Source organism: Myotis daubentonii, chromosome 5 (genome assembly GCF_963259705.1).
Source record: "Myotis daubentonii chromosome 5, mMyoDau2.1, whole genome shotgun sequence".
In the NCBI taxonomy this organism is placed as follows: domain Eukaryota; kingdom Metazoa; phylum Chordata; class Mammalia; order Chiroptera; family Vespertilionidae; genus Myotis; species Myotis daubentonii.
The window spans coordinates 79,291,636-79,579,993 of NC_081844.1; the positions used below are offsets into that span (position 1 = coordinate 79,291,636).

General features: G+C 43.0%; 1 protein-coding gene across 1 annotated transcript; it reads right to left on the minus strand.

Moving 5' to 3' along the window:
* Nucleotides 1-10,923: 10,923 nt before the first annotated feature.
* TRPC7 (transient receptor potential cation channel subfamily C member 7) lies at nt 10,924-146,023 on the minus strand. The gene is made up of 12 exons (XM_059698455.1): nt 145,724-146,023; nt 137,078-137,855; nt 102,465-102,647; nt 65,744-65,908; nt 56,840-57,056; nt 46,468-46,701; nt 42,295-42,559; nt 27,197-27,392; nt 18,411-18,632; nt 17,715-17,795; nt 13,632-13,707; nt 10,924-11,704 (listed from the first exon to the last, which is right to left on the minus strand). Coding segments are annotated over exons 1-12 (2,589 nt in total). The 5' UTR covers nt 145,726-146,023; the 3' UTR covers nt 10,924-11,534.
* Between the last annotated feature and the right edge of the window lie 142,335 nt (nt 146,024-288,358).

The following is a 288,358-nucleotide window of genomic DNA, read 5'->3' on the forward strand; positions in this document are numbered from 1 at the left end:
AGCAGTGCCAGGAGACGAGTTGTGGGGACCCAGAGCTGAGACTTCAATCATTTCAGTGGAATAGCTGGGGGGGTGGGGTAGGGGTTGGGGTGGGGGGGTGAAGTGGGGTAAGTGCAGGGCTCCTCACAGAGGCCCACTAAGGGAAAACGAATGTTGCATTTCGTACCCACTTGACTTTGTAGATTAAGATTGATACAAATACGCAAAGAAAACCACAAGCAAATAATAAGGGAGATTTTCATTTTCTTTCTGAGTGCCAGAGTTTTGAAAATTTCTCCGGTGATCATGGTTTACTTTTATAATGGGAATACTAATAATTAAAAAAGTATAAGAATAGCAAAAGTAATCTGCTTTTTTATTTCTCTCCACTCTCTGGGGTCCTCGGTCCTTAAGTGCTTCTTCCTTCCTGCTTCCTTCAGACCCTGGAGCCCCGTCCTGCTCTGCTGGCCTGACAGGTAGGTGCTGGAGCCATAGGCCTGCTCACGATGACCTGACAGCATCGTTAGGACACTTTCAATCCTCTCTGCACCCTCTTGAGAGGACAGCCAGGGTGGAAGGAACACTCATCATTTTTGGCTTTGTGGAGATGGTCTCTCCTCGGATCTGAGCTGGGATCTGCTGAGCCAGAGTCTGGGTGTTTCCACTCTCCAAGCTCCCGAAATAGCGCCCTTCCTCCTAATCTGCTCCTCTGCAGCGGTTCTCTACCTGTGGGTCGCGAGCCCTTTGGGGGTCGAACCATCCTTTCACAGGGGTCTCCTAAGACCATCGGAAAACACATATATAATTACATATTGTTTTTGTGATTAATCACTATGCTTTAATTATGTTCAACGTGTAACAATGAAATTGGGGGTCACCACAACATGAGGAACTGTATTAAAGGGTCGCGGCATTAGGAAGGTTGAGAACCACTGCCTTAGAGCCTTGCTCTGAGCCACGCTCTGAGTCATGGGGAGGAAAAGCCCACGCTGGGCAGGAAGGGCCATTTGGGAAGGAAGGGAAAGAACAAATCAGCTGGCCCCTTTAAGGAGTCCTCACCTGGGAGGGGATAGGATGAAAATAGAACGGGAGGGAGGAGGGGGAGGCTTAGTGAGCTGGAGGGAGAAACAGGCTGATTATTAAAGAGTGAATTTCCTGGGTCTAATTATGAGCACACTTACGCAGCACATTTCCTCTGATACAGATAGGAAGTGGCTCTGATTCTGTCACAAAGAGTAGAAAAGGGTGATTAAACAAACAAACAAACAGGTGGATCTCAAATATGAGGAGGCAGCCGTGTGTCTTTCCCCTCTCTGCCAGCTTCGAGCTTTTCTCCCTGCCATCTCTATGGGCAGAACCTGTTTGAATCGGGGGAGGGGTGCCTCTCCCCATCGTGGTCTAAAGCCAGGACACCCAGGAAGCTTGCTGACCTCATTGGGACAGGTTGTCTGCCTCAGGGCTCTGCTCTCTGACTCCAGGTGAGCCCTGAGATCCCAGGACAGACAGGGGTGGGGCCCCTGCCCATGTCCCAGTGTAAGAGTGATGTTTCCTCACCTCCAGGAAACAGGAGACAAAATCCAAACTAGGCCATCCCTGGAGAATGAGATTACTCAAACCCTTGTTAGTGTTTCCTGTTCACTGAGTTTTTGCTTCATCATAATGCTGTTTAATAACGGATATGCAGCATAGGATAGAGTGGGATTGAACTATTCACCCCCACTTTTTCCTTGGTATCTCCAATGCTTTATCCCCCGTCTTTCCTACGTGTCCAAATCTTACACATCCTTCCAAAACAGAATCAGTCCCACCTCCCTGGTGAAGACCAGAAAGCTAGCTAGAGCACCGGACCATGAGTCCCCAGTCCCAATTCCCCCACCTACTAGGCAGATGGCTTGAAAAACATGCCATCTGGCAAGGTGACTTCTGTGGCAATAGTTTTCAAATGTGGTCGACCATCAGAGTCATTGGGGAGCACCATAAAATACAGATTCCAAGGCCTCACTCCCGACCTATAGAGCTACATCATTAACAGGTGTCTCAGGGGGACTCTGAGGCATGGGGTGTGAGGACTGCAGAGAAACACCCTGCAAGCACCATTCCTTCTGCCCCAGGCTGCCTTTTGGGACCATGCTTCTTCTCTTGTACAGCCCGAGGACATCCCTCCCATTCAGCTGCGTTCAGTGGCACCCACTCTGCACCTAGTCCAGTTCATGGGGCTCAGGGCCCCAGGTGTTGAACTTTGTGGAGGTCCCACTCAATGGGACCCCTGCACTACCTGAGCTCTTTCTATGCTAAGGAGGTAATTAGTCCTGCCCTGCCCACCTCATTGGGTTGTTGCTTTAATTAAGGGATGTGAAAGTGCTCTGATAGCTGGATAGCCGTCAGTTTGGAAATCTAAGGGAGTGTTATCACCCATTGGGCAATGATTCACTGACTGCTTTGTGACTTTTTTTTAAAAAAAATTTACCTTTATTGTTGAAAGTATTACAGATGCCCCCTTTGTCTTTTTTTCTCCATTGACCCCTTCCACCCCGCACCTGCCCCTCCCAAACCTTCACCACACTATTGTCCATGTCCACAGGCTATGCCCATATGCATATAATTCCCCCAGTTATTCTCCCTCCCCCCTTTCACCCCACCTTTCCTCTGACATTCAACAGTGTCTGGATCTATTTTGTTCATAAGTTTATTTTGTTTATTAGCTTCCACATATGAGTGAGATCATGTGATATTTATTTTTCTCTGACTGGTTTATTTCGCGTATACCATCTCCTTTTTATTGTCTACCACTCATTAAAAACCTTGCAAATCGACTTCACTGTTCCCAGGCTTGCTTCCTTTCTCTCCAGCGAGCCTGCGAGCTCCTCCGCGCTAGGAGTGCAGTGTCTTTCAGTCCTTTGCACCCTGCAGTACTGTCCACCGGCTTCATTCAGCTTGTTCACCAGTGTGTTTCCTTGTGCAAGACGGCCAGAGCTGTTTCGGAGGTTTCTACTGGTGGAGAGAAACAGGGTTTCTTTCTAGAATCTAGAATAGGTGGAGCAGACCTGACCTGGGCACTGGGGAACCCAAACACCGCAGACCTGCATTCCCAGGGCATTGCTGATGGAGGCACTCAGAGTCAGTCCTTCTCTTGGGGTGCCAGGAGGAGACTCCTCCCCTCTGGTTAGGCTGAGTATGCTGAGAAACATTCCCGGGCCATCCTTCACCCTTTGCGTTATCTTTTGCTTCGGTAATCGCGCTTCTAAACGGAGTGGCTTAAAAGAACAACTTACTATTTCTTTGGATTCTGTGGTTCACAGGCTTCGGCGGGTTTCTGTTCCACGGCGCTGACTCACTCCGGGGCTGCGCTCAGCTGGGAACGGACCAGACCGGACAGGCCCGATGTCTCTGCCCGCGGCGCTCCTCTGGCCACCTCTCCACGCTCAGCTCAGCGGCGCTCCTCTGGCCACCTTTCCACGCTCAGCGCCGTGCTCCTCTGGCCACCTCTCCACGCTCAGCGGCGCTCCTCTGGCCACCTCTCCACGCTCAGCGGCGCTCCTCTGGCCACCTCTCCACGCTCAGCGGCGCTCCTCTGGCCACCTCTCCACGCTCAGCGCCGTGCTCCTCTGGCCACCTCTCCACGCTCAGCGGCGCTCCTCTGGCCACCTCTCCACGCTCAGCGGCGCTCCTCTGGCCACCTCTCCACGCTCAGCGCCGCGCTCCTCTGGCCACCTCTCCACGCTCAGCGGCGCGCCGGCTGCCTCACGCGCAGCTGCACCTGGCACGTGCTCTGCGGCTTTCGTTGTTGCTGAGGCTGCAGCTGCAGCGGCTGTACTTGCCGACATCCTATTGGCTCCCACGAGGCGCGTGGCCACGCCCACCAGTCACGTGGCCGTGGCCAGGCCTAGTGGTCACGAGGGAAGAGCAGCAGCCGCGCGCCAGGACGGTTGGGCCTGGGGCGGCTCACTGGCCCCCCCCCCCCCCCCCCAGGGAGTAATTCCCCACATTTTCCTTTCTCGGAAAGCGCGCAAGCCCTTCACAGGACCGGCCGGGCACTGTGTTCGCTCCCTCGCTCTCCATCGGCTGCACCCGGGCCCAGGCTCCCGGGCTTGAGGTCACCGAGACCCAGGCTCTGCGCGGAGGAGGCCCAGAGCCTGGCGGTAAGCGCCTTCCCCTTCCCCTTCCCCTTCCCTTGGCCGCGGCGCCTGGCACAGCGCTGCCTCCTGTGCCTCGGTTCTGGCCTCTTTCTGCTGGAGGCCCTGCATCTGGCTCCCAGGGTCCCTGTAGATGGAGCCATCAACCGCATGGCCCTCCGCTTGTGCTTGGGTTGCCTCGGGGTCTTCGCCGCCAGGTCGGCCCGTGTGAGCGCGTTTATGGGGCTGCGTCTCCTCTTCTCCTTCCTCGGAGACCTGGGCCCAGATCCCATTCTCCCCTCCGAATCCCCTCCTCTCTGACCTTGCGGTGGGTGGGGTGTGTGTGTGTGGGGGGGGGGGGGTGGCCGCAGCCCGGAGGGCCTGGGGCCTGAGGGTAGCTGCACACCTGGGTCCTGTGGGGAGTGCAGGCCTCTTGGTTTCCACACTCACCTGTGCTCTTCTCAGCCCGTGGCTCCGTTTTCCAGAAGAGACCCCTTGCATTTCCCCTTGGGCTGCATCCTACCCGCCACGTGCGTGCAGTGGGAGGGGAGACGGGAGGGTCCCTAGAAATCACGGAAATGGTATTTCTACCCTTGGGGAGGGAAACTGGAAATCTGTGCCGTCACGGGAGTAATGATCTGCGTCTCGGCACGATGGAAACCCTCACCTGGGAGCTGGGCTTGGGGACGTGTTGGCCCCGGCCCAGCACAGCAGACAGGGCTGTGCATCGCGGAGGGGAAAGGTTATGAGAAGACACCCTGGCCCGCACGCCCGTGGTCTTGGCTGAAGTGCAGGCGACACGTGGTGCGCATGCTGTCGGTGACAGGCAGCGATGATGCCGTGAGCGTCTTTCCATGAAGATGTGTCTGAAAAAGCAGCTTAGCTCTCAGAACGGTGCCCTTCGGCAGGGCTTCTCATCTAGTCCTGCAGATTGGGAAGGCACCAGAGGCTCTGTTTGATGGGCCGTCTAGCCTGTGATTGATTGAGCTGACCAGGAACCCCCTGGCTCCTTTCTATCATTGAAATGGTCCAAGAGTTACTTCCTCTCTGGGAGACTCACCCAGCTCAGGTTGGGGCTGGTCACTATCCCCCTCCCCCCCTCCCCAGGTGAATCCATGGTACAGATACTGATATTCCCGTCACTCTAGTGGTCTGTGTTCATAGAAAGCAGCAAAAGTCCCCCTAATCCAATAGTGAGTTGTATTTATGTAACTCGAATAGTCCATAAATACACAAATAGTCTGGAGGTGGGTGGGCAGAGGTGGCAGCTTTACAAGTGTTTACCCTGGGAGTGTCTACATCTGCACTGAGACACCTGAAAGTAACCCCGAACTTTTAGTTGGATGTAAATTGCCTTCTTTTGCCTTCTGTTTCCCCAGCAGACTGCTGGGTGGGTGAGCCGCTGGCCTGTGTGTGTGTGTGTGGGGGGGGGGGTAGCACCACAGGACTTGGGGGCCTCTTTGTCAGCTAGTACAGCTGTCGCTGGATCCTTGTCAACATGTGATGAGCTCTATTTGACCCAGTTATTTCAGACTCAGACACTCAGAGATATTTTATTTTATTTTTTTATTTTATTTTATTTTTTTTAGCCTGGGCATCCCGGGACACTGGATTGGCCACTGTGCAGTAGTGGCATGGGGGGACAGTCACCATCCACATGGGGGCAAACAGGACCCTCTCATTGTCCTGCCGGATGTAAGTCTTTGGCCCAACCTCCACACGGGACACATTGCTGTTCTGGTCTAGCACATGGATGTAGTGGTAAGGGGGAATGCGGATGATGGACTCTTCAGTTGCCATGGTAACGCATCCAGAAGTGTGGCTGACTGCAATGACTCCTCAGACTGGGGAAAGCAGGAACCCAGCCCCAGGGATCACTTCCCGGTAGCTCGGTGCAGGGCAGGGCAGGCTCAGGCTGGGGCTTGGGCATTTTCTCAGAGATATTTTAAATGTGTTGTAATGAAAGGGCACTTAGCCCTTCCTCTGCCTCATGTCCCCCTGGATGCCAGTGGAAGGGCAGCTGGGCGAGGAGGTGGCCTTGCAGCTGTGGTCCTCATTTCTGTGGGCATCAGAGCACTTATCCCTCACAGGCAGGAGAGCCCTGCACTCTTCTAACATACTTTCTCTCAAACTTGTGGATTCTTTTTTAAAAAAATATATTTTATTGATTTTTTATGGAGAGGAAGGTAGAGGGATAGAGAGTTAGAAACATCAATGAGACAGAAACATTGATCAGCTGCCTCCTGCACACCTCCCACTGGGGATGTGGGCACAACCAAGGTACATGCCCTTGACCAGAATCGAACCTGGGACCCCTCAGTCCACAGGCCAGTGCTCTATCCACTGAGCCAAACTGGTTAGGGCAAGCTTGAGGATTCTTTATTCAGTCGTCTCCTTTAAAGACTCAGACCTTTGGGAACCCAAGCCTGGGTGACCTTTATTTTCCCCTGAGTTTGTGTCATTCCTTCCCTGAGGTAAAGGGCACGGTTCACCTACAGCTTGACTGGGGTGGAGTGAAGGGAGAGATCCTGGGCCGGGTCAGTGGGTTTCTCTAGGAAGAGCCAGCGCAGGCCCAGGGGCTTGCATGTCTGCAGACCCAGGTGAAGGGCTTTTGCTGCCTGTTTAACAAGCCTGAGTTGATTTATACCTATGTGTCTCTCTTAGAGTCCCTTCTCTCTGGCACTACCACCTTTTAAGGCTTGAGGGGAAGAGATGGGATAAACATAGAATGGGGTGTTGCCTCCTTGCCTCAGCGGATCAAAACTCCTAATTCCTGTCAGCCTCTGGGAGCCTGAGACTCTATACTTTACATAAGCCTTAATGAGCACTTTGAGTAGTGACAGGTGGTGCGACCACTTATTTTTAACCAGACACTGTGTTCCTGAGCAGGGCAAGGTGTCTCACCCCCACTTCCTGCGGGGTGGGAGCAATACACACGAAGGTGTCTTGTGGTCTTCCCAGGCCTATGGCCCCTTGGAAGAGCTCTCGCAGAGTTGTACCCACGTTAGGGAACATGGCTCAGACTGTGTTGGCCAAACTTTTGTCTTCTGGGTGCCGGGAGCCGGTCCATCCTTGCTGTTTCAAGGGACCTGGCATATATGGCATACTGTTCTTCTTTTTTTTTTTTTTTAAATATATTTTATTGAATTTTTACAGAGAGGAAAGGAGACGGATAGAGAGTTAGAAACATCAATGAGAGAGAAGCATCGATCAGCTGCCTCCTGCACGCCCCCTACTGGGAATGTGCCTGCAACCAAGGTACATGCCCTTGACCGGAATCGAACCTGGGACCCTTCAGTCCGCAGGCCGACGCTCTATCCACTGAGCCAAACTGGTTAGGGCTGGTATACTGTTCTTAATATGTTTGCTCACCTTCTTGGCACTATGTGTTTTAACCAAGGTCACCTCTCTGAGAAAGGTTGTTTCCCCAGGTAGGGATTTTCCCCTGAAGTTAGGGAGGGAATAAAACCCCTTAACTAAGTGCCAGGTGGGTAATTAATCACTTTAACTACGAACAATCATGCTTAAGCTACATGATCTTTACTCCCTGGAATGGAGATAAGAAACGCCCTAACCTTTGGAATAGAGATTGATGGGATTGGAATCAACTGGTATAAATACAGATGTAATAAGACAACAGGACACAGAACCTAGACACAGAACCTAGACAAAGAACTTAGAGACAGAACATGGCAAAAGATCCTGGACAGAAACTGGCAACAGAACCTAGAGACAGAACCTAGCGAGAGAACCTGGCTGAAGATCCTAGAGACAGAACCTGGCTACAGAACCTGGATAGAACATGGCAAGAGAACCTGACTAGAACCTGGTGACTAAACCTGGCTGGAGAACCTGGAGAACCTGGCTGGAGAACCTAGCAAGAGAACATGGACACAGAACCTGGCTGGAGATCCTAACCAGAACTTCGCTGGAGATCCTGACCAGAACTTGGCTAGAGATCCTGGCTAGGCTGCTGATCAACTGAACGCTGTCTCTGTGTCATTCCTTCTTCGCCAACTCCGTCCACACCTTTGGGGACCCCTGGACCTGCTGGGGCTGGACCCTAGCATCTGGGCCTTATTGGGAGAGAAGGAGATGCCCTATGATGGGCAGAGGAGGCCAGCTGTGCTTTCCCAAGTGTATGAGCACTTGTCCTTTAGGAATAGCTCTAGGGACTAATGGGGTCTTTCTGTGCATGAAGTGTCACTAGGATTGTGGAGTCCTAGTATGAGCCATCAGAAGGGGACAAGTTGCTGGAGAACTTGCTGCTTAACTACTGGTCACCAGGAGACCTGGGCAGAGCTGCCATTCCCGAGTCCCTCAGCACTCCCAGCGGGTCTGCACGATGGTTGTCTGGCTTGGGGCAGGGGCAGAGTCTGAAGAAGCTCAGTAATAGCAGAGGGTGCCAGAGCCAGGCCTCCTTTCATGCTGTGACCAGAGGGAAACAGGCGCAAGCTGCTGCTGACCCTGCACTGAGCTGCAGCAGGGGTGGCTTGTGTTTCCCAAAGACTCACCAGATTTCGGAGCCTGATGGTGCCATTTGAAGGAATCTGAGGAAATGGGGTCCAGCAGTGATTCACCGGGACCCTTCCTCTGTGCCAGGGCACAGTGGGGCTAAAACAGCCTGGACCCCTCATGGAGCTTCCCCTGAGCAGCAGAGACAGGCCTACATGTATACATTAGTTACAGACTAAACAAAGGCAGGCATGCGAGTGTTGTAAGGGGATGGACTTGGGGGTGTCTGGGGACTTTTCAGGGAGGGTTGGGCCCTTTCTCCTCCTCTTGTCCGCCCTTGAGCCACTCTCAGACTTCAGTCCTCACTCTTCTGTTTTTTTTTTTCTAAGAACTGCTTCCCCTGCCTGGCTAAGTCAACAGGAGCCAAGGGGCGGGGGGGGGGGGGGGGGGGCGGGGGAAGGGGCATGAGGAAGGTTGTCAGTGCCTGGAAAATCACTAAGCCCTTGTCCCCCCCTCCACCCACCCACTCCAGGCTGATAGCTCTGCCAGCCCTCAGTTTCAAGGCCTCTCTAAAAGCTTTTGACAAAAGAGAGGTTCCTTCCCTCCCCCACATCCTTCTAGCAGCCATGAATCCATTCCTGGACTACCTTCACCTCCCAGACATGCCATCTAAAGCCTAATGGATAATTTTTAATTACTTAGTGGGATTTCCCCCCCTTTATCTCCTTACAGGGTGAATTTGAGACTTAGGTGTGATAGGGAAAAGACGCCCTGGGATTTAAAGATGGGCTTGCCAGCTGCCTCTGGTCGAAGGCAGATAGGGGAATTGAATAATGCATCTTAGAAGTGTTTATTAGCATTCTGATGAAGACAAGTGAGGGATCTGAAAGGAAATTCCAGAAATGTTGCTAATTTGTTCCCTGGATAACTCAATTGCTCTTCCTACAGAGCATCTCAACCTCTCTGTTCAGAGTCCAGGCTTCAAAAGAAGCCCTGTTGGAAGCATGTGTCTCATCCCCTGCACCTGGCAAGGGGCTCAGTAAATATCTCCTGAGTGAATTCAGCCCTCACCAGGCTTTGGGGGCCATGGGGGAGTATCTGAGCAAAGCTATAGGTATTCTCTCCAGAACAGTGCACCACCACAAAGACAAGCACACAGTCTGATGGGCACTTTTGGATTCGCAGGTCAGAAGCAGAATTTACCTCTGTAAAGCTCCCTGAACACACACTATGCCCTGGTATCCCTCTGATGCCTCTGTTTATTTTTTGTGTGAGCAATGGGTGGTGATGCCAGGAGGGCCCAGGTTTGGAGTCACATATCAGGGCATCTTCTCCAGTTACCACGGACCCAACAAATGTGGGCTTCTGCCTACCCCCAAGAAATTGAGGAGATTTGGCAAAACTGAGCTTGTATTCCTCAGGGTAATAATTGGCCAGGCTGAGTGTCCTTGGCCAGTTTTTGGAGGGCATAGCCTTCTAGTTTGTTGTGGCCCCTCATCACCCCCAGTGCTGGGACCACCTTCAGTTCTGTTCATTGCCCCATTTGATCTGCTCTTTTCTTAGAGCACAGTTAAGTAAAAAACTTTTATCTCTGAAGACATACTGTATGTCATGACCCCCTCCCCCCCCACACATATGCATACATAAAACACACATGTATTTTACTCTTCCAGGGTGTCTGCAAGGCATCTGAATGTGTGACCCGGATCAGGGTTGCTGTGAAGGTTCAGTGGACTGATGCAGGCAAAGTCATCAGCACAGTGCCTGGGACTCAGCAAGTGCTCACTCAGTACATCCAGCTAGTGTTACTATAGCGGTTTCCTTGGGGCTTGGGGCTAGGAGGCTCTCCTGGAGTCCAAAGGTATCACCAACCTGCTCCCAATGGGTGTTGTTTGGGATGGGGCGCCCTCTGGTGGCCACTCTTCCCACTCACACCTAGGCTCCTCCAGAAAGATTTTTGGCTCCCTTTCACCTGGCACTCCACATCCCCCTCTGCCCCTGCCCCTACCCTCCACCCCCCACCCCCCCCAACACACACACACAGGGAGTGGGCAAGAAGTGGGGCCAGAGACAACATGTTGCTCACCATTTCCTTTTTCTCCTTCCTGAGTTGGTGAGGTTAGGGTCACTAGTTATGGGGATAGGAGAAGGGGCTTTTAGGTGGGGGTGGCTGCATGACCCTGGGGAGGGGGGGAGTGTCTTCCCTCCTCATACCTGCTCCATTTTTTTCCCAGAGAACCACTGTTTCATGGACTCCCAAATCCACCTCCAGATGGCACAGGATAGCAGGAGGGCAGCACATTCACAGAGGCTCCCCAGGCTATTATGAGGTAATTTTATTTCTTTTCAGTTTAGGTAAAAATAGTAAATACAAGATAATCTTAATAAAGGTAAAAATACATCGTTTGGATTTTTAACAGTGCTACCTACACTGCAATTTTTGATTTAGTATTTTTAAATTTTTTATAAATAAATAGAACTATTTTGCTATTAGGCTATCTGTGTTCTCATCTGGCACTTAAGAATAGATCACAGGTTACCTCCCGGTTCTGTTTGGATGTGTGGGTGGCAGGGAGGGGTTGAGAAGGGGCACATGGGGTGAGGTGGTTTGTCTTCCCAGGACAAAGACAGAACTGTGCAGGGGGAGGGTGCATGTGCATCCCCAAAGGCCTTTTCCTGCACTAGCCACTGGATGTATGTCACTGTGGCTGGACTAAAGGTCTCACACATGTATGTGTGTGAGAGTGGGGGCACTTCCTCCCCTCCTGTGGTCATGTTTCTCATTCAACAGCCTAGATTCATGACAGTTCTGGATCCAGGCAGGCCACTGGGCTGCAGATATCAGCAAGGCTGCTCAGGACAGAGCCAGTGGATCCCTTTAGGGTCCTAGGGGAGTGGTTTTGGGACCCTTGCCACCAGGGCTGGTGGCCAGGGCATTAAGCCTGGCCTTGGAATGCTGGTAGAAGTTATAGATGCCCATATGGGCTGTTAAATGTCTTTACCCTTGTTCACCCTCAGGTGGTCTTTGTTTAAATTCTTTCCAAATTTCTCACTGAGTTGTTGGATCAGGTCTGCCAGCTCCCCAGTAGCTTGAGATTTCTCTTCAAGAAGCTCATAGCGCAGGCTGGAGATATCTTGCTTGATTTCCTTCAGTTCGCCTGCAAGGACAGGTGAGATTTTGGTGAGTGTGAGCAGGCAGGAGGCGCTCATGCCACATGCATTTGGGCGTTCGTCTTTCCAGCAGAATGCCAGGTTACTGGTCTAGCCCACCAGGGGTGTTGGTGAGGGGACAGGGACTTCTTTTTGACCTAAGTACTGCCCAGCTGCTACCATTAAAGGATATACCCATCTATTTGAGACTGCTCTCCTCCCATTCCTGTTTAAGCTCTCTGGTAAGGGTTTGAGCTAGATGGAGGAGTCAAGATCACGGTTGTAAATTGCTAGTGTCTATTTCATATAATGATTGTTAGAATATTGGTCTTAGAGCCAATAAAGGTAGATTTTAAGAGTCTGAGTAACACCCTCATTAACTGGAACCCTTGTTTTCATGATGCACCTGTATTGTTCTGTCATTATTTGCAGAGGGGAGAAACTCCTGAGTGTGAGGGGAGCAACTTAGCATGATTAACTGGGCCATAGAACTAGGTAGCCAATACAGGAGCCAGGCCCGTCCCGACCACATAAGCAGCACTATGTCATGGAAGCCCTGTGACAAGCCTACTGCCCCCTTCTTCCATACAAGGGACCCCCAGGTGAGGACGTCCACTTATTTCCACAGTGAACCACAGGGTTAGAAATCCACGTGGACCTGGGCTGTGGGAGCTGTTTTATTAACCACAGGGGTGAGTTGAATATTTCTTGATATTATAGATACTGAAAGTCACTGCCTGAGGACACATTATTCACATCTGATTCCTAGTCGTGCCTTACATACATAACATTGTAGAGGTCTTAAAGGTACAATTTGGTCAGTTTTGACATCCCTCAAAACTCACTGGGAGCTTCACTGAGCTGCACTTTCTTGGTGTAATTCCAGGGGCACGAAACCTGAGCAGCCCTACCTTCTATGATCAGGTATCTTCTTGTCAGTCACAATTATACATGCTTGAGGCAATTTTATGATTGAGATAGAAAAGTAGAGGTAGGTAGTAGGGCTGTTGCTCAGTCCCTAGATAACTTCAGCCCAGAGGGGAAGCCCCAGGGTGAAGCAGAGGGTCACTGATATTGACCAGACTCTTCCTGTAGGCCCCTGTGGCTCAAGAGAGGGGTAAACTAGTGCCTTTATTTAAGGAGGAGCTTGTTTCATTGGGTCTGGATGTGTATTTTTAACAAGTGACGCTGAGGTGGGGTTGAGAAACTGGGGTTGTCAGATTCTGAGAGCCTGGAAGTGAGAGAGGATGGAGCCAACTGGACTGAGACAGTGGCAGAATCAGGAGGTGTGTAGTCTGCTGTAACCTGCATGTGCACCATGGAATGAGGAATTCTGGGCCATCCTGAACTCAATGGCCATGAGGCCAACTCAAAGCAGCCACCACTGTGGTCGGCAGAATAATTATTCCACCCCCAAAGATATCCCGATCCCAATCCCTGGTGTCCCATCTATGAATGTTATGTGATGTGGCAAAAGGGAACTACAGCTGCAAATAGAATTAAGGTTGCTAATCAGCTGACCTTAAATAGGGCGGTGATTTTGGTTTATCCAATCTAATCACAAGTCTTTAAAAGTGGAAGAGTGGGTCAGAGAGATGTGATGACAGAAGGAGCATGAGAGGTGGCAGCATGAGAAGTGGGGGTGGGGGAGGTGTGTGTCCCACTGCTGGTTCTGAGATGAGTGGCTCCATGCTACAGCCAGACTAGAGGAGGGACTCGAGATTAGAGCTAAGGGCTGTTTCAGCTGATAGCCAGCATGGGACTAGCAGTCTCAGTCCTACACACCTCCTTCTGATTCTGCCACTGCCTCAGGTCCAGCTGGCTCCATCCTGTCTCACTTCCAGGCTCTCAGAATCTGACAACCCCAGTGATTCTCAACCCCACCATGATTGTAGCCTGGTGAGACCCTACCCAACTCCTGATCCAGTCTCTTACCTTCATTGACTTCATCATTTTCTCTGTCCACCTGGGCCTTCAGGACATATCTTTTTATGAGCCGTTTCATGATTTTCTGAAATGTGAACACAAGGAAGGCATCAGACAAGCTTGGCTAAGCACAGAGGCAGCCTGCACTGTGTATGTACAATTCCCCTGCAGATTTTGGTAAGCTGATGGGAGTCTACCCACGCTTGGTGCCTGCCTCGTGGGGGAACCTGGGCCAGTCCCTCTGTTTAACTCCTCCCCCACGGATTTAATACCACCTGACCCTGGGATGGAAGAACAGGATACTCTCAGTGGCAGGAGGGCGAGCCAAAGAGAGAGAGAGAATCATCTAAGATCCATGGACACTGCTCTAAGGTCCAAGGCCTGACCCATCCCTGCCCTTCTCTGTGACCTCAGTCTGTTATGTCCTCAGCCTGTTATATCCTCTTCTTGGGACTTCAGCTCCGAAACATTTTCTTCTAGTTCAACAACTGATGTGATCAGGAGGGAGTACTAAGTCTTAGCAGCCAGCCTGGTGTAGCTGTCTACCTTTGAGATGCTGTGTGTGAGTGGAGATGTGCTTAGTACAGAATCAGGACCAGGGTTGGAGGACAAGCCCACCATACATTGGAAAATTCCTACTATAGGCAGAAACAGATATAGCCAGGCTTGGGAAGTTTTGTCAAGAAACCCCACGTGTCTGATCCTGCATCCTTTGTCATGTAGGAGGGGAAAGATTTGGCTTGTAGATTCATTTAATATGCAGACACTGGATTCTTTACGCAAATAAGGCATGAACAAACAGGAGACACCAAGAATAGAGCCAAGTGTAAGAAAAACTAAAGGGGGTGAACTTTGGATTTTGCCAGCTAGTTGTTCCAAGGTTCTTGCAAAATCACAGGATTTAAAAGTATTCTGGTAGCTGAGACTTTTGAATCTTGCAAGAGATGAGCAGCCAGGCAGAGAGGGAGGGATTCCCTGCTCCTTGGTCATACCTTCCTATGATCTGCTCACCTGCTCACACCTGAGGACTGAGGGGACAGAAGAGCATTTTCTAGATTGAAGGGACCTGAATTCTGTCCCTCGTTTAGCTGTGGGATGTCAAGCAGGTTAACTTCTCTCTGACTACATGGGCTCAGGAAAAGCTTCTTGTAGGTAAAAGGCATGATGCAAAGAGCTATAGGATTTAACTCATTATCATCATCAAACAGTGCTTCTCTCAGTGCCTTAATAGTGAAGACCTTGCTGAGGAGATGTCTCCTGACCCTGTGATTCCAAGACACTCTCTGGCGAGCTCTGTCAGTCCACTTAGACCAGTGCTGTCCTTCCCCAGCCATTAGCTGGCTGAGGATCCACTTGCTCTGTGGTTTGAATTATGATCCAATTTCAGGCTGAATCATTAATTAGCAAGTTCCCTTACTGCTGTTCTTTCTCAGAGAGGCCTGAGTCTTGTCATGTTAGTAGTTAGTGCCAGATTCCTCATTGATACTCTTCTGGTCATTGAGGCAGGTTATCTAAGTTACAAGAATATATACCTTTCCATGGGGCTCATTAATATTCTTTTCACTTTGAATTGAAGAAACAAAACAAAACTTCACCCAAAACCAGTCTCTGAGAAAAACACACACACACACAAACAGAACAAACAACCCAGATACCAAGCATCTAACATCCTTACTGAATAGGAATTCAGAAGTATTCTCCCACAGCAAACTTTCAAGCTAGTACAGCGGTTCTCAACCTGTGGGTCGCGACCCCTTTGGCGGTCGAACGATCCTTTCACAGGGGTTGCCTAAGACCATCCTGCATGTCAGATATTTACATTACAGTTCTTAACAGTAACAGCATTACAGTTATGAAGTAGCAACGAAAGTAATTTTATGGTTGGGTCACAACATGAGGAGCTGTATTTAAAGGGCCAGAAGGTTGAGAACCACTGCTCTAGTGCAGCACTGTGAAGATGAAGGTGGGCCAGTGCCTGGGCAGCGTGTGTGGTGAAAGACCATGTCCTTCTGAGTCAGATCTCAGTTCAACCAGCTGTGTGACCTTTGCCACTGAGCATCAGTTCTCTCATCTGTAAAATGGGGTTAAAGATACTGCCCCTCTCACAGCAATATGGTGAGATCATACCAATGCTCTCGTCTAGTCTGCTCCCAGCTGTCCTTTCAAGTCTTCTCAAGGTTTACTCCTTTGTAAGCAGAACTGGTGAGCAGGGCTGAACAAAGTACAAATGCAAGGTGCTCTCTGCTCCTGTTTACTGTCCTCTGACAGCTTTGGTTCAGTTTTCCTTCCTTCTTTTTTTGTGACAACTGGTTGAATAAGTAGCCTCAGGCTTTTCATGGTGGATTCACAGAACACTGGGTGAGCAGCTTTCCAAGGTTATCAGTAGCCTGGAGCTGCAAACTGACCAGTTTCTTTAATCATAGGAGAAAACTCTCCAAGGGATGGGAGGCTGCCCGGCTCACCCAGAGAAGATGAAGAACAGAAATGGGATGGCACTGAGATGGCCTTTGAAATGGTCTTGCTTACAAAGGATTCATTATGGGTACAGGACATTCACCACATAACGAGTTTTCCTCTATCTCAGCAGGAGAGATTTGGCCCTTAACCCCAGAGTTATCTATCTTTTCGATAATACAGATAATCTAAACTTCTCTCTGAGAATCTCCTGTAAAATAACTCAAAGCAGATCAAACTGGGCAGGCCCGATTTTATGTGAGATTAAATATAAGATTTGCCCATTGCCAATTTTTAGCCTGTGTCATCTGATGAGAATAGTATTTTGAGGGATGAGTCATTTCTTAGTTGTACTTAAATCCTCTTCACTGCACAGCTGACTTCTGAAATATAGATGGAGATTCAATTAAGGATCTGTGTCTGGAAGATGCTACATCTGCAGTTGCTCCCTCTGGGATGGTGGCCCTAAGGACACATCACCTGGGCCCAGAGGAACACTCAGAATAGCTTCAAATTTACATCTGATAAGAAATGATCAGCATGGATCAAAGCACTGATCATAAGGAAGGAAGAGTCAGGAAAAGAATGGCTGCTCTTTTATAATCAAAAACCTGTAGTTTCCATTTATCACTGGCTCACAGACTGATTCAAACTGATACAGAGATTTGACATGAATTTCCAAAAGCAATGTAAGGTCAAGAGGCCATCTTCTAATTTTTATAACAGACTTTGTAGGCTGGGAGCCTAAGGCCAGGCGCTCACTGGAGGCAGCTATAGCCACCTGGCGGCTTAAGACAAATACCTGGGAGTCATGCTGCCTCTCCAAACCGCATACCTGTTTGTATGCTTCAGGTCCCATTGGCTCTATATCCAGAATCTCTGCTTCCTTCCATCATTCTACTCATACCCCAATCCAAGCCACCATCCCCTGCACCTGCAGGACTGTCACATTGTTCTCACTGGTCTCCCTGCTTACTCTCTAATCCCCACCAGTTTTCTCTCATTAGAGCAATTAAGTAGACCTCTTAAAGCATAAATAAAATTTTATCTTCTCCCCCAAGTTAAGCTCCTCCAATTGCCTTACTCAGTGGTCATGTAGACCACACCCTAATCTTGGTCTGGCTGCATGCTTTCTCCTCTGACTTTATTCCCCTCCCCTCCCCTCTGCTGGCTGGGCTCCAGCTTCTCTGGACCTGCCTAGTTTCTCCCCTCCAGCTCTTGCTGATGTTTTTCCTCTGCCTGGAAGGCCCCACATGCTGCCCCCTACTCATTTATGAGGTCTTAGCTAACTGCCCTCTCCTTGAAGGGGCCTCCTCTGATAACCATATCTAAGCAGGGGCTCTCTCTTTTCTCCATCTTTTCATCCTGTTCTCTTCTTGGCACTTTTATCAGTTTGAATGTGTGTATCTGTGTGTTTACTTGCTCATTGTCTCCCTTACTGACGTGCCATTAAGATAGGAAACATATCTTTATCCCTATTAGTTAGCACAGTGCCTGGCATACAGGAAGCACCCAGTAAATATTCACTGAATGAAGGAAAGACTGAAGCGGTGTTCTGAGGGGATGACACGGCCATGTGACTGAATCCGTGCCTTAATGGAATACACTTCTGCCCATGCCTGAGTAAAGTGTGGTTACCTGGTATCTGGTGGGTTTGCTGAAAGTGTTATTTGCTGTCAGGTTCTCAGAATTCCTCATGCCAGCCTGGTATCGAGTCTTCTAGAAGAAAAATACATACATAATACATAATTCATACATACCTAGTAGGACTTGAATAACACCCACTTTTGGGGTGGTCCCTAAAAAGAGGTCCCTTGGGAGGTCAATATGCCCAGTGCTGCTTGGCTTCCTAGAACAGTTTAGTTCTGTAGCATGCCAACAGGTTATGGAATATTGTTTGTCAATTCTGGAAAGCACTGAGTTAAAGTTATATGTGTGTCTGTCCTCAGGACTCCTTAGAGGTTTTAATGTGCGAATATTGAGAATCCCCAGGAGGAGGAGGTAATGGACAAGGAACCTTTCTTCCCAGAGATCATTCTCCAGTTACATTCCAAGAAGAGCTATTCTACTTCCAAGTCCACTAAGGAGTTCCCCTAAACTGGGGCCTGAGCTTGAGCCCCCAGCAATGCACCTGCCCAAGGAGCTGCAGGGAGCAGGTGGCCCCCGTCACTACTGCTGGTGCTGTAGCTTTGCTGATGTGCCCAGAGTTTTGAAAAGTATTGGCCCCTTTTTGTGCCTGGCTCTCCTTGTATCAGGGGCCCCATATGAAACACATACAACTTCCTCCTCCCCCTCCTGCTGCCTTCTTAGCCCCATAAACTCCATGCTACCTACCCTGAATTTGGAATTTAGCATGCCCATTTCAAGGTCATTTTCACAGCTTTTGGCCTTGGATTTGCAGAGTTTGATGAGGCACATCTTGATTCTCATTATGAGATAATAAAATGATTTAGGACTTGGCACTAGATTGAAAGGAGCAGGTAGAGTTCTTCCTTCATCAAAATAAGACAGCCAGAGCTTTGCCCGGGCAAATTTCCACTCCACGTCTGCATCCTCCTGTGAACAAGGGAAACAAGACACCATCAAAGGCCATGATTTAACAGCCGAGCTCAGTCTCGGGGGTGGGAGTTGGGGTGTAGCCTCCAAGTTCTGGAAGCAGATTTCTAAACAGGACTCCGATACGCTTGTGGATCCTCACTACAGGGGTACACTGGGGAGTTTGCTCTCACTAAAACCTTATGCAATTAGTCATTCCAAAAGATCTCCACTTCTTGGATTCAGCAGGGAAAACAGCAGCCAGTTCATTCTCCCCTCATACTGGGTATTTTTACCAATATTATCCACTTGCCTCTAACCAAAGAAGATATCTCATGGCCACTTAATCCTGTTACCCACAAACATTCACAGATCTGCTGAGATACCACCATCAACATATTACTCTTTTAGAGCAGCATTGCCCCACAGAAATATGTGAGCCATAAAGGTGGATCACATAGGTAAACTTACTTTCTAGTCGCCACAATATAAAAAGTAAAATGGAACAAGTGAAATTAATTTCAGTGATATATTGTATTTAATCCAGTAGACCCAAGATGTTATCATTTCAACAAGTAATCATTATAAAAATTATTAATGAGCTATCGCACATTTTCTCATATTGAGTCTTGAATCAGTGTGTATTTTGTACTTACGGTCCATCTCAACTTGGACTAGCTATACTTCAAGTGTTCACTAGGTACATGTGGTAAGTGGCTACCATATTGGACACCACAGCATATTTCTTACTGAGTATTTTCTATTGGTTAGAATGCTTCCAGGGAAGGTGCTAAGAGATTCTGCATATGCAATTCAAGGGGAACAAACCTGACTATGATTAGTCAGGCCATAATAACTATGACTTAGTAATAATTACTTTAGTTATAGTTGTTACTATAGTAACTATAATTTACCCCCTTTCCTGGTGGTGGTGATAGATTGAAACCCCAGATCTGTTACTTCTGAGTTGGTGTCAGTGCCTGAAGGCTAACTGGGCTTCCAAGTGGGAGCAGGTGTGTTCTGTAGGCAGGCTCCTTAGGGATTTGCGGCTAGGACAGAAGCATTGGGTTTGGGATCATGCAGACCTGGGCTCACAACCCCTTACTACTAGCTGTGTGACTTTAGGCAAGGGCCTGGGCTGCAGAGATGATGCTGCCTCCCTCACATAGCCCTGAGATTGGCATTGAGTATGTGCTCTAGAAGTGGTGGTTTCCTCTCCCCACAGGCATTGGTTACATTCAAGCATCTGTGTGAGGTTGCAGGGATGTGCCATGAGCTATAAGGTCGTCACCAGTAGGTGTGGTCATTTTGTTTGCTTTTGCTGAGACCCCATCAGCACCTGGCCTGGTCTATGGGGCATCCTTTTAGACTGGGAGCTTTGTGAGGGCAGGGGTCGCTCCTTGTACAACAGAGAGGTGTGACAGGGACACTCAACCTGAGAGGAGTGGTGATATAGTGATGGGAACATGGGCTTTGGAGCCCTCCTGGCTCTGTTCCTTATAGGCTCTGTCACCGTGGCAGGTGTTTTAGCTGTTCTGGGCCTCAGTTTCCTCATCTGTAAAATGAGGATAATAATACCTACTTCATAGGTTGTTTTGAGAATTAAAGGAGTTAATGCCTGAAAAACACTTAGTGTCAGACTATTGGTAAACCCTCAGTAAATACTATTTTTTTGAAAAAATATTTTTTAATTGATTTCAGAGAGGAAGGGAGAGGGAGAAAGAAATAGAAGCATCAGTGATGAGAGAATAACACTGATTGGCTGCCTCCTGCATGCCCCCTACTGGAGATTGAGCCCGCAACCCAGACATGTGCCCCTGACTGGAATCAAACCCGGGACTTTTCAGTGCACAGGCCAATGCTCTATCCACTGAGCAAAACTGGCTATGGCGATACTATTTTTTTTTTTATCTCTGTAGCTTTACACAGTGCGTAGTGTTCAACCTTCAGGCATTTAGCAAACATTTGTAGAGCACCTGCTATTATTCTGGCATATGCTAGATAGGCACTGGGGATGACAATCCATGCCCTTGTAAACACACACTCTGGCAATGACACAAGTATGTTAAACAATATATTAGCTAGACTTTTACCTAGTGTTGTGCTAAGAGCCGTGGGAGGCTCTGGGTATTCAGGCCTGTGGCCTGGCCCTGGGGATCAGGGAAGGCTGTGCTGGTGGCTGGCATTTGAGCTGAGATCCAAGGGATGTGTAGTTCCCAACCAGGTTAAAGTGTGGGTGATCTGGGAGGTGGAGAAGAGTGGGAGTTAATTAGTAGGAGAGGCAGTGAGAAGTGTAAACAACTCTTGAGACAACTTTTGAGAAAGTTGGCAGTAAAGAGCAGGAGAGGAAGAGATTGAGAACTAGAAAGTGAGATTGAGGGAGGATTTTTTGTAGTTACCTTTTAAGATCCAGAGACTTACTTAAATACTGACAGGAAGGACTAGATAGAAAGGGAGAGGGTGATGAGGCATATGGAGTCAGGATAATGGCGGCTCCTGAGGAGGCGAGGGGGCAAGGGGCCAGGGCATGTGGGCAGCCTGATTGGATGGAGAAGGAGGGCAGGTGGGGCAGAGCAGGGGGTTTGTGGATTTGGACAGTAGATACTCAAGATCTACTGACTGAATAAATAAGTGTTCTCATGGAAGGCTATGTAAATATATACTCTACCAAAATTCAGTGTGATCTTGAGTAGTGGGCACTTTCAAGAGGCTTTATTCCACTTCTCATGTTCCTGCACACATACTGCCAGTGAGATGGGGGGGGGGGGAAGATGAGGACTCTCACCTGATTAGAAGTGTGGGCTGCAGTGAGCTATGTCCATCTTGTGTCATCACACTGTTGGGATAACTTTACAAACCACAGGGTTGCCCCGAACTAGTAGGCATCAATAACATGGCTTTACGGAAACTAAGATGGCAGCATAGGGAAACACCGAAATTGCTGCCTCCTACAACAACTTCAAAACACAATAAAAAGACAAAACGGACATCATCCAGAACTTACAGGAAGGCTGGCGGAGTGGAAATTCTACAACTAGAAGGAAAGAGAAAAGCACATTGAGGGTCAGGAGCTACGGAAGTAAAGTGCAAAGGTACGGAGGCTCGAGAGTGCGCGGAAGGGGCTGGTACCTGAGGACACAGCTGTCTTTTTGAATCGGGAGGGAGTCACAAGCTCCCGACTGCTCTGAACTCCGGTTCCGGGAAGTCTCTGGGGACCCAGGACTCATTCGGGGAGAAATTGGACTGTCTGGCAGCGGACAGAACTCGGAACTCGAGGGCGGCTTTCTCTCAGAGGTGCTTGCAGCAATTAAATTATCAGGACACTGAGACGCGCACAGCCCCTTAGGGCAAGGCTGAGAATCTGCCATAGTTCCTTGCTCCGCCCTTTGATTCCCTGAGACCCTGCCCCACCCAGGCTATGGCAGAGGCTTTTGCATATGAATGCCCTGGCCCTTTGCAACCTGAAAATTACCTAACAAACTGCAGCTGGGCCACAGACCCAGGACTTCCAAGAGAAGGCCCAAGGCCCCACAGCAGCTTGCATTGCTTCACAGCTGGGCCTCATCAGGGCACCTCCAAACTCCAAAAAAGGAAGGGGAATCTGCAGTTCTCTTCATAGCTCTTGCTGGGTAACCTCCAAGAGCCAGTGTACCCAGTGGTCAGAGAGGGACCATCTGGATTACAACTCCTCAGATCCATAAGGGACATACCCAGGGGGCAGACTCAGTGAGCACCAAAGCCCCACTGAAGCAAGTCTTGCCCCAGAAGGGTGTCTTCAGCACAGAAGTTCTCCCACTGCAGACACAGCCGATTCTCACAGCCAATTGGCCTGGAGGTCAATTCCTCCCAGTGATCCTACAACAATCAAGGCATAACTACAACCAGACTGTGCACAGAGCCCACAAGGGGTGCACCAAGAGTGTCCACCTCAGGTAACGGGGGAGGCTGAGCCACTGGGCCCTACAGGACACCTAGCACACAAAACCACTCTACCAACACAGAGAAGCATAAAAAATGTGGAGACAAAGAAACAGGTCACAAATGAGGAAAGCAAACGACGATATAGAGTTCAAAACCACGTTTATAAGGTTTTTCAAGAATTTTATGGAAACTGCCGATAAATTTAGTGAGACCCTCAAGAAATCTAGTGAGACCCTTGAGGATATGAAAAAGGACCAACTAGAAATTAAGCATACACTGACTGAAATAAAGAATAATATACAGAGATCCAACAGCAGACAAGAGTATCCCAAGAATCAAGTCGAAGATTTGAAATACAAAGAAACAAAAAATACCCAACCGAAAAAGAAAAAAGAAAAAAGATTCCAAAAATATGAAGATAGTGTAAGGAGCCTCTGGGACAGCTTCAAGCGTACCAACATCAGAATTATAGGGATACCAGAAGAAGAGAGAGGGCAAGATATTGAAAACCTATTTGAAGAAATGACAGAAAACTTCCCCTACCTGGTGAAAGAAATAGACTTACAAGTCCAGGAAGCGCAGAGAACCCCAAACAAAAGGAACCCAAAGAGGACCACACCAAGACACATCATAATTAAAATGCCAAGAGCAAAAGACAAAGAGAGAATCTTAAAAGCAGCAAGAGAAAGAAAGTCAGTTACCTACAAGGGAGTACCCATACGACTGTCAGCTGATTTCTCAACAGAAACCATGCAGGCCAGAAGGGAGTGGCAAGAAATATTCAAAGTGATGAATGCCAAGAACCTACAACCAAGATTACTTTATCCAGCAAAGCTATCATTCAGAATAGAAGGTCAGATAAAGAGCTTCACAGATAAGAAAAAGCTAAAGGAGTTCACCACCACCAAACCAGCATTATATGAAATGCTGAAAGGTACTTTAAGAAGAGGAAAAAGAAAAAGGAACTCTTACCATTTGCCACAGCATGGATGGAACTGGAGAGCGGATAAATACTACACGATATCACTCATTTGTGGAATATAATGAACAACATAAACTGATGAACAAGGACTGATCCAGAGATGGAGAGGCATTGATTGGACTGTCCGGCCTTGGAGGGAAGGTAGGGGAGGGTGGGGGTAAGGGGGAAAGATCAACCAAAGGACTTATATGCAAGCATATAGGCCTAACCAATGGACACGGACAACGGGGCGGGGGTGAGGGCATGAGCGGGGGGGGGGGGGAGGGTAGGGGGTAACGAGGGGATAAGGACATATATGTAATATCTTAATCAATAAAAAATATATTAAAAAAAATAACATGGCTTTACATTTCACATTCATTTGGACCAAAGTATGATATGCTTCTTAGGATGGGGCCAACCTTCTCAGGTGAGTGGTACAGAGACCCACAGATTACTGTTTTCTCTTACACACGGGAAAACTGAGGCCCAGAAGGGCAGGGAGGACTAGTTATCAATAGCTCATCCACATAGGTGACCAAATAGGCATAGCACTTAAAAAAAAGATGTTTCTCAACAGGTGCTGCATTTCCGCAGGGGGAGGGTATGTGGAGGCTGGGGAGGAGGGAAGGGAAATGAGGGCTTCAGGGCCTAGCTTTTCCTTGCCTAATCTGTCACATCATTTGACCCCTTTCTGTGTTGTTCCTACTATTTAGCATACTTTTTTTTTGGAGGCCATTATGGACTAAATGTGTCCTCCTAAAATTTATATGTTGAAACTCTAATCCTCCATACATTAGAATGTAACTGTACTTGGAAATAGGGCCTTCAAAGTGGTAATTAAGGTTAAATGAAGTTATAAAGATGGGACCATACTCTAGTATGATTGATGTCATTATAAGGAGAAGAAGATACACCAGGGATGCATGCACAAAGAAGAACGCCATGTGAGGGCAGAACGAGGAGGCAGCCACCTGCAAACCTAGGAGAGGCCTTAGGAGAAAACAGCCCTGCTGACACTTTGATCTTGACTTCCAGCCTCCAGAGCTGTGAGTAAATAACTTTCTGTTGTTTAAGCCACCCAGTCTGTGGTATTTTGTTATGGAAGATCTAGTTAACTAATACATGGAGGTCTTTATTTTTTCTATGTGAGAAATACACAAGTAATTGTTTCTTATAAAAGATTTAAGTGCAGAGATATAACAAGCACATGTGAATGTCCCTTTCAAAACTCCTCTCTCTCACTCCCTTCCCCAGAAGGTGTGGAATCTTTTCTCTGTCTTTCTCTACTTTTTCTTTCAGTATATTCACATTTGCATGTAAACAAGATTTACTTATATTCTTCTATCACTTGCATTTTTCCCCTCAATATTATAGGAATTTTGCTATGTCAGCACAAAGTTTTTCTCATCCTATCTAATAAAAGAGAAAAATGGTAATTGGCGTACGACGATACCCTTTTCATTGGCTAATCAGGGCTATATGCAAATTAACTGCCAACTATGATTGGCAGTTAACTGCCAACTAAGATTGGCAGTTAACTGCCAACAAGATGGCGGCTAATTTGCATATGTAGGCACAATGCAGGGAGGCAAAAGGGAAAGCAGGAAGAAGCCCCCTGCCACTGACAGTGATCGGAAACCCAGGGGGGAGCTAAGAGCTGGGGGGCAGCCATGATTGGAGAATCAGGTGCCTTTGCCGCCCTGGCCAGTGATAGCAGGAAGTAGGGGTGGAGCCAGCAATGGGAGCTGGGCACAGTCGAAGCTGGCAGTCCCGGGAGCTAGGGGTCCCTTGCCTGGGCCTAAAGCGGAGCCCACGATCGCGGGGCCGCTGCAGCTGCGGGTCCCCGCTGCCTGGGCTGGACGCCTCAGCCAGAGGCTTCCTGCAGGGGCAGGGGCGGAGCCTGCAACCGCGGGGAGCTGGGGGTCCCCTGCCCAGGCCTGACACCTCTGCCGGAGGCCTCAGGCCTGGTCAAGGGGCCGATCCGGTGATTGGTGATCGGAGGGTGATGAGGGTCAACTCCTCTGGCCGAGGCATCAGGCCTGGGTGGGGGGGCGGAGCCGGGGATTGGGGGGATATGATGGTCCCCTTGCCCAGGCCTGAAGCCTGGGTCAGAGGCGTCAGGCTTGGGCGGGGGGTGGAGCAAGCGATCAAAGGGAGATGGGGGTCCCCTGCCCAAGCATGATTCCTGGGCCAGAGGCCTCAGGCCTGAGCGGGGGCCAGAGCCAGTGATCAGGGGGAGATGGGGGTCCCCTGTCCAAGCCTGACACCTCTGGCGGAGGCATCAGGCCTGGGCAAGGGGCCGATCCTGCGATTGGAGGGTGATGGGGGTCTACGCCTGAGGGCTCCCAGTATGTGAGAGGGGTCAGGCTGGGCTGAGGGACACTCCCCCCGACACACACCCAGTGCACGAATTTCGTGCACCGGGCCCCTAGTTGTATATATAGTATTATATACAGTATCCTATACTATATAACAGTTTACTTAAAGATTCTAATATTGATGAAGTACTTCCAAGTTTTTCTTTAATGAAAAACTATGTAAAATCATATTTCTGCATGGATCTAGTCCTAGAATTGGAATTGTTGCATGAAGGGGTTAGTGCATTTTATTTTGTTTTAATTTTTAGTTTATTTATATAACTTTATAATAAGTAAATCAATAACATGATTTCTGAAACACAAAAAGGTATAAATGGGAAGGCATCCAACCACCTTTGTCCCCTAGCACCACCTCTTAATAGTACCCTGCTGTGCATCTGTCAGGTACTCTTTCAAATACTTATACAGTCATAAATTAATATGTATTCCCCTCTCTTCCTTTCTTGCACAGAGTACACCATGTATATTGTTCTGCAACTTGATTTTTTTCACTTAACACTCTATCTTAAAGGTCGTCATCTTTTTTTAAAACTGCACAGTATCTCACTGTTGAGATGCACCATAATCTATTTATTTAGATTCCTGTTAATGCTCATTTAGTTTATTTTTAATTTCTTGCTGTTCTAAATAAGGCTTCAATTAATAGATTATGGTTTATGCATTTTAATTTTGATGAATGTATCCTGGGACATTCTCTTGACTCCCTTATCTATTTGGCAGAATTCTATTAGTCTCTGAATGGCCTTCAGGCATCACCTCTGCAAGCTTCCTCCCCTTTGGCCAATCACAGTCTCTGCTTTGCACCTTCTGCACCTTGTAGGACTTCTTTGGGTGCGCTGGCCCAAGGCACTACAATTTGTTGATTGACATGTTTTTTTTTTTGGCACTGAACTGAGTTCTTCAAAGGCACGGACTGTATCTTAGTCATTTCTGTATTATCATGCCTACCACAGGCATGGCATACAGAAAGGAATTAATAAATACATGTGAGAGGCAGAGGGAATGTGGGCTGAAAGATACAGTTATTTTGATTTGCTGTGGGTCACCTGTATGCCATCCTGTGGGGAAACATGTAAAGAGTAAAGAGTCATGAACCTGAGTCTTTCTGCCTTTGTCGGGCCATTTTCTGTGTGGTGCCCACTATGCCATGTGGCAGGTGACAGGATTGCTTCTTGGAGCAATCCAGGAAGAATGAATGCCTGTTTGCTGTTTTGGCTTCACATTAAAAACACGGGGGTTCTAAAATCATTACCTTCATTGCTGAAAACAGCAATGTAAATTAAACCAAGGGGGAGAGAGGATTATCCATTAACGGGTCTTACCTCAATTTCCTGATATGAATTGTTGATCATGGCTATTAGCATATTGAGCAGCACTACCACCATGGTGACGTTATAAACGCCATAGAGAACATAGCCAATGTTCTCAATGAATTTGTGGTCATATTTCAGCACCACTGAGATCACTTCAGACAAGCCAAAGATGGACCAAAATAAGGTTTTGAAACTTTCTTCAACCCTGCAAGGAAACAGCAGTCATTTCAGGCAGTTTGTATCAGCTAATACTTTTCACACGGAAGTTGCTATTACCTAGACTTCAGTGGTTACCCTTGAGTGGGGCTGGGGCTGGCTGGTAGTGCCTGTATTCTGAAATAATGAGACATTCAGATTTCTAAGAACACTTGGAAAAAATATTATAAAGGGCAGGTTCTTTCTTTTCATTCAGTCAATTTATTTGGACTACTGACAGTAGTATCATTTTTATCTTGTAATTAAACATTTAAAATTAAATACCAGGGCAAATATTTATTCTAATACAAATTATTTTTCTCAGAAGCACACTCTTCCTTCAGTAGTTTGAGACTCTTCTCAGACTACCCAGTCCCACATGAAAGGAAGAGGATGGTGTCTACTGATGAAGCTGGCATCACTGGTGACTGGGACTTGCTGGGCACTTGACACAGATCAGCTCACTTAAGCCTTATAACCACTTCTGTGGTGGGCTCGCTTATTACCTCCATTTTACAGATGGAACCACTCACACTCAGAGCCTATGGTGTCTTTCCTGGAAAGTGGGATGCAAATCCAGGTGTGTCTGAGTTTAAAATTGTGTGTATTTCAAACCACTATCCTTTCCCACCCCCTGGCCCTGTGGACTGAGCCCAGCCACATATATCAAGTCCTCTAAATTTGAGTTGAATGATCAGGAATGAGAGTGGGGAATTTAGTGTGCCCATATTGTTGCAGTTTGCTAGGTCAACACCCAAACTGCACTCACTCTTCAGCTCACTCAAAGTAGTTACTGCATGTGCATTGAGGAAAGTTTGAGGAACACCTGGCATTTAGGACACTACTCTTTGATGCTCATGAGATTTTGGAGTTACCAAAGTACCCTGGTTTTAAGAGTAATATCCAAGCACATTTCACACTGTACTTTGTGGTCCTGACCCTGTATTAGTTTTATGACATAGAACCTAATCAGAAAGCTGGATTTTGGTTGGGTGGTTTAGAACATGCACATGTATCTGATAACATTTGAATGGCTGAGCAGTTCTTTTAATTTGCACCCAGATTTCTCGTATCATTTGTGAGAAAGCACTTCCGTTTTTCTCTTTAACATTTCAGATTTTCTACACTCACCCACAAATGGCCAAGATTAGCTAGATTAAAAAAAAAATCAGCGTTTCTTAAGGATTGGTATTTATTTGACAAGATGTACAAAAATACTGGTTCTTACCACATTGGTTAAACATTTCACTCTGACTTGCATGAATGTTCCGCTCTCCTGTGTGTGAGTGTGTGGGGGCGTAGGTATACGTGTGTGTCTAGCTAGCTGTTTGGCTCTATGCACCGCTGTCTGCAAACTAAATATAGAAGTGTTTTTTTGTGGTCATTATTTGTTTTTGTTTTCCTTTAAAAACATGAGTTTGGAATATTTAATTCATTTTCATTTTAGCAAGAAGGAATTTCGTTGGAGGTTTGGAAGTAACCACTGGGTAACAAGCCATTATTGTAGAGCTCCAGCTCCTGAGGCTACTTTGAGAAAGAGGGAAAACTGTTTCCTCATGCAAGATGCAGCTTCCATTTGTGTAAAAAAGATGCTGTTCCTTGTGGAGCCTGGCTCACTGCAGGCATTGTCTCCATTTAGAAGCAATCTTTTGGTTATCACCCTAGTGGAAGGGAACAGTGGCCGCACACCAAACCCCATAGCTAGGATGTGGCCTCTCTGACAGTTGTTTCCTTCCTGGTGGATCAGGTAGAATCTGGAGGACACTCTGTTGAAAGGAGGGGCTGGGCGAACAGGTACTGGTCTAGGATTATGCACTTAAACCACAAAGAGTCTAAGAAATGGGTAATATATGCGACTAAGAGACATTTTACAGAAATTCATCTTCCCTTTCTTACCTTGGAAAACCCTACAAACCTTTGGCTGACACAGTGAAGGAAGCAATTATAGAACACATCAAAGGAAAGCCTTCTGAATTCTCATTAGGGAAAATGCCTAGGTTCAGTCTGTATTTTTCACATTTGCTTCTTCCTATGATTTTTGCCACCAAGCTCTGATTTATCCTTAGTGCCTTCTCTTAGGCATTCTATGTCAACAGTCTGAAGGAGGCAGAGCTGGCCCATTAAGCTGTACATGTTCCATTAAAAAAAATATTTATAGATCCCTAAACCTAGGCCCATGCCTCTCCTCTACCACTCCCACCCTTTGCTCCCCCCCTCTCAGGCTTGAAATGATGAGCTGTTCAATTGTTGTCTGGCTTCTAGTTAATCTTCAAAAATGTTTTATTTCTATTCTATAGCTTAAGGATTAGCCTCTAGACTTGAATTTGACCATGACCTCCAGGAAAATCTAGTTACAAGAGGCCTGGCCCAAGCACTTTGGGATTGCCAGAGTGAGAGGAACTCCCTTGGCATCTTACCTGGCAGGAAGGGATCTTACCCAAACAAACAATGTGTTTTTAACAAGCTCTTCTAACCACTAGGGGATATCTATAGCCCCTGCTTCCTCTTATTATGGGGCAAAATGAGTTTCAGTAAGAAATACCTTTAAAAAAAGCAGAGTCCATTGGTTTGCATAATCCAAAATGGCTAGATTCACCATTGTCATCTCTTGGATCTTTCATTTATACCCACACCTCTTTACAGGAACTTTCAGTGGACTAACAGAATATAATAGTTTTGTTGTTATTTCTCAGAGGGGACCTTATGGGCTGAGTTATGCCCAACTAGCTGGACTAAGTTGTGAGCAATTAAATATTTTATCCATAGCTCAGAACATAACTAAAATATATTCTGAACAGAATTGAAGAATTCAGTGTTTCAGAATTACATGAACAAACTAAAACATTTATGTTTATATAATCTTGGTCTGTGAGAGATTTCATAAACCACAGAGGGAAAGAATTGCCCCAATCAAATTTGTATACATAAAAAACGTAAGTAAAAATATAAGGTAAAAAGACTAAGGGAGTAAAGAATTTGCAACACATAGGACAATAGATGATGTCTTTCTTACATAAAGAGCTCTTATAAATCAATTTGAAAATGACAGACATCCTGGTAGAAAGAAGGGGAAATATCCATAAAAACGTGATGTTTTTCTGGTGACAATAAATAACTTGATATGCCCAATAATTAATTTGCTATGCCATGCTTATGGCATCTTCTGGTGGAGTATGTGGCAGGAAACAAATGAAACTTCTCCTCACTGCCCTGAGAGGGAAGAGACTTTTGTTCACTTTGACCTTGGAAACCTATAGTAATTATTCTCAGAAAGAAGCTGGCCTCAGATAGAAGGCAATAGTACATTACTAATTCCAGGAGTTTGGGCATTGGAGCTAATCCCAATGTCTTGTGAGGTTATGATGCTCTCTGAGTCATGTACTAATCAGCACCACAAATTTTAGGAGCTATGGGACTCGGAGCATGGGGTTGTCTTTCAAGAAGAAAGTATCTTACATTTGGCTTCCTTGGTATTCACCAGGAAGCCATTTGTCTCACAAAAGGTTCCCACTGTCAACTAGCTGGTCTCAAGGCTAAATTTAAGGTTCTTTACTGATAAGGAAGGCAGCCACTGGTTCTACATCATCTTCCCATCCACTCTGGCTAGCTACAGAGTTTGCCACAGATTCCTCTAATTGTGTCAGTCATGGGAATCTTCACAGAGACAGCTGGAGGCAGAAGAACAGCAAAGGTGCATGCCTGGGTTCAAATCCCAGCTCCAACATGTCTTGGCCTTGTGAGCTTGGGCATGTTATAAAACTTGTTTGAGTCTCAATTTACTCATCTATGAAATGGGATAATGGTGTGTTATTAAGTTGCTGTAAAGTATATAGTAAGAGCCCAATAAATGGTAGCTATTATTTTTATTCACTTGTTTGTTAGTCAAATATTCACTGACCTCCCAGCTATTGTCCAGGTTATAAGGATACTCTGCTGCCCAGAACATGTTTCTGTCCTTGTGGGGATCCCAGTCTCAAGCATGCCCTGTAGAGTGAGTGAATGCTATAAGTAAGTAAGCAAGGACTCTCCATTTGCCTTGCCTTACCTTGCTGGGGAACACATAGAACCCCATCAGCCCCTCAGGTGCTTCCACACAAGACTGAGTGGAGTTAATCAGCTGCCTATTGACTTTTCTGAACAACCCTCATCTTCCTTCCTGTCTGCAAAGATCATCACAAACCCTTGATTTCATGTAAATCCTCTCTGCTTTCTCCAACGCTTTCTGTCTTTCAATATTTGACATGTACTCAATAGGCCACCCTGGCATAAGAAGTGCTCCTAACGAATAAAAGGGGAAAGTGCCTATGAGTGATGTTGAATAGAGCACGATTCACCCCCCTCTTAGTGGGTGCGGTGTGTGTTGGGGTGGGGAGGGGAGGTTGGAGCTGATTTGTCAAGTAGAAGGCAGGGATGTGGTAATCAGTTCTCTACCAGATCTGTCTCACCTGCATAATGGGATTTTAATAACAGCTTGCTTAAAGAGGAAGTTGTGTATGAGAAAAAACTGATCAACAAGGCGACGGTTTCGGAGGATTGTTATAAAAATTGCTGCTTCTTCAGAATGCCATGAAGCCCTTCCTCCAGTGTCATGGCATTCCCTCTCTCTCCTTCCCCAAACAGTTACGTTCAGTTACCTACCCAGATCTGCACATAGCAGGTAAAATCAAGCAGGAGGATCAGCTCCCACTAGACTGTTTCTCAGTAGCAGGCGCTGGGCTAGAGTTCTGCTGAAGTAGAAACACTGGACACCTGCCACTGAGCTGGGAGATGGAACAAGATGCTTGGACCATAGAGAGACTCTGTGAGAGGGCCATGCTCTAATGCCCAGACTGGAGACTGAGAGCAGTAGGACCAGGCTTTAGGAAGGTCAGGGGAAGAGAGTGAGACTCCAGAGAAAGTCTGAACTGCACCCCTACTATGCCCTGCCATGCCTTGCTATGCCCTGCTATGTCCTGCTAACTTGTGTGCTCCAAATCACTTCCTGTTTTTCACTTCTTGTTTTTTCTAGGGCCCTAAATGAGGAGTTTGGCCAGTAATTTTCACCCTTTCTCATCTTGTGGCATACATAAACTAATTACTGAAATTCTGTAGCACACCAAAAAAAATTTTTTTTGGCTGATAAGACAAAAAATAGGTATAATTTGATTCATCACACCAGATGGCTATTGTTGTATTGGCTGTTCTTTTTTGTTGTTTGTTTGTTTGATAATCTAAGGCAGTGGTCGGCAAACTGTGACTCGCGAGCCACATGTGGCTCTTTGGCCCCTTGAGTGTGGCTCTTCCACAAAATACCATGTGCAGGTGCGCACGTACAGTGCGATTGAAACTTCGTGGCCCATGCGCAGAAGTCGGTATTTTGTGGAAGAGTCACACTCAAGGGGCCAAAGAGCCGCATATGGCTCGCAAGCCGCAGTTTGCCAACCACTGATGTAAGGGAAAAGAGGTCAGTGCCCCAGACTAAATAGTCAGGTATTGCATATTTTAATAATTTCTGCATTATCAGTTGAAAATCACTGATTTAGATAGTCCAGAAGTACAGGAGTCTGGCCCCAGAGTCAGTGCCAGGGAACTTGGATGCACAAAGCCTAAAGCCCGTACAGCCCAGATTTATTCATACTGAAGACCAAACTCTTCCTCCAGGAGCCTGGTTGCTTCTCAAGGGCAGAGCTGTGCTTTCTTCCCTTATGAAACTCCAAACCTAGTCCAGATTTTGGCTCACTGAAGGCACTGGGTAAGTTCAGTGTCCACTGAATGAATGAATAAATCCCTGATGCACATTTTGGCTTCTTGGTTCCTGATCCCAGTGTCACCTAGTCCAGGTAGGGCTCTGGTGAGGCAGAGTGCAGGCTTTGAAGTTAGGTAAACCTGGGTTTGACTGTGAGCTTTTGGTCAAATAACTCTGTGCCTTTTTTTTTTTTTTTAATTCTAGCTGTAAAATGGAAAAACAACAATCTCTACTTCATAGGGTCGTCATGAGGATTAAATGAGTTAATAGAATGCTTGTGAAGTGCATAAAATACTTCCTGGCACGTAACAAATGTGTGATAAATGTTACTAATTTTATTACCAATATTCATATTTTTTCTTTCTTAACTGCATTGGCTCCAGCATCAGGGCAAAAGACTTCCACCCTACAATCAAGTCTCAGAATAATCTTTTAAAAACATGAATCAGATCCTGCCCCTCTTCTCTAGTGGCTTTCCATAGGCTAACAACTGAACTCAGTCACCTAGTTCACGCCTCAAGGCCCCAGGTAATCTGAATCCTCCCCACCTCATTAGCCCACAGCAGCAAGGCACTCCTGCTTCTGTGCCTCCCTGTTCCTCTGCCTGGAATGCCTTTTCCCTTTCTCTCCATATGGCCACTCATTTTTTCTCATCCTTTAGGCTTTAACTGATTGTCACATGCTCAAGTAGTCCTCTGACTGTTGTGTCTGAAGGAAACCCTCTCCTAATTCCCCTTTCGTATAGTGTTTTATTTTTTCTTAGCTCTCAGCACTTAACCTCTTTATTTAAAAAAATTATTTTGGGTCTCTTTTCTCTGTTATCACATTCATGGAGGAACTCGACCTCCACAAGGGCAGGGCCTGCTCACTTTTCTGTCATCAGTACCCAGAATAGCGCCCAGCTCATAGTAGGGACTCAGTAAACATTTTTGTCAATGAATGATTAAATTCTGGGAAAATGAGTGCTCAGATTCACCCAAGAACTGTCTCTTCTGATAGCTCTCTAGAGCTAACCCTGGACAGTTCAGTTTCCTGTCCCTCTGTCACTTTGAAGAATGACAGTTTAAACCTAAGTTATATCCTAAAACTGAATTTTAGTGAATAAAAAGGTAGGGATTTCTTCCCTTTAGGATGGCTACCATCAGTCTGAGTATAAGAAAAAGGACTTCGGGAAATGTCTGAGAACATGCTGTGAAAACATCCAAAAGGGCACATTTTCAGTGTATCATCAGTTCTTTTCCCTCAGAACTTTGTGAGCTCTTAGCCTGTTCCAGAAGCTCAAAGGTACCAGGCTTTTAAAATTCATGTCATGAATAAACATGAGGAGAGGATATAAATAAACATAGGATAGTAGAATGCCTTTTGGTAGCAGGCATAATCATCCTTCTAAAGTAGCCCAGGAGCCCTGGCCAGTAGTTAGAGTGTTGGCCTGCACACCAAAGGGTCACAGAATCAATTCCCAGTCAAGGGCACATACCTGAGTTGCAGGTTTGATCCCTGGCCCTGGTTGGGGTGTGTGTAGGAGGCAACCAATCAACGTCTCTCTCTTTCTCTCTCCCCACCTCCCTCCTCCTCCTCTTCCTCACTTCCACTCTCTCTAAAAATCAATGGAAAAAATATCCTTGGGTGAGGATTAACAACCAAAAACTAACCCAGGAAAAGATCTATATTTTTATCACTTATTGCACTTACTGGAGAGTTATGCTAAGGTAAGAACTTAATGTTAGACCCAAGGTATATATTTAAGCCATGCAAGGGCTCCTCCTCCTACCCTCTTGAGCCCAGTTGCCAGAGTACTCTCTGAAGGCAGATCTGATTTCACTTCCTCCTTTTCACAAAGCCTTAGTGGAGAGCTAATACCCTAACAGGACTCACTTCATTGGCTCCTGCTGGGTTATCTGATCTTACTTTCTGCCATTTCCCAAAACTCTTGCCTACTTGCCTACTTTTTCTTTTCCGTTTTACAAAAGTTTATTCTTAAATGTACAACAAGCTCCAAGATAATATTTCATTCTAGCTGTAGGTGGCAGCAGATAGTAGGGCAGGGAATCCAGATGTTTAGACAGGAATGGAATTAAGGAACACCATGCCTTAGGCACAAAGAACAGCTTGCTTTTTGGCAGATTTCTTAATTCCACTGTGGCCAGGGGGCCCTTCCATGTGCCCCTCAGTTTGAGCTCCTCATATTTCTTCTCTTTTTGTTTCTGCTCCAGTGCCTTATCTGTCTCCTTGACCTGCTTCTTGCCACCTTTGTGGCCAGACATGGAAACAGCTTTTATTTTTTTTAAAAGAAAATTTTTGTACCACGAGGCATTGAAACATCTGAGCACATCAGTACATCAGTATATGGGCGGTAAGGCAGCTACTTTCTCCTTCAATTCAAAAAAAAAAAAAAAAAAAAAAGGCCCTGCTTGTTGACACTTTGCACAGGCTGGCATATCCTTCTAGTCACCCTCAAAGACCATTTTAGGGTCACCCCCTCCATGAAGCCTTCTTTGACCTTGCCAGACAGAGTCCAGTGCTTCTTCCTCATTGTGCTGCCCAAGTACCCTTTTGAGGATATTTTTGATTAGAAAAGTCTCAATCCAGCTATGCTGTGAAGTTGTCTCCATAGTAGCTGATGCTTTTTTTTACTTTTCAGACTCCCCTACTTGTTTATGAGATTCTTAAGGATGAGAGCATTGTTTTATTAACCTCAATGATAGCAGAGCCAAACACAGAACTTGCCATTCGATAGCTTCTCCATAATATTTGTTGAATGAATATATACACTTTGGAGTAGAAAGCTGCTTTATCCAGGGGACAATTGCAGGCTGCATATTTAGTGCTGAGATATGTAGAATCACCAGGTTCTCAGTGATAATCATTAATCTGAATTTCATATGTTGTTTTTTAGAATAGCCATAGGAAAGCTATTGTAAAACACCCAGCTTCTACCTCAGAGCATATGCCCTGGTGTGGGAAGTGGGGGGAATTTCTGGTCAAAAGGTGGAGGATGGGCTTGGAGTCATGCAGATCTGGGTTCAAATCTTCTTATTAGTTCTGTGATTTTGGGCAAGTTCAGCATCTCTCCGAGCCTCAGTTCCTGGTAGTAATATCTGTGTCATTCCATTGTGAGGTGGATCAAATGGGAAAGCAGCACATGTGCTTATCACAAATTGTTCAACAATAGGATGGTGCAGGGGTCCTGAGGTGGGGTAGGCATGGACAGAGTCTCAGGGAGTCTCCCTCAGCCCCAGTGCCCCTTCAGGTTCATTGGAGCCAGCCTCTGAGCTGTGGGCACTGAATCAGTGCCTTCTGCCCCTGCTGGGCATACGAATCTGAGTCTGGAAATTTTCCATAACTGTCATGGAAAACAGAAGCTTCTAATTTTGCCTAGCACTGCTGAAGCTCCTTCCATTAAAAAGATTCCTGGGAGACAGAATTACCTTAGGAAAAGTATTATTTTTTATTAGAAAAGTCTCAACCCAGCTATGCTGTGAAGGTGCCTCCATAACAGACTGTGGAAAAGATTGGCTGGGATCATCTTTAGGGGGTCAGGGCCCACATTTAATCTCTAATCAGAAGTAAGTGGGGGAGGCCAAGTTTACCAAAGGGAAGACGAGGAGCCCATCACGGGCCCCCCCATCCTGGGCATTCTTGGTCACATCCGTGTACCTGATCTGCGATGGTCACCAGTTGGATGGGTATAAAGAAGGCCATCCTTTCCTGAGCACTCTCATTCAGCTGCATTTCATTAGTGGGCCAAGGAGTTTTTGTCTCTTTTTCTAACACTTAATACAGAGTGCTGGGATCCCAAGATTTCCATATAGTCTCTAAGCAGAAAAATCCTTGCTTTATGAAATATGTCCCTTCCAGCAAAGTTGACTATAAAACAAAACTCCAAAAACCAAATCCTATTTGTCTACTGATTTCTATGATAAGATCAAAGATATAGTCCCATTTAGAACAAAATTCCTAACAGTTGGAATTGCGAGCTTTTCTTACAGGCTTTCTGAAAGAAAGTACATTCTCAGGCAGTTTTCTTTTCACATCCTCACCCTGGCCTTAGGATACTTGATTTTGTACTGAGAGCATAAAACATACTGAACATCTCCTCCTTCCCGCGGGTCATTTGCAGTTTCTAATGGAAGTGGCTTGGAGACAGTGAGCTGTTAGCAGGTGCACTATCTGTCATGCCCAGGCAGCCCCGTCCCTGCTCTTCCCTTCAGGTCAGCCTCTTACACAGAAGCAGCTGTGAAGCATGACCAAGACCTTTGAGGAAACCGTTGGTTCTGAAGTGAAAGGAAGCTGAAAGATTGGGAAATGCTTATAGGATCTGACTCCAGAGCTCGCTTTTTTAATGCAGAGCTGAGACTGGTCTCCACCTCCCAATCTGAGTAATGATGAGGTTGAATCAGATCAGCATTGCTCATTGCATGGTCCTAAGACCACCTGAATCAGAATCCCCAGTGGCTTGTTAATGCAGGCTTCTAGGCCTTGTGTGAAACTCGAAGGGGTAGAGCCTGGGAAGGCCCAAGTTTAGCCATCTCCCCAGATGATTCTGGTATGGTTTGAGAATCATTGATCTCAATCAAGACTGCTCAGACTGTGTGTTTATTCATCCTGTGGCAGATTCATTCAATCTGTCTGTTTTCTTCTTACCCCCACCTTGAGGTCTGTCAGATGAGGGATGGGAATTTGAATGGGGAAGGAGGTATGTGATTCCAGAACTGGAACACAATGGGGATTAGGGCAGGGCTTGGTTGAGGGTTGGGGGTCTGCCATTGGTAGAGAAACCTTTCCTTTTGTCCCAGGATGTCCCTACGTCTCCCATCTGGGATAGTACTCTACTGGGTGGGGTTAAGTGGGAGTGGCTTTTGTGAGCTGACCTGGGACTGCACCCCTAGGGTGAACAAGGTTCCTATAAGATAGCTCTCTATTAGTTCCTAACAGATGGAGTGCAAAGTAGACTCCTGAACAGTCTCTAGGAACCTAAGCTGTCCTTGAACATGTCAGGAGTGAGTTTTGGGGTGGGGTGGGGGTCAATCAATGGGGCAAGGATACCTACACTATGCTCCTGGCCAAATTTCCTTTCTGTAGGACTGAGTCTTCCAACTCTGTAAGACCATCTTTCCCTATAAGCTTAAAAAGACTCCCCGTGGATGGGCCAAAGGGGAGATCCTGAGCTGGGAAGGGTGGCCGGGGCATGAGCCACTATGAAGCAAACATTCACCTGAGAGGGGTCATTGGTCTTTATCATCAGCTTAGCTGATTCTCAAAATAGTTCTGAGTTGCCTAATGCACAAGACTTACTTATCTCTAGTGTGGCCTTTTGTTTATCAAAGAAGGTTCTAAGCTCTGACATGCTCCAGAGAGCATTCAAAAGGTAAGAGGTGGCATTTACAAAAATCCATTCTTTCCTCTCCACCTCACTGCTCTATTGACTGTTTTCCTGTTCAATCTAATCCTATTTACAGCTGCGCATCCCGTTTTAGGAGCTGCCAAGGTGATAAATATCCCGTCCTTTCTTCACTGCACTTGCTGCCACCATAACACCTTCCCTTCCCCATCCTGAAGGGCCTGGGTCTTCTTTGGTTAGGTCCCTCATGTCTAGGAAGTTTCTATTTGGTTCCCAGCACATGGGATAAGCCAATTGCTTTGTCCCCTTCTCCTCTTTTCACCTTTCCCCTATAGATTAACTGTGCTACATCTAGCTGGGAATTGTGGCCAGGTCAGTCCTGCTCTAAGTCATGACCTTTTCCATCTTCCCATGTGTCATGGCACTGACCTCTGAGGAGCTGTGGGCAGGCAGTGCAGGAATGTGGCGTAGAAATGGGATAGAGTCCACACAGGTTCCCAATCTGCCTCGTATCTAGCTTCATTTCTCCTGTTCATTCCCTCATTCTTGTTAATGAAACACTTGGTGAACAATGCTGTGTTCAAGCATTGTGCTAGACCAGTGGTCAGCAAACTGCAGCTCTCGAGCCACATGCGGCTCTTTCGCCCCTTGAGTGTGTCTCTTACACAAAATACCACGTGCGGGCGCACGTACAGTGCGCTTGAAACTTCGTGGCCCACGCGCAGAAGTTGGTTTCGGCCTGGGCGAATCTATTTTGAAGAAGTGGCGTTAGAAGTGGGGGTGTCGGTCGCGACTAGAAACGCAGCGCAGGTGGGCCGCGGTATACGCAGCAGCGCGGGGGAGGTACATTGTTTTGAGGCACGTTCGCTGAGGTCGACCCCTTCCAACTCTCCCATCCACACTCCTCTATCTGAAACAACTATACAAGATGTGTGTGGATGGGAGAGTTGGAAGGGGTCGACCTCAGCGAACGTACCTCAATCAGATTGAGGACGTTTTTTAGCAAAGGACAGCTTAGGAGTACCCTAATTAAGTTAGTAACAATGTACCTACCTATATAGTTTTAAGTTTAAAAAATTTGGTTCTCAAAAGAAATTTCAATCATTGTACTGTTGATATTTGGCTCTGTTGACTAATGAGTTTGCTGACCATTGTGCTTGACTGGAAACACAGGAGGGCCTGACCATGAAGGGTTGAAACCTGTGTTTATCAACTGACATCCTGACTGTTTCTCAATAACAGTGCATCCCGTAGTGAATACATTTAACTTTGCCTCTAGCAGGTCTACCGCAAATGTGCTTTTGGGTGATTTAATTCCTTCCACAGTCAATCACTGGGTTTTGGAGTACAATGGATTCACTAATGATCTTGGCCTGAGCTGGTAGACAGTTTGTAAATTAGGCCCCTGTCCAGAAAGGGTCCTGTGGAGCCAGATCAGTCTACAGGTACCTTTTCTTGCAGCTTACCCTCCCCTTTACTCCTCATTCACCATCTCTATTACGATCACCACCATTCACTGAAGCTTCTTATACACCAAGGATGGATTCAGTTCTATTTCCTCTTATTGGATCCTTATAGCAATCCTGTGATGCTGATCATCTTAGTGTTCTCACTTCAGAGCTGGGGAAACTGAGGCCTAGGGGGTTTAAGCAGTTGCTCAAGGCCATACTGCTTAATAAGATGAAAGCTCAGACTAAAACCTTGTCTGTCTGAGCCATGGGGTGCATGTGCTGAGGGGAGGAGCTAGGTACTCCTCAGGTGCATTTCTCAGCACTGGGCCAGGCACTTGCTCTATGTGAACATACACTACTACTTTGCTTCAGAGAGTAATAGCTTCTGTGGTTCAGCAGCACCTAGGCCCCACCCTTATTGGTAATTCCACTTGGGCGGGGCATGGGGTTTCATTGCATTGGGTCTGGGTTCTTAGAGATGTCAAGAAGTGCTTAACCCTGTTGGCCCAGCTGCTGTGCCTGTGGCTGGAGACCTGACTATGGCTAGAGATTCTGGGCAGGAGCTGGAAGGCAGGGAGAAGTTCTGGGCCTAGGTGGCCTGGGGTGGGACCTGGATGAAACACTTCTGTGCCTCAGGCACTTTACTAAACTGTCTCATTGATCACCGAAGGGGTATTTGTGAGTAAGATGGGAAGTCTTATTTATACTTGTCTGCACAGACACAAACTCGGATAAGCCCAGTGACTTGGCCATTAGTAAGGTCATCCTTTGCTATAATGAAAGCTCAGGTCTGCTATATTCTACTAGCCCACTGCTCAGTGCTACTTAACCTCTCCAGGAGACGCCTGGCATCCCCCACAGAGGGAAGGAACACAGGTCTTTGGGGAGACAGGCTCACTGAGATCTGACACCAGCCCTGTGGGGGAGGCTGTGCCACTGCCTTGCTCTGTCTGCAGCAATTGTTTCTGGGCCCTGATGTATCCACCTGACTGTGCCCAGCCTCATGCTTGTACCACATGTCTCTTGCTTCCCTTGCCTGGGCCTTCCCTACTGCTGCTGAGGCACATGATACTGCAGGACTTGCTCAGTGGCCATGCACAGGTGCTGGCTCGCCCAGTCAGGCACGGAGAGCTGCTGACTTGTGCCCACTAGCAGACCTACCTCCCATGCTATATGGATATGTTTTCCCCAGAGGCTGCCCTGGAAGTGCAGGCAAGTTAATGTCCTAGGCAGTGATTTTGACTCATGACAGATAGCAGATGGGAAAGATCTGGCTGATAAATTCTTGATTTCTCATCCTGATGGGCTATTCTGAGATGTGGCATTTCCATTAGTCTTCCCGGAGAAGTCTGTCATGACCAAGTTTTATGTTCTGGTAGATGGTGGCCAAGTTAGCAACCAGTATGTGCTTTCCCTCCTCCCACACTGCATTTTCCATTTTCCTTCGTCTTATTTCACTTCGGTTGCAACTCTCTTGCTCCATTAATGTGTTGGCATGCAAGATTTTCCCAGAGAATCGTTTTCTAGGCAACACAGGCTAAGCCAATAATAACAGTAGTGATAATAGTTCCTTCTATTTATTGAACTTAGTGTGTGGCAGCTATATCAGCTCATTGAATCTTCACAGTATCCTAATTTTCTTGAAATCCTCACCCAAGGATCTGTTTTTATTGAGAGAGAGAGAGAGAGAGAGAGAGAGAGAGAGAGAGAGAGAGAGAGAGAGATGAGAGAAACAGTCGATTGGTTGCTTCCTATATGTACCTTAACCAGGAATCAAACCTACAACTTAGTTACATGTCCTGATCAGGAATTGAACTTGCAACCTTTTGGTGTATAGGACAATGCTCCAACCAACTGAGCCACCTGGCCAGAGCACACTATCCCTATTAAGCAGGTACTATTATTATCTGTATTATCCTTATTTTAAAGATGAAGAAACTGCTCTGGCTGGCGTTTGATTCCACATCAGGGCACATGCCCAGGTTGTGGGCTCAAATCTCCAGTGTGGGATGTGCAAGAGGGAGCTGATCAATGTTTCTCTCTTGCATTGATGTTTCTCTATTTCCCTCTCCATTCCTCTCTCTCTAAAATAAATAAACACATTTTTTTTTAAAAAAAAAGAGAGCAGAGATAAAAAAAAAAAAAAAGATGGGGAAACTAAGGACTAGAGAAGTTAAGGAACATACAGCGTGTAAGTGGCAAAATGAGGATTGAACCCAGCTCTTCTGTTCCTCCAACTTGAGAACACAAACTCTAAAGTAACCTTGAATAAAGTTGCCGTTAACATTTAGAAATACCAAGGAAACCTGAGTCTCTGCAAAGAGCTACCTGCAAGAGACTCTCAAAGACTCCTAGAAAGCCCATAGAGACCTCAGGGGAGCCCTGGGATACTCACGTTGTAAACGCTGGGTTGTACTTTGCACCTCGGTAATAGGAGTACAGATTGAACATCCCAATCATGAAGGCCACAAAGACCATGATGAAAATGACCATGAACTTGAAGATATCTTTCACGGTTCTCCCCAATGAGATCTGCAAGGGCCCAAAACTTTCGTTCGCTGGCAGGATGTACGCGATTCGAGAGAAGCTCAGCACGACAGCTATTGCATACAGCCCTTCTGATATGATCTGAGGGTCTGAGGGCCACCACTTGTCCCTGGCTAAATGAAAACAATCTGGGTTACTCTCTGGGGCTAGGATATGCTCTAGAATAGAAACCAGTTAGTCATCTTTAGAAGTCTCTAACCTTATCACATGCCATTCCCATCCTTGTCTTTAAATTGATCCCAATACGCTCCCTCTTGGAATGTGCTGGACCATCTGCCCGGAACATTGTTCCCTCACTTCAAGGTCCATTTCATTCCCAATTATTCTTCAAGACTTTTCTCAGCTGTCATCAATTTCAGGAACCCCTCTATGACCCCACCATGGGATAGGGAAGCCTCCCTGTTCTCCTCTACTCCACCACAGTATCGTGTATACCCCCTGTTGTGGCACTTACCATGCTACTTGCTATAATGTGTTTGAGGCACTTACCATGTTACTTGCTATTCTATGTTTGAGCTCCATCGGCAGGGGCTGTCCCATTTATGAGTAGGTGGAGGAGGAGGAGCATGGACTTAGAGTCAGACCTGAGGTTGAGAGTGGCCTTTCTACACACTGGCTGTATGATTCTGAGCAAGTTAGTTAACTTCCTGAGTCTTATTTTCCCCATTTGTAACTTGGGAAATAGCCTAGGAGAGCTGTGGTGAGGATGAAATGAAATCATATATGTAAAGTGCTTAGCTGGAAAACAAATTCCAGGTAACTCAGGGGCTTCTGGGGACAAGGGTCTAGCACACAGCAGGTGCTGGTAAAGGTTTGTTAAATGACAGAATTAAATCCTAACCACAAGTTTAGACTAGCCACAAATCAGAACAAGTGAGCTCACGTGGGGGCCAGGAATCTGGAGGATCTTGCCTGAGGAAATGCTCCTGGGTTGTGTTCCTAACTGTGTGTCTGTGAGAGTTGTTACTTGATTGAGTTAGGAACCCTAGAGTGGTGACCAGTCAACCAAGTTTGCTATGACAGACCTGTTCTAGGTGGCAAGAGTCCTAGGACTTGTCCGAGGCTGGGGAAATGCTGCTTGTGGTCACCAGTGAAGGTCTGAGCTACCTTGGTTGTATTCCTGCAGCAGAGCAAACCTGCAAAGTATTCCTATTGCAGTTCTAATGGTGCAAGGAGCAGCATCTCTCTCTAATGAGCTGCCTACTATGTGTCAAGACATATAATGATTCTCAAATGAGGGCAGCTCCTTCTTCCTGGGGAAAGGTGTGGGGTGTCTGCGGTTGTCATGATGATGGAGAAGGCGTATTATTGTGATGCTAATGTCTTTCAGTGCTCCAGACAGACCCACACCATTGAAAATTGCCCTGCTAAAAAAGCCAGTAGTGTCCCTGTTGAGAAATGTGAAGTGAAACTTAAACGGAGAAACACTGAGAAACCTTAATTAGCCTTACATTTACATTAGCTGTAATTTTCACAACAGCCCTGTAGAGTACATATTGTTGCCATTTTAAAGGCTGGATTTGGGGTATGGGGCCCTTTTAAGAGCCAAATAAATTCAGAGAACAAAGATATTATATAGCAAGTCTTGGCACCCCAAGGGAGATGGAAGAGGAAGAATTTTATTCTTTATTTTCAAAGCTAGACTCTGTTAAACAATAATAAAGAACAGTAAGAAATCTTTAGTAAGGGAAACAGGCCTCTGTTTGCCACAGAGTTTCATCTAGTGCATTTAAATTACATTTGGAAATATAATAAAATTATAGACTCTGTTCTCATCAAGGTCATAACTCAGAAGTCTACAAAAGACAAGGCGACTAAATTATGTTTTTCCAATATATCTGTCGCCCTCTATGGATAAATAAAACATTTGGATAGTATAAAATAAGACCTAACTTCTTCAGACAGACACCAAAAGGAATTATTTTTTCTTCCTCCTATATTTTACCATCTTAAACCTCAGCTGAAAGGCACTCCTATAGTCTAAGATAGATTTAAATTTCATCAGACCTTGGTGACCAGGTCAGGACTTTTTAGTGAAAAATACTCTCCTTGAATTGGCTTGTAAGAGTTGTGATGGGTGTAAAAGCAAACAGCTCTGTGATAATTCAGACAAGGATTTTCTTCTTGGAGCTATTTCCATGAGAAAATTTGTCCTAAACTGAAAAATACCTGCCTACTTAGCACTGTAGAGGTTGGAAGGGACCACTGCCTATCTGGCCACAAGAGGGCATTCTTTCTCCACAACGGAAACACAAATGAACACAGAGCCAAAAGATTTCCAAGGGCACGGAGTGAATCATAAAAGCAAAGCAAGGGCAATAAATATGCAATGCTTGGGTTGGTTGAGATCTTAATGTAATCCATAAAAGGATTAGAAGTTACAAGTGGACAGTATGAAGCCTGAATCATGGCATTAAGAAAAGGACCCAGTGCAGTATCAAGATTCTCTCATCTTCCCTTGAACCCTGAGCAGCACAGAGGGGAAAACATACAAGACCATTTTGCTTTTGAAAAGTCTGAATTTTCAAACCAATAAATGAAGAGTGGATGATTTGTAATACTATAAGGCCCTCCATTTCTCAATGGGGATTTCCCTACCACATTTAAAAGTCAAAATCTGCATAACAATCTACATTGAATATAGGCAGCAACTCAACTTTTGCAATAATTGGCCAACCCTCTGCAGATCATTGCTGTACCTGATAATGAAGATTCTGTGGTCACAGGAGCCATGTGGCTTTATCTAACAGTGACATTTGACACTCAAACCCTTCATGATGTAACAGTTGCCATTAGTGAGTGTGTATGAAATGTCCAGCTAATTTACCCATAACAACAAATATCTACTGTTTCTTCTCCCCACACATCTCTGTCTTTTAGTACAGAAAGTTCAGTGTTTGAGCAAGGAAATGACCCGAGAGGTAGTATGATAATAACTGTTACTATTTAGTAGCATTTAATATTTTCAGAATACAGTACAACTAAAGGACTTGTATGCATGCATATAAGCATAACCAATGGACATAAGACACTGGGGGATAGGGGAGGCTAGGGGACTGTCTAGGGCGGGGGGATAAAATGGATACATATGTAATACCCTTTGTAATACTTTAAGCAATAAAAAAAAAAGGAAAAAAAAAAGAATACAGTACAATATTCTTCGTATGAACTGACTTATTTACTCCTCAAAACAAACTTTCTGACATGTATTATCCCAATTTTACATATAAGAAAATGGATGATCAGAAAAATTAAATAAACAAGGTTTCAAAGTAAGCTACAGAAGTAGGTTTGAATTCAGGTCTAACTTCAAAGCCTGAGAACATAACCACTGTGCCTTCTGCATGGTTTTCAAATTCATGTTGGGCCTGGGTCCCTTGCAATCCAAGGCAGTCCTGTATTTATGGGAACATTGTGAGCTCTGCCTTGAAAACCTATTTCTTCATGTATAAAATGGGACTAAAAACCCTCGTGCAACGCTATTGCAAGAATTGCAATTTATAGTATAAAATGTCTGTACAGTTCATAGCTCTTAGTAGGTCCTCAATAAATGGATCCTATAACTCATTATTCCTAAAATTTCAATCTAGTACCTCATGCTGTATGGCCTTGTGGTTTGAAAGAATTAAGGCATCTCCTAAGACACTATCTTGCTACGAGAAAATATATTTTAAACTGAGAAACCAGGACCTTGCACAAAACACAGGGATCCAGCATGAAAGGAAAAGCTTCTGGATCCGCATCAGAACTGAGATTTTTCTTTAAAAAAGAAAAAAAAAACCCACAGAAATGCTACAAGAACCTTTTCCAAACAAATCTATCCTTTCTAACACAAAATGATTCGTTTCTCTTAGTCACTAATTCAGCTTGCAGTGCAGTGACTAGGACTTCCTTTGGGGCTAAAGGTTGTGTCTACATTAACATTCCAGATGACCAACTGCTGCAGGAACTGCCAAGCTAAGGGCCAGGGCCACGCCCCAGAAGTGCCTGGGGAGGAATGTGTAGGAATACTTGGACTCACCGTAGGTGAAATATGCCACTTCTGGCGGAAGAGAGACGTTGTGTAGTGTGTCGTCCTGCACGTGCTGGTCCACGTACAGTTGGGCTTCGCTGGCCTTCAGGAAGGCCATGAACCTCGCGGTGAAGGAGGCCACGAAGATGGACAGCATCCCAAAATCCAAGAGGTTCCACAGGTGTAGCACGTACTCCCGCGGCCCCTCCTCCCAGATTTCCTTGCATTCAGACCAAATCATCCCTGTGGGAGAGTGAGAAGGTCAGGCTTATTTTTCAGTTTCCTTGACATTTGTGACTACAGGGGGGCATGGACGGAAGTGGGGTACAAATATAAATAAAAACTCTTGGGAGCTGAGAAGGTTGATAGCCAGCAACAAACAGAAACCTATCTTAAAAGGCAGATTGAAAATCGGCAAATCCTCAGACTGTGAGAATAGGTTTCACAAACCTATTCTGTGCCTCTCCTTTTGGATAATCTCCAGAGGCGAGGAGAGAGTTCTCCTCCATTGATAATTCTTGAGGGCAGTATAAGAGAAATACAGTGGATGACTTTTATACATTTGAAGAACAGGGAGGTCTTAAGAAATCATCCATTTCTGAAGAAACCTAGATGCAGGTGGGCTTTTTGAAGGTCCCACATATGACTTAGAACCTACATGTTCTTCCTTCCAGGTTAGAATGCTTTTCTCCGTATTTCTATGACTATTTTAGTGAGTATTAGTTTTGAGTTATTAATTTTTTTCGTACTCTCATAACTTTTTAATATCTTTTTATAACTTACTGGATTTTAAAGACAGATGTCCTCATTTTTACATATTAAACTATGTAGAGGTATGTAAACAAAGTGTTACTAGTTCCCCCACTCCACTTCCAAGACAGCCTTGTGAGGTAGCCTAGACTAACAATTTGGTGTGTATCCTTCCATACCTGCACTGTCCAATGTAGGGAGCAACTAATCACATGGATACTGAGCACTTGAAATATGGCCTGTTGAATTGAGAGGTGCTGTATAAGTGTAAAATACACACCAGGTTTCAAAGACTTAGTACAAAAAATGTAAAATATCTCACTTTTTCATATCAATCACATGTTGTAATGATAAGAATTTAGGTTAAATAAAATATTTATTAATTTCATTTAAAATTAAATATGTGGCTTATGGTATGTCTTGCACTACATTTTTTTTTATTGCTTAAAGTATTACAAAGGGTATTACATATGTGTCCTTCCCCCCCCCCCCACCCTTGACAATCCCCTGGCTTCCCCTACCCCCCAGTGTCTTATGTCCATTGGTTATGCTTATATGCATGCATACAAGTCCTTTGGTTGATCTCTTACCCCCACTCCCTCCTGCCCCCCAACCCTCCCTGGCCTTCCTGCTGCAGTTTGATAATCTGTTTGAGGCAGCTCTGCCTCTGTATCTATTATTGTTCAAAAGTTTATAATGGTCTCTATTATCCATGAATGAGTGAGATCATGTGGTATTTTTCCTTCATTGACTGGCTTATTTCACTTAGCATAATGCTCTCCAGATCCATCCATGCCATTGCAAATGGTAAGAGTTCCTTCTTTTTTACAGCAGCATAGTATTCCATCGTGTAGATGTACCACAGTTTTCTAATCCATTCATCTACATCTACTGATGAGCACTTAGGCTGTTTCCAGATCTTAGCTATGGTGAATTGTGCTGCTATGAACATATAGGTGCATATATCCTTTCTGATTGGTATTTCTGGTTTCTTGGGATATATTCCTAGAAGTGGGATCACAGGGTCAAATGGGAGTTCCATTTTCAGTTTTTGGAGGAAACTCCATACTGTCTTCCATAGTGGCTGCACCAGTCTGCATTCCCACCAGCAGTGCACGAGTGTTCCTTTTTCTCCACATCCTCTCCAGCACTTGTCGTTTGTGGATTTGTTGATGATAGCCAGTCTGACAGGTGTGAGATGGTACCTCATTGTTGTTTTGATTTGCATCTCTCAGATGATTAGTGACTTTGAGCATGTTTTCATATGTCTCTTGGCTTTCTGAATGTCCTCTTTTGAAAGGTGTCTATTTAGGTCCTTTGCCCATTTTTTGATTGGATTGTTTATCTTCCTTTTGTTAAGTTGTATGAGTTCCCTATACATTTTGGAGATTAGGCCCTTATCAGATATGACATTGGCAAATATGTTTTCCCACTCAGTGGGTTTTCTCGTTGTTTTGTAGATGGTTTCTTTTGCTGTGCAGAAGCTTTTTATTTTGATGTAGTCCCATTTGTTCATTTTCTCTTTAGTTTCAAGTGCCCTAGGAGCTGTATCAGTGAAGAAATTGCTGCGGCATATGTCTGAGATTTTGTTGCCTTTGGAATCTTCTAGAATTTTTATGGTTTCCTGTCGTACATTTAAGTCCTTTATCCATTTTGAGTTTATTTTTGTGTATGGTGTAAGTTGGTGGTCTAGTTTCATTTTCTTGCACATATCTGTCCAATTTTCCCAACACCATTTATTGAAGAGACTATCTTGGCTCCGTTGTATGTTCTTGCCTCCTTTGTCAAATATTAATTGAGCATATTGGTTCGGGCCGTTGCACTACATTTTTATTGAATAGTGCTATTTTACCTTTATCTTCACTGATTATTGGTTTGCATTATTAAAAGTTAATTATTAAATAACATTTCAAGCACTTAATGTGTGCCAGGAACTGTTTGATATAGATGTATATATTAACTCTCTTCGATATTTGCAATAACTTTATGAAGTACATTCTATTATTATCTTAGTTTTACAGCTAATGTTTTGTTAGGCACAGAGAGTTATAATGTGCCCAGCTAGGAGGCATACTTAGGAGATTAATGTGGTAGAAGAATCACTAACTGGTTGGTTAGTGAAACACTTCCACCTCACTGACCACACACTTCAACATGTTAACATTGCTAGCCTCTCTTGGTACTCCCCTTGCTCCTCTGCATCAGGCACAATGGCCTGCCTTCCCAGGTGCCTCCTGTCTCTCCTCAGCATCCATACAAGGCCTGCGAAATCATTTGGTGTGGCCCTACCAAGGCAACTGCAGGTGGGACTTGAAAGTCAATAAATCTAGGAGCTTTTTTGATAGCAGCAGAAATTTATATTAAGTGAATTATATTAAGCGAATGATGTTATAAATATCCAAATGGCCCTTGGCAGAAAATCAGTTCCCCACTCCTGCCTTAAAGGCTACTGCTTTCCAAGGTTTCAGCCTTTCTCATTCTTCCCTCTGTCCTTGTGTAAGTTCATCCACATCTGCAACTTTGTCCTTCATTTCCTTGTGAATGTTTTCCTTCAGACCTCAAACCCAAGCACATTGTCCGATGACCACAGAAGCCTGGAGTTAAGGATGATACTAGGAGCAGACAAATGGTCATGGAGGTGGAGGCATGGCTGACTTGGTCACAGGCCCACATCTGGTAGAATTTGAGAGATGAGCTGATCATCTCTATTCCTTTGGGACTCTGTCCAGATATTTTTAAAATCAGAATTTGTTATTTTCTGGTGAAAATGGCCCATCAAATAAAGAGATCTGAAACTAAATGTATGTTTTTAAATATATTATTTTTGTTGATTTCAGAGAGGAAGGGAGAGAGAGAGATAGAAACATCAATGATGAGAATCATTGATTGGCTGCCTCCTGTATGCCCCCTACTGGGGGATTGTGCCCAAAACCAGAGCATGTGTCCTGACAGGAAATTAAACCATGATCTCCTGGTTAATAAGTCAACACTCCACCACTGAGTCACACCAGCCAGGCCTAAATGTTTTGTGGGTTTTTTTTGTTTGTTTGTTTGTTTTTGAGGAGAAAAGTAATCCAAGTCTGTTTACAAGATACCCTCCTCCAGCCTCCCCCCCCCCCCCATCCCGTCCCCTTAAAGCCACACTTCTCAAGTTTACCTTCTCAAAATTTGTGTGGTAATTTCTGTAACACTGAGATTTACTTTCATCTGTGCTTGTCCAAATAAATATTTGAAAAATATTTAAAAAAACCATTCTAGGCTGGAAAAAATGTTTGTTGCTTTCCTCTACCCCCAAATTAAAATTTCTAATGACTTAGTGCAGCGGTTCTCAACCTGTGGGTTGCGACCCCTTTGGCGGTTGAACGACCCTTTCACCGGGGTCGCCTAAGACCATCCTGCATATCAGATATTTACATTACGATTCATAACAGTAGCAAAATTACAGTTATGAAGTAGCAACGAAAATAATTTTATAGTTGGGTCAAAACATGAGGAACTGTATTTAAAGGGCCAGAAGGTTGAGAACCACTGTCTTAGTGGAACTGCTTTTAACTGGGCATAGGCTATCACTGGCTTTAATTCAGGAAGCTGGCGCTCTAGCTTGGCTACATAATGGGTTTGTGACCTTGGATAAGTTCCTTGATTTTCTTGGGGTTTTGGGGTAATTTCAAGTGTTAAAAGCTCTATAAATCTGAAATGCAAATTATTTGCAGGAAACTCACTTTTCTGGCTAATATGGAGCTCCTCATTGGGCATTGCAAATCACTTCCTCCATGCTCAAATGTCCATATTAGTCTTCCTAGATTTGAATATTAACTCACCCAGACTAATTTAAATTATCCCAAGGCCATGAGTAAAAGTAGCATGGACCCAAGGGTTTGGGCAGCAGGAATGCTTAATGAAAAAAGAAATGTGTGAAATTAAATACTTCAGTGAGTGAAATTAAACCCTCTGTTTCCAAGGTGCTGAGGGTAGTTCAGCAGTTTATATTCAAGCTGAGCCTCATAGTCTCTTGCCTCCAGCCTGTCAGTCAGAGGAGTGTTAGCCCAGGAGCTCTGAGGGTCAGGATGCCTGCGGCTACTGGAGCCTCCTTCAGGCAAAATCCCCTTCACTCAGGGAAGCTGGGAGCCTGGAGAACAAGGTCAACTGATAATTAATGAGGGTGGCTGGCAAGGGAAAGGCTGGGAAATGCTGGGAAGCCTGGGGGCCATGAGTAGCTTCACATGTGCAAGTTTGGAGTAATGGCCACAGGCTGCTGAGATGGAGCTAGACAGTTCAAAAGGTGGTTCACTCCCATCCCTGCCTCAGATGCAATTCAGAAGGAATCCTCCAAAATTCTGGGGGATGGGGGTGAGACTGAAATGTGCATACTCCTTGAATGGCCATGGTCTGCATGCTTTCCTCTACACTGTCCCAGGGCCTGAGTAGAGCACACTTCTTCCCCACCACCTCCTGGAAGGTCTGTCTGTTCTTTCAGGTCAGCTTCTCATCACTGGGCCAGAACTCACAGGAGGGAGAATATGCCCAGAACCTTTCAACCCTCAGACCTAATATCCAAACACTATCTCAGTGGCAAGTCCTTTGCAACAGATCTTAGCCTCAGACACATTCAGGATTCATTTGTTTTCCTGGCAGGAAGATGGTATTAATAGATTAAAAACTTTTTTAACAAAGCTCCACATCTTCCTCTGATTTTAGTAGATAACAATATTGAGAACCAGCTAGGTGCCAAGCCCTGTGCTAAGTACTTTACTAACACTAAATCTTCCTAATGATGGCGACAGAAACATAATATTAGGGTCCAGCTATAATTGTAAGAAATATTAATCATGCTCTGTTAACTGTGATTGTTTTGTCCTGATTAAAGAAGGTACATTCTAACCTGGCTGGGAGTTGCATGTGGGACCTGGGAGTTCACCTGGAAATGCAGCCCATCCTCCCCATCAGGGAGCTGCCTATTATAATGGAAAGATTAACAACCTTGTTGCAGAAACCAGAGCTGCCAGCCCTTTGCATATTGCCAGCCTTTTGAAGACCCCAGCCTTTGCATTCCCCTATGCCTTTGCAAATCTCCAGCTTGCATTACCTATTATCTGCCCATTTGGCATACCCTTTTGCCTACTTCCCCATGTAATCTTTGTCCTTCTACCCAATATAAGCAGCTGGTTTATGGGGAGAGGCAGAGCAAATTTTTGTGGATGACCTACTGGTCTCCTATACTGCCAGCAGTACTGGAACAAATGCTCATATGTGATTCAACCCTGTCTCTGCTTACTAGTAATTGCCTCAAGTAGTGACAGGCAGCACATGCCCATTGATTGTTCAGTTACACTAATAGCCTAATAGGTAGGTACTGTAATTATCTTCACTTTACAGATGAAAAAAAACTCATGTACAAAGATGGCAAGTACGTCCTCCAAAGTCACAAAGGCAACCCAGGACCCTTGCTCTCTACTGTTCTGTCACTCATCATGGCCTCTACTAGGCACAGCTATTCTATGGTAGGATCCTCTTCACCTGCTTACCAGGCTTTATTGAGAACCACATCTGTGCCAGACACCATTCTGGGGATACAACAACCAGGAAGATGACAACCCATCCCTAGCAGGTTCAGTGCTGGAGACAGATGTATCTGTAAGCACTAGTGCTACACAGAAACAGATGATATAAGAAAAAATGTTCAAGGGAGTCGCAGGGATAAGAGCCATCTGCATTATAATTATTTGCCTCATCAGAGTGTCTGGTACATTATGTATCTGTTGACAGAACAAAGGAGTGAACTCATGGAGGAGGTGAGAGTTGATATGAGGAACCAGGAGTTGGGTGAAGAAGGAGGGGCTGGTAAGGTGTTTCAGGTCATGGCCATGGAAATGAGGGAACACAAGAGCTCAGTGTGGCTCAATAATCAGGGCATGGGACTGGAGATTGGAAAGGCTAGTGAAGGCCCAGTAGACCATGAGGGGGAGGCTGGTTTTCATCCTAGGCATCTGTAGCCCCTAAAGGTGATAAGCAGGGCCGAAACATGGTCTTACTTGCTGGGAGAAAATTTGGCAAATTGGTTGGAGTAGTCTGCTTGGAAATCTTGTCCAAATAAATAAAATCATTAAAAGAACGAATTAAGTGAGGAACCCAGCCCATGTGCTTTTACAATTTTACTCTTGGTCCAACCTAGACATGTGATTCTGTAGGTAAATCTTAGTACTGCCCTCAAAGAGTTTGTAATCCTAGCTGGGTAGATGAGGGAGCAGCTTGATCCTCACATTTTACACATCATTTTACACATGTGAGAACAAATTCAAAGAGACAGAGCCGCCAAGGAGGAAAGGACAGTCAGACTGGGTTTCCTCACACGTAGGCCTGAGCTCTTTCCTCTTCTCTAGGCCTTTAAGTGTATTTTCCCACTATGCTGGCATTTCCATCTCCCTCCATCAATTGAGCTTTCCATCTGGGGCATCTGCTTAAGAAAACACTGTCAGGTTGTCTGTAAGAGTGGTGTAAAAGGAGCCTTCATGACATGATTCTATTCCTGATGAAGAAATAACATGCATTGTGGACAGGCTTCCTGCTTTTAAGCCTGATGGCTTCCTGGGAACCTCTATTGTTGTTACACAGTCCTCTGATGAATGTCTCCACAGCCACAGTCTCCAGCAGAAAAGCTTTAGCACAACCTCTTTCAACTACCCCAGCAAGAAAGATGGGTTTCTATGGTATGAACTGATGTTGGAGATTCTCCAGGCTGGAGGGAGTGATAATCTCTGGTTCATTTTATCCTCACATGGCAGAGAAGGGGGAGAGAGCTCTCTGGGTTATCTTTTATGAGTGCACTAATCCTATTCATGAGGGTTCCACCCGTATGATCCAATCACTTCCCAAAGGCCCTACCTCCTAATACCCTCACCTTGGAATTGGAATTTTAACGTATGAATTTTTAGGGACATAAAACTTTCAGCCCATGCAAAGTACCGAGTGTACTAGGAAGAATCAGGATAGACTATGAGCTATGAAAGTGAGACCACAGCACTCAATCTGCAACAAGCTTTAATGTCCATTGCGAACTTTAATGCCAAAAACTCCACTAAATGAGCCTTTGGTTACAGACTTGCCAGTTGATTACAAGCCCTTGGAAACATGGTGTGCTTTTCTTCCTCTGCCCTTTGGATGAAAGTATTCTTCTCATCTCCCTCTGCCTATTGAGAGGTCCAGTTTAGAGATCATATTCCCAATTACTGTCAGTTTGGGCATTCTATAGGATACTCTCCAGCACCTCTACTCTGTGGCTCTCTTAAGCCCGTGGTTGGCAAACTGCGGCTCGCGAGCCACATGCGGCTCTTTGGCCCCTTGAGTGTGGCTCTTCCTAAGCCTTAGGAGTACCCTAATTAAGTTAATAACAATGTACCTACCTATATAGTTTAAGTTTAAAAAATTTGGCTCTCAAAAGAAATTTCAATCCTTGTACTGTTGATATTTGGCTCTGTTGACTAATGAGTTTGCCAACCACTGTTTAGACTATACCATTTGATTAGCACAGGCCATGTGCTGGGCTGTCTTTTCATGTATTTGTTCTTTTGTGATTTTGTTAATTGATGGCACACTTTGACCCTGAATGCATTTTGACTCAATGTTGTGAACATAAAAGTAATGAAAATTATAACAATATTGAAATTTTGTCACGAACACAAAGCTGGACTGGGATAAATAAAAGAAACACAATTGATCAAATTTTGATACTGCATAGTTCAATTTTTTCAGACTTTTCTACAGTTTTATTTTACTCAAAACATTCTTATCAAAGTCATATTTCTGATAGAAACCTTACTGTTTATATATTGTAAATTTTTAGTTATAATTGACATACAATATGTTAGTTTCAGTTATAAAATAGTGATTAGATATTTATATACTTCGTGAAGTGATCACTATGATTAAGTCTAATAAGAATTCGCCTCCACACATAGTTATTATGATATTACTATGTTCTCTATACTGTATTCTCTAGTCTCTATCCCTGTGACTTTTTTATAACTGGCATTTTGTACTTGTTAGTCCCTTCACCCTTTTTTTCTCATACCTCTACCCTCCTCACTTATGGCAACCATCAGTTTGCTCTCCGTACCTATGAGTCTGTTTCTGGTTTGTTTTGTTTTTAAAATTCCATGTGTAAGTGAAATCATACAGTATTTGTCTTTCTCTGACCTATTTCATTTAGCATAATTACCTCTAGGTCCGTGGTCAGCAAACTGTGGCTCGCAAGTCACATGTGGCTCTTTGGCCCCTTGAGTGTGGCTCTTCCACAAAATACCACGTGCGGGTGTGCACATACAGTGCGATTGAAACTTCGTGGCCCATGCGCAGAAGTCGGTATTTTGTGGAAGAGCCACATTCAAGGGGCCAAAGAGCCGCATGTGGTTCGCGAGCCACAGTTTGCCGACCACTGCTCTAGGTCCATCCATGTTGTTGAAAATGGCAAGATTTTATTCTTTTTTAAAAAGTGGCTGAGTAACATTTCATTGTACACACACACAAACACCATCTTTAGCTTTTTGATGGATACCTAGAATATTTCCATATCTTGGTTACTTTACAAAATGTTGCAGAGAATATAGGGGCCCATATATATTTTTGAATTAGTGTTTTGGGTTTCTTTGGATAAATACCCAGAAATGGAATTTCTGGGTCATATGGTTATTCTATTTTTAATTTTTTGAGGGATCACCATGCTGTTTTCCATATTGTCTGCACCAATTTACAATCCCACCAACAGTATATGAGGGTTCCTTTTTCTCCACATCCTCACCAATACTTGTTGTGTTTTTTTTTTTTGTCTTTATGATAATAGCAAATCTTAAAATTTATCCATCAGGTTTTGATTATATACAATATCACTTGATAATAGTTTTTGCAATTTTTCATTTTTTGAAGTTTTCCATGTTAGGAAAATCTGTAACATATTTTGTCATGTACAATTTTAGCCATTGCCAGTTATATTTTATCTTGCTTATATTCTAGTAAAGGTTTTTTATGAGTTGGGCAAAATGAGATAGCCTTTCTTAGCTAGTCATTTGGGAATGGGAACAATTTCCTTGCCAATTCCAGTGGCAGACATTGGCAGCACAAAATACCACCACAAAGAGGAATTTCACAGCTTCATTGCATTCATTAACACAAAAGATGAGAAAATGTTATGCTCCTAGCTTTTTAGATTCATATTAATCATGAAGATTCTATTATATATCAGTATTCAATGATAACAGAAGTATCTTTTTGCTATGTAATTTTATAGTCTGTTTCAGAACTTGATTTCCTAAGCTTTCAGGAGACTATTGTTAAATGAGAAAAGTAGTATATTTTCCCATGCAAAGCCACTTTACACTCACTTTCAATACAGATATAATGAAAAGTACCTAACCATTTTTCCCCAACATTTACTTTCAAAACTGGGATTTATACTACAGATCTGTACGTCTTACACACCAGCACACATAGAAGTTGACTTTGACCTTTCTGTGAGTCATCACACTCCATTTTGCCTGCTGAGAGTGCACTTGAGAAAGAGAGGTTCAAAAGTCAGAGTTTAGTAATATCCTATTATATAATTAGGGAGAAAGGATAGAAGATAGGGTGACTTGCTTACCTAACACCCACTTCATGATGAGCATTTCTGTCCAGGAGAATTGGGTGGTTTTCACTCTGAAGATCTGCTTTGGGTAGTCTGTGAAGGTTTCATTGGGCAGGGTTTTGACACCTTCAAAGCGGTCTGATGCATTCACAACTAATAATCCCAAGAAGATTGTGAAAGAAACTGCATGGGCTACAAATTTCATGAAAGGGCTCCTTAGGGTTCGTCCTAGCTGGAAACAAAATACGTACAGACATGTTAAACTGAATTACTCTAGGTGGGCTCACTGCTTTTGCCAAATGTTGAATCAGGTCTTTGAACAGAAACTGCTAACTGAACTCAGGTAACATTTGCTCTTGCGTTTTTATGTGAGCTGCTGTTTGGCCAAATCTGTTTCATACCGAATTCAATTTTTCTTATTTGGAGGATTTAGTGTGAAAGTAGAAAGGAGTGGGACACACTCATTATCATCAGGTTACACTTTGACGGAACAGCTCCCCAGACACATGGATGTGAATTTTATGCCCTTCAAATCTGGGGAAAAGTAATGTGTGTCAATAGCATTCAGGATTAAAACAAACACAGAAGTCTTTAGATATATGCTATGTTGCTCTTTTGTCCATTTTCTTGACTTTTTATGTTTAGATTATTTGTTTTATTTAAAGTGTACATTTCTTCTAGGTACTGCTTTAGCTGTGTTTCTGTAAAATTTTGACTGTAGCCTTTTCTTTGATACTCAGTCATTAAATATTTTATAAATTCCTTTTTATTTCATTTTTAATTCTGAGGTTATTTAGTTGCCAGACATATAAGACTGTTTGCTGCTTTAAAAATTCTAATTTTATTGCAGCATGTTCACAGCTCATAGCTGCTATGATATTACACTGAGATTTTCCTTGTGGCCTAGCACATGTTAACTTGTGCAATTGTTCCATGTGATGTGAACCTGAAATGATCCAAAAGATGCCCTGTTAAGGAGCAAATGATGATCACATCTTTATTCCTTACAGGCCATCCAAAGGCCACTTAGATGTCTGAGGACTAAACTGGGGGTAGAACAGTGAGTCTTTGCTGACCCTCATCAGTGATTCACTTGACTCTCTTTCAGGCCACTGCCATCACCCTCATCTAAGCACCAAGTCTTACCTAGCACCCAAGTGTACTGATTGATAAGCCAAGAGCAAAGAGGGAAGCCTTTTCTGAAGCTCAATTCCTTCTCATGGCAGATGTTCACTTAGAGCCAGTGACTGGTTAATTGAGGTCCACATCCTGCCTCATTCAAGAGTCCTAGAGTGAAATGTCACCCATGAGGTAGAGTGTTGGTTTGGTAGAAGATCAACTACAGGGTTTCTCCAAGTAAAATTTTCCTCATTATGACTGTGCTGAACACAATATTTATAAATCAGATGGCTTGATAATGTGCTTCAGTATGGTAATCATCTACTTTCATTATGCTAGTTATTTGTGTAACATGATTTATCAAGATTCCCATGTCATAGAACCCACGTATTTACCTATTGAAAAATTTTAAAAAGGTAGTTTTTATCTTATTTAAAAAACTGCATTTCAAGTCCAGACATTGGGAAGCCCTGCTTGTGGTAGAGAACACTTGTTTGGATTCACCTGCATCACAACTTGTCATATGGCACCAGAATAACCTTAGAAATGGAAAAAGATGACCAGAAAACCACTGGGCACATAAACATCTGAGACATGGCTTTTCTTTGTAATGTTTAACTTTCTTATTTACAAAACAGAGATGGTGGACTATTTTTGGCCATAAGTAGATATGCTAAATTCAGAAAGCAGAGATTAATATAAAGACAAGTATTTCACATAAATTCAGTAAAACATGAAATTAAATCAAATCTCATTTTGATTTATATGATTTCAAGTAGCAAGTTTGAAATTTTTAATACTTTAGGTGACTGTTGACATATTGGAGTTCTGTTTCCCAAATAAGACACTGGGACACGAGGTGTATCCAGGAGACATCCTTAAGTAATCAACACATTGCTTATTGTCACTGTGTCCTTGCTGGTGTAGTGGTGAGAGGCAAGAGAAGATGGAGAATGTAGGGTGGGGTATGGGTTGTGGGGAGAGGGAAAGTTGAAGAGAGGATAAGGGACACCAGCTCTTGTGTGTTCCAGTGAGGCCCCAGAAATATCAGAAAAAAAAGATTGGAAACATAGAGCTAGACATAGCTCTAAAAGGATTGATGGCTAAGTTTCCCCCATCCTTTACAGTGATTCCTTTTTTTAAAAAAATATTTTTTTATTTATTTCAGAGAGGAAGGAAAGGGAGAGATAAAAACATCAATGATGAGAGAGAATCATTGATTGGCTGCCTCTCACATGCCCTATACTGGGGATTGAGCCTGCAACCCGGGCATGTGCCCTGACAGGGAATTGAACTGTGACTTCCTGGTTCATAAGTCAACGCTTAACCACTGTGCCATGCCAGCTGGACTACCAGTGGTTTCTATGTTACATCTATAATAACTACCTGGATGAGGAGATGGGGATGAATATCTTTGCATCTTCTCACCTGGGTGACTTACCTGATTGCAGGAATATGCATGTAGCTGTACCTAAGCTAGCCTTGAGATTCCCTGGAAGAGCTGGTTTGAGGAACTTAATGTTGTCTTTGTTACTTCCTTTGATTGTTATTTTCCGACAGAAGTTGCATCTGTAAAATTACTATATCTACAACCATAAGGAAAAACCCTGATAAGGCCTGCTATGATTTGGAAGATGAGCTTGTGCTCTGTTCCCACTTGATCTAGGCCAGTAGTTGGCAAACTCATTAGTCAACAGAGCCAAATATCAATAGTACTTCTTCCAAATAGACTTGCCCAGGCCGAAAACCGACTTCTGCACATGGGCCACGAAGTTTCAATCGCACTGTATGTGTGCCCGCACGTGGTATTTTGTGGAAGAACCACACTCAAGGGGCCAAAAAGCCTAATGTGGCTCCCGAGCCGCAGTTTGCCGACCACAGATCTAGGTTGTAAGGAAGAAAGTGAGGTTAGGCATTGATGTTCCTTTCCTAATTATCTTTTGGGTTTGAATGTGTCTTTTTACTGGTAAAACTCTGATAAAGGTCAGATGAAATCAGATTATTTCAATAATTTTCTTCGTGTGACATTTCTTATTTGTCTCCCAAAGGTAATTTTTGAAGCAAATTATATTTGGGAAAACCTCCATCTTTCATAGGCCCAGGTGATCCAAAAGAAAGGAGAAAAGTCAACTCATATATGCCAATGGCTCTGAGCTGGGAATCATTAAAGCTGGGTCAGGCAACAGCATAGGTGTCAAAAGAGATGGCAAAGCTTTGGGAGATGTAGGACTTGGCCTGCTCTCCCTGGAATGCAAAACTCATTAGTCTGACACATGAGTTCAGCAGTTCTGTCATTACTTGGACCATACCAGCTAAGAACTTACCAGGAAATCCAAGCTTGTAATAGTTAAGTCTGGCTCACTCCAAACTTTCTGGGCACTGTTCTTTTACTTTGGGAAGTATATGAATGTGAGAATAACTGAGTAGCACTCCTGAATTACCTCCAAATGAACTGCATTTATGAGCCCTCAGGGTTAGGCACCTGCTTCTACTGGTAAGCTTGTCTCTGTGTTCCTGGCACCCAGCTCTTCACCCTAACCCCAAGTGTACGCACCTAACCGGGCCTGGTGGCCATATGTCTGTAGAAAAGGCCAGGACTGCAGTAAAGCACACAGAGTGTTTCAGCATCTCTCCCCGGTCTGTGATATCAAGAATCCCTTTCACCAAGTGCCACCCTCACTCATCGCCAGTTGCCAGTGGCCTCAAGTAAGGGCTCGGTGTACAAGTTGGAAAGCTGAATGGAGAAAAACTTTAGATCAAGTATTTCAAAAAGAAATACCTTCAAGCTGGAATGGTTCTTACATTTTAGAGAGATCCCAGTTAAATTAGTGGCAGTTTCTTTAGAACACTACCTCCAAAAATATTATTCAAAATGTTTAACCTAGGGCTCAATAATCTTCCTGTCTTTGGGGTGGTTCCCTAGGAGTTTATAATCAGGGTTGTCTTATATTACCATGCGAATCCACCTGTCATCCTGGGGGCTGAAGAGGTGCTGAGTAATAGTGGCATTTCAAAGGTAGGGCTTCCGAGAAGAAAAGGAAGGAATAGTAGGTTTTTATTCCTCCCCTTTAGTTAGTCTGGCCAGCCTGGCTCAGTGGTTGACCTATGAACCAGGAGGTCATACCTGGGTTGTTGGCTCGATTCCCAGTGTGGGGCATGTAGGAGGCAGCCAATCAGTGATCCTCTCTCATCATTGATTTTTTTTTTTTAATTTCTCACTCCTTCTCCTTTCCTGTCCAAAATCAATAAAATAAGGCCAGTTAGTCAGCAGCTAAGATGTTTGCATTCAGCATTGAAGGTTGTAATGCTGCTGATGTAACTGGGTGGGGTTGGGAGGAAGGTTGGTATGGGTGTGTGCATATGTGTGTGTGGGCATGTGTGCAGTGGGTAAGTAAGGCCAGGTTTCTGAAGCCAGAGAGCCTGGGTTTAAATCACAGCTCCATAGTTTTTGGCAAGTTACTTGATCTCTTTGTGTCTCAGTTTCTTCATCTGTAAAAATGGGGATGAAATAGTACTTAATGCACAAGGTTGACATAAGGAATGCATTATTTTAATATGTGCAAAGCAGAACAGTTACTGGCACATAGGAAGCACTGAGTACGTGGCACTGGAAGGGCTGAGGCATTTCCCCTAAGGGGAAACTTAAACTTGACTGACTCGTGAGAAACTTATATGTAAGGGTTCACAAAAGGAGACTTACATAGTCCTTATGTATTTATGTCACAAGCCTTTTTGGGGCACTCTCTATGTGCAACATGTTTCTGAACACGAGGTGATGGAGATGAAACAGGCTATACGATTGGTCCTTCCCTTCAAAGCTGCTGGTTTGCCAGTGGGGAGAGACAGGCTGAGTGCTATGGTAGGAAATAGATGAAGAGGTGGGGAGAGAGTGCTGCAGGTGTCACACTGGACTGGGCATGGAAGTGATCAACCTTCTGGCACTCTTAATCTTATCCCACAGGTAATGGTGATGGACTCTCCTTTTGGATTTGAGGACAGAAGCTTTTGTAACAAAGGAGCACAACTCTTATTTTCTAGCACAAATTTCCTCTGTGGCAATGCTTCAAAAATTGCATTATGATTTTTTTTTAAATCCAGTGTAGCTTTGGTAGAGGCAAATGAGGGATACACAGAGGCCATTGGAGGCACTGTCCTCCCCTGGTTGACCCTGGACCATGTTTCAAACTATTTTAGCTTTGGAAAGGCAAAACAGGGATTCTCAAAAGCTGTAAAATCGCCCATGCCTTCCTGACTAGATTTAAAAACATTTTTATTGTTGAAAATATAGATGTCCTCCCTTCCCACCCCCCCACCTTGACCCCAACACCTGGTTTCCACCCCACCCCAGGCCTGCATCACCCTATTGTCGGTGTTCATGGGCAATGCATATATGCATATAAGTTATTTGGTTAATCTCTTCCCATCTTCCCCCCATCCCCACCCCCTACATACCACCACTAGATGTTTTTGTTTGGGATGGGGCTGAGGATTGGGGGCAACAACTAACACTTTGATCTTTCTGCAAGCAAGAGTAACGTGGCAGTAAGCATTGATAGATTGCACTGCAAAGACATCAGGTGGGAGTCCACAGTTGTTTACAGTTCTCCCTGCCTGAGTCCTGGACTGATTTATAAAGACAACGGAACAGTAAAGGTTAACAGGTAACAAAGGAAGTCAGCTTCCCCTTTTGCACTTTTATAACTAGGACTTATGTGGTTCTTCAACGCTCTCATGATGCTGACTTCTGTCCCAGTCTACCTGCCATAGAGACACTGAGCCCCTGAAGATGGCTGTTATTCTTTCAGTTGTCAGATTTTAACAGGAAAAAAAACTAAAATATGAATCAGAAGGGAATAACAAAGGATGGAAAGTAGCCTAATCAGGTATCCAAGCCCTTTGGCACTGGGGCCCTGTTGAGAGCTCTCTAGGAAAAGATCTACTTGAGAGCATCCATGTGTATAAAGAACCCACTGGGCCCTCAGGGGCTGCCTGAACTCACCTATGTTGGTTTTATAATGAGAAATGATTTAAAAAATCACTGGTCTGTTTATTGACCCTGACAAACCTCTCCAGTGCTCCAGACCTGCAGTTATCACCATGTGTACACATTGGTGACTTAGTCATCCTCTTCAACCACCAGATCAGTAAGCTGAACTCCTGTTGACACCCTTAATGTTATTATCTTATTTGACTGTCTTTCTTAGAGACCCTCAGAAACTTATGTAAAAGTAGAATTGACAGCCTTGGGAATTCAATTGGAAATAAGTGATGGAGTGATTTGGCAGGCCAATCAAGTAATTTTGACAGCAACTATTAGGAAGTAAATACGCCATTAAGTTGGAAGCAGAAATCTCAGTATTTATTAGACATTGATAGACAGTAGCTGGTTGATGAGGTTTAGCAGTGAGATTTTATGAATACGTAATTTCTTTGAGGGAGGTGTAATATCTTGACTATTTTATCTCTCCTTTGGCTGTATCGGAGCAAGTTTAAAAAGCTGTTTACTGAGGGACTCTTCCCTTGGAATAAGCATTGCTACCAAAAATTATCTCATGCCATGGGCTAGGACTTGTCACTCAGCTGTGGACATACCCTCCACTGCATTGAGCTCTGACTTGGAGCCCAGAAGGTGCACAAACACTATAATGGCTTAATGACCAGTTTCTTTATCTTGAGTGGTCTGTTTCTTAGTCTTAATGGAAGTTCTAGGAGTACCAGATGTCAATCAGACATGCATCAGAACAGAGAGGAAGCCCCAACCATTGTGCCAAACTTTCCTGCAATCATTTCTTCTAGAATGTTCCAGAAGACTGCTATACCTTGGACCCCTATGTTCCATGGTAGCATTAGTCTCTTAGAGTTACTGAGCTATAAGAAAGTCCAAAATCCCCTCCTCCAGCGTGATTTTGGCTAAGGTTCTTCTCAATCCTACTAGAAAGTTAGCCATTGGCGTATAATTTCTTTGTGAATATTTCCTCAGGCAGGCAGAAGCAAACCAATTTGATGGTGTTGGCTAGTCCTAGTTTCCTGGAAGCAGTCAATTTTAGTTTTACAGTAAAAGTGGTGTTGGCAGTGTTTTGTTCACCAAGTGGTTGTTATTTTAATGATTGAATATCCTAGAATAAGTTTGGGGCTCGGAGGGTGTGGAGGCAAGCATCCCCATCCATTTAGGCTCTGGGCAAAGGCAATGATAATTTGTAAAACAGACTAGATAATCCCAGTATGGAAACCTGTGCCTAAAACCAATGACCAGCTCTAATCCAGCTTTAAATCTTGTTCATTTTTTTTCACTCACTGTACTTTGAACACCACAGATATTCGGTATGAGGACTTTTATTTATTTGTTTATTTTAAATATATTTTTATTGATTTCAGAGAGGAAGGGAGAGGGAGAGAGAGATAGAAACATCAATGATGAGAATCATTGATCACTTGCCTCCTGCACGCCCCCCATTGGGGATCGAGCCCCAAACCCGGGCATGTACCCTTGACCAGAATCGAACCCAGGACTCTTCCTTCAGTCTACAGGCCAATGCTCTATCCACTGAGCAAAACCATCCATGGTAGGAATTCTATTTTTAATGCCATTCTGCAGAGGAAGGAGTTTGAATCCTAACCCTTCTCTGTGACACCCCTCCTACCTAAGGCAGTCAGTTCCATGCCTGCCTGCTTAAGTGGCCTCATCAACAGTCCTTAAGTCTTGGACCCACCATCCTGGCATGAGTTCCCTCTTGGCGGAGTTGAGGTTCCATTTACTGATGACACTTTTATTAACTGCATTAGCTGATCATATTTGCTGTGGAGCTAATCTCCCTGTAGTCATATTTCTTCTACTAAATATAGATTACTTAAGCTTAATTCCTTTTTTAATATATCACTAGGTACATGCAACTTTGGAACCTTTAATGACCATCTTAACCCATGACATTTATTTAAAAAATTTTTGCATGGTTCAGTCTTATAGGTGCTAACTCTTATCTGAAGCTGGAGTGGCTGCTGGTGCTTTCTGTGACTGTGGATCAAATGACTGGGCTGTAGGGATGGCAGCGTGTGTGTGTGTGGCAACTTGGGACCTGCAGGTTCCACTGCTTTCATTACCATTGGCCACCAGATACTTCCCCTTCCTTGTGAGAAAAGAACCCAGTTTTGTACCTTTTAATCTCTTCTCTTTCCTTTGTCTTTTTCCTTTTTGTGACCTAATTAACTGCCCATGGGGGCCAGACCCAATCAAGGAAGCCAAGGAAACTGGGAAGATGTTAACATGGATCTGCAGTGCCCCCGCAGGAGCTGCATTTGACTCTCAGTTAACTAGTTATTTCTCTTTTCTGAACCTACTTCATTAAGTGTATGCATCCTATTGTAATTGAGGGAGTGAAATGAGATATTCCATGAAAAGGGCTTACTTAGCAAAGGAAAATTATTCAGTAAATGTTGGCTATTCCTCTTTTTATAATTATAATTATTACTGTGGCTTTGGAGGACATGTTGAGGATATTGCATAATTAGAAGAGGAAAAGTGCCTTTTTCCTCTCTCTGATCTGTTATTGATCAGATTGTCTCACTTTTTTTTTTTTAAATTTCCCATTTTATCGTTCCTCTCTCTTAAAAAAAGATGGTTGAAAGAAAACAGATCTTAACATTCCCTCTAATGTGGTTTTCTACTTTTGCTAGGTATCTTAGATCTATTTTCTTTAAATGTGAAAAATGATCAGCTGCTTATTTGAACAAAGTGGACATCAGTCTTGCTAAGTAGAGAGAGAAGAAATAACCGCGAAGACATGCACCTTAAGCAATCTGTACCTTGCTGCACGGAGCAATCCAATAGGCTATGGCGAGAAAAGGGAGGCCTAGGGAGACTCCAAAGACAGCCAGGAATTTCACAGCAATAGACTGTTGACGTAAGCCTGAGAGATTTTCATACCACATGGTAAGCAATTGCTGCTGACAGTTAGGATGAGCAACGAACTGTAAAAACAAAACAAAAACAAAAAACTAAATGCAAACAGGAAATGACATCAGTAGCACTTAAACAGTATACAACTATGAGTAGCTTGGGGCTGAAATGTTCTACTTGGGGGTTGCCTGTGTGTTAGAGCAGGAGCATCTGGGTCAGGTACCTGCTAGGTTCTTCTAATTTGGGGATGCTGGGGGTCTCTGTACAGTTGCCAGAGCCCTCACAGGACTGGCTACATCAGTGCTTGGCAAACTGAGGACTCAGAGAAGTCTCAGACACAGAAAATGACAGCTGGCTTCTAGGTAAATGATTATCTTCAATCCAGGGAGACTTCTCTCTGGGCGGAGTTCATCTGGGAGTCAACATGAAAGAATGGATGGAGCATGAGTGGGGTTTTGGAATCCACATGGGTTTGAGTTTTGTGTTACTATTTACTAGCCTCGTGACATTGGTTTAGCTCCTTAACCTCTCTGAACCTCAGGATCGTCATCTGTAAAACAGAGCTTGTCATAATGTCTTAGAGAATTGAGATATTGTAGAAAGCTTCCCCTCTCTATTGCTATGTAGTTTTTTGTTTTTTTTTAAAAAAGTACTGGCAGTGTTTCTGGAGGACTTGATACTCCTCAGTATTTCGCCACTGAATTCCTTGGGTGTTTGGCTTGGGTTAGTGGACTCTTTGTGGTATGCTGGAGCACTGACACATTGTATCCCCTTGTAGTAGCTTCTAAAACCATCTCCCTTTCTTGGAATTGCCCAGGTTACATGGCTGACCTCTTGTGGCCATTTTGTATTGTTGATCTCAGCCCTTTGGATAGAGCTTATTGGACTCGGGGTTGGGGGTGGGGTGGAGGGCAGGGGGCTTGACTTACACAGGGCCCATCAGGTTTTCTCACCAGGGTATTGGAAACTATGATTGAAAGAGAAGTCAGTCTCTTTATTTCCAGGGGTGTTAACATGTAACCTGGGGAGATCTGGGCAGACATTTTCCACTGTGTGGACTAAATAGCAAAACATGCCAGTTTAAAAGGGGAAAAAAGAATTAAGTGAAGAAAGAGGCTCAGATAGTGTCTGACCCTCTCGAGCCCAGCTCCACTCTGCCCACATGGTCCATGAGACACTTCTGGATTCACCCTTTTTCTGCTTGATCCAGCAAATTGACTTCAGTTGCATCACACATTCTTTTCTGCAAATATTTGGTGTACTTGGTCAATTGTTAGTTGATTCTGAGTCCTGACCCGTGGAAACTGGTAATAGGCAATATTTAAGTATTTTGTGAGAACACAGTTTACATTTGAGAAAATTATACTCATTTGCTTATTTTCCTCCTGCGACAGGAGAAAGCCATTATGTGCTTTGGTAGCCCTGCTCTTTAGCCCTGCTCAGCATAGGAGCTGGGACCCATGGACTAGAGCAGATAGACCCGGCATTCTTCAAAGGGGTTGAGTTTCCATCTGATTACCCTGGAGTATAACATGCTGGTTTTCATCTCATTTACTTCATTGGGTTTTAAAGAGGACATGTACAATAATTCCCGGGAAACATTCCCTTTTCATTATAAGAACAATATAAATAAAGCTATTTTTAAAAATTCTCAATGCAGATGGCAACACATTCTTGTTTCTGGTTTCTGGGAACTCATAGCAGCAGCCAAGTGACCTGTGAGGTCACTATCAAAGGTTTATTTGGCTCTGCAGTGTCCCCTAATAATACTATAATTCAAACATCAGCTACAAATGAGGCTTTTTTGAGTAGCTTTATACTCAAAATCATAGCAATGATTATTCTTGACCCAGGTAGGAACCCCAGGCCAGCAGCCGCTATGCTTTCCTGTGTCTTTCCGGATCACAGAAAAGTAGAGCAAGCAAGACAATCATATGAATGTTTAGGTAATTCTGAGAGCCTGGTCACAACACAGGTGCCACAGAGGGATGGCGAGTGTGGGGGTGTAGTCAGTTTTGTTTTCAATAGCCAGCCTTCTCTAGGTGCTGCAATGGCCTTGCTCTGGAAAAGCGGACAGTCTGATTAGACAGTGGGCCATATGCCCATGAAATAGCAGAAGACCATGTGGATATGTAATGGCTCCCTGCACTGTAGCTGCTCTGGCAGGGCTTCAGTCCTAATCCCCCCCCCCCCATTGGCCTCTTCGTCTGTGTCTGGGAGAGTCCATCCTAGTTGCTTCTGCTGCCTCCTGCAAATAACTCAGCAAGACTGATTGGGCAGCAGAGCTGGAGGGGAGGACACAGTGGAAACCATTCCCATTTGCTCTTGTCTTCCTTGGAGGAAGATGGTGGTCCCTACTAAAACAAGTGGACTCTCTAAGGACTCGGTCCTTCTCTGATGAGATCTCTGGATTTCCACAGCTAAAATTCCCCTTCCATAATGAAACAACCTAGCTCCAAATGTACTATTTATTTGTTTACAGACTTTATACTCTAATGCTTCCAGAAAGCTGACAGTAGCAGGTAGCTAGATGAAGCCCAAATTCTTATTTTTATATGGGCACTTTTCTGTAATTGTGGCAGGCCTTCATGACAACTTCATGACATAGAGTTCAATGTGTATCAAAGGATTTTTTCTATTGTGCTTTTGAAGCACAGAGAAATATCATCACTGAACCAAGGAAGATGAAAGTAACATGAGACATGCCATCATGATACAAAGAACACCATAACCAAAAGGGCACTCAGCCACAGAACAAATGAAGAAAGAATTCCTGGGGGCCAGGTTGGGGCAGGGACATGATTCTTAAAAGCAGGGCCAGAGAAGAACAGATGGAAGAAAAGCATACAGCTAGAATAAAATTGGAACTCAGAAAATTGTTATTGTCTTGGGCCTGTTTTCTTTGGCATCTAGCACACAGAAGGATGCAACAGTCAAAGGCTGAGTGACACCAAGAGCTTTGCCTGGCTATTTCTGCCTCTAAAACATCTGTATTGAGGTCATGGTATGCTTTTATGAAAGTTATTATAGGGAAAACTGATGTAACCACCTTCATTTTCCCAGTGACGTGATTCACATTCTTCATAGCAGGGAATGTGTAATGCCCGGGGCTGAGAATCTGCTAAGGTGGGCTTATATGGAGCTAAGCAGCCTCAAGGGAATATAAATCAAACCACATTCACCATTGTGATGGATTGTCCAGAGAACTGGGCAGGGAGCAGGGGGACAGCTAAGAGAAGTTAAACTGCAAAGAGAGAGAGCAGGGATCTCTGAGACAGAAGTCCCTATAATGGGAAAGGAGACTAGTGGGATGAGCTAGACTGGGAAATGATCTGAGAGTCAGAGGGATCAGGATGTATGTGGCTGCTGGTTCTTGAATCCTCCCAAGCCAGTTATTCTGGTGGCACATTTGACCAGCTTTTATGGTTAATATAACAATATTTCTACCCAAAACTAATTTTCTGATAACATCTCACCTGAATTTCTTGTTTCTCCCAGACCCTAGTGACATAGTGTGAGAGTATAATGCTGGCATAGGGAAACTCTTGGATATATTGGCCAAATGTTGGCTGTTACTTTGCTTTTAATTTATTGATGGCCAAGGGAAAACCATTTCCTTAACTTTCTTCTCCACTTTGTATTCATTGACAAGGAAATATCTGACATTTTAAGAATAGTTGAAGAGCTATAATCATTCACTAACAATTGAGTAATTTTAGGGTTGTTTCATGGGATGTTAACACCCTTGGGCCAGATACTCACATTATAACAGGGTCTAAGACTTGCCTGATGGGGGCATGGTTAAGTGTATGGACTGGTGCAAGGCTGCCTGGTTCAAGTCCTGGCCCTGCCACATGCTGGCTATGTGCTCTTTTGTCATTGGTTCTTCTATGCTTAGCTTCCCTCTTCTGTAAAATGAGGCCAGTATGTAAAATGTAACTATACTCAGATAGCTAACTGAGTATTTGTAAAGTGCTTAGAACAACACCTGGCAAAGAGTAAGCACTATATTCGTATTTGATGAATAAAAATGAGCCCATGACTTTCTGTTCCTTTCCCATTTTTTTCTCTTACTTTTTTTTTTTTTTCCCTTTTCACTCCCTATAGCACTGCTCTTTTTTTGACCTCCATGTTATTTTAACAGACAGTTTCTTGAAGTGTTAGCGCCTTTTGAAAGGTCCACGTAGGCCAACCAGGTGGGTTAGGCCACTCTATCCAATCCTTCCTTCTTCATCCTCCACTGAGGTGCAGCTTGATTTTTCCAGGCAATTAGCTCAAAATGGGCTGGTCTCTGCTAGGGCAGCCAGGGCACCATCAGGTCCATTCAGCTGCACCCTGATTACGGAGCCCTCTGTCAACGAGGAGCTGTGTAGGTTACTGAACCTGCGGAAGGCACTCCTCTTTCCCCTTTGCTGTCCCTCCCCCTCTACCTTAAAAGAGGGGAAGAGGGCTACCTTTGAGCTCAGAGGCTTTGAGGCTGTGTGATTTCCATTAATCACAGATTATTTTCTTTCTGACACTAGGCCTCATTTACAGAATAATATGTGGCAGTACATGATTTGCTAATAACTTAGCTGAGAAAGTTTTATGAAATCCAATGCTTATAGAGAAAATAACTTCCTTTTATACAGATAAACTATCAAAAGCCTCACTGAGGTCTGATGGGACTGTGGTTAAGATTTTCCACTTATTTTCATTAGCTCATCATCAGCATTTGCTTATAGAAATCCTCCCCGCCACACACACAAAAACAACACACACACAAAAACTGTTTACATAGGCAAAGGGAGACTGCCATTGTACCAGTCATCAAGTGGCTTTTCTTAGTTTGAACAGTCAATCTGAATTTCCTGTTTGGGGCATCTCATAAGATTGAGCTCAGTGGTGCTTTCCATTCCAGTACACTCCCTCTGGAATTCTCTTGATTTCATTGGCTTTGACTTTAGCCCTTCCTGGTCTTAGTTCTTTGTCATAAATAAAACAGTAAAAAGCAAACACTTATTTAGCACTCATACAGATCAGGCCTTGTGCAGAGCACATTATTAACATTTTCTCATTTAATCCTCCTTAAACAAGTAAGTAGGAGTGGTTAACCCATTGTAAGCTGATGGTCTGTGACTTTTCAGATCTGTCTCCAGATTAGACATTTTCATCACTTCTTTGTATTGCTTCTCTCAACTCAAGTTTCCTGAATCTTTTCCAGGTCATATTACTATCTCATTCTGTCTGCCAAGCAGGAGAGCATCTCTGTGACCCTGCAATTTCAGATGCTTATATGGTTTTTGAGCCCAATCCTGTAACTGGGCTGTGTCCTGCTGGAGAGGACAGTTATCTCTGCCTTCCCTCTTCAAGGCATTACACGTTCTGTGTTAATCCCATGTCCACTCCATTTGCACTGCTTGGGATGCATGGAAGGACTGAGCATAGTTGGAGGAGGGGATTTTAGTTGAGGAGAAAGGAAGTAAGTGAAAGGGAACGAAGGAAGGTAAAACAAGAAGAGAACAGAGCTAAGGTGATAGAGTTTAAAATCGGACTTCCAGTTCTGCTCCAGCTTGATTCCTGATCTTTTCCTTCCCATCTCTGGTCTCTGGCCAAAATCTAGTAAAGCTCTTCTCAGAGCGTGCTACAAGCTTGACCATCTCTGAGCCTCTGCTCAGGGCATCTCTTGCTACCTGTTAATGCTTTCTTTTTCATCTTCATTTATCCAAGTTTTGTCTAGCTCAATAACCATCTCTCCCAAGAAAGCTTATCCTATCCACTAAGGGGAGAACCTCTCCTTCTCTCCTCTCATGCAATTCTTAGTGTCTACCTTTTATTGAAGTTGTATGTCTGAATGATCCTCTACCAGAGAGAAAACTCCTGCAGGGCTCCTGTAGTTTGCAGTGAGTGGGTTCTCAGGAAGTACTGTTTGAATAAGTGGTGCAGCTGGAAATTTTCTGTGTTCAGACTGCAAACCTGGGGCCATCTATAGGACCAGAGTGACTTTCCTTACTCATCATCTCATTGTGTGCAGCACTCTCGCCATGTCACCACATCTGGAAGAGGCACATGGGTACAAGAGGCTGAAAGTTTGCTTGCTTTCTTGGAGATATGATGGATATGTAAATGACTGAGTTCATGTCACCACTAAGTTTATTTTCACTATTGGAGTGCTAGATTTGAAAACAATAACAATTTCATCCCCAAAGTCAATTGAACTAGGAGTTTAAAGCTCTTACCAGGAAAAAATTCATACCATCATCTGAAGGGGTTGCTCAAGAACCAAGCCAAGGATGAGGGCAGGGGTTGGACTTAGTTCAAGGGGATTTTTGATTCCTTGTTTCATAAACATTGCCTCGGCCTCCCTCTCCTCACCTTTTCCCAGCACCACCTTAAAAATTCTCCATTTTCGAGCTGGAGAGCATTATGCTAAGTGAAATAAGTCAGTCAGAGAAAGATAAATATCACATGCTCTCACTCATTTGTGGGTTGTAATGAACAACATAAACTGATGAACAAAAACAGATGTAGAGACAGAGAAGCATCGATCAGATGCTCAAAACTCAGAGGAAAGGTAGGGGAGGGTGGGGGTGAGGGAGAGAGATCAACCAAAGGACTTGTATGCATGCATATAAGCATAAGCGATGGATGTGGACAACAGGGGGTGAGGGTGAGGGCAGGATTGGGGGAATGAGGGGACATTGGGGGGATAAGGACACATTTGTAATATCTTAATCAATAAAGGGGAAAAAAACCACAAAAAAATTCTCCATTTTCTGATCACCTCTGAAATACATTCTCTTCATTGCCAGAAAATTGCATTTGGATCCTTGTACAGATGTCTCACTTGATTACAGCCTTCCCTACCTCCTCTTCCATTTGTGCACCCAAAAGCAGGACAGACCCTGGCATGCTTCTTAGTTCTTTCCATAGCTGGAGGTCCTGCTGGGCAGCTGCTCACTGAGCCATTCTGGAAATGTACTGGGCAGCAAGAGGAGATGGGCACTGCAGAAGGCTCTTCACTCCCATGGTGATTTGATAACACTTATTGAGTTGAGTAGCTTGCTCTGTTCTCAAAGACAATTCTCTGTTCCTGTTTCTCAGGGACAGCAGGACACGAAAAACTCTCTCCCACCTCAAATTAAGCAAACTTGCAACTTTCCAGAGGGTTATTCACACAAATGTCTCAAATTGGTAGGTTGCTCTGAGGACTCAGCAGCTTCTCCCTTGCCAGAGAAAGAAGGATTTTGAGGACAGTTGTTTGTGAACCACCTGCACTTCAGTCTTTAGGGTGCAGGGATCTAAACAAATAGTGCTGGACTTCTATAGTTGTGGGTGAGCCATTTCTCGAGGGCAGGGAGAGTGGCAGGCAGCCTTGGTTGGCCCTCCTGGAAGTGAATGCTAAGTGTGGTTTTCTAGGTTCATCAGGAGCCCTCCCATAGTACTGAGCCCAGAGGGTGCTAACGAGGTGACTCATTTTACAGTCTAGCCATGTTATCATGGCCAGAGTCCCACGTGCTTTGGATGCCTTCCCATTATTAGGGCTCAGAGTGAGCTTCTAGCTGGCTCCAGATGGCTGCCTCTGTTCTTTCAAATGTCATTCTCCATACCTGGGCAGTGATGCTCTCTACCCCACGCAGGGCTCTGCCCTAGCCTGAAACCAAAGGAGAAGTGGAAGCAGCTTCTAGCAGACCTTGGTTTATCTTCAACTACTCACTTTTCTGAGCTTTCCCCTCCTGCCAAGCTGCCCAACATGCTGTTACCAAACATGGCCTATGTACCCCCACCTCACCTTCCTCCCCATGTGTTCAAGGACAATCCATCCTGCTTCTCTCTGGTTTGATTCCTAATCAGTCTTTGAGACCCAACTTTTTTTCTATCTTAAGTCCTACCGAGTCCCTCAGCCCCCTGAGAGGTGTTGGACTCCTTTAGGTCCTATTCTGTGGTCTACTCACTTGGCAGTCATAGTTCATGGTCAGGTTGTGAATAGCTATACTACTGTGTTTACTTCTGATCTCTTTTGCTATTTTTTCTTCTTCTGTTATTTTTAAGCTCTTTGAGGGAACCAACTGTCTTTGCATCCCCAAGAGTATGCAGCCTTATGATTTGCACATAATAGGTGCTCAGAAACATATGTTGAGTGATAAATTACATGCTCTTCTAAAGCCTCTAGTGTTTGCTTCATGATTTTCTCTTTGACTCGTTATCCCAGAATAATTTCTAAGTATGACAAATCCATTGTTACTCAGGGTTTGCTGAACACTTAACTGTCTTCACATCTTTACTAGAGGGAAAACAGGGAGAGGTGATGAAAACTAAACCAGGCTCTTGTCTTCTTGTGGAGGAGAAGATTGAAATGTGAGGTTAAAGTAGGATTTGAGGAGTACCTTTTGGATTTGATTAAGCTTGTTTAATTTCTATGTATGCAGTTATCAGTGCAACTGACATCAATCCTGAAGACATCTATACCACAATAATTATTATCATTACAAAGAAAAAACAGCTAATGTTTATTGAGTATGTATTCTGTGTCAAGCTCCGTGCTTAATAGTCACTGTATTGGTTAACCCTCACATCATTTATTGAGATGGATATTATCATATCCCTATTTTAAATACGGAAGCATGAGGCACAGATAAATTTAGTAACTTGCCTATAATCACAAAGGTAATTATGACATGGTCTGGACTTGAATCCAGACCAGTCTGACTTCAAGGACAATGTTTTGAACTATTATCCTGTGTTTCCTCAAGGTAGATTTAAAATTAGGCAGACATACCAAAGCAAGAGGCACCACAGTGATTTCTCCAAGCCCACAGAGGCCAGGAGACCTCATGTTTTAAGAATTTCTTAGAACTCTCAATTCTCTGTGTTTCTGCCCAGTGAAGATAAAAATCAGGAATACACAAGAGTAAAGGCTCAAAGACAATTTTCTGGACATCTTCATCTCCCTGAAAGGAGTGTCATCATTGTAAAGGTGAAGCCTGGGCTTTCTCTCCTGCACACAGACCATAGCAGCAGCAGCTGATTCAGCAATGGCTCTGCTGGCTGCCTGGTCACCACTCTGCCAGGAACCAGGTTAATGTGGAGGCCAATTAAGCCTGATTTACAACCTCAAAAAATACAGACTGGAAAAACCAAGATGGCGGCATAGGTAAACACCGGAGTTAGCTGCCTTGAACAACCACTTCAAAAATACAACGAAAAGATGGAACGGACATCGCCCAGAACCACAGGAAGACTGGCTGAGGGGAAATTCTTCAACTAGAAGGAAAGAGAACAGCATACGAGACTGAGAGGAGGCGCAGTGCAGAAAATACAAAGGTGCGGAGGTACGCGCGGAGCCAGCTGGTAGCTGAGGGCGCAGTTGTCATTTTCAATCGGGAGGGAGTCTCAGATTCTGAGCTCCAGTTCTGGGTGAGTCTCTAGGGACCCAGACTCAAACGGGAGAAGCGGGACTGTCTGGCATCGGTCGGAACGCGAGGGCAGCTTTCTCTCCGAGGTTTGCAGCGGTTGCTGGGACTCTGAGAGGCAGAGCCTCTGGGGACGGGACTGAGAGCAGCCATAACTGCTCCCTCCACCCGCTCTGTTCATCCCGTGCGACCTGCCCCGCCCAAGCCCTGCGCAGAGCCATTTGCCAGATAGCCTCAGGCAAAGGCTAGATTAGCACCTCTCTAGAGGACAGAAGTTTTCCCACTGCAGACACAGCTGACTCTCACAGCCAGTTGGCCTGGAGGTCAAATCCCCCTAGTATTAACTACAACTATCAAGGCTTAACTACAACAAGACTGCGCACAAAGACCACTAGGGGGTGCACCAAGAAAGCATAAAAAATGCGGAGACAAAGAGGACAAAACTGTCAATGGAGGATATTGAGTTCAGAACCACACTTTTAAGGTCTCTCAAGAACTGTCTAGAAGCCGCTGATAAACTTAATGAGATCCTCAAGAAATCTAATGAGACGCTCGATGTTATGATAAACAACCAACTAGAAATTAAGCATACACAGACTGAAATAATGAATATTATACAGACTCCCAACAGCAGACCAGAGGAGCGCAAGAATCAAGGCAAAGATTTGAAATGCAAAGAAGCAAAAAACACCCAACCGAAAAAGAAAAATGAAAAAAGAATCCGAAAATACGAAGATAGTATAAGGAGCCTCTGGGACAGCTTCAAGCGTACCAACATCAGAATTATAGGGGTGCCAGAAGATGAGAGAGAGCAAGATATTGAAAACCTATTTGAAGAAATAATGACAGAAAACTTCCCCTACCTGGTGAAAGAAATAGACTTACAAGTCCAGGAAGCACAGAGAACCCCAAACAAAAGGAATCCAAAGAGGACCACACCAAGACACATCATAATTAAAATGCCAAGAGCAAAAGACAAAGAGAGAATCTTAAAAGCAGCAAGAGAAAGAAAGTCAGTTACCTACAAGGGAGTACCCATACGACTGTCAGCTGATTTCTCAACAGAAACTTTGCAGGCCAGAAGGGAGTGGCAAGAAATATTCAAAGTGATGAATGCCAAGAACCTACAACCAAGATTACTTTATCCAGCAAAGCTATCATTCAGAATAGAAGGTCAGATAAAGAGCTTCACAGATAAGGAAAAGCTAAAGGAGTTCATCACCACCAAACCAGTATTATATGAAATGCTGAAAGGTATCCTTTAAGAAGAGGAGGAAGAAGAAAAAGGTAAAGATACTAATTATGAACAACAAATATGCATCTATCAACAAGTGAATCTAAGAATCAAGTGAATAAATAATCTGATGAACAGAATGAACTGGTGATTATAATAGAATCAGGGACATAGAAAGGGAATGGACTCACTATTCTTGGGGGGGGGAAAGGGGTGTGGGAGATGCGGGAAGAGACTGGACAAAAATTGTGCACCTATGGATGAGGACAGTGTGTGTGGGGGGGGTAAGGGCAGAGGGTGGGGTGGGAACTGGGTGGAGGGGAGCTATGGGGGGAAAAAAAGAGGAACAAATGTAATAATCTGAACAATAAAGATTTAATAAAATAAAATTAAAAAAAAAATACAGACTGGCCAAAAATCACTTTACTGGAGGACCTATTAGGATCTCAGCCCTTTTGCCAAATCCCACCTGACACTGACATCTTACCAGGAAGAGCTGTAGTTTCAGGTAATTCTCTGATCCCGAAATCTGATTAGATAATGCTTCCTTGAAATATAAAATACAGCTTCCAACTTGTACAACAATTGTAGTACTGATAGGGGCAGAAATAGAATATTGGGGACAAGCTATAATTGTAAGAAATAGTAATCATGCTCTGTTAACCATGATTGTTTTGTTCTGATTAAAGAAAGCACATTCTAACCTGGCTGAGAGTTGCATGTGGGACCTGGGAGCTCACCTGGAAATGTATCCCTTTGCATATCACCAGCCCTTTGAAGACCCCTAACCCTTTCATATCACCAGCCCTTTGAAGACCCCCAGCCTTTGCATACCTGTAGGCCTTTGCAAATCTCCAGCCTGCATTACCTTTTAACTGCCTATTTGGCATACCCTTTTGCCTACTTCCCCATGTAATCTTTATCCTTCTACCCAATATAAGCAGCTGGCTTATAGTGGGGTGGAGAGCAGATTTTTGTGAATGACCTGCTGCTCTCCCATACTGCTGGCAGTACTGGAATAAACACTCATATGATTCAACCCTATCTCTGCTTAATTGCCTCAAGTAGTGACAGGCAGCACAGACCCATTGATTGTCCAGTTATAATACTAGGTTGATAGAGCTAGTCAAAAAGACTCAAATCCTATATAATAAAGGGCTAATATGCAAATAGACAGAGCGGCGGAACAATCAGAACAACCGATCACTATGGTCACTATGATGTGCGCTGACCACCAAGGGTCATGTGCCGAACATGGCGGGCATTGGCTAGATGGGATAGTGGAGAAGGTGAGTGGGGGTACCAGACCAGGTGGGGCACTGGTTGCTGTCATCTGGGCGAGCCTCTGGTTGTTACTGAAAATTCTTTGCTCCCTCGTGCCACAGTCCTGCCCGGCACTAGCACCTGCTGCTGGTGCCGGCCCCACTAGCACCCATTGCCGGGGCCAGAGCTGCTGCTCTCACCCACTGCCAGCACTGGCCCCACTTGCATCTGCAGCTGGTGCCGGAGCCACCGCTTGCACCCGCTTCTGGTGCCAGGTGCTGGTCCCAATCACTAGTGCCATCAGCGGGTGTGAGCAGTGGCTGCTGGCCCTGATCACCCCTGAGGGTTTCTCCACCTTCCCCTGCTCCTGAGGGGTGATAGGGGCAGCAGCCACTGCTTGCACTTGCTGACAGTGCCAGCTCCACTGGAACCCACAGCTGGTGCCAGCCCCAATCACTCTGCGCTGTCAGCAGGTGCGAGCAGGGCCAGTGCTGGGAGTGGCAGCAGCGGGGCTGCTGGCCGGCAGGGGACAGGGGGCTGCAGCGGGAGGGGCGGGGGCGGGGTTGCAGAGGTTGGGCCGAGATCTGCCCCTGTGCCTACTGCTGCCTTGTGGCCAGAGTTCCTTTCAAGGTGCATGAATACTAGGTCAATGGCAGATGAAGAAACCAGAGGGAAATATTTGGAGTTTACTTACGACTCTCTCTTAATGATTCCAAATTCTCCAGGTTTTTCTTGGAGAGAAAAATATGTATATAACTCAGCAATAGTATATTTGATACACTTTACTTTTTTTTAAATCCTCATCTGAAGATATTTCTCCATTGATTTTCAGTGAAAGTGGAAGGAAACTATATGTTATACAAACATCAGCATTATAATATAAATTTGTAGGAGATGAAATTATTTTTAAAGTTACTTTTAAATAATTACATAAAAGTAAAATGTAAACTGTGATTTTAAAAAGTAAAATGTATCACCCTGGCTGGTTTGGCTTAGTGGTTGGAGCATTGGCCTGCAGACCAAAGGGTCTCAGGTTCGATTCCTGGTCAAGGGCATGTACCTCGGTTGTGGGCTCGATCCCTGGCCCTGTGTGGAGTGCGTGCGGCAAGCAGCCAGTCAATGTGTCTCTCTCACATTGGTGTTCCTCTCCCCCCCCCTCTTTCTGTTTCTCTTTCGCCCTTTCTCTCTCCTCCCCCCCCCCCACCTGCTTGACCATCCACTGTATCCTCCGTACCTGAAGGTGCTTGGTGCACTATATGAATTGGTGTTTACTTTCTGTCTGTTGGATAGATGGATGCATGTCTACCAATGGGGTTAGGTTTATGCTTATCACTCACCAAGATGTGGAAAATATGTCACATATATGCTATTTCTAATTCTTAAACCACTGACTATGCCATTATTTCACATTTATGTACCATATTATCAAAATACTGGTCATAGTAACATTTTATAAGTGTTGAGAATGCTTAATTTTAAATTTTAAAAAGTGATACTAAATCTTGAGTATGCTTTAAATTTAAAACTGTATATGCAAATAAAACCCTCAAATAAAAATAAGGTATATGGCCCTAGCCAGTTTGGTTCAGTGGATAGAGTGTCCACCTGTGAACCAAAGGGTCCTGGGTTCGATTCCGATCAAGGGCACATACCATGGTTGTGGGCTCTTCCCAGGCCCAAGGTCCTGGTCAGGGTGAGTACAGGAGACAACCAATTGATGTGTTTCTCTTTGTCTTTCTTTCTCTCTTCCACTCTCTCTAAAAATCAATGGAAAAATATCCTAGGGTGAGGATTAAAAAAAGAAAAAAATCCTGAGCCAGTACTCTTAGCTTCTTACATACAGCTCATGTTGGTTGTGGAGAGGATCTGAGGACCACCTTATACTGAACTCAGAATCCATGCTCATCCTGTACACTTCACCATGCCAACATGGTCTTGACCAGACTTCTCCTTACTTCTGGGAATTTTTCTCTCAGACTCTCACCTGCCAGCACCAATCTGACCAACAGAATTAAACCCAGTGCAGACAGTGTTCAAGTACTTTTTCGTGTGGTTCCGCACCCTTTGCAAACAGTATGGAGTGTCTGAGATGAACAGCCCTCCCCTCAATAACCACCATCATTCTTCACCTCTGGAGCACACAGAGAACTGCCTGTTTCTACCTTCTGATACCTTCAGGGACATTGTTACTTAGACAAAGAACCTGGCATATACCTTAGCCAGATACTTAGTACAGGTTGGTTTCTTTTCTGTTGGGGGTATCTGTGCCCACTCTATCACCTATAGCTTCCATCCTGGAGATCATCCTTAATTGCTCCTTTTACTTCTCTGAGAAATGTGGAAATTCTTCACACCCTCAACAGTGAGAAACACGCAGCATTTATTTCTGGTGAAGGCATATTCTGGTCGTGCAGCTGACTTTTGGCTCTCTGTTCTTGGATGTCAAAAGAGGCATGTGAATATTTAGTAACTAATGCAAAAATTCCATCAACACTTGTGTTAGGTGTTTGAAGAGGCAGTAGCCCCCTTTGTCATTCAGGGGCCAAACCCCACACTCTGATATATATATAGAAGATGTTTGTTTTTTTAATAGAAAATTTTTTGATTAATTAATTTTAGTCATAATTTGAATCCTGGTTTTTATCCACCACTGGCAAATAAAATCTCTTTCTCTCAACATGGTCATATTCTTCGGAAGTAGAAACGTAGTCTCATATGTTACTGTGATATATTAAGTTTATATCTATGTATTCATAAACTTATATCCATCCATCAATTCACTTATTCATCCACCCATCCACTCATCCACTCACCCATCCAGAAAATACCTACTGAGCCAGACACCAGGAACACAAAGATTGAAAATAATGTCTTGGCTCTCATGGCCCTCAAAATCTTGTTGGGGAAACAGACAGGTAAATAGGAAAATTCACTGAAGCTACATTAGTGCCATAATAGGGTTTAGCTCAGAATGTGATACAATAACATCTAGCCCAAGAGGGGATGTGAGGGACAGTGATAAAGTGATGAAAAGCTTCTTAGAGAATGGATTTGTGAATTATAGAGGCTATAATCAGGCTACCAAGATAGTCAGGAAGGGCTTGCTGATGAAAAGGAGTGCAGAGAGTTTGGGCTGGAAAGTCAGATCTTGGTTTAAATTTTGATTCTACCTCTGAGCCATATCTGTTTTGTTTGTAAAGTGGGGATGACAGTATTGGTGATGCACTGAGTGAGTGCATTCAAAGATGTTGGCATGGTGAAGGGTGCTGATTAAGTGCTTAATAAATTGTTGCTATTATTCATGATGCCTCAGAGCCTGTGTGTCAGGAGAGATGCAGGTGGCTCAGGGTGGATGGTCCATTGGGGAGTGATGGGAGATGGGAGCCCCCCAAGGGTTTTGCAGCATGCTAAGATGGAGACTACATATGACTGAAATGTTCTCCCATGTACCAAAGAGCAGAACAACATTATTTAAATAACAGCATCAGACAGTCTCAAAAGGCTTCAGGAACACCTGGTTCATTCAAATTATGACAAAAGGCAGGGTTCCTTGGGAGTTAGGGGGAGTTGTAACAGACTTTCATTTTTAGAATATGGGCCATAGTGTAGATTGTAGGTGCACACATACTTGCCCCAACTTCCACCCCCAGTGTTCTCCCATGTACCAAAGAGCAGAACAACATCATTTAAATAATATCATCAGACAGTCTCAAAAGGCTCCAGTGGCACCTGGTTCATAGAACATGCCCAGTAGATGACAATTTATTGCAACATCCAGGATTCTGTTTGCAATCTCTTTTAAATGTTAATGATCAAAGTGTAATTATGATGGGGAAAGTTCCTAGGCCAGTTGTCAGTTTAATTTAATTTACAAAGCCATCTGGAGCTTTGCAGCATTTTCCCCCCATTTTTTTGCCAGACCAAATTTGGGTAGCTTTTAATCACTATAATGTCAAATGTGTAACAAAGACACTATCCCCTAGCTCTCAGAATCCAGAGGGGAAGCCTGGTGATCTGAGGATGAGCCACTAGGCTCAACGATGATGGCGGATTCTATAATTTCCCCTTCCTTCATCTTTCCTAGAGCAGGGAAAGAGCATTATTGGTTTGTGAGAATGGATTACTGCTAAAAACTAAGCTTCCTTCAGTGGGAAAAGAAGCCAGACCAGTGGCTGCCCACTATGCTTAAAAAACAAAATCTCATTTCTTCCTGTGTCTATAAGACTTTTGGTAGTCTTTTTCTTGCCTTCTTTACATCCTTCTACTCTTCCCTCTGCTCACTATGAGTCAGGCCCACTGACCTCCTCCCTGACCCCTCTGCATCACTGGATATCTGAAAAATGTTCCTGGGAGATGAGTCTGGGGGGGTTTAGGGATTATTCTGCAGACCACATACTGGCCTTTTTTTTTTTTGGATCAAGGCTCAGTGAATGGGGAGGGGCAGGAAGAGGGTACTTAGTATTTAGAGAGACACTTTCTGACACTGGAAGGGGGAAGTGGGCTTTGGGAATTCCCCATGGGGTGTAGACATCAGATTCCACTTGAACTGTATACCTGGGAGGCACAAGGACCCTGAAATGGGGCCACTGCAGAGTGCTGGAGGGCTTTGCCCCGACACTAGTTCAGCCCAGAGATCTTGTTTTGTTGGAAGCTCTATGAGGGAAGGGATTCTTGCCTGTTTTGTTTTTATTAATTGTATTCTCTGCACCTAGCAAGCATGTCAAAATTGTGGCTGGCGGGCCGCATGCCTCATTTAAATAAAGAATATAAAATAATATTTTCAACAGAACAGATTAAGGTTAGAAATAGAGAATTTTTTTCTAGTAATAGAGTAAGAACTTGGAGTGGGTTGTGACTTGCCTGTGGCCCAGGTAGTATGTAGCCAGTGTCCCAACTAGTACCTGTTCCAGATCAGAATAATTTCTGAAAGATACATTTGTAATTTTTCAGTAGCCCACACTTCTCCAGTACTTACTATGTGCCACAACTTTACAGGGCAAGTATTATGACCCCCACTTTAGAGATGAAAGAAAAGCTAGGTTAAGTGATTTGCCTGAGGTGACTTCAGGCTGCCTCACTCCAGAGCTCATGATTCTAACCACTACTTCACAAGGAGTCATTGTGCCACATGTTAAAAGGTCTGTATTTCAGCAGAAATATATGTCATTTGATTATCTGGGAGGCAATTACTCTAGTAAGAAGTCCTTAAGAGCTATGTAAAGAACCTTTAGAATATGTGTGCCCTTTTTATAACTATAATAACCAATCCACACTAATAAAAGACAAAGATGCTAATTGACCATACCTTCGCTATGCCCAAGCCATGCCCACCAGCCAATCAGAGTGACTATATGCAAATTAACCCAAGAAGATGGCGGCCGGCAGCCACGGAGCTGGAGCAACCAGGAGGCTTGGTTGCCCCAGCCAAGCTTCCCGCCTAACCTGGCCGGCTGTGGCCTCCACAAAAGGCAACAAAATTTCAATTATAGAAGCTAAATAAATCCCAGATACCTGCTTCCAGCCAGCCTCCACTGGGAGCTTGGGTGGCTGGGGGCTGTGGCCAGCCTACAAACAGCCATCAGCCTCTCACCCAGGATGGCCACACCCTCATGGGGTGAGGGTCCTTGCTGGGGGACTTGGCTAGCCTGCAAACAGCCATCAGCCCCTCACCCAGGCTGGCCAGGCACCCCTGTGGGGACGCCTACCCTGAAGGGGCTGTGGCCAGCCTGCAAACAGTTGTCAGCCCCTCACCCAGGCTGGCCAGGCATCCCAGTGGGGACTCCCACCCTGAAGGGGCTGTGGCCAGCCTGCAAACAGTTGTCAGCCCCTCACCCATGCTGGCCAGGCACCCCAGCGGGGACCCTCACCCTGAAGGGGCTGTGGCCAGCCTGCAAACAGCCATCAGCCCCTCACCTAGGATGGCCACAACCTCATGAGGTGAGGGCCACCACTGGGGGCCTTGGCCAGCCTGCAAACAGCCATCAGCCCCTTACCCAGACTGGCCAGGCATCCCAGCAGGACCCCCCCCACCCTGAAGGGGCTGTGGCCAGCCTGCAAACAGTTGTCAGCCCCTCACCCAGGCTGGCCAGGCATCCCAGTGGGGACTCCCACCCTGAAGGGGGTGTGGCCAGCCTGAAAACAGCCCTCAGCCCCTCACCCAGGCTGGCCAGGCACCCCAGGGGTGACCCCTCCTGAAGGGTCTGTAGCCAGCCTGCAAACAGCCATCAGCCCCACACCCAGACAGGCCAGGCACCCCAGTGGGGACTCCCACCGTGAAGGGGCTGTGGCCAACCTGCAAACAGCCATCTGCCCCTCACGCAGGCTGGCCACACCCTCATAGGGTAAGGGTCCCCGCTGGGGGGCTTGGCCAGCCTGCCAACAACCCTCAGCCCATCACCCGGGCTGGCCAGCACCCCAGTGGGGACCCCCACCCTGATCTGGGACACCCTTCAGGGCAAACTAGCCAGCCCCCACCCATGCACCATGCCTCTATCCTATATAATAAAAGGGTAATATGCAAATTGACCTAACAGCAGAGTGACTGCGAATCACTGGTCACTGTGACACACACTGACAGCCAGGGGGCAGATGCTCAATGCAGGAGCTGCCCCCTGGTGGTCAGTGTGATCCCACAGGGGGAGCTCTGCTCAGCCACAGGCTAGGCTGATGGCTGCCAGTACAGCGGTGGTGGTGGAAGCCTCTCCTTAGCAGCGCTAAGGATGTCCGACTGCAGCTAGGCCTGTTCCCTGCTGGCAAGTGGACATCCCCCGAGGGCTCCCGGGCTACGAGAGGGATGTCTGACTGCCAGCTTAGGCCCAATCCTCCAGGGAGCGGGCCTAAGCCAGCAGGTGGTCATTCCCCAAGGGGTCCCAGACTGCAAGAGGGCACAGGCCAGGCTTAGGGACCCTCCAGAGTGCACAAATTTTTGTGCACCCGGCCTCTAGTTATTATTATAAAAGATCATTTTATATATATCCCCTGCCAGTTTTCTTTGCACCGTGGTCTGTTGTTAGCCAAGGATCTGAACTGGTGCTAATGGATTTGGTTGATGGAACTTTGTCTTTATAAATCCTCCCTAAGGGGTCTTAATTTCACCCTAATGGTTACTGAACACAGATTCCAAATTAATGAACATTTTAACATCTTCTTGCCCATTGAATGAGGATCTTTATTAGAAAATCAATATTATTTTGTGTCAACTAAAAATAACCTGGATAAACTGGATAAGAAGAGTTAGTTGAAGGTCTGGTGAGAGGTTTACTGGACCTGTGGACTTGAGAAAGCGTGCCCAGCTCCGTGGTTCACTTGCCCTCAACTCCCTGCTTGGGAATTCCTCTGGCAGCCTGCTAGGCAGAGAGAGCTGGTCTTGGTCCTCTGGTCCCAGCACAGTGTGATAGTTAAGAACAGAGACTTTGGGACCAGGGATGTAGTTGGAGTCTGCTCTGCTTTTGACCAGCTGTTTAACTTCCCATGACTTGCTCTCCCTCCATCAGTAAAAAAGGGAAACATGCCTGAAGCTGCTATGAGGATGTGGCTAGCATGCATGGGAAGAGCAGGGACAGGGCTGGCACTCAGGGAGCTACTCTACAGCACCTTCTTTCTGAGCATCTCTCTTAAGTCCTGATTCTTTTCTCCTTGTCCTCTCCCAGTCCCTCTCCTCATCCATGTGGGCCCAGGGCTCTGCACTGCCCTATCCTACCACAAAGTCCTTCAGGCTCCTAAATGGGCTGCAGTTCCCTTCCTCACCTAAATGAAATCTCTGTTAGGACCACTTAGAAATATGAGTACAGCTGTTTATCCTGTGGTTGGTAGGCCAGACCCTCACAGAAGCTTCTAGGTTGAACTTTTGCCCTATGTTGTAAAGTTCTTTTTTCACCTCCAAAATGACTATTACAGAGATTCCTTCCTTTAATGAGCACAGACACCACCTCACTTTAGGCCCTTATCACCTCTCACTGCACTTTTTCAAATAGCGTATTAGTTAGTCCCCTTCTCTATATACCATCAAACCTTGCTACTAGAACTATCTAATGAAGGCAAGGCTGGCTACAGCCATGAAATATCACTGACTTGGACACAAATGGGTAGAAAGTTCTCTATTACATAAGTGCTGTAGTAATCAAAATGGAAAAGATCAAGGTTCCAGTTTGGAAATGCTAAAGGATGGTGGTGGCGTGGTGTAATGAGTGACTATGGGCAGGCTGAATTCACAGAGAAAATGTGCATTTGCCTAGTGACCAGAGGAATGCGTTTAAAAATATGCATAACATAGTATTTTACATCCCCTGAATTTAGAGGGAAAAATCCTAATAACACCTGATGTTTGCCAAGTACTGATGAAACCAGTTCAATTGTATAATACTATTGATATAAAAAATAGTGTAGCCATTTGAGAAAATAATTTTGCAATGTGCTTCACAAATATTTGTGTTTTTTGACCTAGTAGCCTCACTCTCAGAAATTTAGTGTTAGCAAGTAGTAGCAAAGGAAAGAAAGTGCTGTGTGATGATAATAGTAAAAGATATATATATATATATATATATATATATATATATATATATATATATATATATATATATATATATATATATATATAAAGTGATTATTCACCAGTAAAGAAGGCATATAAATAATGTTACATCAATCTTATGCTGGCAGAAAAAGAATAAAAAATAGTAAAATGCTTACCTTCTGATGTTAGGTGATCACCAAATAATTCTATATAATAAAAGGCTAATATGGAAATAGACCAAAGGGCGGAATGACCAGTGTCTCTGACGCGCACTGACCACCAGGGGGCAGACGCTTAATGCAGGAGCTGCCCCCTGGTGGTCAGTGTGCTCCTACAGGGGGAACGCAGCTCAGCCACAAGCCAGGCTCACAGCTGGCTAGCACAGCAGTGGTGGCGGGAGCCTCTCCCGCCTCCGCAGCAGCACTAAGGATGTCCGACTGCCAGCTGAGGCCCAACATCCCCCTAGGGCTCCTGAGGGTGCAGGCCAGGCTGAGGGACCACACCACCCCCCAGTGCATGAACTTCGTGCACTGGGCCTCTAGTTTAATTAATCTATCAGTATGTAGACACATGTCTGCACATGGGTAAAAATTAGAAGAATATAAACAAATGTAAACTGATATGGGGCATATGATTGTAGATGATTCTTTGCCTTTTAAATATTTTTCTTGTTATAATACTGTTTGTACAATAAAAAAGTAAGTACATTTATAAAGGCAAATATAAAGACACCCTCAAGGATTCTTTTTCTGTTATGGAATTTATGGTATGAAGATCTTTCAGCACATCTTCACAGCCCATGCCTACCATAGCCCACCACAGCCTCCCCGCTTCCCCAACAGGTCATGTTTCCTCCAACCCCAGACTTCTGATCCCCCACCTCATTTTTCTCCTTTTCCTCAGCCTCCTACCTTCCTAAATGCCCTCATCCAAGCTTCTGTAATTCTCTAAACATTGTCATACCTTTGTGCTTTCACCCACTGTTTTCTCCATTGGCAATGTCTTCACATTCTCTTTGTTTTGAGCTCTGCCCTGCCTTTCAGACTCTGACTCAGAAGCTGCCTCTTCTTCCTCCTTGAAGGTTTCCCACATAATTTTTACCTGAATTACAGTTTCCTTTCCTTGTTAGATAAAATGCTGGATTCAGTCTGTGTAGCCCTTTGGGATGTAAGTTCATGATGGCAGGGGTTGGGTCCCACTTGTCTTTTTATGTCCACAGAATTAGCTGCTAATAGGTGTAACATGAGTATTCATTCCCTCCTTCAAGCTTGCAAGTCTGCCTGTTCAGTGAGAGTTAATACGCATAAGGAGGGTAGGAAGCAAAGCAGTCAGATGACATCTCAGATGGGTTTATTATAGAATATTTAGTATAATATTAATTAATTTGTAATTTCTTTAGGATGCAATTTGTGACCAAATTATTGCTAATTTTATTATAATCAAACAATGGTATTTTGTATTTAAATGATCTCTCCTCTCTTCCTCCCATACTTTCTTTCTTCCTTTTAAACAAAATAAGGCCATCAGTCTTTATCTGAGTTTCCATGGCCTGGACACCAATAGTTGTAGGAGTTCAAGAATGATATAAATAGCCTGGTGGTGTGGCTCAGTGGTTGCGCATCACCCCTGAACCCAGGAGGACATGGTTTGATTCCCAGATGGGGCCCAGGCCCAGGTTGCAGGCTTGAACCTCAGTGGGGGCATGCAGGAGGCAGTTGGTTGATGATTCTTTCTCATCATTGATGTTTCTATCTCTCTCTCCCTTCCTCTCTCTGAAATCAATAAAAAATTTTAAAAAATGGTAAAAATAATGCCTAATATCTAGTAGCTTATTATGGGCTACTTTCCTATTTATGTCATTTTTATTTTCAAGAGAACTCTTGAGAGTTTCCTCAAGAGCATTTAGGAATGCATTTCACCCTGAACGTGGGATTTTGTTGTATTTCAGAAAAATAAGAACTGCAGGAAAACTCAGGTATAATGTGCACTCATTCATTCTGCTATCAAGTTCAATAAATATTTTTTTAAGAATCTTCTACTTGTTTGGGTCTGTTCTAGGCTACAGTGGTGAGCTGCTGCTACAGAGTTTATTGTGTTGGGAGAAATAGACAATACATAAATGAATGAAACAAATGATATTTACTACAAAAGGGGACACTAAGGTAGAGACTGGCTGATGAGGGAGAGAGCAACATGGTGGCCACACTCAGATAAGGTGGCCAGGAGGGTCTCTCTGCGAAGGAGACAATTAATCTGAGTTTTGAATGATGAGAAGGCTCCAACTAGCAGAGAATTGAGGGAAAGGGATTAGTAACTTCTCTGGGGTGGGAACTAGTGTGGAGTGTTTAGGAAATAGAGAGACAGGTGTCCAGATGTACCATCTATAATAATAAAAGGGTAATATGCTAATTAGACTGGATGTCTTCCGGACGTCCTTCCTGATAAAGCCGGGGCTGGAGGGAAGCCAGCCCGGGTCCCAGGTGCCTGCGGGCGGCCCGAGGGAAGCCAGCTGGGTCCCAGGTGCTTGAGGGCAGCTAGAGGGAAGCCAGCCCGGGTCCTGGGTGCCAGAGGGAAGCCAGTTGCCAGTGGCTGGGGGAAGGAAGGCCTACCCTTGCACGAATTTTCATGCATCGGGCCTCTAGTTATCTATAAAGTCCCCTCAGCCACTGGCAGCTACTTTGCACAGAAATGCCTGAGAAGTTATGGCCTTCCCTTGTGGGCAGCCTGCAACTAATAACTGAGTGATACAGGTGTACAAAAGGCCAGTCCCTTTCCCTCCACATGGGCCATTGTAGTGTTCCTCACACTCAGGAGATGAGACTGAAGGTAGGCTTCACTGAAACCGCATCTCAACTTAGCTTCTTCTTCTGCCCTATCCTGTTTCTGCCCTTCATTGCAGGTTTCTCCCAAGGTCACTCACTTGAACAAGGACCCTTGTTTCAGACTGCTTCTAGCAGTGAAGGTGATGAGACTGGGAGCTCCCTGAGGGCAGGGACTGTGCCTGTCTTATTCATTTTTAGATGAAAGGGTTAAGCAGGGGCATGACATGATCCAATTACTTAAGAATTGCTACATTGTTTGTGTGTGTGTGTGTGTGTGTGTGTGTGTGTGTGTGTGTGTGTGCGCGCGCGCGCGCGCGGGGAGTTAGGGGGTGGGCAGGATGTAGAAGAGGAGGGGAGGGACAGGGCAGAGGTAGGTAGACCAGTTAGAGGCTATTGCAATCATCCAGGTGATATATGACTGTGGCTGTATTGTATAAATGAAAGCATTTCTATTAAGCTAAGATTTTCATCATAATTCTACTTACAAGACTCTCTGCCATCAAGAAATTAGCAAGTCACCTTAGGCAGATAATGTTGATAAAAGAATAATGCGTTATGTATATCATGGGAGGAATATATGAAAGATCAAATGGTCATTAAGACCCAGAATCCATATAGGAGCATTCAGTACAGAAATAATGAGACAGAAATGTGTAGTTGGTCTTTAGCTTAATTATTGAAGTTAGTCATAGGTCCTTGGTGTGAGGGAACTGTAATTTCAATGATCATTTGACTGGGGTAAGAGACAATTTGAAAATGGCTCTTGTTCTTTGCACTTTGGGCTAATAAGTGTATCTGATTTGTATCTAATCCTGGGAGCATTGGGGATTTATGTTCCTCCTTGGAATGCTCTTCAAATTCCTCTCTTCTTTTTAACTCTCAAATCAGGATATAATAATCTGGTTCTGACTAATTTAACAAATGCAGCACTGGATGAATATAATGATGGTTACACAAGCTAAGGCTACGCGGCTTAGGGAACATGACAACCAAGAAGAAGAAAAACGTTTTAAAGGATTGTCCATTCATGCAAGTATTTATATATTGAAAGAGCTGCACAATAACCAAAAAGGCAGTCGTTTTCTGCCCTGTGGTGACAGCCCATACATTGAGGATATGAAATCTTTCTTGCAAATATGCAGTAACTGCTCTTTAGAGGAAGTTGTGTCAGATGATTCACAGCAGCAGGCCTGAGGAAAGGCAGAGAGGAGGCATCAGGCACTCTGCTTTTCTCTCAAAGCTGAGTGAGGCAGGGTGTGGGGTTGGGCCAGCAATTCAGGCTAGTGAGTGGAGGGAGACTCCTGAGACCCACTGTGGGGCACTCAGTAATCTGAGCTCCGCTCTGGAGGACAAAGGCCCCTTAGCTCTCTAATAGCACAGGATCCCCCTGAGAGTCATCCACCTCTCTGCTCTATCACTAAGAATGCCAGGTCAGAACCAGCATCAGTACTTCTCTGGATAGTGAGAGCTCTTTTCCAGAGTTACAAACCAAAAGGGACACAGGTCAACAGTGGAGGGAATGGAGATGATGGCCCCATGCTCTGAAGGCAGCTTGGAACATCATTATAATTCTGTTACATTGATTTTTTATTTTATTTTATTTTATTTTATTTTATTTATTTTTAAATTGTTTTATTGCTTAAAGTATTACAGAGAGTGTTACATATGTCTCCTTTTTTTGTTACATTGATTTTTAAAAATATATATTTTTATTGATTTCAGAGAGGAAGGGAGAGGGAGAGGGAGAGAAACATCAACGATAAGAATCATTGATTGGCTGCCTCCTACATGCCCCCTACTGGGGACCGAGCCCGCAACCCAGGCATGTGCCATTGACTGGAATTGAACCTGGGACCCTTCAGTCCACAGGCCAGCGCTCTATCCACTGAGCCAAACCAGCTAGAGCACTACGGGATATTACAGGTATTTGAAGAAGCATTAGAGTCTATGCTTTATTCTTTACACCCATCTATTCATTTAGTTACCACCCAGCCTGCTCTGTCTTCAAAGACCAAGATGAATGAGGGGAGGTCCCACTTTTTTAGGAGCTTAGGCTTTACAAAAATTAGAATCATCAGAGAGCCTTTAAAAAACACAGTCCCCAGGATCCCATCCAGAAGAATTGGATTAGAAACTTTGTAGGTGGGTCAACGACATTGGTGTTTTTTACAAAGCTCCCAGGTGGTTTCGTTGTGTAACTAAGTTTGAGAATTTAGTTTTTCTAGAGAATATGAGTTTGAGTTTGATCTAAACTTCTATTTGGTCTAGAGAAATGAAGAGTATTATTGGAGAATTATAATCTTTTTCATCAGGGACAGTTAAGGGTTTATGACCCAGATCCTGAAAACTATTCTAGAGATTCTCAACAGTGGATGATACTGCCCTTCCTCCTCCCCCCAGGTACATTAGAGATGGTGTGTCTGGAAACATTCTTGGTTGACACACTTGGGGGAGGGTGCTACTGATATCTAGTGGGTAGAGATTAGGGATGTTGCTAAATATCTTATAATGCACAGGACAGTGCCCACAGTAAAAACTATCTGGCCCCAAATGTCAGTTGTGCTGAGGTTGAGAAACCTAGTGTTAAGGGGAGTTCTGCTTATAAAGCCAACATGGCAAACAACTTCCATAAGGTAACATTTAGTATGCATTTATCATGTTCTAGCTACATTACATGTGTTAACTAACATTGATTATTATTAGGTACTATTTTTTGTTCCCATTAAACAGATAAGAAAACTGAGGCTCAGAGAGAAATAACTTGTCTATAGCCATGTATCTAGTAGAACAAATGAAGGACTTGGGATTTGAACATGTATAGTCAGGCTTTGAGCCACAACATCATACTATTGCCCAAGAGGTTCTATTTTTCTTCTGATAGATTTCCAGGCAGAAAAGTGATACATATATATGTACTTGGATTAATCTTCCTTAAGATTTTTTGCTTGAAAAAGCAAAACTTATTTTTTTATGCAAAAGATAGCCCCTCTTAGCCAGATTAATGGACAGTGATTATTTTTGTGCCATGTGGCAAGGCTGGGGTCACGGAAGTGCTGAGAGGAATCCCAGAGAGGACATTGATGGATGCTTTTGACACCAGTGGATTCCAACAGGATTTGGCAGCTAGCAGGCATCCTGCAGTGAAGTTTGGGGTAGTGCCTGACCAGCCAGACTGTGTTTCTGACAACTCTGATCTTCTTAACTCTGAGCATCTGCTCAAATGATGCCTCAGCAGGAAAACACAGTGGGAGAATGTCTGCTAAGGGCATGTGAGCTTCTGATTGACCTCTCAGACGTCCTCTAGAAAGCTGGATGTCTTTTGTTCACTGGCCCTGTGCTTCTAATCTTGCGCCTCCCTCCTTGACTTTCTTTTCTGAGGGGAACCTTCTGGGTGCTGTGCCCCAGGGGCACACTTTATGCATTTCTGGGTCTCATGTTTATGAGAGGACCTTGAAATGAAGTTGACAGCAGAAAATTGAGGTTCATGGAAGACATTGACATGGAGTGTTAACCTTTTTTTTTTTTTGGTAGAGATTTTCCACTTTTATTCAGAACACAGGCTATTGCCAAAGAATTTACAATCTCATCTTGGCTGGCTATTCAGCTGTCTCATCTCCCACCGAATTTTTCCTGAAAAACAATTTTTTTAAACTTTTTTTTAGTCTGCCTTCTACCTCAGAAGGTTATTCTGCTTCCTATTTGCAGAGAAGTTAAGGCTATTAATATGAATTCCCTCAACTTTTCTCCTTTTGGTAGTCATTACTGCTATTTGCCAAATGGCTCAATTTTTCTCTTCCTTCAAATGTACGGCAGGGCTATAGTTCCTGGCCCTACATGTGGTGGGGTGAATGATGTGATTAATTGCTGATGACAAGTTGCAAGCAGAAACAATGTGTGTCACTACCAGGTGACAACATTGAATTGCAGTGTAAACCTCTCCAGAGCTGGACTTTCCTTTGGCAGGGTAGAAGCATTTGAGATGGTGGCCATTCTTTAGCGTGGGTTCCTCAGTGAATTCTGTTCCCAGATGGAAATAAGACAAGCAATAAATAAACCTCCTTTTGTTAAAAGCCACTACAACTTTGGTTTTGCTTGTCAACACAGCTTAGCTTCGTCTACCTTGATTAATATCCTGTCCCTTTGCCCAATAAATACGTTGCATCAGTATCTATCCCTTTTTGCCTTCCAGCCTTTATCAGAGGACTAGCTCTCTCTCCATCTATCCTAATTGTTACAACCACTTCTGATTGAAGTCCTCAGATGGCTTCCTAATCTTAAAAGAAGAACAAAACCAAAATCTTTTATCCTCGTCTACAAGCCTCTTAATGGTCTGGGTCCCTGTTTGCTTCTTTAGACTCATCCCATTCCCAACTCTTCATGTGTTCTCATTCAGCCACATTAACTTTCTTTCAGTTCCTCTTATATGCTGTGTTTCCTCCCGCCTTTGAACATGCTTTGAACATCTTTTTTTTTCTGCCAGAAATGTTCTCCCCACCTCTGGTTAGTTTTTCTTAGAGCAAGCATGAGTCCTCAGAGGAACCTTCATTGACCTCCCTTATTATGTCACATCTGCCTTTAGAAGTTATAATGTCATGTTTTCCCCTTTTATAATGCTTACTTCAATTGCAGTATTATAATTTATTGGTGTGAAGTTTTGATTAATATTATGGCTGACATCATGTCATTTTTATTCACCACCATGTCCCCAGTGATAAGCACAGCATACTTTGTGGTCGCTCAGTGAAGGCTTGTTGAATGCATGAATGAGAACATATATAGCCATGCTGGCCACTTTGGTAACTGCTGGCCACATGTGGCTATTAAAATTTAAATTAATTTAAAAATAATAAAAATTCACTTCCATAATGAATTAGCTTATCTCCAGTGCTAAATAGCCATATGAGGTTAGTAGCTACCATATTAGAAAGTAGAAAATAGAAGATTTCCATCATATTAGAAAATTCTGTTGGATACTGCTGGCAGGATCAAGTGTCCATGCAGAGCATGCAGTTGCCTCAAGGACCTGGTTCTGACAAGCTTTCCAGTCTGTTTATTTTCCACAGTGATGCAGCTACAGGGAAACATCTCCCTCTAAACATGTTCCATACACATGCCACTCTCTTCCTCCCTCCAGTATCTGTGACTTTTCAACTTCCACCTTTCTCTGCCTAAGTTGTCCTCCTTCACCTCTTGGTGCCTAAGTTATCATCCCACTCAGCACCTCTCATCCTTTAAGCCCTGGCTCAAGGATTTCCCCTTCTGAGAAACATTTTCTGAGGTCAGACTGAGCTTGTCAGTGCTTCCTCTGGCTTCCATGCTGCCCCATTCCAACCCCGTTTGCCTTGGTCAGATAGGATTGAAAACCTTTGTTCAAACATCACTTTCCATTGCTACATGAACCCTTCAGGGGCAAGGCCTGGGTCTTGGTCTACTCAGTCTCCCAAGTGCTCAGCACAGAGCTGGTGGTATGGTAGAAATCAGTGAGTGTTTGTTAAATGATGAGTGAGTAATTGAGCAAAACTCACTTTCTTTAGTATAACAGTGTGAAGAAAGGGAACTGTGTTACTGAGTAAGGCTAAGATGGTTTCTCCCTGTAACTCTCTCCTCTCTCATGGTCCTGTCACAGATCATTCATTTATTTCATGGGAGACTAGCTTTCTGAGCCAGGAATCACCAGGAGCTTGGCAGAGTCAGGAAAGGAACCTCTGAAATTCTAGAGACTGGAAGGCTCAGTAGAATGGAGCTACCTCTTGAAAAACATGGGGAGTCTCATCAGTTGGAAGGAAAGATGGCTGACACCATGATTAGATTCCCCGAATCAAGCCATGTGCCAAGATTCTATACCTTGGGGCCCCCTTTAAGTGTGAAAGAACTACCTGCTTTGAACTCTATTCTGCTTAGCTGGTGAAGTGCAGAGGCTACTGCTGCTACAGTCATAGCATACCTGTCTTTACCTCAACCACAACTGATGGCTCTTTGAGGGAAAGGCTGTGTTTTATTCTGTTCAGGATCCCCAACAGGCTGATCAGGGTCTGTAGAGCTCATAGATGGTGAGAGATTGAATTAACCACCTTTATTAGTGATATTGCCTGATAAGAGACATGCTTTCTGCAGTGGGAGTAATAACTTTGGACAAGATATTTATGCTTTCCTTTTTTTTTTTTTTTTTTGGTATTGGATCTTTGCTTAGTTATGTCCAAAGTGGCCTGCATCTCCTTTAAAGATGGAGTTAAGGCCTCTATTGTGCAAAATAGGACATTCTGGGTTTCTTTTTTTTGACTCTTCTTTGGCAGTTGAGCCTACAACGTTCTTTCGGTGAATAGGAGATTCACCTGATCTTCATTAAGACAGACTTGGAGTCAGGAAGAAGGAAGGAATGATGTAGTGGGAAAACAACCATGAAAGTGTAGAGATGACGAAGCAATAAAGAGGAGAGAAAGGGAGGAATGAAAATGAAGGGCCCCAATGTGTGTCCACAGACAAGTTGAATAAGAGCACCAAGGATTGTGTCTGGGCTCTCTTTATGGGTGCCGGCCCGGCCCAGCTGTACCTAAACAGATTTAGAGACTGTTGGGTCCTCCTAGTTGGTGGGGTTGGAATTCCCCTAAGCCAGCGGTTCTCAACCTGTGGGTCGCAACCCCTTTGGTGGTCGAACGACCCTTTCACAGGGGTCGCCTAAGACCAACCTACATATCAGATATTTACATTACAATTCATAACAGTAGCAAAATTACAGTTATGAAGTAGCAACGAAAATAATTTTATGGTTGGGTCACAACATGAGGAACTGTATTTAAAGGGCCAGAAGGTTGAGGACCACTGCCCTAAGCATTTATTCAGAGTTGGTAAACAGGGTGAGAAGAGGGCTTTTAAGAAGGAAGTTTGGGCATAGAGATAGATAGAAATGGAAAAGACAGCAAGATGTCTATTACTCAGATTGACCCTGAAGGGGAAGATTAAGGCCTGTGCATAGTGTGTGTGTTGTGTGTGTATATATATGTGTTGTGTGTGTGTGTATATATATGTGTGTGTGTGTGTGTGTGTGTGTATGTCTCTCTATATATGTGTATGCATGCATGCATGAATATGTATGTGTTATGTATGGGCATGTTTGTGGACATGTGTATGGGCTGCAGGCCAAAGCTGGAGGAATTTTTTCCTTAACGCGTGAGACACAAGTGGAGTCGCTTCTGACTCATCATGGGGAGAGAAGCATCCTTGCTTCTTCATGAGGCAAGTATGAATTCTGAAGGGGCTGTGCCTTTAAAAGCTGGAATGGACTGAGATGAGTAACAGAAATGTCTTAAGTAGTGTGGACATTGACTCTAAGCTAGTGCAATGTGTATATTAACACTACTCATTTATACCCACAGGCTGGAGAGGCCTGAGGCTATTTAAGGCACATTCTTTATCCCATTTGATCCTCATAATCCTATGAAGTAAGCATCATTATCCAAATTTTATGGAGGCAGAGAGGCTAGTGACTTGCTCAAGTGACCTTGTTAATAAGTAGTTGGACCAGGATTAACCTCAGAGTACCCTCTTAGCCACTTCTCAACACTGCCTTCCAAACATAGTGGCTAATATTTCAGATGACACATCCACCTGGGTTATTGAGGAGGCTGAGTGACCCTTTTATATATACTAGAGGCCCAGTGCACAAAAATTTGTGCACGGGGGGGGGGTGCGTCCCTCAGCCTGGCCTGTGCCCTCTCGCAGTCTGGGACTCCTCAGGAGATAAGGACCTGCTGGCTTAGGACTGCTCCTGGCTGGCCCAATCCCTAGGTGCAGCCCCTGGTCGGGCTCAGAGCAGGGCCGATTGGGGAGTTGGGGCGCTGCCCCCTGTCATGCACAGAGCAGGGTGGATTGGGAGGTTGCAATGCCACCCTCAGTCACACTCAGGGTAGGGCCGATTGGGGGGTTGGGGCACCACCCCGTCACACTCAAGGCAGGGTCGATGGGGAGGTTGTGGCCCCACCCCCTGTCACCAACAGAGCAGGGCCAATCAGGGGGTTGGGGCACTGCCCCCTGTCACGCACAGAGCAGGGCCCATCAGGGGGGTTGGGGCTCCGTACCCTGTCACGCACAGAGCAGGGCCGATCAGGGGGTTGGGGAGCTCCCACCTGTCACGCACAGAGCAGGGCGGATCAGGGGGTTGGGGTGCCGCCCTCTATCACCCACAGAGCAGGGCCGATCAGGGGGTTGGGGCGCCACCACTGTCACACTCAGGGCAGGGCCGATGGGAAGGTTATGGCTGTACCCCATCACACACAGAGCAGTGCCCGTGGCGGGGGCGGGTTGGGGCGCCGCCCTCCATCACCCACAGAGCAGGGCTGATCAGGGGGTTGGGGCGCCGCACCCTGTCACACACAGAGCCGCAGGGCTATCAGGGGGTTGGGGACCTCCCCATCAGGCACAGAGCAGGGCTGATCAGGGAGTTGGGGCGCCTTCCCCTGTCACGAACAGAGCAGGGCGGATAGGGAGGTTGTGGCCCCGCCCCTGTCACACACAGAGCCGCAGGGCAATCAGGGAGTTTGGACGCTGCCCCCTGTCACTCTGATCCCGGTGCTGGGAGGCATATTACCCTTTTACTATATAGGATAGAGGCCTGGTGCATGGGTGGGGGCCAGCTGGTTTGCCCTGAAGGGTGTCCTGGATCAGGGTGAGGGTCCCCACTGGGGTGCCTGGCCAGCCTGGATGAGGGGATGATGGCTGTTTGCAGGTGGTCACACACCCTTCAGGGTGGGGGTCCCCACTGGGATGCCTGGCCAGTCTGGGTGAGGGGCTGAGGGCTGTTTTCAGGCTGGCGGGTGACTGAAGCTCCCAACTGCTCCTTTTTTTCTTTTTATTCTGGGCCAGCTTTAGCTCTGGCTCCAGCTCTGAGGCCTCTGCTGCTGAAAGCAGGTATCTGGTTTGTTTGGGTTCTACAATCAAAACACTGTATCAACTCCAGCTCTGAGATCCCGGCTGGCTGAAAGCAGGTTTCTGGGGTTTTGTTTAGCTACTATATTTGTAACAATGTTTCAAACTGCAAGCTCAGAGGCCAGCAAGGCAGGCGGGGAACATTGGTTTCCTCCAGCACTGAAGCAAGCAAGCCTCATGTTAGCTTCAAGTTGCCTGGCTGCTGGCGCCATCTTGGCTGGCAGTTAATTTGCATATCGCCCTGATTAGCCAATGGGAAGTGTAGCAGATGTACGGCTAATTACCATGTTTCTCTTTTATTAGATAGGATATATGCTAGAGGCCCAGTGCACAAAATTCATGCACCCTCTTGTAGTCCGGGAGCCCTTGGGGGATGTCTGACTGCCGCAGAGGCGGGAGAGGCTCCCACCACTGCCGCTGTGCTTGCCAGCTGCAAGCCCAGCTCAGGGCTTCTGGTTGAGCAGTGCTCTCCCTGTGGAAGCACTCTGACCACAAAGGGGCAGCTCCTGAGGTGAGTTTCTGCTCCTTGGTGGTCAGTGCGCATCACAGCGACTGGTCGTTCCAGTGTTTGGTCGATTTGCATATTAGCCTTTTATTATATAGGACTAGAGGCCCGGTGCACGGATTCGTGCACTTGTGGGGATTGGGTTAAAACTAGCTCTCTGACATCCTCTGAAGGATCCCAGATTATGAGAGAGCGGTTCTCAGGTGATGCACCCTGGAATTGGGCTCCCTCCTCTCTGGTTCTGGGTGCATCATCCGAGAACCACAGTTGCCAAGTCACTGCAGCTCGGCAGATCTTGCGTTGAGCATCTGTCCCCTGGTGGTCAGTGTGCATCACAGCTACCGGTCTTTCCACTGAATGGTCGGCCAGTCACTTAGGCTTTTATTTATATAGATTTATTTATTGATTTCAGAGAGGAAGGGAGAGGGAGTGAGAGATAGAAACATCAATTATGAGAGAGAAGCACTGATTGGCTGCCTCCTGCACGCCCCACACTGGAGATCGAGTCTGTAACCCGGGCATGGGCCCTTGACTGGAATCGAACCTGGGATCATTTAGTCTGCAAGCTGACACTCTATCCACTGAGTGAAACCAGCTGGGGCCTGAGTGACCCTTTTAGAATAGAAGTTGTGAAGAACAACCACATCCTCTGAAGGCCTTTGGTCATTTCAGGAGGCACTTTAGGCTATAAGGATGATGTCCTTACACAGGGGGACATTTCTAGCATTCTCTGGGGAGATATCAAAGGACAAGCTAGGGAATGTATCTGGGGACAAAGGACCACTGTAGTCCCAAGGAAAGGGACATCACTGAATGTTAGCACTGATGCTTCCCTGTGGAATTGCACAGAACTTTTTAGTTTCTAGAACATTTCCTTTCATATCAATTCATTTCAAAGTTCACAGAAAACTCTATGAAGCAAAAACTTATATGCCCATTTTGCAGATGGAAATAAGGCACCGAGAGCTTCAAGGACTTAACCAAGACTACATGGCTAATAAGTGTAAGCATCATGCTAGAAATTTCCTGACACCCACTTCATGATTCCTTCCTCTGTACCAGGTGGTCCCTGTGCCATAGTGGGGTGATTATCTTTATCTAACAAGGGCTGACATTGTGTCTGAGCCAGTCTGGGGACTAGACATGAAGATGGTGCCTGAAAAGAGGCAAACATGCAAGTGAAGACAGGATTCAAGGCACAGTACCAGCCACAGGGCAGCACCCACTTCATTCAGATCCATGTACTTCATAGGTATTTAGGCTGATCCTATATTAGAATTTTCCAGACTGTTACATGGACAGCTAGTTTCATCAAATGCTCCATGAGAAATACAGTTCTCTGGGTAAGTAATACATATTGTTGCCTTCTTTTAGAGTAGCAGTGCATATTAAAGGCTCTCTAATGTCTTTAAGAAATCTATTTGACTTATTTGAACACAAAACCTTTTCTTAAAGTCATACCTATTAGCAGCCCATGAAACTGCCAAGAATAACTAGTTTACTTTAATCACTGAATTAATGGTTTGCTTTTTATATCACATGGGTCAAGCCTTAGGAATACTTGCAGTTTTATATTTTAGCCTCAAGACTCATACGTATATCAGGTGTGAAAGGCAGTGTATTTGTATAATAGGCCTTGGTGCTAGTCATTTCATAACTCAAAGACCCAGGAGTAGACTGTCTACGCAAGCATGCTAAAGCTCATAAATTAAAACTGAAATCTTATTATAATATTAATAAGTCTTTAATATTAGGTATTTTCACTGGTAAATCATAGTAGAATAAATGTCAAGGAAACCTATGAGCCTGTTTACTGTTGGCTGATGACATACATGGTTTGGGATGGTGGTGCTTTGATGGAGGGAGGTCTTTGAGTGAGCAAGGCTGACATTTTATGCAAGTCATTTATCATTGTCTTAATTGTGGATTGCAGCAGACACTTGACATTCATGATGGATATTTCCTGCCCTAATTGGCGAATACCACTAGAGTAAATGATTTTCCTCCTAAAACCTTTTTAATTCTGACTGGAACAGTCATGTTCATGGAGCAATTTACTTTCTCTTCTCACTCATCACTGTGCCCATTTTGTAGTTGACAATGAGTGGGAACATGTAGCTATGAGGTAGTGGCCAGACTTTGGGACTAGTTGACTGATCTACCTTCAGTGACAGTTTTGCTAAAATATGTGGATTTATGTTTCAGAAAAATGGTGACTGCTTGCATTTCATGGGCTGTTGGAATTGCTCTTGAATAGCCAAAACTGTGAAAGTAAATCTGCAAATGCTAAGCATCTCCAATACTTTGGGTTTTCTCTGTGCTGTGAGGCAGGGGTATGCTTGGCTTGGTGAAGGCAGGAAATGCTGGTGGTTCTGGAAACTCAAGCTCATCCTTACCATTGCCAGTCTCACAGCAGGGTGTGTTTGAACTTCCAGACTGAGAATGTGTCAGCAGCTTCAGGAAGGGATGCCGGTGCTTTGATGAAAAGCCTCAGTGAGCTCTTGGGATAGGCTAAAAAGTGGGTTTCCCTGAGTTCAGAAAATAGTATCATATTTCAAATTGTAGCCTGACTCCTCTCCTCCCATCACTCTATACTTCCTAATATTTATCTAAGGTCACCTTTTGCATGCTTTATCAACATATATTTGGGACTCAGACTCTTTTAAAAAACTGATTTTCTTCAAATTTTTTATTATTATTAAAAGTAAAAGGGCAAGAAGATTTTATCAAATTTAGAAGCTATCTCTAGATGAATTCCACAGATACATGTGTGGAATTTTCCTCATAAAATTCACCCCTCACAAATTAAGACAATCAGACAAAGGAGAAATGCCCAGAAGCTGTTTTGGGGAATTGAAAATATGCCCAGTTATTGATCCTGTGAAATAGCTGGGGTAAAACCCCTGAAAGACTGATCAGCCATCCTGCATATGTGGAAAGCACTTTGATATTTAAACACATTTTTGGATCTTTGATCTTTGGAGCTCTGCAGTTTTCATCAGGATGAATCATGTCATCTAACATAAGAGCAGATTCTGAAGAACTCAGAGTACATCTACATTGGAACCATAATTGAGTTTTGCTTCTTAGGACCTGATCTGACCAACCACTGTGGGTCTGAGTGCAGTGCAACTGGGTGCCAGTGGCCATTAAACAAGCTTGCTTTGTGAAAGTCAACTGGAGCTTCCTACTGTGGACTTTCATGAGCCTGGGGAGTGCAGTTCCTCTAAGCCTTCCAGAACCATGGATTCCACAAAGCTTCTAAGCCAGTGGTTCTCAACCTTCCTAATGCCGCGACCCTTTAATACAGTTCCTCATGTTGTAGTGACCCCCAACCATAAAACTATTTTCGTTGCTACTTCATAACTGTAATTTTGCTACTGTTATGAATCGTAATGTAAATATCTGATATGCAGGATGTATTTTCATTGTTACAAATTGAACATAATTAAAGCATAGTGATTAATCACAAAAACAATATGTAATTATATATGTGTTTTCCGATGGTCTTAGGCGACCCCTGTGAAAGGGTCGTTCGACCCCCAGGTTGAGAACCGCTGCTCTACACTAAAACATTTTCTACACAATGGGTCCCCAGGCACACGGAGAAAGCGCAGTACATGCTATTGTACAACCTGTAATTTGTTTCCCATGAAAACTCTCAAATTGGTCTGCTCGCTCATGGGAACACTAACTGTGACATTGTTCCTGTCAGTGGTTTGGAGGCTGAAAATCCCGTTTTATTCTCAAGGCTCAAAGCCTTTTTATGGAATGGCTATCATGAGCTCTCTCTCCTGGTAGCCTGGGGATGGGAAAGGGGGTTGCAGAGAGGGGCTCTGAGCAGTTCCCTGTCTAGAGAGAAGTTGGATAATTGGTGTTGTCACTGTCACCTTGCGTAAACATAAAATAAACATGAGCACAAAGCTAGGCCAGCAACCATGCCAGGTGGGAAGGCCAGGAGAGGTGGGGAAGCTTACCTTTTTGACTTCGTATTTAATGGCGAGTTTGATCCGGCTCAGACTTGGACGGTGGTGGTCGGACCAGACTTGGAAGTTCACATCACCATTTAAAATTGCTTCCACCTCTTCTGTGTCTCGGCATAGGTCCAGCACGCCCACCACAAAATCCTTGCATTGCATAGATAACTTCCTGTAATCGTTCTAACAGAATAAAGAGAAATCAAGGGTGTGTCATACTGAGCTCCACAGGTGGGCTTGCCCAGCACAGCAGGGTTGATCAGCAACTATCCACCAAGTGTGAGCTTATGGAGAGCATTAGAGCCAGGGGATGTGCTGGATCCAGAAGGCAGGGCAATTTGTCTTGACACAACAATCTAGAAGACATCTTCTCTAAGCTAGGATTTATCAAGATGTGCTCCATTGGGTCACCTGCATCAGAGTCAGCCTGGGTGCCTGCTAAAACTGCAGACACCAGGCCCTGTCGCAGACTTATCATATCAGAATTCATGGAGATGAGGCCCAGGAATCTTTTGTCCTGTAAGCGATTCTGATGCTTGCCAAAGCCCATCCTGGGCTCTTTCAAAGCAGCAGCTCTCCCTGCTCAGTTCTGAGGGAGTAACAAGGAATGAACTTCTAAGGCGAGTGAAACTAACACTTCACTCATTTACCACCAGTCTATAATGGAAGCTGCTCTTCACAGGAAGTTTACAGAAAAGATACGGCTGATATGCTAAATTGGAAAAAAATGTGCACAGGTGTGCTTTCTTTTTATATGCTGAAAAACCTGCTTTAAATGATCAATTTAAAAACCAAATGTAATTTAAATCTAACACAAAATCCTTTTGTGTGGCAAATCATGGCTCCTTAAATTGCTTGCCTGTTGAATAAGCAATTTTAGACTTGACTTTTTTGGTTTTGTTTTTTAATAAATTGCTGCTGGAGTTCTCTCTTCTCTTCCCTTGGAATACCTTTTGGAATTATTTCTGAGAGGCTGACTTCCTTTGCTAGTGATAGGCCAGCTTCTCTCTCCCCCAGACAGACTACTTCAGTTCCAGATAATTATCCAAAATATGTCGGACAAAAATATGTTACGTCACCCTCATACCAGTACTCCTCCGAAATGTTTTCCCCTGGAGGCTTCCTTGTTGATTTCTTAGTTGAAATGAACCTATTTGGAGTCTGTTCAGAAAGGACACAAGAGACAAACATCCTTTCAGTGCTAATCAATGTCAGCAGCCCTGACTGGTAAGTGATAGTTGATAAACAGGAGTGCAGTTTTGCTTTTCCAGAACTTGGTTTCCTCAGCAAGTAGATGTAAGCCGGGCAGACTGCAGAAGCTTAGCCATTTTTCTGAATTAATGATTCTTGTCTCCTTCCAGCACTGCTGTATCAAAATGTCCCCTTACATTAAAGAAGAGATAAGTAAATGTGTATTAGATAGGACAAAGAAAAAGGATCAGGAAAATGTTTTCAGAAAAGAGGGACCTCCCATTTATATAAATAATTTAGGGAGAAGGGACATGCTAGAAAAAAAATAATGACTGCTCAGCTCAGGCAGATTGCCATGGAAAAAAATTCAGGGAAGATATTTGGAGTGTTTAGGTTTTGGAAAAGAGCCCAGAGAATTTGTGGTGACATGAAGAGCTGTGTTCTGTGTTCCTTTATTTCTCCTTTCCTTTCCCTCCCTAACTTCCTCTGTTCCTTCCTTCCTTCCTTCCCTTCCTTTCTTCCTTCCTTATTGAGAGCCTACTATAACTAGGAATAAAAAATTGGCAGTGGCCGAAACCGGTTTGGCTCAGTGGATAGAGTGTCGGTCTGCGGACTGAAGGGTCCCAGGTTCGATTCCGGTCAAGGGCATATACCTGGGTTGCGGGCACATCCCCAGTGGGAGGTGTGCAGGAGGCAGCTGATCGATGTTTCTCTCTCATTGATGTTTCTAACTCTCTATCTCTCTCCCTTCCTCTCTGTAAAAAACCAATAAAATATATTTTAAAAAAAATTAAAAAAAAATTGGCAGTGAACAAAGCAAATGTGGTCACCGAGTAGTGTGGGGGTAGAGGAGGCTAGGGATCCACTCTCAGGATTGTGCAAGAGTCATGCTAAGTAAAACTTTCTCAGAACTTGTCCCAGCTAAGATAGTCTGAGAGCCTCAATGAGGTAGAGGTGGAAGTTCAGGGAAATGGACAAGAAGGGTCACTTCTTTACATGCACCTATTCAACTCTAGTAGTTCTGCTGCTACGACTCAGTTTCCCTGAATCCCTGCCCCCTACTTCATCAACTTTATTGGTGCTTTCTCAAGAACAAGGAGTCTCTGAATATTATTGCCTGTTGTTTTTTTTTTTTAATATATTTTATTGATTGTAAGGAAGGGAGAGAGATAGAGAGTTAGAAACATCGATGAGAGAGAAACATCGATCAGCTGCCTCCTGCACATCTCCCACTGGGGATATGCCTGCAACCCAGGTATATGCCCTTGACCGGAATCGAACCTGGGACCTTTCAGTCCGCAGGCCGACGCTCTATCCACTGAGCCAAACCGGTTTCGGCTATTGCCTGTTTTGATAAAATACAGACTTCCCTATTATCTAGTCAAGACCTTATCTCTTGGTGGAAACTCCTGCCTAGAGCTGAATGCATGGATGGATATAGAAAGGAAGTGGAAAGGGCTTGACCCAGGCCTTGGCCCAGGCTCCCTATGCTAGGAGCAAATCAGACTGTACTGCCTTAGAGCCTCTGCACGATTCTTGGTTCAGCACAGTTCAGAATACAAGGCACCATTTCATTAGAAACTTCCACTTTTCTGGGCCTTTTTTAGCTAACCTGGACATGGTATGGGGAGGCACACCAGAACAAGCAGCTAGGTTTTTGCTTTCTGCATTAGACACTTAGGCTGGAAGGCAACAAGCCTGGTGTCTGCAGATGGCTTGAAGAGACAGAAAGAACCTGTGTCACCTGGAGCCCAGAGATGACATGAAAATGGATAGTTGCTGATAGGAGGGTCATGGCCCAGGCTTATAAGAACATCCTGGGGGATTATGCTGATTATGATTTTCTGTGTTATTCCTGAGCTCAGTTGAGCCTTCCAAGCCACACTCTGCAACTTTAGTTGAGATACATACCCCAAACCTCACAGGTACCCCTTTTAAAAATAACATTTCTGCAATCTGAATTCTGCCAGGTCCAATGGGTGACAGATGTTCTACCTGCATCATCTCATTCAATCCTTGTAAAAACCTCATGATGAAAGCACTATCAGCATTTTCAATTCACAAATATGGAACCTAAGACTCAAAGAGATAAGAATTCACTTTTCCTTATGCAATTGTCCTCCATATTAATGGGGGATATATATATATACTATGTTCTAAGACACCGAGTGGATAGTACCAAATCCTATATATATATATATATATATATATATATATATATATATATATATATATAATGCTTTTTCCTATATATCCATACCTATGATAAAGTTTAATTTATAAATTAGGCACGGTGAGAGATTAACAATAACTAATAAAGTAGCACAATTATAATATACTATAGTAAATTATGTTAATGTGGCATTATTAAGTAAAGTAAGGGTTACTTGAACACAAGCACTGTGATACCATGGCAGTCAATCTGATAACTGAGACTACTAATGACTAATGGGGAGGATAGTGTACACAGTATGGATACACTGGGCAAAGGGATGGTTCACATCCCAGGCGGGACAGTGTGAGATACTGTGAGATTTCAACATGCTACTCAGAGCAGTGAGCAATTTAAAACTTAATTGTTTATTTCTGGAGTTTTATATTTAATACTAGAGGCCTGGTGCATGAAATTCATGCACGGGTAGGGTCCCTAGGCCTGGCCAGCAATCAGGGCCGATCAGGCTCCCTGACTCCCCACCTCCCCACCTCCTCTTTCCCTCCCTCTCCCCCTCAGTGCCCTGCTGCCGCCGCTGTTCACCCACCATGTTCCACGCCGCTCCCCTATTGGTCAGTGCACATCACAGCGATCAATCAAACTCCTAGTCTCCTGGTCGAACTTCCGAGGGGACACTTTGCATATTAGCCTTTTATATATATAGATTTTTGAACTGTGGTTGATCACCGGTAACTGAAACCATAGAAACTGAAGTCACAGATAAGAGGGCACTACTATATTAGTCACTTACTTATCTCTGGGTCACTCTCACCTTCCCTGAAGAGTTTAGATCCTGTCTCACTGTCACTCTCCCAAAATTACTACTGTTGTTTTTTTTGGTGGTTTCAGTATCTAGGAAGATAACCCTCCCACTACCCTACTTTCTCATTTACTTGATATCTTTCCTAATGACCTATTCTCAACAGTAACTCTACCATTTATTCTCTTAGTTATTTCTAGTACATCCATGATCCTAGCATCAGGTCTCTCTCTCTCTGATCACTGCCTCCTATATGTTCAGCTCACTCCCTCTGAGACCTGCACTCCAGCAGTCTTTTGATTCCACCAAACCTCCAAGCCATTGACCATATTACCTTTTCACTGGTTTTCATTTCTCTTAGATCCCTGTCTCCCTCCTTGCAGAGCTCATAGAGGCAGTCCTCTGGTTACATCGGACTCAAGGTATGTCGTTTTGTGGTTACCTCACCATCTCCCATTTACAGTATTTATAAAAAAAAGTTCTGTTATTTTGACATATGTACATATGTGCTTTATGTTTTTATTATTATTTATTTACCACGAGTAAAGGTCAGGAATTGTTATCTTTTTTTTAAGTTTTTTTTACTGTTTCACTTCATTACTGCTGTGTATGTGCTCCATGTGAGTGACATAGGTGCTTATATAGGTGGGTTCCAACTTATGGCGAAAATTGCGTTACGTCATGCCATAGGAACGGATCTCCGGCATAACCCGAGGACCTACTGTATTTTATGGGCAATTGTTATAATCGTCCCTGCATACATTATGAAATCTCTTGTCCTCCTCTTATTTCATACTCCTCCTTGGATAAAAGACTCTCTGGTTGAGTTTAACTGTTTCTGCCTTTGCACAGTAAATGGGGCAGAAGAACACACAACTGCACTGATAGGCATGCTGTAAACTCACTATCTACAATCTTAGGTAGGCTTGAATGTTCCTGGGCAATTTACTCTCCCTCTTTCCTAAATAAGCATTTCATACCTTCCCCTCTCCTCAGTCTTCTAGCACTTCCTCCCTCCCTTAACTTTCAGATAAGGACCTTTCCTTTTCTACTTGGAAAATAAAGTCACCAGAAGAGAATGACACATGCTTACACCATCACACATTCTACCGTCATGCATCTATATTCATGGACTCTGTTTTTCCTTTTCTTACTGTGGATGAACTGCGCCAACTCCTTTCTAGGGTCAGCTCCTCCACTTGTGTGCTGGATATCATCCCTATGCCTATTCCTGCAATGTGGCTCCTGCAATCTTCCTTTCTCTTTTCTACATTGTCAGTTTCTCCCTTTCTCTACTAGCTTAGTATACAAACATGCTGCTGTTCTCTTGTCTTAACACATTTCGTACCGCTCAGGAGTGTTTTCGTGTTTCGCATGCCATCTGTTAAGGACCGCTCACGAGTGTTCTTGTTTTTCACGCCCATGGAAAAAGGAGTGAATCTAGATACTTATGTAAATTTTGTTTGGTCCCTCTTCATAGAGGAAAATGTTTTACGCAGTACCATACGTTAAAAAAGTACTAGGAACTTTAATTGTTTGTTTTGTAAATAAAAATGTTATAATTATTGAAAAACAACACCTAAAGTGCATTATGATGATTTAAATAACGTGCAGTTTGCCCCAAAACGTGCGGGCCCTGGCGTATGTCTTAGAGATTTCTATGCGGTACGCAATGTGTTAAAATGGAATTTCTCTTTATCCCAATTCCCTTTCCAACCACTGCTCTACTTTTCTGTTCCATTTTATAGAAAATTCCTTGAGTTGTCTACACTGAGTATTTCCAATTGCCCTCCTTGTAATGTTTCTTATGCCATTTAATAAGACTTTCTCATCTATACCCACTGCCTCCACTGAGACTGGGCTTATCAGTCACAAGTGACTTTCATGTTGCTAAATCTAGTGGTTGGTTCTCTCTCAGTGCTCATCTTACATGACTTACCAAGTTCTTGGACATAGCTGATCACTTCTATCTCCTTGATACAAGTTCTTTACCTGGCTTTCAGCACACCATACTCTTCTGTGTTTTTCTTCCTGAATGATTACTTTTTGCATTTGTTTTTGATTCATTCTCATATCCCTGATGTATTCATTATGGCATGCCCAAATATGTGCCCAGTCCTTTGAATTCTATTTTTTTAAAAATATATTTTATTGATTTTTTACAGAGAGGAAGGGAGAGAGATAGAGAGTTAGAAACATCGATGAGAGAGGAACATCGATCAGCTGCCTCCTGCACATCTCCTACTGGGGATGTGCCCGCAACCCAGGTACATGCCATTGACCGGAATCGAACCTGGGACCTTTCAGTCCGCAAGCCAATGCTCTATCCACTGAGCCAAACCGGTTTTGGCTTGAATTCTATTTTTATCTGTTTATACTAATTGCCTTAGTAGTCTTATCTAAGATCATAAGATACCATCAATATGCTGATGACTCCAAGATTTATATCTTTAGCCCAGCATTTTTTTCCTGAACTCAGCTCATATATCTAATTGCCAACTTGATATTTCCAGTTGGATTCTAAATAAGCTTTTCAGACTTAATCAAACTAACTCTGGATCTAGTATGTTCCACCTCATTTAGTTTTCCCCACTGGTCAAAACAATCTTGGATTTATCCTCGATGCTTCTATTACTCTCATATCCAACATATAATTCAGTAGCAAGTCCTGCTAGCTCTAATATATATTTACTAGAGGCCTGGTGCAAGGATTCATGCACCAGTGAGGCCCCTTGGCCTGGCCTGTGGGGATCAGGAGAAGCCGGCAGTCCAACATCCCCTGAGGGGTCCTAGGGTGTGTGAGAGGGCACTCTGCAAAGTTGCTGCTGCTTAGTAGCTCCTGCGTTGAGCATCTGCCCCCTGGTGGTCAGTGCATATCATAGCTACCAGCTGAACAATGGAATATTGCTCAGTTGGCCGGTCGCTTACCCTTTTATATATATACATGAATCTCTAGCTCCAAATGATATGTTGATATTTTTGAATCTGTGGTGCTGAAGCTATTGTTTTGACAACACAAATTTTAAGAAATTGTTAGTTTGCTTGACTTTAGTTAAGACCCCCCCAACTCTCAAACATTTTCAAAGCTACTGTCAAACTTAGAAAAGAGGGAGAAGCTTATTACTCTCATTGGTCAAAAGTTAAAATTAATTTTTCAGATGGATGCTGTGGAGACACCCACACAATACAGGATAATTAACACTCAATCCTCAAGGGAGACCTTAGAAATTAGATTTAAAAGGAGTGTGGGCCTCCAATCCATTCCCCTTTTTCTCCCTTCAGAGACCCAGTTATGGAGAAGGAATGTTCATTGAAAGCACCCGTTGAAGTACAAAGGGAGATAAATTACCATAAGTTTGCATGCTGTCAGGCTGGGAGGTTTTGACATTCAGGTTGAGTTTACGAAATAATTACAATAACAGTTTACAATAAAAGTGTTCTGAGTACTCCAATATTTCTTTAAGTGGTCACAATTACCCTTTAAAGCTGGTAGTATTATTATTCCTAAATAATATGAGGACTGAGAATTGACTATTAGATTTAGCAATTTGGAGGTCATTGGTCACCTTGATGGGAGCACAAGGTGACCAATTTGGGAGAGTGGAAGCATGACTGGTGAGGATTAGAGAACTGGAAGAGAGAATTGGAGCCAGTTACATAGACAGCTCTTTTGAGGAGCTTTATTGCAAAAGAGGCAGAGAAATGGTAAGTAACAGATTAGAGAAGTGTTTGGTTTTATTCCCCTCTTACCACCGCCTTCCTTCCCTCCCTCCCCGCCTTCTTTCTTCTGATGGGGTAGAAACCACATATTTTATGTTGATGGGAATTTTTCAGTGGATAGTTTTGCTGATCCTTGTGTATGATATCAGCAGATCATTATATTAATCCAGCAAGTAGTTCAATAGCATATGACAGACGATTTGAATAGTCTATATCAGGGGTCCTCAAACTTTTTAAACAGGGGGCCAGTTCACTGTCCCTCAGACCGTTGGAGGGCCGGACTATAGTTTAAAAAAAAACTATGAACAAATTCCTATGCACACTGCACATATCTTATTTTGAAGTAAAAAAAACAAAATGGGAACAAATACAATATTTGTATTTGCATGTGGCCCGCTGGCTGTAGTTTGAGGACCCCTGGTCTATATACATAGGAATGAATTTAGATAGAACCATATGTGGTTTATCTATAGTAGGAGGAAGTTCAAATATGTGGTGAAGATGCTAGCATTGGTGGTGGGGTTTTAGACATTTTTTTCCTATTGCTCAGTGGTTTTTTTTTTTTCAGTGAAATAGGAAGAGAAGTTATCAGTTGAGAGTAAAAATTGGAGAGGAGGTGATAGAAATTTGAGGAGAGGAGGTCTGAAATAATTTTAGGAGAATTTTAAGAGTGAGTGGATTAGGAAGACGGTATGCTTGCTGGAGAACAATAACAACCCATTTGAGGTTCATGGTCAGAAATTTAAAATGAGACTAGCTGCTCTGGCAGGTGTGAGTCAGTTGGTGGGAACATCATCCTGTATACCTAAAGGTTGCCTATTTGATCCCCAGTTGGGACACGTGCAGGAGCCAACTGATAGATTTTTCTCTCACATTGATGTTTTTCTCTGTTTCCCTCAAATAAATGAATGAATGAATGAATGAATGAAAGAAAGAAAGAAAGAAAGAAAGAAAGAGAGAAAGAAAGAAAGTTAAACAAATAAGACTGTTCCAGATGGTTGATGTTTTCTAACACGTTCATGGTGCTGGCATGGAAGAGGTAGAGAATTAGATTTTACCAGGATTGTATTTTTGCTAAAGAATACACCATATCAAGAGAGGGGCAGAGGAATTGAGCTGCATGTGATGAAGATTATAATGATAGTTCATGGAATTGAGGCTTGTATGGAGAGAGTCAGGACTTCTAAGGGAGAAGGAAAGTGGAAAGATGGTTAGAAAAACAAGATCCAATCATATATTGTCCACAAGAAACCCACTTTAAACATAAGGTTGGCAATTTCTTACAAAACTAAACATACTGTTACAACACGATCCAGCAAATCATGATCCTTGGTATTTACCCAAAGGAGTAAAAAACTATGTCCTTGGTATTTGTCCAATGAAGTAAGAAAACTATGTCCACACAAAAACCTGCACATAGATGTTTATATAAGCTTTATTCATAATTAGAAGCAACCAAGATGTCCTTTAGTAGGATAAATAAACTGTGGAAAAATAAACTGGCACATCCTGACAGTGGAATATTGTTCAGTGATAAAAAGTAATGGGCTATCAAGCCAAGGAAAAAGATGGAGGAAACTTAATATATATTACTAAGTGAAAGAAGCCAATCTGAAAAGGCTACATAGAATATGGTTTCAATGACATGATATTCTGGAAAGGGCAAAGCTATTGAAGGCAGTAAAAAGATCAGAGGTTGCCAGGGGTTAGTGGGGGAGGGAGTAATGAATAGGTGGACACAGAGGATTTTTTAGGGCAGCAAAACTATTCTGTATGATACTATAATGGTAGATAATGTCATTACATGTTTGTCCAAACCCATGCACAACACCATAGTGAACCGCAATATAAATACAGATTTTGGGTGATAATGATGTGTCAGTGTAGATTCATCAGCTACTCTCTGGGGGGATGTTGATTATGGGGTGGCTGTGCACGTGTTGCGGTATATGGTAACTCTATACCTTCTGCTGAATGCTGGTGTGAACTGAAAACTTCTCTGAAAAGTCTATTTAAAAAAGAGGTCAGGTTAGTGATTTGGAAGGTAGATCCTGGGGGGAAGCAAAAGATTGACAGAGTTAGAGTATGAGAGGGAGATGGAAAGTTTGAGCAAGAAGTCAGGGAGTAGCCCTAACTGGTTTGGCTCAGTGGATAGAATGTTGGCCTGCGAACTGAAAGGTCCCAGGTTCGATTCCGGTCAAGGGCATATACCTTGGTTGCGGGCACATCCCCAGTAGGGGGTGTGTAGGAGGCAGCTGATCAATGTTTCTCTCTCATCGATGTTTCTAACTCTCTATCCCTCTCCCTTTCTCTCTGTAAAAAAATCAATAAAATTTATTTAAAAAATTAAAAAATAAACTTATACTTAAAAAAAATAAGTCAAGGAGTAGTATGAGGTGTGATGCCTAGATTATGGAGAGTTTACATTTATTGATCATGACTGTTGTAGGATCATATAGACTTGTGGTGACTAAAGTAGACCACTGAAGGACATGAGTTGATTAAGTTGAGCCAGAGTGTTAAAAGGATGATCTCTGTATATATTAGAGTGCCAAGAATTTAAATAGCAGGGACCAAAACCATGGAGAAATGACAGAGTGCCCCATTGTTGCAGACTGCAATGATGAGGGTTAATGGGTAATATAATCTGATGAAATAAGATTTAAAGCTGAGTGCTTTTAGGGAGGTGAGAAAGAGAAAGATTTGGAAGTATTTAGGAACAGCAAGAGAGATACACTGCTCATTCCCATCTGAGTGGTAAGAGGACTGTGGGAGCAAAACCAGCTTCTCTTGAAAGGGCTGTTGGGGAAGTTTGTCCTTCAGGGAACTAGTCTTTAGGAAGAACAAGAAGGTGATGCATTTTCAAGAGGAGAGGCAATGATGGAGATTTTACTGAGGAGGAACTATGATTTCCAGATGGTGAAGTGGGAGGGCATCTGGAGATGAAGAAAGGAGGTATGAGGTTGGAGCGGGATTGGAGGAGTCTTATAGAGAATTGATTTTAGGTTCTGAAGAGTGACTTGGGAGACAGATGGTGATAACATAAAAAGGGATTAGGGCACTTAAATTGTATCTAAGGAGTCAGTGAGGCAAAGCAGGTAAAGTGAAGTGCATAGCACGGTGCTAGGCATGTAGATCATGCTCAATACCTTTTGGTTAAGAAAGGAATTTAGAGCCACATCCTGCCCTCCAGTACTCCCTTCTGCATGTCCCACTACTCAGTTGATGGATGACAAAAGGGAATATTAAGATTTTACACACATGGCTGAGTTTTTATTAATTGTAACTGGAATCACTGAAATAATTAGTGGGTGTCAAATGCTGGGTAAAAACCTGAGCCTAGTGCTCATTATGGCAGATATAAATTGAAAAGCTTCAATCCATGTTTTGTCTTTAATGCATAAACTTGTTTCATTAACCTTTAATAAGCCCATATCAATAAGCCCATATCCTGAATTATCATAAAAGGCTAATATCCCTCAGCATTTTTTAGTTTAGTGCATGAGTCAGATAGCCAGCATTTCTCACCTTGCCTTTCCCAGGGGGATTTAGACAAGCCCCTCTGTCTTCAGAATCCAGGGTTCTGCCCCAAAGGTGGGGTGGGATAGGGCTGGCTCTCTGCTCCATGACATCCCAAAGGCCCAATTCTTTAACGCTGCCACAGGCTGCCCACTGCCACATTGAGTTTATTATTTGCTCTCTGCAGGAGGCCTTTCTTTTTTCATCCCACACTTCCTGCACCTCTCTATGGGGGTCTCTGTCCTAAGTGTTTCAGGATTTGGGAAAGTTGATTGTATGTGAGCCAGTGGTGATCTTACAAGTTTTCAGCACAGGCCTGATCAGTCTTTACATGAGAAGGATAACTGGATGGTTAGTGCTTGGGCTTTAGAATCAGAGTATCTGAGTTCAAATCACAGCTCTGCTTCATACTGGCTGTGTGATTTTGAGTGTATAATTTAATCTCTCCGTGTGTTCTAATCTGTATAATGGGGATGATGATGTTACTTAATAGGGCTGTTTCAAGGAGTAACTAAATGAGATAACCCATTTCACTCACTTAACACAATATATAACAAGTATTAGCGAATGTTATACCTGTTGCTTATATGTTAGTAGAGGGTATAAACATGGAAAATTTCTCTCTTTTGGGGTGTGGGTCTTCAAGTGCCTTTCTAACAAAGCTAATTCAGTGCTCATTGGGTTGAGCTCTACAGCTTCACTTTGCATCATCTCTCAGGTGGAAGGTGCAGGCAGCACAGCAGGGCAGAAACTTGGAGCTTGGGCTGGGAGCAGAGTCCTTGATAATTCACAGTGCAGGTGCAGGCCCCTGGGTACAGAGCCTGAATCTGCAGGTGGCTGCACCGCTTTTCTTAGCCAGGGAGTGCTGACAGTACTGTCTTGATACTTTGATTTCCACTGTGCTTTTTGGTTTACTTTATTGGCAGTTACTGACATTATAATGGGCTCCTTAATCCATCACCATGACATTGTGAAATCCCAGAAGTAGTGGATTGTTCTGCTTGTTGATTTTATAACAAGTCCTCTCTGATGGACTCAGAGGCTTGTCTAAGGAGGAGAGAGACTGTCTTTCAAGGAAACAGAAGAGCAACTCAAGTATTTTATTCCCTAGCTCAGCAAGTATATTTGAGCACCCACTGTGTGCCAGGCACTGGGGATACAGACTTAAATAAAGCATAGTCTTTATCCTTGAGGAACTCAGGGTCTTTCTAGAGAGAATAAGAAGTAACCAGGTAAGGCCCATAAGTGACGTAAGTGCCTTGGGACATGCCAGGCCACCCAGATACAGATATGGGGGGCTTTCAAGAGGCGGTGGAGTATAAATTGAGACCTGAGGATGAGTAAAGCTAGCAGGGGCGAGGCACGTGCGGGAGGAGAGGTAACAGGGAATGAGCATTCTAAAAAGAAGTATTGGTAAGTGCAAAGGCCCAGAAAGGAGAGATTATTCACCATGTGGACCCATATAGTTACTAACTACTTCAACCATAGCGTAGTTATGTGCGTAGGTCATGAGCGTTATCCAATGTTTTACATAAATTCTCACTATTACGTGAATGTCGTTATTCATCCAGAGAGAAATTAATGTATATTCTCTCTGTACATCCTTATTCAGATGAAAGATGCTGCTTGGTTCTCTCTTGCTGAGCTCCCAGGAGAGCCTCTCCTTAGCTTTTTGCTTTTTCTGCTGGAACCACAGGAACCAAGATTGGAAGGCAGGTCTGCCTATGTGAGCCTTGCCTCATCCCCACAGCTCTCTGGAAGGCTTCAGGGCTTTCTCCCCTCTCTCTGATTGTTCTCCCCCTCTGTTTATCTATCTCTGTCTCTTCCTCTGTCTCTTCTTCTCCCTCTCTCTCATATACGACACTCTGTCATCATAGGTCAGTGTGAGTCAATGAAAAATGAATCAGGAATGGTTGCTGCCCTCATGGGACCGATAGACCAGAGGAAAAGAAGAAGGTCCTACAGCTCCATGATAGGGTGATTGCTTCAAGCGTCAACTCAGAAAATCAGCCAGGCTGTATGAATTGAAAGAGAAAGAAGGACCCTCAGGAAGTCCCATGGTTCACTTACATAGAAGCAGGCCCACCCTTGCCCTGCCTTCCTGCCCTGCCCCCACGTGGAGTTAGCCTAAGCATGTTTGATTGGTTTCTATACCCATTAGAGTGGTAGAGAATATTAAAACATAGACTGTCATAGTTACTACTACTTTTGGTTATCATTTATTAAATGCTTATTATGTGCCAGGCCCAGAGCTAAATGCTTTATATATTTAGCTCATTGAGTTCTCATGACAAAACTAGGAAGTAGATACTATCATCATTTCTCTTGTATAAACAGGGGACTGAGGCCCAGAGACTTCAGTGGCAGCTGGTATTTGAACTTGGGTATGGCTAACTCTAAATTAAGTTAAATGAATTTATTTATTTATTTATTTATTTATTTATTTGTAATCCTCACCCAAGGATATTTTCCCATTGATTTTTAGAGAGAATGGAAAAGAAAGGGAAAGACAGAGAGAAAAACCAATGTGAGAGAAACACATCGATTGGTTGCTTCCTGTACAAGCTCTGACCAGGGCCTGGGCTGGGGAGGAGCCTGCAACTGAGGTACATGACCTTGACTGGAATTGAACCCCAGACCCTTTGGTCCACAGGCCGATGCTCTATTCACTGAGCTAAACTGGATAGGGCTCCAAATTTTATAATCCTAACACTGGGAAGTACTCCTCTGATAAAAATATCAATTTCCCTGGTAAGTGCTCAAAAACCCCAAGCACCACGCGAAGGGGCAGCTTCAGAGTCCTTCTTGGTGAAGAGGAACAGAGAGATGATGCCTGTTGTTAAGAGGCAGAAGTGCTGAAACTGTGAAAGGCAAAACCCCACATCTACTACACTCAGGAGAAAGCCAGGGAGCTGAGCCTGGCTGAACTCAGACCCGCACTGAGTTTGACCCGCACTCAACAAGTTACCAGCAGGTGTGCTGGCAATCAAAGTGTCAGAGTGGAAGTCATTCTATTTCTCCCAAGGCTCTAAGCCTCTTATCAAAGGGTCGGTCTGTCTTCCCCCACTCCCTTTTTGTTCTTATGACTCCCATCAGGGGGTCATCCTTCTCTATTCTATAACAGATTCCCCTGCCTCATCCAGGATCACTGTCCTCATGTAAGAAGTCAGGGGAAAGGGAGGGAAGCAAAGGGTTTGCAGTTTCTTCCCTGAAGTGGCTGGGGGACCTTGCAGCTTATTCTGCAGATAGAGAAATTAAGCGTGGCGGGATGAGGTGGCATTTTGTGTACCAGCTGAATTCCTAAGGGGACTGTATGGTGACTGCTGTTCACGGTACACTGCTTTTAGCAAGCATTTTGGGGTCTGTTTGTTCTGGTGGAGCTGAAGCATACAATATAGCTGCAGAGGAGCTCTGAATTAACAACACCCTATTCTTGGATCCTTCCAAAACTTTGACCCACAAGCACACCTAACCCACTTTGGTGCATGGATTGGCTCGTGGAAGAACTCATGTGTTCATTGATCATTACTTCATTAAGCAACAAAGATAAATAAAGATCTAGCATGTGCTGAGCACTGTGCTAGGGCCCTGGAGAAACAATGAAGAGGGAGGCAGACATGATTGCTGCTCTCCTGGAGCTGGCAGACCAGAGGGAATGGCAGACAGGAGGTCCTACTACAAAGTGTAATGAGGAACTCTCCTTTTTGTGCAAATTAGACCTGAGTTTCTTTACATCCAATCTCATAGCAATTTCTGGGAAAACATTTTCTTTCAAATAAACCCAATTAGTAAGCAGCAGAAATAGTATGAGCCTATTAGCTTGAAAGCTTGAGCACTTTCCAATAATCCACCCTTAAAAGGATGTTCCACTCAGTTCAAAATGAGCGTATTGAACCTTCTGTGTTCTAGAAGCTGTGCCCAGCACTGGAGATGCAAGGAGTGAGATGTGGTCACTGCCCACTATGGGGGAGGTATCACATGACCCAACTGTGTGAAAGTATGAGGCAGTGCTAGTCACTCATTCAATAAATAGTCATTGAGTGCCTGCTCTGTGCCAGGCACTGTTCTAAATCTTTGAGATATAGCCATAAGCAAAACAGACAGAAGCTTATGCAGATTGCTATTTTCTAATATAAGGTTATGTAGGAACTCCCCGAGGACATGATTTTGGATAGAGAGTTGAAGGAGGTGAAGGAGGGAGCTAAGAAGGTTTTTGAAGTCGAAGAATGTCATGGTCTGATTGGCACCTTGGTGGACGGGGGAATATTGTGTCCTGGATGTGGGGTCAAAGTGGGAACTGTTGTAGTCATTTGGTCAAGTGCAGTGTTGGTAGAGATGCAGGGATAGAAATGGATTAGGGAAGTAAGTTTTAATACCAACATGATTTAAGGTACAGAGAGAAAGTCAGAGTTCATTATGTGGCATGCTTGGACAGGAAATTTTGGAAGGAATTTCTAGAAAAACACTGGAAGGAAATTCCCTGACATGTTAACATATGTTGGCTTACAGATAATTTTTCTTATACGCAAATTCATTTTCTACATTGCAAATATAATCACAAAACATTTTTGAGTGTTATGGTATTTAAACCTGTTTGTTTTCCTTTGGACAAAGTTTGCTGAACCCTTAAATCTCAATCTTGGAGAAGAGTATCACCCTTCATGCTGTCTTGGCCAAGGCTGCAGTCTTCTCTGCTTGATGTTTGATAACTTTGTTGGTTTTTAAAAATATATCAAATGAAAAGAAGATTGACAAAGTTTCAGAGCTATTGTGACCTATATATCTTATTTGCATTAACTATATATTGTGAAAACATTTCAGAGAAACTCTAATTTAGAATTGGCATCACCGGATATCATAACCTTCCAGAGGATATGTCATGACTCACCTCATTATGGATTTAGAATAGTAAATGTTCATGAGACAAGTTTTGAAGAGTACTTATAGCACAACATATGTATAGAAGTAATTTTTTAACATTTTCTCCTGATCACTGAAAATGCTATTAAGAGACTAGATGACAAAGTAGCAATTAGAAAAATGTAGAGCCCTGATGATTATAAAACAAAAACCAAAGTTAGGCAAATCAGTACAGTAGTGCCCCTTTCCATGAGGAATCATTTCTAAGACCCCCAATGGATGCCTGAAGGCCTGGATGGTACTGAACCCTATATATACTGTGTTTTTTACTACACATACATACCTATGATAAAGTTTAATTTATAAATCAGACACAGTAAGAGATTAACAAAAATAACTATTAATAAAATAGAACAATTAAGAAATATGCTGTGATAAAAGTTATGTTAATTTGGTCTCTCCCTCTCTCTCAAAGTATTTTATTGTATTGTACTCAAGTTTTTACTCAAACGAAGAACTTTACAGCTTCTCTTTGGCATATCTGAATGCCAGCCTCACTAGTTTTGTGCTTTGGGGCCATTATTAAGTAAAATAAAGTTTACAGGAGCACAATCTCTGTGATATAGCAACAGTTGGTCCCATAACTGAGATGGCTACTAACGGACTAATGGGCAGGTAGTGTATACAGTGTGGATACACTGGGCAAAGGGATGACTCACCTTCTGGGCAGGACAGATCGGATAGTTCGTAATTTCGTCATGCTACTCAGAATGGTGATCAATCTAAAATTTATGAATTGTTTATTTCTGGAATTTTCCATTTATTGTTTTCAGACCGTGGTTGACTGTGGTGACTGCAGAAAGTGAATTTGCGGATAAGGGGGGATATACTTATGATGTATCAGAATGCTCCATTCTTTCCACTTTGGTGCCTCTGTCCATTGTGTTCCCAAGCCTGGACTGATGCTCCTCTTTGCCTCCTCTAAGAAACCCTAACCCTTCCTCAGATCAGCTTGAAGGTAACTGCAGGATGACTTTCCTTATGTCCCTGGGGAAACCCACTGTTTCATGCTCCAGAACCCCACAGCATTTTTCTTTGCCCCACAGCGTTTTGTTCTTAGGGCCCAATAGCCCTGTCAAAGTGCTGTTTGTATTTTTGACATTTTCATACTTAACTAATCATTTGTATATTGCAGCCCAGGACCTGCCACATTACAGGACTTAATAAATTTGCATAAAATCACTTAGTACATATACTCTGATTTAAGAATTTTATTTGTAGGAGGCTGAGGAGCAAGTAAGTGCTGGAATGGCTATCAGGGAATTGATGTAGGAACAGCAAGGAGGATATATGGGACTCTAAGAGATGTCTTGAAGCCAAAGCTGACTGATGGAGGCTCATTATATTGTGCATAGACAACTACAGTAAGTTTCTAAAAGTCTCAGAAGACATGAGTAAAAGATAAGTGATTACATTTAAATAAGTTCAAATGTAATCAGGAAAATCAGATTCTAGCTTCTTGCCTAAACTAATTTATCCAGTGTATGACTGAATAACACTTGGAAGTAGGACTCTATGTGCCTACTTTGTAAATATGAAAAAAGAAGACTGAGGCTTTGACATGATTTCATCTATATATATATATCCCAACTTCCACTGCTATCTATATGCTGATGATTCCCAGGTTTTTACCTCCAACCCCAACTTGTATACTAAGGAGCTGATTTAAATATTCATCTGCCAAGTGGCCATCTACACTGGTAAGTCCTGCACACAGAAGGAAGACTACACTTTGCTGATTAATCATTTAACCACTCTAGTCTCTTCTTCATCTGTAAAAGGGGAATAACAATCCTTTTGTAAACCTCAACTTAGATGTTCTTTATCAAAGTGCTCAATAGAAATGAGGAGCAAAAAGGGCTAGATACATAGGAACTCATGTAAAGATTACTAGTCTAAGTACCCGGTTTAATGAATGAGGAAGAGGAGCTTCAGAGCAGTGAGTGACTGGGCCAAGGTCACCTGACAGTTCATGGTGGAGCCTGGTCTCCTCACTCAGTGCCTTTTCTTCTGCTTTGGGAGCCCCACCTGTCAAGGCCCCATCCTAGCATTGCCTATGATGCCATGTCTCCAGTGACATATGCCATATCCTGGGGAGAGTGAGACCATAAGGCTCCAAGCTATTTGGTCTCCTCAAGTCATCTCTCATGATTACCATGAGAACACTCATCAAATATTTCCTTTAGGTCAGGGGTGGGGAACGTCAGGTCCCCGAGCCACTTAAGGCCCATGAAATAATTTGGTCTGGTCCTGCCAAGGCATTAGGGGTGAGTTAATTAAATGTTTGACTAAATATAGCAGGCTAATTTTTAAGCTGATAATTTTTTGTATGGCTCCTGAATGATGTTATAAATATCCCAATGGCCCTTGGCAAAAGAAAAGGTTCCCCACCCTGCTTTAGGTGAAAAAAAGATCCAACTTTCTTTGATGTCTGATTTCTAAATTGGTAATCTGAGATGAGATGCCATTTGGTGGTGGGGGGGGGGGGCGGATTCTTGCTCCTAGTTGTTTTTTTTCAGTTGAAGTAAAACATTTTTTTTTTATTTTCCTGCACATTTACTGGAGCTCATCTCCATATTTATGTTAAAATACCAGTTTTAAGCACATAAAACATCAAGGTTCTGGTATGCTGTGGGAAGGTATTGGGTGAATTCTTTGGAGTACAAACCTTAAGCAAAATGAATACTTACCATGCTCAAAGTCACTAATCATCCAAGAGATGCAAATCAAAACAACAATGAGGTACCATCTCACACCTGTCAGAATGGCTATCATCAACAAATCAACAAACGACAAGTGCTGGGGATGATGTGGAGAAAAAGGAACACTTGTGCACTGCTGGTGGGAATGCAGACTGGTGCAGCCACTATGGAAGACAGTATGGAGTTTCCTCCAAAAACTGAAAATGGAACTCCCATTTGACCCTGTGATCCCACTTCTAGAAATATATCCCAAGAAACCAGAAACACCAGTCAGAAAGGATATATGCACCCCTGTGTTCATAGCAGCACAATTCACCATAGCTAAGATCTGGAAACAGCCTAAGTGCCCATCAGTAGATGAATGGATTAGAAAACTGTGGTACATCTACACGATGGAATACTATGCTGCTGTAAAAAGGAAGGAACTCTTACCATTTGCAACGGCATGGATGGATCTGGAGAGCATTATGCTAAGTGAAATAAGCCAGTCAATGAAGGAAAAAACCACATGATCTCACTCATTCATGGATAATAGAGACCATTATAAACTTTTGAACAATAATAGATACGAGGCAGAGCTGCCTCAAACAGATTATCAAACTGCAGCGGGAAGGCCGGGGAGGGTTGGGGGGCAGGAGGGAGGGGGGTAAGACATCAACCAAAGTACTTGTATGCATGCATATAAGCATAACCAATGGACATAAGACACTGGAGGGTAGGGGAGGCCAGGGGACTGTCAAGGGCAGGGGGGAAAAAAAGGACACATATGTAATACCCTTTGTAATACTTTAAGCAATAAAAAAAAAAAATAAAATAAAATAAAATAAATACAGTATCAATAAAAAAAATGAATACTTACCAGAGAAGATTGTTATCAGAAAGATTATTAGGCCACTGTTTTTAAAGTATGTAAAAGAAGCTGGAAATAACTATTAACTAAACAGGCAACACCCTGGTCTTCATCATCCCATAGGTCAGCAACTGCATTAGGTTTCTAAGAATAAAAGCATGATCTGTGCTCCCCAGTGCATCCAAGCAACTGTATTATTAGTAAATGTAAAGTGTGTTTTGTTTCTAGGGTGTGTATGTGTGTGTGTGTGTGTGTGTGTGTGTGTGTGTGTGTGTGTGTGTGTGAGAGAGAGAGAGAGAGAGAGAGAGAGAGAGAGAGAGAGAGAGAGAAGTCATTTCAGTATAGCCCTTCTTAATTTTCAAAGCATTTAACCATCAGTAATTAGCAAACCTGTTCTGGAGCCCAGAATAACAAGTCATTATTATTAATTTCACACTGTAGATATGAGCGATAGAGAGGTCCTAATAATATGAAAGGTAATCATGCTACCAAACATTTGGAAAGTCCTTTTGTGTTTGAGAAGTGATAGTATTTAGAAAACTTTAGCTTCAATCATTCTTATGTCACTGTAATTTTAGGACTATGTTTACAACTTTAGTTTTCTTATTTCTCCAGGGTCTTATATCATACTGCCCATACTGTGATCAGACACCATACTCTCCAACTCCTGCAGACCTCCTGGGGTACCCAAGAGTGCAGATTGTACTATACCACCTGTCTGTTTTGTGGAGAGCTGATGGATAAGTTCATGGCCTCCTATTGTTCAGGCAATACATGTTTTAAAAGGAAGCCTGTACCAGAATATTCAGTGTTTATTGCAAGTTTCTTATCCTTATACTGTGAGTGTATATCATGCTAGGTACTGATTATATATTTTAGAAATGGAAAATAAAGAGGGAGACACTTAATCCTATATAATAAAAAATAATAATAGGCTAATATGCAAATCAACTAAATAACAGAACGACCGGTTGCTATGACGTGCACTGACCACCAGGAGGCAGACACTCAATGCAGGAGCTTCCCTCTGGTGTTCAGTGTGCTCTCACAGGGGGAGTGCCGATCAGCCAGAAGCTGGGCTCACAGCTGGCAAGTGGAGCAGCGGTGGTGGGAGCCTCTCCCACCTCCGTGGCAATGCTAAGGCTGTCCAACTGCTGGTTTAGGCCCATTTGCCATGGGAGAGCAGGCTTAAGCCATTAGTTGGACATCTCCCAAGGGCTCCCAGACTGTGAGAGGGTGAAGGCAGAGATGAGGGGACCCTTTTAGCGCACGAATTTTGTGCACCAGGCCTCTAGTTCATCCAAAACAAGTGAGGTTTCTGATGATGGAGATTTTTTTCACTTTGCAATCAAGTGCAGTTCTGTCAGTTTTCTTGATTGGTGTTAAATGGAACTCTATCTTGGATCCAGGAGATGCAATGGCATTTGCTGACTTACAATTCATGTGTTTGAAGGGTAGCAGAATATGCCACCTCCAAATATGCCTTTGGTGTAAGGATTATATTGAGCTGAAGGGAATTCAGAAGAAGTAGGTACAAGAAAAGCTCTCTGCCCTCCCCCTATTTGTCTAAAAGCTGGACATAAATTTATTTGTAAGGGTGTCCTCCTTTCCCTCTCTACCAAGGACAAAACAACTTTAGACCCTTATCAGCCCAGAGACAGCACTGGAAGTATTTATATAACAAACCTGGCTAAAACTAGTCCTCATCTACTATTAGTTTCCCCATAGACTTACCTTCCCACAATTTTATATCTCTAGAAGCTCCAAGTCCTTATCCTTTGCATTGTCACTTCTCTAAAACTGAATTTTAAGATGCTATACAAACCCAAGTCTTTACCATCCCTTTGAGTTACTCATTTCTGAGTTCTCTCATCTGTTGTGCTGTGCACATGTTAATAAACTTCTGTTTTTCTTTTTCCTTGTTAATCTGTCTTTTGCTTGTCTAGTTTACAGGGCTGTAGCTGGGGAAGCTAGGACGGTAGAGGGAAAACAATTTTGTTTTTCATCCCCTACAGCCTAATAGAGGAAAAAAAAGAACCATGACTTTTTACCATTATACAACCTAAAAACCAAACACTAAAATAATCCAAAGCTATGAACTCAGAAGGGTGGAGGGAAATCATTTTTCCTTTCCTACACGGGCCTGTCTGTATCTCCCTGGCCAAGGGCTCAGATGCCCTTTGTCGCATGGCCCATCCTCAGCCCCTGGGGCCCACTCTCACCCTATACTGGGCCACAGGGGTTGTTTGGAACCCAGTGATGAATTGTCAGAGGTTTAGTTTTATTTATTTATACATGTAGGGACTCTCGATTCATCAGAATGGCATAAAGAATATTTTAAGCTGAAAATTTCTGAATAAACAGCAGCTAAACTTCTTTTAATATTTTTTAGCAGAGCCTCCCAAAAGTATAGCCACCATAAATATGTTGGGGGTGAGAGGGTGGAGGTGGGTGTTATAGCCAGAAAAGAGACTGACCACTCGCACCCAGGTGAGAGCATCACACACTCTCATGCCTTCCATTTGTTTCCCCAAAAGCTTGTGTGTTTCCTAACAGTCCTCTTATTCCTCAGAAACTGTTTTCTCCCCTCTCTTTCCCCACTAAGTTGATATATAAACCCCTGTCTTTTATTGTTCAGGTAGCTACTTCTTTTAGGTACTTCTCTACGCATATGAATAAGCTCTGTCTTTTCTCCTGTTAATCACAGCACCCCACTCCCCCAAGATTGCAACCTAAAGTGACAGAGGAAAAGTTTTCCTAGCAAAGCAGGACACTGAATATTTCCAGGAACTGTTAGTTATAAAGTGTTGACGTCACATGAGGGAAGTGCCAAAGTTACAATATTTAATGAGAAAACCAGGGTTCCAAATTGTTTATATAGTCGTGTTACCATTGCATAGAACAAATATATGCACAGAAAAAATATGCACATGTATAAATATCACTTGGTAATAGGTCATAAAACAGAACAGAGTCTTAGGAATAAAACTTGGAGGGATGAATGGGTAGAGAAATAGTTACTGGGACACTGGGATGGAATAGAGAGTCCAGAAGCAGAAACCTGTGTATTTGGGAATTGGTGTGTGATACAGGTGGCATCACAGGCTAGTGGGGGGAAAAGTTAGATTATCTAATAATGGTGCTAGGAAACTATCTCATGGAGAAAAGCAAAAATCTGACACAAACTCACCCTATATACAAAAGTAAACTCCAATTGTACTGTGGACTTAAAAAGATGGAAAAGGACAAGAACCATAGGTGGAGAGCATGCAATATAGTATACAGATGATGCATCGTAGAATGCACTTGAAACTTACATAATCTTATTAACCAGTGTCACCCCAATAAATTTAGTAAAATAAAAGTTAATGGTAGATCTCTGAAGGCAATAGAAAAAAATGGGTGTAATATAGGATAGTATCTTTTGACATAGGATGGGGAAGATTTCTTAATAAAACTAAATGCACAAATTCTTTAAAAAATAAGGGGTTTTGTTCAACAAAGGGTGCCCTGTACATATCTAACAGAGCAGTGATAGACTGGGAGAAGATATTTGCAATACCTGAAGTAAAGAAGGAACTAGTATTTAGAATATATGGGGAACTCATGAAAGAAGATATAAAAATACCCCCAAATAGAAAGTCTGTTAAAAAGTGGGTGAAGGATGATAGGAAGAGGCAAGTCAAAGAAAAGAGAAACCCATGTGGCCGAACAATAGATGAAGCATTCAGCTTCATTAGCAATTAGAGAAATGCAAATTAAACTCACTTTACGTTCCTCACATTGGCAAACATTAGAAAGCAGGGTAATATCTAGAGCTGGCAGACATGGCAACCCAGTCCCAAGGCAGGTGTCTGGGGCATCAGTGGTGCTGAGTGGAATGAGCCATGAGCAGACCTTATGGGTCTATAGCACATGAATGCTAAGAGAGGATTGGAAACAGGTACAGGATGTTTTTTGCAGCATTATTTGTGGTAACAAGAAATTAGAGGCAATCTAGGTATCTGTCACTATGGAAATGAGAAAGTGAGAGGTTGTAGGTACAGATAATGGAATTTAGGCCTCAGACAGAAGCAATGGACTAGGTTTATATACAGCAATTTGGAGAGACTAAAAAACTTGGTAATGAGTGAAAGAGTAAGAAAGATCATCATATGTAATACTCTTTGTAATACTTTAAGCAATAAAAAAAATAAAAATAAAAAATACATTGAAAAAAAAGAAAGATCACAATTTTATTGTATGATCTCTCTTACGTAATTTATCAACACACACACACACACACACACACACACACACATATCAGCAATGTATATTTTCCGTGGTCTCTATTAGCCTGTAAGTTCTATGGGGCAAAGGTTACAGGACTTTGATGGTCTCTGAGTGTTCCAACCTCTAGAGCTTTTTACATAGTAGGTGCAAAAGAAATATTTCTTGAATAATACATGTAGACATACATACATATAAACACTATATATACATTGACTTATGCACATATGTGTGCGTGCGCACGCATTTTTGAGGTGTAGGAGAATGGGAATGAGGATAAAGTATGAAGAGAAACAAAAATATGATAATGTTCCATCAACTGAGTCATAGTTTTAATTCTAATTTTTGCACCTGGGGGTAGAGGGAACAGTAGGAGGAAACATATGGATTGTTCTTAGATGGTGGGATTAATGCTGAACTTTCTGTTTCCTCTATTTTTCTATATTTTCTAAAATTCTATAATCAGTGTCTCATTTTCATTATCCTCAAACCCAAACACTTGAAGATGTTTTTCTCATACTTGGGAGGGGTAGTTCCCCAGTTCTAAGTTAACCCCATTTCTTCTGTCAGTTACCTCCTACCCCGTATCCACCAGCTTTCCCAAGCACCATATGCACAAACAGAATTCCAGTTTCTCTGTCTCCACTTGTGCCTTGGTCAATAGAAAGCATCAGCAATCTCTTCCTTTCCTTCAGACTGACTCCTACTTTTAGGACTGTCTTTGGCTTCCCAGAATAACTGACCTCTAGCTTTCTATCCTGCCCTGCTGTGAGGTTCAGCTAGATTAGTGGTCTCATTCTTCCCCAATTCATCTCAACTTGGTACTTTCCCATGGTATTGGGTTGTATAGTATCCTTCCTGGAACTTCAGTATGGGACCTTATTTGAAAATAGTGTATTTCAGGTGTAATTAGGTAGAATGAAGTCCTTCTGGAGTAGTTGGCTCTCAATCCAAAATGACTGCTGTTTATAAGAATGTCTGTATAAGAAGAGGATAAGGGCCACTGATACAAACAGTGAGATCACTGTGTGACAACAAAGACAGCGATTGGGATGATGTGTCTTCAAGTTAAGGATCACCATGGCAGCTAGGAAGAGACAAGGAAGGATCCTTCAGAGAGAGCATGGCCCTGATAATACCTTGATATTGGACTTCTGGCCTCCAGCACTATGAGAGTAAATTTCAATTCCAAAGCTTTGTGGAAGAAGGAGAGGTCTAGTCCAGTGATGGCGAACCTATGACACACGTGTCAGAGGTGACACGCGAACTCATTTTTTTGGTTGATTTTTCTTTGTTAAATGGCATTTAAATATATAAAATAAATACCAAAAATATAAGTCTTTGTTTTACTATGGTTGCAAATATAAAAAATTTCTATATGTGACACGGCACCAGAGTTAAGTTAGGGTTTTTCAAAATGCTGGCACGCCGAGCTCAAAAGGTTCGCCGTCACTGGTAGTCCATACCTTTATGCTCAAACCTGCTCTAGGTGAATCAAAATCGTAGATAAAATTTAGCCACTTTCCTCTACTTTAATGAAAATTTTACTTGGTTCATGCAGCCAACAGAGGGAGAAAGATGTCCGTAGAATCTGGAAAATGTAGTAGAAATTTCAAAATCCAATGGAATCCTTCTAATTCTGGGACTGTTACTCCTAAACCTGCTTTACAGGACCTCTGTGCTGGCTGTGCTTTGCAACGAACAGTTTGCCCAGACCTGGGGAATGAGTTTCTCCATCTACACAGGAACCTTGTCTGACTGTGCTGTTACTGTGATTGTGATGAATCACCCACTGGTTGGGATGTGCTGGTCCTTCTGCACTCAGGTGCCACTCATCCCCTTCCTGGGTGGACCTCTCCTTCCTATAGTGGTCATCCAGTTTTTTTCAGTATGTCTCCTCCAGTCAATTTCTATAGTAGATAGAGTGGATTTTACCAAACTGCAGATATGAGTCACTCCCTTACTGGCTGAAACCTTCCAATGGCTCTCCATTCGCCCTAAAATGAAATCCATCTTCTTGCTATAGCTGCCAATGGCAAAGTCATGTCTGAAGTGTTCTTCTTCAACACTATTACCTGCTACCTCTCCTTTTTACTCCTTGCAATGGGGAGTTACTCACAATCTCTTTCCCCTCTCTGCACTGAGATATTTCATGTGCTACTTCTATACCTAGAACCATTTTCCCATTCCATCCTGTCTGTTTATCTCTCCCATAACCTCAGGTTTTCTTTAAACACTATCTCCTCTTTAAACACATTTACATCTGTATGTGTGCATGTGTATGTGTGTACACACACACACACACACACACACACACACACACACACAGTCAGCTGTCCACTAAGTCAGCTCTTTTAAAATTGCCCTTTTACTGCTTAGTACGATATGTAAAGCTGTGTTTATTTGTGTGGTGGTATGAAAAATGCTGATCTTTTCCACTAGACTAGAAGGTCCTGAGGGCATGAACTTTATTTTGTTCATTATTTCATCCCAACATCCAACCCAGAGCCTAGAGGGTTAATGATGCTGAATTATCAGGTAGCTCTGTAATGAGGGCTCATCCAGTTCTGATATTCTGCAGGTCTACAGCCCATCTCCCATTCCACCCTCCTGCCATATTTTCCATATTAATCTGAAGGTGAATTTGCTCATAAAACACATGCCTCTATGTTGATGGTGTGTGTAGCACACTTGATTAATGTCACTGTATTGTAAATAATTTATATAGCATTGCAACTTTTTTCAGAGATAAGTCCTGTATTTTCCTCATTTCTATTTGATTTAATTTGTGCTACTTCTCATTGACTAATATTCTCTAAGAACTGTTTCTATTTTCTCCATATCTCTGATATATTTCATCATGATAGTTATACTTGTATAGGAAATTACTTTTTCTCAATTTTTTGTGTGTGTGTAGTGATGAATCTTTTTCATGGAGATATTTTTAAAAAAGTAATCTCTGTGTTTCGCAGGAGCTGTACCTTCCCATTTCCTTCTCTCTCCTCCTCTGCTCCTCTGTCTTCCTGCCCATAACGCGTGTCTTCACAATACTTAGCAGAACTCCAGGCTTGCTCAGTTTCACTGGTCTGCATTTTCCAATTGAAAATATCCCCTGTTTTTAGCCACAGAGCTTTACATGTACAGCCCATACTACCTCTTGCTCTGAAAAGATGTCTTGGTGGGCAAGGAGAGAAGCTTAGCAAAATCAGGAAGACCTTTTGAATAGAAGAAGTGCTGACACTTAAGTTGTGTTGGTAGGAAAAGTTGTGGCACTAAAAATCCAGTGGGCTTTGGGGAACAAAAAGGGATCCTCACTGAGTTCTTCGTGTATGTTGGGCGGGGAGTGTCAGGTTCTCTGCAACGTTTTCTATTGTTCATCTCATTTAATCCTCATCAGTACCCTGGGAGGTCGTTATTCATTAAGTCACTCACCAAGTCATGTATTGACTGAGCTAATATTATGTATTGAATACCAAATACGTGCCAGGACTTTCTTGAGGTTAAATGGGACGAGACATGGAAAGCTCTTAACAACTGGGTGAATCATGATGCCACTTACAGAGATTAGGGTAAGAGCAAGATTTTGGGTGAGGAAAATAAGTATTCCATTCTGACCTCTTACAGTTCTATCCGCTTACCCCTTTTCAGATAAGAAAACTAACTTCCACTGGATCCCCCAAGATTGCATGGTTGCCAGGGGATAACTCTGGGACTAGAAACCTGGTGAGTCAGATTCCAGAGCCAATTTTTTTGTTCTCTGTTTCAAAGCCTTGAGGAAATGAAGCATGGCTGCCCTGGGTGCTCATGAGAGCCTGTCCACTGCCCTTGTCATCACTAAGCAAAATGGCCTCCTTTGCCACCTAAATACCTGTCATCCAGTGTACACTGTCTTATACTCTTGGCATGAACCCCAGAAGAGGAAAATCATTTAACTTTAGGCATTAGTTATGACCCAGTGAAAAATAGTCATTAAAGGACACATTAATTAACTCTTTCCCTGTTATGATTTATTGAAGGCTCAGGCATAAGTGCTCCTCTAGATATTTAGGTAGAAAAATAGAAAAAGACAAAGCTAACATGGCAGAGGTCACCTCTGTTTTTTCTCCTGAGATAAGCCAGTCCCTAGATCTTACTGTCAGATACAAAAGCTGACAATCCTGGCCCCAGTGTGGACTGTTAACTGGCATGCGTGCTCTTACCTCACCTTACTTGTACATGCTTAGTGGGGGGCCATCCCATCATAGCTCATCACCTGTCATATGTCATCTTTCTCTTTCTGCTTCTGCTCTGCATTACCAAGCACTCAAGCAGAGAGCTTGGATGACCCAATCAGATTACTGAGGGTATTGGGGATAGCATATAAGTGAGTGCTTTGAGGAGTTTTCTGCCAGAGTCTCTTAAATAACAACTTGCTTTTAAGACCTGCAGCCTTCACAGTTTAAAAAATATTTTCCCAATGGAAAAGAAAACCGTTTTCAAGTCATTTTGTGTATGTGAAGCAGGCATTTGTTTATACTACCAGCCAAGATTTCAAACTTCAACTCTATTTTCCCAGAGTGTTCGTCTATAAAATTTAAAAATTTTAAAAATATTCAAAGCATTTGAGAAATAGGTGCAAACACAGATTCCACTGGAGGCAATGGGCTTGTTCATCCTTTGACTCTGCCTCAGGCCCAGGGTGGGCCTTCCCTCAGGCTTCCTGGCTTCTGGCTCCTGGCTCCCTACACAAGGCCAGAGTTCAGATGTGCTCTGAGCTGTCCCTACCACAGTACAGTCACTCCTCCTCCTTTCCCCCTCTTCTTCCCTTTTCCACTTTGGTAAAGTTTGCAAGCAGTTTACAAACTGTCATCTCAACATCTTTACCTTCCATAATGAGATCTCACTAGAGATCATTAGTGCTTGGTAAATTGGTCTGACTTGTTGTCATTTGCATTTTTAATTTGTGGTATTTTAGGTCCACTGACTTTTTTTATGGGCCTTCAAATGGCAAAACAAACATCCTATCTAATAATAGACAAACATGGTAATTAACCATACCTCCACTATGCTTCCCATTGGCTAATCAGGGTGATATGCAAATTAACTGCCAACCAAGATGGCGGCCGGCAGCCACGCAGCTGAAGCGAACATGAGGCTTGGTTGCCCTGGCGATGGAGGAAGCCAAGGTTCCCCGCCTGCCGCGGCCTGGCTCTGAGCCCGAAAGCAACAATGTTGCAATTATAGAAGCTAAACAAACCCCAGATACTGGCTTTCAGCCATCTGGCCTCAGAGCTGGAGCTGCAACAAAGTTTCAATTACAGAAGGTAAATAAATCCCAGAATAAAAACAAAACAAAACGGAAAAAAGGAGATACTGGGAGCTTCAGTTGCAGGCTTGGCCAGCCTGAAAACAGCCCTCAGCCCCTCATCCAGGCTGGCCAGGCACCCCAGTGGGGACCCCCACCCTGAAGGGGGTGTGGGCAGCCTGAAAACAGCCATCAGCCCCTCATCCAGGCTGGCCAGACACCCCAGTGGGGATCCCCACCCTGAAGAGGGTGCAGACAGTCTGAAAACAGCCATCAGTCCCTCATTCAGGCTGGCCAGGCACCCAAGCGGGACCCCCACCCTGATTCGGGACACCCTTCAGGGAAAACCAGCTGGCCCCCACACGTGCACCAGGCCTCTATCCTATATAGTAAAAGGGTAATATGCAAACTGACCCTAACAGCAGAAAGACTGGGAATGACTGGTCACTATGACACACACTGATCACCAGGGGGCAGACACTCAATGCAGGAGCTGCCCTCTGGTGGTCAGTGCGCTCCCACATGGAGGAGCTTTGCGCAGCCACTAGCCAGGCTGATGGCTGCCAGTACAGGGGTGGTGGTGGGAGCCTCTCCTGCCTCCTCAGCCGCACTAAAGATGTCCGACTGCAGCTTAGGTCTGCTCCCCGCTGGCAAGTGGACATCCCCCGAGGGCTGCCGGGCTGCCAGAGGGATGTCTGATTGCCAGCTTAGGCCCAATCCCCTGGGGAGCAGGCCTCAGCCAGCAGATGGTCATCCCCTGAGGGGTCCCAGACTGTGAGAGGGCACAGGGCGGGCTGAGGGACTTCCCCCCCGCCCCGAGTGCACAAATTTTTGTGCACCGGGCCTCTAGTTAATACATAATTCATTATTTTTCATAATGCATGTGGTTAGCAACTCATTGACAAATAGAAAATTCATCAACACTTTGAGCAAGATAGGCTACAGGTCTAGCTTTCTGCCCCCCTACTCTTCCCCTCTGTGCCCTGTAAGGATAAATTGCATGTGACTGCAGCACAGTCAGCAGCTTCCTTGCTGATGTTTTGTCAACAGAAAATGCTTTCTCAGTTGCAGTTTTGTTATTATTGAGAATGGTCAAATCTTAAATAACTAAGGTGAAGTGTTTGTTGGGCTTCTCTGACTTGGGAACAAGGGATACTTTTCAATTTAAGCAAAAGATGAGAGAGCAAGAGGTATCCCTCCAATCCCCATCCTGCTTCTCCTTCCTTCCAAAGCCTTGAATCTCATTCTACAATATTCTCTTGTCCTTTCCTCACCTTCCCCTTTCATCCCTGTTAGGTATTGCTGTTGGCATAACTCTGAATTGGAAAAAAGATTTAATGCCTGTAATCTTTTCAAAACAATAGCTCCACTAATAAACAACATGCACAGACAGAATGCCAAGTAATTTGGGAAGACACAAACAAAATAAGGTAAACCCTGAGCAATTTTATCAGAAAGATGATCAATAAAAAAACCAAGCAGACTAATTCAAGAGAAATGTAGAGACCTTATTACGTACTTGGTGGCAGAAGCTGTAACTCAACTGAGGTAGACAAAGTCCTCTACACAGAGAGAGCAGAGCCCGTTCCAGTAGTGAAACACCTCTGAATAGTCTGTTCCATGCTGGGCTTCCTCTTCTCTGTCTCCTACTACATAGATAAACCAATCAGCCAAAATGTCATTGTGGGCAGGGCTCTTAGACTCCACATGGTAGGCATTGTGGTCAAGACCAAGAAGACACACAGCACCCTCCAGAGTTTAGTGATCATTGGCACCATGCAGTGCAGTTAATGATTGATCTTTAGTTATTTAATGTGGTTTGCTTTTATCCCTTCAACTACCTTATCACTTTTAATGCTTCCCCATTTCACCATGTCCATCAAATACCTCCATTAAATCCATATATGCAGGAAGAGTTTAAACCATAGATATAGTAATCACTTGCTTCATCCTTTTAGGATTTTCTTCGTTAAATATTTATGGATGCTAGGAACCATTCAAGATGCTAGGAAGGACTCAGTGACCACGTTGAGTATTAATATTTTTCTAGACCCAAGGAGATTAGAGGGACATAAGAAAATCCTTGAACAGCTGTATCATTTCCACACCAAAAATAATGGTTTTCTAGCAGGCATCTGACACCAGCTACAATTTATTGGAGACCTTGACATTAGCTGCACTTCTTGCTAATAACGACTATTCTGATGGTAAATTAAAATGACTCCCAAAACAATAGCCTCAGCAACTGAATCAGGTTTTCATGCACAGTGTTAGTCAGGAGAGTCACTCCCAGAATGTGTATTTTAAAGGCTCTGGAGGATGACATGACATCTCCATCGAGAACCTGATAGCTGTGCTGTACCCTGCGTCATCTCCATAACACATGGCTACAGGCAGAAATGTGTAGTTCCCTTAAGGCAGAACAGACTCCAAAAGAGTGCACTGTAGAACACATGCATTTACTCTTTACTCTTCCATTACAGTTTGACTTCCCTCTTGCTAAGCTATTCTCTTCTCTGAGAAGATTTATATCAGGAATGCACATGCAAGGGTAGTTGAATAAGTGATATAGTTCTGACAGAACACTTAGGTTAATTTATAATGCACCCTTTGTCAACAACCTGAAAGACATTTCAAACAAAGGGAGATGTTAATAGCCAGTGAATGTGTATTTATGTGAACTCTTATCTGCTTAAATCAGTGGTCAGTAAACTCATTAGTCAACAGAGCCAAATATCAACAGTACAATGATTGAAATTTCTTTTGAGAGCCAAATTTTTTAAACTTGAACTATATAGGTAGGCACATTGTTATTAACTTAATTAGGGTACTCCTAAGGCTTAGGAAGAGCCACACTCAAGGGACCAAAGTACCGCATGTGGCTCGTGAGCCGCAGTTTGCCGACCACGGGCTTAAATCATTGCATTGTACAGAGCATTTGTCATCATGTTAGTAGGTTCTTAACTGTCCATAATTTTTAAAATTTACTTTTTAAATAAAAATACCACAGTAAATGCTTTTAGTAAACTTCCAATTCTAGATATTATATATACTGAAATATGTCAGACTTTGGGTTTTATTAAAAGGAAAAAATAGCCCAGATGTAATTGCAGATGTTAGTCTAGCATAATTTTATTTAGAATGGCTGGCATGCTCCCAGATTTCAGATAAGTAGAGAGTTGTGCAATTATTCAGATAATAGAATTAAGAAAACATTTTTTCCTTGAATTGTTTTTTTCTTTGCCAGAAATATCTAAATTAATTGGCTTAGCCATTTTTTTCTACATAACCTATTGCAGATTTAGTCTGAAGCCCAGGGTACAGCAAAATTCCACCAGGTTTCCTTGGGACATCATTGGCTTTATTGCTGGTAGGTGGAGTTTATTGTATAGAAACAAGGAAAGGAGAGGCAGTAGCTACATTTCTTGTGAACTTCTTTGGGTAATCTCTACATCTACAACCACCAATTTTTCTAGGTAAGGCTATGTACAAGGCATGAGTAGGGAAGTGTCTTCAATTTAGTAAATGGGTCAAAGATGGGGGATAGATGTAATAAAACTAATTAATTATAATATTCTTAATCTATTCACAATTTTTGGTGCCCTGCACTCCCTGTAGGCCTGGTTCTTCTGTCCCTGATTGTGTGTGATTCCACTCCTACAGAGAGGCTTCCATGGCCTCATGCACGCACAGCTACATTGTCCCCCTCTTTAGTCGCAGTACCTCACACTCCAAATCTTCTAATTCACCTTACCTACCAGCCAAGTAAATTCCAAAAACTCTAGCTTTCATCATTTTAGTAAGTACCCTAATCACAAACTTCCAGTGGCTCTCCATTTCCTGCAGGATAACATCCAGGATAGCCCTCATATAAATTGAGGATAATTGGCCCTGGCCAGATGGCTCAGTTGGTTGGAGCATCATCTCATACACCAAAAAAGTTGCGGGTTCAATTTTCAGTCGGGGTACATACCTAGGTTGTGGGTTTGATTACAAGTCTCTCTTCCCCCTTCCTCTCTCAAATCAATAATAATAAAAAGACATATCTTTGAGTAAGGATTAAAATGAGGGTAATAATGGTATCCATATAAATGATTATTGAAGGGATTAAACATCATATTAAGACACAGCCTTTGGCACACAGTAAGTGCTCACTAAATGGTTTGCTTTTAATTATTACTGAACACTGTCAAAAGAATTAGGTCCCAGTCTTCTCTTTTAGGGGGAATGTCAATTGACAGGAAAAACATAGGCCCACTATTGAATAGTGGACTTTGGAGATGGGTCACCATCCCCTAGGCCAGTGGTTGGCAAACTGTGGCTCGCGAGCCACATGTGGCTCTTTGGCCCCTTGAGTGTGGCTCTTCCACAAAATACCACATGCGGGCATGCATGTACAGTGCGATTGAAACTTCATGGCCCATGCTCAGAAGTCGGTATTTTGTGGAAGAGCCACACTCAAGGGGCCAAAGAGCCGCATGTGGCTTGCGAGCCGCAATTGCCTAACACTGCCCTAGGCTAACCTGGTAGGTCCAAGTGTTATCAGGGTGGCTGAATTACAGGGCTTTGCCCCATGCCCATCTACTGGGGTGACAAGCCCAACTCTACAGACAGTTTTCATTTTCATGTGTTTTCTCCTCAGCCCTTTGACAGGACAAAGCAATAGCTTGCTAAATTGAGTAAGGCTGCTGCCAAGTCTTTCTAGCATTAGATATGAGACTGAATCTAGGATTAGCACAGTTCAGGTTGGGATAGAGATGTGGACAAGACAATCAGAACCATGCAGGTGAGACAGCAAGTCCAAGACCTGGGCTAGGAAACCATCGCTGGACTTCTGGGCACTCCTAAGTTCTCTGAGGGCAGAACTGAGGTATTTGCACCAGAACCACAGTGTAATTCTGCCTGCCTGCCTGCCTGCCGCTTGTCTTCTACAGCATGAGTTGGAGTGTAAGTCATCTCTCCACCACACTTACATGGTTTCAAATATTCCACGTAATGGGCTGCTTTTTTTTTTTCCAGGCCTATATCTGACAGGTTCAGGAAGTGCCCTCCTCCCTGTGAGCCTGAAAGACAGGACCCCAAGTCCTTCACCTGTGTTAGACTGGAAGACAACCTGTTTGGCCACTGGGCACACCTGGAAGAGCCCACTGCACAAGCTGCCTGCAGGGTGGTGAGTGGTGAATTACCTTGAATTCAGTCTCAATGTTGGCTAGTCTGGCTAATTCATTGCTTAGCTCCAGTGCGGTGAGGACAGGGTCTTCACTGGACAGGGACAAGTAGGCAGCACTTGCCAGTCCCTTGTAGGCATTCATGCGGGAGCGCGAGTGGCTGAAAGAGTCCTTCCGCTGCTTCTCGGTGCACTCATTGCACTTGCAGAAGTAGTCATGGGGCCGCTCGATGCGGGCACCCTTGAGCAGGAGAATGTGCACGATTTCATATTCCTGGCAATGGGCTGCCAGGATGATGGGTGTGATATCATGGGAGAAGCGTGTGCCATCCTCGTCATAGGCATAGAAGTCATCGTCTCGGAGCTCCTGCTCTAGTGGGCTGAGCGTCAGGCGCTGGCCCTGAGCGAAGGCTGGGTGGTTGAGGATGGCCTCCACAATGCGCACGTAGCCCTTGCTGATAGCCAAAAGTAAAGCATCCCCCACCCGTGCTAGGTTCTCTTTCTTGAGCAGCAGCTCTGTGACCTCCAGGTGTTCATTGCCCACGGCCAGCTGCAGTGCATTCTGCCCCATGTAGTCCACACAGTTGAAGTTGAGGGTCTTGGACTCTTCCAGCATTTTCCTGACCACTGGGATGTTGCCATACTCGGCTGAGTCCAGGAAGCGCTCCTCCTCGGGTGTCAGGCTGGTCCCCTTCTCGTTAAACATGTAGGCAGGACCCCGGATAGCTTGGCGGCGGCCTTTCTCCCTCAGTGTTGTGTGACGGCGCTGCATATTTTTGAAGGTGCTGCTCCCCAACCTGTGGGGCAACAAGGCAAAGATGCTTGGTTACTCTGCCATGGGCTTGTGGGCTCCCCAGGGACAGAGCAAATAAAAATTGTTGAGATAAAGAAGAATGTCATGATTGGAATCTTAGGAGTAATTATGAAATCTTATTAGAAGTAATTGTCTTATCACTGAGATTAAGACAAATTAGATGACCTGAACTATTCTTATTAAAGTGGAAGTATTGAATTCATTATCCAGCATCTACACCACTTGGGAGGAGGAGTGGTAGCAGAGCTGAAATGCGGTTTTAGGTGGAGTGTCATGGGAGATGGAGGTGGTGGGTTTGGGTGCTGATATGGCTGACACAGGTCAAGGGCTGTTGGTTTTATTTCCATTTGTACAAAGCTGAGTATGTCACTTGAACTTCTCTGAGCTGTAGTGCAATGCTTCTCTGTGCTTTCACCTGTACAATGTGAATAACTTGTGTGGGCCATAGGTTCCATAGGAGGATTAAATGAGGTAACATGTATGTAGAAAGTACTTAGTCAGTATTGGTTTTATCCTGTCTCCTCCTGCCTAGAGATATGCTCATTTCTCCAAGGGCTATGCCATAGAGATGGCCACCATGGATACTGCTGCCTTTGTATTGTTCCCAATGACAAGATGCAGTAACATGCAAGCCAGTCACACATTTGTTTCTACCTTCATTGCTATCCTGTATGGTAGGGGTAGGGAACCTTTTTTTCTGCCATGGGCCATTTAGATATTTATAACATCATTCGAGGGCCATACAAAATTATCAGCTTAAAAATTAGTCTGCTGTATTTGGTCAAACATATAATTAACTCACCAAATGATTTTGTGGGTCTTATATGGCCCACGGGACGGATGTTCCCCACCTCTGCTGTAGGGGACTGTGCTCACTTTCTGTCCCCATGGAGCCTAAGTACTTACAGAGGTCAGGATGTGGCAAGGAGCATCTCCCACTTACTGATGGCCACATAGCAGTCCTCCTAAAAAAATTTAGCCATAACTTCTTAGGATCAAACCTGGGTGTTTTTTTTTATGGATGAAAAGGCAGGTCAATTCATATGCAGGTTCATTTCTAACGTATTCTTTCCCATTGTGACATAGTATAGAGGTTAATAATATACTGCTAGTAAAAGCTATTGACATTTATTAAGCACCTACTATATAACAGGAGCTATACTTCACATGTTAATATACTTCACATGTATTACTTGTGTAATTCTTGCATCCACCCTATGAGATAGTATTGTTGCCTTTATCTCGGATGAAGATCATGAGACAAGTATGGCTGAGAGATGGGCTTTGAGGTCAGAAGGTCTAGAATCAGAAGCCTTGGTCCACTTTTGCCAGCCTTGTGACTTTGGACAAGTTACATAATGTTTAGTTTGCCAGAGCTTTAAAGTGGCAGACTAGAGAGAATAAAGCCATAGTGTAATTTGAGCTTGAACCAGATACTCATCTGCAGCTAGTCTTCAGATCTTGAGCAGGTCCCTAGCTCAAGGCACTTTAACTATAAAAAAGAGAACCTGGACCAGACATTTCCTAACTCTCTAAGAACTTGAACATTTCAAACTTTTCTGGTTCTCCACTTGGCCCTACTCATATTTTTGATTCCCCTTTTCTAGTCTACCTCTACTCATATTACTCAGGTACTATTAGAATGGCATACATTTCCATAAGTGAATATATGTTCTGAAGAGAAAAAACTTGGGTATTTGTTTTGAACTACTTTCCATGTTTCTCACTTTCTGTTTGTTATTGGTCATGCCTCCATGCATTAAGAATACTAAGTATTTCACTTAAGCCATTTTAAAAAAATAATCACAGAGGAAGGCTTTTAAATTAAACCTAGGGTTTTGAGATTTTTAAAAAAATAGTAGTGTCCCTCAGTCTTGTGATTAAAAAATTGGGCTTTATTTAGTTTTCTGCTCATTTCAGTGTTTAACTTGCTGAGAACCTTTTGGTTTTAGCTCCTTTAGAGGGCCCTAAAGCAAAGACTTGGAGGTCAGAATTTGTACTCTCGTCTTGCCTGGGCCTAAGTCACACTTCCTGGGAGAAATTGCTAAACTAGTCAGTGGAGCAGCTTCTTTAGCTGCAAAAAGTAACAGGCATAATTAAGGGCAACTCCCTCAAAAGGCAACTGTGGGTGATAAATCCTAATAGAGTGCTTTATGCTCCTTTAGGAAGAGCATCTGAACTGCCATCCACTTTTCTAAAGTGCACTTTGATAGAAGATTGCTAGAGAAAAGATTTTTAGGATTCAAGTTCATGAACTCCTTCTGAGCCCATTACTCTCAACAATTCCACTATTCCAGAGAGAGTGGCTGCTCTTTGATGCCAAAGCAGACCAGAGGTTGGGAGTCCAGCAGAGGAGGGACTCATAAATAGGGTGCAAGTATGTATTATTATAGGTTTTTCAAAAAAAGAGGAGGCAATTTAGTTGAAAGCTAAGCATTCACCTGATTTTTATTCCCAAGGGGGCTAGTTTCAAAGGATGTTATGAATTCAGTTTCAAGATCTGTCATCTGGATACACAGACTCAGGTGGGAATTTAGCCCACAAAAGACTAATAATCCTCATAAAATTATTCAGCCTGTTCTATGATGATCATGCTTCTACCCCTTTAGGGAGACCTTTTTGGACTTGGACATCACAATTCTACCCAAGAAAAAGCAGTTTCCACTCAAGAGCATCTGAACAGTGTGTCAGAGATGAATTGGCAGCTGTCCTAGAAGGGATTTGAGCTTGATTCTATGTCACTTTCCATTAGAGGTCTGCTCAAGAGGGCAAATAGGTCAGACTGCAAGGTCAAGGATATACAACTATTACACAACAATGAGCCATGGGGAGATTAATTCAAGTGAAATATAATAACTACTGAACCAAGTCAGAGTAGAGAAACAGTTCACAAGGAACATATAAGTACCCAATCTAAATTCAGAGTCCACATGACTATCATAGACGCTACAACCTACAAATTTAAAGAATGTTAAAGCATTATTGTTAATTCCCCTCATTACACAAACATACATAGCAAGGTATTAGCATTCTCATTTTCTGGGTGGAGAATCTGAGGTAGGTGAAGCAAAAAGACTAAACCTTAGGGTAAGTAATTTCTACACAAGAATAGAGCATTATATATCTTGATGTTTCTATAATAATTATGTTGTGTCAAAGAAAAATACATGTTTATGGCTAGTATTTGTCAGAAGTTAAAATGTCCTCACCATTTGACATGCATTGTTTACAAATGACCATGAAAGCAGACAACCCAGAGTAGTAAATAAGCCCCTTTTCCTTAGCCTTTAAAACCTCAGCTTTGAGATACACATTTGGATGCTCACAGAATTGTCAACTCTGCTTCTTTCCTAGCAGAATTTGGTATTGATGAAACCTTCAAATCATGTATGCACACAAGCATATAATGGGACATGCGACTCAGTGAGATTACTTCCAACATCAGGTGTTTCACAGCATACCCTGAAGCCACATGAATTAATCCAGATATTGGTGGAGGCCTTTTACCTTGATGTCCCTCTAATAATGTTTTTCAAGCATTTATTTTTCAGCTTTATTAAGGTATAACTGACAAATCAAATAGTAAAATATTTTAGGTATACATTATGGTGATTTGACATATGTATACATAATAAAAGGAATCCCACCATCTAGTTTACACATTATTCACCATGTATGTATGAATATATATATACATATATATATGTATATATATACATATATATATTTTTTTATGAGATCATGTAAATTCTACTCTGCAAATTTCAGTTATCAACTATGGTCACCATGTTTTATATTAGATCTTCAGACGTTACTCATTTTAAAGCTGAAAGTTTGTACCCTTTTACCAACCTCTCCCTAGTTCCCCCACTTAAACATTTATACACCTATGAATATATTAGGTCACCATATTCTTGCTATTTAATCTTGACTTTACTCAGGCTTTAGCTATATGGTTCACATGGGTTGGAAAGAACCATAAAAGATATGTCAGAAAGAGGAAGTCATTTGGTCCACCATAGCTGGTGGCCAAAGCTGGCACTTGTGAATCAGGTGTGTTTTTCTGCTAGACTCTGGGGATCTTGTCGTAGTTTAAGGGCCAGTAAGGAGCAAAATGATTCTCCCTACGGTGCAATTAACATTTGATTGCCCGTACTTTGATATTTTTCTTAAAAATGAACTTTGAATGCAAATGCATTTTTATTTGCATATATTATTGAGATAGTGAGTGATCAAACTCATCAAAAATACCTCAATTAAGATAGCGTTTTCATTTTTAATAAATGCATATGTTGACATTTGATGTCATTGAGAAGGGTTCCAGTGGAAACAAAACTATGTTTGAGAGGAGAACTGATTATTAAACTCACTCTTAATCCCTTGGTTGCTATTTTTATCAAGCTGCTCTTACAGATGCATCAGCCAGTCTGAAGGAAGCCAGATGTCAGTGATCCATGAAAAGTATGAATTCTGTACCCTAAGTACAGGGATTGTTGTTAATTACCAATAAGAAAAGGCCACTTAATCAAAATGTCTTTTTAGAGATATTGTGTGTTTTTTTTAATTGTAACATACACCATAGGTCTCTGGAAATTATTCAGGCCTGAAACCAATTCAGTTTATAACATTCCACAACTGAACATAGAAGCAAACAAAATCCAAGAGTCGGGTCATTCATCCAAGAAAAACTAGTTCTGGTCTATACACGTGTGCATATTGAATTTTAGTCCAGAGCAACAGTGGTGAAATAGTCAAGTGATTTGGAACCTTCTCCTAAACCTCAGCTCTCTTACCAATGGAAAGAGAATCATTGAATCTATCCTCCTAGTGCTTCAGGACCACAGTGGGAATGAAGTGATGTATGTTAAATGTCCTGAATACTATAAAGCCTTATACAAATGTCCATGACAATAAAGGTCAAAACCTTACATATCAGTACACTCAGATAAATATTTATAAATTGGCTAACAGTTTATGCTGATATTTTCCAGCTTGGCTATTTTTCTAAATGACTATATAATAGTGATAGTTAACATGCATCACGCATTTGCCATCTGACAGACACTGTGTTAAATACTTTATGTGAATTATTATTTTAAACATACAAATCATATGATAAGCTTAGCTTTTCTTCCCTGACCAATCATAATGATAAGCATTATGACACACTAACCACACAGCAGGCACTTGCTGAGTATTTTACATGCACCATCATTTTAAATTCTCATAAACTACTGCATGACATAAGTCCTATTATTATTCTCATCTAATAGATAATGAAGTGAGGCTCGGCTAAATTAACCACTTTGCCAAGACTACACTACTTGTGAGTGGTAGATCCACTATTAGGAGTCTAACCTATCTGATTTCAAAGCTAGTGCTTTTGGCTGATATACTACTGTCATCCATCTTCCTCCTGCATTTTTCTAAATTTCTTTAGATTGTAGAGTGCTCCATTGGAGTGCAGGATTTCTGAGAGCAGGAAAATATAACTAGCTTTTATATGGTATATATACCTGGCATCTAGAACTTCTAATGACTGGCCTATGGTGCATGATCAAATAACTTAATATATTTTTATATTATATTTTTGATATATTTGAATTTGGGTTAGTCATTAAAAAAGACAAGTAAAATAGAGGTATTAATGTTTAATAGTGGCTTCCTTCTTACAAATATAGGAGACATATAATCCTTTAACTACCATTTCCCATTTGTAACTGAGTTTCAATGAAAAATTAGTTTCCAGTTAGCTTCACTATAAATAATGGCACATAAGTTGCTAGATGAGACAGCTAACATCAAAGGGTATATTAAGTCCCTTGGATGACTGAGGCAGAAGACTGAGGCATTCCCACTTCTGCATAATATTCCTAAATTTTTTTATGTATTTCCAGAGGCATTCAACTTATTTCTAGGTATCATCTTCCTTATTCTGTTGAAGTTGAGATAAGATAGTGCATATAAATTACAGTGCCTAGTAAGTGCTCTAGTAACATTGGATAACATTAAATATTTTAGTTTGTTACAATTATAATAATTGTAGATCTAGAGCATTCAAGTTGCCACCTAAGCTAGAGACAGTAATTTGTACAACAGGTATTTTGAATAAATGTATCCACCTATTTAGACCATGAATATATAGGAGTTCATATACCATGTTAGCCATGTCCTACAGGAAACAAGCAAAGTATCCTTCTACTTTTAATTATAATGCATTATATCAATATATACTTTCCAAGCAATTCTGCTAATGTGGATTTTCCATTGCACCTTAGATTGAAAATATTATCTAGTGCTCCTGAATGTTAATAAATGATTTTATCAGTATTTTTTCACCAAATCATTATATCTGTAAACATTTACAAAAGAGGTTATTCTCAATATTTTCTAGGTACCTTATATATTAGCCATCCAAGCATAACTAGTGAGTTGTGTATGCTTCTTTTACCTCTTTCTTTTTAAATCCTTATTTGTCTGTTTGGAACTGGGAAATTATGAAACTGGATATTTAGACCTCATTGTGGATAGCTCCAGATAGAGCTGAAACAAAGTTCTAATAGTTATGTTTTGTTCCCCAAATAGTTGCCTTGTAATAAAGTAGATATTGTTTCATTGACCTCAATGACAGCAGGGTTTAAAATAAACATCTACTACCGAAAGAGTAAGAGAGGCTCTTAAATTATGAAATGAAAATACTGAAAAAAGTAGCATGGTGAATATTTATCTGGGGAGAAATGTTAATTGCTTTTCCTAAGCAAGAGATCCTGGCAGTTCTCATGCAGGATACCACATGCATCTGCAATTAGTCTCAATGATGCTCCACATAGTTCTGATTTTTTTCTGGGTTAATTACTGCCTAAAGGAGTTAGCTAGTCTACATGCCTGAAGCTCAGAAACAAATGTTTTTGGAAATTATAATTGTGACATAGATCTTTATAAGTTGTTAAATAATTGAACCAGTATTATTGTTTAAGTTCTCTTAGAGAGTGAGTTTGAATTATATCCATAACGAATATTCTGGATTTAATGTCAATTCATTCATAAATCTGTGTGCCCAGTTCTTCAAAAAATAGGACCCACCAGCAGGTGGCATTCTGAGGCAAAAATTCATGCAGTGCAACCAGACAGGGTCAGTCATTATTTCCTCTTTAAATATACCCTGAATCCATTAAGCCTTTAAATTACGACAAATGGCAGAGGCATCTTGGTTATGTCCATTCAATCGAATTTAAGTGAATTTACAAATTCAAACTTAAAGAGGGAGATTCTGGTGTTCCAGAGTTTCAAAGCTATGTTAAATCCCTGCTCAGATTAGATCTTTTATTAAGAACATATTCATTATGTTGAAATTTATGTCTAAAGGATGTATTTTCAGCAAAGCAAAGAAAAATAATTTCTTTTTTCTCACCTGTTCTCTAATGGTGCCTACTTATTAAAATGTAGCCTCTGTCCTCATCCTACCCTCACATTTATATTAAGATAAATGCAACCCCCCCCCACACACAAAAACAAACAAACCACAAACACTAAATTAAAAAGCTGCTAGTAGTGAAGTAGGAGAAAAGAACATAATACTCTTGTAAGCTTAAACTACACTCCAGTACAAAGGACTGGGCTACCAGGATGAGTTGTCTATTTCTAAGTGGCTTTGTACACTTAGACTTTCAATGAGAAGTAAAAAATTCTACCAACCCAACAAATAAGAAAGATTTTAGATCCAGATTTACATGTAAATATTTAAGCAATTCAAGAGAGGGAGAGGACTAATAAAAGTTTAATTCCATATTTCAGTAAGAAAACAACCTCTATTGGAAAAAACAATATGAAAGAATCATCATAGCTGCTTACATTGAGAGTGAAATACGCAGGCTTATCTCTCCTTTAGATGATGGGAATCCGGTGTTGAGTCGCGGGAATCTGGCTCCCCATGGGTGGTAGCCGAGGGGGTGCCGCTCTCCGTGGTGCTGAAGTATAGAGCTGGTCCAGTGAGTGGAGTTAGGAGGATGTGAAAGCGCGCACTTCCCTCCTTTGTGCTGTAATGGTAAAAACTCGCCTTCTGAAGCAGACCCGCCTTCCTGTGCCTTTTTTTCCCTCTAATCCGCGGGAAATTTCCCAAGGAACATGACGGAGAAGGATCCGTGTGTGAGACTGTGGTGATGGCTTGGTATGGTCCCCACCCCCTCTCCCAGACAGTTCTGTTAGGGAGGTAGACACTCTGCTGAGCTCCTCAGGATTTCTACCTACCCCTCCACCCTCCTCCCACCCACCCAACCCTCACATCCCTACCTCAGTTATATAAGGCAGCAGGTTCTGGCTCCTGAGGCAGAATATTCATCTGTTTAAATAAATGACAAATGAGGAATGAACTGGTTTCCTACCTGTTGTGTCTCTGTATCAATTTACAGAGCGAGGGAGTTAAAAAAAAACCTAAAACCAGAGGAACCTGAAAAATGGCAACAGTAGTCTCCTTTAATAAGCTTTAAGGTCACACCCCACTTTGCCTTCTGTGAGTGATGCATCTTCTACCTTTACCTTTTTTGTTTCATATCTTTTTGCATTGTCTAGAATCAGGAAGAGGTAATTCAAGTCTGATGTTAGTAACAAGACTGGAACAGGATCAGTTTTCATTTGTAACTTACCATTTTTTGAAAGGAAGTTCCTAATGCAAAACTCCTTTTCCCCCACAGTCCCCACTCTCTCCAATTGCTATGTTAAAAAGTGGTCTGCTCTTTTAAACACTAAGATATTGTATTGGCCTCATTGGAGAGAAACCTAATTGAAATTCAGGGTGGAACAAAAGTAGGTTTACAGTTGTGAGTACAAATTATGTGAAACAGAGAGCTTATTCTTATATTGTTATTTATTATTTCCACAAACAACTGTAAACCTACTTTTGCCTCACCCTGTATTGCCTGTGTGAGGGAAACCAGGATTACTCCCAGGATCGACCTTGGTCACTGAACAATAAATCAAGTCATGGATTAATAACTGTCAGTCTGTAAAGACAGTGTATGCAAATGCAATAGTTAGGATTAAAAATTGGCTTATAATGTATTGCACAGTGGCATTCTAGGTTCATATGTAAATCAAATGGCATGGTTCATTAGTATGCTACTATCATTTACTCTGGAAACAACATGGTATATAGGGAAAAACACTGAACTTTTGATTCATTTATTAACTGTGTTACCTTTGGCATAATACTTAACCTCATTGAACCTCAGTGTTCTCCTGTGTAAATAGTGGATAATAATGCCTTTTTCCAAATTTGTAACAATTGACTGGGAAATAACATGCACAGAGCACCCAGAAGAGTTAGCATTTAAGATATGCATAATAAGTTTGAGTGTTCTTCTCTTCTTGCTCAAGAGAGATTAAAGTAATTCTCTAGTTAAAATTCTCTAAGAAGCTTGACACAAATGCATTTTATTTCTGTAGGCTTCTACAAAAGCCTTTTAATGCTAAAGATTGTGCTTTATTGAGTAAAATACCTTTTTAAGAAGTTTTAAAAAATTAACACTAAACATTTTTACAGTCTGAAGGCTGAAGGACAAGAGAATTTTTAAACATTATAATCAGCAACAAATACATTTAATTATTTGAAGAAAATGTTAATTAAGAACTATTTAGTATTGCACTGAAGTGTAAAACAAAATATGTAACTCACTAAAAATGTCTTACACAACCACAAGGTTAGAAGATTAACTGTGACACTGATAACATCCTTTTGATTAGGAGTCTCATCATATTGATTAGTGAAGCAGTATAGAAAAGATACTCTTAATTATAAAATGCTTTCTTAAAAATACTGTGTTGTAGCTTTTAGTTGATAACAATGGAAATGGAGTCTTATTATAGTCTTTTTAGTAAGTAAACAAGAGAATATCTCCATGAAATTTTGACATGAAATATATTCTTGTTTCTATTCATGATGGGCTCATTAAAAATCATATTTTTAAGAAGTGTGTCAATTATAGTACAGCTATATATAGAGAGGAAGTGAGCAGATTATTTTATAGGTACATAGCTGAATAGAGGTCAGAATCAGGCCAGACAGCTCTTCAGACGTGATAGGATAAGATGATGTTTAGTGAAGGTTCCAACCTTCAGTGTGTACATTATTAGAGAACTTTATCGCTTCTAGAAGATATCACACATGACACTCGGATAAACACTTGTAATTTTAAAAATGTTTACATGCATATCAAATATTTTCAGCCCTAGCCAGTTTGGCTCAATGGATAGAGTGTTGGCCTGCGGACTGAAGGGTCCCGGGTTCAATTCCGGTCAAGGGCACATGCCTGGGTTGTGAGTTTGATCCCTGGTGGGGGGCGTGCAGGAGGCAGCCGATCAAAGATTCTCTCTCGTAATTGATGTTTCTGTCTCTTTCTCCCTCTCTCTTCCTCTCTTAAATAAAAAATAAAATATTTTAATATGTAAGACGCAGAAGTAATTAGGTTCTTACAAAAAAATTTAAAGTTCAGAAGACTATTAGCTCACTGTAAAAAAGAAGGAATTCTTACCATTTGCAACAGCATGGATGGAACTGGAAAGCATTATGCTAAGAGAAATAAGCCAGTCAGAGAAAGATAAATATCACATGAGGGAAGGTGGGGGGTGAGGGGGAAAGAGATCAACCAAAGGACTTGTATGCATGCATATGAGCATAACCAATGGACACAGATGGGGCGGGTGGTGAGGGCATGTGCTGGGGGTGGGGGCGGCCAAGGAGTGGTCAATGGGGGGTGGGGAAGGAGACTTATGTAATACTTTACTAGTAAACAATAAAGAATTTAAATTAAAAATAAATGAAGACTATTAGCTCTTGGACTAGAAGGTGTTTAAGGTTCATGTGTAAGGTCTTGAGCTTTGTTTTCTCCCAGGGTTACAGTAGAGTCCATACCACTTCTAGCCAAACATCCTGTGTTTTACTAGTAATTCCATATATTCCATTTCCTAAGTGTGTCCCTCACTTATAAAATGAAAGTAATAATAGAGAGAATTCACATGAAGTGCTTGCAGCAATGCCTGGCACATAGTCAGAGCTTAGCATTTGTCAGTTTTCATTATTGCTTAACAGCTTACTCTATGACTAAACAGTGAACATACTATATTGATTTGTGGTTCTTAAACTTTGCGTGTTCCATAATCACCTAGCAAGCCTGTTAAAAATATAAAAATACACATTTATGGTGCTTCTCCAGAGAATTTGCATTTCCCTCCCAAAACTTCTGGTGAATCTGATGAAGATGATTCATAAATCACACTTTGAAGAAACACTAGTCTTATTAAATGTAAGACAAAATTGTTTTAGAAACTGCAGCCATAAGTATGAAAGTCTTTCAAATGACTGAATCCTTTGGGATGTTCATTCTCTTTTTTCTACTCTAAAAATGCTCTTTAATAGTCTGTGCTATTTTGTTCAGTTACTGAACAGTCCTGGCTATTTCTCCTAAATACAAAGAGCAATATACTGAGCAGACTTCTTCTTTCATTTTTGATTTAAGAAAGTGATGCAAATCAGTTTCATTGAAAAAAAAAATACTACTTGGACTGTCCAAAATCCACTATGTTAAGCTCATATTCAAAAAGAGTAAGACTCACTCTCATCTTGCTTTGATTGCAATATCACCGGAAAACGTCCCCAGAGTGAGCACAATACCTGGGAAGAATCCTGTGCTCTAGATGGTTCTCAAGTCTTTATTCACAGATGGGGAATGACTAGAAATGGCACTGTGTTTCAATGTAGTGATAAGAAGAATACTAATTTAATCTTGTTCATTTTGTATGTGTTTTATGGAAAATTATTTATCTTCCAGTTTGATTTATAGTTTTGTGGATTCCAATGGTTATGACTTTACAAAATTTATATCAGCTATAATTGACCAGTAACCTATTAAAGTTTTTTTAAAGCAAATAGCAATTAATATGAAATAATTACTTATTCATGGAGATCCCCTTGCACAGGGATAGCAGTCAGTTTATAGACCCTACTTTCAGATTCTTGAGTGTCTGCCTTAGCTACAAAGATCCACCATATCTAAGGTCCTACCTTTTCTTGGGTAGCCTGTATCCAGTGACTGAGCAAGATGGGAATATATAGGCCATTTTAGGGATCCTCTAATGAGCAATACTTACTCCAGAGGTCACTGCCATATTGGCCAAATTACCGTAGTTTGATTTCTGTCCCTGCCCAATCCTACTTCATCTCTAGTTTTTTTTCATAAATGTTGATCTTTCACATCAAACCCTCTCTTAGTGTCTGCTTCCAGAGAAGCTGGATCATCACCATCCAACTGGCAGTGAGGACCTCTTCAGTGGTCATATGTGGAACATATACAGCTCCTGAACCGAGGTGATGGTCCAGTTCTTAAACCTTTACTTGTGCTTAGTCTGGAGGTTATACTGGTGGAAGAGAATACTTTATCAGGTGTGATATATTATACATTTAAAACTTAAGGAGAAATAATAATGGTAAGTACAATGGTATTGGTGGCTATTGTTAAATGCCACTGATGCCCAACAGAAAGATAATGAATAGTGGAGGGTATGTAATAGGCCATTGAAATCCAGGTATAAAAAGCAGAGGACCACTTGGTTGCACACAGAGAAGCTCTTATTAACTCTTGTGGATGGGTAGAAAAAATCCAAGTCTAAGACTAGGAATTAATATTCAGAGTACTAAATTTCAGAGATGACTAAATGCCAAACCAATATAGGTTTGTCAAGCTAAGTTCAGTTCCTTGGTTGGGAAAATGTAGGACTCTAATGGGATGAGGATATCTGCATGGATGTTTGTGAAGATTTTGACTTTCCATACACCCCTGAGCCCTTGAACCTACAGAAGTGGCCCACTCATCTCACCATCTTGCACTGGGAGGCATTATATAGGCCTATTACCTATGACATATCATTTAGCAGCCCTAGGACCCACGCCACCTTCCCCACTGCCCACAGAGGTTAAGTTGTTCACAGGCTATCACTGGGGTTCATTTGTTCAGAGAATCTGAGTTGACATATCTATAGAGTAATTCAGCAGAGTATGTTCTGAGTCTGATAAGGCATGAAAGGGGATAGTGCTACAAGAACTAGCCAACATGTACTAGAAGGAGTCACAGAGTACATGTGGGATTGGAGTATAAGGACACTTGATCAAGGGGCCTGAAATAAAAATTTGATAATGAAGAGTTTATTGACTTAGAAATGCTCTTTTGAATTACAGGATTTAACATTTTTACAAGGATTCCAGGGGATAGTGTGAACTTACTAGTAGGATGGCCCCAGTAAACAAGATAAAAGCAGTGGCCCACATTACAAAGTTGAAATGACACAATTCCATGGCAGAAGATACATATCATTATACATTTGTCAAACCCATAGATTGTACACCTCCAAGAATGAACTCTAATTAAAATGTGCACTTTGGGTGATAATGATGTGTTAATGTAGGTTTATCAGAATAACAAGCTTACAGATGTGGGGATGTTGATTTTGATCTGTTATGTTTGGCTAGAAGGCCATGAGATGATTAAGTTCATGGGACCTAAAGGACATATCTTTTATCAAGGGCATAAGAAATGCACTGGTTGGAGGGGCCATCCAGTATCACTAAAATTTTTAGGGGTAGATCTTCTCTGTAGTCCAGGGGTGGCAGTAGGATAGTTTTGCTTTAGAACTTGGCTCACTGGTAACAATGTACATATAGGACCTTGAAATAATGGTGGTCAGGTAGCATTGCTTAAACATCCTAAACCAAGCTATTGCAAAATTGTAAACCAGCAAGACTGGCGGGGCAGGCAAGAGAGTGATCATATATAGAGTTATGGAAATGATTAGTAGAAAATAGATCTCTAAAGACAAACTAGATGGATAGCTGAACTAATATTCAGCTTATGCCTGTAGGAAAATCAAGAAAGAATGATCAGTAGGCTGAGAATATGCTACTTCGATAAAAAGTCATGATCCTAAATGTTTATTACTTAGTGAAAGATACCAACCTGAAAAGGCTCCATATTATATGATTCTAACTATATGAAATTCTGGTAAAGATAAAACTAGAGATAGTAAAAGGATCAGTGGTTGTCAGGGGTTAGCAAGAAGAAGAGGGATGAATAGATGGAGCACATAAGAACCTATTAGGGCAGCGAACCTATTCTGTATGGTACTATAATGGTAGATTTGTATCATTATGCATTTGTCAAACCCATAGACTGTACAACACCAAGAGTGAACACTAATGTATAATGTGCACTTTGGGTGATAATGATGTGTTAATGTAGATTTAACAAATGTACTATTTTAGTGGGGGATTTGATAGTAGAGGAGGCTGTGCAGGTGTGGGAACCAGAGAGTATACGGGATCTCTCTGTACTTTCTGTTCAGTTTTGCTGTGAACCTAGAACTGCTTTAAAATATATAGTCTGTTGGGGGAAAAAAAGTCATGATCTTTTGTTCAGTTTCTGGATCTGATCCAGTTTTCAGACCTGGAATCCACTGATTGAAGTGTTGGATTGATTCCTAGGAAAAAGAACATCTAGGTTCTTTATATGGCAATGATTATTCTAGCCCTTATCTGAAAGTTCTTATTGTTGTTTACTGGGCGAAAAGAGAAAGTGGAATGCCCAGGCATTTTGAGATCTATTAGACATAGGGTCTGAGTTGACATTAATATCCATAGACTCAAGACCTCCTCATGGCCCCCTTGTTGAGGGGTGGTATACAGTGATAAGGTAATAAATGGAGTTCTGGTCAATGTTGAGCTTACAGGAGGTCCACTGAGTCCTTGAGCTCACCTGATGTCCATTTCCATGGTCCCAGGATGTTAAATGAGTTTGGCATACTCGGCAGTTAATGTAACCTCTACATTCTGTCTTAGTCATATGGGGTAAGAACTATCACAGCAAGAAAAACCAAACCAAGAAAAACCCCCACACTCCACCAGACAAGATGGTAAAATAAAAAAAGGACATAGCATACTGGAGAAGTAAAATAATGGAAATTAATGGCACACTTCAGGATTTAAAGGAGAGGTGATAGTCCCCAAGGTGCCTCCATTTAATTGGTCAGTCTAGGTCTAGGACCTGGAGAAATCAATGGCTTTCCAGCAGGACCAGGTTGTAGTGTAAGCAGTCCTGCTCTTAGATCCTACAGTCTGGCAGATGTAAGAGTATTAGGGGTTATCACTGATGGGAAAAGATACTATGTGTAGTTTCTGTTAAAATCTCAGGATATACCAGCCATTATGGCTTGGCACAAGGCTGTACTCACTTCAGAGTGCCCTGAAAGTATGGCAAAGTTTTGATCAGGCCTGTATTTTCTCTCTGCACAATCCTACTCCCTTCTTCCTCTCTTCAACAATTTAGATTACAAAATAAACATCTTGCACCCCGAACTCTATCTCTGATCTGTTTCTCAACCTGCAACAGATGGCCTACGGGGATATATAAAATACAAAACAGTTTTACCTCTTCCTTTCCCATTGGCATGCCTTTTATTTCTTTTTCTTACTTAATTCCTCTGGCTAGGACGTCCAGTATTATGTTTAACAAAAGTAGTGAGAGGGGACATTCTTGTCTTGTTTTTCACTGTTGAGTAGTATGTTAGCTGAGGGTTTGTCATATGTGGCCTTCATTATGTTGAGGCACTTTCCTTCTGTGCCCATTTTATTGAGAATTTTTGATTGTAAATACTTGTTGCATCTTGTCAAATGCTTTATCTACATCTATTAAGATGATGATATGATTTTTATCTTTTATTTTACTAGTGTGCTGTATCACATTGATTGATTTGCTGATATTGAACCATCCTTATTGCATTCCTGGAATGAATTGCATTTGTTTGTGGTGTTTAGTCCTTTTAATGTGCTGTTATATTAAACTTGCTAATATTTTGTCTAGGATTTTTACATTTATGTTCATCAGAGATATTGGCCTGAAATTTTCTTTTTTTGTATGAAGTCCTTGCCTGGTTTTTGTATCAGAGTAATGTACATCCAGATGGCCACCAGGCGTATGAAAAGACAGGGATGCCTGCTTTTACCACTCCTGTTCAACATAGTACTACAAGTACTTGCCATAGTGATCAGATAAGAAGAAATAAAAGGCATCCAAATTGGAAAAGAAGAAGTAAAACTGTCATTATTCACAGATGACATGATACTGTACATAGAAATCCCTAAAGACTCCCATCAAAAAATTATTAGACTCAATAAATGAATTTGGCAAAGTAGCAGGATACAAAATTAACGCCAAGAAATCTATGGCATTTTTATACACCAATAGTGAACTTAGAGAAAGAGAAATTACAAAAACAATCCAATTTACCATTGTACAAAAAAATTAAGATAACTAGGAATAAACTTAACTAAGGAGGTAAAAGACCTGTACTCAGAAAACTACAAGATGTTGAAAAGAGAGATAGAGGAAGACATAAACAGATGGAAGAACATACCATGTTCATGGATTAGTAGACTCAACATCATTAAAATGTCCATACTACCCAAAGAAATCTATAAATTCAATGCACTCCCCATTAAAATACCAGTGGCATATTTCACAGATCTAGAAAGAACTCTCCAAAAATTCATCTGGAATTTTAAAAAAGCCCGAATAGTTGCAGCGATCCTGAGAAAGAAGAACAAAGTAGGAGGGATCTGAATACCACATATCAAGCCATGGTTCTCAAAACTGCCTGGTACTGGCACAAGAACAGACATATAGATCAATGGAATAGAATAGAGAACCCAGAAATTGACCCAAACCACTATGCTCAATTAATATTTGACAAAGGAGGCAAGAACATACTGTTGCAGAAGACCCCAGAAAAACCAAGCGATGCTTTGAAGAAGTGGAGGAACACTGTTTTAATTACACTGGCGGACTCTGGGAATGATTTCCAAATCAGAGTTCCGATACATGCAGGGGCCTTCATTTTATATCTCCCTGTGATCTTTGTCCCACAAATATGGATTATGCTTTCGGGCTTTTTCGAGGGCTTTGCAAGAAGGCCCTCAGGTGTTGTGGGGAGGGGGGGGGGTGGTCTCCAGGCCATATCTGATAGTCTGGCCTGGCGCCAGCGCCAGCAATAACAACCCTCCCTCCGGGGAGTGCACTGTTCACAGGTTTATGGCCTCTGTAACAGGTTCTGCAAGACCAGTTTCTGGGAAGGAGGTAATTACTTAATTATAGGTTAGCTTGTTGGCATGGATTCCAATTGCTAGCCCCCAAAATATCAGGATTACATTTGAATTAGCCCTTTTTAGCCTTCTCAATACAATGGAGTCAAGACAGTCTATTCAATAAATCGTGCTGGGAAACTTGGTCAGATACATGCAAAAAACTGAAACTAGACCACCAACTTACACCGTACACAAAACTAAACTCAAAATGGATAAAGGACTTAAATTTAAGACGGGAAACCATAAAAATATTAGAGGAATTCACAGGCAGCAAGATCTCAGATATATGCCAAAGCAATATCTTCACCAACACAGCTCCTGGGGCAATGGAAACTAAAGGGGAAATAAACAAATGGGACTATATCCAAATAAAAAGCTTCTGCACAGCAAAAGGAACCATCAACAAAACAACAAGAAAACCCACTGCATGGGAGAACCTATTTGCCAACGATATGTTCAATAAAGGTTTAATCTCCAACATTTACAGGGAACTCATGCAACTTAACAAAAGGAAGACAAACAACCCAATCAAAAAAATGGGCAACGGCTCTAAATAGATACTTTTAAAAATAAGACATAAGGAAGGCCAAAAGACATATGAAAACATGCTCAAAGTCACTAATCATCTGAGATGCAAATCAAAACTACAATGAAGTACCATCTCACACCTGTCAGAATGGTTGTCATCAACAAATCAAATGACAAATGCTGGTGAGGATGCGGAGAAAAAGGAACACTCATGCACTGCGGGTGGGAATGCAGACTGGTGCGGCCACTGTGGAGAACAGTATGGAGTTTCCTCAAAAAACTAAAAATGGAACTCCCATTTGACCCAGTGATCCCACTTCTAGGAATATATCCTAAGAAACCAGAAACACCAATCAGAATGGATATATGCACCCCCATGTTCATAGCAGCACACTTTACAATAGCTAAGATTTATAATCAACCTAAGTGCCCATCAGCAGATGAGTGGATTAAAAAACTTTGGCACATCTATGCAATGGAATACTATGCTGCAGTAAAAAGGAAGGAACTCCTACCATTTGCAACAGCATGGATTGAGCTGGAGAGCATTATGCTAAGTGAAATAAGTCAATCAGAGAAAGATAAATAGCACATGATCTCACTCACTTGTGGACTATAATGAACAACATAAACCGATGAACAAAAAACAGATCGAGGGACAGAGAAGCATCGATCAGATGCTCAAACCTCAGAGGGAAGGTAAGGGAGGGTGTGGGTAAGGGAGAGAGATCAACCAAAGGACTTGTATGCATGCATATAAGCATAAGCGATGGATGCAGACAACAGGGGGTGAGGGTGAGGGCAAGACTGGGGGGATGAGGGGACATTGGGGGGATAAAGATACATTTGTAATACCTTAATCAATAAAAAATTAAAAAGAAAAAGACACAAAAAAATAAAGCCCACTGCATGGAAGAACATATTTGCCAATGTTATCTCAAAAAAGGGTTTAATCTCCAACATTTACAGGGAACTCATACAACTTAACAAAAGGAAGATAAAAACTCAATCAAAAAATGAACAACAGACCTAAATAGATACTTTTCGAAAGAAGATAGAAGAAAGACCAGAAGACATATGAAAACATGCTCAAAGTCACTGATCATCCGAGAGATGCAAATCAAAACGACAATGAGTTACCATCTCACACCTGTCAGAATGGCTAGCATCAACAAATCAACAAACAACAAATGCTGGTGAGGATGTGGAGAAAAAGGAACCCTTGTGCACTGCTGGTGGGAATGCAGACTGGTGCAGCTACTGTGGAGAACAGTATGGAGTTTCCTCAAAAAACTAAAAATGGAACTTCCATTTGACCCAGTGATCCCACTTCTAGGAAACTAGAAACTAGATCCCAAGAAACTAGAAACACCAATCAGAAAGGATATATGCACCCCTATGTTCATAGCATCACAATACACCATAGCTAAGATTTGGAAACAGCCTAAATGCCCATCAGTAGATAAGTGGATTAAAAAACTGTGGTACATCTACACAATGGAATACTACACTGCTGTAAAAAGGAAGGAACTCCTACCATTCTCAACAGCATGGATTGAGCTGGAGAGCATTATGCTAAGTGAAATAAGCCAGTCGGAGAAAGATGAATATCACATGATATCATTATTTGTGGAATATAATGAACAACATAAAGTGATGAACAAAAATAGATCCAGAGACTTAGAAGCATCGAACAGACCATCCAACCTCAGAGGGAAGGCAGGGGATGGTGGGAAGGTGGGGTAAGAGATCAACCAAAGGACTTGTATGTATGCATATAAGCATAACCAATGGGCACACACAATAGGGAGTGAGGGCATGTGCTGGGGGGTGGGAGCAGCTGGGGAGAGGTCAATGGGGAAAAAGGAGACATATGTAATACTTTAAACAATAAAAAATAAAAAAAATAAAATTGGAAGTCAGAAAAGAAAAAAGATAAATGATAGTGAATAATTAGGCAGGTAGATAGATAGATACTAAAATAGTGGAAGTAAGTAGAGAAGAATGTATGGAAACGGTAGGATGAGAGAGAAATAGGGAGGGAAGAAAAGTTTTAAAGGGGAGCCGGTAGAGCTTAAAAGGAGAATGGGAAGAAGGAAGAAATGGGGGAGGGAGCAAAGCAAGTCTGAAGGAAGAAGTGAAGAAAAAAATTAAGGTGGGAAGGAAGGAAAAGGGGCAGGAGTGCTGGGGTTCAACCCCAGCAGGTCCAGGGGTCCCCAAAGGTGTAGACGGAGTCGGCGAAGAAGGAATGACACGGAGACAGCATTCAGTTGATCAGCCGCCTAGCCAGGATCTCCAGCCAAGTTCTGGTCTGGATCTCCAGCGAAGTTCTGCTTAGGATCTCCAGCCAGGTTCTGTGTCCATTTTCTCTTGCTAGGTTCTCCAGGTTCTCCAGCCAGGTTCTGTAGCCATGTTCCCTCGCTAGGTTCTCCAGCCAGGTTCTGTCCAGGTTCAGTCACCAGGTTCTAGTCAGGTTCTCTTGCCAATTTCTGTAGTCAGGTTCAGTCCAGGATCTTTTGCCATGTTCTCTCGCTAGGTTCTGTCTCTAGGTTCTGAGGCCAGTTTCTGTCCAGGATCTTTTGCCATGTTCTCTCGCTAGGTTCTGTCTCTAGGTTCTGAGGCCAGTTTCTGTCCAGGATCTTTTGCCATGTTCTCTCCAGTGAAGTTCTTCTGTCTCTAGAGAACGTTCTGTGTAGGTTCTGTGCCTAGGTTCTGTCTCTCTTGGTTCTGTCTTCTAAATTCTGTCTTTTTTTATTTTTTTTTATTGCTTAAAGTATTACAAAGGGTATTACATATGTGTCCATTTCCCCCCCCCCGCCCTAGACAGTCCCCTAGCCTCCCCTATCCCCCAGTGTCTTATGTCCATTGGTTATGCTTATTAAGTTCTGTCTTGTTACATCTGTATTTATACCAGTTGATTCCAGTCCTATCAATCTCTATTCCAAAGGTTAGGGCGTTTCTTATCTCCATTCCAGGGAGTAAAGATTATGTAGCTTAAGCATGATTGTTCGTAGTTAAAGTGATTAATTACCCGCCTGGCACTTAGTTAAGAGGTTTTATTCCCTCCCTAACTTCAGGGGAAAATCCCTACCTGGGGAAACAACCTTTCTCAGAGACCTTGGTTAAAACACATAGTGCCAAGAAGGTAAGCAAACATATTAAGAACAGTATGCCATATATGCCAGGTCCCTTGAAACAGCAAGCATGGTCCGGCTCCCGGCACAGCAGGTCAGGGGTAAAGATAAAGGAAAGAAGGAATGTGGGGAGAGAGAGGGTAGGAAAAAGATGGGAAGAAGGATGATGGAACAGAAGTAGGAAATAAGGAGGAAAGAAAAGTTTATAAATGATGAGTTAGTAGGAAAAAGTGTTACATAAAGGAGAGAGAAAAATTGTGTGAGAGGGAGAGCCAATAAGGAAGTCAAATACAATTGTGTGTGAAGGGGATAAGATTAAAAAAAAAAAAAAAGTTAATAGGGGCAACCAGGCTGGCTGGGAAGGGTAGTTAGGGGTGACTAGGCCAGCAGGGGAGGGCAGTTAGGGGGATCAGGCAGGCAGGCAGAGTGGTTAGGGCAGGCAGGCAGGCAGGTGAGCAGTTAGGAGCTAGAGATCCCAGATTGCGAGAGGGATGTCCAACTGCCCACAGGGATCGGGCCTTAACTGGCAGCTGGACATTCCCCGAGGGCTCCTGGATTGGAGAGGGTGCAGGTCGGGCTGAGAGACACCCCTCACCCTGCATGAATTTTGTGCACCAGGCCTCTAGTTTATTTTAATAAAAAGATAAAGAGTTCATTTTACAGTTCTTGCTGTTTGCTGTGCTGGCCCTTTGCCCTCAGAACAGTTCTTCCCCCTCACCCATATTGCTTCTATTTTGCAATGGGGCTAAACTTGGCTGGCTGCATGCCTCAGGCTCCCTATTAGCTGGCATTCATATGCATTTGGTCCATTGGAACCACTGGGAGATTGGAGGGCAGGGGGAAAGGAGGTATTTGTACACCTCTCTATATTCTTGGGCAGCAGCCCTGGGTGGTTTGGCTCAATGAATAGAGCATCAGCCTGTGGAGTGAGGGGTCCCGGGGTCAGTTCTGGTCAAGGGCACATGCCTGGGTTGCGGGCTCAATCCCCAGTAGGGGGCATGCAGGAGGCAGCTGATCAATGATTCTCTCTCATCATTGATGTTTCTATCTCTCTCTCCCTTTCCCTTTCTCTCTGAAATCAATCATAACATATTTAAAAAATAATAACGTATACTTGGGCAGCAAGTGCAGCTGCTGGAGAGTTTCAGATCTCATTGTACTGACTCCTGTGATTCCTGCATTTGCTTGGTGGCCCTAAACCCTGGACCTCAGGAACATTTCCTCCTCTCTTTGATACTTTGGCCTAGAGCTGATGGTGGTTTTCCCATGGTTGTCAGTCTCTGAGCTGGCCCACCCTCACCCCCCACCCCCCTTTTTTTTTTGCTGCTTACCACATCCATGACTCAGAAAACTAATTCTGTGCCTCAAATTTTCTCTGTTTTAGAAAATGTGGACTTTTAAAATAAACAATTGTGGGACAACTGGGTTGTCATTTGGAAAAGAAATAAGTTTCACCTCTCATACCAATCACTAAAACAAATTTCAAATGGATCAGAATCTAAATGTAAAAATGAACCATGTAATAATATAAGAAAACATGGCTGACTTATCTCGATGTGGGCATGAAGAAACTTTCAAACTACAATCTAAAATGTAGAAACAACCAAAGAAAAGATAGATAATATCAACCTCATAAAAATAAAAAAATTTTTACATGGCAAAATACCCCATACAAAGTCAAAAGACCAATGACAGGGGAGTTATATTATGGCTAAAGGGCTAATTTCTCCAGTAACTAAAAAAATTTTTAATAACCAAGAATAGCCTGGCCAGTGTGGCTCAGGGGTTGAACGTTGACCTATGAACCAGGAGGTCACAGCTCAATTCCCCTCAGGGCACATGCCCTGATTGCAGGCTTGATTCCAGGTGTAGGGTGTGCAGGAGACAGCCCATCAATGATTCTCATCACTGATGTTTCTATTTCTTTCTCCCTCTCTTCCTCTCTGAATAAAAAAAATAACCAAGAAAAGCCCCCACAAATATGATATAAATGGACAAAAACCCCAAACAGTTCATAAAAACAAAATTTAAAAATAGTCCTTAAATACATGCCAAGGTTTTTCAACTTATAATAAAATGTAATTTAAAACTTTATTGAGAGAACATTTCTCGTCTCTCAGATTGGTAGAAAGTTCAAAATCTAGACAACACATTTGTCAAGGCTGCAGAAATTTAGATACTTTCATGCATTTCTGGTGGGACTGCAAAAATGATAGCAACCCCTCTGGAGGAAGTTGATGATATTGAACAAAATTACATATGCATTTACCTTTTGACCCAGAAATGCCACTTCTAGAAACTTGCCCCACAGACACATCTTCAAAAGTATGTAAAAGCATATGTGCAAGGTTTTCATTCAGGAATAAGTTGTAACAACAAAGTATTGCATTCACTCTAAATCATCACTTGAGGGACAGGGATTGAATTAAACACAGTACTCCATACAATGGAGTACAATGTAGCCAAAGAGGAAAAATAAGGGAGCTCTCTGTGAATCCTGGATATAATGGAGTGCATACAATAGGCTACCTATTGTGTAAGAAAGAAGGGGAAATTGCTTATTCTTACGAAATGAAACAGGATATATCAACCAGAAATTAAAGAAAACATTTATTAAAAGGGTATATAGAGATGGTGTGGAGATTATAGGGATGAATATGAGAATTCTCTTAGTAAACCATTTTTATATAGTTTTAATTTTTAAACATGTAAACATTTTAAATGTTCAAAAATATGACAAAACCACAAAAAGGCAGACATTAAATTTGAATACAAGCAGGAAAAAATAACCGAACTGCATGTTAAATTGATAATAATCACAGAGAAAAGAATTGTCAAGTAACTTTTGAATAAAGGGCTTTGACTGTACAGTCTAAATAGAATATAAAGTAAAAAAGAACTATATTTTCTCATGGCTTTGTTCTTGCTGGTAGTATTGGTGATATAATTCTGAAACTGTTTTGTGTTTAAATAGGTCAAAATAATGAAAAAATGTATATGTTTTGGGGAAGCATGGTTTTTTTTCTTTCATAATTGAAACATTATAGGATTGATTTCAGTGAAAAGTATGAATATGAGTTCATCACATGTATATATGTATACATACATATGTATACACATATAGACAGATAAGTAGATTGATTGATAGATAACTTGGAAAAACAAGCATACTTTCTAGCTGTTAGCTGAAAGGGTTTTAAGCAAATCCACTTTAGTGGTATTGAGTATAGTTGGCACCTAGATCTGGATTTCTGATTACTATTCACTATTAAAGTACTCCTTAGAAAAATGGCTATTTTCAGGCCCAGATCAGGGTATTTGCAAGGAAAGCCTGAAAAATCTCATGTCAAAAAGCAAGTATAAGTGCACAAAGATTAATGGGTTCATTAAAAAGAAAAATACAAAAGCTGGCTTGGGACAGGTTAGACATTATAAAGAATAATAATTGGCAAGTGAAAACTGAATTCATGAGTTCATAGTGATGAGAGGAGAGAGTTGTGTGGGAGATATCAAGAGAGAGAAGAAATGTTCTTTTTATAAAAGAATGTTAGATCATAAATATAGATGGAATAACACAATAAAATCATTTTTACCCCAATGTAACAATTGATTCAAACTAGGGGGATTAGTGAATGCTGAAACCATTGGGTGAAAGATTGTTGAGGAAAAGGATATTTATGTGGTCTCAAAGTATTTCTCCAAAGATTATTTGAAATAGGAGGAAAAATGCACTTTTATGGGCAGATCTGATGTTCAACACCTTAACCAAGTAATCAAACATGGCATCTCTGAAAGTGGGATAATCTGACATTATCTGCCTCTTGAAGTAATGTTTCCCTCTTGAAGTAATGTTTCTCTCCAGGCAGACCAAAGTTAAATGTGAGGCCCTTCCATATTGGGCTTATGATTGTGCAAACAAAAATTGTACTAGACAAAGCTAAACAGGTAAGAAAGAACTTATACAAGGCTACTACTATAATGAGAGAGAGAGAGAGAGAGAGAGAGAGAGAGAGAGAGAGAGAGAGAGAGAGAGACACCAGAACCCAATCTGACCTCTACTCCCCTGTGTTACATGCTACTGAGTTGGCTCTGTCTCCTGGGAACTATGAATGAGTGATGTCCATCTACAATGTCGTGTCCTGAACAGCCCTGCTCCACTCCTGTACACTCATGCTCATGGTTTCTTTAATGGAGTCAGTCCATCTCATATTTGATCTTCTTCTTTCCTGAAGCTTTATTTTTTTCAGCGTTAAAGAGCTGGATGTTTTAAAGAGCTAGGAAGGGAGCGGGGAGGATCATAGGCCACTTGCGTTTGCTAATTGGCCTTACCCAAAAGAAAAGTAAATCTTCTGTATCTTCTTGATAGGAGGTAGTTTTACAACTTTAAGCAGTGTCCATGGGAAGTTAGGCCCTTGTCCTAATGGCTCTCAGGTCCTTGAGAAAGACATTAAAGGATTGTAAACTGGTAAGAAGTTGTTTTTTTTTTGTTTGTTTGTTTGTTTTAGGCATAATTGTCCTCTAACTTTCATAAGAAGCTTTTTAGAGATTTGTATCTCAAAGAAGCAGAGAAAGGATTTATAAGGACAAGTTCTTTTGTTCTTGTTTTCAAGCAAATGCTCTAAGAAAAGGAAGACCTGTTTAAAATTTAGTCAAGTTAGAGAAATGTTAAGGCCATTTTGCTCATAACAGTGTGGGCTTACAGAGGTCTGAGAGATGTGGGACTTGTGTCTTTCACTGGAGCCCACACTCAAATCCTGACTTGACCTTGAGCTGCTGATGACTAGACAAACCCTTTTCCTTTTGAAAATGCATGAGGACTTTCCTTTCTGTGCTCATCTTTTTTCCCACCTTAGTTCTGCTGAATATTCCCTTAACAGACCTGTGGTTCTCCTCTCTGACTTTCTTCCTGAACTTTAAATCTTCTTTTCCCTTTCCTTCCTTGTTTTTTTTTGGGGGGGGGGCGGGGGGTGGGGGGGGCAGACCATCTCTTGGCGTCCTTCTAGTTGTCATTCTCTATGGGCCTTTGACTCAGTAAGTACTCAGGAAACAGCGGGGCTATACCAGGGCAATATACTAGTAGAAGAGTCTGGCTCTTCTCAGGTTTTCATCAAGACTGATGATTGAAAAGCTTTTTGCTAACTAGTACCATAGGAGTAGCAGGATGAATTGGTAATGGGCAGGAATTAGGAATCATAGGGTCCTGGGTCCCAGATTTGTAAATGTGTACTTTTGAGTAAGCCTGTTAACTTCTCTAAGATCTAATGCATTTGTTTGCAAATAAGAGTAATATGGAACTAACCATGAGAAATAACTAAGGTAATGGATATAAATTTACAGTGACAAATATGGAGATCACTGTTTCTTCGGGAAACAAAGTCTTTGTGTACATAATGCCAAGGGCTGCTTTGAGAAGATCTGAGGTGACATTTTTCTCAGGTAGAACATCTGATCAGTTCCCTCTTGTGCTAGATCTGCCTTCAATAATAGGTGTGGTAGATTTGTACTGTATCAACTTAGGTAAAAAGCTACACTTCCCAGCATTATTTTCCCTGCATAATTATAAGTCACTTGGGCCACACCACGCATTTTTCAGGGGGTGTGACAGGTGGAAGTGAAGCAGTAGCCATTTTATTTATGCCCAAGTCAGTGCAGGACACGAGGTGCTGCCGCAGCCCACTGCGTGCTGTCACATGCTGAACTTGATATGCTGGCTCACCTCCAGCTAGCTCCTGTTGCATTTCTGCCTTCAGCTTCTCTGATTCTTGGGCCAGACGTGTGCTTAGCTTTGTGAGGCTGGAAGCCAGCCTTCCCTCCAGGATACCTCCATTGTCAGAGTAGGAGCTTGGAGACAGTGATAGTGTGCAGTGGGTACTAGTCTTTTCTACTCATCTTCATAAGTTTCAGTTTTTCTTTGCTTCCCCCATTTTGCATCTATCTTCTCTTTCTGATGACCTGTCTGCATATTCATGCTCCAGTGCCAGAGCAGGTGGAATAGCTTTATATGGACTAACCTGCTCCACCAGTTGTGAAAGGTCAACTTCCTGCAATTCATATTTTTATTTATATTTTTTTTTGTTAATCCTCATCCAAAGATATTTTTCCATTGATTTTTATAGAGAATGGAAGGGAGGGGGAGATATAAAGAGAGAAACATTGATGTGTGAGAGAGAGAGACCGATTGGTTGCCTTCCACATGAGCCCCAACCACAGCCAGGGATCAGGGATAGAGCCTGCAACTGAGGTACATGCCCTTGACTGTAATCGAACCTGGGACCCTCAATCCAAGGGCTGACACTCTGTCCGCTGAGCCAAACTGGCTAGGATCATCTTTTAATATATTGAATCTGTCACCGTGGTTTTGCTTATTTGACTGAATCTTGTCAAATACCATAGGTATGCGTTTGATCAAAGTAGCTGCGTAGCTCAAGCTTGGTATCCCTCAGTTACTAGGATAATTCAGTAAAAGATGACCATTTCCTGGGGAATAAGAAATGAGGCTCTGGGCCTTCAAGTTCTCCTTCCTTGTGGAGCATATACTTATATTTCCTATTTCTAGTTAGACTAATTCCGAGATGGTGTTTTCACTCTGTCAGTGATTGCAAGCTATAATGACAGCCTTTCCTAATGTGGTGACAAACTATCACAGAACTTTGTAATTGTTACTCTGGTAATTTTTAATACAGATATTGAATGATTTATACAACCAGTGCATGCCAAACTGCCATTTTTTCACATTTTAAACATAACACCAAAAAATAGTAGCTTTCAAAGATATGCAATGTAAACTATAATAAAAGAATGTGAATGGAAATAGAAACTCAGGCAGCAGATTATAGGAGTTAGAAATGTAGAATAGGACCAGACTACCTGGAGTTTCTATGGTTAGCTCAGAACTCACTGATCATGTGATGCTGAGTGACTGCTTGGCCTCTCTGCTTCTTGCCTCATCTACTGTACTAGGGCATAATGGGGCTGTTGTAGTTATGAGGTAATAATTAGTGCTTAGAGGAGTGCATGGCACAGTGAAGGCAGAAACTTTCGTTTGGTTGGACGGTATTCTCCCATAGAAAGTAGAAACTTAATTTCCCCACTCTGTGAGGGCAGGAACCAGGTCTGTCTGCCATGCCATCCCTTTACTTGACCCATTGAAGGTGTATTTTGTGGTGTCCCACCCAGATTCCCCTTCAGGATCCAGGTACCTGTTCCCACAACTGCTGGGAGTGTTGCTGAGGCTCACAACTGAGTTCTTCTCCAGGAATTGCCTAGGGCCAAAAGCAACTGCCATTGGCCAACTTATCCAGTGACTGGTAGACATGATACAAAGGGCAGGCTCCCTTGTTTCAGTGTGGGGTAACTCTGAAGAGCTCCACATGGAGTCAGCTGGGCTAGGGCCTCTGTCTTCTCTGCATCACAGTTCAACCCCAACTCTTCCTCTCTCCAGTCCTGCTGCCCTCACTCCCACACAGGTGTTGTTCCTGAGCACACTCCTGGATAAACTTGCCCACATACTTTCATCTCAAGACCTGTTAAAGGGTTAGGAAGAAGAAATTTTTTGGGGTGATTGATATATTCATTATCTTGGTTGTGTCGATTTTCAAGTTCCTGGACCCTCTCTCCTTTCCATAACTCCCACTAATTTGATTTTATGTAACACTTCCCACATCTTGAACTTTGCTCCAATCAAGCAAGCACCTCTTTCCCTCTGACCCTTTACATTATGACATCATATGAAGAGAGTACAAATGCACACCATTGGGCGTGGGTAGCTGTGAGAAACCGAGGGGAAAAGGAGGAGCCAGTTACCTCAGCCAGTGTAAAAAATGTCCTTCAGAGTTCCACAGTAGCGCTCACCATTTCACTGGCAAAAGCGGACTTTCCCTGTTACAAGGAGATGAAATGAGACATGGCAGGATTTCTAATCCAAGTGACACTGCTGCTAGTTCATCAGCATTTCAGGTATCCACAGCTCCACACACATCCACAAAGGATTCCAAAGTAGAAATGACAATGGCAATAGAGAAAAAAAATCATTAGTTTGTATGGTAAAAAGTAGTCAAATCTGAATGACCTCTTTGGATGTTTTGAATAGGGAAATTGGAAAAGGAGTTTCCTTGGAAGCCATAAACACCCAGAGAAACCAAGTGTAAGAAAGTAGAAGCTATGGGGGGGCCGGGGAGCGGGGGTAACGTGGGGATAAGAACACAGATGTAATAACTTAATCAATAAAAAATTTAAAAAAAAGAAAAAGAAACTAGCAGCTAGTTGGTTGGTTGGCCTCTCCTATTACACTACTGTGATTGAATCTGAGTCAGTAGTTCAGATTTGAAAAAGGTGCCTTATGCCAGGATAGAAAACCTAAGGGAAATGCACTTGGTGATGTTGAGGACCAAATCTTAATAATAACAACAGTATTAAAACTAAACACAATTAAATAAGAAATCTATAAAAGCGAAAACTCCAAACATTAGCTATTTCTATGTGGTCTTACTTTATGCCAAGTTCTGTGTATTATCTCATTGAATCCTGCTATAGCCCTTTCCATTTTAAGTGAAAGGAAACAGTGGCACAGAAAGGCTGTGACACTTGCCTGAGGTCACAAGGCTGGTAGGTAATGGAGCTGGAATCCCCAGATGTGTCTGCTTGACTCCATAGCCTACATTGTTAAGTTTTTTGTTTGTTTGTTTTGTTTTTTACTCTCAAGGGAGAGGTCTCTTTTCAAGAGCTTGGCAAGCTATGAAAAACTCCTCAAGAGCTGTACAAATAGACTTTGAAAGGTGTTATTTTGCTATTGCTTTCTATTATTATTGCATTGTAGTTAGAGAATTCAGTATGTGGTAAGGATTGATTGATTCAGACTTCTTTCATGGTCCGGAACGTGGTCAGTTTTTGTGAATTATTCGCGTGTGCTTGAAAAGAATGTTTATTCTATTTGTAGGATATTTTCTGGATCAATATTGTTTATTTTCTTGTTCAAATCTTTTATTGCCTTACTTTTTTTGCCTGCTTGATCTACTACTTTCTGAGAGAGATGTGTTAATATATCCTGTGGTGATTGATCAATTTCTCCTCTCAGTTTTACTTATTTATCTTATACACATTGAAACTGTATGGTTGCATTTATGCTGGATCAGGATGGTTAAGTCTTTCTGGTGAATTTTCTCTTTCCATCATTAATAAGATCCTATTTTATCCTTAAAGATACATTTTGCCTTAGTATAATTTGATAGTAATATTATATCATGTTTCTGTTAATATTTTCATGTTTTATCTTTCCTTACTAAACCTAAAAAATAATACAAAAACAGATTTGTGTGTGTGTTTATGTGTGCATGGTGCTGGGAGAGGTTTGGTTTCAGATATTGGACTTAGTAATTCAAGGAAGGGGTTGTCAATAAATGATACTAGGACTATTTGCACATAAAAATATATAATTGGATTCATTCCTAAAGTATGACAAAAATTAAGATGAAAGTTGAAAACGTAAATTTATGAGGCACTATTGGAGAATACAGAGATGGGCAAAAGTAGGTTAAATTATCAGCCATCATTACCTAAAAGATAAATCATAAATAAAGATATGAAATAACAACAATAATAAGACAAATAGTACAAATAAATAATAAAATAATTAATTAAAAAGAATACAAGGATAAACTGTGTTTTGTGTACTCACAACTGTAAAACTACTTTTCCTCACCCCTGTAGAGTATAGCTTTGGGGTAGGAAATGATTCCTTAAAATGGTGGCAAAAATTCTAACTACAGAGGAAAGATTGTTACATTTGACAGCAAAGTTAAAAATTTTTGTGCATAAAAAACTGCCATAAAGTAAAAAACACCCAGAAAAATGAAAGTATATTTGCAATATATGTTCTTGAAAAAAAAAAGTATTTGGAATATATAATTAATTCTTCTCAAAACTCAACAGAAAAATGGACAAAAGATAAACTTAATCATCACAGAGGAACCTGAAATGGACTGAGAGTATGAAAATTATCAACCTTACTAGTAATCAAATAATTGCAAATAAATAACCACCACAATGAAATACCATTTTATACCCATCAGTTAGTAAAAATGAAAACATCTGAAAGGATCTCATTTTGTAAACAGCTGATAATGCGTAAAGACTCAGCAATTCCACGCCTAGACACAGACCCTGAAGAAATGCTTGATTTTGTGCACCAAGCCCTGTGTAAGACTTTTCATAGCAGCAATATATGTATTTATGAAGACCAAAAGTAACCCATATATCCATGAATTGGAGAATTGATAAACACATTTTGGTGTGATTATACAAGGAATACTAGAGCAAAGAGATGCTGTGTTCCTATGATGGGTACGTCCATGTGTTATTGTATCCCTTTAATATGGGACTGTGTCTCATGTGACCCTGCATTCCTGAATGTGTCTTAAAACCCCAATTCTCAGCCATGTGGAGCCTATATCTGGTCCTATACTCCCTTGATCTACCATGAGAGTGGCTTCCCTTTCTTGTGTTGCCTGTAGGAATTTCCTTTTTCCCCTTTTATATCAAGCTTTGAATTTTCATTTTGTGAAAAATGTTCTCTCAAGTAATTCTATAATATAGTTTATAGCAAGAGGAGACCTTTCTGCATGAAAAATGTCACAAGAAGCCACTGCCTCTCATCTGTATTGATTCTTCCTGTTTCAGGATTCAGTGCTTTGTACCAAAATCATGTTACTTTGCCCAAGTTCAGATGTTGTGTTGGCAGGAGATAGAAATGTGTTCTTCATGAAATCTTTTTAGAGTTCTCTTTTATTTATGTTTGTTCCTCTTACTGAGAAAGGACATTATTTCCCCTCTCTTTTAGATCTAGCTGTTATTTCCACATCAGTCTGTATGATGACTTATCATGATAAAGGCACTTTAAAAAAATCTTATATTAGTTATCCTGGTGCATCTGCAGAATCATTTTCAGCTCTTCTAAAGGGCTGAATATAGACTTGTAAAAGGAGACCAGGAATGACAGCAGAGGTAATAAGTTAGATGTGCAAAACCAATGCAGTCATAAGGTTGACCATTTGCCCTGCCTTTTCCTTCCCACCTCTTACCATTATCCTGTTCTTGTTCTTCCCTTTCTCCTTCTTCTCCAATTCTCTTCCTCCTCCCACCACTTATTCTTATTTTTGCCTTAATATTTTTAGTTTACCCTAAAACTCTTAGAAAAGGCTAGACCATAGAATCCATCTACCTGAGAATTTTAAAAATTTAGACAGTCTGGAGAACCATTTTTGTGATATCTTTGATAGGATAAATTGTATTTGGTGTGCCAGACTGCCCAAACTCCCTCATTTCCCTATATCCAATCTCTATTTTTTTTCTCCAACCTATCTTTTTTCATGGAACACAAGAATCTGCCTGAAGTATCTCCCATGAATAAGAAATCCTTATTGTACTTGGATGACCCAAAAAGAAAGGTTGAGACACCCTCTCCACATGGTCTATTTGCTTGGTACTATTCTTGATTCCAGCCTTTGATCCAGAAGGATTAAAAAGGAAAGTATTTCAGATTAGCTGTTAGTAAGTTGCCTTATTTTTAAAACATCTGGGTCTGGAAACTATTACTTCATTTTAAATGCCAGATTAGATATTCCTTATCTGATACTTACAAATTTAAGAAGCTAAATGAGCTACAAGAAAAGAAATATAAATAAAAGCACAAGACACATCATAATTTTCTCAAAATCAATAATACAAAGAAAAAGTTAAGAGCAGTTAGAGGAAGATGAGACATTTGAGACAGAAATGCCAGAAAAATCTCTCATCAGGAAAAATACCAGTGAGAAGAGAGTAAACAGTACTGAAAGAAAAATAGTGTCAACCTAGAGTTTCTATACCCAAGAGTAATGAAATCATATGTCCATACAGAGACCTGTGTACAAATGTTCAATGTAGCTTTGTTTGGAATAGTCTAGAAACAACTCAGGGCTTCTCAGCAGGCAAAAGGATAAATATACTGTGCTATATTCATTCAATGGAATATTACTTAATGATAAAAATGATGAACTATTGATACATGCTATGACAACTTTCAAAATAATTGTGCCGAGTGAAGAAAATTACACAACATAGAATACATATTGTATTATTCCATTTATTTAAATTTTGGGAAATTCAACCTAGTGTAGAATGATAGAAATCAAATTAAGGGTCAGTTGCCTGAATTCATAGGTGGGGGTGGAATGGGAAGGACAGTGGGAAAGGATTATAAAGATACATGAGGCAGCATTTGAGTGTGATGGATATATGTTCATTATCTTCATTGTGATGGTGGTTTCATGGATGTATACATATGCCAAAACTTATGAAATTGTGCACTTGATATATATGTATTTTATCATATGTCACTTATGACTGAGTAAATGTGTAAAGAAACCCCTCAGACATTATGTCAACCTCATTATCTGTATGAGGAAATTAATGTTTAAATGTTACCATGCTTAATGTCACACAGGGAAAACATCCAGCTTGTTTGCTTTACATGTTTTGGCTTAATCCTTACAACTCACAAAGAGATGTTTTATCCAATTTGACAAAAAAGAAAAATGATATTGATAGAGTTTAAGTTACTTGCCTATGGTCACATAATTTGTGATTAAGCTACACTTTAAACCCATATCTCTCTGCTTCTAAAGAGTGTGTCTTCTTACTGCTGGGCATCTTGATGTCTTTGACTCTAAAGATGATCTCCAAGTCCTTAGACTCTAAAAAAAAAAAAAAGAAAGAAAAGAAAAAAAAAGAAAAATTACCACCGAGCCTCAAGAATTCCCCTCCCAAAGAAATGCTCTGGCTCTATCCAGAGGAGCGTATCTGAATACCCCTCAGCACACTGTGAATGATGCTATGTGTGCAAGGTTCTCTATTTGATATTCCTCAGATTGTGAGAAATTTGCCACAATCTAAAAACACTTCCAACTTTTCCCTGTCATTCAATAAAGCATTTTAGAGTATGGGTCAGTGAGAGTGAGGCCTTAATTTAACTCTATAATAAAGCTAATAAATTATAAACTTTATTAATGAAAAATAATAGCTAACATTTATTGAGTTCCGGACACTCTCTGAATACTTTACATATATTGTCCTATTTAATCCTCAAAATACTTATGAGGCAGGTATGAATATTATCTTCTTTTAGAATGAGGAAACTGATCTGGCTTCTGTTACTCATAGCTGCACACTGTGTGTTCCTGCTTTACCAGGATCTATCCATATCAGAGCCTTTGGACACTCCTCCATGCTCTTCATTTGTTTCTTGGCTGCTGTTTATCTCCCACTGCTGGCTGCCAGGCCGTGGGATGCAGTGGGACTCCGACAAAACTGTAGAATTGAATTTTTGTTCCCTGGTTTGTATCATGCTGGGTATCGATTGCATTTAAACCTAACTCCTCCAGACAGGAAGGGTGGGCTTTTGGTTTCTCTCTTCGCTAGCTGCACTAATCAAATCACCTGCCTTAGAGGGGCCCTGGCACTTCTTGTCCTACACAGGCTGTTGTTTAGCAGGGCCACACCTGTCTGGCCATACTTGGGGTTACAGCATTGAAATATTTCTATATTTATTGGTAAATAGGCATTGCTCCAAGCCCTTGAGAGGCTCCTCTGCCACCCTGATGCACTGGCCTGCCCCCTGGGATCTCCTCAACCTCTCCCAAGCCAGCAACTGAAGAGTGAATGCTCTGCACAGGAGGGCTTTAAGACTATGAAGTTCTCACTGGCTACTCCAGGGCCACACAAGTTGTTCAGTATTTTGAATATCACTCTTGCTTCTTGACCAAGGAAGGTCCAGCCTGCCTTCTAACACCAGGCTTATGGAGGTAGGAGGACTGTTTTCATTAGAGGAAAAAGTTCCTATTCTGGGCAAAATGGAAGCAATTGTTTATTAAGCACTCATTCTGCGAAGTCCTGTGCTGAGTACTTTACCTGAAACATTTTATTTAATGCTCACAAAAGTCTTTGTGTGGCCCCCATGGCTTTATACCCATTTTGTGCTTGAGGAAATAAAGGCATCCCATTCTCTGGTTGATGGGAGCTGGCTGAGTTTTTCTCCATCAGGAAGTTGTTCTCTACCAAGAAGAGCTTCACTATTTTAGGTCTTCAAATACCACGCTGGAGGGAAGCTGAGCTCTGATGGATATAATAGCATGTGAAAATTAAGCATGGTTTTCAGCTGTGCTGTAGTGGGTGGTATATAGTACTGGCTGTAGGAAATGGCAGTCCTGGCTTCTGTCCTGGGCAGATAGCCCTCGTGGCTGTATGTCCAGTCATAACCCATTTCTAGGAAGACAAAATCAGAGGAACACAGAAGTGGGTGGAGAGCTTTTTGAAAAGTCCTAGGAATGTCCCTTGGGATAAAGAGTTGAAAAGTCTGGAAAGTTTAGTGTGTTTTTTTTTAAAAAGGCCCATGGTGGATTTGAGGATTCTCTTCAGTATTTGAACTTCCATGTGGAAGGGATTCATACTTCTCTGCATAAGCTCAGAGGGCACCGGGAGGGCCAGCAAGCAGATGCTTTATCTCTATAGGGTACATAAATACAGCAGTAAGTGGGAAGGAGCATCAGATCCCCAGACAGACAGACTGTTTTGGAGAGATGTACTTCTTTTTAGCTATTTGATAGCCCAAAGAAGTATGACTTTATAGTAGGACCGAAGGATAAAGATGTCTGAGGGGAGGCTAGTAGGCATCCTTAACAAAGGCATTAAGAGCAGAGATTCTGGAGCCATATGGCTTGGATAAGAATCTCAATGTTGCAGCTTACTACTATCTTGACAAGTGGCTTAGCCTCTCCTTGACTCCATTTCCTTATTTATAAATGGAAATAATAATAGAACTTACCATATTGGGTTGTTTGAGAGTGAAATGAATGAATATTTCTAATCGCAAACTACTGTGTTTGTACAAGGTGAGCACCAAAGGAGTGCTAGCTGTTATTCTCATTGTTTCTATAAGAGGCACAGGAAGCATATGCCTCTTACCTAAGTTACCTTCTCTCCTTCATGCATGATGTTTTACAGTGTACAAAGCTCTTTCACAGGTATCAGCTGATTTGGTACAGCAACTATGTGCTGTAGGTAGAGATATATTATCTCTAGGGGAGAGATGAGACAACAGGGTCAGGATCATAAGTGACTTAGCAAGTGAAGAAGGAGAGAGTTCTGGCTTGAGCTCAAATATTTTCTCTAAATCTAGCAGTCATTCCCCTGTACCAAATTGCCTCCTCCCTAGTTCCAATTTGGCAATACAGCTGGACAGTAATAGCTTCAGGATGAATATGAATAAATGACTGTGTTTGGTGTTAGTGAGCATAGTCATCTTTATACTCTAGTCAGAATCTGATGAATAATACAGCTGTGATTTGTGTTGCAAATATTTTCCCTTAAAAAGTAAATAATTAACTCATAAAGGAGGTTACCTCCTGGCACACATTTTTCTTTTGCTATAAAATTTCATGCCTCATATCTTAGCTGTGTTGATAGTCAAATTATGAGCCCCAGGGAAAAATGCAATATGAGGTTTCCAGGAGCCTTCCAGAAGTTATCACCAGCTTCCCATATTAACTTCCATGATTTTATCTCAGTTCAAGAGTTGATAACAGAAAACGTGATATGAAATGATAAATGTTTTCCAATTTTTCACTTGTAGATCTAATGAGGTGAGAGTCACAGATGCCAGGAAAGATGCTTATTTTCTCTAACCTCCTATGTTGTCTATACTTGGACTGATAAGCCTTTGAGCTTGATAGATGAGCAAAGAGAGCCCTCCCATTTTCTAGTAAAAGCACTGAGCCTCTAGCTCTTGGAGCCTTGTTCTGTAAAAGATTCCATGTTCTCGTTTCCAAGATGAAATTAAGCGGGATAATGTATGTAAAATACCTAAGTGTCTGACTCTGCTTAGTAAGTGCTGAGAAGAAAGGCATGCAGAAGAAACAAGGTTCTCCATTCTGCTGGCTTTGCCATCGTAATACAGGGAGCTTCGCTGCCTTTGTATTGCTTGTTTATACTCTGTTTAATAGTCCAGTATATTGTTTATTTCTTGAAATTCCAAATACTGTGAATAGAAATATTTATTTATTCAACCTAAGTATATAGAGCACATGCTAAGTATTAGTAAAAGAAATGAGTCCAGTGGTGTGGCTTGGTAGTTGAGCATGGACCATGCATCAGGAGGTCCCCAGTCCCATTTCGGGTCAGGGCACATACCTGAGTTGCCGACTCGAACCCCAGCAAGGGGCATGCAGGAGGCAGCCGATCTATGTTGATGTTTGCCTCTCATCGATGTTTTTATCTCTTTCCCTCTTCCTTCTTCTCTATCTAAAATCAATAAAAGCAAATATATTTTAAAAAGAAATGAAATAATTACTTTCATAGAGTTCAGTTGGGGAATCAGATAACTTAAGAGGTAGTGAGATGCTATTTTGATGTATTTAGTATTGTGTTTGTTTTGTTCTGTGGCACATCCCTATTCAAACTAGACCTTGAGGCATTCTTTGTCACAGGGAAGGGTTTTTACAGTAGACTACAAAAATATAGAAGTCAATTCTTGGTTTTTGAGTTTCAAAATATGTTTGAAAACTCAAGGCACAGGCAATAGTTTGAAAAAAAAAAAAAAGACTTTTGGCTTCCAAAAGTTTAGGAATTTGAGGTTCCAAAATCTTTGCTTTGAAGAGACTAATGGTCTAGAGAATATTAGACCAATCAGAGTTTGGGATTCTTTGTTTTTCCTGCTCCATCAAAGACAAAGATTTTCTGGGCTAAAGGAGAAGTGGAGGGAATGCGATAGAAATGAACACTGGTGCTGTTCCCTGAGAAGGGGGTCCCATGGATGAGTTCTAGGAAAGACAGTATATTGAGTAGATTTGGGGAGAGTTTGGAGGGAGGATATCTGCACTTAACTTTCTTGATGGAGCGTGGGAGTATAAGACTGCTTGTGTTGTCATTTCTTTATCCTGACGCATAGGTCAGTGGCAATGGGTATGTAGAGTATGTAGAGCAGGTGGCTTTAAAATGGCTTCCTTGTGCCTGGCTGGCGTGGCTCAGTTGTTGAGTGTGGACCTAGGAGGTCATGGTTCGATTCCTAGTCAGGGCAAAAGTTTGGGTTCCAGGCTCGATTCCCAGTGTAGCATGCAGGAAACAGCCTATCAATGATTATCTCTCATCATTGATATTTCTGTCTCTCTCTCTCTTCCTCTCCTTCCTCTCTGAAATCTGTATCCCAAAAGACGGGGCAAGGTTAGGATGTCAGGTTTGGGGAGAGGGGGAAGCTAAACCTTAGCCCAACTATGGTTCAATCTGCTGAGAAGTTGTTTGCGAGTATTTGTTCCCAGGTACTAGCGGACTCCTTGAGCTCAGCATTATATGGAGAACAGAAAAATGACTCCTGTGTACCCAAAGAGATATGGAAGCAACCACATAGTGCTGCGCTTGGAGAGACGGATCATGGAGAGCCTGGGAGCCTCAGAGTCAGTCATTCCTCAGACCCTCAGCCAATCTGCCCCTCCCCCCAATCTGCTCCTTCCCCAGCCTGATTCTAAGCTCTGCTGGTCTTATACAGTACATCTCTCATATCTCCTCCATCATTCAAAGCACTTGTATATACATATTGGAGGAACAGAGCCAAGATCCATTAAAACTGAGACCTGACTACCTGGACTGCTTTTCATGAGATACTTTATCAACTTTCCTTAAAACTAGGAAGCTCATCATTCCTCTATGATCATCTGAAAGATGCCTCTGTTCGATTCAGGTGTACGGGAGAAAGGAAATTTTCTGAAAAATGAACACACAAACATGGGGAGGTTTTAAATTGGGTGAAAGAAATCAAACTGAAAAGGCAGATATGATTCCATTTATCTGACATTTTAGAAATGACAAACTGTTAAGATGGAGAACAGATCAACAGATGAAAGAGGTGAGGGGGTTTGTGTAATTATATAAAGGTTGCTTTTTTTGGAGTGATGGAATATTTATGTACCCGGTGGTGGCTACAAAAGAAATGAGTTAAAATTCATTGAACTGTACTCCCAGTCCAAGAAGTCAGTTTTAATGTATGACAATTTTAAAAATAAATAAATACTTTTTAAAATGAAAGAAGAGAACCTAATTTTTCTTAAGTTGTTGGGAAAATAGAGCAACATGGGCTTAGTTTGTGCATTTCACTTTGCTTTCAAGCTCATTTGCTTGTTAGGTTGTATCATGCAGCCTTAAGCCCTTCTCCTCCACAGTTAGAGTTCCCTTGCTCTGGAACAGCAAGGGAGAAACTCTGCACCTGCAGGACACAACCTGATTTGGTTCTAGCAACCAAGTGTCTGCTGTGTTCTTGAGCTAAGTGCCCACCTCTGTGGTTACACAACTCCCTGTGCACACATTATCCTCATCATGGCCCTTACCAGAGTGGTTTGGAATTATCTGCTTATGTGAGTAAAATGAGATGGAGAATTTCTTGTAAGAAAGCAGTCGCATGAGAAAACAACTGCTCTGCTCCTCTGCGGGCAGAGAGGAAGACAGGCTGTGGAGTCACTGGGTTCCCAGCCTTCCTGGAATGGCCCCGGAGGAGGTTCCTTCCAGCAGCCACTTCCAGTAGAGAATAGTGTTGCATGTTCAGGGACCAGTGAAGGAAGAAGATGCCTTGACATTAGGGTGCCAGGGAAACCTTGGGGAGGGAGCAGAGTGGGAGGATGGCCCCAGAAGCTTAGGTACATTGAGGTTCAGAGAGATTTGAAGATGAGGTGAGAAAAAGGGGGATTAAAAAAAGAAGAATGTGGGTGATGAACTGGATCTACTTTGATATTCTGAGAGAGATAAAGATAAATTAGAATTGCATTTCAATTACTTGTAGTTGGTGAACTTCTTTCATTAACCACTTAATCAAGAAAGGGATACATGAGGGACCCCGGACTTTATTTTCACTACATGCTTTTTTTTTTCTATTACACTGCCAACTTCCTGAGGACAGAAGTTGTGTCTTACCCATCTCCAGATCCTCAGTGCCTAGTATGGGCCCAGCACAGAGAGAGGATACTCTTGTCATGGGCTGAATGAGAGTTACCAGCTCTCCTGTTTCAAATGTCACTTCCGTGAATTAGCATAGAAAGCCCCATGTTTCCTGAAGCTCTGAGTCCCAGCAAACTGGAGCAGTTGACACCCTAGACTGAATCAGTGGACACTGAGCTCTAATATTGACTTGCTGCTGTAGAATTCCACTTAGACTTGGCAGACTAAGTGGAATTCCCAGTCGAAATCCAATCCCACCTCTAGTCACACCAGGGAGTTTCTTCGTGGCTGTATCAGGGAGAGTGCTGTCTTTCTCCTGTATGACTCATTCTCATTGTGAGGTAGAGGTACAGCCCAGTTGCCAGGCCCAGCCTAATGGGTCTCTTTTAAGGCCCTTGCTCTGTGTCACACAAACCCCAGCAGCTGCTGAGTGTTCATCACTGCTTTCTCAACAGTGAGCTCATGGTTTATATGGAGAATCTTTTTATTCTGAAAAAACAAAAGCAAACAAAAAGAGAGAGAAAACCTGCTCCATCTCAGAGTAGCATGAACAACCTTTTCTTTTTGGTGTCACTGTATTAAGGAAAAAGAAACTTTCTTAATTTAACATGAGAGATTTTATTAAATGTCCACCAATTCCAGAATCTATCAGAATTTTTTATTCTAGTTTCTCAAACCCACTCTGCTTCTCTCACTTCTGGGCCTTGGAATATGCTGTTTCCTTTGCTTGGCATTTCTTTATCCTTTTCTTCACCTGCTGACTGCTCCTTAGCTTAAGCGACTCCAGCTTTCCCTAACTATCTCTTCCTTTAAGATCAGACTTCTTGCTATGTGTTTCCCCAGAATCCTGGGTTTAGAGGGTCTTGGTCTGTTTGCATGTGCTTCCCTTTGTACTGAGTGTCCCTGAGGACCTAGCTAGTTGGAGGTGCTTGCCTGTGAGTCTGTTCAGCCAAGTGGGCAGTAAAAGGAGACCCATGTGAGTAACAGGACAACATGTCATCTCTTAGAAGTCTGTTGAATCATCTGGAAATGTGTTTTCCAAAGGTGATTATGATTTGAACATAAACTTTAGGTGAACATGTGCTGCGAATGGATCACAGAGATGTGAAAAGATAACAGTCAATTTATCAGAGGGAGCTTAGAGTTCAGTTGTCTGATTACTAGCAGGTACAAGATTAAAAGCTCCCTTGGTGTCTGTCTTTGGCTGGTTCCACTATCCTTTTTTCCTTTTATGGTGATAGAAGAAGGAAGTCTTGCTTTTGGAGTCTCAGCTTGCTATATAAGCATGTTGTTTTTATACTATATTTCCTTTCTCTAGGCCAGGGGTGGGCAAACTTTTTGACTCGAGGGCCACAATGGGTTCTTAAACTGCACCGGAGGGCCGGAACAAAAGCATGGATGGAGTGTTTGTGTGAACTAATATAAATTCAAAGTAAACATCATTACATAAAAGAGTACGGTCTTTTTTCTTTTTTAGTTTTATTCATTTCAAACGGGCCGGATCTGGCCCACGGGCCATAGTTTGCCCACGGCTGCTCTAGGCACAAGCCAGAAAGGGGTCAGCACCATCTGCCTGTCACATAGAAGATCTTCATGCAGAAAAGCACACTGTTGTAAAGGCCAGAAGCCTAGGTCTTAGACCTGGCCCTGTACCATCCCATCTTATGACCTTAGTAGTCTTGTCTCTGTGCTAATAATATCCATTATGTGTGTTAGTCATCTTTCATGTCTATTTCATTAACTAGAGGCCCGGTGCACAAATTCATGCATGGGTGGGGTCCCTCAGGGTGGCCTGCGGAGATCAGGCCTCAGCTTCTTGCAGCCCCGCAGTCCTACCTGGCACTCCGCCTTGGCCTGGTGCCACCCCCTCACCTGCTCCACCATCCTACCTGGGGGGCAATCGATTGGGGCTGCGTCCCCCACCTGGCTCCCTCAGCACTTGGGAGCCGGGCGGTGGCCCTTGCCCCCTGCAACCACCACTGGTCGCCGTTTTTGGGGCAGTCGGCAGGGTGATAGGGTCCCCGCTCACTCCTGCCTTGGCCTGGCACTGCCCACCCACCTGTTCCACTATCTTGCCACGATCCTGCTTTTATCGGGGTCCATCAGGGCTGGCAACACCCTCACTGCCGCCCACTGCCAGCGCCGTGTTGCTGACACCTGCCATGTTCTGCGCCACTCCCTGGTGGTCAGCACACACAATAGCGAGCAGTTGAACTCCCAGTCAGACGGCCAACTAAGGGGACAATTTGCATATTAGGCTTTTATTATATAGGACTAGAGGCCCGGTGCACAAAAATTTGTGCACTCGGGGGGAAAGGAGGGTCCCTCAGCCTGGCCTGTGCCCTCTCGCAGTCTGGGACCCCTTGGGAGATAACGACCTGCTGGCTTAGGCCTGCTCCCGGGTGGCAGAGGGCAGGCCCAATCCCTAGGTGCAGCCCCTGGTAGGGCTCAGAGCAGGGCCGATTGGGGAGTTGGGGCGCCGCCCCCTGTCATGCACAGAGCAGGGCGGATTGGGAGGTTGCGATGCCACCCCCAATCACGCTCAGGGTAGGGCCGATTGGGGGGTTGGGGCACCACCCCCAGTCACACTCAAGGCAGGGTCGATGGGGAGGTTGCGGCGCCACCCCCTGTCACTCACAGAGCAGGGCCCATCAGGGGGTTGGGGTGCTGCCCCCTGTCACACACAGAGCAGGGCCCATCAGGGGGTTGAGGAGCTCCCCCCTGTCACTCAGAGAGTAGGGCCGATAGGGGAATAGGGGCACTGCCCCCTGTCACACACAGAGCAGGGAGGATCAGGGGGTTGGGACGCCACCATTCTCACACTCAGGGCAGGGCCGATGGGGAGGTTATGGCTGTACCCCATCACACACAGAGCAGGGCCCGTGGGAGAGGTGGGGGTTGTGGCGCCGCCCTCTATCACCCACAGAGCAGGGCCATTCAGGGGGTTGGGGCGCCGCCACTCTCACACTCAGGGCAGGGCCGATGGGGAGGTTATGGCTCTACCCTGTCACACACAGAGCAGGGCCCGTGGAGGGGCGGGGGTTGGGGTGCCGCACCCTGTCACACACAGAGCCGCAAGGCGATCAGAGGTTGGGGAGCTCCCCCATATCAGGCACAGAGCAGGGCTGATCAGGAGGTTGGAGCGCCTTCCCCTGTCACGAATAGAGCAGGGCAGATAGGGAGGTTGTGGCCCCACCCCCTGTCACACACAGAGCCGCAGGGCATCAGAGCGTTTGGGCGCTGCCCCCTGTCACGCTGATCCTGGTGCTGGGAGGCATATCACCCTTTTACTATATAGAATAGAGGCCTGGTGCATGGGTGGGGCTGGCTGGTTTGCCCTGAAGGGTGTTCTGGATCAGGGTGGGGGTCCCCATTGGGGTGCTGGCCAGCCTGGATGAGGGGATGATGGCTGTTTGTAGCTGGTCACACATCATTCAGGGTGGGGGTCCCCACTGGGGTGCTTGGCCAGCCTGGGTGAGGGGATGATGGCTCTTTGCAGCTGGTCACACACCCTTCAGGGTTGGGGTCCCCACTGGGGTGCCTGGCCAGCCTGGGTGAGGGGCTGAGGGCTGTTTGCAGCTGGTCACACACCCTTCAGGGTGGGGGTCCCCACTGGGGTGCCTGGCCAGTCTGGGTGAGGGGCTGAGGGCTGTTTTCAGGCTGGCGGGTGACGGAAGCTCTCAACCGCTCCTTTTTTTCTTTTTTCTTTTTTTAAATTCTGGGCCAGCTTTAGCTCTGAGGCTCCAGCTCTTAGGCCTCCACTGCTGAAAGTAGGTAATCAAAACAATGTATAACTCCAGCTCTGACTCCAGCTCTGAGATCCCAGCTCGCTGAAAGCAGGTTTCTGGGGTTTTGTTTACCTTCTATATTCGTTACAATGTTTTTTAAACTGCAGGCTCAGAGGCCTACAGCGGCAGGCAGTAACGTTGGAGTCCTCCGTCATTGAAGCAAGCAAGCCTCATGTTAGTTTCAAGCTGCCCGGCTGCCGGTTGCCATCTTGGCTGACAGTTAATTTGCATATCTCACTGATTAGCCAATGGGAAGGGTAGCGGTCGTACGCCAATTACCATGTTTCCCTTTTATTAGATTAGATTACAAAAATATCTTGAGAAGTAATTCTCCCCACTTTATAGATTATGAACATGTAATAAAGTGACTCCATAACAAGGCTTTGTACCCACTGTCCCATAAGTAGTATGAAAAGTTAGGATTCAAACCCAAGTCCATTTGACTCTACCACTGAACCCTTAACCATTCCACCGTATTTCTTTTGCTTTCTTTATCTGTTAAATGATGTCTGTTCTGGTTCTGTCATTCTCAGATGCATGAGGACAAACAGGTCATTCATATTTTTAGCTATACCTACAGATGTCGCAATTTTGAGTTGGATGTTTCATGGAAAAATTCTTAGGGTAACACTTTATTTCTTCCTTTAATCACATCCAACATTTAATCTTTGCATGTGTCAATACTCTACTTGATGGAAATTTGAAGTCAGCTATGTAGTTCTGGTATGTCCTAATGAAGTCACTGGAAGAGGGACCTTTCAAATGAAAAGGCAATGTATTGAGTAAAATTATTCAGAGATGATACCCCTCCCCTGTTCTCAAAAAAGACTGTTCTTTTGGATGAAGGAACTCCTCCAGTGTTCACCGGGGGTTCTCAAGGCTTCATCAATGCCCAACAAACTGGAGATACTAAAGTTTTTGGTGGTATTCAAAATTGCTCTCACTCTCAAAGCCCAGTAGAGTGTGATGACTCAAGTACAGACAATGGAGTCTGATAAAAGGGGTTCAGATTTCGGATTCTGTGTGTAATTAATGTTCTGTGCCCCAGACCCTTTAGTATCTGGTGAAGCCCTTGCACGTCTTTACAAATAATACTTTTAAATGATTAAAATAAAATAAAATCCATAAGATTTTATAGGAAACCAGTTAAATTGGTTGTGAAAATGTATAAAGTAATAAACTTGAAGCATTAGATAATGAGATCTAGTGATGGATCTGATAACCACTAATTTTGCTGTAGGGATGAATTCTTGAAATATATCAACCATACGTAATATGAAGATATCTCTGCCTTCTATTGTTAAAAATGTCACAGTATTATCAATTATTTCATGGATAGTTACCTATGCTCATATGTAGAAAGATATCTAAATTTCAGTAAGAGGTCATTGAAAATGGTGATGTAATTATTTTTTCTCATCCAAATTCATGACCCTCTGTACAATAGGGACTGAAAGTCTGTAAACTACAGTTTTTTCTTTCTTTTCAGAGGGACCTCCTTTAGGCTCTTCCAATGAGAGAATCCTTGGGCACATAGGTATAGGAAGAAATGGACTTCTTTATTTAGCACTGGCAGCAGTGGGATCAGCTGATAGTTACACTGGCAGCTCAGGGCTTGAGGATCATGGGTAAGAAAAGTACAGGCTCTGGGGTGTGACAGTGACACCCTACAGTTTATCTTTATATCACACCATGACCCCCCTTTTCTATTCTGGCCCTCTCAACAATTATGAAACAGAATTCTCTGTGTAAAATCCTTCTCTACTTGTAATATCTAGAATGGCTTCTGCTTTCAAATAGAATTGTAACAAAAAAAAACAAAAAAAACACCATACCAAATTTTATCTCTTACCAGTTTGTTCCTTCAGTAAGTTAATGGATCTATCTATGCCTCATCAGCATAATACCTATGAAAGGTTTGCTGTGAAAATGGTGCAGTATATATATAGTGCAGTATCTATAAAGCATCTTGCACATAGAAAGATCTCTTTCAGTATTAGCCAGGAACTTTTGACCTGATCAGATGCCTGTTTATGTTAGGGTGACATTTCAGAGAAAGTGGATTCATTGCCTATAATTGATATGAAAATCTGACCTGGCTTGAAATAATCCCTTGGACATAATTAAGTAGGATCATCTATTAGTTTATAAGGACAGATTAAAAAATTAATGAAAATATCATTAGGAAAAATAATGAAAACCAATATCCAAGTTGTTATTTAATTATATTTGCTACTCTCAAGCATGGCTCCTTGAGCAGTTATGCTGTATTGCCCCATGCAGCCCAGGCAAACCCAAACTCTAGCAGGATTATCTATCCTATATAATAAAAGGGTAATATGCAAATTGACCCTAACAGCAGTATGACTGGGAATGACTGGTCACTATGACACACACTGACCGCTCAATGCAGGAGCTGCCCCCTGGTGGTCAGTGCTCTCTCACAGCCAACCTCCCCTGGTCCCTCCCCCCAGCTGGCAAACCTCCCATGGTCCCTTCTCCCATCCCCCCCCAACCCCCCGTCCGGCAGGTCTGGGTCAGCAGCCCTGGCAAGCAACCAGAAGGCCCCAGCCAGCCCAGCCACTATTGGGACTGGGTGAGACAGCCCTGATAGTCCCTGATAACTGGCCAGGCCTATGGACCCCACCCATGCATAAATTTCATGCACTGGGCCTCTAGTATATAATAAGGACTGTCTTTTCCAGTCATCTTGGACTCGATGATCTTGTTTCATTTTAAGTATAAATAAACAACATTATTTATTTTTTAAAAAAAATATATTTTATTGAGTTTTTACAGAGAGGAAAGGAGAGAGATAGTTAGAAACATCGATGAGAGAGAAACATCGACCAGCCGCCTCCTGCACACTTCCCACTGGGGATTGTGCCCGCAACCAAGGTACATGCCCTTGACCGGAATCGAACCTGGGACCCTTTAGTCCGCAGGCTGACGCTCTATCCACTGAGCCAAACCGGTTTCGGCAATAAACAACATTATTAAGTGTCAGGGCAAATTTCCTTCACCAAACTCAGAAAAAGAGAGTATTTTATCAAACTACTAGGAATCATGAAGTCTCTGAACTATGGATAATTCTATGGGTTTCCAAAAATATTTAGTGGGAAAAATTTATCAAAAAGATAATAAATTCTTGGGGGTTATATGTCCACCAAGAACAAGGAAATAAGAGAGCCCCTGGAGAGGTAAAAGTTACAGTTAATGCATACCAGTCATATGAGAGGTAGATTGAGATGTGAGGGAGCAACAGTGGTTCTCCATTCAGAAAGACTATCTAGAATGTTTGCTTTATTAAAAATGAAAGAGAAAGCCTGGCCAGTGTTGCTCAGTGGTTGATGAACCAGGAGCTTATGGTTTGATTCTTGATCAGGGCACATGCATGGGTTGCGGTCTCGATCCTGAGTGTGGAGCATGAAAATATATATTAAAAAAAAAATAAAGAGAAAGGCAGTAGGGAGCTATAAAATGAAGCATTGCTCATATGACCAGAATAAAGGAAGCTCCAAGTAATGATCTGGGAATATTCTGACCCCACTGATGAAACCTTTGCTATATAATCGGATTGGGGACATCACGCGTCTTGACTGACACCAGTAAACATTATATTCATCTAAGTGCATACCTTATGCTCACCAAGCAATACTGTGCTTTGATGTGGCTTCTCATATGATGTGCTTACAAGAAGGAGAATGGATAGTGAAAAAGTAACATCAACAACGATAGCTAGTAATTATTGAGTACTTCTGATGTGCCCGGAGTTATTCTGTGGATTTTATTTAATCCTTACAATAATCCAGTGAGGAAGATTCCACTAATATCTCCATTTTACAGGCGATGAAACCGAGCCACAGTGAGGTTATGTAACAATACTGAAGTCTCATAGCTAGATCTCAGAGTTTGTTCACAGTTGGGACAATAATATGGGCCCAGTTGCTTTTCCTTTCCTCCACTTGTGTGTATTTCCAGGTTTGAGCTCAAATTATTTTATTCTTTTTCATGTTTCAGCATGTGTGGAAATTTGAAATCACCAGATTTGAGTAATGAAAGCTGATTTTGCTCTCTTAAAATACAGAGTACCTTTCCATTTGGCTGCTTCAAAAACCCATTTAGTCAGTGGAATTGGTGAGTGTAGGAAGCCCGTAGACTATATTTCAAAGTTCCCTTATCTGTAATTTCAAAAGCAAATCCAACAGGCTTATTTTTATGTCTAAGGTTTGCTTTTATCCACTTGACATGACCTCCTCTAATTATGTCTTCCTTTAGATGACATCACCTTGTTAAAGGGCAACCTTCCATCTTGGTAGCCAAGGACTTGGTTTCTGTCACACTGGAGAGGCTTAACTTAGGGGCAGTGATGTTCTCAGTGCTGCTCTGTTGTCAGAGAGGTATAGGCCTAGTGGTTTTGAGGATAGGCAGATCTGTCACATCAGCTCCTACCCAGTGTCCTGGATTCCTGGAGGCGCACACAGCAATTAGGTGTTCTCTAAGGGGCAGGCAGACCTGGGGGATGAAATGGAGCAAGAATAAGGAATGATGGTACCCACAGCCAAAGCCAGTTGCTGTGAGCTATTTGTGAAATAGGTAGAAAGCTCAACTTGATTTTTTTGTCTGTTTTCCAGAGATTAGAAATGATACTGTTTCAGTTTAAAGACCTAGTAAGCATGCCTTGGTTCCATCGTGATAGACCTTTCAAAAGTAATAAACCTGTTCCTAATTCTTCTGAGAAGACTGACGTGGCTTAACACCCAGATGAGGGAGTGTGAGACAAGATGGGACAAAAGGAGCAAAGGGAATGAGAGAGAAAATACCATGCACCTAAGAGGCCTGAAGAAACCATGCTGTCGTATCACATCCAGTGCTCTCGCAGTAAAACCTCTAAATTCCCAACAGGGTTCCTAAGTCCACTTACATTAAATCAGCTTCTACTTAGTAGAATTCTGTGGCCATCAATTGACCCAGAGAGGGGCCTTTCATGTTGTTCATAGTTGTAGGATTTTATCCCTGCATAAATGTTTCATATAATTTGCCAACACAGGGCAAGATGCACACTTCTGAGAATTGGAATCAATCTTCAGACATTTGAGTCTTTTGTCTCTGTTACCACTCAGACATGTTTTTAATGTCAGCATGCATTTCAGTCTCCTCTTGTACCTCAAAGTCAGAGACCATGAACAGAGCAATGAGATGTTTTATTTGAGTGGTGCTGTAACTGTCATTTTGTAGCAGCATATACTCATGTCAGACAAGTACATCATATCTTCGGACATTTTATTGCTGTTTTACTCTTTATTAGCTTGTTTGTTTGTTTGTTTGTTTTGCTAAATGGAATTAAAACAAAGATTGGCCTGGAAATGACTTGGTTTAGGTCTTGGAGGCAATGGGCACCTGGCAAGGAAGGCTAATGGGAGCAAGTATAGGCCAGTTTGCAATTAGGAAGGCGGTGTGGAGAATAATTAGGGAAATGAATGAGGAAGTCCATCTGCAATATGTGATTGTCAGTATGGGTGCAGCCTCTTTCTGTCAATTAAGACTAAAGATGCCTGTATTAGTTACTTAAAATACCCAAATTTAGCAGCTTCAGCAAATGTTGGTTGTCTCACAGCTTTTGTGGGTTAGGAATTCAGGAGCAACTTAGTTGGGTAGTTCTGGCATGGGATCTCTCAAGTCAAGTTGTTGGCTAGGGCTTGCATTCTCTGGGCTTGACGAGCTGGAGGTTCCTCTGCTAAGTTCCTAATGTTGCTTTTGGCGAAGATCTACCACGTGGACTGGCTGTTCATGACATTTCTTCCACAGAGCAAGTGATGAGAGAGAGAGTAGGAGGGGAGAGGAGGGAAAATGAATGAGAATGAGAATATACAATTGGAAGCTGCAGTTTTTTTATAACCTAATCCTGGAAGTGGCACACCATCACTTCTGCTGTATTTTCTTTGTTAGATTTCAATCACTAAGTCCAGCCTGAATTCAGGAAGAGGGGAGATATGCCGGGAGCCGGTCCATCCTTGCTGTTTCAAGGGACCTGGCATATATGGCATACGGTTCTTAATATGTTTGCTCACCTTCTTGGCGCTGTGTTTTAACCAAGGTCACCTCTCCGAGAAAGGTTGAATCCCCAGGTAGGGATTTTCCCCTGAAGTTAGGGAGGGAATAAAACCCCTCAACTAAGTGCCAGGCGGGTAATTAATCACTTTAACTATGAACAAGCATGCTTAAGCTACATAATCTTTACTCCCTGGAATGGAGATAAGAAACGCCCTAACCTTTGTAATAGAGATTGATAGGATTGAATCAACTGGTATAAATACAGTTGTAACAAGACAGAAACACTCAGAACTTAGAACACAGAACTCATGAGACAGAATTCAGAAGACAGAACCTACACGGAGCCTGGAGACAGAAGAACTTCGCTGGAGAGAACATGGCAATAGACCCTGGACTGAACCTGACTATAGAACATGGCAAGAGAACCTGACTAGAACCTGGTGACTGAACCTGACTGGAGAACCTGAGCAGAACCTCTCTGGAGATCCAGACCAGAACTTGGCTGGAGATCCTGGCTAGGCTGCTGATCAACTGAACGCTGTCTCCGTGTCATTCCTTCTTCGCCGACTCCGTCTACGCCTTTGGGAACCCCTGGACCTGCTGGGGTTGGACCCCGGCAGAGATAAGCTTCACTTCATGAAAGCAGGAGTATCAAAACATTTGTGGACATATTTTGAAGGCCAAGTCAGTGCCCATGCTTAAAGTAAACTGCAAAAATGTGAGGAGTAAATGCTTAGAAGGCTCCAAACGATGAAAAGGACAGACCAAGAGAAGAGAGAAGCTGTCCTGACCTATGTGGACTGGGAGGCACAGTGTAGGCACAGGGTCCTCATGGATAAAGAAGAGTCAAAGGAATTATTAATCTGATCAAAGAGAGAAAATTCCAAAGCATAAAGAGTGGAAATCAGAAAAGCCATAGGACTGCTGCGATGAAAATTTAGTCCATAGAGTGGAGGGTAGCAGGTCAAGGTTAGTGTAAGCATGAAAGAAGGCAATCAGAATCAGCCACTTTGAGGTGGTAGAGGAAGGAGGTCCTGCCCACAGGCAGGTGTGATGGGCAAAGGAGGTTGCGCATATTCAGGGAGGCTATCATAGAGATGGAAGGGCTCTGGGGCAAGCGTGGCTTGGCCACTTACCCGCTCTAAGGCTGGGGATAAATTATTTTTTTAAAATATATTTTTATTGACTTCAGAGAGGAAGGGAGAGGGAGAGAGAGATATAGAAACATCAATGATGAGAGAATCATTGATCGGCTGCCTCCTGCAACCCCCACTGAGGATTGAGCCCACAACCCAGGCACATACCCTTGACCGGAATCGAACTTGGGACCCTTCAGTCCACAGGCCAACTCTCTATTCACTAAGCCAAACCTGCGAGGGCTGGGGGTAAATTATTGATTTGCCATTTAATTTAGGACCATTTAACTTAGGAAACCAAGGACCAGATTCATTCCTGACCATTGCTAGTTCACTTAAGCAATTCCCCTTCCCATCTGAGCCTCAGTTTTCCTACCTTTAAAATGAGAAGAATGGCCTAGAAAAACTGACTATTCAAATGTGACTGAGAAAATGAAATAAAACAGAGTCACCAAGGTATAAATTGGTCTATTTTTACCAGCAAAGTTAAATATCAAACCAATGAAAGAAGTAATGGTAATTCTAGCCCCAAACCCCTTGTTATCTTGTTATTAAGGTAAAGAGGTAAAGATGTGTGTGTGTGTGTGTGTGTGTGTGTGTGAGAGAGAGAGAGAGAGAGAGAGAGAGAGAGAGAGAGAGAGAGAGAGAGAGAGAGACTGACTGTACAAGTGTGTGTCTGCACTTCTATCTATTTGTGTCTGTGAGTTGTTGAGTGTCTGGCTGAGCCTTTCTGTGTAGCATTATGTTTGTGGGTTTAAATGGGGAAGGACCACGAGTATTTACTGTGCTTCTGCTCAGTATTAAGGGCTGAGCAGAGGGCTAAGGGTTCAGCAGTGAGAGACGGGTTCTCTCGCCTGTGGAACTGTTGCCACTGTTTCATTCTGCACTCAGTTTCTCAGTCTGGGAGTTTTGGGAAATGGAGTTTCTAGAGCCTTAGCAAGAACTTTAGGCCCTTATTATAAATGCTACGCAGTCAGAAGCTGTAGGCACGGGGAAGTCACATTGATTATTCCTCTTCTGGGCGTCTACTAGGGAAGTCTCCTCACTTGGTTGAACCAGAGGCTGTGATGATTGATGTGATATAGGAGCATGGGGCAGGTGGCCCTGAGCTTGCATGTGGAGCAATTAACATCTATCGCTCCTCCATCCCCTGCCCCTTATTCAGAAGGCAACACTTGGCTCAAAGCCAAACTTTCCAATTGTAATACACTATAAATAAGTTTAGTGACATTGTCAAGCGAGGCAAAGAAGAAGAGTGTTTGCTTTGCTTCAGGTCTGACTTCTACCTTCATAGTGTTTAACTCCTGTGGGTAGCTTCCTCATAGAGTGTTTGAGGAAAAATCAGAAATAATTCTTCAGTGGTCACACTGGAGATTATTGATTTATAGAGCCAACATCTGTGCCCATATGTACTTTTTTATTGGAAGATTATACTTCATCAACTCATTTCCTTGTCAACCCAGGCAGGAACCAAAGGGAACCTAGATCCATAAATTTATCAAAGAAATGGATGGAGCTGGGCCTGGAACCACATGCCCAGGCCAGTGACGACTTCTAGTGAGAAGAAGAACATTCTGGCTGCACTGGAGGTTGCTTCTCTTGAAAATTTTTCCTGAGATTTATATATGTTTGGGAAGTTTTTTCTGTGGTGTTTATTATATTCTCATTTTCCTACTGCTGGGACTACATATGATATGGTATAGTGGAGCTAAAGAAATGCAAGCAATCTCTAAATGAATGGACATGATGGAACATGGGCATGTTAGGGTAAGGGCTTGTTAAACGTACTGGGCTGAGTTCACTATATATGGGTCTCACTATTCCTGAGACAGCCACCTGTGTAAATGGTGGCCCACAGAGAATCAGTATAAAAGAGGAAGAGAAGAATGACCCTTCCTCCCCCTGTACCTCTGAAGAAAGCAATCCCAACTGCTGGCAGAGAGACATCCCAGCAGCCAGCCAGCTCTCTTCCAACTGTCCTGGGTTTCTAGATTTGAGTGTCTCCATTAAACAGCAGTCCATTCAGCCAGCATATGTCATGTTCTGAGGTAGAAGTGGACACTAACACCAGGAGTGGGAGGTCACTGAGCACGGGCACATTTTGGATGACTACAAAGGGCAAACATGGCAGGTCCACCCTCCACACTGGTGTATCGTATATAAGATGTGTCTATGGGTTGTGATAATTTAATGCCCACTGGGCATTAAGCCCATGTCACATGCGTGCTTGGTTGGTAGGTGAGTCAGCCAAGATTCTCACTTCTTAAGGGCTAAGGAGCCTCCTGGAGAGAACTTACCCTAAAGGCAGAAAGAACCAGGCAGAGCAGACTTGAGAAGTGTGGAGAGTGATACAGTGAAAAGCTTTCTTTTTGTTTATCTCTTGGCCTATGTTTGATGTATAACTAAGTTCTAAGTTTGGTGGGGATCAGGACTCTGGGGTGGGTGTAATGATGATGACCAAGGAGCATTGTTTCGGAACCCCTCTGAGAGCATATGAGACCCTGCTGACCTCATAACCCCTGTGCTATTTTGAACACCCAGGCACTCTCAGAGGGCAGTATACACTTAGAGATGTCAGCAGAGAATGGGTGAGACAGTGGGGCCCTCAGAGGCCATAGCTGTGTTTCACTATGTGGTACTGCCCAAGGGGCAGAGTGGTACCCAGGAGAAGCAGAAGTGGAGCTCACAGGGTAGGGTGGTTGTTGGCCCAAATGACAGGGTTGTATGATTCTGATGGTACAATTTCTAGTTTCTAGTTTTTAGGTTTGACTCTCTTATGCCTTTTTTTTAAAAAAAATATCTATTTTTATTGATTTCAGAGAGGAAGAAGGAGGGAGAGAGAGATAGAAACATCAGTGATGAGAGAGAAACATCATTGGTTGCCTCTTGTATGCCTCACACTGGGGATCAAGCCTGCAATCCCAGCATATGCCCTGACCGAGAATCAAACTATGACCTCCTGGTTCATAGGTCAACACTCAACCACTGAGCCACACTAGCTGGGTTGTCCTATGCCGTTACTTAAAGTGCCTTCCTAGCATCCTTGAATATTGGTCTTTCTCTTTTTTGACTGTCCTTTGAAATGTAAAATACTAGGTCCTTATTTCCTACTAATTTAGCTCTGAAAGTTTACTTCTTTATTTGGGGGGAAAATTAAGCATTTTCAAGGAACTTATGTGCCAGATTGGGCCATCATGTGTATTAATACTGTTTTCCCTTAAAGGCTCTAATTTAGCAAAAACTGCACTTTAATAACTGGTCCTACTGTGTCCCTGCTATCTGTAGCCTCTTTTTTAATTTTTACACATAGCCACATTTCCAGCAATCCTTTGTGGATTAAAGAACCTTTGTGGGTAGACACATCCACATTAGAATCTATGTGACAGCATGGGGAGTGTCATGTGAATGCAGCAGAAGGTCTGACAGGCATTGAACATTTTTTAGAAACTAGAAATTCTACCATTTGTTTCAACATTTCTGCATGGACATTGCAATTTGTCTTTGGAATATAACCTTCTGAATTTCTTGGAGGACTGTATCTTTGGTGTCATGCAGATGTAGGGCAATTAACACCCCTCTCCCCATTTTTCTTGGGGAAGCACCACATGCACCAAAAAATAAAATGGAAATGTGGTAGACTGAGATTTTGCTATGAGAAGGCAGCTGGCAATGCTGGCAGTATGTCCTGTACTCACAGAGGTGGAAGCTGTTTTTTTCTCTTGTTTTGCTCTTACCTCTGGATTTGGCCTGCCTGTGCTGTTCTTAGAAATTGCACCAGTCTTTTCACTCCATCTTCTGCTCACAGAAGGGCAACTCGAACCAGATAGACCAATTAATCTCTTCCTGGTGAGAAAAGATGATGAAGAGGACTGGAATCAGATTTGGACAAAGAAAAAGGACCGCTGGTACATCTCATGCTGTTAGTTAATCTAGTAAAGGCCAGATGTTGCTAAATTTACTGTTGACTATTATGACTTTCTTTTCTTTGATGTGGTTTTGGGTTTCCTTCTGAGGAAAATGAGGCTTCCATTGTCACATGAGAAGTTAATTCTAGAGCAGGAAGGATGAGGTGTTAGATGGGAGTTTTGGAAGGACTTCTCCCTTAATTTGAAGAGGGTGTTGGGAAAACCATTGACGTGAAGATGCTTGGAGCATCCATCAGGGGGCAATGATTTTGGCCTGCCATCTGGGACAGGTTAGGAGATAGATAAGGACTGGCTGCCAGAGATACACTGAGTGAGACAGAGCCCATGATCTTTAGAAGGGCCAGCTTTAGGAGAATGTAGTTACTTTTAGGAAGAAGTTATGCTCCCATGAGCTTGTGCTATCTTGTCAACATCACAGCTATGGTTTGGGAGTTAGAAATTACAATGCCATCTCTCTGAATTTGGGATGATGTGACTACCAGCAGAGACTAGGATGGAGAGGCAGTTATGACTGGCCAGACCAGCAGGTTCCAGAGGAAGAGTCTGGAGAAATTGCTGGGAATTGGCTAGAAAGATTTATATAAATGGAGCTTGTGCTATAATAATTTGCTTATTAAAAATGGTAACTTTGCTTTGCAGTCACAGGCTGGTGAAAAGTGGAGATGGTGGTTTCTACAGGATCCCCACAGATGTCAGCAATACATGGCTTCTATTTATACAAATTAAAATTAAACTAGTGTGTGGGAGTCATGCTAGGGCTCTGTAATTGAAAACATAGGCAGGACTCTAGACCAGAAAGACAAAGACTGTGAGGGGTAGGGACCAATGTGTGCAGGGTTAAACCTATGCAAGTATAGATGAGGTGAAACAAACTTATTCCATAAACTTCCACATTCTGGAGAGTGGCTCTCTGTTTCTCTGATTTACTGTAGTTCATGGGGTGGGATAGCTGTAGTGCTGAACACCAGGCTTCTAAAACAGAAAAGAAAACCCAGCCGGGTGGCATTCTTTAAGTGGGATTTTGTGGAAAATGTAAGAGCTGTCTGATGTGATTGTAGGAATATGGTTATAAACATTTTATCTATCTTTTCAGAGACTTTGATGTGAGGAACCAGTAAGAAAATAGAAATAGTGGGTTTCTAAACTTAATCACTGAACTTAGAGCATTGAGGTCCGATTTTAGTCTGAGGTGAGACTTCAATTCTCTGTGAACTGGAGGAGGGCCCAGCCTCAACCGTGCCCCCATCCCCCATCTCAGTTACCTCCTAGTGGAAGGAGAGGTCAGTCAGGCTTAGCTAATCCTTGTTCCTTTCCAACTGTGGTGCCCTAGGCCTCCACAATGGAGCTACCACTTGCTGTACACTTGGTCTCTGAAATTGAGATGCTTAGAGTGTGACCAAGTGAAAAAGCCTACTCTGGCAGCCTGCATACCTGATGGTCCTTTGCCCTGCAGCACCCCCTGTTGTTTGTTACATCACACTTAAGCATCCTCCCAAGTCATTTGCAGGAAACCAGGAACCTATTTTAAAACCAGAGGCATGGTTCATGAAATTCGTGCATGGGGTGGGGGTGGGGGGCATTTCCTCAGCCCAGCCTGCACTGTCTCCAGTTGGGACCCCTTGGGGGATGTCCAACTGCCAGTTTAGACACCCCTAAACCAGCAGTCAGGCATCCCTCTCACAATCCTGATCCGCTGGCTCCTAATCGCTCACCTGCCTGCCTGCCTGGTTGCCCCTAACTGCCCTCCCTGCCAGCCTGATCACCTCTCACTGCCTCTGTGTGCTGGCCTGATTGCCTCTAACTGCCCCCCGTGCAGGCCAGGTCACCCCCAACTGCCCCCTCCCTGCCAACCTGGTTGCTTCTAACTGCCCCCCCACCCCTCCCCCACTGGCCTGGTCACCCTTACTGCCCCCCCCCCCACCGCCGACCTGGTTGCCTCTTTCTGCCCGCCCCACCCCCCCCTTGCTGGCCTGGTTGCCTCCAACTGCCCCCCCCCTGCTGGTCTGGTTGCCCCCAACTTCTCCCCACCCACCCCAGCCAGCCTGGTCACCCATGCAGCCTGCTGTTCAGTCATTTGGTCATCCCTCACTAACCCCCTTGCCAGCCTGGTTGCCCCATGCAGCCTGTTCAGTCATTTGGTCGTCCCTCACTAACTCCCTTGCTGGCCTGGTCGTAGGCAGACATCTTGTGAGGGCATGATGATTAATTTGCATATTACCTCTTTATTATATAGGATGCCAGAAATTCATCTTGATTATGTCAGGATTGCTGGGTCATTTCCCTCTGCCTGACTTTGCAGACCAAATAGCCATACTCAAATGCTGGTTATTCCGAAGAAAATGGGAAAGGGACATAAAGCATCAGTACTATCATTTCTGCATTATTTTAAACCCAAAGCAGGACAGGACCAATTGGAAAACTCACAAAACATGGGAGATACAGAACTTCTTTCTCTAGAAACAGAATTTTTTTTTATTGTTAGCTTTAAATTAAAAGCATGTTCTAAGCAGCCCTTGGCTCTCTGCAGCCAGTGTTCATATCACCTTGTGGTTTACAAGCAGCTGATGTGTGATTCTGGGTATAACAGTTATCTGTAATTGAAATCACCATAAAACAAATCCCCCCTCCCCCCAACACACACACACACACACACTGGCTGAGACAGTAATCAACATCAGGAATACTGTGTATACAGCATTCAGGACTCATAAAATATGCAAGATTAATTTGCTGAACTTCATTCAGGCTTCCAGTAGCACTGTCACCTGGGACCAGAGATGCAGCAAATTAATTCTGAACCTCTACCCATTTCAAAACCTCAAGAGCAGCCTCCTTTGTACAGCTGTCTTCTGCAGTGCTTCTCTGCTTACAGATACTTTCTGGAAAAATCATGTCTGGAATGTAAAATTTTGTTTGGCCACCCTTGTCCCCCTCCTGGTTCCCAAGACTTCTTCCATCCTTCTCATCTCAGTGATCCTCATTTCCTGCTTCATGTCCCTAAGCCACAAACTCAGAAAAATAGAAAATCCTAGCTTTGGTAAGCACATTGGAAACTTGCTTAGGTATCAAGTTAAGGAAGGAGCAGTGCCTGATGGTAAAGCATTAGTATTTGAGTCAGGAAGGGCGTCTCGTCCTGGCTCTGACACTAATTGTCATGTTTCCTTAGACAAGTTGTCCTTTAAGTTTTAGTTTCACACTTTAAAAAGAGAGCTTTTAAATTGTTAAAATTCCTTCTAGTTCTTTTATTTTACAAGGAAGGCTTGCTACATGCTTTTCAATTTCATTCAGTCTGGTTTGTTATTTTCCTTCCACAATGTTTTATATGCTAACAATATTGTTGATGTTTCTCTCTCCCCTTTGTTTACTCTCTGTTCTCTTTGGCACTGTATATCATACTTCTTTTATTTCTTAACTATTATTTTAGTAAAGTTTTGGATAGAGGTAGCCATCAACATACTTAGTATACTGTGTTTATCTTTTTTATAATTTATTGTCTAAAGTTTTACATATGTCTCTTTTTTCCCTGATTGACCCCTCCCCCACCCACCATTTGTCTCTGGATCTATTCTTGTTCTAAATATCAAATTATGTTGATCATTATATGCCATATATGAGTGAGATCATGTGATATTTATCTATTTCCGACTGGCTTATTTTGCTTAGCATATGCTCTCCAGTTCCAACCATGTTGCTGCAAATGGTAAGAATTACTTCTTTTTTACCACAGCGTAGTATTCTATTGTGTAGATGTACCACAGGTTTTTAATCCACTCATCTGCTGATGGCACTTAGGCTGTTTCCATATCTTAGCTATGGTAAATTGTGCTGCTATGAACATAGGAGTGCATATATCCTTTCTAATTGGTGTTTCTAGTTTCTTGGGATATATTCCTAGAAGTGGGATCACTGGATCAAATGGGAGTTCCATTTTTAGTTTTTTGAGGAAACTCCATACTGTTTTCCACTGTGGCTACACCAGTCTGCATTCCCACCAGCAGTGCACAGAAAAAGGGGGTTCCTTTTTCTCCACATCCTTGCCAGCGCTTGTCTTTTGTTGATTTGTTGATGATAGCCATTCTGACAGGTGTGAGATGATACCTCATTGTTGTTTTCATTGGCATCTCTCGGATGATTAGTGACTTTGAGCATGCTTTCATATGTTTCTGGGCCTTCTGTATGTCCTCTTTTGGAAAGTGTCTATTTAGATTCTTTGACCATTTTTTGATTGGATCATTTATCTTCCATTTGTTAAGTTGTATGAGTTCTCTATAAATTTTGGTTAAACCCTTATCTGAAATAACATTGGCAAGTATGTTCTCCCATGCAGTGGGCTTTCTTGTTGTTTTGTTGATGGTTTCTTTTGCTGTGCAGAAGCTTTTGATTTTGATGTAGTCCCATTTGTTTATTTTCCTCTTAGTCTCCATTGCCTTAGGAGCTGTGTAGGTAAAGATATTGCTACAACATTTATCTGATATATTGCTGCCTATGGAGTCTTATAGGATTTTTATGGTTTCCTGTCTTACATTTAAGTCCTTTAGCCATTTTGAGTTTGTTTTTGTGTATGGTGTAAGTTGGTGATCTAGTTTCATTACTATGTTTATCTTGAAGTCTCTCCATGGCATTTCATATTCTGAATAATGTGATGCTACTATGATCTAATCCAGGGGTGGGCAAACTTTTTGACTCGAGGGCCACAATGGGTTCTTAAACTGGACCGGAGGGCCAGAACAAAAGCATGGATGGAGTGTTTGTGTGAACTAATATAAATTCAAAATAAACATCATTACATAAAAGGGTATGGTCTTTTTTTTTCAATAGTTTTATTCATTTCAAACGGGCTGGATCCGGCCCTCGGGCCATAGTTTGCCCATGGCTGAATACTAATAAATTGGTAATATGCTAATTAGACTGGATATCTTCCGGACGACCTTCCAGACATCCTTCCTGACAAAGCTGGGCCCATCTGGGGTCCCAGGCGCCTGTGGCCAGCCTGGGTGAAGCTGCCACAGTACTGGGCACCTGTGGCTGTGGCCAGCCCAGGTGAAGCTGCCCATGATCCCGGGTGCCTGTGGCAGTGGCCGGCCCAGGTGAAGCCACCCCCAGTCCCAGGTGCCTGCAGCCAGCCAGAGGGAGGGTAGTCTGGGTCCCGGGTGCAGGGGCCAAGGCAAAGGTGGTTAGGGGCGATCACGTCAGCAGGGGAGCCATTAGGGGTGATCAGGCCGGCAGGGGAGCAGTTAGGGACGATCAGGCAGGCAGACAGAGGTGGTTAGGGGCGATCAGTTAGGCAAAGGGCTTAGGGTGATCAGGCAGGCGGGCAGGTGAGCGGTTAGGAGCCAGCGGTCCTGAATTGCAAAAGGGATGTCCCAGATTGGAGAGGGTGCAGGCTGGGCTGAGGGACCCCACCTCCCCATGCACGAATTTCATTCACTGGGCCTCTAGTCTATAATAATTCTATAATAATAAAAGAGTAATATACTAATTAGACTGGACATCCTTCTGGACAACCTTCCGGACAAAACCAAGGCTGCAAGGGAAGCCCAGGTCCTGGTTGCCAGAGGGAAGCTGGTGCTGGCAGCCAGGGGAAAGAAGGCCTACTCTCGCATGAATTTTGTGCATCAAGCCTCTAGTTATTACAGATGAGGAAACAGAGGCCTAGAGAAGTTAAGAAAATTGCCCAGGGCAACATAGTTATGAACAGCAGAGAAATTTGAACCCAAGGTTGCCTTTTAATAAAACCCATGGGTTCTTTTGCAATTAAGCCCTAGGTAGTTTGGCTCAATAGAGTGTCAGCCTGCAGACCAAAGTGTCCTCGGTTCTGTTCTGGTCAAGGGCACATACTTTGGTTGCAGACTCCTCCCTAACCTGGGCTCTGGTAGGGGCATGTGCAGGAGGCAACCAATTGATGTGTTTCTCTCACATCGATGTTTCTGCCTTTCCTTCTTTCTTCCAATCTCTCTAAAAAGCACATTCTTTTTTATTATTCTTTCTTTAAATTGAAATTTCTAATGATGTACATAAGTATTCACATGCAGTTGTAAGGAATAATACAGGGAGATCCCATGTACCCTTTTACTCACCAGTTTCTCCTGATGCACTTAATTATTATTAATTAACTTATGTATTTAGTACCTAAATATACATTAATACGTTTTCACTGTCATAAGTTAAACAATTCTGAAGTATATAGAACAAGCATTATGGTCCATTTTGAACCCTGTTCTCTGGGACTCTTGCCTCATCTGAGTCCTACTCTAGTTTGTTGTTACTCCTTCCTCCCTTATGCTTCGTCCTAATCTTATTTTCATGGTCAAGGTCACCTGGGAGCAAATGGATTTGGGGATTTCTGGCTGACTCATATCTTCAGTACTGTGTGGAACCCCTTTTTGATGGTGATTGTAGGTGACATCAGGAACTCTCCATCTCAGCTTTTCCTCTAATTGTCTGAAATCTCAATTCTTTGTTTCCATGCTTCTTTCTACATTCTATAATATAGATATGTAATATTTATTCTATACTTTGCAGTGTTAAGTATTATACTTAGTAGTACTAAGTGTTGTATACTTAGAAGACATTGATTTTATTTATCTCACTTATAGCAACTCTATGAAAAAGGCATCATTATTAATTTCATTTTACAGATGAGGATATACGGTACAGAAAGCTTAGGTGACTTGTATAATGTCATACAGCTAGTAAATGATGGGAACAGGACTCAGATCCATCAGTTTGGCTTCAGAGTCTAAACTCTTTATGAGTTATGTGACTCATTAGTTGTTGGATAGTTCACCTGTTTTGCTTTCCTTTCCTAATCTATATATATAAACGCCAAATGTGCAAATTGTCCCCTTGGGAGTTCGCTGGGAGTTTGATTGCTCACTATGATATGCACTGGCCACCAGGGGGCAGTGTGTAATGAAGGAAGGCCCCAATTGGCCCTGATCACTGGCCAGGCCTAGGGATCTTACCTGTGCACAAATTTTGTGCACCAAACCTCCAGTATTTACATATTCCCCCATACATTAGCTCCTTTCTTGTAAGCTGTAAATGTGTCTAATGTCAGATACCTTAAAAGACACACACCATACACATTCCTTTGTCCTCGTGCCCTTGTATCAAAGTACCACCCCCCTCTTTTTTGTTTTTCCTGTGCTTGTTCATACCAAGCCTTCAAGGATTCTCCTATACCAGCTGGCTCCACGTCCTCATCTAATTTACACTGGGATTTAACTGCAGTCAGAGCTTCTGTCCCAACCATTCCATGGAAACTGCTTCTGTATTATCACACAGTCATTTCCTCTTATCTTTCCATGATTGATATGATTAAGTATATTAATACACTTTCTAATATGGAACCAGTCTGGCACTGACATCAGTTTTCATTCTTTAAACTTAGTGCTCTATTCAGTTAGCTAATATTTTATTTAAGTCTTTGATTAGTGTCAGATGGATGGACTATTTCCTTAAAACAGAGGAATAAAGGAAGTTCTTTCCAGTCCATTTAATTTTCTTGTTAATTTAAAGGGGTTGGTTTCTTTGTATAAATAGCTTTACTCTCTACATCATTCATGTTCCTTCCCATAGGACATATTTAATCTATCAATTAAAGGTCAATAAGTGTGTTTCTAATGATCACTGAGTATTCACATAAGGCAATACTTTCATATTGGGCCATGAGTTAGGAAAACGAGAATAATCTGATTAGCTTATTATTTAAGACAACGACACAAGGTTATTATTTAAGTCCCCCCAAAATTCAGATTGTTAGTAAGAACATTCTCGGGAAAAGCTGAAGAGGAATAATGATGAATGATGGTGATAAACAGTTTTTTTAAAAAGAGAGATAGCAGTTATAGCATTTTAAGGACTTACAATAGTCATTGGTCCAAGCATATTGAGTGTATTATTTACTAGAATGTAAAGTCTATGAGGTCAGGATTGTAGGTGTTGTAATGATTGCTATTGCACTCACAACTATCCCCATTTTACAGATGAGGAAATTGAGGCACAAACATGTAAAATCACTTGCCCAGTCTCATGCAGAAAGATTCTAGAGTAGATTGTTGGTTTTTCCTTATGAAGATTAAATATAGTGTTTGCCAGATACCATCAGGCCCCCTTTTTCCTGCACTCCTTAAGCCCTCACTGTTGCAGCCAAGCAGAGTGACTTATGGTTTGCAGTATGAAGCATTCATGTCCCACATTTTTGTATATGCTGCTTCCCTTGTCTCTGGAATGTTTTGAACCCTGCTTACCTGACTCACTTCTGCTTGCCCTTTGAAGTTTATTCAAGTATCACCTCTTCCTTCTTCTGTTCAGTATACCTCTCCCATCCACCTGGAGTTCATTGCTTTTGTGGCCTTGGCACATTTTAGAGATCCTCCAGGTTCTTGTCTGTCTCCTAATTGAGGCAGGGTATGTGACTGTTACCCACTGGGGCCAGTGCCCTCCAAGATCTCTCAAAATGGGTATGTTGGATGAGTAAAGGATGAAATTCTCCTAGTGGTTCTCTCTCCAGCCTGAGCCTGACCTGATGACGGGCAGAGGTCAGTGAGCTCTAACTCCCCGCATCTTGCTCCTACTTTCCAAAGTGTTGGCAAGGTTGGCTTATGGGCTCATAGGCACACAGCTTTTGACCCTCTGACCATTCTCTGTCTCTCCAGGGAACCACCTATTATTCCGAAAAGTAATACATACGACTTTAAAAGAAAACTACATTTCACTTATTGAAGATTAGTAAGCGATATAACTCATTGATTAGGAGGCTAAAAACAGCTATAACAAAATAAAGTTCAAATTTGGGGGTCCACAGACCTAGGAAAGTACATGACTACTGGAAAATTCCTTCTTTGAATTTTCTGACTAGTTCTTAAAAAGAAGGCCATATCCAAATAATATTTTTCTCTGAATATGATAAATACTGTGGCATTCAACTTGATCAGAATAATAAAGCTCATCAGTATCTTCAGAGGCTGCATAACTGACCAGGAGACTTTTTTATCTTTTAAAAATCAACATTTCTTTCTGTGGAGAAATAAATGGGAAAAATCTAGAATAATACATCCTGCTGTTAGCTCCAGAGATATAAAATTTTTAAGAAGATTCTTATCTATCCTATAGCAAGGACAGAAAAGAAAAAGCCTTATCCTATCTAATAAAAGAGAAACATGGTAATTAGCGTACAACCGCTACCCTTCCCATTGGCTAATCAGGGCGATATGCAAATTAACTGCCAGCCAAGAAGGCGGCCGGCAGCCAGGCAGCTTGAAACTAACATGAGGCTTGCTTGCTTCAGTGACGGAGGAAACCAACATTCCCCGCCTGCCTTGCCGGCCTCTGAACTTGCAGTTTGAAACAATGTTACAAATATAGAAGCTAAACAAAACCCAAGAAACCTGCTTTCAGCCCACCGGGATCTCAGAGCTGGAGTTGATACAGTGTTTCGATTATAGAACCCAAACAAACCAGATACCTGCTTTCAGCAGCAGAGGCCTCAGAGCTGGAGCCAGAGCTAAAGCTGGCCCAAAATAAAAGAAAAAGAAAAAAAAGGAGCAGTTGGGAGCTTCAGTCGGCCTGAAAACAGCCCTCAGCCCCTCACCCAGACTGGCCAGGCACCCCAGTGGGGACCCCCACCCTGAAGGGTGTGTGACCAGCTGCAAACAGCCATCATCCCCTCATCCAGGCTGGCCAGGCACCCCAGTGGGGACCCCCACCCTGATCCAGGACACCCTTCAGGGCAAACCAGCCGGCCCCCACCCATGCACCAGGCCTCTATCCTATATAGTAAAAGGGTAATATGCCTCCCAGCACCAGGATCAGGGGAGCCGCGAGGCCTCCTGGCACCGGGATAAGTGTGACAGGGGGCAGCGCCCAAACCCCCTGATTGCCCTGCGGCTCTGTGTGTGACAGTGGGCAGGGCCACAACCTCCCTATCCGCCCTGCTCTGTTAGTGACAGGGGAAGGCGCCCCAACCCCCTGATCAGCCCTGCTCTGTGCCTGATAGGGGGGAGCTCCCCAACCCCCTGATCGCCCTGCGGCTCTGTGTGTGACAGGGTGTGGTGCCCCAACCCCCTGATCGGCCCTGCTCTGTGTGTGACAGGGTGCAGCGCCCCAAACCCCCCGCCTCCCCCACGGACCCTGGTCTGTGTGTGACGGGGTGGTGCCCCAGCCCCCTGATCGGCCCTGCTCTGTGCCTGATAGTGGGGAGCTCCCCAACCCCCTGATCGCCCTGCAGCTCTGTGTGTGACAGGGTGTGGTGCCCCAACCCCCTGATTGGCCCTGCTCTGTGTGTGACAGGGTGCAGCGCCCCAAACCCGCTGCCTCCCCCACGGACCCTGGTCTGTGTGTGACGGGGTGGTGCCCCAGCCCCCTGATCGGCCCTGCTCTGTGCCTGATAGTGGGGAGCTCCCCAACGCCCTGATCGCCCTGCGGCTCTGTGTGTGACAGGGTGCGGCGCCCCAACCCCCGATGGGCCCTGCTCTGTGCTTGACAGGGTATGGAGCCCCAGCCCCCCCTGATGGGCCCTGCTCTGTGCATGACAGGGCGCAGCGCCCCAACCCCCTGATTGGCCCTGCTCTGTGCGTGACAGGGGGTGGCGCCGCAACCTCCCCATCGACCCTGCCTTGAGTGTGACAGGGGGCCATGTCCCAACCCCCCAATCGGCCCTACCCTGAGCGTGACTGAGGGTGGCATCACAACCTTCCAGTCTGCCCTGCTCTGTGCATGACAGAGGCAACGCCCCAACTCCCCAATCGGCCCTGCTCTGAGCCCAACCAGGGACTGCACCTAGGGATTGGGCCTGCCCTCTGCCACCCGGGAGCAGGCCTAAGCCAGCAGGTCGTTATCTCCCGAGGGGTCCCAGACTGGGAGAGGGCACAGGCCAGGCTGAGGGACCCCCCCTCCCCCCCGAGTGCACACATTTTTGTGCACCAGGCCTCTAGTTTATATATAAAAATAGAATACAGATTTAGTAAGATAGTAAGAGTTCAATAATATATATTGAATGAATGTGTGACTGAGGGACTGCACCCACCCCTCCAAAAATTCCCATTCCCATTGTAACTGGCTCCTGTATGTACTGGTATTTTGCATACATAATTCTTCCTGAGTCCTACCCATTCTTTAAGCTCAGCTACAGTGCCACCATTTCCATGACATACAGGAATTGTGTCAGTAGAGAAGATGGAGTATCTAACTCTGCTTTGGGTTATCAGAAAGGCTCTATGGAGGAGGTGGAGAAGAGAAAGAAGGCCAGGAAGGTCACCCCTGCAGGTTAAGAGGCTCAGGTGAGGGGAAAGATACTCTTGTTGGCCTCCTCCTACAGTCCAAGAGGTCAAAGCATCAGGGGCAATGATTCATCTCCTACAGGTCCCTGAGAGCAGAAAGGTTTCTTGTTCCTACATGCCAGCATACTAGGTATCAGTCTTTTAGCTGAAAATCTCTCCCACCCTGAGTGCCAGGAGCATCCATCAGGTCTCTGCCTTAGTCTGCCCACAGATCCCAGCCTGACTCACCTTTTAGGCTGGTATGCACCTGGTATGCCTTCAAAGAACAGTAATAAGAGCCAGTGAACTGTCCTCTACAGTTCCTTTGTGACCCCCCAGGACTCCTCCTTTGGTGACCTTTATAGTATACTAGAGGCCCGGTGCATGAAATTCGTGCATGGGGTGGAGGGGGGGGGAGAGGGTCCCTCCGCCCAGCCTGCACCCTCTCCAATCTGGGACCCCTTGGGGGATCGGGCCTAAACCGGCAGTTGGATATCCCTCTTGCAATCCAGGAGAGTTGGTTCCTATCTGCTCTCCTGCCTGCCTCCCTTATTGCCCCTAACTGCCCTCCCCTTCTGGCCTGATCACCCCTAACTGCCTCTGCCTTGGCCCCTGCCACAGTGGCTTTGTCCAGAAGATGTCTGGTCCAATTAGCATATTACCCTTTTATTAGTATGGATAGTACTGGCCTGGCACATTGAGGGTCTGAGTAATTATTTTTTGGATGCATGAGTACTGGAATTTTGGAGGTGGAGTCATCATCATACTCCCCATCTAAATAATCCTGGACCGTTTCTTCATTCTTAGGACTCTCGATGGAGAGGCAGTTTGGACCATTTTCATCCCCACTAAATATTCCGACAGTGTGTGCCCAGTTTGTTGTAACTGTTTTCCTGAGTAGGAAACCTGGCCTGACAAATAAGGGGATAGCCACTTGTCCAAGCTGCCACTAGACACTACACAGAGTGGCTTGCTCTGCAATCAGATCTCATTAGGATACAAAGAGTGGTCTGGTTCCAGGGATGTGGGAGACAGATGAATGACAAGGTTAAGTGCATAAGAATTGCAGTTAACTGTGAAGACAAAGTGGGATGCTCAAAAACAAAGAGTTTCCTATCCAACATGTTGTAGAACCATTACTGTTTAGAGACTCCTGCCAGATATGTTGGTAGGAAGGGGTAATTTCAATGAGCTGATGCTCAGAGGCATGGGTAGTGCTTCCTTTCTAGTCACAAGAAAGCGCTGGTGCTAATTATGGCTCTCTATAACTTGATACACTAGTTTTTTTAAAAATATATATTTTTACTGATTTCGGAGAGGAATGGAGAGGGAGACAGAGATAGAAACATCAATGATGAGAGAGAGTCATTGATTGGCTGCCTCCTGCACACCCCCTTTCCCCCGACCAGGTATTAAACCCTGACCTCCTGGTTTATAGGTTGACACTCAGCCACTGAGCCACGCTCAACCACTGAGCCATACTGGCTGGGCCACTAATTAGTTTTTAATAGCTGAAAGAGGTTGAGATGGTAGGATGAGTTTCATTTTGGGAGAGATAATGGACTTGAATAGGTGACCTGCTTCAGGCATTTTAGGAGGTGCTGATCTCTGCCGCTCCTCCACTCACCATCTCTTGCCAACCCAAGCTCCAGTTATTTATTATCCCTTGCCTCAGTTATTGTTCCAGTCTTCAGTGGCTTCTAGTTTCTCTCCTTATTCCTTCTCTAACCCAGGCTAGCTAGCATCATCTTTCTAAAGTAAAAACTTTGCCACATTATTCTTAGGTGACTGTTCCCCAATCATCTGCAGTAAAATCAGAATTCTTTGCTGTACATGGTCTGGTTCCACACAGATCTTGTCTGCTTCATCTGTCTTGAACTTCTTTCTGTATTCCAACCAATCTATATTATTTTCTGCTTCTTTGCCTCTGCCAGTACTTTTCTTTTCACCACCAGTTACCCTCCCTGCCTCGAGAATATCTGAATTTTTCCCCCTTCAAAATGCTGATTATCACCTCCCCTGTGAAGCCCTCCTACTGGCACAGTTAGTCACCCCTCCAGTGTTTCCATGGCACCTGAGCATTTTTCTCATTGTATTTCATTATTTGCTCACTTCCCTACCCAGTGGTGTCATGAGGGCAGGGACTGTGTTGATTTCCTGTCACAGAATACTCAGACATTAGCAGAGTACATGGGACATAGAAGGAGATTGAGTCCTGATGTCTCTGTACATTTCCCACCACTTGACTGTCTACCACCACCATCCCTCTCCTACCACCACATGGATTGTTAAACATTTCTTTATCAATGCTTTTGATTGATTTACATACAATAAAATGTATATAATTTTAGTGTACGAATTTTGATAAATATATACATCAATGTAACCATCATGCCAATTAAGATATAGAACATTTTAATCATTCCAAAAGTTTCCTCAGCTCCCTTTGCAAGCAATCTGTCACTCCCCTTATCAGCCAAACATTGATCTTTTATGTATAGTACTAGAGGCCCAGTGCACAAAATTTGTGCACCGGTAGTGTCCCTAGCAGCTGCCAGCTGCCGGCTGCTGGCTGACAGCCGGGGCCTCCCTTCACACCCACCTTGGCCTGGCACCACCTGCTCACTTGCTCCACCATCCCGCCCCAGTCCCGCTCTCGTTGGGGCCCATCGGGGCACCTCCACTGCCGCCCCAATGCCAGCGCCACATCCCTGACACCCACCATGTTCTGCGCTGCCCCTGGTGGTCAGCACACGTCTAACTCCCACGTCGGTTGAACTCCCACCAGTAGGGACAATTTGCATATTAGCTTTTTATTATATAGGATAAAGTTTTGACTGTTCTCAAACTCCATATAAATGAAACCACACAGTGTATATTTTTTGTGTGTCTTTCTTTTTACATTCATCATGTTTGTGTGATTTATTTATGGTGTGTAAGTTAGTACTTTGTTCCTTTTTACTGCTGAGTAGTATTCCCTTCCATAAATAGATTGAAGTTTGTTTATCCATTCATTTGTTGACAGACATTTGGGTTATTTCCAGTTTGGAGCTATTATGACTAAACTAGAGGCCCGGTGCACGAAATTCTTGCACTTGGGGGCGATGGGGGTCCCTCAATCTGAATTGTGAGAGGGCGCAGGCCAGGCCGAGGACCCCACTGGTGCATGATCGAGGCCGGGGAGGGACGTGGAGGTTGGCCAGCCGGGGAGGGACTGCGGGAGGGCTCCAGGGTATGTCCGGCCCATCTCACTCAGTCCTGATCAGCCAGACCCCAGCAGCAAGCTAACCTACTGGTCAGTGCACATCATAGAAAGCAGTTTAGCGGCCTTAGCATATCATTAGCATATTATACTTTGGTTGAATGGCTGACCGGATGGCCAGACACTTAGCATACTAGGCTCTTATTATATAGGATGTGCTACAAATATTGTTATACAAGTCTTTTTGTGGATGTTTTCATATGTCTTAGGTAAAATACCTAGGAATAGAATTGTTGAGCCATAGGATAAGTGTATATTTAACTTAGTAAGAAGTATACTCAAATACTTCCTTAAAGGGATTGTTTTATTTTACATTTCTAGTTACTCCACACTTTGTGAACACTTGGTATTATCAATCTTAATTGTCATCTTTTAAGTGGGTGTGCAACTATATATCACCGTGATTGGTTTGCTTTACCCTATCTTTAAAAAGAAATCTCTTCATGTGCATATAGTCAGTTTGTATATCTTCTTTTTTGATGTGTCCTCTTCAACTTACTTATTCATATTGTATGGGATTGTTTGCCTTCTTATTAATGTTTTGTGTCCTGTATAAAGTATTTTTGACTATTTTAGGTTTGTGAATATTTTTCCCTTTGTTTTCTTCTAGAAGTTTTACAGTTTTAGCTTTTAACAAAAGCTTAGGTATATGACCCATTCCTCCCCCATTGCATCTTTTAATTTATAGAAGATAAGGTATTTAGAATAGGCCAATCTATAGAAATAGAGAGTAAATTGTTATTTGCTTAGACCTTAGGACTTAGGAAAATGTGATTGTCTCCTAAGGAGTAAGGTATTTCTTCTTTGGGGGGTATGATATAAAGTTTCAAAAATTGATTATGGTGATGTTGCATAATTCTGTGAATATACTAAAAAACACTAAATTTCACACCTTAAAGTGTTCCTTGTATTGTATATGAATTGTATCCCAGTAAAACTGTTACAATAATTAAAAGATTGCATTTTTCATTGTCAGATAGAAAGTAAGCAGGGGGTGAGGTCCCTCAGCCTGGCCTGTGCCCTCTTGCAATCCAGGGGATCCCTGGAGGAATGTCTGACTGCCGGTTTAGGTCCAATCCCTGCAGTTGGACATCCATCTAGCAATCACGGACCGCTTGCCCCTAACCACTTGCCTGTCTGCCTGCCTTCTCACCCCTAACCGCTCGCCTGCCTGCCTGCCTGCTCAGCGCCCATCATAGTGACTGGTTGTTCTGGTCGTTCTGCAGTAACAGTTGCTTAGGTGTATATATATATATATATATATATATATATATATATATATATATATATATATATTTAAAAAGCATCTAAAGTTTAAAATAATATTCACAAGTTTCATAACTCAAGGGAAGGGTAACACTGGGAAGTCATAAAATGGACAATAATTGGCCCAGCCGGTATGGTTCAGTGGTTGAGTGTTGACCCATGAGCCAGGAGATCATGGTTCGATTCCTGGTCAAGGCACATGTCTGGTTGCAGGCTCAATGCCCAGTAGGGGGAGTGCAGGAGGCAGCTGATTAATGATTCTCATCATTGATGTTTCTATCTCTCCCTCTCTAAAATCAATAAAAAATATTTTTAAAAGAGAATGATAATGATATTAACAATAACATCAAGCATTTATTGAGTACTTTCTATTTGCCAGGCACTAGACTAAGCATCTATTTAATGAACAGCCATTTATGTTGCATTTACCATGTGCCCAGTGTTATGGTAAGAACTTACAAAGATTAATTCATATACACGGATTACCTCATTTAAGTCGCACAAGAACTGTACGAGGACCTCTATTCTTATCTCCATTTTATAGATGAGAAAACTGAAGTGTAGAAAAGTTAGGTAGCTTTCTCAAGTGTTCACACATCTAATAGTTAGCAGAGTGGAGCTAGTAGGTAATAATCGGATATTTGTTAAATTACATACAGTTTGCAGGGGTCCTCAAACTACGGCCCACGGGCCACATGCAAATACAAATATTGTATTTGTTCCCGTTTTGTTTTTTTACTTCAAAATAAGATATGTGCAGTGTGCATAGGAATTTGTTCATAGTTTTTTTTTTAAACTATAGTCTGGCCCTCCAACGGTCTGAGGGACAGTGAACTGGCCCCCTGTTTAAAAAGTTTGAGGATCCCTGGTTTACAGCTTCTGCTTGGTAATGTTTCACTCCACCTTTAGGGGGAGTAGTACTTCACCAATGGACACAACAGGCATCCACCCTGCAAGGATTTTTCTGGTTTCAGCTGGCTGTATTCTATATCCTGAACCAAGGTATTAGTGCCAGGACTGAAAATGTATGGAAAAGGAAGCCATGTGGGGAATTAATGGCCACCCTTCACAATCTTCCATTGGATGCTGAGCCAGAGTGAGCGATGGCTGTATGGCTGGACCCAGAACCACGAAGGCCCAATTCTTACTGATTGTTTTCAATAACCGCCTCCAAATTAGGTTACAGACAAAACAGCAGACTTTTGAAATGACCAGGAAAAATGTGCCTCTCCAGGAAGATGGATTAGGTAGTGAGCAGATAGTACGCACACTTTAATTCAGGTTTTATGGAGTTGTAAGATTCAATAAGACATTTCAGCCTAAAGTATCAAGAATATCTCGGTGCAATATTTTTCCAAAGAACTTCATCTTCTTCCTGCCAGCAGAGATAAAGGGAAAGAGAAAACAGCTTTGGTCAAAATAGTTACTGCTGGGCTCCAAATTGAAGCAAGCTAAGAACACGGGAACATCTTTTATGTAGTATAAGCCTTTCCCATTCTCCACCAGTGATACATAATAACATTTTTCCACAGTAGAATAGAAGATCTTGCTTTTTCATTATCCTAAAATTTGTTATTTCTTCTAAATACTGGAAGATTTTTAGAGGAAGCTTAACAGATTTCCAGAGCTCCAGTAAATGATTGCATTTGCTTCCTGCAAGTACTATTTTTGATGAGTTCAGCCAGTCCCTAATCCTTATACTGTGTGTGGGAGGGAGGGTGCATTCTGGTGCTACACTGATTTTGAACGCAGTTCCAGAGACTTTGACAGTTTCTCCCCAGCATGTCTAGAATAGATTAGTTGTTAGATAAAATACAATGGTGCACTTCACATACCCAGACCAAGGGAGTGGCACATTCTTTATTCTTAATGTCATGACAAGACTCAGAGAGAGAAAGTCCTGATGCACACATTCCACTGGTTCAAAGATTGATATTGGTATCTGGATGAAGAGAATTAATCGAGGAAAAAATTTAGAGAATGAAATGCCTAGTGAATCTGTTGTTGCTGTTTTTTTAAATCCTAACTCCAGGAGTGAGGATGATTTTTCCATTTATTGTTTTAAAACATATTTACTAATCTTTAAAAAATGTTTATTGTTGAAAGTATTACATCTGTCCCCTTTTTTTCTCCCATTGACCCCATCTAGCCTGCCCCCACCCTGTTGTCTGTGTCCATAGGTTATTTCCAGAGCTCCAGAAAATGATACATGCCAGATTTTAGCTATTATAAACTGTGCTGCTATGAACATAAGGGGGGTACATCCATTCTTTCTGATTGGTTTTTCAGGTGTCTTAGGATATATTCCTAGAAGTGGGATCACTGGGTCAAATGGCAGTTCCATATTTAATTTTTTGAGGAAACTTCATACTATCCTATCTAATAAAAGAGAAATATGGTAATTAGCGTATGACCACTACCCTTCCCATTGGCTAATCAGGGCAATATGCAAATTAAATGCCAGCCAAGATGGTGGCCGGCAGCCAGGCAGCTTAACGCGAACATGAGGCTTGCTTGCTTCAGTGATGGAGGACCCCAGCGTTCCCTGCCTGCCGCTGCCGGCCTCTGAGCTGCAACTCTAAGCAACTATGTAACAAATATAGAAGCTAAACAAAACCCCAGAAACCTGCTTTAGTCCATCGGGCTTCAGCCAGCAGGATCGCAACATTGTTTCAAATATAGAAGGTAAACAAAGGCCAGAAACCTGCTTTAAGCAGCGGAGGCCTAAGAGCTGGAGCCAAGCCTCAAAGCTAAAGCTGGCCCAGAATTAAAAAAAAAGAAAGAAAAAAAGGAGTGGTTGGGAGCTTTAGACACCCGCCAGCCTGAAAACAGCCCTCAGCCCCTCATCCAGGCTGGCCAGGCACCCCAGTGGGGACCCTCACCCTGAAGGGTGTGTGACCAGCTGCAAACAGCCTTCATCCCCTCACCCAGGCTGGCCAGGCACCCCAGTGGGGACCCCCACTCTGAAGGGTGTATGACCAGCTGCAAACAGCCATCATCCCCTCACCCAGGCTGGCCAGGCACCCCAGTGGGGCCCCCACCCTGAAGGGTGTGTGACCAGCTGCAAACAGCCATCATCCCCTCACCCAGGCTGGCCAGGCACCCCAGTGGGGACCCCCACCCTGATCCAGGACACCCATCAGGGCAAACCAGCCGGCACCCACCAGTGCACCAGGTCTCTGTCCTATATAGTAAAAGAGTAATATGCCTCCCAGCACCAGGATCAGCGGAGCCGAGAAGCCTTCCAGCACCGGGATCAGCATGACAGGGGGCAGCGCCCAAACCCCCTGATCACCCTGCGGTTCTGTGTGTGACAGGGGGCGGGGCCACAACCTCCCTATCCGCCGTGCTCTGTTCGTGACAGGGGAAGGTGCCCCAACCTTCTGATCAGCCCTGCTCTGTGCCTGATAGGGGGGAACTCCCCAACCCCCTGATCGGCCCTGCTCTGTGTGTGACAGGGTGCGGAGCCCCAACCCCCCGATGGGCCCTGCTCTGTGTGTGACAGGGGGCAGCGCCCCAACCCCCTGATCGGCTGGCTCTGTATGTGACAGGGGTGGCACCACAACCCCCTGATATGACCTGCTCTGTGCGTGACAGGGGGCGGTGCCCCAACTCCCCTATCGGCCCTACTCTGTGAGTGACAGGAGGGAGTTCCTCAACCCCCTGATCGGCCCTGCTCTGTGCGTGACAGGGGGTGGCGCCGCAACCTCCCCTTCGACCCTGCCTTGAGTGTGACGGGGGCAGCGCCCCAACCCCCCAATCGGCCCTACTCCAAGCGTGACTGAGGGTGGCATCGCAAACTCCTGATCCGCCCTGCTCTGTGTATGACGGGGTGGTGCCCCAACTCCCCAATCGGCCCTGCTCTGAGCCTGACCAGGGGCTGCGGGGCAGGCACCTAGGGATTGGGCCTGCCCTCTGCCACCCGGGAGTGGGCCTAAGCCAGCAGGTCGTTATCTCCCAAGGGGTCCCAGACTGTGAGAGGGCACAAGTTGGGCTGAGGGACACCCTCCTCCCCTGACAGTGCACAAATTTTTGTGCACCGGGCCTCTAGTCCTATATAATAAAAGCCAAATATGCAAATCAACTGAACAGTAGAATGACTGGTCGCTATGACGCACACTGACCACCAGGGGGCAAACGCTCAATGTAGGAGGTGCCCCCAGCTTGCCCTGCCAGTTGCCCCACAGATTGGCCCTGATAGCCGGCCAGGCCTAGGGACCCTATCCATGCACGAATTTTGTGCGCCCAGGCCTCTATTCTTCCATAATGGCTGCACCAGTCTGCATTTCGACCAGCTGTGTACTACGGTTTCCTTTTCTCCACATCCTCACCAGCACTTGTCATTTGTTAATTTGTTAATGGTAGCCATTCTATAGGTATGAGGAGATACTTCATTGCCGTTTTAATTTGCATCTTTCTGATGAAAAGTAACTTTGAGCATTTTTTTCATATATCTCTTGGCCATCTGTATGTCCTCTTTGGAGAAGTGTCTATTTTTGTCCTTTGCCCATTTTTTAATTGGATTGTTTGTCTTCCTATTGTTCAGTGGTACAAGTTCTTTATATATTTTGGATATTAACCCTTTATCAGATGTATCATTGCCAAATATGTTCTCCCATACAATTTGTTGATGTTTTCTTTTGCTGTGCAGAAGCTCTTTATTTTGATGTAGTTCCATTTGTTTATTTTCTCCTTAGTTTCCTTTGCCTTAGGGCCTAAAACAAGCATGTCAAGCGCCCACAACCATGTCAAATGCCCACAACGAATATTTTTGCCCAGGCCATATAACGGTATGTAAGAAACATTTTAATAAAAATTTTGTAACTTAATTTTTACAATATCCTGTTATACATAATTATTAATGAACTAAAATGGTCACTAATGACTGATTACTATAATCGTGTTGCGTTAATTTTCCTTATGTGCCTTACACACAGGTGCATCATTTCTCTCCACTAATACTAGCAGCGAATATTTTAGCAGCTGATTGCCACATCATTAGTCTTGTGCTGACTTGTGTGGTGTGCGCAACAGGAAATATTTCACTTTCGGAGAACAAGAAAAATAGGTTTATTTGCATTACGCTTATTAATTTATGCAGTTATTCAGTGTCTGGTAAATTAACGTTCAAGAAAAAATATTAATTTTTATTAAAATGTTCTATTATTTTATGTTAACAAATGCTCATTTATTTCAGCCCTTTGTATTCAGCATGTCTCTATAGAAATAAACCTACGTTTCTATGAAAATTGAAGTGTTTTGTTTTTTTTGTGGCCTACATAAACTTAAACCTTGTTTATTTGGCCCATGTTAGCCTTTGAATTTGACATGCTTGCCCGAGAATATGTATCTGCAAACATATTGCTACAAGAAGTATCTGAGATTTTGCTTCCTATGGTTTCTTCTAAGATTTTTATAGTTTTATGTCTTACATTTAAGTCTTTTATCCATTTTGAGTTTATTCTCATGTATGGTGTAAGTTGGTGGTCTGTTTCATTTTTTTGCATGTACCTGTCTAATTTTCCCAACACCATTTATTGATTCCATTGTATATTCTTGCCTCCTTTGTAAAATATTAATTGAGCATAATGGCTTAGGTTGGTTTCTGGGGTCTCTATTCTGTTCCATTGATCTATATGTCTCTGTTCTTGTGCCAGTAACAGGCTGTATTGATTCCAGTGACTTTGTAGTATAACTTGATATCTGGTATTGTGATCTCTTCAACTTTGTTCTTCTTTCTCAAGATTGCTGTGGCTATTCTGGGTCTTTTTTGGTTCCATATAAATTTCTGGAGTATTTATTCTAGATCTGTAGAATATGTCATTGGTAATTTAACAGGGATTGCATTGAATCTATAGATTGCTTTGAGTAACATGGCCATTTTAATGATGTTAATTCTACCAGTCCATGAACGTGATAAATTCTTTTACTTGTTTATATCTTCCTCTATCTCTTTTTTTCAACGTGCTATAGTTTTCCAAGTTTAAGTCTTTTACCTCCTTGGTTTAGTTTATTCTGAGGTATCTTAATTATTTTGTTGCTATGGTAAATGGGATTGTTTAGTTTCTCTTTCTGTGAGTTCATTATTGGTGCATAAAAGTGCCATTGATTTCTGGGTATTAATTTTGTATCCTGCTACATTGTTGAATTCCTTTATTAAGTCTAGTCGTTTTTTTATGGAGTCTTTAGGGTTTTGTATCTACAACAGCATGTCATCTGTGAATAATGAGAGTTTTACTTCCTCCTTTCCAATTTGGGTCCCTTTTATGTTTTCCTCTTGTGTGATCGCTGTGACTAGGACTTCCAGTACTATGTTGAATAAAAGGAGCAAAAGTGGACATCTCTATCCTGTTCCTGTTCTTAGGGGAAATGCTTTTAGTTTTTGCCTCTTGAGTATGATGTTGGTTGTAGGTTTGCCATATATGGCCCTTATTATGTTGAGGTATGATCCCTCTATTCCATTTTGCTGAGAGTTTTTTTTAAAAAATGGGTGTTGGATTTTGTCAAATGTTTTTTCTGTGTTGATATAATCATGTGATTTTTTTCTTTCAGTTTATTCATGTGATGTATCACATTTATTTATTTTTTTTATATTTGCATGTAAATTTTATTTTTTTTAATTAAATCTTTATTGTTCAGATTATTACATTTGTTCCTCTTTTCCCCCCCATAACTCCCCTCCTCCCAGTTCCCACCCCACCCTCCGCCCTCACTCCCCACCCACTGTCCTCATCCATAGGTGCATGATTTTTGTCCAGTCTCTTCCCGCATCTCCCACACCCCTTTCCCCCCCAAGAATAGTCAGTCTATTCCCTTCTATGTCCCTGATTCTATTATGATCACCAGATTATTTGTTCACTTGATTCTTAGATTCACTTGTTGATAGACGCATGTTTGTTGTTCATAATTAGTATCTTTACCTTTTTCTTCTTCTTCCTCTTCTTAAAGGATACCTTTCAGCATTTCATATAATACTGGTTTGGTGGTGATGAACTCCTTTAGCTTTTCCTTATCTGTGAAGCTCTTTATCTGACCTTCAATTCTGAATGATAGCTTTGCTGGATAAAGTAATCTTGGTTGTAGGTTCTTGGCATTCATCACTTTGAATATTTCTTGCCATTCCCTTCTGGCCTGCAAAGTTTCTGTTGAGAAATCAGCTGACAGTCATATGGGTATTCCCTTGTAGGTGACTGAGTTTCTTTCTCTTGCTGCTTTTAGGATTTTCTCTTTGTCTTTTGCTCTTGGCATTTTAATGATGATGTGTCTTGGTGTGGTCCTTTTTGGATTCCTTTTGTTTAGGGTTCTCTGCGCTTCCTGGACCTGTAAGTCTATTTCTTTCACCAGGTGGGGGAAGTTTTCTGTCATTATTTCTTCAAATAGGTTTTCAATATCTTGCTCTCTCTCATCTTCTGGCACCCCTATAATTCTGATGTTGGTACACTTGAAGCTGTCCCAGAGGCTCCTTACACTATCTTCGTATTTTCGGATTCTTTTTTCATTTTGCTTTTCCAGTTGGGTGTTTTTTGCTTCTTCGCATTTCAAATCTTTGACTTGATTCTTGCGCTCCTCTGGTCTGCTGTTGGGAGTCTGTATAGTATTCTTTATTTCAGTCCGTGTATGCTTAATTTCTAGTTGGTTCTTTATCATAACATCGAGGGTCTCATTAGATTTCATTAAGTTTATCGGCAGCTTCTAGACAGTTCTTGAGAGACCTTAAAAGTGTGGTTCTGAACTCTATATCTTCCATTGACAATTTTGTCCTGTTTCTTTGTCTCCGCATTTTTTTTTATGCTTTCTTGGTGCACCCCCTAGTGGTCTTTGTGCGCAATCTTGTTGTAGTTAAGCCTTGATTGTTGTAGTTAATACTGGGGGGATTTGACCTCCAGGCCAACTGGCTATGAGAGTCAGCTGTGTCTGCAGTGGGAAAACTTCTGTCCTCTGGGGAGGTGCTAATCTAGCCTTTGCCTGAGGCTATCTGGCAAATGGCTCTGTGCAGGGCTTGGGGGGGGCGGGTCGCACTGGATCAAACAGGGCGGGCGGAGCGAGCATTTATGGCTGCTCTCAGTTCCGTCCCTAGGTGCTCTGCCTCACAGAGTCCCAGCAACCGCTGTAAACCTCGGAGAGAAAGCTGCCTTCGAGTTCCGACCGAAGCCAGACAGTCCCACTTCTCCTGTTTGAGTCTGGGTCCCTAGAGACTCGCCCAGATCTGGAGCTCAGAGTCTGAAACTCCCTCCCTATTGAAAACAACAACCGCGCCCTCCGCCGCCAGCCCGCTCCGTGCGCACTCCGCACCTGAGTATTTCACTTCAGCACTGCGCCTCCTCTGAGTCTGGGTATGATATTCTCTTTCCTCCTTGTTGTAGAATTTCCACTCAGCCAGCCTTCCTGTGGTTCTGGATGATGTTCGTTCCGTCTTTTAGGTGTACCCTTGAATTGGTTGTTCGAGGCAGCAATCTCAGGCGTTAACCTATGCTGCCATCTTGGTTTGTCCTTATTTTCAAATATTGTACCAGATTTATTCCTGGAATAAATCCCACTTGGTCAGGGCATCTGATCTTTGTAATATATTGCTTGATCCAATTTGCTAATATTTTGTTGGAAAAATTTAGCATCTATATTCATCAGGGATATTGGCCTGTAATTCTCTTTCTTTATAGTGTCTTTATCTGGTTTTGGAATTAGGATAATGCTGGCCTCATAAAAATAGGTTGGTAGTATTCCTTCTTCTTGGATATTTTGGGATAGTTTGAGGAAGATAGATGTTAGTTCTTCTTTGGATGTTTGGTAAAACTCCCCTGTGAAGCCCAATCTGGATCAGGGCTTTGTTTGCTGAGAGTTTTGATTACTGCTTCAATTTCCACAATTGTTATTGGCCTATTCAGGTTTTCTGATTTTTCCTGATTCAGCTTTGGAAGATTGTATTTTTCTAGGGAATTGGTCCATTTCATCCACATTGTCCAGCTTGTTGGCATACAGTTGCTCATAGTATTTTCTTAGAATCCTTTGTATTTCTGTGAAGTCAGTTGTTACTTCACCACTTTCATTTCTGATTTTAATTATTTGGGTCCTCTCTCTTTGTTTCTTGATGAGTCTGGCTAAAGATTCATCAATCTTGTTTATTTTTCACAGAATCAGCTCTTGATTTCATTGATCTTTTGTATTGTCTTTTTAGTCTCTATGTCATTTATTTCTGTTCTAATCTTTGTTATTTCCTTCCTTCTACTTACTCTGGGTTTTTCTTGTTGTTATCTTTCCATTGATTTGTTTTTGTTTTTTGTGGAATGGAAGGAGGAGGGAAGGAGAGAGAGAGAAACATCAATGTGAGAGAGACACATTGATTGGTTGCCTCCCACACACGCCCAGACTGGGGAAAGGGATCAATCAAACCTGCAACCTAAATATGCCCCCTTGATTGGAAATCCAACCAATGGCCCTCCTGTGTACAGGCTGATGCTCTAACTGCTGAGCAATGTCAGCCAGGGTAGAATCTACTGTTTTGACACTGAATTGAACTGTGACCCATATTAATTAAGGGGCCAGGGGAGGTGGTGTAAGGAGATGATAATGCACACTGACCTTTGGAGTGAGACAGAATGAGTTTAGTTCTGGCTCTGGTACCTACTAGCTATGTGACCTTGGTTATGGGAATTAACTTTTCTGAGCTTCCATTTCCTCTTCTGTAAAATAGGCATGCTCTTATCACTATGCTAACAAAAGTTTACAGGAGGGTTTGACAAGTTAATCATGCTATCACTGTTGAGTTCTTTACACATATTATTTTCTATCAATCTTTGTAACATCTCTCAGAGATTTTATTTTGCAGATGAGGAAACCCAAAGTTCAGAACTTTTATATGATTTGCCCCAGGTCTAGAGCTAATAAGTTACCAGCAAAAAGATGAATTGAACCTAGTTGTTGTACTGCCTTTCAAATGCTGGACGTGGCACTCCATAAAGTCAGTGAACAGGGTAGGACTCTGCAGCAGGACATTCATCTTGCCTAATTGCCTGAACAGATGCTTGGAGTCTATCCATCAGTGTTCATGAAGTGGCCAGCTGAATATATAATCAAGCTGATGTTAAGCAGATGTTTAAATAAACAAACATCAAATAAATAAAGATTACATTTCTTGAGTGCTTAACTATATATTAAGTGGTTTCCTAAATTTTATTTTATATTTTTTCATCAAATCCTCATAGTAAACCCTGCAAGACTACCATTATTATCCCATTGAAAGTGTGAAAATTGATATTTAAGAGTATTATAGTACTTGCTCAAGGTCACAGGGCTAGTAAAGTGGCATGGCCAGGACTTGAATTCACGCCTGTCTAACTCCAGAGCACTATCTACTTGCAGGGTATGTTAGCAGACTACCCCTCAGATGTGAGGGTTCTGGGCTCCTATGCTGGCTGTGAATTCCAGGGCAGTGTTGAGAGCTTCATAGATGTTAGAACCATAGCATTCTTATTGTGTTCCCGTATTCCTTGAATTTTCTTGCTGATTTTAAATGCCAAGTAACTTGACATTTCATTTAAGAATTCATCAACACAGCCAAATAGCACACAGTAGATTCTATATATTATTTATTTTTAGGCATTTCTTGTGATCCTATTAGAACACTGTTTTGATTGAACCTGAATATTTATTAAAATATCTGGCAGTACAAATTTACCCTAATGCAAGAACATGTTTAGAAATCATCTATTTGAATTTTTTTAAATCACAGCTTTTTCATTTTCTATAGGAAAATAAAAAAATGTGTGTAGAATTAAGAACAAGTTACTATTCCATGAATAACACAAATAATTATACTCTAGGCGTATATTGTGACTAACAAAGTGATCGATGCAAGTGGGCATGAACTATCTCAACATCCTGAGAATAATGGAATTTGTATATTCTTTTTTTTAAAAAAAACACACACACACTAGATTGGCTTTTTAGACTGAAAGTTATCAGGATATGATACACAATGTGATCTAATTTCCTGTCTGAAATTGGGAAGTGTGACAGGATGACAAGGGGACACAGAATTGTGAGATGGATACTAATTCAGAGGTGCCACCAGCTAGCTGTGTGACTAGAGGAAACCATGTGTTCTCTCAGGGTATTGATGACCATTCCTGTAACAAGAGGACTTAAGGAACTGCCTTATTTCATTTAATACTCAAAATAATTTTCTAAGGTTATGTTGCTTTCAGTTTACAGAATAAAGAATGGAAGCTTACAGAGTTCAAATTCTTTGTGCAAAGTTGTGTTGTATTTGGGTACCCATAGGCATAAAGAAAATTTTGTCTTGGTGTTGATTCTAGGTACCAAAAGCAAATATATGCAGGTCGAGAAATTTAGCCTTATCCTAGACATACATATAAAAACTAATATATCAGAATTCAATCAATCTTGGTGTTTTCTATAGTTCTTGGGTGGGGTTTTGAACTTAAGTCTCTGATAGAAATTGCATGGGGGAAATTGCTCAGGGGAAATGCCTATGAGAGATGACTGTAAATGCTGCTTGGCATAGTTTAAATTGAATTGGGAATGCACTGAGTTGGAAACTGACTAAAATGTTAAATTGCTTTGCTTGAACCATATTCAAGGACAGGGCTGAAATAATAAGTATAAAGCCAGCTGCAAAGGAGGAAGACATCAGGTTGGCTGTATAAGCTGATGGCAGCTTGCCCTGGTTCCATCTCTGCTTGGCAGCTCTCCTGTCTCAATGGGCAGCTGCAGTGAGGACAGGTGGCAGTCTCAATGGGCAGGAGAAAAAGAGCCTGTAGGGTGGCATGTTGTTACTGTCCAATGGGAGTCATCTCTCCAACCAAAATAAGTATTTATCTAGTCCATTCATCTTTTAGCAATTAAATTATTTTTGTGAACCATATTGAGATGTGTGTACTTTGTCACTCATAACACTTTGCAAAACCAAGATGCAGCCATCCATTTTTAGTGGGTTCAATCTGCAATGTCTATGAAGACTCAGCTCAAGAAGAAAGATGCTAGACTTTTGATGTTTCCATGCTGTTGTAGTTTTGTCTTGATTAATTCATTTACTTATTTATTCAACAAATAATTTCTGAACAGTCACTATGTGGATAATTCTATATGCTTGGGTTACATCAGTGAACAAGACAAGGATCCCTCCTCTCCAAGAAATTGAATTCCAGTAATTTACATGATTAGGTGAGAAGACCACTAGCTTTGGACCCAGCCAGCACTGGGCTCTAAGGTCAATTCCATGATTTCTCATCTATGTGACCTAACCTGCCTAAGCCTTGTTTTTCTCATGAGTAAAATGTAGACCACAATTCCAGCTTGTAGAAATCATGTGAAGCTTGAATCGAATAATGGAGGAAGCCATTCTTGGCACCTGGAAGGTCCTCAGTAAATGCTACCTCCTACTTCTTCTTGGCAGTGGCTTCCTTCTCAGCACATGGTATTGTTCTTCAGTAGGTACCAATAAGCTCCACATTGTAGACTTTATTTGTGCAAAACTCATTAATCATTCCTCAGAGTTGTATTTTCATCTACAATGGGCTAGAAACTAGCAATGACAAAAGGCCATGTCATTTGAACAGGTAGAGAGAAGGTGGCTGTCTATAGACTAGGAAGAGGTACCTCACCCAGAACCTGCTGGCACCTTGACCTTGGACTTCTCAGCCTCTCAACTGTAAGAAGGTGTTTATTGTTTGAGCCACTTTGGTATTGGTATTTTGTTATACCAGCCTAAGCTGACTAAGATAGGGAACATATGCCAGCTGATAAGAAGGATGGTCATTGGTGCCAATCTATACATTCATTGGTTTGAGCACAGTGATCCTCACTGATAGTCACTTGGCATCTTAACAGGGGTCTTTATAGCAATGTCTCCTCTCAAAAGCATCACTTCTTTGATGGGGACTCTAGATCTTGGCTGACCAGAACCAGAACATACACAAAGTGGAGCCTTCCTTTCCCCAGAACTCTGTATTATTGTCAAACCTCCTTTAGTTGATTAGATTGTGGTTTATTATTGTTTTCCAATAGCACCAAAAATTCTAATTGAATTCAGAATTCCATTTCTTAATGAAAACATATGTCCCGTTGTACCTTTTAAACATTGAGTCTTTCTTTGAATTTTTGTCTAAACAGAAAGTAAAGAAATTTGCTAATGATCTCTGATATAACTTAATTGATGCAAGTATCAATTTCGTATCATCCTGTAATTTTCAAGTGAGAGGTAGAGAGAGGAGGAAAATCTTTTAATTTTGTTTTTAATAATATCTTATTGTTACAAATATATATATAATACATGTTCATGATAGTAAAGAATAAACAAAATGAGGAAATACAGTTATTTTTCATTTCAAGACCATATGATAAATGCTATATTCATTTTGATAAATACTACAGTTAGTAAATGTTGATAATCTAATTTTATATTTATTAACCAAATTCATCTTTTCCTATTGTTTCCTATATAACACTAATTTAATAACTTCATAGTACTCTATTTTGTGAATGTATCATAATTTAAGCCCCTCCCATGTTTTACATTTCTCCCTCATACTTTCTTTGGGCATCACTAACAGCATCATGATGAGAATTTACATAGCTAAATCCTTGATCTCATTTCAGCTTATTTCTTTAGAATAACTTTCTAAAGATGAAATGGTAGGTCCAAACTTAAAAATTCCCATTAAATAATGTGTTTATTTAACAAATATTTTACAGAACCTATTATTTTCAGGCAGTAATAGGCACTGAAGAAAAATCATGTAAACAAAAGATACAGTCTCCATCTTCACAAAGCTTATAGTCTTGTGAAGTTGTTCAATTTTTCCTCCTGCAAGCAGAATATGAGTGTGACTTCCATGTAATATGAATCAGCTCCTTCCAAAATGTCTTGAAAAGTGTTTCATGTACATTTTTTTGAGTTTCAGAATAAAAACTTGCCTAATATTCTAATGGTGTCTTCCATGAAGATGCAGTACCACATTGGCTCGTGTGGCTCAGTTGGTTGAGCATCCTCACATGCACCAAAAGGTTCCCAGTTCGGTTCCAGATCATGGCGCATGTCCAGGTTGCAGGCTCGATCTCCAGTAGGGAGCGTGCAGGAGATGGCTGATCAATGTTTCTCTCTTGTCGATAGTTCTCTCTCCCTGTCCCTTCCTCTCTCTCTAAAAGCAATAAAAAATATTTTTTAAAAAAAGTCCTTTACAGAAAAAAGATGCAGTACCAAATTGTATAAGTTCATTGGGAGGGCTAGTGCAAAATATACCCTTTTACCACAGTACTTGGAAGTGAGCATGGACTCCTTAAAATCAATAAACTAGTATTTTTATGCCTTGACTTGACATGTTTTAAACTCAAAACCTCATGTGTTCCTCATTTTAGCACTTCTAGTGTCTGGTGTCTGGAGCAAACCCAGACTTGGATGTTCTGTTTGAATGTCATGGCATTTGTGTCCAAACAAATTAGTGTCCGAAATGACTCAGATGGAAATACGTTCCCACATGGGGCAGGAGACTGGACGAGATGTTTTTGAAATGATTTCTACCCCTATTTTCCTCTTCCTTTGTCATTTTAAAAAGAGAAAAGGGTCTCCAAAAAGAACAAAATCTGTTAGAATTCAGATAAAAATTATTCTAAATCATTAAAAAAGAAAGACATCTATCTTCCTTCAACACAAAGAGATCCCAAAATGTCATACCCAAATCTACAACACAGAAAATCTGAACCCTGAAAATCATGCATTAACTGTGGGTATAAGATAGTTATCTCAACAGCTAAAAATACACAGGGACAATCAGAAATACTGCCTTTCTTATATCCAGTGAAATAGCTTCATCTTTACTCCACAAAGAAAAAGGTTCCTTTGAACACTGAACAATATTAAATTTGCTGTTAACTCCCATTATGCCACATTCTGTTTTAAAGTCAATACCCCCAAGCCTGCCTTGGCTAGGGAGCCTCTGCACTGGCTTCCAGGGCCCTCCCACGTTCCTCATTCTTGGTGAATTCTAACCCATCCCCCCAAATCCAGGTCCTTCAATCTTTCTCCCAGCCTCTCCCAACTCCTGAACATTTACTGCCCACCCATACTTATTTAATGGCTAGCTAAGCCAAAAGTATGTGATTGAGTTAACTACAGCTTCCTGAATAGGTGACTTTTGCTCTGGGAGAACAGAGACAAAAACATTTTCCTAAAGCTTTCAAGTAAGGCTTCAGACAAAACTGACATTGGAAAGAAGAGGTGTGAAGTCAATAACCTCCACATCAGAAGTGAGGATACTGAAGCAGAGAGAAGTGAGATGCCAAAGAATCATTTAATTTAGCAAAGCACACAAGCCTTTACAGCAGTTACTGTTAATGTTTTCAGCTTATGAACTTTATATTTTGGGGGAACTATAAACATCTATTTCCCTTAAATTCCTACATTACTTTTACTTAATACCTTCAAAGTACTCATGAGGCCTGTTTTTCTATAAGGTTGCCTAAATCTGGACCAAGGACCATGCTGGAATACAGATTCCCAATTCCTACTCCCATTTTTCTCCATCTAGGAGGTCTGGTCTGGGACCTAGGTAATTCTGTTGCAGGGGCATCTAGGGATAGAATGTCTGGTGCATGACATTGGACATATTATGGAGAAAGCTGGACTTATATTTGGTGAAATGTGAGGGTTTGGAAATCATAACAAGATTTTAACATAGTAGTGCTTAAGCTGTATGGTTGGGTAACCTTTCAGGTAGAAGTGAGAAGTTAAATCTTGCCCATATTCTGTGACCTAATAGGGGAACATACCATCATGCTGGAAGGGACAGGTTTGGTTCTGAGTAAAGCAAATATCTCAGACAATTAAAAGCATACAGATTTATAGTAGTTTATGTAGGACAGGAGCAAGTGAATGGAAATGAGTTATAATTATTGGAAGTTTTTGGTGTTTAGCACAAATGATTGCTTAGAGAGTCTCAGGATCAATGAATATCATGTGTGAATTAAAGAGTAAAAAAATGGCTTCATTTCTGGGCCCTCTCACCCTTTCTGATCTTTTTAAGGGTCTCCGGTCCTCTATAGGCTAGACTCCAGACTCCCCAATGTGGTACATTAAACCATTAATAATCAGGCCCCTCTACCACTCAGCCTCCTACCTGCCCCAACTCCTCAGTGCTCTCCCCACATCCTTAGTGCTCTAGTCCCATCAACTGTCAGAAGTCTCCCAAATATATTCTCCTGGAGAGCAAACCTGGCTCTGTGGAGCCCCCTCATCCACACTGTGTGCTACCTGAGCTCTGCTCCATAGCAACCACCATTATTTCTTAAACCTCTGTTTTGGAACTAACTTTGTTTTTGAACCCTTTCCTGTACCTCTGAGCCTCCCTGAGGGACTTTTCTTCTTCTTTTTTTTTAATTGAAGTTATTGGGGTAACATTGGCTAATAAGATTAAATAGGTTTCATGTGTGCAATTATATGATACATTATCTGTATATTGCATTGTGAGTCTACCACCCAAAGTCAGATCTTCTTCCAGCACCATATATTTGACCGACTTTATCCTTTACTATCCCACCCCCCTTCCCTCTGGTAACCACCATACTGTTGTCTGTGTATATGAGTTTTTGTTGGTTTATTTGCCTTGTTTGTTCATTTGTTGCTTTCAGTTTTATATCCCACATATGGTTCTTGGGTTTTTCTGTCTGACTTATTTCACTTAACACGATATTCTCAAGATCCATTGTGTTGTCCTAAATGGCAGTAGTGCATCTTTTCTTATGGCTGAGTAGGATTCCATGGTATATATGTATCACATCATTTTTATCTAATCATATATTGAAGGACACTTTGGTTGTTTCCATGACTTGAACAATGTTAATAATGCTGCAATGAACATAGGGGTGCATATATCTTTGCAAATAAATATTTTCAAAAATTTCACATAGATATCCAGAAGAGTGGTTGCTGGGTAATATGGTAGCTCTAGTCTTAATTTTTTGAGGAGCCTCCATACTGTTTTCCATAGTGTCTGTACCATTTTAGCCCCACAGCAACCTAAACCCATTCTATACTGTTTCCCAGAGCAGATTACTGCATTAATTTATTTGTCTGTCCCCCTTTGCTAGACAACCCCTCTTGGGCAGAGGGTGACCACATTGTGGGTGGCATCACAGACTTGGACTTGGGTAGATATTGAATACTTATTTTTAATGTGAAGCACCAAGGCCATCTAATTTATTGGGTAGGCACAAGAACAGGGTTGTCATAGAGCTAACATTTTACACCTTGTACCCCTTTCTAATACCTTCTTCTGGAATGACGAGGGATTGTGTAAAAGAAGTCCTTCTACCTCACCAGAGCAGGTGTGGTTTTCCTAGTTTTGAGGCACGTGTTGGGGTATGTTCCAGCTGGCGTCTGCTCTGTGACCTGCATTTGCTCACTTGTCACCATGTGCTCTTAGAGGCCGGAGCTTGGGATCCACAGATAAGTCAGATAGGAACTTGACCTTTATTCTTCATTTTTCAAGATTTTTATTCTTGACCTACTGTTCTGTATTTTATCAGTCCTAAATCTGAAGTCCTGTTATTTTATATATTTACTAATTTGTATTAATCTATTGAAGACTTGAATAAACTTTATTTTTTCAGGGAGCAAAAATGGGATTACCTGGTTATCCTAAATTGAATAGTTTTACAAATTAGCTTTTTCTTTTATTTTCTTTCCCTTTTTTTCTTACTCTCTCTTTTTTTAAAATATATTTTTATTGATTTCAGAGATAAAGTGAGAGGGAGAGAGAGAAACATCAATGATGAGAGAGAATCATTGATTGGCTGCCTCCTGCACACCCCGCACTGGGGATTGAGCCCACAACCCAAGCATGTGCCCTTGACTGGAATTGAACTGGGAACCCTCCAGTCCGCAGGCTGATGCTCTATCCACTGAGCCAAACCAGTTAAGGCTCTTTTCCTTTTCTTTCTCTCTCTCTCTTTTTTTCTTTTTATTAGCCTTTTAAATCCTTTCCAGAAATGAGAGAGCTGGCTTTGGTCCCACTTTCACAGAGCTTTCCCTGACCGCAGTTTCTAACCTGGTCTGGCTGTTCCTCAGGATAATGGTGGAAGATAGTGCCTGTGCAAGTCCTTGTCTGTCCAAACCAAATAGCCAACAACGTCGTGACCTTCATGAAGCCCTAGGGCAAATGCCAGTTTCAGAAAGGCTAAAGAAAAGCAAAAGCATCCTATTATTTTAGAGAGAGAGATTTTTATTCATTAGTTCATATTCATTGATTTATTCATTCATTGAAATATTGAGTCAAAGGTTATGCTTGATACTTGGCACATGAAAGTGATTATCTCTGTCTCATAGGAAGACATACCAGTAAATAGTGTGCAGGGTTCTGAGCCCTGAAGGAAGTGTGGCACTGAGCACCATGGGCACAATACCGGGAACAAGGAACTCTGCCTGGGGAAGTGAGGGAGGCCTCCTGAGAGTAGAAGTACACTGGGCAAGAAGCATGCTTGAGTTGGGAGGAGGAAGGTCCAGGAGAGGAAACAGCTGCTAAAACTATCAGAGGGCATGACTCATTTGGAGACCACAAACTCATAGGTTTGGCCAGAGCCTATGGTACAGGTGGGAAGGTACAGGAAACAGAATATTCTAAAATGGGAGAATAGTCCTGGATCTGAAGAGCCTTGCCAGCCAAATTAATGAAGGTCCCAGGAGACGAATTTGTTTCACATGATGGCTTATCTCCACATGAACATAAAATATATATCCATATAGTAGATACATAGAACTGCTGAATACTAAAAATTATGAGACTATAATTTTATAATACATTTAAATAGTCTCATACCAAAGACTGATCTGTTTATTATTTTCTCCCCACACACGTGTTTCTGCCACTTGCCTTGGAGGTAGGGCACCCCAGCCAGCACCCCAAATGCTACGGTTTCTCTAGGCTTGCCTATGAGCACAGCTAAAGCAAACAAACGTGGTTGTAATTGCCAAAGACATCTTTGTTCTCTCTACAAAGACAAGTGCATTTCAGTCCTTTGTACTGTCATCTCACTCTATTAGACACTTTCTTTTGGGTGTAGATTTTGCAGTGATGAGTTTCTTTAGCGATCCTTGCTGTTGCTTTTTATCTGGAAGAAAGGGCTGCAAGAATTCAATGGATTATTTATTAAACAGCCGGTCCTGCTTTAAGAAACTTTTTTTTCTCTTTGGAGTGTTTAATAACGATTTTCCTCTTGGATGCTCTCTGCATAAAAATAGTTAAACTACTGAAGAAATGATTTAACCATTTTAAAACTAATACACTTTAGAATTCTGATTGAAGATAAAGTAGAATTTTATTAACAAAGGGCAAATCTTATTTTCACAAAGTGAAAATGTGTTTCTCCTGGGAAGTCTGGGAAAGTGTGACTCAGGTAATCAACAGTCCAAGATGAAATTAATACAGCACTCAATGTCCTGTTCATGAAACCTAGAAGGCTTTTCTTGCCCTCTGGATGCCACTATCTACAATAAGGAAGATCCAGAGAAAGATATATGTGAAAATAATATCCCTCATGTATGGCTTTTGGACAGATCCTTGTGTAAATGAGCAAACATCTACAAGTTATTTATTTATAATATTAGCTAAAATGCCTTGAGCTCAGTGACTGCAAAAAGCATCTTACAGGTGATATTATGTTTTCCTCTAAAGAGTTCTGTGGGGCAGATATAATAGTTTTCCGTGTTTTACAGGGGTCAGAGGGCTTGAGTAACTGCCAAGGCTAAACAGCTTCAAAATGTCAGTGTTAGCACCCAAATTCTGATCCATTTTCAAAGCATAGGTTTTATAAAAAATACTAGTAGCCCGGTGCACAAAAATTTGTGCACTCGGGGGTGAGGGTGAGGAGTGGGGCCAGACCCCTCAGCCCGACCTGCACCCTCTGTCATGTTCCGGGACCCCGGCCACTCCTGGCCTAGGCACAGGCCTACAGGCTTGGGCAGCCTGGCTCCCGAGGCCCCATTTTATTAAGAGAACAAAGTCAGCATTAGTTACTGCTCTCACAGAACCCAGTACACTGCATCTGTGCATACAACTGCCTCGTTCATGTGCCTGCTTTGCCCTACTGAATTACTAACATCTTGAGGACATAGCTCTGTCTTATCCTGCTTCAACTTCAGTGCCTGGCCTGGTGCCATGGACCTGAGAGGGTTTGCTGAGTGAGTGAATAATGAGTGAGTGAATGAGTGAATGAATGAGTGAGTAAGTGAGTGAGCAAGCAGCTAAGAGAGAGAGGAAAGGAGAGGGAAAGAGAGAGAAACATCAGTGTGAGAGCAAAACATCTATTGGCTGCTTCCTGCATGCCCCCTACTGGAGATCAAGTCCACAACTTGGGCATGTGCCCTGACAGGGAATTGAATTGGCAACCTTTCGGTGCATGGGAAGAAGCTGAACTGAGCTACACTGGCCAGGGCCAAAGCACAGGTTTTTGCCAATGTTATGTGGTCTGATATTGTATTTTTATTAGTTACTTTAGGAATTCTACCTCTAATCAGCAGTCAAAAAAAGGCCTGCTAGTATGGGTTTTTAAAAAAGAAAGTAGGAAGGAGCTTATTTAATAAATGACCTGAGTTCCTATCACCACCATCAATAATATTAATGGCATCACAAAAACAATACATTTATCATAAACTAACACAAAGCACTGATAGAATTACAGTACTGAAATAATAGCATACGGTGATTGTTAGAGCCAGAAATCATACTTATAATCTTACTAGTAGCCCAGTGCACGAAATTCGTGCACTGGGGAAAGGGGCCCCTCAGTCTGGCCTTCACCCTCTCCAATCTGAGACCCCACAGGGAATGTCCAACTGCCTGTTTGTGCCCACACTTTTAACAGGTAAGAGTTCCATTGTTGTTTCTTTCTTATGCTTAAAACCATTGGAATTAGTATTCAAAGTGTGTATACATTTTGGGGGGACACCCTGTATATCTCTAGTCAGCGGTGAAAGAAACCAACAGCAGATTTGGAACCCCCAGACAGGGAACCTCGCTCACTCCCCACATGTCTCCCCACTTCATTTTCCACCTTCGTGGGCAGCAGGAGAATCAATGTTTTCTCTCATTAATTCGGAAAAGCACGTCCTGTCACCCGCTGCCCAGCAGGAGTGCGCTAGGCCCCAAGCAAGCGAGGCTCAGTCAGAGCAGCCTTCGCTCATGGGTGCTGGCACCCAAAGTGTACATTCCTCCTCTACAGTCACCCCGACTATTCCACTATTTCACTGAGAGGACGGAATTCCTCTCTACCTCTGGGTTCTTGATCTTAAACGCTGACTGAAGGCACCTCAGTGAGGGCCGCCCGCGCCCACCAGGTGTGTCTGTCTGCATCTGCTCCCTCCTCAGCACCTGCATTAACCCCCTAGAGGTGATCTCCTAGCTGCACTGGCCTCTGTGGGAACAGGGCATCACCACTCTGCCCTCTCACTGTCATCTCACAGGCACCCACCTTCAGCACCCAGAACACCCAGACACTCTCCAAAGGACGTGAGCGCATCAGAGGGGATGTGTGCACATCCTGTGGGGGTGTTAGGCACGCTGGGTTGATGGAAGTGTGGTGGATAGGCGGAGGGAACTTGTGCACGCCTTGGTTTGCAACTGTTGCAGGCGCGGGAGGGTGACAGTGTGCTGGGGAATGTTCGCTCGCCGGGGGTGAGGATGTGCACACCAGAGGCCTCTGGCTTTGCAGATCCGCAAACCCCTGTGGTGTGGCCAGGAGGACGTCAGTCTGGCCCGCCATGGTGGCTGTCCCTGCGATCCTGCACCTTCTGGGTCAGGAGGCGGATCTTGCGCAGCCACTCCTGGGCGCTGATGGCCTGCAGGCACTATTTCAGCTCAGCCTGCAGGCTCCGCTTGGTGCGCTCACAGCTGTCACCACTGCCATGTGGGGAGTACAGGCCGCCCTCCGCTGGCCTGCCTCCCCTGTCCAGAGGCTCTCTGTGCTGCTCACCTGCCCAGAGTAACTGGGGCTGGGCGGAAGCCAGGCGTCCTGCCCTGCCCTGCCCAATCCCGGCTGATCCGCCCCTGTGCGAGCTGCCACCCCGCCAGGAAGGGTCACAGATCCAGGTCCCGGGACCGCAGACAGCCTCAAGCACTGCCCCCTGCCCGGCAGGGTCACAGATCTGGGTCCCGGGACCACGGACAGCCTCAAGCACTGCCCCCCGCCCGGCAGGGTCACAGATCCGTGTCTTGGTCCCGCGGACAGCCTCAAGCACTGCCCCCGGCCCAGCAGGGTCACAGGTTTGGGTCCCGGACCGCGGACAGCCTTGCCTGCTGCCACCCGCCTTCAGTATAGAAATTAGCTGCCATCTTGTTGCTTCAGGGTGGGGGCCCCCACTGGGGTCCCTGGCCAGTCTGGGTGAGGGGCTGAGGGCCATTTTCAGGCTGGCGGGTGACTGAAGCTCCCAACCTCTCCTTTTTTTCTTTTTTTTTTATTCTGGGATTTATTTACCTTCTATGGCTGTCACTGGAGCTGAGAGCCAGCTTTAGCTCTGAGGCCCAGCTGCAGCTCTGAGACCTCGGCTGCTGAAGTCAGGGATCTGGGTTATTTTGGGTTCTATAATTGAAACACTGTTGAGGTCCTGCTGGCTGAAGCCTGGCTGGCTGAAAGCAGGTTTCTGGGGATTGTTTAGCTTCTATACTTGCAACATTGTTTCTTAGACTGCAGCTCAGAGGCTGGCAGTGGCAGGCAGGGAACCTTGGCTTCCCCCTTCACTGGAGCAAGCAAGCCTCCTGTTTGCTTCAGCTGCCTGGCTGCCGGCTGCCGTCTTGGTTGGCAGTTAATTTGCATATTGCCCTGATTGCTGGGGTCCAACCCCAGCAGGTCCAGGGGTCCCCAAAGGTGTGGACGGAGTCGGCGAAGAAGGAATGACACGGAGATAGCGTTCAGTTGATCAGCAGCCCAGCCAGGATCTCTAGCCAAGTTCTGGTCAGGATCTCCAGTGAAGTTCTGTCTAGGATCTCCAGCCAAGTTCTGTGTCTAGGTTTTCTAGTCATGTTCTCTCGCTAAGTTCTCCAGCCAGGTTCTGTGTCTAGGTTCTCCAGCCAAGTTCCATCACCAGGCTCTCCAGCCAGGTTCTCCAGCCAGGTTCTATCCAGGCTCTCCTGCCATGTTCTGTCTAGGTTCTCCAGCCAAGTTCTATAGCCAGGTCCCGTCCAGCATCTTTTGCCATGTTCTCTCCAGTGAAGTTCCTCTGTCTCCAGGTTCTGTGTAGGTTCTGTGTCTAGGTTCTGTGTGTAGGTTCTGTGTGTTGTTGTCTTGTTACATCTGCATTCACACCAGTTGATTCCAATCCCATCAATCTCTATTCCAAAGGTTAGGGCATTTCTTATCTCCATTCCAGGGAGTAAAGATTATGTAGCTTAAGCATGATTGTTCCTAGTTAAAGTGATTAATTACCCGCCTGGCACTTAGTTAAGGGGTTTTATTCCCTCCCTAACTTCAGGGGAAAATCCCTAACTGGCGAAACAATCTTTCTCAAAGAGGTGACCTTGGTTAAAACACATAGTGCCAAGAAGGTGAGCAAACATATTAAGAACAGTATGCCATATATGCCAGGTCCCTTGCAACAGCAAGGATGGACCGGCTCCCGGCACCTGATTAGCCAATGGGAAGCATGTCGGAGGTATGGTTAATTACCATGTTTGTCTATTATTAGATAGGATATATTTACTAGTGACCCTGTGCATGGATTTGTGCACATTGAAAGGAAATTAATTGGAGGAAACTAAGATGGCGGCATAGATAAACACCGGGAAATTGCTGCCTCCCACAACAACTTCAAAAAAAAACAACATAAAGACAAAACAAACAGCATCCAGAACTACAGGAAAGCTGGCGGAGTGGAAATTCTACAACTAGAAGGAAAGAGAAAAGCACCTTGAGGGTCAGGAGCTGCGGAAGTAAAGTGCAAAGGTACGGAGGCTCGAGAGTGCGAGGAAGGGGCTGGTACCTGAGGACACAGCTGTCTTTTTGAGTCGGGAGGGAGTCACAAGCTCCCGACTGCTCTGAACTCCGGTTCCAGGAAGTCTCTGGGGACCCAGTACTCATACGGCGAGAAACTGGACTGTCTGGCAGTGGGCAGAACTCGGAACTTGAGGTCAGCTTTCCCTCAGAGGTGCTTGCAGCAATTACTGGGACAGGGAGACGCGCAGCCCCTTAGGGCAGGGCTGGGAATCCGCCATAGCTGCTTGCTCCACCCTTTGATTCCCTGAGACCCTGCCCCACCCAGGCTGCGGCAGAGGCTTTTGCATATGAATGCCCCGGCCCTTTGCAACCTGAAAATTACCTAACTGCAGCTGGGCCAGACAGACCCAGAACTTCCAAGAGAAGGCCCAAGGCCCCACAGCAGCTTGCATTGCTTCACAGCTGGGTCTCATCAGGGCACCTCCAAACTCCAAAAAAGGAAGGGGAATCTGCAGTTCTCTTTGTAGCTCCTGCTGTGTAACCTCAGGCAGAGGCTAAATTAGCACCTCCTTAGATCCAAGAGCCAGTGTACCCAGTGGTCAGAGGGGGACCATCTGGATTACAACTCCTCAGATCCATAAGGGACACACTCAGGGGACAGACTCAGTGAGCACCAAAGCCCCACTGAAGCAAGTCTTGCCCCAGAAGGGTGTCTTCAGCACAGAAGTTCTCCCACTGCAGACACAGCCGATTCTCACTGCCAATTGGCCTGGAGGTCAATTCCTCCCAGTGATCCTACAACAATCAAGGCATAACTACAATAAGTCTGCGCACAAAGCCCACAAGGGGTTGCACCAAGAGTGTCCACCTCAGGTAACGGGGGAGGCTGAGCCACTGGGCCCTACAGGACACCTAGCACACAAAACCACTCTACCAACACAGGGAAGCATAAAAAATGCGGAGACAAAGAAACAGGTCCTAAATGACAGAAATGGAGGAAAGCAAACGACTGGATATAGAGTTCAAGGCCACGTTTATAAGGTTTTTCAAGAATTTTATGGAAACCGCCGATAAATTTAGTGAGGCCCTCGATAAATCTAGTGAGACTCTCGAGGATATGAAAAAGGACCAACTAGAAATTAAGCATACACTGACTGAAATAAAGAATAATATACAGAGATCCAACAGCAGACAAGAGGATCCCAAGAATCAAGTCAAAGATCTGAAATACGAAGAAACAAAAAAGACCCAACCGAAAAAGAAAAAAGAAAAAAGATTCCAAAAATATGAAGATAGTGTAAGGAGCCTCTGGGACAACTTCAAGCATACCAACATCAGAATTATAGGGGTACCAGAAGAAGAGAGAGAGCAAGATATTGAAAACCTATTTGAAGAAATAATGACAGAAAACTTCCCCTACCTGGTCAAAGAAATAGACTTACAAGTCCAGGAAGCGCAGAGAACCCCAAACAAAAGGAACCCAAAGAGGACCACACCAAGACACATCATCATTAAAAAGCCAAGAGCAAAAGACAAAAGAGAGAATCTTAAAAGCAGCAAGAGAAAGACAGACAGTTACCTACAAGGGAGTACCCATACGACTGTCAGCTGATTTCTCAACAGAAACCATGCAAGCCAGAAGAGAGTGGCAAGAAATATTCAAAGTGATGAATGCCAAGAACCTACAACCAAGATTACTTTATCCAGCAAAGCTATCATGCAGAATAGAAGGTCAGATAAAGAGCTTCACAGATAAGAAAACGCTAAAGGAGTTCATCACCACCAAACCAGCATTATATGAAATGCTGAAAGGTATTCTTTAAGAAGAGGAAAAAGAAAAAGGAACTCTTACCATTTGTCACAGCATGGATGGAACTGGAGAGCAGATAAATACCACAGGATCTCACTCATTTGTGGAATATAATGAACAACATAAACTGATGAACAAGGACTGATCCAGAGATGGAGAGGCATTGATTGGACTGTCAGCCCTTGGAGGGAAGGTAGGGGAGGGTGGGGGTAAGGGGGAAAGATCAACCAAAGGACTTATATGCAAGCATATAGGCCTAACCAATGGACATGGACAACGGGGGGGTGAGGGCATGAGCGGGGGGGGGGGTTAGAGGGTAATGTGGGGATAAGGACACATATGTAATATCTTAATCAATAAAAAATATATTAAAAAAAAGAAAGGAAATTAATTGGAAGGTGGCTGTCAAGGTGTGGCTGGTCGAGATGGGCCAGACATACCCCGAAGCCTACCTTCCGAAGTCCCTCCCTGGCCAGCCACATCTAGGGTGGTGTCGTGATTTGAAAGGCATCTGCGGAGTGAGCGGGGTCCCTCTGGCAGGTGGGGTCCCTTGGCATGACCTGTGGGGATTGCGCCGAAACTGGCTCTCTGACATCCCCCAAGTTGCTGTTGTACAGGGTGTGGAATGCAAATGCAAATGTGCAGTAAACCACATTCAGGGCCTACAGTGCCCCAGCAACAGCATAACCCACTGCCGAAGGTGGAATCTCGAGGCCCGTGAGGAATCGGGCTCCGTCCTCTCTGGTTTCAGGGTGAGTCACCTGAGAACAGAAAACCATCACTGCCAAGTCACTGCAGCTCGGCAGCTCCTGCGTTGAGCATCTGCCCCCTGGTGGTCAATGCACATCATAGTGACCAGTAGGATGGAGGGAGGGACATTTAGCATATTAGCCATATATATATATATATATATATATATATATATATATATATATATATATATATATATATATTTATTTATTTTAGCATTTGCTATAAAATCAGATTTGTTCTAAGACTGGTGCAGGGAACTGTTTCTGTCACCTTACAATGAATGGAGAAAACAAGAAGACATTTAGGAATAAGCCACCTAGAAAATTGCAAAGCTTCTTGAGAATTAAAGGTCTTGTCAAAAGTAAAAAGAAATGATCATGTCACTGTACTTTACTCAATACTGGACACATAACCTAAATGTCTCCAGAAAGAGAGTGCTGGTGTTTCTTTAGCTAAATAGTTTCAACATCTGCATTAAAATGGATACGGATTTTAATTTTTAATTTTCTATAGTCAACATCTGAATGATATTTGGGGGGAAAAAAGGATACATACGGGCAAAGACAGGTTGTAAAGACCTTTTCTGCTGTCATTTATTTTAATCTCTTTCTCATCATTGCACATCTATTTTAGATGTTAATAATTGCAAGACCCTTTCAGCCACAATTCTTTGCTGTCTGCCCACTTCTGCATTACCCCAACTAATGAGACAGTGTTCATTATTCCACAAATAGAGGCAGCTTGGACATATCATTGCTATATATGTATGTTCTTAGCCTTCAATAAGACTTTCTAGTTGCCCCTCGAAAATGCCAGGCACTCTCCTGCCTCAGGGCTTTGCACCTGCTATGTCCCCTCCCTTGAATGCTCTGAGCCCAGATGCCTGTATCACTCTCTTCTTCATCAATGTTAGCCATCTTATTTCAGTTGCAGCCCCAAGAACTCCCTATTTATCCTTTTCTAATTTACCTTTCTCCACAGTACTTACATACCTCTGACATCTTTTGTTTTACAAATTTACTTGGTCATTATCAGTTGCCCCACACCAAATGTAAGTGCCATGAAAGTAGGGAATTTTGTCTGTTTTACTCCCCACTCTATATCCAGCATTTGCAACTATGCCTGGAACATTTTAAGGGTTCAATAAAAGTTTGTTGCATATGTTATAAATATATATGTATTATGAACATAAAAACCAGATGGCATATCTACTCATTAAAGTGGAATGTCTGTGAGGGCAGGGACTGTCACATTGTTCCCAATGGTCTGAAGTGGGCCTGATACTCAATAGACATTTAGTGCATTTCTATAGATTAGGTGGAATAGAGCTCATCAATAATAAGATTGGGAATATTACTAGGTGTTTAAAAGACAGAGAAAGACAGGGAAAGAAGAAAGAAGAGCAAATGACAAATATTTGTATTTGAGAGCTCACTCCCATTTCACATTGGTTTTTCAGAGGTTATATGTAGTTTAAGCTACAATTTCAAATAAAATTTACAATTCCCCACGAACAGAAAATCTAATTGTGAATAATTATAGCTTCTCATGAAAACTCATGTTGCCTCCCTGTCAGCTGCTCCCCACCTATTTTGCATTGGTCAAAATGAGGATATGCATTTGATATGTCTTATAAGTCTTTGCTATACTACTCATATTCTCTTGTTTATAGATATATTGGATTCATATATTATCCAACAACCATTTAATCTGCAGAGAAAATAAGAGATTACTCTGGCCAAGTTCATTCTTTGTGGGCCCATGAACAAAATAGACACTTCAGCTCTACCATGAACCAACCATCATCTACGTGGGAGGATACAAAGAAGGGAGAAAAAAATAAGATGAATTTTAATGAGGAACAGGACACTGGCATTTGAAGTGCCTGTTTATTAAAAAAATGTGAAAACTTCAAAGTTATTTTCTCTGTTGGTTGGGAACCAGAGCTAAATAGAGAGAAGAAAATTGCCGTTGATTGAAGCATGTGGCCAGTAGCCCCTGGCATGCTCCAAACACAGAAATAGATATTAAAATCCAGAGGATTACTGTTTGACCCAGAGTCACCTTTAAAAATATTAAAACATTTATTAAAATGGAGAAATATTAACAATGTAAAATTTTAGAATTCAGAACTTAGATGCTTAGATGTTTAAATAATTGAAAGTATTCAGGAATAAGACAATACAAGATAGAAAACACAATACATGAAAAGGATTGTTATGGAATGGGATTAGTATACATGTACACTGATAGTCCACCTGGTTGGTGTGGCTGAGCAGTTGAGTGTCAACCTCTGAACTAGGAGGTCACAGTTTGATTGCTGGTCAGGGCACATACCCAGATTATGGGCTTGATCCCCAGTCGGGGGAGTGTAGGAGGCAGCTGATCAATGATTCTCTCTCATCATGGTGTTTCTCTCTCCCTCTCCCTCTCTGAATCAATAAAATTATTTTTTAAAAAGAATGGGAGCATATTATAGTAGCAAAATATAAAATTTAGTCAGTAAATAATTAGTTGGAAGAAAGAAACTTGGTTAGTTCAAGAAAAATGGACAGTTAGATTCAGTCAAGACTGCAGGTAAAACCCCTATTATTATTGTGAAAATCAGCACTAGCTTCCAGCCAATTTTTAAAGGAGGAGTCTACTTCCTAACTCCTTGACAGCAGGCTTGGGCTGCTGTCAAAACCAATATGATTTTCTTTGGCCAATGAAGTATAAGTAGAAATGAAATATGACACTTCCTTTAAGAACCATTAAGAGATTCTCCCATCTCCCTTTTCCCTTTACCATGATGTCAGAATATTCATGATTGGGACTGTCCCAGATCTCCAAATGAAAAGGACATACTGTATAGGACTGGGGCTGACCAGCAGCCCCTGAACAATGGATAAACAGATACTCTGACACAGTTTCACTGTGAAAGAGAGGACTAAGGGATGACCTGGCTGAAGGAGCCAGGCAATGTTGATTGCCTGCCTCATTAGCCTTTTATTGTAACAGCAGTTTGAAATAAAGTTTATCTTTAAGATACCATCAGTAGGGGAAGTAATTTTGGGAGGATACATGTGTTTGTAGTGTCCTTTAACCAAAGGCACCCAAAGATTAAGATTAAGGATTCCAGTAAACACCTGGGGGTCTGCACATGCACAGACTTATTTGGAAAGGTCAGGGAATAATCAGGGCACCACCTTCGACACTCCCCTAAGTCTTCCCTAAGTCAGAATTCCGATAAACAGGGCAGGCAGCCTTACACACACTTCCCTTTTCTCAGAATGTCCTCCTTACAAACTTTCCAATCAAGTCTTGTGTGCTCCCCAACAGTATAGTATATTCATATCCAGTTCATAAGGACATAAATGTGAGTCCATGAATCAGTCTTGGCTTTTGCAAGTCACTAATGTTGGGAATATTTTGTTACTGCCGCACAATGTGGTCTAAGCTTTCTGATACTAATATTGTCTCTATCTCTGTGAAAGGTAGTGAGAAAATGGCCTGGTCTTCTGAGAGGACATTCTCAGAGAATAACAGAGTTGTAATAATTCTAGGTTTTTCCAAGTGTGGTGTCACATCAGCATCACTTGCAAATTCCTACGCCTCACCCAGGATTAGTGAATCTGATCTCTGGAGGTAGGGCCTATTCATCTGTATTTTCACAGATGCCCCAGATGATCCTTGTGCAAACTCAAATCTGAGAACTGCTGGGTCAAGATGTTTACTGTGACTAGAGTGCCAGAACAGAGAGGCAGTGAACAAGAAATTAAGGAACTGGTTTTTGGATCAGATTTTATGGAACTGAAATTGGGTCCTGGCTCTGCCACTCATTAGCTTTGGGATCCTGAGTTATTTTGGCCTCAAAATTCAAATTTCTCTTGGCTTCCATGGTTTTGATGACAACCATCCCCTCTACCTCCCAAGGCTGTTGTGATAAAAATCTTGAAAATACTTTATAAACTGAAAATCTTTTGCATATCAAGATATTGTGATCTTTTCAAGATGTGGGGTAGGGGTGTAGGTGGAGAGGCCTTTTCGTCTAGTGACATGGGGAACCTCTGAGACCATGTATTGAATCAAATGGGCATCAGCACAGCACTGGATAGCAGGCACAGGCTGATCAATGCTGATTTTATTTTGTTCTTTTAATAACCAGTAGGAAAATAGATTAGGGATTATCTATCCACAGTATCCTTGGGAAGTAGAATATGGGTTATGTCTAGAACCCATCAGGTTTAAACTACAGAACTGAGTAGACAGACATATCTCTATTTTAATTGAGAATCCTAGATACTTGAAGAAGGAACAACTTGCCAAGATGTTCTTAACTCAATAAAGGATGGAAAAGCTCCTCCAGGCTCCTCCCCATCCCTGCTAAGAGAGGTCTCATCAGGGGCTAGGCATTGTGCTAGAACAGGGGTGGGCAACCTTTCTGTGAGTGCATGCCAAAACCAGCAAAATCTCTGACTCAAAATTCTTCTGCGTGCCAACCCTAATTTTTTGAGAACATGTTACGCCTACTTGATATTCTTAAGGTATACGTATGTGAAGAACTTTGAAGAAATAATAAAATTCATTTGAGCGACAAAAACACAGTATATGATGATGAAAAATACATTTATTTTTTAATGTATACATGTACACTGATAGTCTGACAGAAAACTTATGACTACGTTTGACATTATCAGTGGGACTTTTGCTGCTGCATCACTGATGACAGAGATTTTACATCAGGTTTATATTTTGTGACCTTCAGAGATATGCACGAGCTACTACTTTCATCAGTCAGGCTACTCCTATTATGAGACTTGACAAAATTCATCACTGAGAACAAAGATTCACAGGCGTATGTGGATTAAAACATGGAGAGTACCGCTGTTGCAAATTTTTTAAACAGAAAAAATTTTCTGGAATGGCATTGGAAGTCCTCAATAGTTCATTTTCGATACTTCTCTCTGGTACTCCTGTCCTTAATCGCTTTTTTTCAATGTTTTCCAAGTCAACTCTAAGGTCAATAAATTTCTGCTTCCAAATTAAGATACTCTGAAATTCAATCAACTGCATTTCAAAGTCAGCCATGTCTATCCATGAAAACATTTGTAAGTTTAGTTCCTCCAGTTTCATGCTGTCTGGAAACCTCATGAATTTTGCTGTCTCTTCCAGTTCTCTGAATTTCGCAAATCTTGAGAAGAACTGCTCAATAGTTGACTCAATGATGTTTAAAACCAGCTTTTGAAGGCTTTGACAGTCTGTTCTGTCATCTTTTGGGAGGTCTTTGATGTGCCTCTTGAGGTTTGGGAAATATCTAAGTCTCTCACCATCCACATCCCCCTTAAAGACTTCCAGTTTCTTTTCAAAAGCCTTTATGTAACCAAACATAACATCAAGTGTCTTGCCAGTTCCTTGTAATTTAACATTGAAGTCATTCAAATGTTCACAAAAATTGCAAATGGAAGATTATAAGAGAGGGTTTTGTGTGCCAGCAAAAGTTACTGGCGCGCCATGTTTGGCACGGGTGCCAGGGGTTGCCCACCCCTGTGCTAGAAGCACGCCAATCAAGGCTTCACAATAACCTCAAGTGATAGACATTTTTGGCCCGCCTGTACAGATGAACAAACTGAAGCTTAGGAAAGTACAATTGTTTGTCTAAAATGACCACTCTACTAAATGACAGAGGCCAGATTTATCCCAGGTTTTTGCTCTCAATCATTATGATTTTTCTCTAGACAAAGCAGATGTAGTTATTGTGAGTGAAAAGATGAAAACACAGCAAGCATGCATTGCTTTTGCAACCAGAAAAAAGGTGATATTTGGCACCGTTGAAACTCAGCACTCTCAAACAGCAAGGTATTATGCCTAGCTAGAGTAAACTGGAAAATATCCTATCTAATAAAAGAGAAACATGGTAATTGGCGTACGACTGCTACCCTTCCCATTGGCTAATCAGCGAGATATGCAAATTAACTGCCAGCCAAGATGGCAGCCGGCAGCCAGGCAGCTTGAAACTAACATGAGGCTTGCTTGCTTCAGTGACGGAGGAAACCAACGTTCCCCGCCTGCCTTGCCGGCCTCTGAGCTTGCAGTTTAAGAAACATTGTAACAAATATAGAAGCTAAACAAAACCCCAGGAACCTGCTTTCAGCGAGCTCAGAGCTGGAGTTATACATTGTTTCGATTATAGAACCAAAACAAACCAGGTACCTGCTTTCAGGAGCAAGGCCTAAGAGCTGGAACCTCAGAGGTAAAGCTGGCCCAGAATTAAAAAGAAAAGAAAAAAAGGAGCGGTTGGGAGCTTCTGTCACCCGCCAGCCTGAAACCAGCCCTCAGCCCCTCACCCAGACTGGCCAGGCACCCCAGTGGGGACCCCCACCCTGAAGGGTGTGTGACCAGCTGCAAACAGCCATCATCCCCTCACCTAGGCTGGCCAGGCACTGCAGTGGGGACCCCTACCCTGATCCCGGACACCCTTTAGGGCAAACCAGCCGGCCCCCACACGTGCACCAGGCCTCTACCCTATATAGTAAAAGGGTAATATGCCTCCCAGCACCAGGATCAGCAGAGCTGCGAGGCCTCCTGGCACCGGGATCAGCGTGACAGGGGGCAGCGCCCAAACCCCCTGATTGACCCTGCTCTGTGCGTGACAGGGTATGGAGCCCCAACACCCCTGATTGGCCCTGCTCTGTGCATGACAGGGGGTGGCACCGCAACCTCCCCATCGACCCTGCCTTGAGTGTGACAGGGGGTGGTGCCCCAACCCCCCAATCGGCCCTACCCTGAGCGTCTCTGAGGGTGGCATCACAACCTCCCGATCTGCCCTGCTCTGTGCATGACAGGGGCGGCGCCCCAACTCCCCAATTGGCCCTGCTCTGAGCCCGACCAGGGGCTGCACCTAGGGATTGGGCCTGCCCTCTGCCACCCGGGAGCAGGCCTAAGCCAGCAGGTTATCTCCTGAGGGGTCCCAGACTGCGAGAGGGCACAGGCCGGGCTGAGGGAGCCCCTGTTCCCCCCAAGTGCACAAATTTTTGTGCACTGGGCCTCCAGTACTATCTAATAAAAGAGAAACATGGTAATTGGCGTACGACCGCTACCCTTCCCATTGGCTAATCAGGGCAATATGCATATTAACTGCCAGCCAAGATGGCGGCCGGCAGCCAGGCAGCTTGAAACTAACATGAGGCTTGGCTTCAGTGACTGAGGTCTCCAACGTTCCCCACCTGCCGCTGCAGGCTTCTGAGCTGCAAGCAACCATGTAACAAACATAGAAGCTAAACAAAACCCCAGAACCCTGCCGGGCTTCAGCCAGCAGGACCGCAACATTGTAAACAAAGGCCAGAAACCTACTTTCAGCAGCGGAGGCCTAAGAGCTGGAGCCAAGGCTCAAAGCTAAAGCTGGCCCAGAATAAAAAAAAAAAAAAAGAGAAAAAGGAGCGGTTGGGAGCTTCAGTCACCCCCAGCCTGAAAACAGCCCTCAGCTCCTCACGCAGACTGGCCAGGCACCCCAGTGGGGACCCCCACCCTGAAGGATGTGTGACCAGCTGCAAACAGCCATCATCCCCTCACCCAGGCTGGCCAGGCACCCCAGTGGGGACCCCCACCCTGATCCAGGACACCCTTTAGGGCAAACCAGGCAGCACCCACCCATGCACCAGGCCTCTTCCCTATATAGTAAAAGGGTAATATGCCTCCCAGCACCGGGATCAGCGGAGCCGCAAGGCCTCCCGGCACTGGGATCAGCATGACAGGGGGCAGCTCCAGTCTTGCTTTTGGCAGCATTTCCCTGTGTCTGCTCACTGACCAGGGTCCACAGTTTATCAAGGTTGACGATTGGGCAGAAGCTCTGTTTCCTCTTTAAGTGGTAATGCCTTTTACCAACTTTCCCAAAGTGGTTGATATTTGTCAAAGTTGATCCTGTGATGATGCAAGCCACCAGCATTACCATCCCCCCCTCCACCCCCCATGCTTCCTGTGCTTGCCAATGCGGCCGTGGCTGTGCCTCACATGGCCCTGAAGTTTTCAGGTCTTCCTAAGTCTGGATGGCATGTCAGTGGCCAAGATTCAAGAGCCCCAGTGTTGCTTTTTAAAGAGAACATCACAGACTTGTTACACACAGCCATCATTTTTGAGGACCTATTGTGTGCTAAAATAGAGGCATTTTCCCCACATATCCAAACCAGGAGGGAGGTAAAGCTGCAGAGAACAAAGAGGAAGTCTCTGGTCTTTGGCGTTCAAGAACTCTGACTTCTAGCATTTCTGTCCTACATCCTCCCTTGCTAGGTGGGGTTGGAAACAGCCCCTCAAGGTCAAGATAGTTAAGGGTTTTCCCTCTTTCCATTTCATTTAGGTTTAGTTTTAACCTCTGCAAGTTGACCTTCCTTATCTGAACATTCCTGACCTTAAATACCCTTAAATCAGTAACCCAGCCACTTGTCTTCTTTTAGTGTTACCTGGTCAGCTAAGCACTGCTGGATAAAATTATTCCATCTGGCAAGTTGACTTTGTTATAAATTCATGGTCTCAGCTTAAACTGAGCCTTCAGTCAGTGTGGACCTATCTTGGCTCATCCAGTTCTGGTATCTGCAGAACATGTCTCCTTCTATATCCTTCATCCTCTTAGTAGGTGATCATCTCTTAAAGAGAAAGTAGAGAAGGCAAGGGAGAAGAGTTCCCCCGTCCCCCTATCTGCAAGCCTCTTGGCTCTCCTCTCAATTTCACTTATACTCTGGATTCTTCCTATTATATCTTCTTGGTAACCATATACTATTCATTATTCATGCTCTGCCCTGTATCATCAGTGTGATCTGTCTATTTGATCTTCTTTGCAGCACTTAAACATATTCTGGTTTCTCCCATATTAAAACAACTTTCCATGAGCAGTCCTTCAGCTTCACTGCATTTCCTCTAGTTTACTATAATGCCAAGTAAGGGACAGGGATTTTGAGGAAGTCCAGCCTGCTTTACTTAATATCTCCTATGAAGAACTATACAACATCATAAACCAGTGATGGCAAACCTTTTGAGCTCGGCATGTCAGCATTTTGAAAAACCCTAACTTAACTCTGGTGCCGTGTCACATATAGAAATTTTTTTATATTTGCAATTAGTAAAACAAAGATTTATATGTTTGATATTTATTGTATATATTTAAATGCCATTTAACAAAGAAAAATCAACCAAAAAATGAGTTCGATGTTCACCTCTGACGCATGTCATAGGTTCGCCATCACTGTCATAAACTGAGATTTATATGTTTGCTGATATTTACCGAAACAACCTTTGCATTCTCATAAACAAATTTAACAAGTTCAACAGAATAAATAATGAAAGGTTCCTAGAAGTTGACTTTCATGAAAAACATACCTTTCTCCATTTCTCCCGTGTAGTACATGTTTGAGTGGAAAATATTCATTTGCTATTGAGGAATTCCGGATGAAGAATGCACATGAAAACCTAATGTCAGAGTGCACAGTCTGTGTCTGGCTTGACTCAAAAGATCTGAAAATACAGTCTTTAAAATCTAATTTCCAGTGGGCCAGTGAAATCACTCTTTGTTGTTCTACCCTGAACTGCATTAAAAGCCTATAGATAACTTCATTAAAATCATTCTAGTGAAGACTAATAAATAAATATGGAAATAAAAATAAAACCTGAGCAAATCTTCTTATAGTTTGGGATGAGCATTAGATGCTTTCTGATACTCCATTTCTGCATATTTCTTTCCCATGACTCTGCCCATTGAGTAAGGCATAGCTTTCAACTGCAGACAGCCCAGGCCCAAAGCTCAGTTGCCAAAACCATCATTTAGCCCCTCTCAACATACCTTTAGTGAGGACCTGGAGCACATGACAAAGATGGATGTTTATAATTCTGGGCGGATTTGCCATTGCATATAGGAGAATCAGCCTTTTTTCCCTTCAGCTATCAATATTAAGGGCAGAATAAATGGCTTCATAACACTTTCACTATTGCTAATAATAATAATAAATCTAGATTTTATACAGACCTCTGTCCCAAAGCACTTCACAAGCATAAAGAGAAATACAAACTTCCCATAGAGATTGCTTTATACAGTCAAAACCCATTTCCTGTGAAATGAAAGGCACTTGATGTTTAACAACCCACAAATACATTAGACAACAATTTAAAACAGTATTATCTGATTGTAACCAAAGGCAGAATTGATTTAGGCCAAGTGCAATTACTTCAAAGGCTCCCAATCGCCATTGTATATCCCGTGTGAAGGGATATTAAAGGAGTCCAGTTATTGCACAACTCTATATTTGGGTTCCATCCTGAGTCTCTTGGGGAGATCAGAGCAAGTGCTGCAAGCCCTCTATGGGAAAGCTATTTGCTAGACCCCAGGGTGCAGGCTGCCTCAGTGAACCAAGTAGCAGGGGTCTCATTACTAAGAAAGGCTCTCGCCAAAATGGATGGATTTCTCTTCTTTGGCCTTAAGACACTCCTTGTGGTTTTTAGCTTTGGTTTTATCTTGTTTTGCTGGTCAGTCTATTCAGAAGCTCAATTAATTTGACTATCTTTTTCTATCAATTTCTAGCTTTCCCCGAAGAAATCCCTTTAAACGTGGGCTGAAGGAGCATTTCTTGCCCAATACATTTCAGTAATCATGGTCCTGAGAAATGGTCATGAAAATGGTTCTGATGGTGAAATTGTTTGCTGTATTCTCTTTTCATCATCTACTAACAAACTAAAGGCTTTGAGATCTCTTGTTTGACTCTGCTTTAAGTCAATATTTACAAAAAAAAAAAAAAATTGACATGTGTTTTCCCCCTTGTGTGAAACAGATATTAGCATTTCACAAAACTTAGATTCAAGGAATACTCTTTGAAAATGCTGGTTTAGGGAGTATCTCACAGACTGAGTTATAACTACATTTTTTCTCATCTATAGAATAAAAGTATTAGACTAGAATTTTTTGAGATCCCTGTCAGTCCCCAAACAACATGCATATAATGTAAAATGGAGGTCCAAAGGATGTCATTCTCAGAATTATCCTGAGTCTATAAAACAGCCAAATTCTTATAAACCTACACTTTCCAGTAGAGTCTCCCTCAATATTACAGATGTTTTTCCTCACTGCTAAGTACTGGAACTCTATTGTCATTAAAATTTAAGGGTAATTGGTATAAGGGGGGGAGGAGGGTTATTAGCCGGTAAACTTTGGAATCAGAATTCCCCTACGGAGAGTATGCTTTTACTTTCTCTCTCCTCGATTTTAATCTATAGAGCCCTGGATATTAGTAATAGACTCCATACACTATCTACCATCTCCTCAGTGTGAATCCTGAATTAACAATGGATACAGAACTAGAATTCTCATTTTGATCTTCACTATAAAACAAAACCTCTGACTTTGACACATAACAAATTAGCACATCAAAAGAGCCCAATGGAGAAAGGGAGAGTCATCTATTTCCCTTTAGATCTCTGCATTATTTTGGCACATGTGTTCCCATTATGATTTGGGGAATCTAGGCAGATCTTTCAGTCAAGGATAACGGAAGCTTTTGGGACAAGGAGGGTCAGAGTAGTAAGCAATTGCTACTCACCAAAATTTAAGGACCACCAAGAGGCCATGGGAATTTAAAATAAATATCCATCTATCTTTTTTACCTTCTTTTCTTACTTGAAGTTTGGCTTCATATTGAATTATTTGGTAAAAAAAATTACTAAAGGGCACATGAGAAAGACAGCACCTTAAAGCTATCTATATATTTAACAAGGATGCTTTATTGGGCATCCAGGCAGACAGAATGCTTAGTACTGGAGATGTAAAGGTGGATGGAGAGGGCACAAATGGGCACAGTTCCCTCTCTTCTGAGCTGGGAGTTTGATGAGGGATTCAGATAGTAATTATGCAACCACATTGCTGACTTTGTGAAACTAAGACAAGTCTCTTAAGGTAAGAAAGAGCACATTTATGTGATAGCAGATATCCAAGGGGCCTGACCTAGAACAACGGAGGCATAGACTTCTCAAATAGGATACACAGGATCTTATGGATGAATAAGAGTTCCTTAAATTGGAGAGAATATTCCAGGCAAAAAAACTAACATGAACCAATGTGCAGTGGAATGAAGGGTGCTCATAGTTGTACAAGGCCTAACAAACTCATTATTGGTATTTTTGAGGTACATGGTGCTTGGATACATTTGTACAACGTTTTGGGTACATTTCTAATTGGGAAAGGGGACAGGAGGTAGTAGAGAAGGAGACTGAAATTGGGAAAGAGGTATATTAAGAAAGTACTTGCATTATGGACAGAGGAACAGCACACCTGTTGCATATTACACTCATGGCAGACATTACCAACCAATTATCGGAATATTTACTACTGAGTCCAGAAACCTCCACCTAGAAATCTACTGTAAATGATGGGATAGGTTCTTGAGCTGAATAAATGTAGGTGTATGAGTAGCAATGCTTTAGAAGGATTTTAATGACCAGAGGATTGATTGTAGAGGATTAGGAAGACCATTTAGGAATAACCTCTAATAATTCTGTCATTTTTTTTCATTGAGCCAGTATGATTAAATATTTATGTATATTTATGTGTAATAATCTCTCATTTAGACTTTCGCAAACATCAGTGAGGTAAGTATTATTATTATCCCTATTTTTAGGTAAGGAAGTGAGTTTCATAGAGATTAAGTAGATTGGCCCTGGTCATAAAGGTAGAAAGTGGCAGAGCTGGGCTTGAATTTTGCAAGGCAGGTGATTGTCTGGCCCTTGCTCACTTATCTGGCCTTATATAATACCACCTTTCTCTACCTTTCTGTATCCTATTCATAGTGGGCATCTTTCAGTATTCTGTCCCTTACCTTAGGGCAGTGGTTCTCAACCTTCCTAATGGCACGACCCTTTCATACAGTTCTTCATGTTGTGGTGACCCCTAATTTCATTGTTACAAATTGGACATAATTAAAGCATAGTGATTAATCACAAAAACAATATGTAATTATATATGTGTTTTCCCAATGGTCTTAGGCGGCCCCTGTGAAAGGGTCGTTCGACCCCCAAAAGGATCGTGACCCACAGGTTGAGAACCGCTGCCTTAAGGTCTTTGCAAAAATGTTCCTCTTTTTCTAAAACAACTTTTCTTCCTCTTCACCTTATTAACTCCTTATCACTCTTCTCTGCTAAGACATCAGTTTTTTTAGGGAAGCCATCCCTGAAGACTTTTATAGCACTGTTTGCTTCCTTCAAATTCTTGTCTCCCTTGGTAGACATAATTTGATTAATGTCTGTCTCTCTGGTGGTCTAAGTCCCAGGAACCATGACTGCTCTCATTGACCACTGCATCCTAAGAGCACAATTCATAATTCAGGGGCACAATATGTATTCATTCAATCAATCACTGCATATCTCCCTCATTTACAGTTAAACAATATACCTCCTGCTCTGGTCAGGTAAAGGGAGGACTGGCAAATTATTACAGAGTTATGTGCCTAGAATGGAAGAGCAAAAACTTTGGGTAAATCATACTGATTTTCTTCTGTTCCACAAAATACAACAACATAATTAGCTGGATGCTTCTAGCCGCTCATAAATATAAGAAAGTCACCATTGCACTTAGGCGCTGAAAGCTAAGCTTTCTGGGCTATTACTAAAATAATTAGATTATGCCAGATTTCCTTGGGAATTTATCAGACAAATGAAATAACTTTAAATTCATTAAGTAAAATGAAAGGGGAAAAAGACATTGGGAATTTTCAAGCAAAAGCACCACCCAAATTTTCTAATTCAGGATTAAAAACAGGCAACACAAATTCAAAAGACCTGAGGGGTCTCCCAAATAAAATCACAATAGATGCCCTAACCGGTTTGGCTCAGTGGATAGAGCGTCGGCCTGCGGACTGAAGGGTCCCAGGTTCGATTCCAGTCAAGGGCATGTACCTTCGTTGCGGGCACATCCCCATTGTGGTGTGTGCAGGAGGCAGCTGATCGATGTTTCTCTTTCATTGATGTTTCTAACTCTCTATCCCTCTCCCTTCCTCTCTGTAAAAAATCAATAAAATATATTTTTAAAAAAATCACAATAGATAATTCACATAATACTTAACTCCATCTTTTATCTGTTCTGTCAGAATGTCAACATGCCCCTCCAGTATCTTCAGTTACAATCACAATACATATTTGTGCAATAGGTTTTACTCATCAGAGAAGATTAATCAAATATGGTGTTTTTAAAAACTAAATTTTAAAAGGATAAGATCATTATAAACATTTAAATGATATAAGCATGTAAAAATAAAAATTCTGCACACATCCCTATGCCACTATCAATTCGACTGCCTATGAAGGTGAGAAGGTTAACCCTTATTTTGTAAAACTACTGTTTGAAATTCTCTATTTTTTAGACAGCCTCTTAATCTGGAAAAAAAAAATAACTTTGCTTTCTAGCCTGCTTGAATAATAAGGAAGATAAACTTAGCTGTCTGACCTTGTAGGACAGAGACTAGATATGCCCATATTCTCATGCCATGCCAGGTGTTTTTTTTAATTGGGTAGAACTGTGTTGTTTTCAAGGCCACTAGTGAAATAACCACTAAGCCCACATAGGGCTGGCTCTTTAATAAAAAGGGAAGTTCTGCTTGTAGCTCTGCTTAGAATTTGAATTCATTTTTCTCTAAACCCACTGGTGAATATTAAAAAAAGGTGTAATTCCAAACTCTCCAAACATTTCTTGATGTTTTTCCAGTTTTCTGTAACATTATTGGTTCCCTGAAATACCAGGAGAAACAACCCACGCTTGGCCTTTTGGCCTCTAGTGAGTGGACCCGGGTTTGGGGCATGGGGCGCTGGACAGTCCTCCGGGATGTGCAGGATGCTGATCTTAGCAGAGTTAAACCAGGGGACTCTGGGCGCTCCCGGACCCAGCCGGCATCTGGAGAGAGTGAACAGACACTTCTGGACCTGTCGACAGAATTGGTAAGGTAGGGGCCACAGTCAGTCAGGCCCACTCCGAGTGGAAGGGGAAGCTTGATCACCTCCCCCGAAGTCATACGGCTTCCTTAGGCAATTAGGAATTGGGTAGATTGTTTAGGGTGAAAGTGTGTGAGCATGGAAGGAAAGGGCCTGCCCTCTCCTCTCCTTTGTGTGGTTCCACGACTTCGGTTACGGAGTCTGAGTGGACCCCAACCTGCGGTTCTGTGATTTGTCATCTGGCATAATGGTGACTCACATCCACTCGGAGATGACCAGGCCTGAGGTTTATACAGGTGCACCTTAGCTAAGATGAATCTAAGCTCCCAAGGGACACGGCCTGGCAGGCATTTGAGTGAGTATCTGTGAAAACTGGTCACCCCCTCCCTTGTCTGTCTCATGCCACTGATCATCATGGGGTTGGGACAGAGTAAATCCACTGTTCTCAATTGCATGTTGAAAATTTTTTTAAAGGGATTCAACTGATATTATGGTATTAAAATGAATACTGAAACACTAAGGAAATTCCGTGAAGTAGAATGGCCAGCCTTCAGGGTCAGCTGGTCCTCGGAAGGCTCTTTAGATGAAGTATTGGTCAGGGCGGTCTGGAAAGTAGTCACAGGAGACCCTGGACACCCAGATCAGTTTCCGTACATAGACAGCTGGTTAGAAATGGCTCAAACCTTGCCTGATTGGATCTGGTTCTGTGTGTGTAAGAAGAGACAGAGTAAGGTTTTAGTAGCAGGAGTAAAGAGGCAGGCAGGGCCCTAGCTGGCTTGGCTCAGTGGATAGAACATCAGTCTGCGGACTGAAGGGTTGCAGGTTCAATTCCGTCAAGGGCATGTGCCTGGTTTGCAGGCTCGATCCCCAGTAGGGGGTGTGCAGGAGGCAGCCGATCAATGATCCTCTCTCATCATTGATGTTTCTATCACTCTCTCCCTCTCCCTTCCTCTCTGAAATCAATAAAAATATATTTTTTAAAAAAGAGGCAGGCAGGGCAGGAGCAGGCAAAGGTAAAGCAGGCAGAAGAAAAGAAGCAGGTCTCTCAGAGGGAAGCTGAGCCCCCTATTCTACAGGACCTCCCCGAGGAAGTCCCACCAGTTTTACCACCTCTGTGTGAGCCACAGGCACCACCAAGTGTTCCCCCTGCTAGCCTGGAAGGTCCAGAAAGTCTGGAAACACTGTCCCCCTTCATCTCTCCTCAACCAGGCTCTCCAGAGCCAGTTGGGCGGTGCTTGCGTTCAGCCGATCAAGGGCCCAAACCACAACCTGTAAGTCAGATGCCTCTCAAGGAGATTCGGGGTGCCCAAGTGCTTGGCGAAGATGGGACCTTACAGGGAGGAGGGCTGGTCTATTATTATCAGCCTTTTACCACAAGTGATGGGTGAAAGTGTGTGAGTGTGGATTCCTAGGTGTGCTTCCCTTGGAATTCTGAATCGGAAGCAACACACCCCAGCTTATTCTGAAAAGCCTCAGGCCGTGGTAGACCACCTAGAGATGGTTTTCCAGACCCAGCAGCCTACCTGGGTGGACTGCAAGCAGCGGTTTTTGCATTCTTTAACACTAAGGAGTAATGACAAAGGCTCAGAAGTGGCTCCAGACCTCGGCCCCTGTGGGGACATTAGATACAGACAGATAGATGGGCAAGGGAGGCCCTCCCAGATGAGGAACCCAATTGGTCCCCAAACTCAGACTATGGAAAGACCAGGCTGGAAAGATATCGCCTGGCTTTTCTCCAGGGCGTCAGGGCCGGAGCCAGGAAGCCCACCAATATGGCTAAAATTTCTGAGATTTTCCAGAAGCCTGATGGAAGTCCAGCAGCTTTCTATGAGAGACTGTGTGAGGCATACCAGATCTACACCCCCTTTAAACCTAAGGCCCCAGACACTCAAACCATGGTAAATGCCGCTTTTGTAGGCCAAGCCCAGCCTGATATCAGGAGAAAATTACAGAAGCTGGAAGGGTTTGCAGGAAAAAAATGCTACTGAACTGCTAGAGATAGCAAACAAGGTTTTCATCAACCGAGACAGGGCAGCAAGAAAGGAGGAAGAAAAGAGAATACAAAGAAGGGCCAATGTAATAGCAGCTTTCAGAGGTTCAGGCCCCCAGACGGCCCAAAAAGGGAAGCAAGAAGAAAGATCAGGGGGGAAAGGAAGAGCAGACCTGAGACAGGACCAGTGTGCCTATTGTAAAGAAATAGGGCACTGGAAAAATGAATGTCCCAAATGACAAAACAAGAAAACAGGGCCCCCTTTTCTACCCAGTTGCTATCAGCCAGAACCACTTGAAGCAGACCTTATTGGGCTGGCGGCAGCTGACTCTGACTAAGACAGACCAGGATCTTTTCAGCTGGGCCCCCACAAGCCCATGGTCAGAATGAAAATTGGAGGCCAGACTGTGGACTTTATGGTTGATATGGGAGCTGAGCACTCAGTAGTCATACAGAAAGTAGCGCCCCTCTCAGGAAAGGAAGTCACCATTATTGGAGCTACTGGAGACCAGACCTGTAGACCATTTCTGCCGGCCTCGCTGATGCCAACTTGACAGTCACCAAGTGATTCATGAGTTCCTGTACTTGTCAGATTGTCCAGTACTTCTGATGGGTAGAGACCTTTTAGTCAAAATGGGTGCAGAGATCACCTTCACCCCAGATGGCTCGGCACAGCTTCACCTAGGTGAGGAGACTTCTCCCATGATCCTGTCCTTAGCAGTGCCCTGGGGGGAAGAATGGATACTTTACACCCCTCAGTCAAAGGCCTCACCTTTAGAGCCTGAATTAGAGGAAGAATTCCCATTGGTCTGGGCAGAAGGAAATCCCCCTTTTCTGGCCAAAGACCATGCCCCGATACTAACTGACTTAAAGCCTGGGGCACAGCCTGTCAAAATCCACCAATATCCAATTCCAAGGGAAGCATGCCTAGGAATTCAGGTCCACTTAGACCTGCTACTTCAGTGTGGACTCCTTAAAAGATGACAGTCACCATGGAATACTCCCCTCTTACCTGTCAAAAAGCCTGGATTAATGACTACCACTCCTGTGGGCTGTTAATGAGGCTGATATAACCTTGCATTTGGCGCTGCCAAACCCCTACACACTTCTAGGACTCATTGCATCAGAAGCGGAATGGTTTACATGTCTAGATCTGAAAGATACCTTTTTCTGCCTCTGATTAGCCCCCTTTGGCCAGCCCCGTTTTGATTTTGAGTGGCAAAACTCAACTATGGGGGCCAAAAAGCAGTTCACCTGGACCAGACTTCCACAAGGATTCGAAAACTCCCCTACCCTCTTTGGTGGAGCACTAGCATCTGATCTGTGTAAGTTCCCAGGACAGGACTTAGGGTGCATTTTACTTCAACATGTAGACGACCTCCTTCCTACTAGCCAGCTCCACATGAGCTCAGTGCTGGGAGGGGACGTGAGCCCTCCTGAGACTGTTAACTGAAACACTAAAGTGAAACAGTGAAAAAACACACACTAAAATGAAATAATGCAAAGACATATAGTTAAAAAGCCAATAAATAAATAAATATGCAGTACAAAAATATTCAGATAATCCAAAAGAGTACAGGAAAGAAAGGGCAAGGGGAACAAACAGAATAAATGCTAGCCCTAAATCCAATTATATCAATAATTTTTTAAAATGTAACTCATGTAAACACCAAGTAAGAAACAGTGGTTTTCAGAATAAATAAAGAAATAAGAACCAAAGGCCAGATGGGTTTTTACCAGGATTTCAAGGTTATATGAACTTTAAAACTCAATACACACAGGGTGGGGCAAAAGTAGGATTACAGTTGTTCCTATGGAAAATAATACAATAATAAATAATCCTATCTAATAAAACAGAAACATGGTAATTAGCGTATGTCCACTACCCTTCCCATTGGCTAATCAGCGAGATATGCAAATTAACTGCCAGCCAAGATGGCGGCCGGCAGCCAGGCAGTTTGAAGCTAACATAAGGGTTGCTTGCTTCAGTGACAGAGGAAACCAACGTTCCCCACCTGCCTTGCCGGCCTCTGAGCTTGCAGTTTAAGAAACATTGTTACAAATATAGAAGCAAAACAAAACCCCAGAAACCTGCTTTCAGCCTGCCAGGGTCTCAGAGCTGTAGTTGATACATTGTTTCGATTAGAGAACCGAAACAAACCAGATACCTTCTTTCAGCAGCAGAGGCCTCAGAGCTGGAGCCAGAGCTAAAGCTGGCCCAGAATAAAAAAAAAAAAAGAAAAAAAGGAGCAGTTGGGAGCTTCAGTCAGCCTGAAAACAGCCCTCAGCCCCTCACCCAGACTGGCCAGGCACCCCAGTGGGGACCCCCACACTGAAGGGTGTGTGACCAGCTGCAAACAGCCATCATCCCCCTCACCCAGGCTGGCCAGGCACCCCAGTGAGGACACCCACCCTGATCCAGGACACCCTTCAGGGCAAACCAGCCGGCCCCCACCCGTGCACCAGGCTTCTATCCTATATAGTAAATGGGTAATATGCCTCCCAGCACCGCGAACAGCGGAGCTGAGAGGCCTCCCCACACCAGGATCAGTGTGACAGGGGGCAGCGCCCAAACCCCCTGATCGCCCTGTGGCTCTGTGTGTGATAGGGGGCGGGGCCATAACCTCCTTATCCGCCCTGCTCTGTTCGTGACAGGGGAAGGCGCCCCAACCCCCTGATCAGCCCTGCTCTGTGCCTGATAGGGGGGAGCTCCCCAAGCCCCTGATCGCCCTGCGGCTCTGTGTGTGACAGGGTGCGGCACCCCAACCACCTTCCCCACCCCCCCACCATGGGCCCTGCTCTGTGTGTGACGGGGTAGAGCCATAACCTCCCCATCGGCCCTGCCCTGTGTGTGAGAGTGGTGGCACCCCAACCCCCTGATTGGCCCTGCTCTGTGTGTGACAGGGTGCAGCACCCCAACCCCCCCCCCCACGGGCCCTGCTCTGTGTGTGACAGGGTAGAGCCATAACCTCCCCATTGGCCCTGCCCTGTTGTGAGAGTGGTGGCGCCCCAACCCCCTGATCAACCCTGCTCTGTGGGTGATAGAGGGCGGCGCCCCAACCCCCTGATCTACCCTGCTCTGTGCATGACAGGGGGGAGCTCCCCAACCCCCTGGTGGGCCCTGCTTTGTGCGTGACAGGGGGCACCGCCCCAACCCCCTGATCGGCCCTGCTCTGTGCGTGACAGGGGGTGGCGCCACAACCTCCCCATCGACCCTGCCTTGAGTGTGACAGGGGGCGGTGCCCCAACCCCCCAATCGGCCCTACCCTGAGCATCTCTGAGGGTGGCATCGCAACCTCCCGATCCGCCCTGCTCTGTGCATGACAGGGGGCGGCGCCCCAACTCCCGAATCGGCCCTGCTCTGAGCCTGTCCAGGGGCTGCACCTAGGGATTGGGCCTGCCCTCTGCCACCCGGGAGCAGGCCTAAGCCAGCAGGGCGTTATCTCCAGAGGGGTCCCAGACTGCGAGAGGGCACAGGCCGGGCTGAGGGATCCCCCCTCCCCCCCAAGTGCACAAATTTTTGTGCACCAGGCCTCTAGTAAATAATAATAAATAATCCTATATAATAAAAGCCCAGTGACCGAATGGGAGAATGACCGGCCGACTAGTTACTATGACACACACTGACCAACAGGATGCAGACACTCAATTCAGGAGCTGCCCCCTGGTGGTCAGTGTGCTACCACAGTGGGAGCACCGCTTGGCTGACTGGGATGAGCAGCTGCTCCCTCTGTGAACCCCGGACTGATGGATAGGGACCCGGGCTGCTATCTTTGCCTCTTTGCCCCAGCTCCTCCGGACGCCTGCAGGCCATGCAGTGCTGCCACAGGGCTTGCAGAGCTGACCCTGGAGGCTGGAAGGCGGGTGGTGGCCACCCAGGAACAGAGGCCTATTCCGCTGCCTCTCAGTGTTGTTGTCCCTGGGACCAGCAGGGTCCCCTGGAGAGGAGAATGCTCTGGCTCCAAGGAAGATGCTGGACCAGGGAGCAGCCGCTCAGAGGGCGGGTCCACAGCCACTCCGCTGACCAGGATGAGCGGTGCTCCCACAGTGGGCTGATCCCCACAGGCCATGCCCCCCACCAGTGCATGAATCCCATGCACTGGACCCCTAATAATACAATAATAAACTCTGTTTTGCATACTCAAAACTGTAAACCACCTTTTCCCCACCCTGTATCATTCATTAATCAACAAACAAATAAAAAGCTCCTAATCACAGAAATAGATACAGACAAAATATTGTGACAAATTTCAGTATCAAATTGTGATAAAAATTCTCAACAAATTAGGAATAGAAAGGATTTTTCAGTCTAATAAAGTGGATAAAATAGTTGTGGTACATTTACACAGTGGAATTACTACATGCTTCAAAAGGAAGGAACTCTTACCCTTTGTGTAATTCAAGAGGAAATAAATACATTACATAAATACAGTGGAACCTTGGTTCTTGAACTGAATTTGTTCTGGAAGGCTGTTTAAGAAGCAATTTGTTTGAAAACTGAATCATTTTTTCCCATTAGAAATAATGTAAATTGAATTAATTCATTCCATTCCACAAATGATTCCCTGATCTAACCTTTCTTAAATACAGTACATATCTCATTTCCTGTTTAATCAATAAACAAACATTTCTCTCCTTAAATGTATCCAACCACCCCCGACTAGCCTTAAATGAATCACTTCAGCACTTGTTACAGGTTGTCTTTCAGAAAATCAGCATGCAGCTTCTTTGTTTTTTCATATATCACTGCCTCAGAAATGCTGCCACTGGCTAACTGCTTTTTGTTTATCCAAATCAACAACAGTTTTTCTACCTCTTCAATTGCCTGTGATTATTGCTTTTGAGCACTTTCATACCCTTAGCAACATTAGCACTCTTGATAGCCTCTTTATATGTTTTAAAGTTGTGCTAATCATCCATTTCACCAGCAACAAAAGCAAAACAAAACAAAATCCCCAAAAAAACCCACAAAAATATTCACAGCACAATTTCTTGAGATCTTAATTCCAAGTTTTACAGTAAACTGACTCACATTCTCTCCTTTGTTTGTGGCTTGAGAGACACTTTTTATTATCTGCTTAAAAGGGTTGTCAGGTCCAGATCCAAAATTTTGTTCAACAACTGAGACTTTTTTTTTCTGTGAACGATTTGGTCGAAAACAGAATTGTTTGAGATAGGAGATGTTCACGAACTGAGGTTTGACTGTATATGTAGATAATAATAAGAATCTACAAAAAATCACTTAGAACTAATATGTGAATTTATTGAGTTTAGGATACAAGGTCAATATACAAAATTGAATTGTATAACTACATTCTAATGAACAACTGAACATTTTAAAAAATATACCACCATTTGCAAAAGCACCAGAAACAAATGAAATATTTACATATAAATCTAAAAAATGTGTTAAGACTAATATAGTGAAAGAAATTTTAATTTTATATTGCTACCTAGAACCTTCACTTTTTTTCTGTGGTACTCTACATTGACATATATGAGTGAATTATTTCCTTAACTAGTGAAATCTCAGTTTCTTAATTGTGTTATTCATTTTTTTTCTGTCATTGAAAGTACAGATCCTGAATACACAGAACTTTAAATAAGCCAGATAGTTGGGAAAAGAAAAAAGAGTTTTGTCCAGAACAAGAGGACTAATTACATGATGAGCAGGTAAAAAAGGGCCCACCACTGTACACACAGACTCTATTCCTTGTCTCTAGGGAGATGAACTTTCTGGATGTCTATACTAATAAAATCTATCAACACTAATAAAAGAGAAAAATGGTAATTGGCGTACGACGATACCCTTTTCATTGGCTAATCAGGGCTATATGCAAATTAACTGCCAACTAAGATTGGCAGTTAACTGCCAACTAAGATGGCGGTTAATTTGCATATGTAGGCACAATGCAGGGAGGCGAAAGGAAAAGCAGGAAGAAGCCCCCTGCCACTGACAGTGATTGGAAACCCAGGGGGGAGCTAAGAGCTGGGGGGCAGGCCTTTGCCCTGCCCCCCAGCCATGATCAGAGAATTAGGTGCCTTTTCCGCCCTGGCCAGTGATAGCAGGAAGTAGGGGTGGAGTCAGCGATGGGAGCTGGGCACGGTCGAAGCTGGCAGTCCCAGGAGCTAGGGGCCCCTTGCCTGGGCCTAAAGCGGAGCCCACGATCGCGGGGCCGCTGCAGCTGTGGGTCCCCGCTGCCCGGGCCGAACACCTCAGCCAGAGGCATCCTGCAGGGGCAGGGGCGGAGCCCGCGCGATTGCGACACACCCCGCTGCCACTGCAGGTCCCCGCTGCCTGGGCCGGACGCCTAGGCCAGAGGCGTCAGGCCTGGGCAAGGAGCTGATCCTGCGATTGGAGGGTGATGGGGGTCAATGCCTGAGGGCTCCCAGTATGTGAGAGGGGGCAGGCTGGGCTGAGGGACACTCCCCCCCACACACACACACACCCAGTGCACGAATTTCGTGCACCGGGCCCCTAGTATATATATAAAAGCCTAAGCAACCAACCAACCAGTTGACCAGTTGCTATGATACGCACTGACCACCAGGGGGCAGACACTCAATGCAAGAGCTGCCCCCTGGTGGTCAGTGCGCTCCCACAGCGGGAGCACCACTCAGCTGACTGACAGGTGCCAGACGCAGGGCTTAGGGCTGGCGAGCACCACTGCAGCGGTGCAAGCCTCTCCCAATCGGGACTGACGGGTCGTGAGCCCATGGCAGACGCAGCAGGACTGGGATGAGCAGGAATAGCAGGCAGGAGCAGCAAGTGGCGTTGGACTGCCGGTTTTGGCCACACCAAGGGACCCCACCAGTGCATGAATCGTGCACTGGGTCTCTTGTAAATAATATATGAGGCAGGGACTCCTGTGATATGTGGCAGAGAGGGAACTTTCCTGGAAGAAGCGAGGGAAGGAGCCACCTTTCTGCATGTGTACATCAGCCAGGCTCCTCTGTATTGCTGTGGTTTGAGCCAGCAGCAGCTGTACCTGAGCCTCTTGGTAGTAAAAAACTGAGAGTAGCCTCTGATCTTGTTTCTAGAGCATATGGGCCTAAATTGAGGGAACTGACATCGATCAAGGGATTTGGTGCCTTCTGGCAGACAGAGCATTTAACTCTTGATCGTATAAGGCGAGGTAGGAGGGCTGATGCTGATATTGAGGGAAAAGGATTGGTTTAATTTAAAGGAATTACTGAGTTTCTACTTATTCTATGATACAGTTTTTATGTATTAACTGGATATATTATGAAATGAGAGAACTTAAGTTATAGCCCTATTAAAGCAGGAGAAACTAACCCAGACATGGAGGGTAAAACATTCATTGCAAATATTCAGACTAACAGATATGTGCAATTCCTTATGGAAAAAAAAATGCCTAAAGATGGGAGAATGTGAAAGAACCAAATTTATTAAGAGGGGGCAATGGCAATGGTGGACTTAAGCAGAGCACAACTGAAGTTTCTTAGGACAGGTGCATGCTTGTCTCTGTCTCTGAACCACTATGCATCCCAGGATGCTTCCTTACCTGGGCTCTTCTGACTTCTGTTCAAACTCTCCCAGGCATCTCGAACCTCCCAGGGGAGGAAATGAAGGTAGTGGAAGAGAAAGGAGGACACAATGTTGGACTGCCACAGATTAAATGAAACTGTGACCAAGGTTTGACTTTATGTACTTTAAAAAATTCTCTGTTTTTGAAACACTCCAAGTACTCTCTCATGTGATAGTTTTGGTGGTGGGTCCCTTAGTCATCTACATTTTCCCACTCATATTTTTGGGATGAAATATGCCCATTATTTAATTTTGAGTATTGTCCACAGTGTCACTTCATACTGTCAGCCTAGGTTTGTGGCGCCGGGTCACAGTTGCATTGCACTGTGGATGATGATACAGTCTACCCCTGTTTGATTTTCCATCTGGAAATTGATCATTAAAACCTCAAAATTCATTTTTAGCCACCCACATATAGACAACATGCTAATGGAATGTTACCCTCTTCCAGGTTATTGGAACGGAAAAGGGGGACGAAAATGCAATGCCTCATTTACAGAAATATTTCTGTGATGGGATTTATTAGTTAAGCCACTATGGAGGAATATAGATTTTCTCTGATGGGTTCCATTTTTGTTTGTTAGGTAAACAAAATAATTTTCAAAGAAATTTGTGCTTAGAAGGGAGATGAAATTGTTTATGAAATCTACTACTACGACAGTAAGCAAAACACAGCTCTAATTCATGCAAGATATAAAATAATCAAAGATCCTTACTAGGAAATTGATGAAGGGTTACTTCTTTTTTTTAAAGACAACAGTAAAAGGAGACTCTTACCTGGTTAAGTCTACTCTCTGTTGGTGGTGGTAGGAATGAGAAGATGGATACTTTATGCAAAAAGGTGATTACAAGGATCACTTCAGATTCTGCCATTGAGATATGCCTTATGGTTGTTTCTGATGTTCATGGCCTTGTTTCTTCCTTCTCTACTCAACCTACAGCTTTTCTAAATGTTGCACAGCAGTCACAGTGGACAGTTTGTCAGTCAGGAACTGCCTTATAATTTTTGAGTTTAGAAAAAGAAAAACATTACTATTATGACTACTTGATGGCTTCCTGATAGTACATACAAAATTCTTTATTTTTTTAGCTTTTCAAATTTAATTCAGTCACTCCTACAATAAAGGTCATTAAGTCCCAGTCCAAACATTTGTTGAGCATCTATGACATACAGGGCATTTCACTAAGTTTTTCTAGCTGTGAAGTCATTGATAACATTCTAAATTCACCGAGGCAGCAGTTACTACAAAGGGATGACTTACTAAGGGCTATTTTGCTCACATAGATTCTTTTTTTTTTTCTATATTGGTAAAGGTATTACAAATGTGTTCTCATCCCCCCATTAACCCCCGACTTTCTCCCCTCCCCCCGCCCCCGCCACTAATGCTCTCATCCCCCTGTTGTCCATGTCCATTTGTTTGGCTTATATGCATGCATACAAGTCCTTTTGTTGATCTCTTCCCCTTACCCCGACCCTCCCCTACTTTCCCTCTGGGAATTGATAGTCTGATAGCTGTTTCTCTGTCTTTGGATCTGTCCCTGTTCATCAGTCTATGTTGTTCTCTATAATCCACACATGAGTGAGCTCATGTGGTATTTATCTTTCTCTGATGGCTTATTTCACTTAGCATAATGCTCTCCAGTTCCATCCATGCTGTTGCAAATGGCAAAAATTCCTTCTTTTTTACCGCAGCATAGTATTCCATTGTGTAGATGTACCACAGTTTTCTAATCCACTCATCAGCTGATAGGCACTTAGGCTGTTTCCAGATCTTAGCTATGGTGAATTGTGCTGCTATGAACATAGGGGTGCATATATCCTTTCTTATTGGTGTTTCTGGTTTCTTGGGATATATTCCTAGAAGTGGGATCACTGGGTCAAATGGAAGTTCTATTTTTAGCTTTTTAAAAAAAAATATATATATTTTATTGATTTTTTACAGAGAGGAAGGGAGAGAGAGGAAGGGAGAGAGATAGAGAGTTAGAAACATCGATGAGAGAGAAACATCGATCAGCCGCCTCCTGCACATCTCCTACTGGGGATGTGCCTGCAACCCAGGTACATGCCCTTGACCGGAATCGAACCTGGGACCTTTCAGTCCGCAGGCCGACACTCTATCCACTGAGCCAAACCGGTTTTGGCTATTTTTAGCTGTTTGAGGAAACTCCATACTGTTCTCCACAGTGGCTGCACCAGTCTGCATTCCCACCAGCAGTGAAGGAGGGTTCCTTTTTCTCCGCATCCTCTCCAACACTTGTTGTTTGTTGATTTGTTGATGATAGTCATTCTGACAGGTGTGAGATGATACCGCGTTGTCATTTTGATTTGCATCTCTCGTATAATTAGTGACTTTGAGCATGTTTTCATATGTCTTTCGGCCTTCTGTATGTCCTCTTTTGAAAAGTGTCTATCTAGGTCCATTGCCCATTTTTTGATTGGATTGTTTATCTTCCTTTTGTTAAGTTTCATGAGATCCCTGTAAATGTTGGAAATTAAACCCTTATCAGTGATATCATTGGCAAATATGTTTTCCCATGCAGTGGGTTTCTTGTTTTGTTGATGGTTTCCTTTGCTGTGTAAAAGCTTTTTATTTTGATGTAGTCTCATTTGTTTATTTTCTCTTTAGTTTCCATTGCCCTAGGAGCAGTATCAGAGAAGAAATTCCTTCGGCATATGTTTGCAATATAACTGCCTGTGGATTCCTCTAGTATGTTTATGGTTTCCCGTCTTACGTTTAAGTCCTGTATCCATTTTAAGTTTATTTTTGTGTATGGTGTGAGTTGGTGGTCTAGTTTCATCTTTTTTCATGTATCTGTCCAATTTTCCCAACACCATTTATTGAAGAGACTGTCTTGACTCCATTGTATGCTCTTGCCTCCTTTGTCGAATATTAATTAGGCATAGTGGTTTGGGTCGATTTCTGGGTTCTCTATTCTATTCCATTGATCTATATGTCTCTTCTTGTGCCAGTACCAAGCTGTTTTAAGAACAGTGGCTTTGTAATACAGTTTGATATCTGGTATTGAGATCCCACCTACTTTGTTCTTCTTTCTCAGGATTGCTGCAGCTATTTGGGGTCTTTTTTTATTCCAAATGAATTTTTGAAATGTTCGTTCTAGATCTGTGAAATATGCCATTGGTAATTTAATGGGGATTGCATTGAATCTATAGATTGCTTTGGGTAGTATGGACATTTTGATGATGTTGATTCTACCAATCCATGAACACTGTATGTTCTTCCATCTGTTTATGTCTTCTTCTATCTATTTTTTCAGTGTCCTGTAGTTTTTCGCCTATAAGTCTCTCACCTCCTTAGTTAAGTTTATTCCTAGGTATTTTAATTTTTTTGGTGCGATGGTAAATGGGATTGCTTTTTTAATCTCCCTTTCTGTAAGTTCACTATTGGTGTAAAGAAATGCCTTAGATTTCTTGGCATTAATTTTGTATCCTGCTACATTGCCGAATTCATTTATTAAGTCTAATAATTTTTTGATGGAGTCTTTAGGGTTCTCTATGTACAGTATCATGTCATCTGCAAATAAGGACAGTTTTACTTCTTTTCCAATTTGGATGGCTTTTATTTCTTCTTCTTGTCTGATTGCAATGGCTAGTACTTCCAGTACTATGTTGAACAGGAGTAGTGAGAGGGGGCATCCCTGTTTTGTTCCTGTTCTTAGGGGAAATTATTTTAGTTTTTGCCCATTGATTATGATGTTGGCTGTGGGTTTGTCATATATGGCTTTTATTATGTTGAGGTATGATCCTTCTATTCCTACCTTGCTGAGAGTTTTTATCAAGAAAGGGTGTTGAATTTTGTCAAATGCTTTTTCTGCGTCAATTGGTAAGACTATGTGATTTTTATCTCGCAATTTGTTTATGTGATGTATCATGTTTATTGATTTGCAGATTTTGTACCATCCTTACATCCCCGGGCTAAATCCTACTTAGTCATGGTGTATGATCTTTCTGATGTATTGCTGGATTTGATTTGCTAGAATTTTGTTGAGTGTTTTGGTATCTATGTTCATGAGGGATATTGGCCTATAATTGTCTTTCATTGTGTTGTCTCTATCTGGTTTTGGTATTAGGGTGATGCTGACTTCATAGAATGAACTGGGAAGTGTTCCTTCATCTTGAATTTTTTGGAATAGTCTGAGGAGGATAGGTTTTAGTTCTTCCTTGAATGTTTGGTAAAACTCCCCTGTGTAGCCGTCTGGCCTCGGGCTTTTGTTTGCTGGGAGCTTTTTAATGACTGCTTCAATTTCTTCCATAGTTATTGGCCTATTGTGATTTTTAGAATCTTCTGAATTGAGTTTTGGAAGATTGTATTTTTCTAGGAATATGTCCATTTCCTCCAGGTTGTCTAGTTTGTTAAGGTAGAGTTGTTCATAATAGTTTTTAACAATTCTTTGAATTTCTGTGGGGTCTATTGTTATTTCGCTTCTTTCATTTCTGATTTTGTTTATTTGAGTCATCTCTCTTTGCTTCTTGGTGAGCCTGGCTAGATTTTCATCAATCTTGTTTATCCTTTCAAAGAACCAGCTCTTGGTTTCATTGATTTTTTTGTATTGTTTTTTTTTTCTTTTTTGGTCTCTGTCATTTATTTCTGCTCTGGTCTTTATTATCTCCTTCTTTCTGTTCACTCTGGGCTTTTCTTGTTGCTCTCTTTCTAATTCTTTGAGTTGTAGAGTTAGATGATTTGCTATCATTTTTTCTTGTTTTTGTTTTTTGTTGTTTTTTTTTGTTTTGTTTTGTTTTTTGTTTTGTTTTTTGTGGTGTTTTTTTTTTTAGGTAGGCTTGTAGTGCTATAAACTTTCCTCTCAGGACCGCTTTCATTGTGTCCCATAGATTTTGGGTTGTCGTGCTTTTATTGTCATTAGTTTCCAGGGTGTTTTTAATTTCTTCTTTGATCTCATTGTCAATGCAATCATTATTTAGTAGCATGCTATTCAGCTTCCAAGTGTTTGAGTTTTTTGGATTGTTTTTATTGTAGTTTATTTCTAAATATTATGCCATTGTGGTCTGAGAAGATGCTTGGTATGATTTCAATCTTCTTGAATTTGGGGAGACTTTGCTTGTGACCCAATATGTGGTCTATTTTTGAAAATGTCCCATGTGCACTTGAGAAGAACGTATATTCCATGGCTTTGGGGTGAAATGTTCTGAAGATATCAATTAAGTCCATCTGATCTAGTGAGTCATTTAGAATTGCTGTTTCTTTGCTGATTTTTTTTCTAGAGGATTTATCCAGTGATGTCAGTGGTGTGTTTAAGTCCCCCTACTATGATTGTGTTGTTGATCTCTCCCTTGTTATCTTTCAGGAGGTTTGTTATGTATTTGGGTGCTCCTGCATTGGGTTCATATATATTTATCAGTGTTATATCCTCTTGTATTGATCCTTTAGTATTATGAAGTGGCCTTCCTTATCTCTTGTTATGGCCTTCACTTTGAGGTCTGTTTTGTCAGATATAAGTATTGCTACCCCAGCTTTTTTTTTTTCATTTCCATTTGCCTGAAAGATATTTTTCCATCCCTTCACTTTCAGTCTGTGTGAGTCCCTTGTTCTGAGGTGTGTCTCTGTAGACAGCATATATATGGGTCATGTCTTTTTATCCATTCATCAACTCAATGTCTTTTGATTGGAGCGTTTAGTCCGTTTACATTTAAAGTTATTATCAAAAGGTACTTGCTTGTAGTCATTTCTATTTTTGTGCCTGTGTTCTTTCTTACCTTTATATTTCTTCTTTTTACATCATTCCCTTTAGCATTTCTTGCATTGCTGGCTTGGTAGTGATAAACTCCCTTAGCCTTTTTTTGTCTGCGAAGCTCCTGATTTCCCCTTCAATTTTGATTGATAGTCTTGCTGGATAGAGTATTCTTGGATTCAATCCTTTGCTTTGCAACACTTTGTATACCTCCTTTCATTCCCTTCTAGCTTGATGTGTTTCTGTTGAGAAATCATTTGATAATCTGATGGGGGATCCTTTGTGGGTAACTCTCTGTCTCTCTCTTGCAGCCTTTAAGATTCTCTCTTTGTCATATACATTTGCCATCGTTATTATGACATGTCTTGGTGTGGGTCTTTTGGGGTTCATCTTGCCTGGGACTCTCTGTACTTGTGTAACTTTTTTCTTCCCCAAATCTGGGAAGTTTTCTGTCATTATTTCTTCAAATAGATTTTCTAATCCTTGCTGCTCTTCTTGTTCTTCTGGCAGCCCTATTATGCGTATGTTACTTCGTTTCATGTTGCCCCAAAGTTCCCTTAGGCTCTCCTGCTTTTTAATTTTTTTCTCCAGTTGCTGTTCAGATTGAGCTTGTTTCTCTACCTTATCTTCTAACTCGCTAATTTGGTCTTCTGCTTCTTCTAGTCTACTATTGAAACCTTCCATGGTGTTTTTGATTGTAGCTATATCACTTTTCATTTCTTCCTGATTCTTGCATAGGTTGTTGATTTTTGTCATCCATCCGGTGAATGAATTGTACAACCATTACTCTGAATTCTTTTTCTGTCATGTTGCATGCTTCAATTTCATTAATTTCATTTCTTGGCGACTCCTCATTTTCTTTCCTCTGGGGATTGTGTCCTCTTCCCATTCTGGCTATATCCAGATGGTTCAAACGTCGAGTTGCGTGGTCCTGGGCTGTGTGCAGTGGGAGCTTCACACCACCCTAGTGTCGCTGAAGAGCTTTGACACTAAGATGTGTGGTTGTGGTGGGTTGGTGGGAACCAGGCTCGCTCAGAGTCAGCATTACCAGCGTTCAGTGTGGCCTCATGTGCGCTCTTAGAATCAGGGACCCCGCCTGCACCGTCCTGAAACAGAGACCACCCTGGAGTGTGTTTAAAATCAGAGCCCCATAGCGTGCGCCAGGAGTCAGAGTTCCCCAAGAATCCAGTATCAGAGTCTCTGTTGCTTTGCGCAACCTCGCATTGAGAATCAGGGTCCCTGTGTGCACATGCACCAAGAATTGGAGTCACTGGCTCTTAGTGTGAACGCAGAGGGAATCAGGGATCCCAGGTGCAGGTGATAAGAAGCACAGTCAAGTCACTAGTGCTTGGTGCTGCCTCCTGCCCGGAGAATCGGGGTCCTGGGGCCCATGCTGTGGGGAACACGTTCCCAGTGGTCACGCATTTGCTCCCAGGCTAAGGTTCCTGTAGCCCATCCTGCAGGAAACGAGTTCCCAGTGTTCGTGCGTTAGCTCCCAGGCTAAGATTCCGGTAGCCCGTGCTGCGCCGGACAAGTTCCCGGTGCTCGATCGCTTCCAGGCTAAGGTTCCTGTAGCAGCAATGAGGCCCAGGCAAGGGGTGGGTCTATCAGTTACTATGGCCCTGCCCACAAGCCTGCGGGGAGGGGGATGGGATCTGTTACTCACAGAGATCTGATGCGGGGATGTCTGGCTTCTTGGTGTCCGTGGGTCTATAGCTGTGGTCGCAGGTCTCAGTCCCCAGTGGCTGCAGGATCCTGGTTTGTGTCTGAGACCAGACTGGGTGGTGCTGAGGCCAGGATCCTAGTCTCAAGCAGCTCTGTTTCTCAAGATGGCTTGGTCTGTGTGCCCGCGCTGGCCGCCTAGGAATGTCCACGCTGGGAGTGGGGCTCCACTGTCTAAGACTGTTTAGCAGCCCCTTAGAAGACCTGCAGAATCTAACTGCCCCTAGGTCATACACACACACACACCACACACATCCACTCACTCCTCTACCACTCCCTCGCGCTCTCACACCCTCTCCCTCCCTACCTTCCTGCTGGTCGCCATCTTCCTCGACCCCTACAGCTCACATAGATTCTTAACATGACTGAAGACTTTTCTAAACATGAAACCTGATGGATTCAGCCCTGAGGCCATGGTTTGCTGGCCAAGGTCAAAGCTGGGGATGGATGCTTTCCATTGCCTTGTTTGTTGTGAAGCACTTGGCTCTCATCCAATCTGGAATGCTGGCAGACTCTTTATTACATATGCTTAATGGGACAGGAAATTAACACAATGGAAAAATATGTTTTGCTGCCCAATCTCTGAGAGTACTTTGTTTTTAACTAATTATAGAGAGGAAATATCTTGTTATTTTATAACATTTTTGATTACTCAAGTAATACATGTTTATTGTAGGAAAATTAGAAAAATACAGATAAGCAAAAAGAAGTAATTAAATGTCATATTCCATACCTAAAGATAATTGTTATTAACATTTTGATCCAAAGCTTTTAGACTTGTTCCTGTGTTTAGATTGTATCACATTGTTCACATTTTACAAATTGATTTTTCTTTGGTTTAATGATACATGATTAAATACTTCCTCTGTTGGGGAAGGCAGGAGAGTGGGGATAAGAGATCAACCAAAGGACTTGTATGCGTACAAGCATAACCAATGGACACAGACACTAGGGGGGTGAGAGCATGTGCAGGGAGTGGGTGGTGGCTGGGGAGAGGTAAATGGGAGAAAAAGGAGACATATGTAATACTATATGTAATACTTTAAACAATAACTTAAAAATATAAACTTCCTCTGTTGAAAAAATGTTATTACATTTTAAAATGGCTACATAGTTAGTTATTGTACTTCGTATACCCTGTTCATTTAATTCAAGAATGTCAAAGGCTAACACGGGCCAAATAAATAAGGTTTAACATAATGTGGGCCACATAACACAAAAGCTTCAATTTTCATACGAATGTAGGTTTATTTTGATAGAAACATGCTGAATACAAAGGGCTGAAATAAATGAGTAATCATTAACATAAAATAATAAAACATTTTAATAAAAATTAATATTTTTTCTTGAACATTAACTTATCAGACACTGAATAACTGCATAAATTAATAAGCGTTACGCAAATAAACCTGTTTTTCTTGTTCTCTAAAAGCGAAATATTTCCGGTTGTGCACACCAAACAAGTCAGTGCAAAACTAATGACATGGCAATCGGCTGCTAAAATATTCGCTGCTAGTATTAGTGGAGAGAAATGGTGTGTGCCTGTGTGTAAGGCGCATAAGGGAAATGAATGCAACATGATCCTATATAATAAAAGAGAAACATGGTAATTAGCGTACGACCGCTACCCTTCCCATTGGCTAATCAGTGAGATATGCAAATTAACTGCCAGCCAAGATGGCGGCCGGCAGCCAGGCAGCTTGAAGCTAACATGAGGCTTGCTTGCTTCAGTGACAGAGGAAACCAACGTTCCCCGCCTGCCTTGCCGGCCTCTGAGTTTGCAGTTTAAGAAACATTGTAACAAATATAGAAGCTAAACAAAACCCGAGAAACCTGCTTTCAGCGAGCTGGGATCTCAGAGCTGGAGTTATACATTGTTTCGATTATAGAACCGAAACAAACCAGATACCTTCTTTCAGCAGCAGAGGCCTCAGAGCTGGAGCCAGAGCTAAAGCTGGCCCAGAATTTTTAAAAAAAGAAAAAAAGGAGCAGTTGGGAGCTTCAGTCAGCCTGAAAACAGCCCTCAGCCCCTCACCCAGAATGGCCAGGCACCCCAGTGGAGACCCCCATTCTGAAGGGTGTGTGACCAGCTGCAAACAGCCATCATCCCCTCACCCAGGCTGGCCAGGCACCCCAGTGGGGACCTCCACCCTGAAGGGTGTGTGACCAGCTGCAAACAGCCATCATCCCCTCACCCAGGCTGGCCAGGCACCCCAGTGGGGACCCCCACACTGATCCAGGACACCCTTCAGGGCAAACCAGCCAGCCCCACCCATGCACCAGGCCTCTATCCTATATAGTAAAAGTATAATATGCCTCCCAGCACCGGGATCAGCAGAGCTGAGAGGCCTCCCGGCACCAGGATCAGCGAGACAGGGGGCAGTGCCCAAACCCCCTGATCGCCCTGCGGCTCTGTGTGTGACAGGGGGTGGGGCCACAACCTCCCTATCCTCCCTGCTCTGTTCGTGACAGGGGAAGGCGCCCCAACCTTCTGGTCAGCCCTGCTCTGTGCCTGATAGGGGGGAGCTCCCCAAACCCCTAATCACCCTGCGGCTCTGTGTGTGACAGGGGGCACCGCCCCAACTCCCTGATCGGCCCTGCTCTGTGACAGGGGGCGGTGCCCCAACTCCCCTATTGGCCCTACTCTGTGAGTGACGGGGGGAGCTCCTCAACCCCCTGATGGGCCCTGCTCTGTGCGTGACAGGGGGGAGCTCCCCAACCCCCCTGATGGGCCCTGCTCTGTGCGTGACGGGGGCAGCGCCCCAGCTCCCGGATTGGCCCTGCTCTATGCATGACAGGGGGTGGCACCACAACCTCCCCATTGACCCTGCCTTGAGTGTGACAGGCGGTGGTGCCCCAACCCCCCAATCGGCCCTACCCTGAGCGTGACTGAGGGTGGCATCACAACCTCCCAATCCGCCCTGCTCTGTGCATGACAGGGGGCGGCGCCCCAACTCCCCAATCGGCCCTGCTCTGAGCCCGACCAGGGGCTGCACCTAGGGATTGGGCCTGCCCTCTGCCACCCGGGAGCAGGCCTAAGCCAGCAGGGCGTTATCTCCAGAGGGGTCCCAGACTGCGAGAGGGCACAGGCCGGGCTGAGGGACCCCACCTTCCCCCCGAGAGCACAAATTTTTGTGCACCGGGCCTCTATTTATAGTAATAAGTCATTAGTGAACATTGTAGTTCGTTATTAATAATTATGTATAATAGGATACTGTAAAAATTAAGTTGTGAAATTTTTATTAAAACATTTCCTACATACCGTTATATTGGCTGGGCCATAAAAATATTCTTTGTGGGCCACATATGGCTTGTAGGCCGTGAGTTTGACATGCTTGGTTTAATTGAACCCTCTATTAGTAAACATTTATAGTATTTCCAATTTTTACATATAAGTTGCATTGCAATAAACATTTTGAATTTCATGGTTTATACACATTAATTATTTCCTAAGTAAAAATTCCTTAAAGTTTAATTGCTTTATCAGAAGGCCTGCATTTTTATATATTTTGATATATCTTGTCAAATTGTTTCGTAGGAAGGTTGTACCAACTTACACTTACCATAAAATTGTGTAAAAGTGCTAATTTTCCCTACTTTCTTGGCAATTTTAAGTATTATTACTTTAAAAATTCCTTACCAATTGTAATAGTTGAAAAATAGTATTACATTTCTTTGGTTATTGGCAAGTTTCAGCAATGATTTTATATTTATTGTCATTTTTACTTTTTCTTGTATAAATTGTCTACTTTGTCATTTATTTTATTGATAAAATAAATCAATGCCTTTCTCTTATTGAAATCATTATTTTTGTGATATCAATAACAATATGTTCCCTCGTCTCCGAGAGGGACAAGTCTGAGGTTGGATCTGTCCTGTCTTTGGAGTTCTCCTGTGGGACTGAACTAAAGCAGCCCTCTATGTGACTTGGCTTGATTTCTGACATCTTTCCTTCCCATTTCCCACTTCCTTGGGAACATTTCCTATTAAATCACTTTCCACACAAATGCTCCTTGTTGGATCTGCTTCTGGGGAATGCCCTCTAAGGTTTTCTCTGTACTATTTGTTAGTAGTTGAGTTAGAGCAGTGGTTGGCAAACCGTGGCTCACGAGCCACATGCGGCTCTTTGGCCCCTTGAGTGTGGCTCTTCCACAAAATACCACGTGTGGGTGCGCACGTACAGTGCGATTGAAACTTCATGGCCCATGCGCAGAAGTCGGTTTTTGGCCTGGGCGAGTCTATTTTGAAGAAGTGGTTCAGAAGTGGGGGGTGTCGGTCGGTTGGGCGATGGGAGATGCGGCACAGGCGGGCCGTGGGATAAGCAGCGCGGGGGGGGGGGGGGGGCCGTTAGCAATCTCATTGTGCAGTGGTTAGTGCTACTCGCGTCCGCAAATCGTGCACAGGTGACAAAAGTACCTACTCGAAGCATAAAGTTACCTGTATTTTTCCAACCAGCTGCAAATCCTACAGGTATTTTTGTCATCAATTTAATAATTGTAATTATTTTGTGTTGGTGGCTTTGTTATTATAAAATGAAACATTTTTTTAGGTGCCCTGTTTGACAAGTGGTCTGCTTTGAAAGACCTGGAGAAGGAAGATAGGTTGATTTTTTAACACCTGGAATAGTATTCCTGGCTCATATAATCAACTGAAAAAACTAGCGTTTGCTGTTCTTTCCTTATTCGGGTCTACATATTTATGCAAATAATCATTTTCAAGCATGAACCTTATCAAGAGTAAATTGAGAAGTCGTCTTATTGATGAGAACCTGGAATCGTGTCTAAAATTAAAAACAACAACGTACAAACCTGACTTACCCAAACTTTCCAAGGAGATGCAAGGCCATTGTTCACATTACTGTTTGTCAGTCATTGTCATGATTTAATTTTATGGATATTGTAAGGTAAATTGTAAGGAATTTAATTTTATTAATAAATAACATCATTATTAAGTATAATATCAAGTTTTATTCAATGTACCTGTAGCTTAACTAAGACTTAAAACTTTAAGTAAAGTTTATTAAGTTAATTTTAGGGAATGTTGTGGAGTGAAAGAAGATGTAGTGTCGAGGATTGAGAAAGGTATGTTGAGATGGTTTGGACATATAGAGAGGATGAACGAAAGGAGATAGACGAAATAAGTATACAAGATGAATGTGGATGGGAGAATTGGAAGGGGTCGACCTCAGCGAACGTACCTCAATCAGATTGAGGACGTTTTTCACAAAGGCCAGCTTAGGAGTACCCTAATTAAGTTAATTACAATGTACCTACCTATACAGTTTAAGTTTAAAAAATTTGGCTCTCAAAAGAAATTTCAGTCGTTGTACTGTTGATATTTGGCTCTGTTGACTTATGAGTTTGCTGACCACTGAGTTAGAGTAAAAGGGGAAACCATGTGAGCCAACCATCCTGGAATCACTTATACCAAAAACTATTTGTTGTTTATGGAAAAATCCAAATTTAACTGGGCATCTGTATTTTATCTGGTTACCCAGCTTTCTTGGACCCCATAGCAATACTCCTATGTTAACAATCTGTAGGTTCTCACTGCTATGCTCATGTGCTAGATCAGCGGTTCTCAACCTGTGGGTCGCGACCCCTTTGGGGGTAAAACGACCCTTTCACAGGGATCGCCTAAGACCATCGGAAAACACATATATAATTACATATTGTTTTTGTGATTAATCACTATGTTTTAATTATGTTCAATTTGTAATAATGAAAATACATCCTGCATATCAGATATTTACAATATGATTCATAACAGTAGCAAAATTACAGTTATGAAGTAGCCACGAAAATAATTTTATGGTTGGGGGTCACCACAACATGAGGAACTGTATTAAAGGGTCACAGCATTAGGAAGGTTGAGAACCACTGTGCTAGATAGTGTCCCTGCTCAGTCACCACAGAAAGCTTCTCCCTGGGTCCCATGCTTCTGTGTTGCTATCTACAAGTTAGTCTCCATCCAGCTCTGAATGAATGATTGTTCCAGAACATAAATCACACCTCTCCCCTCCTTAAAATCTATTAGTGGCTTTCTGTCACATTTCTAGTATAAGCTAAAGGATTACCTATGTGGTCTCTAATTCCTTACCCCACTGACCTTATCCTGTCCCTCTCCCAAAGCAAGGGGACAGTTGCAGGTTAAGTCTCAGCCTTGCCTGATCCCCCAGGATATCTGGAGGAAAGTGTTTCCCTCCTAATGCACTGGGTTCTCACCCTCTTGCAATAGTCACTCATTGGCTAAGGTTTACTCTAGGAACATGTCAGCTGCCTGGATTTCAGGCTCTCAGTATCTGGCTGAAGCAGCTCCAAAACCAAAAAGTAGTTCTCTGATGGAGGTTTCCAGAAGGTATGAGCCACAAGGTCAAATAGTATAGAAGCTGAGAAATGGGTCCACAGAACCAGTTAGGGAATTGGAGGAGATTTGGGTGGTTCCAACAGTATTCAGCAGGATCCCAGAGGCACATTGAAAGGTTTGGCTGCCTTCACTGTAAAAATGTCCCTGACTGTTGGCAGTAGCCTATTAGGGCTCCTGGGCAGGTCAAAGAATAAGAACTGGACACTCTTATCATACTTGGGGTGAGGGGTGGGGCAGATAACCAGTGAGCATCTGGTTGGTTTGGTTGTGAGACAGAATGAGCTGCTTTCTGGCTGGGCGTCTTTGTGGAAGCAACAGCATCTTTATTTAAAGAGCATTTATTATTTTACTAGTGGCCCGGTGGATGAATTTGTGCACATTGAAAGGAAATTAATTAGAAGAGCTATTTTAATATCACTATTCACCACTTTTTTATAATAGAAGTGTCAACCAAATTCATGATCAACAATGACAGATGGAAACACACGCATGCGATTGGTGTGAGAGTTTTATATGTATGGCAGATATGTGAGTCAACTTAGCCTTTTATAGATATAGAATAAACTTGCTTAATTAGACCTGCTTTCTGATTTAGCTAAACTTTTTCCAGCCCAGTGAAGCATCCCAACTTCTTTTTCAGGTAATTGTCAGCAACACAGCAGTAAATATCAATACGAAGCAGATTATTATTGTAGATCATGCAGGGAGAACAAACGGTAAAATATTTAACTGCAGCACTGTTTGACTATATTCTGCATAGTGAGAAAATCCGAAGTCATTTTCAAGGTAATCATTTCTTACTTCTTTTAAGTTGAGTCAAGTTTCTAAATCTCTGTTTTCTGGCTAATGAAAAGAAAATAGGATTCCACCAAGTCTCCTATCTACCAGGGGCTGCAGAGGGGGGGGTGGCTGGACAGGGGCACAGAGGATGGGCCAAGACCTGCCTCTGTGCCCACCGCAGCCTCGCAGTCCACAGTTTCAACGTGCACAAATTTGTGCACTGGGCCCCTGGTAGATAGATAATAGAGTGGCCATATGTAAGAGTCTAGTAGAAATAACTACAGGTTCTAAGGACATTGTATTATAGCCCTAATGTGGATCTAATTTTTAAAACTTCAGGGCTGTGTATATATCACCTATCTCTCTCTATATAAAAGCCTAATATGCAAAGTGTGCCCTTGGGAGTTCGACTGACTGGGAGTTTGATTGCTCGTTGTGATGTGCGCTGACCACCAGGGGATGGTGTGGAATGAAGGAAGGCCCCGGCCAGCAGCCAGCAGCCACTAGGGACTGTATCCATGCACAAATTTCGTGCACTGGGCCTCTAGTTAGAATATAATAGCCAGACCGGATGAAGCCACACTAAAGAATCCTTCAAGTATTTATTTAAAAAGACACTGGTATTTTTGTGATCACTGCTTTGTAATTGCTATAATCTATTAATTTAATACTGTCAATGAAAAATTCTAAAAAATCATGACTCAGTCATAATTGATAAGACGTGAATAGGATCCTGGGTTATGCACTGAGTCCCAATAATTTATTAGCCCATTTATTTGAAATAGACTAAAGGCTCGGTGCACGAAATTTGTGCATGGGGGAGGGGGTGGTCTCTCAGCCTGGTCTGTACCCTCTCCAATCCAGGATCCCTCTAATAATCCAGAACCACTGGCTCCTAACCACTCACCTGCCTGCCTGCCTGCCTGATGCCCTTAACTGCTCTCCCCTTCTGGCCCGATCCACCTAACTGACTATCTGCTCTCCCATCCTGGCCTGATCCCCCTAACTGCCTATCTGCTCTCCCATCCTGGCTTGATCACCCTGCCTAACTGCCACCTTCTCCCTTCTGCCTTCTCGTGCACGGCACCGGCCTTCTCACCTTCTCCTTCTGCCTTCTCTTGCGGTGCTGCCCACGCTCGAGTTGCCTCAGGCTGGTCCCACCTTCTCCCAGCGCCTCCCTGCTTTCACCCCATCTCCGGAGCAATGCCCAGCAGCATGCATAGGCATTAATAAAGAGCCAATATGCTAATGGTTCGGTCATGACCAGTTACAGCGTCCTGGCTAATTTTTCTTATTACCTCTTTATATATAGATTGAAATTAAAGGTCTTTTCTGAATGCTAGGTCAGTGGCTTTGGCAGAATTCTGACTGGTGTTCAAATGAGGAAATGTTTTTGAGGCTAAACTCAAATTTGAGAGATTTTATTTGAAAACTCTTCTCTACATCCCTTTCAGATACTCGAGGATCTAGGGCCAAGGGCACACCCAGTAATGCTCTCATTATCTTGATCAGGGGTGAGGCACGTCTGGCCCTTAGGCCATATAAGGCCTAAGAAATCATTTGGTCTGGTCTTTCCAAGGCATTATTAAGGGTGAGTTAATTAAGTTTGATCAAATATAATGGGTTAGTTTTTAGTTTGATAATTTTGTATGGTCCACAAATGATATAAATAACCAGGTGGTCCTTGGCAGAAAAAAAGGTTCCCCACCCCTGGTCTAGCACCTAGTGCTCACTGATGTTGGATGGAAAGAAGGTGTAGCATCACAGTCCATGGGTGTGTAGTATGTTAAATAATCCTATCTAATAAAAGAGAAAAATGGTAATTGGCATACGACGATACCCTTTTCATTGGCTAATCAGGGCTATATGCAAATTAACTGCCAACTAAGATTGGCAGTTAACTGCCAACAAGATGGCGGCTAATTTGCATATGTAGGCACAATGCAGGGAGGCGAAAGGGAAAGCAGGAAGAAGCCCCCTGCCACTGACAGTGATCGGAAACCCAGGGGGGAGCTAAGAGCTGGGGGGCAGGGCAAAGGCGGCCCCAGGGCCCTGCCCCCCAGCCATGATCGGAGAATCAGGCGCCTTTGCCGCCCTGGCCAGTGATAGCAGGAAGTAGGGGTGGAGCCAGCGATGGGAGCTGGGCACGGTCGAAGCTGGCAGTCCCAGGAGCTAGGGGTCCCTTGCCTGGGCCTAAAGCGGAGCCCACGATCGCGGGGCCGCTGCCGCTGCGGGTCCCCGCTGCCCGGGCCGGACGCCTAGGCCAGAGGCGTTAGGCCTGGGCAGGGACGGAGCCTGCAACCGCGGGGAGCTGGGGGTCCCCTGCCCAGGCCTGACACCTCTGCCGGAGGTCTCAGGCCTGGTCAAGGGGCCGATCCAGTGATTGGTGATCGGAGGGTGATGAGGGTCAACTCCTCTGGCCGAGGCATCAGGCCTGGGCGGGGGGCTGAGCCGGGGATTGGGGGGATATGATGGTCCCCTTGCCCAGGCCTGAAGCCTGGGTCAGAGGCATCAGGCTTGGGCGGGGTGTGGAGCAAGCGATCAGAGGGAGATGGGGGTCCCCTGCCCAGGCATGATTCCTGGGCCAGAGGCCTCAGGCCTGGGCGGGGGTCAGAGCCAGTGATCGGGGGGGAGATGGGGGTCCCCTGTCCAAGCCTGACACCTCTGGCGGAGGCATCAGGCCTGGGCAAGGGGCCAATCAGGCGATCGGAGGGTGATGGGGATCTACGCCTCTGTCTGAGGCGTCAGGCCTGGGCAAGGGGCCAATCCTGCGATTGGAGGGTGATAGGGATCAACGCCTGAGGGCTCCCAGTATGTGAGAGGGGGCAGGCTGGGCTGAGGGACACTCCCCCCCCCCCCACACACACACACCCAGTGCACGAATTTCGTGCACCGGGCCCCTAGTAATAGATAATATCTTTACATATGCCTATAAAAGTGACAGATAAACATATTCCAAAATATTGACATTGGCTATTTAAGAAAGGTTGTATTATGGATGATTTATTTATATCTAAAAATTTAACTTTGTGTTTTTTTAAATGTGTCTTGTTATTTAAATTTTCTGTAGTAAGCAGATATTTTTGCATTTAAAATATGATTGCTCTAAGATAAGTTTAATACCTAATTAAAAGAATACATTTTCTTATGTCATAGTTCCTTTAAAATAAAGCTTATACAGACTCACCAACTATCTGTAATCTATAAATGGACACAGTTCACCGTTTGATAGGAAATTTTCTGCCTATATTGTTATATTGGAAACCTGGGTCAGAAAAGGGGAAAAAAAAATGCTGCCTCTTGACTATTAGCTAGAGTATGATATTTTCTTTGTATTCTATTTGGTTGGGCTCTGGAGACATAAATACCAATTCCCAGAACTACTTTTGCTTTTAGAATCTGCACAGATCCCTGGGACTGTATAATTTCTCCATTGCTTAGCAACCATTCCATTATTTTCAGGAACTGGTTAAGTGAATGAATGCATTTTGATGACAAGACAGCTTTATTCATGCCACGCTCTGGGCCACCATGTAATAATAAGAGATAACAAAATGAAATATTGCAAAGATCATGTCCCTAGTCACTTCTGCCCACAAAACCCTCAGAAGAGCTGGGTTGGAAAAGAAACATTTTATGCAAACAGGTTTTTTTAAGCTAATAGAAAAAGCATATTGATTCTGAAATAATTATATTGTGCACACACACACAATTTCTCTTTATATAGTTGTTGGATGACCTTCCATGGATAAAATATAATAGTATTACATTACTGCTGTGGGTACTGCTACTACTGTTTGTACTCACGACGTCCTTTCTAACTGTAGCAGAAAGAATAAGAAGCAGAAAGTTAGACTTAACCATCTGTACTTGTGTATTTTTCAATGATGTCTAAACTCAGAAAATAGAGAGAGAGAGAGAGAGAGAGAGAGAGAGAGAGAGAGAGAGAGAAGAGAGAAGAGAGAAGAGAAGAGGAAGGGAGAGGAGGGGAGGGAAGGGGAGAGGAGAGGGAGAGATTGAGATTTAAGAAGGTTATAAATACCTTCTAGGACTCAGTTTTGGCTAAGTGGATCAGCCAGAGGAGCAGACATTTGTGAAGAGGTGACTTCCCCGCTCACCCTGACAGTTCTAAGTTTCTTAGCACCTCACAGACAACATAGCTGGAACCCTGAGTTCACCATTACCATCACTCAAGTGCTCTGCTCCCTCATTCCAGGCATAGACACCTGGCCTGCTCCTGACTTCTGAACCACAGCTTTGGGAGCAGTATGGCAGACACAAGCAGTTGGACCCCTAGTCACCATTGCTCTGGGATACAGTTGCCAGGAGCTGTTTCCAGAGGGCCATGGTGGCTGGAAGCCAGCAACACTGAGAGACAGGAGTCCCAGAGTCTGTGCAAGGGAATTAATTAGTGACCTTTAGCATCTGAAAGGATAGTGGTTAGAGCAGGGGTGGGCAAACTTTTTGACTCGAAGGCCACAATGGGTTCTTAAACTGGACCGGAGGGCCGGAACAAAGCATGGATGGAGTGTTTGTGTGAACTAATATAAATCCAAAGTAAACATCATTACATAAAAGGGTACGGTCTTTTTTTTTTTTTTTTAGTTTTATTCATTTCAAACGGGCCGGATCCGGCCCATGGGCCGTAGTTTGCCCACGGCTGCTCTAGACTATGCATTCTTTTCATGCTGCACATCAGATTTCTTCACTCCTTGAAATGTTCCCCTCCTATGTTTCCCTTCTTCTACTTTAAGTCATGCTACCTTTATTTCTTTGTAATTGCAAAGAACTTTCACTCCAATAAATTCTTTATAGACCTGCCAGTTTAATATTATTAAAACAATTCTTTCATCACCTCATGATGAAAAGCTCAGAAAGGCTATCATTTATCTATGTAATAATACCCAAATTCCTCAGCCTGGAACTCAAGGTCATTCACAATCCACTAATTTTTCATTCTCATTTCCCAACATTTCTCAGTGAATCCTCTTTTACATAATAGGGGGATTCATTGTCCCTGTAACAAACTCCACCCTTTGTTCATCCATGGCTCATCCTCTAACACCATTCACTTTCTTTCCCTCTTCTATCAAAGCCAGTATTGCCAAAGTGTGATGTGTGTATATCTCTAGTGTTAACATAATATAATTAGGTATTAGACCAAACTTTAAATAACTTTAAGATATAAAGTTGAAATAAGTATGTATTAGGGAATAAGCAAATGATCACATCACACCCACAACTTCATGGATATCATTGTCCAGGATTGGCAAGAGCTGGTAATGCCACAGGTAACCCACTTCTACAAACCCTGTAATTATGGGTATTTTTGCATTATAAGGTTTTAAATGGGGTAATTCCATATCCTTGACAAACTGATTGGTTCAGGAAGGGGCACATGGTTCAATTAAGTCCAATGAAAAGAAATCCAACAGGGACTTTGAGAAAGAAATTTCCTCTCAAGAGCTAGCCAGCAGGTGTGACAGCTTCCCTTGCCCCCCCTCTCCCCCTTTCTGGATGTAGAAGCCATAGATATGAAGAGAGAAACTTCTGTACTTACTTTGGTACCATAAGGAAAGGCAGCCTGAGGACAAAGACAGCCCCCATGGTGAGGACAAAGTTGAGAGAACAGAGTATCAAATCTCAGGAAGGTGAGGGTGGGTAGGTGGGAAGAGATCAACCAAAGAACTTGTATGCATTTATGCATAACCCATGGGCATAGACTATAGGATGGTTAAGGCCTGGAGCAGTGGGCAGGATTAGGTTAGAAGTGGGCAATGGGGAAAAAAAGAGACATATGTAATACTTTCAACAATACTTAAAAATAAATTAAAAGAAAAAGAGAAGTCTGACTAGAACAGGTCATGACTCTTAAGGAGAAAAAAAAAGCTGTGCTATTAATAGTGAAAATATTTATGACTGATAACTCTAAACTCCCAGTGACTTTGCACAGTACAGTTGACTTCTCTCTTATGTACTGATCGGATGCAGGTGGGAGAGGGGCCCAGGAACCATGCCCCTTTGCGTTCTGTAAGTTCTGTTCAGCACACAAGTCAACGGAGAAGAAGAGAGAGGAGCACATGTTGGAAGTAAGGGCTGGATTGAAAGTGGCTCACTTCACTTCCACTCAGTTTCTACTGGCCAGAACTAATCATAGGACCAGATTAGTTTCATGCCAAACTTTATGCCAAGGAAGTAAGAATTTTGTTGAGGAACCAGCTTTCTCTATACAGTTATAACAAAAAGGCATCTATATAGTTAACTAAATTGGCAAACCATTAGGGACTCTAACAAGGCATTGTGCTAGAGGAGTCAGAGCCTATAATGTCTGTCTACTACGAGAATGTTCTAGAGCCCAGCCAGTGTTGCTCAGTGGTTAAGAACTGACCCATGCACCAGGAGGACCCTGGTTTGATTCCTGATCAGGGCACATACCTGAGTTTCAGACTCAATCCCCAGCAGGGGGCATGCAGGAGGTAGCTAATCAATGTTGATGCATCTATGTTTTTCTCTCTCTCTCAAATCATTTTTAAAAAAATCAAAAAAAGAATGCTCTAGAGCAGTAGTTCTCAACCTTCTGGTCCTTTAAGAACAGTTACTCATATTGTGACCTAACCATAAAATTATTTTCATTGCAACTTCATAACTGTAATGTTGCTACTGTTATGAATCATAATGTAAATATTTGATATGCAGGATGGTTTTAGGCGACCCCTGTGAAGGGGTCGTTCGACCGCCAAAGGGGTCGCGACCCACAGGTTGAGAACCACTGCTCTAGAGACTCAGCATCCTGTTTGTGGCTCCCACCAGAGAGTGACAGGATCACAAGCAACTTCCACGATTCTTCAGAGAATCGTGGCTTCAGATATGATACAGTCCTTATGTACTGGGCCTGGGTCACACCTTTCCAACAAAAAAAGTTGTTAGGTGATAGGCATAGACATGAGGAATATGAGAACCCAATTTTTTTTCAGAGTATGAAACATTAGAAAAAGGTATAATGTCTTTGGAATTTTCCTAAGACTTCCCAAGATAATAGGCTCTGGACAGTCTGCATGTGGTCAGCTGGAAGCCTCCCTGAATAAACTGTGGTTCTTCTATTTTCATTCAAAATATATCTTGTCTCAAAGATGTTTCCTCTTACTGGTTGAAAATAGAAGTCTAAGAAAGAAATGAAAATGGTTTTACAATGACAGGTCAAGGCAGGCAGCAATTATTGACAAGGCATGGAAGCTATGATGGAATGAAACTGATTTTACCGTCCTCTTACTTTAAAGAGAATAATTAAGGGCCAGATACTACTCTTTGAAAATTGTTTTGGTTTTGCACTGAGGCCACACTTCCCATGAGCAGCTCTCTGCTTCTGACAGCCACCTTTGGCTCAAGAACTCCCTGATGGATTTGCTGAACTTTCCCTTCACTTAATGAAAAAATCAGACACTTCTTCCAAACTTTCTTTTTCTCTCTCACCTGAGATATGACTTGTGTCACAGTCTGATGTTCCTCAAAGCCTATCCTGGCTTCTTCCTTATTTCTTTTTATGTGGGCATTTTGTGTCAGACCCAGACTGAATAAAAGCTCATGCTTAATATTACTTTGTTGACTATGACTTGAAAAGGAAACACATATACAAACATATGCATACCACCAATTTCCAGGAAGGTCAGGCCAAGAACCTGTGAAGAGGGATGTTGGAGAGCTCATGATCCTTGGGGTACTGGAGAGTGGTATTTGGCTAGGGGAACCAGGGAGTCTGAATTCCATCTCTAGAGGTCCTCAAGAAAAGAACATGTACAGGAAACAATAGCAAGTGGGTAATAGTGTACCACTTTAATATTTATTATTGGCTGGCTCAAGCTCAATGAAGAACTCGCTAGTAGGCTGGGCTGGGTTGGGCTTGAGCACCCAACCTAACCTACTCTAAAGATCTAATAGACTCTTCAAAATCTTTAGCTCAAACCTAAATTTCAGAATCCACCTACCCTACATCCAGACACATAAGATAGGAGACAGCAAGATTACCTAAGCTCAGTTCAGCCAATGTGGCTCAGTGGTTGAACATCAGCCACTGAGGGCAAGATGGAAATATGGGAACCAGGAGGTCTCAGTTCATTCCGGGTCAGGGCACATGCCGGGTTGCAGGCTCCATACCCAGTAGGGGGCGTGCAGGAGACATTTGATCAATTATTCTCTCTCATTACTGATGTTTCTATATCTCCCTCTCCTTTTCTCTCTGAAATATATATATATATATATATATATATATATATATATATATATATATATATATATATATATATATATATATATATATATACACACACACATATATAAAGAGAACCTCTCACCTGGGAGTTGATTCTGTCTTACTTTGTCACAAGGAGAAAAGAAGGAATAAAGTGGGGCATCCAGGAATTTCACACTGATCCCACTCACTAGTCTTGGAAACCAGTCCAATCAGATTACTGTTTCCTCTTCTCAGAGTAGGAGAATAGGGAGGGGTGAATGATCCCCCCTCAGGGAGCATACCTAGATCCTTAATAAAATATATACCAGTAACCTAAGTGCTCCACATGTGTGTTTTGTGTCAGGAGTCTTATCAGTTAGTTCCCTTGAATTGAAAATTCAGTTGTGAGATGAAACAGATACAAACAGAGCAATCAGATAACAATTCAGTGTTCAGCTCTATGGTTCTGACCAATAGAATAGGTGGGAACAGTGTGGGCCTGGCTGTCAGTCTGAGTTTCCAAAAAGCATTAGGTCTCAGTGGGACCCCGGAAGTTATACCACAGAGATGGGAGGAAAAGCAGTTATTAAATGCTCAGATTCTGGCATGCAACAGACCTGGGTTCAAATCCTGGTTCCACATTTTGTGAGGTTTGTCAGGTTCCTGAGTCTGAGCCTTCATTTCCTCATCTATACAATAGGAATAATAATGTTATATGACAGATGATTGCATATATTGAGATACAGCATGGAAAATGTCCAGCCTTTGTGGTAGATGGCCACTTACCATGATAGGTGGTAGGGAGGAACCATTCCAGCTAAGAGGATCAGCAGTAGCAGAGATGAATATGAGGACAGGAGAAGACCAGCTGGACAGAGAGAAGAACGCACTTTGCAAGGTCATGGGGAGTGAGGCTGGCTGATATAACAGCCTAGGTCAGTGATGGCGAACCTGTGACACACATGTCAGAGGTGACACGCGAACTCATTTTTTTGGTTGATTTTTCTTTGTTAAATGGCATTTAAATATACAAAATAAATATCAAAAATATAAGTCTTTGTTTTACTATGGTTGCAAATATCAAAAAATTTCTATATGTGACACGGCACCAGAGTTAAGTTAGGGTTTTTCAAAATGCTGACACGCTGAGCTCAAAAGGTTCACCATCACTGGCCTAGGTAAAACAGTCATGTAAGGCTGGATGAAATTCAAAATTGATGCAGAAAGACATAAGGAGACAGAGAAGTTTTTCTAGTAAAGAGTAGTGGTTGGGGATAGGTGTTTACTTAAAATTTTGGTTACAGCAGGGTATAAGAGTTCAAGGGGACTTTCTTTTTCTTTTGTCAGAAATGAGGCTGCATTCATCTTTCTCTAAGGGTCCTACACACAGGATCCCACACACAGGATCTACGGCATGGGAGGGAAGATTGCATTTCCTCATCTCAAATAATCAAGGATGCTATTAGAGAAACTTGCAGAAAGCTAAGCAGAGTTTGTCTGTTACAATACCAATTGCTTGCAGAATTGTTTTAGCATTCTCTAGCTATAGATGCACTTGCAATGAAGGTACATAAGGAAATTAAATGTGAAGTGACAGTGTGAAGTCTTTTTGAAAAAGTTATTTCCCAAATGTTTACAATTTACATTTTTAAAATCACAACAAATCCAAATATAAGGCACTTGGCCTCTAATTTGTATTCCAACCTAATTACAAAATGATGAATCTATTTACTAGGCTCTTTAATCTTTACCCATATTTCCATCTTCCTCTATCTTTTGATTCCAATACACACCCAAGCCTGTTTGGTTCTTGGCCTAGTTACCCCTGGTTCCTATGGCCTTTTTCCTCTATTGGTTTTCTTGACCTCATTTCAGACTCAACATGTAGGGCTATCTGTTTTTATTAAGAAATTTTGATCTGCCCTAGAAAATAAAAATTGCATGTGATGGAGCTCATTGAGCTTTGAATCACAGCAAAAATGAAAGCAGGAATAAAGACTCACAGCTTGATTTAAACAGTCTTCTGGAAACAGCCTGAGTGCCCATCAGTAGATGAATGGACTAGAAAACTGTGGTACATCTACACAATGGAATACTATGCTGCTGTAAAAAAGAAGGAACTCTTACCATTTGCAAAGGCATGGATGGAACTGGAGAGCATTATACTAAGTGAAATAAGCCAGTCAATGAAGGGAAAAAAACCACATGATCTCACTCATTCATGGATAATAAAGACCATTATAAACTTATGAACAATAATAGATACAGAGGCAGAGCTGCCTCAAACAGATTGTCAAACTGCAGCGGGAAGGCCAGGGAGCGTTGGGGGGCAGGAGGGAGGGGGGTAAGAGATCAACCAAAGGACTTGTATGTATGCATATAAGCATAACCAATGGACCTAAGACACTGGGGGGGTAGAGGAGGCCAGGGGATTGTCAAGGGCGGGGGGGAAAAAAAAAGGACACATATGTAATACCCTTTGTAATACTTTAAGCAATAAAATAAAAAAATAAATAAACAGTCTTGTGAATAAACATTCTTCCACCCCTCAAATTCATTCCAGCAAAGGCAGACACAGGCAGTAAGATTGGCCAGCTCCACATTGTTTCACCACGTGCTAGGCTCCTTTTGCCCTAGTGATAGTCTAGCTCAGTGGTCGGCAAACTGTGGCTTACGAGCCACATGCGTCTCTTTGGCCCCTTGAGTGTGGCTCTTCCACAAAATACCACATGCGGGCACGCATACACTGCGATTGAAACTTCGTGGCCCATGCGCAGCAGTTGGTTTTCAGCCTGGGAGAGTCTATTTTGAAGAAGTACTGTTGATATTTGGCTCTGTTGATTAATGAGTTTGCCAGCCACTGGCTAGGGTAAGTTCTTAAGGTCCCATGACTCCTCTGCTTTCTAGTATATTCTGGCTCAGTCCAGTTGTGAGTCAACTTGATGGCAGTTTTTGTGGCTAAGCTAGAAGGTCAGATTTCTTTCTTGCCTATCACACGCTAAAGTCTCAACACCAGCCTAATCTGTACTAGGAAGGGTCCTGAGCCAAGGGAATAATGGAGACAGCCTATGGATTTGTTTTTATGAATGTTCATAGGTGTCTTAACAGAGACAACAAAACTAATGCAGAATATGATGTTGGCTGTAGGTTTGTCATATAAAGCTTTTATTATGTTGAGGTATGATCCCTCTGTTCCTATTTTGCTGAGAGTTTTTATCAAGAAACAGTGTTGGATTTTGTCAAATGCTCCTTCTCCATCAATCAATATGTTTTTTCTGCATAGATTGATATGATTACGCAATTTTTGCCTCTCAATTTGTTTATGTGATGTATCACATTTATTGATTTGTGGATATTGTACCAGCCATGCATCTCCAGAATAATCATGGTATATGATCTTTCTAATGTATTGCTGGATCCGAGTTGCTAGAATTTTGTTGAGGATTTTAGCATCTATGTTCATCAGGGATAGTGGCCTGTAGTTCTCTTTCTTTGTAGTGTCTTTATCTGGTTTTGGAATTAGGGTAATGCTGGCTTCATAGAAAGAGCTTGGAAATGTGCCTTCCTCTTGAATTTTTTGGAATAGTCTGAGGAAGATAGGTTTTAGTTTTTCTTTGGATGTTTGGTAAAACTCCCCTTAAAGCCATCATGACAGGGCTTTTGTTTACTGGAAGATTTTTAATTATTACTTCAATTTCATCAGTAGTTATTGGCCTATTCACATTTTTTTATTCTTCCTGATTGGTTTTTGGAAGCTTGTATTTTTCTAAGAATATGTCCATTTCATCTAGGTTGTCCAGTTTGTTGGAATAGAGTTGTTCGTAGTTTTTTTGTTTGTTTTTTACAATTCTTTGTATTTCTGTGGGGTCTGTTGTTACTTCACCTCTTTCATTTCTGATTTTGTTTATTTGGGTCTTCTCTCTTTGTTTCTTGGTAAGCCTGGCTAGAGGTTCATCAATCTTGTTTATCCTTTCAAAGAACCAGCTCTTGGTTTTATTGATCTTTTATATTGTTTTCTTGGTCTGTATGTCATTTATTTCCTCTCTGATATTTATTATTTCCTTCCTTCTGCGTACTCTGGCCTTTCCTTGTTGCTCTCTTTCTTTCTTTTTTTCTTCTTCTTCTTGTTGTTTTTTAAAAATATATTTGTATTGATTTTGGAGAGGAATGGAGAGGGAGTGAGAGATGGAAACATCAATGATGAGAGAGAATCATTGATCAGCTGCCTCCTGCATGCCCCCCACTGGGGATCAGGCCCGCCACCCGGGAATGGGCCCTTGACCAGAATTGAACCTGGGACCCTTCAGTCCGCAGGCTGATGCTCTATCCACAGAGCCAAACCAGCTAGGGCTTGTTGCTCTCTTTCTAATTCTTTAAGTTGTAGGGTCAGATAATTTATTACCATTTTTTCCCTTTTTTTTTGAGGTAGGCTTATAGAGCTGTGAACTTCCCTCTCAAGACTGCTTTCACTGTGTCCCATAGATTTTGGATTGTTGTGTTTTCATTTTCATTTGTTACCAGGATGCTTTTTCTTTCTTCTTTGATCTCTGGTAACCCAATCATTATTTAATAGCATTCTATTTAGCCTCCAAGTGTTTGATTTTTTCCCCCCATTTTTTTATTGTAGTTGAGTTCTAATTTTATGTCATTGTGATCTGAGAAGATGCTTGATATTATTTCTATTTTCTTGAATTTGAAGAGACTTTGCCTGTGTCCCAATATGTTGTCTATCTTTGAAAATATCCATGTGTACTTGAGAAAAATGTGTATCCTGTAGCTTTGGGGTGAAATGATCTGAAGATGTCAATTCCTTCTGATCTGATGAGTCATTTAGGATTGATGTTTCTTTGCTGATTTTTTGTTTAGAGGATTTATCCAGTGGTGTCAATGGGGTATTAAAGTCCCCTACTATGACTGTGTTGCTGTCAATCTCTCCCTTGATATGTTCCAGAAGTTGTTTTATGTATTTGGCTGCTGCTGTATTGGGTGCATATAAGTTTATCAGAGTTATATCTTCTTTTGAATTGCTCCCTTTAGTGTTATGAAGTGGCCTTCCTTATCTCTTGTTATGGCCTTCACTTTGAGGTCTAATTTGTCATATATAAGTATTGCTACCACAGCTATTTTTTCATTTCCATTTGCCTGAAAATTTTTTTTCCATCCCTTCACTATCAGTCTGTGTGAGTCCTTTGTTCTGAGATGGGTCTCTTGTAAAGAGCAGATATATGGGTCATGTTTTCTTATCCATTCAGCTACCTTGTGTCTTTTGATGGGAGCATTTAATCCATTTACATTTAAGGTTATTATTGATAGGTACTTGTCACCATTTTTATTCTTGATGCCTGTGTTCCTTCTTCCCTTCCTATTTCTTCTTTTTATAGAAGTCCCTTTAGCATTTCTTGCATTGCTGGTTTGGTGGTAATAAACTCATTTATCCCTTTTTTTTGTCTATGAAGCTTCTTATTTCACCTTCAATTTTTAATGATAGCCTTGCTGGGTATAGTATCCTTGAATTCAGTACCTTGCTTTGCATCACTTTGTGTATTTTCTTCCATCCCCTTCTTGCCTGATGTGTTTCTGTTGAGAAATCAGTTGATATTTTAATGGGAGATCCCGTATAGGTAAATTTCTGTTTGTCTCTGGCACCCTTTAAGATTATTATTTTGTAGTTGGTGTTTGCCAATTTAATTATGATGTGTCTTGGTGTCAGTATTTTTGGGTTCATGTTGTTTGGGAATCTGTGTGCTTCTTGAACTTGTGTGTGTTTTTTCTTTCCAATATTAGGGAAGTTTTCTATCATCATTTCTTCAAACAGGTTTTCTATTCCTTGCTCAGTTTCCTCTCCTTCTGGCACCTCTGTTATGCAGATGTTGTCTCATTTCATATTGTCCCAAAGCTCCCTTAGGCTCTCCTCCTGCTTTATAAGTTGTTTTTGCCAGTTGCAGCTCTACTTGTGTGTTTTTCCTACCTTGTCTTCTAGCTCGCTGATGCAGTCCTCTGCTTCTTCTAGTCTTCTGTTGATGCTTTCTATTGTGTTATTTAATGCAGCTATACCATTCTTTATTTTCTTGGTTTTTCTTCATTTCCTCTTGATTCTTACACATGTTGAATTTGTCTTCCATCCTTTTCAGTGTCCTTATGTCATTGACTTTCTTTTTCTGCTTTATTGATGTGTT

Bases quoted from the DNA above. Each gene is read 5' to 3' on its own strand.
- TRPC7 (XM_059698455.1), bottom strand. The intron at 42,560-46,467 runs GTGAGTCCAAGT...GTTTTCATTTAG, and splicing joins AGTGGCATATTTCACCTACG to CCAGGGACAAGTGGTGGCCC. The intron at 17,796-18,410 runs GTAGGTAGCATG...TTTTTCTTCTAG, and splicing joins TGCTAAATTCCAAATTCAGG to AAGACTCGATACCAGGCTGG.